We start from the raw sequence: 288358 nt of genomic DNA, 5'->3' as shown, positions 1-288358 counted from the left end.
ATTATCTAACTTATTATGACATGTCCTTGGGATATTTCATCAATATCACAACTTGCACACCGTCCGATCAGCTTTTACCACCACTGGTAGAAGCAGAATATAAATGTGCGCATTGGAACAGCGCAGCTTTGTTTACTGGCCAATCCTGTTCATTTCAGTAGGAACTGATCTACATTATCTAGGGCAACCATTAGTGTATGTAGCTGTGGTTTTCCACCTCTGTGCACTGTTAACAATTGGCCATTGCCGAACCTAGTAACAGCGAAAGTTTCGTGCCTCACCAATTTGACATTTATGGCCTATAGTGTGCGTTTACAATGCTGGTGGTAGGTATAGGAGGTCTTCAAACTTGCATTGAAAAGTTTATGGGTCTTACATTTTCTTTCATGGAGTTTTATAGAAGTTTGAGAAACATTTTTGTTTTCAATCTAAGAAAATCCACGGAAACTCAGTGTGTCAGTTTTTACCATCAAAGTTTGGTCAAACTCCGATGAAACTTCTTCATATACAAGAAAAATCACCGATTTCTGAATCAACCAGAAGAGTAAAAAACTCCAGGATCCCATTTGCAGCCACAGAACAGAATTAGTATAAAATGCTGGCCTCAATAGCAATAAATAGACAGAAACAACCACTCTATGGCTATGTTGAGAAGAATGTATTTTCGGTTATCCATTAGCCCAATGGGCTGCACACGGACAGCGCACTGATCAATGTACTAGTACGGAAGAGCAATTTTCGAACACAGACCATCCGAAAAAACTTCTGCATGTAATAGTCCAGCCTGTTTTGCACATAAGATAGTGCTAGTTTCAATGGCATAAAGCTCATGTGCAGATCACAAACACGAACACAAATTCTTGATGTGACTGACTTGAGAACTGGAACGTTTGCCTGAATGAAGTCTAAGCAGCATAATCAGGTGCGTTATGCGTTATTTTCCGTATAAGGCTATGTGCCCACGGGACTATGTACCCACGGATATATCAGCAGGTACGTCCGCAGGTTTCCCGCAGCTGATCCCCGGAATCCGCAGCTATCCATTGCTGTGGGATTCCAGCGAAATAGCTGCAGTAAACCTGCGGACATTCGTGCGACTCACCTGCGGACGTCCTGGCCTCTAGCTCCATAGTGGAGGGCCGGGAATTCCGCAGGTATTTCCGCATGAAAAATTGACATGCAGTTACGTGCGGCTGCGGGTCATATTCCGCAGCAGCACATACTGTAGCATGGACACAGTACTCCCCATGTCCCAAAGGATAACATGGGGAGTGTCTGTACTTGCTAAAACCTGCAGATTTATCCAGAAAATCCAGATAAAGCCGCATGTTTTCCGTGGTAAAATCCACGGGTACATAGTCCCGTGGGAACATAGCCTAAGGGAAGAGTCATATGACTATTGTCTCCACATCTGAGAAATAGGGTTGGAGTAGTCTGATCAGTTGCATCAGTTTTTCATGGACTTGGAGAGGGGGAAAAAAAGAATGATGTATCACCCACCACATGCTCCATTGTCAATCCAGTCCATGAAAATCAGACCATACTCAGATGTCATTAAAGTGTGGTCTTTTTTGTACGAACCCATAGTTTTTATTTGCCAATTTTGACCCAACCCATAGAATATCATAGGTGCTATCCGTAAAAATCATGTACGAGAAAAAGCATTTGCGTGCACGAGACCACACAGTCATGGAAGACTGTAATTGCTCTTAGGCTTAAGGCCCAGTCACACACAACGACTTACCAACGATCCCAACAACGATACTACATGATAAGGATCGCTGATAAGTCGCTAGGAGATCGCTGGTGAGATGTCACACAGTCAGACCTTACCAACGACTCAGTAATGATACAGGTCGCTACTGCGACCTGTATAATGATCCCTGCTGTCATTGGGACCCTGTCACATAGTGTCAAACGTAGCGATGCGTCCTGCCCAGCAGGACATTGCCTTTGAAGAATATGGTCCGGACCATTCGGGAATGACTAGTGATCTCACAGAAGGGGCCTGATCGCTGGTAGGTGTCACACATAACGAGATCGCTGGCGAGATCGCTGCTGCGTCACAGAAACTGTGACTCAGCAACGATTTAGCGATCTCATTATGTGTGACGGAGTCTTTAGTTGACAACAGGGTATGAAAACAAACAAAAAATTATTCAATTTTTCAGAGAGAATGCAGGATTTTTAGACTGGATTGTTATCAATATGGCATTAATTTTTACATGGCAGCAATTAATAACATTTACAAGAACAAATCGGCAGCAATTAACATTTACAAGAACAAATCCAATTTCCTATTTTAATTTAATTTTTCCGCAGACACAATTGTACCCTTAGGGTGCGTGCCCTCAATCAATGTTCGCAGCGTTTTGGACGCAGCATGCTTCAGCTACGTTCAAAAAGCTACAATGTACAGTACAAGCACAGTGGATGGGATTTCTAGAACTCCCATGCCCACTGTGCGTGTAAGGCCCGCAGCGTAAACTGACCTGCGGTGTGGCTTTCCGAGCCGCAAACATGTCAATTTTTTGCTGCGGAGTCGCTAGCGTTCTTCGTAGAGAGAACAGAAGAGAGAGACGGCAACTGCCCAAGCTCGGATCGTGTGCATGGGTAGCTGAGGTCTCCTGCGGAGGAGACTTGCGGCCCTGCAAGTCAGGACCTGCTGCATGCAGGACACAGCGGGTGCTGATCATGGCACATACCCTTACTGTGAGAAGTAAAAAGTTATATTGTGTCAAGAGGTAGATAACATAAGTTTTCAGAATCAAGCAAGAACTGTGGAAAAAAGAAGCGCAATAGGGTCTTACCCGAGTAAATACGGGGTGATAAGAGTAAATACACTCACCAAATCGAGTTGTGAAAGTCACAACTACTATGCATGCATGGAATCCAGGTCAACAGCAGCAGCACCCAGGATGGCGGATAACGGAGAGTAGTGAAGTAGGGCTTTCAAAGCCGCGCCAATGACCGCTATGACCGATTGTAAGATTAATGTTACTTTTTATTACATATTCAGGTCAACGCGTTTCTGGAGTCTCTGCTCCCTTCCTCAGGACATACAGGAAAAAGTACATCATATGATGTACTTTTTCCTGTATGTCCTGAGGAAGGGAGCAGAGACTCCAGAAACGCGTTGACCTGAATATGTAATAAAAAGTAACATTAATCTTATAATCGGTCATAGCGGTCATTGGCGCGGCTTTGAAAGCCCTACTTCCCTACTCTAAGTTTTCAGAATCAACATACCTGGAGGAAAAAAGAAAAAAAAAAAAAAAGACATGGACTGCATGGTTAAACATTATACATTGAGGATAAGCCAAAATTTATAACCCTGAACTCAAGGTTCCACATTAATATTATGATCAGAATTTATGGATCCCATTGCACCTCACGACAAACCTTGGCGAGTCACTAACCATAAAATGTATGAAGACGTGTGGAAACCAGCACCAAACCACTACTGCCCGAGCAGTGGTAGTGACACAGGTGCCCAAACTGCATCCATGCTACAAGTGAAAGCCCCTATGGCTCCTGGTTTGCCAAGACATGGCAGTGGGCTTTATAAATTCTGATCATACGGTTAACCAAGAACAATATGCTCAGCAGTTTTGTACAATATTGGTTAGCCACAATAGATTAATGTGTAAGTTTTGGATGTGTAGTCCACATGGTTATGTTGTAAATTTACAGGAGCACCATGCATGGTCACTTTCTGCCTTGATCCGTAATACCCCATAAAAAAGCAGTAGGTGCGTTTCACAGTTTGAGAAGCACTAAACTACCCTAGTATACCATAGTTCGCTAATAGAAGTTTTATATAGGTGGAGTACATCATGCTTTGCTCTCGTCAGAAGTCACTGACTATGGCTCTAGTGCAGTCCATTTGTTGTATATCTTACATTCCTCAGAAGCATCTCTACAGCTATTTATGGGCCCTGCTCCAAAAAGCTTCTGCGCTAGATGACCAAATCCCATATTAAGTTACTGTCAGGCAACCCGGGGCCCCCCTCTGTGTAACTGCAATGGCTGCGACAAAACCCATTGACTGCAAAGCGACACAAGAAGACCAATCACAGGCTCGCGCAGGACTGAAAATCTCAAAGAATTCCACCATCGGGTTGCGCTGCCCTCCCTTGTACATGGTAAATGTAGAAGGCAGAAGTTTAACTAATTCATAGAAAGACAACTCTGCGGAGGAACAAGTATTCACTAGAGGATAAGACAGGAGACCTCATGTTTCATGAAGTGGAGATGAAAGGAACTGGATTATTTTCTACAATTTAGCCCAAAAATATAAAATGGTCACATTTCTTATACATCACTACAACACATTACACAAGACAGATACTTAACGATTCAGAGACTATATAAGTCATCTTGTATCAGTACTGGATGCGGTCACGGGTGATTAGGATATAAGGCATGTTCATGTTACCAATGTCTTTTTTTTTTTGCATGTACTCACTTTATCTTTTTCAGATGGGTTCGCTCCGAAACCAGCCGGAAAATGTGCTCAGAACATGCACTAAAGAATGAACATTTCATATTAATTTGTATGTAAAACCCAACTTCCTGTTAATATTTTCTTTTAAGCCTTTAGTTATTGCTTCAGGCTCCCAAAAGGTGCCTAAAAGTGAGCTAAATTATTCAGGTGTTTTCTGCTCTGAAGACACTATACTTCACCTGGGTGACTTTTTGGGCATTTTACCATCATCTGTGCTGCGAAGAGCGCTAGAGGTTTGTTTTATTAATCTCTCAAAAGGGACTGTCCAATCCACATACAGGCGCTTGTGCACCATGGCGAGGTTAAATGAACCTTCCCACCTGCTGATTTTCCATCTGTCTCCACCCTTCTCCACCTTTATAAAGCCAGAGCCATCAAAGAAGAAGGGAGGGTAATTGAGGGAAAACAAGAGATGAGAAAATGTATTTAACCCTTTAGTGACGGAGCTAATTTTCACCTTAATGACCAGACCAAATTTTGCAATTCTGACCAGTGTCACTTCATGAGGTTATAACTCTGGAACGCTTCAACGGATCCCGGTGATTCTGAGATTGTTTTTTCGTCACATATTGGACTTCATGTTAGTACCAAATTTAGGACAATATTTTTTGCGTTTATCTATGAAAAAAATTGAATATTGGCAAACATTTTGAAAATTTTGCAATTTTCAACTTTTGAATTTTTATACCGTTAAACCAGAGATTTCTGTGACACAAAATAGATAATAAATAACATTTCCCACTTATCTACTTTACATCAGCACAATTTTGGAAACAAAATTTTTTTTCGTTAGGAAGTTAGAGGGGTTCAAAGTTTATCAGCGATTTCTCATTTTTACATCAAAATTTACAAAACCATTTTTTTAGGGACCACATCACATTTGAAGTGACTTCAATAGGCCTAGATGACAGAAAATACCCAAAAGTGACACCATTCTAAAAACTGCACCCCCCAAAGTACTCAAAACCACATTCAAGAAGTTTATTAACCCTTCAGGTGCTTCACATGAACAAAAGCAATGTGGAATGAAAAAAAGCAAAAATTAAATTTTACCTAAAAATGTTGCTCTAACCCAAATTTATTCACTTTTAGAAGAAATAACACAACAAAATGGACCCCAAAACTTGTTACCCACTTTCTTATGAACGCGCCGATACCCCACATGTGGTCAGAAAACTCTGTTTGGACAAATGGGAGGGCTCGGAACAGAAGGAGCAATATTTGAATTTTGGAAAGCAAATTTGGCTGAAATAGATTGCGGGCACCATGTTGCATTTACAGGTCCCGCTAAGGTACCTAAACAGAAGAAATCCCTCACAAGTGACACCATTTTGGAAACTAGACCCCTCACGGCTTCTATCTAGGGGTATAGTGAGCATTTTAGATCCACAGGTACTTCACAGATTTTGTTAACGTTACGTTGTCATATTGAAAATTTTAATAATTTTCTCAAAAATGTTGCTTTAGCATCAATTTTCTCACTTTTTCAAGAGGTAATTCCAAAAATTTGACCTCAAGGTTTGTTAACCACTTTTTTATGAGCGCGGTGATACCTCACATGTGGTCTGAAACCTTTGTTTGGAAAAATGGGAGGGCTTGGAACGAAAGGAGCAATATTTGAATTTTGGAAAGGAAATTTGGCTGAAAAAGATTGCGGGCACCATGTCGCATTTGGAGGTCCCCTAAGGTACCTAAACAGCAGAAACCCTGCACAAGTGATCCCATTTTGGAAACTAGGCCCCTCAAGGAATTTATCTAGATGTTTGGTGAGTACCATGAACCCCCAGGTGCTTCACAGAATTTTATAACGTTGAGCCATGAAAATAAAAATATAAAATTTTACCACAAAATTGTTATTTCAACCAGGTAGCTTTTTTTTTTACAAGAGTAAAAGGACAAAATTAAGCATAACATTTATTGTGCAATTTCTCCTGAGTTTGGCGATACCTTATATGTGGTGGAAATCAACTGTTTGGGTGCACAGCAGGGCTCAGAAGGGAAATAGTGCCATTTGACTGCAAAATTGGCTGGAATCAATAACGGACGCCAGGTTGCATTTGGAGAGCCCCTGAGGTGCCTAAACAGTGGCTGTCCCCCACAAGTGACTCCATTCTGGAAACAAGACACCTCAAGGCTTTTATCTAGGTGTATAGTGAGCAGTTTGAATCCACGAATACTTCACAGAATTTGATAAGCTTAGGTTGCCATATTGAAAATTTTCATTTTTTTCACAAAAATGTTGCTTCAGCATCAAATTTCTCACTTTTTCAAGGAGACAACAACAAACCGTGGACCCAACAGGTTGTTATCCAATGTCTTATGAGCACAGGGATACCCCACATGTGGCCAAAAACCTCTGTTTGGATAAATGGGAGGGCTTGGAATAGAAGGGGTACCATTTGAATTCTGGAAAAGTTGAGATAAATTGCGGGCACCATGTCACATTTGCAGGGCCCCTTGGGTACCTATACATTAGAAACCCCCCACAAGTGACTCCATTTTGGAAACTGGATTTTATTCAGGAGTATAGTAAGCATTTTGAATCTACAGGTACTTCACAAAAATGTTGCTGTAGCAACAAATGTCTCACTTTCAGGCTATGTGGCCATGATCCAGCGACACAGCGTCTAGTACACAGTGTCAGCCTTCCTGCAGAGATGTGAGTGTTGTCCACGGGAGAGCGCAGCTGCCCATGCCCACGATTTGGGTTCAGGCTGCTGTGGAGCTCTATGCTACCTGCAGACAACACTCTTGTCTCCGCAGCATAAATTGACATGCTGAGGCTCGGGAAGCTGCACCACAGGTCGGTTTATGCTGCGGAGAAGAGAAGCACAGTGGGCACGGGATTTCTAAAAATCCTTCCACTGTGCTTCTACTGCACAACGCAGCGTTATGGACGCAGGGAAAACACTCTGCGCCCAAAACGCTGCAAATCCCGATTGTGGGTGCACAGCCTAAAATGCTACAATGGATGAATGGATAGATGTCAAACAAATATAACGTCCCGCCCCCTGCATATTCTAAGCTGGCGCCCTTTAGTGCCTTTCATGTGGCACTAAAGGGTGCCTAGCCTTGTATTTAGCCCCCAAAAAATTAATAATTAAAATGTAGCCTGCAAACCACAGCTGACAGCTTCACCTTGGCTGGTGATCAATTTGGAGGGCTCCCCAGGCGTTTTTAAAAAAAAAAAAAAAAAAAAAAAACGTGGGGTCCCCCCCCAAATTAGATCACCAGCCAAGGTGAAGCAGACAGCTGGGGTCTGGTATTCTCAGGGTGGGAAGAGCCTTGGTTATTGGACTCTTCCCAGCCTAAAAATAGCAGGCCGCAGCCGCCCCAGAAGTGGCGCATCCATTAGATGCGCCAATCCTGGCGCTTCGCTCCAGCTCATCCCGCGCCCTGGTGCGGTGGCAGACGGGGTAATATATGGGGTTGATACCAGCTGTAATGTCACCTGGCATCAAGCCCTGGGGTTAGTGATGTCACGGCATCTGAACAGATACCCGACATTACTAACCCAGTCAAGTAATAGAAAAAAATAAAGACAAAAAAAAATTTATTTGAAAAAAAAACTCCCCGAAACATTCCTCTTTTACCAATTTATTGAAAATAAATAAATTTCGGTCGCTGTAATCCATTTTGGAGGTCCCACGCCGACTCTGGATCTTCTAGAATATGGGGGGCACGTTCAGGGAACGTATCCCCCATTTTCTGGAAGAGCAAGCTCTTCATGAGCAGTGTGGGTGCAGTAATCTGAGAATACTGCACTCACACTGCCCCGGTCCAACCTAGGGCAGAGTGACCTGCAGTAACCTCATTCTAGAATATGAGGGGCACGCTCACAGAACGTACCCCCCATTTTCTAGAACAGCAGTCTCTCTATGTGAGGAGCGTGGCTGCAGATTACCGCACTCACCCTCCCCCGGTCCACAGTGGAGCAGCCTGTGTAGTAGCGACGTCAGCATCCCTGCTTGCAGGAATCCAGCTGACAGCCGCTGTCTGCGCATGCGCCGCCAGCTTTCAAGAAGGAGGTGGCGTGATCGCGGGGCCGGAGCACCAGCAGCCAGGTAACGTATAACCGGGGGCTGGGGGGGGGGTGACGGGGGGGTGACCTGGGGACAACTTTCTGCCGAATGTGACGTGTCACATGCGGCAGAAAGAGCAGCATGAATGTGGCCGCCATCTTCCACGCTCCGGAGGGGGGAGGGGGGATGCGGCTCTGGAGACCGGAGGGGGCTCCGGGGACCAGAGATCTCCAGTGCACTGGAGGAGGGGTCAGGGGGAGGACATTTCCCTCCGATCTGAAATGTTTGATCATTTCAGATCGGAGGGAAATGAATGCAGAGCCGGCGGCAGTTTTCAGCGCGCGTCGGCGCCATCTTGGATTTTCCGGAGGGGGGGTAGGGGTGGTGGGGGGACTCTCCGGTACCGGGGGCTTTGGGGGCACTAAGGGCTCATATTTATTTCTCATCTGTCATGTTTGATCACGTCAGATGAGAAATAAATCAATTTTACCGGCCATTGTTTTTTTTTTTAATGTTGTCGCCGGTATACGGTGTATACCGGCGATCGCATTAACGGGGTCCAAAAAAAACACCCCGATTCATAATCTTGGGGGTCTCAGCTACCTCCGGTAGCTGAAACCCCCGAGATTTTTCGTCACTGGGGGGCGCTACAAGCTTTTTCCGGCCTGACGTCTCAAGACGTCGGAACAGAATAAGTACCCTGTTTTTCCGACGTCTTGAGACGTTAGGCCGTCGCTATGGGGTTAAATGATTAGCCCAGACATGATTCACAAGCACCTGCACTTGGTTTGAACAGTCATTCTAAGCTGAAAGAATCCCTTTAATCCCTTCACGACCATTGTTGTAAGTTTACATCATGGTTGGATAGAGGTTCACGATCTGTGACGTAAACTTACATTATGGCGAACGTGTGGACACAAGAGCTGTCCTCGCACAATCGCCGCCGGGGGATCAGCGTGATAGCTGAGCTCCAGCTGTCACAGTCAGGACCAGTGCCCCTGCCGTCCCTGGCTGTTTAACCCCATAAATGCCGTGATCAATCGTAATCATAGCATTTACAGGGCTGGGAAATGGAGTGTGCTCTTCTCCCACGTGATTACAGGTGCATGATCATTACCATGGAAAATTAAGGTCAAATGATTACCTGGCTACAGTGGCCCATTAGACCATGCCAGCAGCATGGCATAACAGGTGTTCCGGCACTGCATAACTGACATGTATGCGTTGCAACAGAATTTACCAGCGATTAGAAATTGTAAAAATATAAAAAACAAAAAATGAGAAAATTAAGAACAATAAAATTTAGAAAATATTCCAATAAATACATATATTTAACACACCCCCCCCCCCCCAAAAAAAAACAAAAACAAAACCAAACTACACATATTTGGTATCACTGTGTCCAGGGCAACCTGATCTATAAAATTATTACACCAATTTACTCCTGTACTGAACACAGAAAAAAAAAGTAGCAAAAACAATGTTTTTTCATCATACAGCTAACAAAAAGTGGAATAAAAAGCGATCAAGAAGTTATATCTAAATGGAAATGATATTGCTGAAAATGTAATCTTGTACTGCAAAACGCAAGCCATTACACAGCTCTGTCAGCGAAAAAAAGAAAAAAAAAAAACTGTAGCTCTCAATACAGCAATGCAAATTTGTTTTTTCCCATAAAATTGTTTTTATTGTGTAATAGAAAGATAAACAAGGCAACATAAATGAGGCATCACTGTAATCATAGGGACCCAAGGAATAAAGCTGCCTTATCACTTTTACAACACAGGTGAATGCCGTAAGAAAATAAAAAAACAAAAATACAATACAATTCCTAAATTCCTGTTTCTTCTTCATTCTGCCTCACAAAAATCAGAATAGAAAGCGATCAAAAAATATTATGTGGCCCAAAATGGTAAAAAATAAAAACTCCAAAATCATCCCGCAAAAAACAAGCCCTCACATGACTATAGCTTTCAAAATTTGGTGATGCAAAATACCTTTATTTTGTAAAAAGGCATTTTTTTAGTGTGATCATAGCCAGATCTAAAATAAAAAAAATATATATAAATCTGGTATCACTGTAATCGTACTCACCTGAGGAATAAAAAAAGCCTTATCACTTATACCGCAAGATGCACAGAGTAAAAAAAAAAATAAAAAATAATAATTAAGCTTATTCTTCAACTGCTGTTGACTTATTAATTTTGCCTCCCAAAGATGGCAGTAAGACTCGGCTCACATTTATCCTGCGCTCTACACTGAGCACTTAAATCAGGGATTACGTTAAATCTCTGAAAACCTGAAACAGACAAAATTCCAAACAGACAGTTCACTGTAATGAGGTAGGAGTCACTTTGATCTTCCATCTGGTTCGGTGGTGTCCAACTTTTTACATATCTTTATATGTGTGCACAAAAGCGCGGTCAACAAGTTTTGTGCACCTTTGAAAAGATGGACACTGCTGAACAGAGGCCAATAGGAGACCGGAGTAACTCTGTTGCCTCATTAGTGATTGGATCCATTGGGGGTTTCACCTGACTCACGTATTTCGGAAATTCAGCTGTAAATCGCAAATATTAGTGCTTCGCATCGAGCACAGGATGTGAACTGATTTGAAAAGTTCTGTAGCCAAACTACTACAAAAAAGCATTCAACTCAACCCACAAAAAAAGCAAGTTCCCACTCAGATCTGTCACCTGCTAATGGAAATAAAGGGGGCTTCCATGTTACTGGTAGCACAAAGGCTCTGGAAAAGGGCTATGACTCTAAAAAAAAAAAAAAAAAAAAAAAATCCAGCAAAAAAAATGTGCTCTCAAATCCGAATGCCCCCCTCCCTCCTGAGCCCCACAATGTGCCTAAATAACAGCTAAAGTCCATACATTTGCATTGTTGTAGTGAGGAAAGCCCCCTTAATTTACGGGTTGCAGATCTCCAGAAGCACTAGCTGGGCACAATGTACGGACACTACAATGTACTGGGTACTACAGTGGCTTATTATTTGCAATCTATAATTTTGCAACATTCACTGTGATTAACTCCATAGGTGCTTTCCCGAAACAGAATTGTCACTACACTGGTAGATGAATTCACAGAGGGGAGTAATTTCTAAAATATGGTCACTTGAGGGAGTTTCTGCTGCTTTGGCACTGAGGGGCTTTGCAAAATGTTGTCCATAAACTTTTGTTGGAAAATCTGTGTTCCTGAGTGCTGTTGTGTGGCAAAACAATACCATAGTCACGTTAAATATTGCCACGTTTAATTGTGTAACTTTTTTTTTACCTATTCCCCTTGTGAAAATTGGAAATATGAGGCTAAAACATTTTAGTGGTAAAAATGTAATTATTTTGTTCTTCACCGCCCAATAGTATAAAATTCTGTGACACACCTGTAGTGTCAATATGCTCAGTGCACCCCTGGAATATTATTAATATTTGTTTATAGAGCACCATTGATTCCATGGTCCTGTACATGAGAAGGGGGTTACATACAAAATACAGTTAGGTCCAGAAATATTTGGACAGTGACACAAGTTTTGTTATTTTAGCTGTTTAAAAAAACATGTTCAGAAATACAATTATATATATATATAATATGGGCTGAAAGTGCACACTCCCAGCTGCAATATGAGCGTTTTCACATCCAAATCGGAGAAAGGGTTTAGGAATCATAGCTCTGTAATGCATAGCCTCCTCTTTTTCAAGGGACCAAAAGTAATTGGACAAGGGACTCTAAGGGCTGCAATTAACTCTGAAGGCGTCTCCCTCGTTAACCTGTAATCAATGAAGTAGTTAAAAGGTCTGGGGTTGATTACAGGTGTGTGGTTTTGCATTTGGAAGCTGTTGCTGTGACCAGACAACATGCGGTCTAAGGAACTCTCAATTGAGGTGAAGCAGAACATCCTGAGGCTGAAAAAAAAAGAAAAAATCCATCAGAGAGATAGCAGACATGCTTGGAGTAGCAAAATCAACAGTCGGGTACATTCTGAGAAAAAAGGAATTGACTGGTGAGCTTGGGAACTCAAAAAGGCCTGGGCGTCCACGGATGACAACAGTGGTGGATGATCGCCGCATACTTTCTTTGGTGAAGAAGAACCCGTTCACAACATCAACTGAAGTCCAGAACACTCTCAGTGAAGTAGGTGTATCTGTCTCTAAGTCAACAGTAAAGAGAAGACTCCATGAAAGTAAATACAAAGGGTTCACATCTAGATGCAAACCATTCATCAATTCCAAAATAGACAGGCCAGAGTTAAATTTGCTGAAATACACCTCATGAAGCCAGCTCAGTTCTGGAAAAGTATTCTATGGACAGATGAGACCAAGATTAACCTGTACCAGAACGATGGGAAGAAAAAAGTTTGGAGAAGAAAGGCAACGGCACATGATCCAAGGCACACCACAGCCTCTGTAAAACATGGTGGAGGCAACGTGATGGCATGGGCATGCATGGCTTTCAATGGCACTGGGTCACTTGTGTTTATTGATGACATAACAGCAGACAAGAGTAGCCGGATGAATTCTGAAGTGTACCGGGATATACTTTCAGCCCAGATTCAGCCAAATGCCGCAAAGTTGATCGGACGGCGCTTCATAGTACAGATGGACAATGACCCCAAGCATACAGCCAAAGCTACCCAGGAGTTCATGAGTGCAAAAAAGTGGAACATTCTGCAATGGCCAAGTCAAATCACCAGATCTTAACCCAATTGAGCATGCATTTCACTTGCTCAAATCCAGACTTAAGACGGAAATACCCACAAACAAGCAAGACCTGAAGGCTGCATCGGTAAAGACCTGGCAAAGCATTAAGGAGGAGGAAACCCAGCGTTTGGTGATGTCCATGGGTTCCAGACTTAAGGCAGGGATTGCCTCCAAAGGATTCGCAACAAAATATTGAAAATAAAAATATTTTGTTTGGGTTTGGTTTATTTGTCCAATTACTTTTGACCTCCTAAAATGTGGAGTGTTTGTAAAGAAATGTGTACAATTCCTACAATTTCTATCAGATATTTTTGTTCAAACCTTCAAATTAAATGTTACAATCTGCACTTGAATTCTGTTGTAGAGGTTTCATTTCAAATCCAATGCGGTGGCATGCAGAGCCCAACTCGCGAAAATTGTGTCACTGTCCAAATATTTCTGGACCTAACTGTACATGTACAAGTTACAATAGACAGACTGGTACAGAGGGAAGAGGACCCTGCCCTTCTAGGCTTATATTCCATAGGATAATGGGGAGGAAACAGAAGGTTGGGTGATGGTGAGGTGGCAGCTCCGGTTGTGGTGAGACAACAGCCCTGGCAGTGCTGAGGCGATGGGGTCATTGGAGACTATAGGCATCTCTGAATAGATGGGGTTACAAGTTCCGTTTGAAGCTTGCAAGTGTAGCAGATGAATTCATAGATGAGTTCAGTTTGTAAAATGGAGTCACTTTTGGGGAATTACTGCTGTTGTCACACCTCATGGTCTCTGCCAAAGAGACATGGCAGCCACAAACCATTCCAGTAAATTCTGAAGTCCAATATGGTGTCCCTTCTCAGCTTTGCACTGTACCTCATAAGTGGTTCCTGATTACATGGAGGGTTGATTACCTAACAAACTGCGTGGTCCAATTTATTTTATTAGCTCTGATAAAAATGAAAAACTTGGTCTAAATCAACAATTTAGTAAAAAAATAATTATACTTTCTTTTCCACTCAATGATATAAAATTCTGTGACACACCTGTAAAAGGTAATAAATATGCTCATTGCACCCCTAGATACATTTATTGAGGGGTGTAGTTTGTAAAATAGGGTTATTTATGGGGGTATGCTTTTGTGGCATGTCAGTGTTTCTGCTAAAGTGACATGGCAGCCCCAAACCCTTCCAACTATATCTGAACTCAATTTTTCCCTTCAGAGCTTTGAACTGTGCCTCAAAACTGGCAAATACAAGATAAATTGTGTAACAACAATTAAAAGGTCGATTTTTTTTCCTGTTACCCCTTTTTGAAAATTAAAGGTTTGGGGCTAAAGCAATATTTTAGTGGAAATTTTTTATTTTCACTGCTCAATATTACACAATTTCGTGAAGCACCTAAAAGGTTAAAATTGTTCACTACGCCCCTAGAAGAATTCATTTAGTGGTGTAGCTTCCAAAATGGGTTTGCTTGTTGAGGGTTTTTGCACGTCAAGGGGATGTTAAAATCTGACATGGCGTCTGCAAGCTACTCCAGCCAAATGACGCTTATTCCCTTTCGAGCCCTGCCATGTGCTCAAACAGTAGTTTTCCACCACATATGGGATATCCCTGTATTCAATAGAAATTGCACATCAAATTGTTTTGTCCACTTTTTCTCTTGATACGCTTTATAAAAAAAAAAATTGGGGTTAAAGCAACATGTTTGTGGAAGAAATTTACTTTTTCACTTTCACAGCTCAACATTATAAAATTATGTGAAGCACCTGCGAAATCAAGGTGCTCACTACACAACTAGATAAATTCCTTAAGGGGGTCTAGCTTCCAAAATAAAGTACCTTGTGGGGGATTTCCACTATGTAAACTAATCAGGAGATCTGCAAACGCAATATGGCTTTCGCTATTGATTCCACCCCCATTTTGAACTCCAAGATTACAATTTTAATTTATTCCTTCTATATTGCTTTAGTTGTTGTGAAGCAGCTCAAGGGTTAATAAACTTCTTGGATGTGGTGTTGAGCCGTGTGAGGGGTGCAGGTTTTAGAATGGTGTCACTTCTGGGTATTTTCTGTCACATAGGACCATCAAAGTCACTTCAAAGGTGATGTAGTTCCTAAAAAAAAAAAAAATTGGTTTTGTAAATTTTGTTGGAAAAATGAGAAATTGCTGATGAACGTTTAACCCTTCTAACTTCCCAACAAAAAAATTATGTTTCATAAATGGTGCTGATGTAAAGTAGACATGTGGGAAATGTCATTTATTATTTTGTGTTGTATAACTATAGTTTAAAGGGCATAAAAAATTCAAAGTTCAAAAATTGTGAAATTTTCATAAATACAAATGATATTGACCACTAATATGACGTATAACGTGTCACGAAAAAGACTCAATCACTGGGATCCCTTGAAGTGTTCCAGAGTTATTAACTCAAAGTGACACGGGTCAGAATTGTAGGATTTGGCCTGGTAAGGAAGGTGAAAACCAGGCTGGTTGTTGAAGGGGTTAAGGACCAAGCAATTTTTCATTTTTGCGCCCTTATTTTTTTTTTTCCTTACTTTCTTGCAAGGGCCATATCGTTTTTATGTTTCCATTATCACAGACATATAAGTCTTGTTGTTTTGCATGAGTTGTACCTTTGAAGGCCACAATCCATTTTACCATACAAAACACTGCAAAACAGGTAAATAAAAAAAACTAAAACAAAAAAAACGCATGGAATGGTGCACCCCTAAGCAGAGCGCTGTAATTGCCACTGTCAGGGATAGAGAGCAGCAGTTAAACAGCAGTGGGCAGAGCTCCGCTCCAGCTGAGAAGGCAAATGATGGCTGAATTAGGCTAAGGACAGTCAAGCTCACGGCTGCTATAACTCCTCCTCTGAAACACACAATGCTGTTGAAAGAGGGCTTGTGGGTGTCGATCAAACATACGACCGCTTGATCAATGCTGCTCATTGGTAAAACAGTGGCCAATTATTTCCTATTGGAGCAAGAGGATCAAGCATGCACCATGCCCAGTCACTTTCAACAGATACCTGCCATAAGGGACACCCCATAACACGAGACAGACTTCTGGTCCTGCGCAAATGAGCAAATTCGGCAAACCTTAATCAAAACTCCTCATCCAGAGGTTTTTTTTTTTTCAAATTTTATAATGATATAGAGAAAGATATATAGATATCTATCTATGTAGCTATCTCAAAGCTTCTATCCATTTCAATGTGAAAAAGAAAAAAATTAAAAAAAAAAAAAAAAAAAAAAAAAAAATCGGAGTGAGCTGCTATGTGCGCCAATCGTGGTTTTCACAGTCCAGACTTGTATGGATCATTGTACCTTGAAGTCCGAAAACAGCCTGATTATTTTTCTGACCACACACTGTTCGCATGAAAACAAAACATGTGAACCGCTCCATAGAACACATCAATTACTATCTGTGAAAAACACAGATAGCAAGAAAATAGACATAAAAGACAGTAATGTGTATGATGTCCACTAACTACCGTATATCAAAATTAACGTCTTATTTTTCACACTAAGAAATACTTGCCAGACAAACAAATTTTACGGCAATTAACTGCAGCAGGTAGGGAGCTAACCAAACCACATCAATTTATACATTTACAGGAGGAATAACTGAGGAATGACAATTCTTTAAAAAGAAAAAAAGTTACTGTATTTTTCGGACTAAGACACACCTAGGTTTTTAGAGGCAAAAAATAGGAAAAGAAATTAAAGGAAAAAAATGGTAACAACACACAGGCAGGGTGGGAGAATCTGCTGCTGACACAGTTATGGGGGTAAAGTTCACCAATTCTGTACTAATGTCCACCATCCTGGGCCACTTTCAGGTATATATGTCTCCCATTCTGATGTACATTATGAACATCATGGGCCCACCCTGGTATATAGGTCCTCTTCCTGGGCCGATCCTGGTATATGTCCCCATCCTGGTAAATATATGTACTCATCCTGGTAAATATATTCCAGGATAGGGGATACATGTCCCCATTCTAGTATATCTGCCCCCCATCCTAGGCCCATTCTAATATACATGTCCCTCATCCTGGTATATACAGTAAGGAAAATAAGTGTTTAAGACCGTTCCGGTTTTTAGTTTTCCCACCTACAAAGAATGGAGAGATCTATAATTATCATTACAGACATTTCAACTGCGACAGACAATCCCACCCCACCCCCACAAAAAAGGGAATTTTGTTTACTTACCGTAAATTCCTTTTCTTCTAGCTCCTATTGGGAGACCCAGACAATTGGGTGTATAGCTTCTGCCTCCGGAGGCCACACAAAGTATTACACTTTTAAAAAAGTGTAACCCCTCCCCTCTGCCTATACACCCTCCCGTGGATCACGGGCTCCTCAGTTTTGGTGCAAAAGCAGGAAGGAGAAAACTTATAAATTGGTCTAGGGTAAATTCAATCCGAAGGATGTTCGGAGAACTGAAAACCATGAACCATAAGAACAAATCAACATCAACAACATGTGTACACAAAAGAACAACCAGCCCGAAAGGGCACAGGGGTGGGTGCTGGGTCTCCCAATAGGAGCTAGAAGAAAAGGAATTTACGGTAAGTAAACAAAATTCCCTTTTTCTTTGTCGCTCCATTGGGAGACCCAGACATTTGGGACGTCCAAGAGCAGTCCCTGGGTGGGTAAAAGAATACCTCAATAAAGAGAGCCGAAAACGGCCCCCTCTTACAGGTGGGCAACCGCCGCCTGGAGGACTTGCCTACCTAGACTGGCGTCTGCCGAAGCATAGGTATGCACTTGATAGTGCTTCGTGAAAGTGTGCAGACTAGACCACGTAGCTGCCTGACACACCTGCTGAGCCGTCGCCCGGTGCCGCAAAGCCCAGGACGCACCTACGGCTCTGGTAGAATGGGCTTTCAACCCTGAAGGAAGTGGAAGCCCAGAAGTACGGTAGGCCTCGAGAATCGGTTCCTTGATCCACCGAGCCAAGGTTGACTTGGAGGCCTGAGAGCCCTTACGCTGGCCAGCGACAAGGACAAAGAGCATGTCTAAACGGCGCAGGGGCGCCGTGCGAGACACGTAGAACCGGAGTGCTCTCACTAGATCCAAAGAGTGCAAATCCTTTTCACACTGGTGAATTGGATTAGGGCAAAAGGAAGGTAAGGAGATATCCTGATTTAGATGAAAAGGGGATACCACCTTAGGGAGAAATTCCGGGACAGGACGCAGAACCACCTTATCCTGGTGGAAAACCAGGAAGGGGGCTTTGCATGACAGCGCTGCAAGCTCAGACACTCTCCGAAGTGATGTGACTGCCACCAGGAAGGCCACCTTCTGAGAAAGACGGGAGAGAGAGACATCCCGCAGCGGCTCAAAAGGCGGCTTTTGAAGAGCCGTCAGAACCCTGTTAAGATCCCAAGGTTCCAACGGACGTTTGTAAGGTGGGACCATGTGGCAAACCCCCTGCAGGAACGTGCGGACCTGCGGAAGCCTGGCTAGACGCTTTTGAAAAAACACGGAGAGCGCCGACACTTGGCCCTTGAGAGAGCCGAGGGACAAACCCTTGTCCATTCCAGATTGTAGGAATGAAAGAAATGTGGGTAAAGCAAACGACCATGGAGGAAAACCGTTATCAGAGCACCAGGATAAGAAGATTTGCCAAGACCTGTAATAGATCTTGGCGGACGTTGGCTTCCTGGCTTGTCTCATGGTGGCAATGACATCCTGAGATAGCCCTGAAGACGCTAGGAGCCAGGACTCAATGCCCACACAGTCAGGTTGAGGGCCACAGAATTCAGATGGAAAAACGGCCCTTGTGACAGCAAGTCTGGGCGGTCTGGAAGTGCCCACGGTTGACCCACCGTGAGATGCCACAGATCCGGATACCACGACCGCCTCGGCCAGTCTGGAGCGACGAGAATGGCGCGACGGCAGTCGGACCGGATCTTGCGTAGTACTCTGGGCAGCATCGCCAGAGGGGGAAACACATATGGCAGTCGAAACTGCGACCAATCCTGGACCAGAGCGTCCGCTGCCAGAGCTCTGTGATCCTGAGACCGTGCCATGAAGGCCGGGACCTTGTTGTTGTGTCATGACGCCATGAGATCGACGTCCGGCGTTCCCCAGCGGCGACAGATCTCTCGAAACACGTCTGGGTGAAGAGACCATTCCCCCGCGTCCATGCCCTGACGACTGAGAAAATCTGCTTCCCAGTTTTCCACGACCGGGATGTGAACTGCGGAGATGGTGGAGCCTGTGACTTCCACCCACTGCAGAATCCGCCCGACTTCCTGGAAGGCTTGACGACTGCGAGTTCCGCCTTGGTGGTTGATGTAGGCGACGGCAGTGGCGTTGTCCGACTGGATTCGGATCTGCCTGCCCTCCAGCCACCGATGGAAAGCCAATAGGGCTAGATATACTGCCCTTATCTCCAGAATATTGATCTGAAGGGACGATTCTATTGGAGCCCAGGTTCCTTGAGCCCTGTGGTGGAGAAAAACCGCTCCCCAACCTGACAGGCTCGCATCCGTGGTGACCACGGCCCAGGTTGGGGGGGGAGGAAGGATTTTCCCCGAGACAGATGTGGGTAGGAGCCACCACTGAAGTGATGTTTTGATTGCAAGTGAAAGGGAGATGTTCTTGTCGAGGGAAGCCGAACTCTTGTCCCATTGGAGTGGCCGTAGATGGAATTGCGCGAATGGCACTGCCTCCATAGCTGCAACCATCTTCCCCAGGAAGTGCATGAGGCGCCTTAAGGGGTGTGACTGACTCCGAAGAAGTGACTGCACCCCCGCCTGCAGAGAAAGCAGTTTGTCCCGCGGTAGCTTGACTAACGCTGGCTGGGTATGAAACTCCATCCCGAGGTAAGTCAGTGATTGGGTCGGCGTCAACTTGGATTTCGGGAAATTGATGATCCATCCGAACTGCTGGAGAGTCGCCAGAGTGACGGTAAGACTTTGTTGACACGCCACCCGAGAAGGGGCCCTGACTAGGAGATCGTCCAAGTATGGGATCACCGAGTGGCCCTGAGAGTTCAGGACCGCCATGACGGATGCCATGACTTTGGTGAAAACCCGTGGGGCTGTCGCCAGGCCGAAGGGCAATGCGACGAACTGGAGGTGTTCGTCCCCGATGGCGAAACGCAGGAAACGTTGATGTTCGGGTGCGATCGGCACATGGAGATAAGCATCCTTAATGTCGATCGATGCTAGGAAGTCTCCTTGTGACATCGAGGCGATGACCGAGCGGAGAGATTCCATCCGAAATAGTCTGGTTCTCACATGTCTGTTGAGCAGCTTGAGGTCCAGAACGGGACGGAATGACCCGTCCTTTTTTGGCACCACGAACAAGTTGGAGTAAAATCCGCGACCACGTTCCTGAAGGGGAACGGGAATCACAACTCCTTTCTTCAGAGCGTCCACTGCCTGAAAAAGTGCGTCGGCCTGTGCGGGGGGTGGGGAGGTTCTGAAAAAACGAGCCGTAGGTCGAGAGCTGAACTCTATCCTGTAACCATGAGACAGAATGTCTCTCACCCATCGGTCTTGAATGTGTGGCCACCAGGCATCGCCAAAGCGGGAGAGCCTGCCACCGACCGAGGATGTGGCTAGATGAGGCTGAGAGTCATGAGGAGGCCGTCTTGGAGGCAGTGCCTCCTGCGGCCTTTTGGGGGCGTGACTTGGACCGCCACGCATAGGAGTTCCTCTGGCCTTTCTCCGGCCGGTTGGACGAAGAGGATTGGGGCTTAGCGGAGGGACGAAAGGACCGAAACCTCGATTGGATTTTTCTCTGCTGAGGTCTCTTAGGTTTGGACTGGGGTAAGGAGGAGTCCTTTCCCGAGGATTCCTTAATAATCTCATCCCACCGTTCGCCAAACAAACGTTCGCCAGAAAAAGGCAAACCAGTTAACCTTTTGGAAGCAGAGTCTGCTTTCCATTCGCGCAGCCACATGGCCCTGCGGACTGCCACGGAGTTAGCGGATGCTACAGCCGTACGGCTAGCGGAGTCCAGGACGGCGTTCATGGCGTAGGACGAAAATGCTGATGCCTGAGAGGTCAAGGAAGACACATGCGGAGCAGAATTCCGCGTGACAGCATTAATCTCAGTCAGACATGCAGAGATTGCTTGGAGAGCCCACACAGCCGCAAAGGCCGGGGCAAAAGACGCGCCCGTGGCCTCATAAATAGACTTCACCAAGAGCTCTGTCAGTGGCATCCTTCAGGGATGAGCCATCGGCAACAGACACAACGGACCTAGCAGCCAATCTAGAGACTAGGGATCCACCTTGGGAGAGTGTGCCCAGCCCTTAACGACTTCAGGTGGAAAGTGATAACGCGTGTCAGTGTGCCGTTTAGCAAAGCGCTTGTCCGGGACCGCTCTGGGCTTCTGGAGAGCGTCCCTGAAGTTAGAGTGATCAAAAAACGTATTGCGCGTACGTTTGGGGAATCGAAATTGGTGTTTCTCCTGCTGAGAAGCAGACTCCTCTGCAGGAGGAGGCGGTGGTGAGAGATCCAACACCTGGTTGATGGACGAGATAAGATCATTTACTAAGGCGTCCCCCTCAGGGGTATCAAGGTTAAGGGCGAAGTCAGGGTCAGAGCCCTGAGCTCCCACGTCCGCCTCGTCTTCCTGAGAGTCCTCAAACTGGGATCCAGAGCAGCGTGAGGAGGCCGGGGAAGAGTCCCAGCGAGGCCGTTTAGCAGGTCTGGGGCTGCGATCCGGACAGGAGTCCTCCGCCTGGGACCTAGGGGCTATCCTGGGAGCGCGCTGCAGCGCGGACCGAGAAGGGCCTGGAGGAGATAAACTAACAGGGGCCGGGGCCTGTGAAGAGCCCGGTCTGGACTGCAATGCCTCAAGCAGCTTAGATGACCATTTGTCCATAGACTGTGCAATGGATTGAGAAAGTGACAGAGAGTTTCTCAGCGAAAGAGGCCAACGCCGGTGACTCTGTCCCTGCAGCCTGCTCAGGGGGAGCAGGGGGATCTACCTGAGCCGAGGGGCCCACAGTTACCCTAGGCTCCGGCTGAGCAAGCGTGGCAGGAGTCGAGCATTGATCACAGTGAGGGTAGGTGGATCCCGCAGGCAACATAGCCCCACAAGAGGTACAGGCCGCGAAAAAAAATCTGTGCCTTAGTAGCTTTGCTCCTTGTGGACAACATGCTGTTGTCTCTTAGGAGAGTGACCACTGAGGGTATATGGGAAAAGGGTATACTGCCTTTCCGAACAGAGATATATATATATATATATATATCCCGGCACCTTAGGGGGACCAGCACCGGGTGACCGGTGTGGCTTACCAACCGCTCACGAGCGGAGTGTGTCCTCCAGATTCCCTGTCATGGATCCCCCGGAGCTGCAGAGCCTTGCTGCTGAATAGCATCCACCGGCAGAATGCTAAAAATGGCGTGGTCAATGAGGGGGGAGGGAGACATGCAGGATGCTCCAGCCCTCAAGGCCGACGTCATGTCGGTAATCCCGCCCTTACCCCTGACAGGCAGGCTCGGGGGCAGGATTTTTCGGACTAGGCCGCGGCGAAGCCGGGGGCTAAATTTAAGGCCGCGCCCGACAAGCAGGCACGGTCGGCGCGGAAGTCCGCCGAAAAGATAACGGACGGAACCACCGCCGCTTCCAGGGAGAAGGTGCGACCCCTGTACAGTCCCCACATGAGGATACAGAGTACCTTCAAGTTGCAGGGCCCGGTCCCTGGGGATGAAGAAGCTCCGGTCCGGCAGGTTCCACCAGGGGCTGCGGAGGGAGCATGGCCCCAGCACATGGATGACCGCATAGGATCCCACTTCTCCCAGAGCCGCATAAGGGATGGTGAAGGAGACGGCATGTGGCTCCAGCCTCCGTACCCGCAATGGGTACCTCAACCTTAACACCGCCGACTTAGTGGGGTGAGAAGGGAACATGCCGGGGACCCCATCGGGGACCTCTTTTCTTCCATCCGACATAACTATGTATGAGAATGCATGAGTGGATGTGTGCCTCCTTCAACACAAAGCATAAAACTGAGGAGCCCGTGATCCACGGGAGGGTGTATAGGCAGAGGGGAGGGGTTACACTTTTTTAAAAGTGTAATACTTTGTGTGGCCTCCGGAGGCAGAAGCTATACACCCAATTGTCTGGGTCTCCCAATGGAGCGACAAAGAAAAACAAACAAAAAAAAAAAAAAACATTGATTTTTAAATAGTTCACTTGCATTTTATTGCATAAAGTATTTGATAAAATAGAAAACCAGAATTTAATTTGCTACAAAAACCTTTGTTTGCAATTACAGAGGTCAGACGTTCCCTGTAGCTATTGATCAAGTTTGCACACACTGCGGCAGGGATATTGGTCCACTCCTTCATACAGATCTTCTCCAGATCTTTCAGGCTTCGGGGCTGTTGCTGGGCAACATTGAGATTCGGCACCCTCCAAAGATTTTTCTATTGGGTTCAGGTCTGGAGACTGGCTAGGCCACTCCAGGACCTTGAAATGCTTCTTTTAGAGCCACTCCTTAGTTGCCCTGACTATGTGTTTCTAGACATGGTCGTGCTGGAAGACCCAGCCACGACCTATCTTTAATACTCTTAGGAGGAAAGGAAGTTGTTGGTCAAATCTCACAATACATGACCCCATCCATCTGCTCTTCAATATGGTGCAGTCATCCAGTCTCCCTTTGCAGAAATGCACCGCCAAAGTATGATGTTTTTTCTCCCATGCTTCACAGTTGGGACGATGTTCTTCAGGTTGTACTCATCCTTCTTCCTCCCAACATGGAAGGGGAGTGGATACCACAAAGTTCCATTTTGGTCTCTGACCACATGCCTCCTCTGGATCAGCCAGATAGTCATTGGCAAACTTCAAATGGGCCTGGATATGTTCTGGCGTGAGTAGGGTGACCCTGCGTGCCCTGAAGGCTTTTAATTCATGACAGCGTAGTAGGTTACTAACAGTAATCTTTGAGACTGTGATCCCAGCTCTATTCAGGTCATGGACCAGGTCATCCCATATAGTTCTGGACTGATTTCTGACCTCACTCAGAATCATCCTTACCCCACGAAGCAAGATTGTGCATGCAGCCCCACACCAAGATTGACAGTCCTCTTGTGCTTCTTCCATTTTCTAATACTTGCGCTAACAGTTGTTGCCTTCTCCTCAAGCTGCTTGCCTATTGTCCTGCAACCCATTACAGCTTGTGCAGGTCCCTTTTTTTTCTCCCTAGTGTCCTTAGACAGCTCTTTGTTCTTGACCACAGGGAGAGGTTGGAGTGTGATTGATTGTGTGGATTGGTGGTTTTTTATCTAGATAACAAGTTTAAAAAGGTGCAATTAATATAGGTAATAAGTGAAGAGTAGGCAGGCTTCTTAAAGTAAAGAAAAAAATAACAGGTCTGAGAGAGCCAATTCTTGCTCGTTGGTAATCACTTATTTTATGCAATAAAATGCAAAATTAATGATTTAAAATGCATACAATGCAATTTTCTGTTTTTTTTTTGTTTGTTTTTTTTTGGGGGGGAGGGTTCGTTCAGTGTCCCAGTTGAAGTGTATCTATGATAAAAATTACAGGCCTCTCCCTTCTTTGAAGGGTGGGAAAACTTGCATAACAGAGTGTATCAAATACTTATTTTCCACCCTGTATGTTCCCCATTAGCCCATCCTGGTGTACATGTCTCCTGGTTTTGATTTATTTTTTAACATAATAACCCCCAAAACAAAAATTCTACTCGCCTTCCCTCCACCAGTGTCCTCTTTGATGCTGCCAACTGACTTCGGTGTGTAAGTGAGGCAGCACATGCCATCACTGCCATGCACCCTCAATCACACACCGTCGCCAGCTGCAGACTAATCCAAAATAAATATTGACTGTTCCCCACATCTAGGATTATGGGCTTCAGGAGCAGTGAATATTCATTCTTTAATAGCGGACACACGTGATCGCTCCAATAAGCTAGCGGATCAAGGAGTCCACTGTAAAATAAAAAGAATATTCACTGCTCTCCAATCCATAATTCTGCACCCCTCTGGATGACTGTTTCAATGGCGAGAGGTGGGCGGGCTTATGGGCGTGGGGAGCAGTGAATATCCATGTTATTTAATAGCAGGCACACGTTTGCACCAGCAGCTGGCTTCCTATAGCAGCGACCCCTGATCCTGTCTCCTGTGACCGATCCACCACACCGAGCCAGGCTCATCTGGACTATAAGACACACCCCTCACTTTCCTCCCAAAGTTGGGGGGAAAAAGTGCATCTTATAGTCTGAAAGATATGGTATGTATGTGTCCGTATTATTTCACATGGAATACAAATATTTCTGGAGGGGGAAAAAAAAAACAAAAACAAAACAAAAAACAAAATCACCACCATGCCAGGAAACCAGACAGGTTTTTCTGTTTTGTCGAATATTGGATTAAATAAAAAGTACACGCACACATTAAGAATTTGGTGCAGGATTTTCTGCACGATTTCTGCTTCTCTTGGCAGGAAAAACACAGTGGTAACCATTTTTGGCGCATATTTTTCCCATCCATTAGAATGGGAGAAATCTGCAGCAAAAACACTGCAAGAATTGACATGCTGCAGATTTAAGTGTGCACCAAATCTGCAAAAAGAAAATACTCAACATATGGGCTCGGTTCCACCTTGTATTTTACACAGACGAGTGCAATCTAATAAAACTTCCAATTGCTCTCACACTAATGCAAAACAATGGGGCAGTGTCCATCTGCGATTGATTTCTCCTGCCATACCGGCATGTGGAATGAATCACAGCATGCTGCGTTTGGCAGAGAGTATCGGCTTACGCACCCCCATACAAGTCTAAGGGAGCGTGTGAAACATGGCACTGCACTCGCAGGTCATCCGAGTGCAGTGCGATATATGCAGAGACAAGTAGTGGAGGAGATGGGGACAAAGTGATCCCTCCCTCTCCTCCACAGCTGTGATGTGATCGCAAGATCAGATCACAGTCACATGACCCTCAGATCACACTCGCAGCAGAGAGTCATTAGCATATCGCTTCAGATGCTCTCGCAAGTGGAACCGTACCCTATACATAAGACTTCAGGATTCTGATAGACTTTGCCGGCATCAGGATTTCTTTCAGGTTTAGTAACAAACATATACTTAAAAATGCATTAAAAAAACGCGAAAAAAAAAAAAAAAAAAAAACACAAACGTGTGCACACAACACTAGGAAAAAAAAACCAAGTATGTTATACTGTTAGTGTATGCATTCAAATTATGGTAATCATTGACACATGATGACAAACAGAAGTCAGTAATAACTTTTTAATGGATAAATGCCTAGAAACACTGCTAACCGTACATGTCATTGTAAGTGTATCCTCCCTGAAGAGCCAAAACTCACCAACCACATTTCTTCTGCCACCTGCTGGCTGTTTAGGAACACAACATCACCAACAAAATACATTTTATAGCTCCTTCATTTCAGTACAGTCCACTATAACCACCACATACTGAGTAATTAATGACAAATATTTTATTTTTTTGTAGACAAAACATTTTTTGTTAAGTGTAAAAATTACTGAAATGGTGACAAAGGGTTCCCTGATCCCAAACAATCAGTTTGCACCAGTAACACGCTGATGGGCCAAACGGTGTACACATACCCATGATAAGGGTATTGAAATCAGGTTTTGTTACGATTTTATTTTCCCCTTCAGGAAAGGAGCAGCGCAAAACAAAAATACAAAAAGTGAGAGCTACACTCCAGATGTCAAATACAAGCAATGGTCCAGTCTTTCCATAGAGCCATTTTAAAGCTTGGGCTGAAATGTAGCCTATGGACGCTCTGGAGTGCGGTTTTTATCCATTCTCTTCTATATTAGATGGTCTGTATAAAGTCACAATATGCTGATATTTCCAGTTGTCTGTAGCTCTATTGGCAACATTACCAAACAAACAAAAAAAACAAAACAAAAAATGATTGGGGCTGGCAAGTAAGGCTGTGTTCACATCACGTCTGAGCCCTGTCTGGCATATACCTCCGGGAGGAGTCTCAGAGGATCTAAAACACATGGCATAAATGTTTTCTTGAGATTCCTCTACACAGCATATTTTTTACTGCATATAAAAAAAAAAAAAAAAAAACACAACGTAAAAAGAAAAAAATAGCTAAATATATATAAACCTAAATATACCAGCCCAACAGAGGCCAAAAAGACTTTTGCTCTCTATTAAGTATACAGGGCCATCAAGAGGTGTTTGCTAAACATATAGAAACAAATGTATAGGTCAAACTAAAAGGTAAAGAGCCTTAGCAGGGATTCTCCCATAAGTAATGTTAATAAGGCTGTCACCCCCCACCTCCCAAAAACCAGTGCCATCTTGGATATTGGTAGTGTGGAGATATTACAGCTCAGCCCCACTTCATTCCAGCTGTGACTGTATAGAAGCCATATTTCTAAAACCGTACAACCACTTTAAGGCCCTGTGCGCACACTGCGTTTTTTGCCGTGGTCTTTGTTCAGAACCTTCCTGCAGTCCTTCCCCAGCAAAGTCTATGGGGAAACCAAAATGCTGTGCGCACACTGCATTTTTTTTCCTATAGGTTTTGCTACAGCTTTTCTGCGGCAAAAAAGTAGTAGCATGTCACTTCTTTTCCGCAGGTACCTGCATTTTTGCCTTGGACAATGGTAAAAAAACGCAGGAACCAAGCAGCTGCAAAAATCGCGGGTGCGTTTTTTGCCACGCATGCGGAATTCTGCCAGAGGGTGCGTATTTTTTTTAAGAAAAGCACGTTTCCCATTGCGCACAAACCCTAAAAGGTTTTTTTTTTTTTTATAAATCAATAGAAAGGGGAACCCCCCCCCCCCCGCCCCCGTAATATACCTTGGAGAAATGTGCTGCTGTCTCCACCTGGACTGACCTTTCATGCTTCAAACTCTATTCAGTGAAGACAGAAGGGGGGGCAATTAATTTTCTCAAGGGGCCACATGAAAAACTGGGGCGGATACAGAGGGCCAAACAAATAGGATGAAATATTAGTCATGGCGTCACCATTTGAGAACAAGAAGCAAAGTACATAAATTTGACATTTTCATGCAGCAAACTCCATTAAACAAAGAAAAAAATAATTAATTTGTCCTTTGTAAATGCCCTCTGACTACATATCTGGTTTCTGGTTATAGGTTTGCAACTATTTGTCTGCGTTGGACTAAAATAATAAAATTGGATTAAACTTACCCCCCCCCTATGCGTCCATCGCTGCCTATCCGCTACCGCTTCAGTCTGTTTACTGGCTGCAGCCGTAGCATCCCGACTACAGTGCATATCACTGCTGCTGCCAATCACAGAGCTCAGCAACTCATACGGTCAACACCAGAAGAGCCGCTGAGCTCAGTGATTGGCATTAGCGGTGATGTGCGCTGTAGTCATGATGTCACCACGGCAGCCAGTAAACAGTGAAGCAGTGCTGGACCGAGGGAGCTCAAATAATATCCGATTATTAGTTTTAACCCAGTGCTGCCCAAAAATTGAGATGAGAGACTCAGGTTCGGTGTTCGTACCAAAGACAGACTCTCTTTTTTTCTTGTAAACAGAGTTCGGTGCTTTACCTATGCTAACTACTTGTGTGAGCATCGCTGTGCTCGGGTACGGTCAGTGCTCAGCCCAGTGCGAGCCCCTTGCAATGTTTGATTGGCTCACACTGGGGGTAACAACAGTGTGATCGGATGTAGTGTGTACTAATTAAAAAAAAAATAAATCTAAAAAAAAATGGAAAAACCCAGTTTACCTGCACACGGATGTGATCTGTCTACGGCTGGCTCCATGTGGGTGGAAACCCGAACTGCCCAATTAGTGACTTCCATTGGGGTTCAGGTCAAGTCCAGGTGCCAAACAGAACTTTAGATAAAGTCCGGCTGGACCCGGCGAACCGAACTAGCCAGAAACCAATCAGCAAAACAAAAAAACAAAAAAAAAAGTTTTCGAATGCAACTGATCCTCAAGAGAACTTGCAGCAGGGAGTCACTGCCAACAGATCTTACCCATGAATCGAGGGAGAGGTCAATCCAGGAGGAGAAAAGCAGTTTTCTCTAATATTATATTACAAAGGTTTAACGTTTTCATATGTTCTACTGATTTATACCATACAAAAAATACAAACAAAAAAAAAAAACAAACAAACGTATTCTTCAAGTTGGGTGCAAGTATCCAAAAGGAAATGAACCCTTTGCAGCCTGTTGACCTTATTAAAGTAGTGTGAAATATACATTAAGCCAAAAGATATGCAAGACATACATGCTGTACTTATGTTATAGTCCTCCTAGACTGTTAAGCTATGTTCACACAGGGCTTTTTTGGCAAGTTTATTTTTCCTGACCAAAACTGATCTTGTGGCAGGAAATCTCCTTTGAGTCACTTGCGTTTTTTCTACAAAATGGGCTGTATCAATGAAAAACATTGCAAAAACGCTGCAAAGAAATGAAACTCATTCTTTGAAATCTGCAGCAAAAACGCAGGTGCTTGACAAAACAGCCAGGAAAAAAAATAATCTGCAGTTGTGTGAGAGAGATATATATATATATATATATATATATATATATATATATATATATATATATATATATATATATATATATATATATATATATATATATATATATATATATATATATATATATATATATATATATATACACATATATATACATATATATACATATATATACATATATATACACACACACACACACACACACACACACACACACACACACACACACATACATACATACATACATAAAACCAAGGCAAATCTGCAGCTAAAAAAATGCAGCAAAAACTTACCAAAAAAGCCCTGTGTGAACATACCCTTATTAGCCCCATACCCTGTCTGCCTTCAGATTTATATGTGGAGTTATACAGAAGATGTGGAGATAGAGAAAAAAAAAATAAAAAAGCATCACACTCCATTGCGCAATGCTTGTAGACTGTTGTCTCCTATAGAAGGATTGCATCCAGAAGAGGGGAAATAAAATAAGCTGGACGCGGTTTGCGAATCCAAGCTTTTACATAGGTTGCTAATTGTGGTGTTCCCGTGCGGGACATTTATGGAATATGGATTTTATAGGCCTATAGATAGTTGTGGCATCAGCATCTGTCATTTGAGAGCAGGGCCCAGGGCAGTGAACAATGGAGAGGTGCTCGTTGCGCTCTACATTTTTTTTTCTATGGCAGCTATCACAATAGAGCGCAGTGTGTGGGACTTCCATCTATCGCACATTAATGGTATATCTATTGATATGCCATAAATGTCCCAAACAGAAGAACCCTTTTAATTAGGGCAACAAAAAAAAAAAAAAAAATGGTCACAGAAAAATGGTCAGCACCAACCATCATGAATACCCATGTTGCATTCTTTTCCATGGATATTTAGTCCCCATAAATTTAGTTCTCAGAACGTCCGCATAATAGTTGTAAGACTGTAATATTGCACCATAAATAAAAAAAAAATACATTACCCAAATAGGTTAACAAATAAAAAAAAAAAAAAAAACCTTGTGGAATAATGTGAACTCTTCAGTTCGGATTTTCTTTTTAGATAGCGTTATACAAAAACTGAACGTTATGTGCTCCAAAAACACTGATCACTGTTCGTGCTCAACTATTTGTACAGTTTTCCCTCCTGAAAGTCCATGTAATGTGCAGAAAAACAAGTAGCATTTAAATAACATAACAATGGCCTCTTATCAGGAAGAGGAGTTAAAAGGGTGAGAGCGCCGGTCCACTGTGCTGAACGATCGCTGCTTAACATCTTCTCCATTGTAACGAGAAGCAAGGCGGCTGCCGAGAGCTACGCTGATTCATTTGACAAGCGTTGTCATGCTAACAAAGAGCTGCAAAATGACATCACTCGTCATATTCACTGAAAACATTACATCTATGAACTTCGTCTCTTGTTAAGAGGAAGCATTCTAAGTGCTGAAGACATGGACAGACCCCCGATGCATCAATTAGAGACAAGGAACAGGAGCTAGATCTCAAAAGCAGGAAACTTCGCATTTGCAGGATCCAATAAGTCTGCTAAAAAGTAAATGGTGCCAGCCAGCCCTGTAACAGCAGTGAGAAACAGGAGTTAGTTATGGCGAAATGTTGTAAACAATCAAAATGACCTCTGCAACCAAGTGTAAAGGCCACTTTACACACAGAGAGAAATCTTTGGCAGATCTGTGGTTGCAGTGAAATCATGGACATATTGTTCCATTTGTACACAGCCACAAACCTGGCACTGATTGTCCACAATTTCACTGCAACCACAGATCTGCAACAGATTTATCTCTGTGTGTAAAGTGGCCTTGAGACCCTGGGTAGGAGGCAATTATACAGGTTATGGAACTCCCCAGTAAATACTTCAAAACCTATTGCGTCATTTAATATGTTATGAACCTGGGTAGAAAGCTAGGAAGGCTGACCGACTCCCTTTAACCCCTTCAGCCCCCGGGCACTTTCCGTTTTTGCGTTTTTGTTTTTTGCTCCCCTTCTTCCGAGAGGCGTAACTTTTTTATTTTTCCATCAATCTTGCCATATGAGGGCTTGTTTTTTGCGGGACGAGTTGTACTTTTAAATGAAACCATAAGTTTTACCATATAGTGTACTGGAAAATGGCAAAAAAATTCCAAGTGCGGAAAAATTGCAAAAAAAGTGGGATTGTACAATAGTTTTTGGGATATTTTATTCACAGTGTTCACTATATGGTAAAACTGATGTGTGGGTGTGATGCCTCAGGTCGGTGCGAGTTTATAGACACCAAACATGTATAGGTTTACTTGTATCTAAGGGGTTAAAAAAAATTCACAAGCTTGTCCGAAAAACGTGGCGCACGTTTTGCGCCATTTTCCAAAACCCGTAGCGTTCTCATTTTTCAGGATCTGAGGCTCATTGATGGCTTATTTTTTGCGTCTTGACCTGACGTTCTTAACGGTACCATTTTTGTGCAGATGCTACGTTTTGATCGCCTGTTATTGCATTTTGCGCAAAATTTGCGGCGACCAAAAAACGTAATTTTGGCGTTTGGAATTTTTTTGCCGCTACACCCTTTACTGATCAGATTCATTGATTTTATATTTTGATAGATCGGGCATTTCTGAACGCGGCGATACCAAATGTGTGTATTTTTTATTTTTTTAACCCTTTAATTTTCAATGGGGTGAAAGGGGGGTGATTTGAACTTTTAGGTTTTTTATTTTTTTTTAATTTTTTAAAACTTTTTTTTTTACTTTTTTTTTTTTTTATTTTACTAGTCCCCCTAGGGGGCTATTACGATCAGCAATCCGATCGCTTTGCACTATCTGCAGATCTCAGCTACAGAGCTGAGAACTGCAGATTTGCTGCTTCACTTTCAATGCCGGCTGTATTCCGGCATTGAGAGGAAGTGACTCATGTTAGCCACAGGCGTCATCACATGACCCTGTGCTACCATGGCAACCGCCGAAAGTCACGTGATCATGTCACGTGACTTCCGGCGGGGGCGGGGTAAGTCACTGTCATGGCGGCGCCCATATACATATCGCTGCCAAGACTTTGGCAGAGAAATGTAAGGGGTTAATGGCCGCGGGTGGAAGCGATTCCACCCGCGGCTAGCAGGCACACATATCAGCTGTTGATAACAGCTGATATGTGCGCCGATCGCCGCCGCCCGCCGGCAGCAGGGGGCGGGGCTTACCGGAACATGATCCATGACGTATCTAGTACGTCATGGGTCGTTAAGGGGTTAAAAGGGAACCGGTCACCAGATTTGGGGCCTATAAGCTGCGGCCACCACCAGTGGGCTCTTATATACAGCATTCTAACATGCTGTATATAAGAGCCCAGGCCGCTGTGTAGAATGTAAAAAACACTTTATAATACTCGTCTAAACGGTCCGTGCGGTGCAGATGGGTCAGATGGGTGTCTCCGATCTTCAGGTGCAGGCACTTCTTTCGGTCATCTTTGTCCTCCTCCTTCTGAAGCCTGTGTGCATGACGCGTCCTACGTCATCTACAATAGCCGGCATTGAGGTTCTGCGCAGGCGAACTACAATGCTTTGATCTGCCCTGCTCAGAGCAGATCACAGTGTGAATGCGCAGGACACCAGTGTCGACTTGTGTGGATGATGTAGGACGCGTCATGCACATAGACTTCAGAAGACGGAGGACAAAGATAGCCGAAAGAGGAGGTGTCAGTACCGGAGACACCAATCCGACCCTTCTGCTCCACACCAACCGTTTAAGTGTTTTTTACGTTCCACACAGCGGCCTGGGCTCTTATATACAGCATGTTAGAATGCTGTATATAAGAGCCCACTGGTGGTGGCCGCAGCTTATAGGCCCCAAATCTTGTGACAGGTCCCCTCTTTAAGGGTTTACAGACTGTCCACAGACAGAACACCGCTTTCCATCATAGCACCCCACCATGTGATTGTCCTTCCAAGCTTTTGTCTGACATTATATATTGCAGGGGCACCATTAAAAGCTGATCTCCGCACAGCAACTTTGTGTTTAAATACATTCAATAGTGAAACTGCTTAATCTTCTGTTATCGATTGTAAAGTGCTTTTATTCAATCCTTTTAAAATTTCACTATTTCTATTATTAGAGAATCACTATAATCATCATGGTGATAGAGTGTGCCCATGTGATATCCTCTGGTGATTCTACGCATCAAGATGGTGATATATTTGTTAAAATGTAGTATTTTACATACCTTCAAAAAGGGAAAATGGAGCATCTGGAGTCCTGCAACCATGTTCTCCATAATCCATGCACCACTCTGCAAACTGTCAGAAGAGCCCAATGTTAAAAGTGTGATTTTATACAATTACCAACAAAATATTTTTTATCATCAAAGTAGAAAAATATGCACAGCACTGGCCAAAGTACCAGTAAAGATTAAACATCTATTTGTTGAGTACAAAGTGCAAAAGTGCATAAAAGCACATATACCTATCTTTTTTTGTGAGTAGTGTATTTGGTTTTCGGGTGAAATTTTAGGATAATTCTAAAATGCCCTCTAACCTTTTCAGGTGAGCTTAATGTGACCTTCTCTACACTTTTGAATTCACATGTCCAACTGTTCAATGTTTCAGTACTTTTTGCACAACTTGCTGTTCTCTAATACAGAGCTTAATGGCAAAATGTGCAACTGGTGTTTGAGTCATGAATCACCCAATAAATTTCGAGGTTCAATTACAATTGGTATTTAAAACAGTCCTCCTCATCATGCTGTTGAAATTTTGACATCATGAGACCAAGATGACACCACACAATTTTGATCAACGGTATGTCGCCATTGCGAGGCTTCAAGCAGGATGTTCTCAGATGGAAGTGGCAACTGAGCTTAGAGTGTCAGAGTGTCATCAGCAGGTTACAACAGAGAGACTGGAAAAGACACAAAGGCAAAGAAGTGAACGTCCTTTAGCCACTGCTAACCGCTTCATTGTGAACATTGTGATCCTTTGGAAAAGGATGATGAAGGCCACACAACTTCAGTCACTTTTCGAGTAGGAGGGAGGCCCCCCAAGTGTCACGTCAGACCATTCGAAACAGTTTACATAAGCTTGGTCTGCATGCTCGACGACCTGCAAGGGTACCTGACCACACCACCAATCACAGGAGTCATCGTCTTGCAGATGAGGGACCAGTGGGCCTCAGTGCTGTTCACTGATTAAAGTCAATTCATGCTGAGCAGAGTTGATGGTCGCCAACGATGCTGGAGATGTCAAGGAGAGCACTATGCATCAGCTACTGTTGTCATCAGACGTCCCTTCGGTGGTGGTGTTACAGTGTGTACAGGTGTGTGTAGTCAATACAGAACTGCCCTGCACTATGTGAATGTTACAGTAACCAGCCCCTACTACTTGAATAATATCATTAATCCAGTCATTGTGCATCTCCATGAACAACAGAGGCCTAATTTCATCATCATGAACGACAATGCTCCAGCTCATTAGGGTCGCATCATTAAGGAATGGCTGATTGAGACTGGGGTACCTCAAATGAAGTGGTCTGCACTTACTCCAGACTTGAATCCCATTGCAAACATTTGGGATCAGCTGAGTCGCCATGTAGAGGCTCATAACTCTGTACCCCAGAACCTCAATGACCAGAGGGCCACCCTTCAAGAAGAGTAGGATGCTGTGCCTCAGCAGACAATAACGCCACTTGTGAACAGCATGAGAGGTCGTTGTCAAGCTCATAACATGACAAGTTATTGAGATGAGGAAATCACCATTCCATGCTTCTACTTAAATACCCTACTTTCATGAGAAATACTGTGGTGTGAACTTTTTACGTGTTAGTGAATTTCACCTGAAAGTCATATCCCAACACACGAGTGCAACTATAGCCGCAATCATGGCTTCTTGTCCTCAGACACTTCCTGAAGGCATCACCTAGCCTGAGGACATGAAACGATTGTTGCTGCTATAGTTGCACACGTGTCCAGAAAAAAAAAAAATATGAATTTTAATGGATGATACCTTAGGAGTCCCGTGCACATTATTCTAATGACTACAGCGATATTTTTATTCATTTTTTCACACAGAGCATTGCCAATGCAGTGTGTGGTTATCCTGTGAATTGCTGTTATAAAGCTAAGCTGCTTAGTTGTGGCAACGTTTTTGTCTTCATTCTTGTACATCATTTAGGGCTGCTTCTCACTTGCGAGTTTCTCGCAGTAGAGCAATGCGAGAAAATGACGCATTGGAATCGGACACGTTAGTGAATGATTCAGCTCTCATCTGCGATTTTTTTCTTACGCCCTCCATGTCCGGCGTAATCCACGGACCTCCAGCGTCGCATCCAACTCTGCTGCATGAAGGTGACAGGAGCTGCAGAAGACCTCCACGCGGCAACCTTTCACCTCCACGCGGCAACTGAAGACAGCCGCGCGATCAGCTGTGCTGTCACCGAGGTTCCCCGCGGCCACCGCTGGATCCAGGTAGCCTCAGTGACAGCTCAGCTGATCGCGCTACTCACTTCAGTTGCTGCATGGAGCGGACAGGAGCAGGTGTCTTCTGCAGCTCCGGTCACCTTCATGTAGCAGAGCTGGAAGTGACGCTGGACCATCCTGGATTACGCCGGACATGGAGGGCTTTTTGGAGCTTATTAAATTGGTGAACCAGGGAATTTGTTAGTGTTTTTTATTTCTAATAAATGATTTTTTTAGGTGTGTGTGTGTGTGTTTATTTACTGTAACTTACAGATTAATCATGGAAGGTGTCTCAGACGCCTGACATGATTAATCTAGGATTTAGTGGCAGCTATGGGCTGCCATTAACTCCTTATTACCCCGATTTGCCAGGGCAAAATCGGGGAGAGCTGGGTACAGTCCCAGAACTGTCGCATCTAATGTATGCGGCAATTCCGGGCGGCTGCTGACTGATAGTTAGGCTGGGGGGCTCCCCATAACGTGAAGCTCCCCATCCTGAGAATAACAGCCTTCAGCCATATGGCTTTATCTGGCTGGTATTAAAATTGGGGAGGACCGCACGCTGATTTTTTTTAATTATTTATTTCACTGCACAGTATAGACACGCCCACCGGCTGCTGTGATTGGGTGCAGTGAGACACCTGTCACTCAGCGTGGGGGCGTGTCTCACTGCAACCAATCATAGGCGCCTGTGGGCGGGGAAAGCAGGGAATATGAGATTGTTTAATGAGCGTCCGGCTTTTTCAAAATAGTAAAAGCCGCCGGAGCAGTGTGAACGCCGTGCAGTGCCGCGCCGGGGTTCGGGGAACGGTGAGAATGAGAGAGGGCTGCTAACTTCAGTCACTCGGAGGATTAGCGGTCACCGGTGAGCCCTTCACAGGTGACCGCTAATCAGGACGCGGCACAGAGAGCCGCAGCATGACAATGAAGTCGGGTGAAGTTCACCCCAGTTCATTCTGACAGTGCGGCTCTGTCTGTGTCTGCTGTCATCTGCCATTCAGCTCTGCTGCATGGCTGTCTGTCTGCTGTCAGCGGCCATGTAGCAGAGCTGAATGGCAGATGACAGTAAAAAATACGCATTACACACGCATTATACACACTAGTAAAATCATTAATTTATTCAGAAAAAGCATCGCACTTGCGTTGCACTCGGACCTAATGTGAACTAAAATCAGCCGAGTTTTTTTCAGCCCAGTCGGACCGATTTTACTCGCATAGATGTGTTTCCAGCCTTATTGTCAAACTAGCACTCAAAAATGAGAAAAGGTAAGCAGAACTAACATGAACTGGCTGTTATTGAAAATGTCCTGTCTGTTGGTCCATGAGCGAGCTAGCAGATGTGAAATGTTCCTATTTAAGCCCTAACAAAGCAGTTTAGTTTACTATTTTGCACCTTTTTTTACTTCTTTGTTAAGGGTTTTTCTAGGAAATTTCTCTGAAAACTCCTCAACTCTTCTGTGTTAAACATTGAGGCCAGTGTAATCAATTGGGAAAGTGGTAAATTGGCCACATGGCTCATCTATAAATGTGGCTTTGCATGGTTCCATAACTCAGCCACATTGACGTGCAGTGACATGGCTCCTGCAAATCTTAGGCATCCCGTGAACTGGACTTCCCCCTGATCACACATCGATGGTCTATATTACAAATGGGTTATAAAGCACCCCTCACTCCCAGTAAATACCTTCAACCCATCAATACTCCACAAAGTACACATCGGTCAGAGTGCCTCTTATCATGCACATCAACATAAGCTCAGTGATTGACAGCTGGTCTTCACTAATGACCAGGTCAGAGAAACTCTGATCCAGGCAATTTATTAAGACTGTACTCAATAGCATCTAAAGAGCCTATAAGGAAAAACAGAAGCAGTGCCCGGTGCAATACCTTGTGTTATAATTGGAATAAGATGAATATGCTATACGCTTGCACTTTATGATCTACTGGAGGTGCATCATCAATGCAGATGTGTGAATCAGTTTATCACTGCTGTCCTGCTGCATTCACTTGGGCCCCAAAAGCCATATGAGGGGTTATGTAGAAATACACCAGGTATAAAAAAAAATAAAATTAGAGCCCATCTATTACCAGATCGCATGGCCACTACATACCAACAACTTTTTACTCATAACCATCATGTTCATCCACCATAATCACACACAGGTCCTATTGCTCTGCACCTATAGGGCTTTTTGCACATCTCTAAGGAGCTTAGAAGGAGGCGAGAAACAAAAAAACATTGCAAAACTAAGTGTTCATCAAGTGGATGACTCACCTTTAAAGAGAATCTGTCACCAGGTTTTTGCTGAGAGCAGCATAACGTATTGAGCAGAGATCCTGAATCCAGCGATGTGTCACTTACTGGGATGCTTATTGTAGTTAATCTACTGTTGATTAAACTGATTTTTTTTTTTATCATTACAGGACTACTTGGTGTGCTGCCAGGTAGTCCAACATATTCATGAGCTCTGTTTAACTAGTAGATCTGCAGCAAAGAACACATTGATTTTTTATCAAAGTGACAACAAACCGCTCAGTAAGACACACATCACTGGAATCAGGGTCTCTGTCTCTACGTTATGATGCTCTCAGATGGGGGGAGAAAAAAACCTGCTGACCGATCCTGTTTAAGTAGAACGCATGTTTGTCAGAACCTACAGCATAAGCCAAGTGTGATTTAAAGAAAAAAAAAAGTGGACAAGCAGTGTAGAACCAGACACATATACAAAGTTCTTGTCATAGTCTATGGAGGAAAAAGCGGAGTCACATGGGACATGCCATGAATGTGTCATCTAAATGCCCCTTCAATGGAACTCCGCAATAGGTTTACACCATGTGGGGGCTATTTCCTTACAATACTTGCAAACCACTCACCTTACACGCTCTGTACAAATATTTCAAATCATGTGTCAGGTTGTACATTGCAAGGAAACTATAGGCATTTCCTGCTACTCCATGGCATATGCCGTATCCTTTCTTCAATAATCCACGTTGCCAAGAGATCTCAGCACATTGTGCAGCATCTGCTAGATATTCAACATCCTGAAACATCTGGGGGAAAAAGAAAATAAAAAAAAAAATTTACATATTGGGTCCCTTTAGAGCAGTAAATTCTAGAAGTGGGAGAATCAATTCACCATGTGAGGAAAATCCCCTGATTTCAACAGGTGAGATGTGTGCCTGCCAGGCGCAAGTGGAATCACATTCCACCCGCGCCTCTTACCCCCTTACAGCTCGCTGTCAAATTCTGAGAGCGAGATGTATCAGTGTGCTGCCATAAGCATAACTTACCCACTCCCATGGGAAGTCACATGGTTGCCATGGTAACACAGGGTCATGTGATGACTCCTGTAGATATCATGAGTCACTTTCTCTCACTGCCGGTGGACTGCAGTTTCTGAGAGTAAAGCAGCTTTTCTGCTGTGTTGCTGTGATCTGGAGAAATGGAAGAGCGATCAGACTGCTGATCGTTTTAGTCCCCTAGGGGGACTAGTAAAATAATAAAAAAAAAAGTTTTAAAAAAAGTAAAAAAAAAAAAAGTTCAAATCACCCCCCCCCCTTCTAGTCCATTGAAAATTAAAGGCTTAAAAAAGAAGGGAATATTGTTTACTTACCGTAAATTCCTTTTCTTCTAGCTCCAATTGGGAGACCCAGACAATTGGGTGTATAGCTACTGCCTCCGGAGGCCACACAAAGTATTACACTTAAAAGTGTAAGGCCCCTCCCCTTCTGGCTATACACCCCCCCGTGGGATCACGGGCTCCTCAGTTTTAGTGCAAAAGCAAGAAGGAGGAAAGCCAATAACTGTTTTAAACACAAATTCAACCCGAGAAACAGTCTCGGAGAACTGAACTGTTCAACATGAACAACATGTGCACCCGAAAAAAACAAACTTCCTAAGAAAACAGGGCGGGTGCTGGGTCTCCCAATTGGAGCTAGAAGAAAAGGAATTTACGGTAAGTAAACAAAATTCCCTTCTTCTTTGTCGCTCCTAATTGGGAGACCCAGACAATTGGGACGTCCAAAAGCAGTCCCTGGGTGGGTAAAAGAATACCTCGTGATAGGGCCGTCAAACAGCCCTTTCCTACAGGTGAGCCACCGCCGCCTGAAGGACTTGTCTACCTAGGCCGGCATCCGCCGAAGCGTAGGTATGCACCTGATAATGCTTGGTAAAAGTGTGCAGACTCGACCAGGTAGCCGCCTGGCACACCTGCTGAGCCGTAGCCTGGTGCCGTAATGCCCAGGACGCACCCACGGCTCTGGTAGAATGGGCCTTCAGTCCTGATGGAATCGGAAGCCCAGCCGAACGGTAGGTGTGAAGAATTGGTTCCTTGATCCACCGCGCAAGGGTGGATTTGGAAGCTTGCGACCCTTTACGCTGACCAGCGACAAGGACAAAGAGTGCATCCGAGCGGCGCAGAGACGCCGTGCGGGAAATGTAGATCCTGAGTGCTCTCACCAGATCCAATAAATGCAAACCCTTTTCAAATTGGTGAACTGGATGCGGACACAAAGATGGTAAAGTGATATCTTGATTGAGATGAAAGGAAGATACCACCTTGGGAAGAAATTCTGGAATTGGACGCAGAACTACCTTGTCCTGGTGAAACACCAGGAATGGAGATCTGCATGATAACGCCGCCAGCTCGGACACTCTCCGAAGAGACGTGACCGCCACTAGAAAGGCCACTTTCTGTGAAAGACGAGAAAGGGAAACCTCCTTCATAGGCTCGAAAGGCGGCTTCTGGAGAGCAATTAGAACCTTGTTCAGGTCCCAGGACTCCAACGGCCGCTTGTAAGGGGGGACGATATGACAAACCCCTTGCAGGAACGTGCGTACCTGAGGAAGTCGCGCCAGGCGTTTCTGAAAAATACGGATAGCGCGGAGACTTGACCTTTAAGGGAGCCAAGCGACAAACCTTTTTCCAACCCAGACTGCAGGAAGGAAAGAAAAGTAGGCAATGCAAAAGGCCAGGGAGAAACTCCCTGAGCAGAGCACCAAGATAGGAATATCCTCCACGTCATGTGATAGATCTTGGCGGAGGATGGCTTCCTAGCCTGTCTCATGGTGGCAACCACTTCATGAGATAAACCTGAGGCCGCTAGGATCCAGGACTCAATGGCCACACAGTCAGGTTCAGGGCCGCAGAATTCAGATGGAAAAATGGCCCTTGAGACAGCAAGTCTGGACGGTCTGGTAGTGCCCACGGATGGCCTACCGTGAGGTGCCACAGATCCGGGTACCACGACCTCCTTGGCCAGTCTGGAGCGACGAGAATGGCGCGGCGGCAGTCGGACCTGATTTTGCGGAGCACTCTGGGCAACAATGCCAGAGGTGGGAACACATACGGTAGCCGGAACTGCGACCAATCTTGAACTAAGGCGTCTGCCGCCAGAGCTCGGTGATCGTGAGACCGTGCCATGAAAACCGGGACTTTGTTGTTGTGCCGTGACGCCATCAGGTCGACGTCCGGCATCCCCCAGCGGCGACAGATCTCCTGAAACACGTCCGGGTGAAGGGACCATTCCCCTGCGTCCATGCCCTGGCGACTGAGAAAGTCTGCTTCCCAGTTTTCTACGCCTGGGATGTGAACTGCGGATATGGTGGATGCCGTGTCTTCCACCCACGTCAGAATCCGCCGGACTTCCTGGAAAGCTTGCCGACTGCGTGTTCCCCCTTGGTGGTTGATGTATGCCACCGCTGTGGAGTTGTCCGACTGAATTCGGATCTGCTTGCCTTCCAGCCACTGTTGGAAGGCTTGTAGGGCAAGATAGACTGCTCTGATTTCCAGAACATTGATCTGAAGGGTGGACTCTTTCCGAGTCCACGTACCTTGAGCCCTGTGGTGGAGAAACACTGCTCCCCACCCTGATAGACTCGCATCTGTCGTGACCACCGCCCAGGATGGGGGTAGGAACGACTTTCCTTTTGACAATGAGGTGGGAAGAAGCCACCACCGGAGAGATTCCTTGGCTGCCTGAGAGAGGGAGACCTCCCTGTCGAGGGACGTCGACTTCCCGTCCCATTGGCGGAGAATGTCCCATTGTAATGGACGCAGATGGAACTGCGCAAAAGGAACTGCTTCCATTGCTGCTACCATCTTCCCTAGGAAGTGCATGAGGCGCCTCAAGGGGTGCGACTGGCCCTGCAGGAGAGATTGCACCCCTGTCTGTAGCGAGCACTGTTTGTCCAGTGGAAGCTTCACTATCGCTGAGAGAGTATGAAACTCCATGCCAAGATATATTAGTGATTGGGTCGGGGTTAGATTTGACTTTGAAAAGTTGATGATCCACCCGAAACTCTGGAGAGTCTTCAGTGCCACGTTCAGGCTGTGTTGGCATGCCTCTTGAGAGGGTGCCTTGATAAGTAGATCGTCTAAATACGGGATCACAGAGTGACCTTGCGAGTGCAGGACTGCTACTACTGCTGCCATGACCTTGGTGAAGACCCGAGGGGCTGTCGCCAGCCCGAAAGGTAGAGCTACGAACTGCAGGTGTTCGCTTCCTATAACGAAGCGTAGAAAACGCTGATGCTCTGGCGCAATCGGCACGTGGAGATAAGCATCCTTGATGTCTATTGATGCTAGGAAATCTCCTTGAGACATTGAGGCGATAACGGAGCGGAGAGATTCCATCCGGAACCTCCTGGTTTTTACGTGTTTGTTGAGCAGCTTTAGATCCAGGACGGGACGGAACGACCCGTCTTTCTTTGGCACCACAAACAGATTGGAGTAAAAACCGTGGCCTTGTTCCTGAAGAGGAACGGAAGTCACCACTCCTTCCGCCTTTAGAGCGGACACCGCTTGCAGCAGAGCATCGGCTCGGTCGGGCGGTGGAGAAGTTCTGAAGAAACGAGTTGGAGGACGAGAGCTGAACTCTATCCTGTACCCGTGAGACAGAATGTCTCTCACCCAACGGTCTTTGACCTGTGACAGCCAAATGTCGCCAAAGCGGGAGAGCCTGCCACCGACCGAGGATGCGGAGAGAGGAGACTGAAAGTCATGAGGAAGCCGTCTTGGTAACGGTTCTTCCGGCTGGCTTTTTTGGGCGTGATTGAGTCCGCCAAGAATCTGAGCTCCTCTGATCCTTTTGAGTCCTTTTGGACGAGTAGAATTGGGACCTGCCTGAGCCTCGAAAGGACCGAAAACCAGACTGTCCCCTCCTCTGTTGGGGTTTGTTTTGTCTGGGTTGCGGTAAGGATGAATCCTTACCCTTGGAGTGTTTAATGATTTCATCCAAACGCTCACCAAACAATCGGTCACGAGAAAAAGGCAAACTGGTTAAGCACTTCTTGGAAGAAGAATCTGCCTTCCATTCTCTCAACCACAGGGCTCTGCGTAAAACCACGGAGTTGGCGGACGCCACCGCCGTACGGCTCGTAGAGTCTAGGACAGCATTAATCGCGTAAGACGCGAATGCAGACATTTGAGAGGTCAATGGTGCCACCTGCGGAGCAGATGTACGTGTGACCGTGTCGACCTGTGTAAGGCCAGCTGAAATAGCTTGGAGTGCCCATACGGCTGCGAATGCTGGCGCCAACGACGCTCCAATAGCTTCATAGATGGATTTTAACCAGAGCTCCATCTGTCTGTCAGTGGCATCTTTAAGTGCCGCCCCATCTTCCACTGCAACTAGAGATCTGGCTGCAAGCCTGGAGATTGGAGGGTCCACCTTGGGACACTGTGTCCAGCCCTTGACCACGCTTGAACCACAAATAAATATAGAACCGAGGTATGGTATCAGCATAAGACCACAGAAAAAACAATACCTCTAAAAATATTTAAGTTTTATTTAGAAAATTATAAAAAATGACAAACAGTGTCTCTCTAAAAATACATAAAGGACAACACAGTGCCAGTGAGATGTTGGGAGGAGATAGTTTCAGCGTGAAAAGGATAGCGATAGATAGATATTCACAGAGTCGTCAGATTACTGATCTCATAGCCTTTATTGACCCTTCCTGACGACGGAGGGTGTCCTAAGTTACTGGGCACTCCCCGTTCCGGGTGGCTGTCCCTCCCTGTCCCTATCGATAGGGACAGGGAGGGACAGCCACCCGGAACGGGGAGTGCCCAGTAACTTAGGACACCCTCCGTCGTCAGGAAGGGTCAATAAAGGCTATGAGATCAGTAATCTGACGACTCTGTGAATATCTATCTATCGCTATCCTTTTCACGCTGAAACTATCTCCTCCCAACATCTCACTGGCACTGTGTTGTCCTTTATGTATTTTTAGAGAGACACTGTTTGTCATTTTTTATAATTTTCTAAATAAAACTTAAATATTTTTAGAGGTATTGTTTTTTCTGTGGTCTTATCCAGCCCTTGACCACGTCAGGGGGAAAAGGATAGCGCGTATCTTTAAGCCGTTTGGAGAAACGCTTATCTGGATAAGCGTGGTGTTTCTGGATTGCGTCTCTAAAGTCAGAGTGGTCCAGAAAAGTGCTTAATTTACGCTTGGGATACCTGAAATGGAATTTCTCCTGCTGTGAAGCTGCCTCCTCCGCAGGAGGAGCTGGTGGAGAAATATCTAACATCTTATTGATGGACGCTATAAGATCATTCACTATGGCGTCACCATCCGGGGTATCTAGATTGAGAGCGGCCCCAGTATCAGAATCCTGATCAGTTACATCTGCCTCATCACACAGAGAGTCGTCCCGCTGGGACCCTGACCAGTGTGATGAAGTTGAGGGTCGCTCATAGCGAGCCCGCTTAGGTTGTCTGGGACTGTCGTCCGAGTCAGAGCCGTCACCCTGGGGTGCATGTGACACCCCCGGAGCTAGGAAGTGTTCCAGCTGAGGGGGACCAGGGGGCAATGAATCAACAGTGCCCATGGTCTGAGTTACTGGTCTAGACTGCAATGTTTCAAGAATTTTAGACATAGTCATAGACAATCTGTCAGCAAAAGCTGCAAACTCCGTCCCTGTCACCTGGACAGCATTCACAGGTGGTTCTCCCTGGGTCACCTCTAGCAGAGGCCCCGGCTGAGCAATTGCCACAGGGGCCGAGCACTGCACACAATGGGGGTCAGTGGAACCTGCCGGTAGAGCAGCCCCACATGCGGTACAGGCAGCATATAAAGTCCGTGCATTGGCACTTTTGCTTTTTGCGGACGACATGCTGTTGACTCCTTGAGAAATCTAAGGAGGGTATATAGCAGAAATCACCAGCGACCGTACAGTGTAAAGTATTGCCAGCACAAAATACAAAGTACACTATGGCACAAGTGGGGGAGAGCCCTTGAGGGCTGCTTACCGCCCGCTGAAAAGCGGGTGTGAGGTCGTAGAATCCCTTGTCTGGGTCTCCCAGCCTCCCCTCTGCAGCTCAGCGTGCAGGCAGGAATGGCTGCCGGCGTCCTGTGAAGAGGGGCGGACCGTGGGCGTGCCACAAACAAAAGTGCGGGAAACTGCGTCCCACTGTGCCTAGTGTAAGGGCTGGAGTATGTAAAACAGACTCCAGCTCTTAGCGCTGCTGGTCTGTACAGCGTCCCGCCCTCCTCCTGACTGGCAGGTCTGGGGGCGGGAACGATACGAACTAGGCCGCAAAAGCCGGGGACTGTAGTAATCTAGCGCGGCCGTCATATATGCACGGCCAGCGCGGAAGTCCCCGGCGCACCACAAATCCCAGCCGCGACGCAGTAAACACTGACCCCAGCGGCCGGATCGGCCGATCGTACTAAGTCTCCTCACTCAGCAGAGCTGTAGTGAGTAACGGCACAAGCGCAGCAGCGCTGTTTACCCCGGCGCACTAACACACCCAGCAATGCTGCAGTGTGCGTGCGGTAAGCACGGGGACACGGAGTACCTTAATGAAGCAGGGTCCTGTCCCTGAGGAAACTCCGCTCCGTATCCAGCAGGTCCTCCAGGGGCTGTGGATGGAGGACGGTCTCAGTGCCCGGAGACCGGTAAAGTCCCACTTCACCCAGAGCCCTAATGGGGATGGGGAAGGAATCAGCATGTGGGCTCCAGCCTCCGTACCCGCAATGGGTACCTCAACCTTAACAAACACCGCCGACCGCAAGTGGGGTGAGAAGGGAGCATGCTGGGGGCCCCCGTATGGGCCCTCTTTTCTTCCATCCGACATAGTCAGCAGCTGCTGCTGACTAAACAGTGGAGCTATGCGTGGATGTCTGACCTCCTTCGCACAAAGCATAAAACTGAGGAGCCCGTGATCCCACGGGGGGGTGTATAGCCAGAAGGGGAGGGGCCTTACACTTTTAAGTGTAATACTTTGTGTGGCCTCCGGAGGCAGTAGCTATACACCCAATTGTCTGGGTCTCCCAATTAGGAGCGACAAAGAAAAATAAAATAAAAAAAGAAAATACACACATTTGGTATCGCTGCATTCAGAAACACCCAATCAAAATATAAAATCAATTAATCCAATCGGTAAACGGCGTAGCGTCAAAAAAATTCCCAGCGCCAAAATTACGTTTTTTGGTCACCGCAAATATTATGCAAAATGCGATAAAGAGAATTTTGTTTACTTACCGTAAATTCTTTTTCTTATAGTTCCGTATTGGGAGACCCAGACAATGGGTGTTTAGCTTCTGCCTCCGGAGGACACACAAAGTACTACACTTAAAAGTGTAGCTCCTCCCTCGGAGCCTATACACCCCCTGGAGAACCAGACCTAGCTAGTTTAGTGCAAAAGCTGAAGGAGAACAGCCACCCACAAGTAAAACAGAGCAAGAACCGGAACAACCGGAGACTCTGTCCACGACAACAGCCGGTGATAACACGCGGAACAAGAAATTGCCAACAGGCAACAGGGAGGGAGCTGGGTCTCCCAATACGGAACTATAAGAAAAAGAATTTACGGTAAGTAAACAAAATTCTCTTTTTCTTTATCGTTCCTATGGGAGACCCAGACAATGGGAAGTCTCAAAGCAGTCCATGGGTGGGAATAAAGAGAAAAACTAAGAAGTAGGCGGAGCCTAACTTCACAAATGGGCGACAGCCGCCTGAAGGATGCGTCTGCCCAAGCTCGCATCTGCCGAAGCATGAGCATGCACTTGGTAGTGCTTTGAAAAGGTATGCAGGCTAGTCCAAGTGGCAGCCTGACAGACTTGTTGAGCCGTAGCCTGGTGCCTGAAAGCCCAAGAGGCACCGACAGCTCTGGTCGAGTGTGCCTTGATCCCCGGCGGGGGAGGCACCTGAGAACACTGGTAGGCATCCGAAATGGTCGACCTAATCCAACGGGCTAAGGTCGGCTTAGAAGCAGAGAGGCCCTTGCGCCGACCTGTGGTTAGCACAAAAAGAGAGGTGCACCGCCTAAGAGCAGCGGTGTGAGACACATAGATCCGGAGAGCACGCACCAGATCCAGAGTATGCAACGCTTTTTCAAAGCGATGAACAGGAGCCGGACAAAAGGAAGGTAGGGTAATGTCCTGGTTAAGGTGGAAAGGAGAGACCACCTTAGGAAGAAAGTCCGGAGTCGGACGGAGAACCACCTTATCTTGATGAAAAACCAAAAAAGGTGACTCCGAAGAGAGCGCAGCCAAAACGGAGACTCTCCTGAGGGAAGTTATGGCCACTAGAAAGACCACTTTCTGTGAAAGACGAAACAAAGAAACCTCCCTAAGAGGCTCAAAGGGGGGTTTCTGCAAAACCGTGAGAACCAAATTGAGGTCCCAGGGGTCCAAGGGCCGCCGGTAAGGTGGAATGATGTGAGACGCGCCCTGCATGAAGGTGCGGACCTGAGCCAGCCGGGCGATACGCCGCTGGAACAGCACTGACAGAGCCGAGACTTGTCCCTTGAGAGAGTTGAGGGACAGTCCCAGCTGCAGACCAGACTGTAGAAAGGACAGAAGGGTCGGCAAGGAAAAAGGCCAAGGAGGATGGCCAGAAGAGCGACACCAGGACAGGAAAATTTTCCAAGTCCTGTGATAGATCTTGGCGGAGGAAGACTTACGGGCCCGAGTCATAGTGGAGATGACTTCAGGAGGGATACCAGAAGCCGTCAAGATCCAGGACTCAAGAGCCACGCTGTCAATCTGAGAGCCGCAGAATTCTGGCGGAAAAACGGACCTTGTGAGAGAAGGTCTGGACGATCCGGAAGATGCCACGGCACCTCTACGGACGGATGGAGCAGGTCTGGGTACCAAGCTCGCCTGGGCCAGTCCGGAGCAATGAGGATGACTCGACGGCCCTCCATTCTGATCTTGCGCAGGACTCTGGGCAAGAGAGCTAGAGGGGGAAAACACGTAGGACAGACGAAACTGGGACCAGTCTTGAACCAGAGCGTCCGCGGCGAAGGCCTGAGGATCGTGGGAGCGAGCCACGTAAACGGGAACTTTGTTGTTGTGACGGGATGCCATTAGGTCCACGTCCGGAGTGCCCCATTTGCGGCAGATTGACTGGAAAACTGCCGGGTGCAGGGACCACTCGCCACTGTCCACGGTTTGACGGCTGAGATAATCTGCCTCCCAGTTTTCCACGCCTGGAATGTGGACTGCGGATATGGTGGACTTGGAGTCCTCCGCCCATTGAAGGATGCGTTGTACCTCCAACATTGCCAGGCGGCTGCGTGTCCCGCCTTGGTGATTGATGTAGGCAACCGCTGTCGCGTTTTCTGACTCGACTCGGATGTGCTTGCCCGCCAACAGGTGGTGAAAAGCTAGGAGAGCCAGAAGCACGGCTCTGGTTTCCAGCACATTGATCGAAAGGGCTGACTCAGACGGAGTCCAAGTGCCCTGCGCTCGGTGGTGGAGATATACCGCTCCCCAGCCGGATAGACTGGCATCCGTGGTGAGGATCACCCAGGACGGGGCCAGAAAGGAGCGCCCCTGAGACAGAGAGAGGGGCCGAAGCCACCACTGAAGAGAGCTCCTGGTCTGTGGCGACAGAGCCACTAACCTGTGCAAGGAGGAAGGCCGCTTGTCCCAACAGCGGAGAATGTCCAGCTGCAGGGGACGCAGATGGAACTGGGCAAAGGGAACAGCCTCCATTGACGCCACCATCTGACCCAGCACCTGCATCAGGCGCCTGAGGGAATAACGGCGGGGCCTCAGCAGAGCGCACCGCCAGTTGGAGGGACTGCTGTTTGACTAAGGGCAACTTCACAAGTGCCGGCAGAGTCTCGAACTGCATCCCTAGGTACGTGAGACTCTGGGTCGGAGTCAGAGTGGATTTGGGAAGATGACCCAGCCACCCGAATTGGGCTAGAGTGGCGAGAGTGAGCGAGACACTCCGCTGACAGTCCGCGCTGGATGAAGCCTTGACTAGAAGGTCGTCCAGGTAAGGAATCACTGCCAACCCCTGGAGGTGCAGAACCGCAATCACTGCTGCCATGACCTTGGTGAATACCCGAGGGGCCGTGGCTAACCCGAAGGGGAGAGCCACGAATTGGAAATGTTCCTCTCCGATTGCAAAACGTAGCCAACGCTGGTGTGAAACTGCAATTGGCACATGCAGATAGGCATCTCTGATGTCGATGGATGCCAGGAAATCCCCTTGGGTCATTGAGGAAATGGCTGATCGCAGAGACTCCATGCGAAAATGCCGCACCTGAACATGCTTGTTGAGAAGCTTGAGATCCAGGATGGGCCGGAAGGAACCGTCCTTTTTGGGGACTAGGAAGAGATTTGAGTAGAAACCTCTGAACCGTTCCCGGGCGGGAACCGGTACAATTACTCCGTTGGCCTGCAAGGATGCCACGGCCTGAGAGAAGGCGGCGGCCTTGGAGCAGGGGGGAGTTGACAGAAAAAAATCTGTTTGGCGGGCTGGAAGAGAATTCTATCCTGTAGCCGTGGGAGATGATATCCCGCACCCACTGCTCGGAGACGTGTTGAAACCACGCGTCGCCAAAGTGGGAGAGCCTGCCACCGACTAAGGATGTTGCTGGAGCGGGCAGATAGTCACGAGGACGCTGCCTTGGCGGCAGCACCTCCTGCGGTCTTCTGTGGACGCGCTTTTGGGTGCCAGTTGGATTTCTGGTCCTTGGCTGAGTTAGTGGACGAGGCCGAGGGCTTAGAGGACGACCAGTTGGAGGAACGAAAGGAACGAAACCTCGACTGATTCCTACCCTGGACAGGTTTCCTGGTTTTGGTTTGTGGCATGGAAGTACTCTTCCCGCCAGTAGCTTCCTTAATAATGTCATCCAGCTGTTCATCGAACAGCCGGGACCCAGCAAAAGGGAGTCCAGCAAGGTACTTCTTTGAAGAGGCATCTGCCTTCCACTCTCGAAGCCACAAGATCCTGCGGATAGCGAGGGAATTAGCCGAAGCCACCGCAGTACGGTGAGAAGCCTCCAGCATGGCAGACATGGCATAGGATGAAAAAGCTGAAGCTTGGGAAGTTAAGGTAAGCATTTCGGGCATAGATTCCCTGGCGAGGGAATGCATCCCCTCTAGAGAAGCAGAGATGGCTTTGAGAGCCCACACTGCTGCAAAAGTCGGGGAGAACGAGGCCCCTGCCGCTTCATATACAGATTTGGCCAGAAGGTCAATCTGGCGGTCAGTGGAATCCTTAAGAGAGGTGCCATCAGCCACCGATACAACGGTCCGGGCTGAGAGTCTAGACACCGGGGGGTCTACCTTTGGGGAATGAGCCCACTCCTTGACCACCTCAGGTGGGAAGGGAAAACTGTCATCAGAACCACGCTTTGGGAAGAGTTTGTCAGGACAGGCCCTGGGCTTGGTCACAGCGGCCTGAAAACTGGAGTGGTTAAAGAACACACTCTTTGCCCTTTTAGGCGAGGTAAACTGGTGCTTTTCTGTTAGAGAGGGTTGTTCCTCTGATACTGGCGGATTGAGATCCAGTACAGAATTAATGGACGCAATCAAATCACTAACATCTGAGTCACTTTCGGACAGATCAATGGGGTACATGGAGTTAACCTCCGAGCCCCCCGTAAAGGCATCCTCCTCGTTCAGCGAGTCAGCTCCTGAATCAGAGCCGCGGGACGAGGAAGGAGAGGGAACCCTGTCTCTCTTCTTAGAAGGACGGGGTCTGGGACCAGATGATGAATCCTCTGTGAGCTCCGGTCCCGAGAGACCCCTAGCAGCAGAGGCACCCTGTGAAGGGGGCTGATGCATATTCAGCAAAGTCCTGGACAGAAGTCCCATGGAGTCGGCAAAAGACTGGGAGATAGACCTAGAAAAGGATTCTACCCAAGCCGGGGGTTCAGCCACGGGAGCAGGAGCAGCCTGAGAGACCACTGGGAGTGAGACTCCATGCTGAGGCACCGTCAGGTTAGAGCAGGCGTCACAATGTGGATAGGTGCTCGGTTCAGGCAGTAGGAGCTTACATGCAGTGCATACTGAATACAGCTTTGGAGCCTTGCTCCTCGTGTGAGACATGCTGCTGGAGTGGGGGCTCTGCCAGAGAATGACCCCCAGAGAGTATATACAGAGGTCCACAACCAGAGGTTGTGGCTTACCAGACCGCTGGAGCGGTGTTGTGTGCCCTCCAGATCCCAAAGCCCGGACCCCCAAGCACAGCACCTCAGAAGGGATGCTGCAGACCAGCGCTGCAATGACTGATCGCAGGGGGAACGCTGAGAAAATGGCCGCCGGAGCGAAGAGAGGGGGCGGGACTTGCTTGGGAGCGGGATCTGGAGGGCCATAGAGACCTACAGGGGAGGGAACATACACTGCAGTGAGGAGTGTCCCTCCCCTGTGCAGAATGGCCGCCGGGCGGAGCCGAGCCTGTCCCTCTGCATGAGTGACATGCGAGGGCAGAGAAACCGAAACTAGGCCTCCGGCGAAGCCGGGGCCTAAATTTGAGCGGTGCGGCCGGCGCGACAGCCAGAGAACCCGCCGGAAATGTCATAAAACACAATCAGCACACTCTCCCACAACAATAAAGTACAGGGACTCCCAATATATAAACGCCTCAGGTACTTAGCTTGCTGAGACGCAGGGTTCCAAGTCCCTGGGGATGAGTGCTCCGGTCCAGCAGGATCCTGAAGGGCTGCGGATGGAGACCGGTCTCCTGCCAAGCATGGAGAACCGTGCTAGCTTCCACTTCAAGCCAGAGCCCAGGAGGGATGGTGAAGGAGCGCGGCAGGTAAGGCTCCAGCCTTGGAATCAACCTTAACAACACCGCCGACACAGTGGGGTGAGAAGGGACATGCCGGGGGTCCAGACTTGGACCCGCGTTTCTTCCAACTCTTTCCAAAAATCAAAAATCAGATGAGAATGCATGTGTGGATGTATGCCTCCTGAACACAAAGCGATAAACTGGCTAGATCTGGTTCTCCAGGGGTTGTATAAGCTCCGAGGGAGGAGCTACACTTTTAAGTGTAGTACTTTGTGTGTCCTCCGGAGGCAGAAGCTAAACACCCATTGTCTGGGTCTCCCATAGGAACGATAAAGAAAACAAGCGATCAAAACGTAGGATCTGCGCAGAAGTGGTACCATTAAAAACATCAGCTTGAGACGAAAAAAATAAGCCGTCACTGAGCCATAAATCCCGAAAAATGAGAACGCTACAGGTTTCGCCACTTTTATGGGAGAAATGTGTCAATTTTTTTTAACCCCTTTAATAAAATTAAACCTATACATGTTTGGTGTCTACAAACTCGTACTGACCTGAGACATCCCACAAACACATCAGTTTTATCATATAGTGAACATGGTGAATAAAATATCGCAGAAACTATTGTGCGATGCAACTTTTTTTTGCAGTTTTTCTGCACTTGAAACCTGCCATGATTAACCTGGGACTTAGTGGCAGCTATTAATGCCTTATTACCCAGATTGCCACTGCACCAGGGCAATTTGGGATGAGCTGGACAGAGTCCCAGGACTGTCGCATCTAATGGTTGCAGCAATTCCGGGCGGCTGCTGGCTGATATATTTTTAGGCTGTGGGGCTCCCCATCCTGAGAATACCAGCATTCAGCCGTGTGGCTTTACCTTGGCTGGTATCAAAATTGGTGGGACCGCACGTCATCTTTTTTTTTTTTAATTAATTATTTTACTGCAAATTATAGACCTGCCCACCGTCGCCTGTGATTGGTTGCAATGAGACAGGTCACTCAGCATGGGGGCGGGTCTGTCTGCAACCAAAAATAGGCACCGGTGAGCGGGGGAAGCAGTGAATACGAGATTGAATAATGAGCGGCCGGTATTTTCAAATCAGGAGAAGCCGCCAGAGCAGTGTGCAGCGCAGCGCCAGTGGGAGGAGAGAGACAGAGACAGAGAGAGACAGAGAGAGAGAGACAGAGAGAGAGAGACAGAGAGAGAGACAGACAGACAGACAGAGACAGAGACAGACAGACAGAGAGAGAGAGACAGAGAGAGAGAGACAGAGAGAGAGAGACAGAGAGAGAGACAGAGAGAGAGACAGAGAGAGAGACAGAGAGAGAGAGACAGAGACAGAGAGAGACAGAGACAGAGAGAGACAGAGAGAGAGAGACAGACAGAGAGAGAGAGAGACAGAGAGAGAGAGACAGAGAGAGAGAGACAGAGAGAGAGAGACAGAGAGAGAGAGAGAGACAGAGACAGAGAGAGACAGAGAGACAGAGAGACAGAGAGAAAGAGAGAAAGATTTTCTGAACAGAAATGAATTTATATCACTTTTGGCCATGCTCAGAAGTATAAACAGGATCCGGTAGATGCTTCCGGAGTTTGACGCATGTCACCGGATCCAGAGCCCCAAGACTTTATTATGCGCCGTGCCGCACAGCGCCACATCCGGCGCTATGCAGTTTTTTACCGCTGGCAAAAAAAACCCCTTCCTCTCTGTGTCTTGTGCGGCCGCCGGAGTGACATTTTGCTGCATCCAGCAAAAACCGGATCAAATGCGAGTACATGCGGCACAATCCGGCGCTAATAAAAGTCTATGAGGAATAAAACGCATCTGGCGGCAAATAAAAAAAAAAAAAAAAAAGAAGACAAAGAACGAATGCATTTTTCCCACAAATCGCCGGATTGTGCCAGACGCCAAAAACCGGATGTGTGAAAATAGCCTTAGGGAAAGCAATCAGTACCTTATAAGCCTGGGTTAACATGTAGATGACACCAGGAGCACCATGACACCAGTGTACCAGAAGATCCCGGTTATCCCCAATGCAGGCAGGATAGTTTCCAGAAGGATATTTGAGCTGGCGGACGAATTCCACACTTGGTCGAACAAGGATCTGTAGCTTTTCACTACTGACATAGCATTCAGGCTGAGAAGATTAATACAATAACCACATTACTTTTACCAGTAGTCAAATACAACATGGTTAGTAAATAAATTTAAATTTATACTAACTAGTAGATTCATAAAGCGAAGCAATCCCTCTCCCCTAATCTGACATGCCTAAACAAAATCCTATCTGTATGTATGTCAGCTGAGACAATAAAGTTAACAGGAAAAAGTACCGTGTTTTTCCGATTCTAAGATTTGGGAGTAAAATGAGGGGTGCATTTTAAAATCAGAATGTAGCTTACCAGGAGGCAGGGCAATGCTGTTCTGCAGGTGCTGCTCTGTGCGGTAACGATCTGTACGGCGGGCAGCGAGGCACAGGTCATTCTGATGATGTTGGCTGTAAAAGCCTTCAAATAATGATACCTAGAGTCGGCTCAAGCTCTCATCTGCGCACGTGCAGATTCCGGTTGCCATTTCTTTGAGGCCCGCACCGCCGACATCTTCAGAATGGCTAGTGCCTCACTGCCTGCAGTGAACCCCAGCACAGAGCAGCACCCGCTGGCCCCCAGCACAGAGCCACAGCCGGCAGTGAGCATTCCCCCCTGCACCACCCGCAGCATCGTTGTATTCCAGCACCACCTTTGCCTCCTGTGACCCCTGCTCCACCACCGTTGTTGCCCCACTCCCCTGGTAGAACACCACCGGAGTATAAAACGGACTCCATATTTTTTTAACATCTCTAAATTTGGGGTGTGTCTTATAAAACAAAAATACAGTACATCTGCTGGGTAGAATAAAGCAAAAAGATTCACATAATCCTGGTCCAATGTCCACGTTACTACTGCATGGCAGCCGAACTGGGGCTCAAATGCTTCCTCACATGGCCTTCGAATGCTGGCATCCTGGCCATCGGACCAAGCAGTTTCAAGTCTTGTTTGCTCATCTCTTCTACCTCTTGGATCTTAGATAGAGATCAGTGTCTCCAGGGCCTTCTGTCGCTGTAGAGCAGTGGTTCCCAAACCCCAGTCCTCACGACTACCAACAGGTCATGTTTTCAGGGTTTCCTTAATATAGCACAGGTGATGCCTTGATAATGATTCCATCACCTGTTCAATAGTAAGGAAATCCTGAAAACATAACCTGTTGGGGGCCATGAGGACTGGAGTTTGGGAAACCCTGCCGTAGATGGATGTTTTACCTTTACACAGGCCTTCTGTGGATGCTCCAGTTACAATCAAAAACTGAATAAAAAATACAGATGTTTTCTCAGAGACCTTTAATGACTTTCTGGCGCGCGCACATTTTATTTTTTTATTAGATTACAAAAAAGAAAAAAGTTTTTAGGTCAATATGACATTTTTTAGGCTTTGTCTGTATGGGATCAATGATGCTTTGCTTTAGAAACACAACACTCAACAATTAGGTTTTGTTGTACCAAAGGCCATCCATATAATCCAGAGAAAGTCATTGTCTGTCAAAGTGACAGCTGTCCTGACAGTGGCGGGCCTTGCACAAATGAACCCGGTGTGTTCCATAACAGGACATAAAAAGACGACAGCCCCTTTAAAGCTACATGGTCACTCATCTCTTTGAGAATAACTTTTTTTTTTTTTTTTTTTTTAGTACAAAAATGCCATTGAACTTATTCAAAATTACTTTTTTTAATTTCTCCTTTTTTATTGATTTGCATGGTAAGCTTACCTGCATTAAGTAGTAGTAAATGCCTGCGAGACCATGGGCTGGTCCTATGTAGTACTCTCCATACCATTCGTACATTAATGGGCTTTGATTCTTCATGCGTTTGTGAGCAGAAAAGATCTCACCAGATTTCAGGACTACTTCACACACCTAGAACAAGTAAATAGATAGAGACACTGCTTTAGGCCCCCTTCACACGTCCGTGATACACGTGCGTGTTTGGTCCGTTTCCGTATATACCGGAGACACGGCCAAACGTGCACCAATGTTAATCTATGATTGTGGTCACACGTCCGTTATTTCATTATGTCCGTGTGTGCGTGTCCGTGATCCGTATGTGTTTGCGTTTGGCACGGATGCATGTCCGTTATCTGCACGGAGCACGCACACGTGGACACAATGAAAGTCTATGGGTATGTGCACACACGTTAGTAAACACGTATGCATATACCTATAGTCCGTGTCCGTTTGGTGTTTTTATTTCTAGTGATGTCGGCTATTCTTTCTATTTCTGTGTATGTCGGTCAATCTCCCTGAGTCCGTCGGTCAGTCTCTCTGTCTCTCTGTCGGTCTCTCTGTCTGTCTGTCCCTCTCTCACAGTCTGTCGGTCAGTTTCCCCCCCTCTCTCATACTTACCGTTCCCCGATCTCCGGCGCAGCGCTGCACGGCATTCACACTGCTGCGGCGGCTTTTACTATTTTGAAAAAGCCGGCCGCCCATTAAACAATCTCGTATTCCCTGCTTTCCCCGCCCACCGGCGCCTATGATTGGTTACAGTGAGACACGCCCCCACGCTGAGTGACAGGTGTCACACTGCACCCAATCACAGCAGCCGGTGGGCGTGTCTATACTGTGCAGTAAAATAAATAAATAAATAATTAAAAAAAAACGGCGTGCGGTTCCCCCCAATTTAAAAGCCAGCCAGATAAAGCCATACGGCTGAAGGCTGGTATTCTCAGGATGGGGAGCTCCACGTTATGGGGGGCCCCCCACCCTAACAATATCAGTCAGCAGCCGCCCAGAATTGCCGCATACATTATATGCGACCGTTCTGGGGCTGTACCCGGCTCTTCCCGATTTGCCCTGGTGCCGTTGGCAAATCGGGGTAATAAGGAGTTATTGGGAGCCCATAGCTGCCAATAAGTCCTAGATTAATCATGTCAGGCGTCTATGAGACACCCTCCATGATTAATCTGTAAGTTACAGTAAAAAAACACACACACCCGAAAAAATCCTTTATTTGAAATAAAAAACACACACAAATTCCCTCATTACCAATTTATTAACCCCGACAAACCCTCCATGTCCGGCGTACTCCACGGACCTCCAGCGTCGCGTCCAGCTCTGCTGCATGGAGGTGACAGGAGCAGCAGAATACACCGCCGCTCCGGTCACCTCCACACAGCAAATGAGGTGAGTAGCGCGATCAGCTGCTGTCACTGAGGTTACCCGCGGCCACCGCTGGATCCAGCGGTGGCCGCGAGTTACCTGACTGACAGCAGCTGATCGCGCTACTCACCTCATTTGCTGTGTGGAGGTGACCGGAGCGGCGGTGTCTTCTGCTGCTCCTGTCACCTGCATGCAGCAGAGCTGGACGCGACGCTGGAGGTCCGTGGAGTACGCCGGACATGGAGGGTTTGTCGGGGTTAATAAATTGGTAATGAGGGAATTTGTGTGTGTTTTTTATTTCAAATAAAGGATTTTTTCGGGTGTGTGTGTTTTTTTACTGTAACTTACAGATTAATCATGGAAGGTGTCTCAGACGCCTGACATGATTAATCTAGGACTTATTGGCAGCTATGGGCTCCCAATAACTCCTTATTACCCCGATTTGCCAACGGCACCAGGGCAAATCGGGAAGAGCCGGGTACAGCCCCAGAACTGTCGCATATAATGTATGCGGCAATTCTGGGCGGCTGCTGACTGATATTGTTAGGGTGGGGGGCCCCCCATAACGTGGAGCTCCCCATCCTGAGAATACCAGCCTTCAGCCGTATGGCTTTATCTGGCTGGTTTTTAAATTGGGGGGGAACCGCACGCCGTTTTTTTTTAATTATTTATTTATTTATTTTACTGCACAGTATAGACACGCCCACCGGCTGCTGTGATTGGGTGCAGTGTGACACCTGTCACTCAGCGTGGGGGCGTGTCTCACTGTAACCAATCATAGGCGCCGGTGGGCGGGGAAAGCAGGGAATAGGAGATTGTTTAATGAGCGGCCGGCTTTTTCAAAATAGTAAAAGCCGCCGCAGCAGTGTGAATGCCGTGCAGCGCCGGTGATCGGGGATCGGTGAGTATGAGAGAGGGGGGGACACTTCAGTCACTCGGGGGATTAGCGGTCACCGGTGAATCCTTCACAGGTGACCGCTAATCAGTACTCGACACAGACAGAGCCGCGGTATGAGGATGAAGTCGGGTGAAGTTCACCCGAGTTCATTCTCATCGCGCAACTCTGTCTGCTGTCAGCCGACATTTATAAACGACATTGTGCATCACACACACGGACATTACACACGGACATTACACGTTAATTCCACACGCACACACGGACGTTCTGCACACAAACACGGCTAGCATACGCAATTCACACAGGTGCCACACGGACCATAAAAACGGACACAAAAACGGGACACGGACCCGAAAAACGGCCCGTAACACACGTGCGTGTTTTTCACGGACGTGTGAAGGGGGCCTTAGGCTGTGTGTACACTGTCTATGGCGCAAAAAAAACAACCAAAAAACAGCTTGTCAAATCCGGACGCAGTTTTGATGCTGTTTATTGGGCCAGTAAGAAAGAAAAATGTTGTCAAAGCTTGGTAGGGTAATATATATAAAAAAAAAGAAGGGAATTTTGTTTACTTACCGTAAATTCCTTTTCTTCTAGCTCCAATTGGGAGACCCAGACAATTGGGTGTATAGCTACTGCCTCCGGAGGCCACACAAAGTATTACACTTAAAAGTGTAAGGCCCCTCCCCTTCTGGCTATACACCCCCCCGTGGGATCACGGGCTCCTCAGTTTTAGTGCAAAAGCAAGAAGGAGGAAAGCCAATAACTGTTTTAAATACAAATTCAACCCGAGAAACAGCCTCGGAGAACTGAACTGTTCAACATGAACAACATGTGCACCCGAAAAAAACAAACTTCCTAAGAAAACAGGGCGGGTGCTGGGTCTCCCAATTGGAGCTAGAAGAAAAGGAATTTACGGTAAGTAAACAAAATTCCCTTCTTCTTTGTCGCTCCTAATTGGGAGACCCAGACAATTGGGACGTCCAAAAGCAGTCCCTGGGTGGGTAAAAGAATACCTCGTGATAGGGCCGTCAAACAGCCCTTTCCTACAGGTGAGCCACCGCCGCCTGAAGGACTTGTCTACCTAGGCCGGCATCCGCCGAAGCGTAGGTATGCACCTGATAATGCTTGGTAAAAGTGTGCAGACTCGACCAGGTAGCCGCCTGGCACACCTGCTGAGCCGTAGCCTGGTGCCGTAATGCCCAGGACGCACCCACGGCTCTGGTAGAATGGGCCTTCAGCCCTGATGGAATCGGAAGCCCAGCCGAACGGTAGGTGTGAAGAATTGGTTCCTTGATCCACCGCGCAAGGGTGGATTTGGAAGCTTGCGACCCTTTACGCTGACCAGCGACAAGGACAAAGAGTGCATCCGAGCGGCGCAGAGACGCCGTGCGGGAAATGTAGATCCTGAGTGCTCTCACCAGATCCAATAAATGCAAACCCTTTTCAAATTGGTGAACTGGATGCGGACACAAAGACGGTAAAGTGATATCTTGATTGAGATGAAAGGAAGATACCACCTTGGGAAGAAATTCTGGAATTGGACGCAGAACTACCTTGTCCTGGTGAAACACCAGGAATGGAGATCTGCATGATAATGCCGCCAGCTCGGACACTCTCCGAAGAGACGTGACCGCCACTAGAAAGGCCACTTTCTGTGAAAGACGAGAAAGGGAAACCTCCTTCATAGGCTCGAAAGGCGGCTTCTGGAGAGCAATTAGAACCTTGTTCAGGTCCCAGGGCTCCAACGGCCGCTTGTAAGGGGGGACGATATGACAAACCCCTTGCAGGAACGTGCGTACCTGAGGAAGTCGCGCCAGGCGTTTCTGAAAAAATACGGATAGCGCGGAGACTTGACCTTTAAGGGAGCCAAGCGACAAACCTTTTTCCAACCCAGACTGCAGGAAGGAAAGAAAAGTAGGCAATGCAAAAGGCCAGGGAGAAACTCCCTGAGCAGAGCACCAAGATAGGAATATCCTCCACGTCCTGTGGAAGATCTTGGCGGAGGATGGCTTCCTAGCCTGTCTCATGGTGGCAACCACTTCATGAGATAAACCTGAGGCCGCTAGGATCCAGGACTCAATGGCCACACAGTCAGGTTCAGGGCCGCAGAATTCAGATGGAAAAACGGCCCTTGAGACAGCAAGTCTGGACGGTCTGGTAGTGCCCACGGATGGCCTACCGTGAGGTGCCACAGATCCGGGTACCACGACCTCCTTGGCCAGTCTGGAGCGACGAGAATGGCGCGGCGGCAGTCGGACCTGATTTTGCGGAGCACTCTGGGCAACAATGCCAGAGGTGGGAACACATACGGTAGCCGGAACTGCGACCAATCTTGAACTAAGGCGTCTGCCGCCAGAGCTCGGTGATCGTGAGACCGTGCCATGAAAACCGGGACTTTGTTGTTGTGCCGTGACGCCATCAGGTCGACGTCCGGCATCCCCCAGCGGCGACAGATCTCCTGAAACACGTCCGGGTGAAGGGACCATTCCCCTGCGTCCATGCCCTGGCGACTGAGAAAGTCTGCTTCCCAGTTTTCTACGCCTGGGATGTGGACTGCGGATATGGTGGATGCCGTGTCTTCCACCCACGTCAGAATCCGCCGGACTTCCTGGAAGGCTTGCCGACTGCGTGTTCCCCCTTGGTGGTTGATGTATGCCACCGCTGTGGAGTTGTCCGACTGAATTCGGATCTGCTTGCCTTCCAGCCACTGTTGGAAGGCTTGTAGGGCAAGATAGACTGCTCTGATTTCCAGAACATTGATCTGAAGGGTGGACTCTTTCCGAGTCCACGTACCTTGAGCCCTGTGGTGGAGAAACACTGCTCCCCACCCTGATAGACTCGCATCTGTCGTGACCACCGCCCAGGATGGGGGTAGGAACGACTTTCCTTTTGACAATGAGGTGGGAAGAAGCCACCACCGGAGAGATTCCTTGGCTGCCTGAGAGAGGGAGACCTCCCTGTCGAGGGACGTCGACTTCCCGTCCCATTGGCGGAGAATGTCCCATTGTAATGGACGCAGATGAAACTGCGCAAAAGGAACTGCTTCCATTGCTGCTACCATCTTCCCTAGGAAGTGCATGAGGCGCCTCAAGGGGTGCGACTGGCCCTGCAGGAGAGATTGCACCCCTGTCTGTAGCGAGCACTGTTTGTCCAGTGGAAGTTTCACTATCGCTGAGAGAGTATGAAACTCCATGCCAAGATATATTAGTGATTGGGTCGGGGTTAGATTTGACTTTGAAAAGTTGATGATCCACCCGAAACTCTGGAGAGTCTTCAGTGCCACGTTCAGGCTGTGTTGGCATGCCTCTTGAGAGGGTGCCTTGATAAGTAGATCGTCTAAATACGGGATCACAGAGTGACCTTGCGAGTGCAGGACTGCTACTACTGCTGCCATGACCTTGGTGAAGACCCGAGGGGCTGTCGCCAGCCCGAAAGGTAGAGCTACGAACTGCAGGTGTTCGCTTCCTATAACGAAGCGTAGAAAACGCTGATGCTCTGGAGCAATCGGCACGTGGAGATAAGCATCCTTGATGTCTATTGATGCTAGGAAATCTCCTTGAGACATTGAGGCGATAACGGAGCGGAGAGATTCCATCCGGAACCTCCTGGTTTTTACGTGTTTGTTGAGCAGCTTTAGATCCAGGACGGGACGGAACGACCCGTCTTTCTTTGGCACCACAAACAAATTGGAGTAAAAACCGTGGCCTTGTTCCTGAAGAGGAACGGAAGTCACCACTCCTTCCGCCTTTAGAGCGGACACCGCTTGCAGCAGAGCATCGGCTCGGTCGGGCGGTGGAGAAGTTCTGAAGAAACGAGTTGGAGGACGAGAGCTGAACTCTATCCTGTACCCGTGAGACAGAATGTCTCTCACCCAACGGTCTTTGACCTGTGACAGCCAAATGTCGCCAAAGCGGGAGAGCCTGCCACCGACCGAGGATGCGGAGAGAGGAGACTGAAAGTCATGAGGAAGCCGTCTTGGTAACTGTTCTTCCGGCTGGCTTTTTTGGGCGTGATTGAGTCCGCCAAGAATCTGAGCTCCTCTGATCCTTTTGAGTCCTTTTGGACGAGTAGAATTGGGACCTGCCTGAGCCTCGAAAGGACCGAAAACCAGACTGTCCCCTCCTCTGTTGGGGTTTGTTTTGTCTGGGTTGCGATAAGGCTGAATCCTTACCCTTGGAGTGTTTAATGATTTCATCCAAACGCTCACCAAACAATCGGTCACGAGAAAAAGGCAAACTGGTTAAGCACTTCTTGGAAGAAGAATCTGCCTTCCATTCTCTCAACCACAGGGCTCTGCGTAAAACCACGGAGTTGGCTGACGCCACCGCCGTACGGCTCGTAGAGTCTAGGACAGCATTAATCGCGTAAGACGCGAATGCAGACATTTGAGAGGTCAATGGTGCCACCTGCGGAGCAGATGTACGTGTGACCGTGTCGACCTGTGTAAGGCCAGCTGAAATAGCTTGGAGTGCCCATACGGCTGCGAATGCTGGCGCCAACGACGCTCCAATAGCTTCATAGATGGATTTTAACCAGAGCTCCATCTGTCTGTCAGTGGCATCTTTAAGTGCCGCCCCATCTTCCACTGCAACTAGAGATCTGGCTGCAAGCCTGGAGATTGGAGGGTCCACCTTGGGACACTGTGTCCAGCCCTTGACCACGTCAGGGGGAAAAGGATAGCGCGTATCTTTAAGCCGTTTGGAGAAACGCTTATCTGGATAAGCGTGGTGTTTCTGGATTGCGTCTCTAAAGTCAGAGTGGTCCAGAAAAGTGCTTAATTTACGCTTGGGATACCTGAAATGGAATTTCTCCTGCTGTGAAGCTGCCTCCTCCGCAGGAGGAGCTTGTGGAGAAATATCTAACATCTTATTGATGGACGCTATAAGATCATTCACTATGGAGTCACCATCCGGGGTATCTAGATTGAGAGCGGCCCCAGTATCAGAATCCTGATCAGTTACATCCGCCTCATCACACAGAGAGTCGTCCCGCTGGGACCCTGACCAGTGTGATGAAGTTGAGGGTCGCTCATAGCGAGCCCGCTTAGGTTGTCTGGGACTGTCGTCCGAGTCAGAGCCGTCACCCTGGGGTGCATGTGACACCCCCGGAGCTAGGAAGTGTTCCAGCTGAGGGGGACCAGGGGGCAATGTACCAACAGTGCCCATGGTCTGAGTTACTGGTCTAGACTGCAATGTTTCAAGAATTTTAGACATAGTCATAGACAATCTGTCAGCAAAAGCTGCAAACTCCGTCCCTGTCACCTGGACAGCATTCACAGGTGGTTCTCCCTGGGTCACCTCTAGCAGAGGCCCCGGCTGAGCAATTGCCACAGGGGCCGAGCACTGCACACAATGGGGGTCAGTGGAACCTGCCGGTAGAGCAGCCCCACATGCGGTACAGGCAGCACATAAAGTCCGTGCCTTGGCACTTTTGCGGACGACATGCTGTTGTCTCCTTGAGAAATCTAAGGAGGGTATATAGCAGAAAATCACCAGCGACCGTACAGTGTAAAGTATTGCCAGCACAAAATACAAAGTACACTATGGCACAAGTGGGGGAGAGCCCTTGAGGGCTGCTTACCGCCCGCTGAAAAGCGGGTGTGAGGTCGTAGAATCCCTTGTCTGGGTCTCCCAGCCTCCCCTCTGCAGCTCAGCGTGCAGGCAGGAATGGCTGCCGGCGTCCTGTGAAGAGGGGCGGACCGTGGGCGTGCCACAAACAAAAGTGCGGGAAACTGCGTCCCACTGTGCCTAGTGTGAGGGCTGGAGTATGTAAAACAGACTCCAGCTCTTAGCGCTGCTGGTCTGTACAGCGTCCCGCCCTCCTCCTGACTGGCAGGTCTGGGGGCGGGAACGATACGAACTAGGCCGCAAAAGCCGGGGACTGTAGTAATCTAGCGCGGCCGTCATATATGCACGGCCAGCGCGGAAGTCCCCGGCGCACCACAAATCCCAGCCGCGACGCAGTAAACACTGACCCCAGCGGCCGGATCGGCCGATCGTACTAAGTCTCCTCACTCAGCAGAGCTGTAGTGAGTAACGGCACAAGCGCAGCAGCGCTGTTTACCCCGGCGCACTAACACACCCAGCAATGCTGCAGTGTGCGTGCGGTAAGCACGGGGACACGGAGTACCTTAATGAAGCAGGGTCCTGTCCCTGAGGAAACTCCGCTCCGTATCCAGCAGATCCTCCAGGGGCTGTGGATGGAGCACGGTCTCAGTGCCCGGAGACCGGTCAAGTCCCACTTCACCCAGAGCCCTAATGGGGATGGGGAAGGAATCAGCATGTGGGCTCCAGCCTCCGTACCCGCAATGGGTACCTCAACCTTAACAAACACCGCCGACCGCAAGTGGGGTGAGAAGGGAGCATGCTGGGGGCCCCCGTATGGGCCCTCTTTTCTTCCATCCGACATAGTCAGCAGCTGCTGCTGACTAAACAGTGGAGCTATGCGTGCATGTCTGACCTCCTTCGCACAAAGCATAAAACTGAGGAGCCCGTGATCCCACGGGGGGGTGTATAGCCAGAAGGGGAGGGGCCTTACACTTTTAAGTGTAATACTTTGTGTGGCCTCCGGAGGCAGTAGCTATACACCCAATTGTCTGGGTCTCCCAATTAGGAGCGACAAAGAAAATATATGTATGCAGCGTGCTTTATCATGTCCAAAATGCTGTGTTGTACAATACAAGCACAGTGGACGGGATTTCTAGACATCCCTTGCATACTGTGCTTTTTTCCCACAACGAAAACTGACCTGCGGTGTGACTTTCCGGGCCACAAGCATGTCAATTGTTTGCTACGGAGTTGCAAGTGTCTTCCTTAAGGAGAGCACAAGGGAGAGACCGCAGCGCCCCGAACCCTGATCGTGGCACGAGCAGCTGCGGTCTCCTGCAGAGGAGTCTCGCTGCCCCACAGGTCAGGACCCGCCGCATCCAGTACGCAGCAAGTCCTGATCATGTGCATGTACCCTTAAAATCAATAAAAGCAAGGAAAAATCACCCCAGCAAAGTCTATGAGAATCGTGACTTGCTGTACCCACGTTGCTTCTTTTTTCCTTGCTGAAAAAGAAGAAACATGTAAATGTTTTAGGGTATGTGCCGACGGTGGTTTTTTTTCCCCTCAGCATTTCTTGGCAGGGAAAAAAAAAAAAAAACAACAAAACCTTGTCATGCTTTTTCAAAAGTTTTTTTTTTTTGTCATGGCAATCACGGGGGTTCAGGCATTGTACCCCTGCGATAGCCACTGGGTCTCCGGCTGATGTTACAAGGTTATTGAACTATGATTCGCCTCACAGACAAGGACATCTAAGTCACTGGAATTCCCTACCGGCAAGGTCCTGCAGTAAACACCGCGAGGGATAGGTGCAGGGAACCGCGGTGACATCACAAGGTGAACAGAGTTCATGCCAGTGGACCTGCAGGAAACCCTGGTGATCCACTGGCATGAACGAGATTCATGTTGCAACGTCACTCAGGTTACCTGCAGTCACAGGTGAACGTACAGCTGTGACCGTTGCTAACTTGAGTGAGATCACCACTGATTGCGGCTCACTCTCTGCCTGCAGTTACACTGTTCGGTCATTTTCCATGATTGTGCGCTGTAATTTAAGATGTAACAATGCTGGAATCGGCGTGGGACCTTGTATGGATTACGTCAGACCTTCAGGGGTGTTTTGGGGTTAATAAAGGAAGAGGTTTCTTTTTCAAAAGAAGGATTTTTCTGGTGCTCATGTTTGTTTACCTTTCTTACAGATTAGTGATGAATGGTGTCATAGATGCCTGCCATCATTGCTTAGAAAAATAGATTAGACCTGGATCAACTATATAATACTGGCAGGTGCTCAGGAGAAAAATAAGGTGCAGAAAAAACAAAAAAGTTGCGCAACACTAAATGAAAATATGAGAAGAGAATGATGCTCCAAAAACGTATATTTTATTTGTGCGTAGACATATGAAGGTTTATTTATTTGTGCGTAGACATATGAAGGTTTAGTCCAACGTTTCGACCCCACATTGGGTCTTTGTCAAGGACCAATCTATGAAAATTAGAGAGTAATGCGGTCTCTTAGCGTCAAAAATTACTTCCGTACTGGTCTATAAATGTCTAGTGTTAGGTCTTTACGACTTCATTGGAATATTCAGGTATCAATATTCTCTTGTCATCCTTACAGACAATATTTTTACAATACGTGTAAAATCTAATTATTAGGAGAGGGTGAGGGCCTCTTGAAAACACACCATGGACATAAGTCTACTTGGGCTCCAAAAACTGCCTTGTGACTATAGATACAAAAAATTACAATTCTACAAAAAGACTGACCCGCACATCCAATAGGTGTGAACAGGTGCTAGCTGAAAAACACATAACTGTCATTAACCTCTTATATTACCCTGATTGCCACCGTACCAGGGCAATCGGAAGAGTCGGGTTAAGCGCCTGGCTTGTCACATCTAATGGATGCAATAATCCCATGCAGCTGCAGGTTGCTATTCTTAGCCAAGGGGGTCCAAATAACCATGGGTGTCCAAAAACCCATGGGGGTCCCAATAACCATGGGGGTCCCCAGGCTGAGAATACCAGACCCAGCTGTTGGGCATCAAAATTAGGGGGGGACCGCACGCTGGTTTTGTAAAACACAAAATTAAAAAAAAAAAAAGTGAGAATGAGGTTCTTCTTATTTTGATACACAGCCAAGATAAGCGCATGGCTGGGGCTGCAGTCGGCTTTATCTGTGCTGGTATCAATACAGACCCGGAGAGAGTGACTGATTCCAACCAATCAACAGATGCTGTCTGGGGGTGGGGTCTGACTGCAGTTAATCAGACAAACCAGTGGGTGGGGAAAACCGTGAATATTCATTCGAGATAATTGTCGGACCTGGAAGTAACGCTGCAGCCGCGGGGACTCTAAGTATGTACTGCTTTAAAAGAAGGGAATTTTGTTTACTTACCGTAAATTCCTTTTCTTCTAGCTCCTATTGGGAGACCCAGACAATTGGGTGTATAGCTTCTGCCTCCGGAGGCCACACAAAGTATTACACTTTAAAAAGTGTAACCCCTCCCCTCTGCCTATACACCCTCCCGTGGACCACGGGCTCCTCAGTTTTGGTGCAAAAGCAGGAAGGAGGAAACTTATAAATTGGTCTAGGGTAAATTCAATCCGAAGGATGTTCGGAGAACTGAAGACCATAACCCAAAAGAACAACCAGCCCAAAGGGCACAGGGGTGGGTGCTGGGTCTCCCAATAGGAGCTAGAAGAAAAGGAATTTACGGTAAGTAAACAAAATTCCCTTCTTCTTTGTCGCTCCATTGGGAGACCCAGACAATTGGGACGTCCAAGGTCCCTGGGTGGGTAAAAGAATACCTCAATAAGAAGAGCTGAAAAACGGCCCCCTCTTACAGGTGGACAACCGCCGTCTGAAGGACTCGCCTACCTAGACTGGCGTCTGCCGAAGCATAGGTATGCACTTGATAGTGCTTCGTGAAAGTGTGCAGACTAGACCACGTAGCTGCCTGACACACCTGCTGAACCGTTGCCCGGTGCCGCAATGCCCAGGACGCACCTACAGTTCTGGTAAAATGGCCTTTCAGCCCTGAAGGGAGCGGAAGGCCCGAAGAACGGTAAGCCTCGAGAATCTGTTCCTTGATCCACCGAGCCAAGGTCGACTTGGAGGCCTGAGAGTCCATACGCTGGCCAGCGACAAGGACAAAAAGCGCATCTGAACGGCGTAGGGTCGCCCTGCGAGACACGTAGAACCGGAGTGCTCTCACTAGATCCAAAGAGTGCAAACACTTTTCACACTGGTGAATTGGATTAGGGCAACAGGAAGGCCAGGAGATATCCAGATTTAGATGAAAAGGAGATACCACCTTAGAGAGAAATTCCGGGACAGGACGAAGAACCACCTTATCCTGGTGGAAAACCAGGAAGGGAGCCTTGCATGACAGCGCTGCAAGCTCAGACACTCTCTGAAGAGATGTGACTGTCACCAGGAAGGCCACCGTCTGCGAAAGACGGGAGAGAGAGACATCCCGCAGCAGCTCAAAAGGCGGCTTTTGAAGAGCCGTCAGGACTCTGCTAAGATCCCGGGGTTCCAACGGACGTTTGCAAGGTGGGACCATGTGGCAGACCCCCTGCAGGAACGTGCGGACCTGCGGAAGCCTGGCTAGACGCTTTTGAAAGAAAAAACACGGAGAGCGTGGATACTTGGCCCTAGAGAGAGAGTCGAGGGACAAACCCTTGTCCATTCCAAATTGTAGGAATGAAAGGAATGAGGGTAAGGCAAACGGCCATGGAGGAAAGCCGTTATCAGCGCACCAGGATAGAAAGACTTGCCAAGACCTGTAATAGATCTTGGCGGACGTTGGCTTCCTGGCTTGTCTCGTGGTGGCAATGAAATCCTGAGATAACCCTGAAGACTCTAGGAGTCAGGGACCAATGGCCACCTAGTCAAGTTGAGGGCCACAGAATTCAGATGGAAAAAACGGGCCTTGTGACAGCAAGTCTGGGCGGTCTGGAAGTGCCCACGGTTGACCCACCGTGAGATGCCACGGATCCGGATACCACAACCGTCTCGGCCAGTCTGGAGCGACGAGAATGGTGCGACGGCAGTGGGACCTGATCCTGCGTAGTACCCTGGGCAGCATCGCCAGAGGGGGAAACACATAAGGCAGTCGAAACTGCGACCAATCCTGGACTAAAGCGTCCGCTGCCAGAGGTCTGTGATCCTGAGACCGTGCCATGAAGGCCGGGACCTTGAGAGATCGACGTCCTGCGTTCCTCAGGGGCGATGGATCACTCGAAGCACTTCTGGGTGCAGAAACCATTTCCCCGCGTCCATGCCCTGATGACTGGGAAAATCTGCTTCCCAGTTTTCTACGCCCGGGATGTGAACTGCGGAGATGGTGGAGCCTGTGGTTTCCACCCACTGCAGAATCCGCCGGACTTCCTGGAAGGCTTGACGACTGCAAGTGCCGCCTTGGTTTGCGAACGGCACTGCCTCCATAGCTGCAACCATCTTCCCCAGGAAGTGCATGAGGCGCCTTAAGGGGTGTGACTGACTCCGAAGAAGTGATTGCACCCCCGCTTGCAGAGAAAGCTGTTTGTCCCTGGAGAGTCGCCAGAGCGACGGCAAGGCTTTGTTGACACGCCACCTGAGAAGGGGCCCAGAGGTGAAGAAACGAGCCGCAGGACGAGAACTGAACTCTATCCTGTAACTATGAGACAGACTGTCTCTCACCCATCGGTCTTGAACTTGTGGCCACCAGGCGCCGCCAAAGCGGAAGAGCCTGCCACCGACCGGGGATGCGGCTAGGGTAGGCCGAGAGCCATGAGGAGGCAGTTTTGGAGGCAGTGCCCCCTGCGGCCTTTTGGGGTAGTGACGTGGGCCGCCTCGCATATGAGTTCCTCTGGCCTTTCTCCGGCCTGTTGGACGAAGAAGAATGTGGCTTGGCGGAGGGACGAAAGGACCGGAACCTCGATTGGATTTTTCTTTGCTGAGGACTCTTAGGATTGGACTGGGGTAAGGAGGAGTCCTTTCCCTTGGATTCCTTAATAATATCATCCAATCGTTCGCCAAATAAACGGTCGCCAGAAAAAGGCAAACCAGTTAAGAACCTTTTTGAAGCAGAGTCTGGTTCCCATTCGCGCAGCCACATGGCCCTGTGAACTGCCACGGAGTTAGCATATGCTACAGCCGTGCGGCTAGTAGAGTCCAGGACGGCGTTCATGGCGCAGGACGAAACGGCTGATGCCCGAGAGTCAAAGACGGAACATGCAGAGCAAAATTCCATGTGACAGTATTAAACTCCTTCAGACAAGCCTAGATTGCAAAGGCCGGGGCGAAAGACGTGCCCGTGGCCTCATAAATGGACTTCACCAAGAGCTCTGTCTGTCAGTGGCATCCTTCAGTGATGGGCCATTTGCAACAGACACAACGGACCTAGTAGCCAATTTGGAGACTGGAGGATCCATCTTGGGAGAATGAGCCCAACTCTTAACGACTTCAGATGGAAAGGGGTAACGCGTGTCAGTGTGACGTTTAACCCAGCGCTTGTCCGGGACCGCTCCGGGTTTTTGGACAGCATCCCTGAAGTTAGAGTGATCAAAAAACGTATTGCATGTACGTTTGGGGAACCGAAACTGGTGTTTCTCCTGCTAAGAAGCCGACTCCTCTACAGGAGGAGGCGGAGGAGAGTGAACCAGAACCTGGTTGATGGACGAGATAAGATCATTCACTAAGGCGTCCCCCTTAGGAATATCAAGGTTAAGGGTGAAGTCAGGGCCAGAGCCCTGAGCTCCCCCGTCCGCCTCGTCTTCCTGAGAGTCCTCAAGCTGGGATCCCTAGCAGCGTGAGGAAGTCGGGGAAGAGTCCCAGTGAGACCGCTTAGCCGGTCTTGGACTGCGGTCCGGGCAGGAGTCCTCCGCCTGAGACCTAGGGCTCAACCTTGGAGCGCGCTGCAGTGCTAACCAAGCGAGGCCTGGATGAGACAAGCTACAGGGTCAGGGCCTGTGAAAGGTCCGGTCTGGACTGCAATGTCTCAAGGAGCTTAGAAGGCCATTTGATCATATGAAAATGACTGAGGGCCAACACCTGTGACTCTGTCCCTGCAGCCTGCTCAGGGGGAGCAGGGGGGTCTACATGAGCCGAGGGGCCCACCAGTGCCCGAGGCTCCGGCTGAGCAAGCGAGGCAGGAGTCGAGCATTGCTCACAGTGAGGGTAGGTGGATCTCGCAGGTAACATAGCCCCACAAGAGGTACAGACCACGAGAAAAACCTGTGTCTGTTGTCTCCTAGGAGAGTGACCACTGAAGGTAAATGAAAAAGGGGATACAGTCTGTCCGAACAGAAATATATATAATATATACATATGTATCCGGCACCCTAGGGGGACCAGTACCGGGTGCTGTGTTCACCCTGAGCTCCCCTGAGAAGCACCCACCGGCAGAATGCCAGAAAATGGCCGCCGGAGCTCTCAGGGGAGGAGTGGGGCCGAGGGCGGCGCCAGCAAAGAGCGGGAGTCTGGGTTCCCCACAGTGGTCAGTGAGGGGGGAGGAAGACATGCAGGATGTTCCAGCCCTCACATCCGACGTCATGTCGGTAATCCCGCCCTTACCCCTGACAGGCAGGCCCGGGGGCGGGATTTTTGCGACTAGGCCGCGGTGAAGCCGGGGACTAAATTTGAGGTCGCGCCCGACCAGCAGGCCCGGTCGGCGCGGAAGTCCACCTGCCTCCTCAGTCTTACAACTACCGCGGCTTCCGGGAAGAAGGTGCGCTCCCTGTACAGTCCCCAATGGGGACACAGAGTACCTTTAAGTATCAGGGCCCGGTCCCTGGGGTTGAAGAGGCTCCGGTCCGGCAGGTTCCACCAGGGGCTGCGGATGGAGCACGGTCCCAGCAGATGGATGACCGCTCAGGTCCCACTTCTCCCAGCCGCATAAGGGATGGTGAAGGAGACGGTCTGTGGCTCCAGCTTCCGTACCCGCAATGGGTACCGTCTGGGGTCCCCACAGTGGTCAGTGAGGGGGGAGGAAGACATGCAGGATGCTCCAGCCATCACATCCGACATCATGTCGGTAATCCCGTCCTTACCCCTGACAGGCAGGCCCAGGGGCGGGATTTTCGCGACTAGGCCGCAGTGAAGCCGGGGACTAAATTTGAGACCGCGCCCGACAAGCAGGCCCGGTCGCCGCGGAAGTCCACGTGCCTCCCCAGTTTTACGACTACCGCGGCCTCCGGGAGGAAGGTGCGCTTCCTGTACAGTCCCCAATGGGGACACAGAGTACCTTTAAGTAGCAGGGCCCGGTCCCTGGGGTTGAAAAGGCTCCAGTCTGGCAGGTTCCACCAGGGGCTGCGGATGGAGCACGGTCCCAGTAAATGGACGACCGCTCAGGATCCCACTTCTCCCAGAGCCGCATAAGGGATGGGGAAGGAGACGGCATGTGGCTCCAGCCTTTGTACCCGCAATGGGTACCTCAACCTTAACAACACCGCCGGCATAGTGGGGTGAGAAGGGAGCATGCCGGGGACCCCGTGGGGGTCCTCTTTTCTTCCAACCGACAACTAAGTCATGAGAATGCATGAGTGGATGTGTGCCTCCTTCCACACAAAGCATAAAACTGAGGAGCCCGTGCTCCACGGGAGGGTGTATAGGCAGAGGGGAGGGGTTACACTTTTTAAAGTGTAATACTTTGTGTGGCCTCCGGAGGCAGAAGCTATACACCCAATTGTCTGGGTCTCCCAGTGGAGCGACAAAGAAGAGGGAGAATTTTTCCCGATGTGGTCAAGTTGAAATTATACTGCGAAACCAGATGAAAAATGTCTCAGTGTGAACCTGTGGTTTAGTAGTGTTATTTCATGACAATATTGAAGTCAATGGGTGAATAACGCTGCTAAACTGGACCAATAATTGATGTGCTGCAGATTTTTTTCTGCATCAAGAACCGCACTGAATCCAGATGGAAAAAAAAAAAACAAAAAAAAACTGCAGTCTTTGCACAGCTAATCAAAAAGAAGGGAATTTTGTTTACTTACCGTAAATTCCTTTTCTTCTAGCTCCTATTGGGAGACCCAGACAATTGGGGTGTATAGGCTTCTGCCTCCGGAGGCCACACAGTATTACACTTTAAAAAGTGTAACCCCTCCCCTCTGCCTATACACCCTCCCGTGCATCACGGGCCCATCGGTTTTGGTGCCAAAGCAGGAAGGAGGAAACTTATAAATTGGTCTAAGGTAAACTCAATCCGAAGGATGTTCGGAGAACTAAACCATGAACCAAAGAACAATTCAACATGAACAACATGTGTACACAAAAGAACAACAGCCCGAAGGGAACAGGGGCGGGTGCTGGGTCTCCCAATAGGAGCTAGAAGAAAAGGAATTTACGGTAAGTAAACAAAATTCCCTTCTTTGTCGCTCCATTGGGAGACCCAGACAATTGGGACGTCCAAAAGCAGTCCCTGGGTGGGTAAAAGAATACCTCGATAAAAAGAGCCGTAAAACGGCCCCCTCCTACAGGTGGGCAACTGCCGCCTGAAGGACTCGCCTACCTAGGCTGGCATCTGCCGAAGCATAGGCATGCACCTGATAGTGTTTCGTGAAAGTGTGCAGACTCGACCAGGTAGCCGCCTGACACACCTGCTGAGCCGTAGCCTGGTGCCGCAATGCCCAGGACGCACCCACGGCTCTGGTAGAATGGGCTTTCAGCCCTGAAGGAACCGGAAGCCCAGAAGAACGGTAGGCCTCAAGAATCGGTTCCTTGATCCACCGAGCCAAGGTGGACTTGGAAGCCTGCGACCCTTTACGCTGGCCAGCGACAAGGACAAAGAGCGCATCAGAACGGCGCAGGGGCGCCGTACGAGAAATGTAGAGTCGGAGTGCTCTCACGAGATCTAACAAGTGCAAATCCTTTTCACATTGCTGAACTGGATTGGGACAAAAAGAAGGTAAGGAGATATCCTGATTGAGATGAAAAGGGGATACCACCTTCGGGAGAAACTCCGGGACCGGACGCAGAACCACCTTATCCTGGTGAAACACCAGGAAGGGGGCTTTGCATGACAGCGCTGCTAGCTCAGACACTCTCCGAAGTGATGTGACTGCCACTAGGAAGACCACCTTCTGCGAAAGGCGTGAAAGAGAAACATCCCTCATCGGCTCGAAAGGCGGTTTCTGAAGAGCCGTTAGCACCCTGTTAAGATCCCAGGGTTCTAGCGGACGCTTGTAAGGTGGTACTATGTGGCAAACCCCCTGCAGGAACGTGTGTACCTGCGGAAGCCTGGCTAGACGCTTTTGAAAAAACACGGAAAGCGCCGATACCTGTCCCTTGAGAGAGCCGAGAGACAAACCCTTGTCTAATCCGGATTGAAGGAAAGACAGAAAAGTGGGCAAGGCAAACGGCCAGGGAGTAAAACCCTGATCAGAGCACAAGGATAAGAAGATCCTCCACGTCCTGTGGTAGATCTTGGCGGACGTTGGTTTCCTGACCTGTCTCATAGTGGCAATGACCTCTTGAGATAACCCTGAAGACGCTAGGATCCAGGACTCAATGGCCACACAGTCAGGTTGAGAGCCGCAGAATTCAGATGGAAAAAAGGCCCTTGAGACAGCAAGTCTGGTCGGTCTGGTAGTGCCCATGGTTGACCCACCGTGAGATGCCACAGATCCGGGTACCACGACCTCCTCGGCCAGTCTGGGGCGATGAGGATGGCGCGGCGGCAGTCGGACCTGATCTTGCGTAACACTCTGGGCAGCAGTGCCAGAGGGGGAAATACATAGGGCAGACGAAACTGCGACCAATCCTGCACTAATGCGTCTGCCGCCAGAGCTCTGTGATCTTGAGACCGTGCCATGAATGCCGGGACCTTGTTGTTGTGCCGGGACGCCATTAGGTCGACGTCTGGCGTTCTCCAGCGGCAACAGATCTCTTGAAACACGTCCGGGTGAAGAGACCATTCCCCTGCGTCCATGCCCTGGCTACTGAGAAAGTCTGCTTCCCAGTTTTCTGCGCCCGGGATGTGAACTGCGGAGATGGTGGACGCTGTGGCTTCCACCCACAGCAGAATCCGTCGAACTTCTTGGAAGGCTTGACGACTGCGTGTGCCGCTTTGGTGGTTGATGTACGCCACCGCCGTGGCGTTGTCCGACTGAATTCGGATCTGCCTGCCTTCCAGCCACAGCTGGAACGCCTTTAAGGCTAGATACACTGCCCTTATCTCCAGAACATTGATCTGAAGGGAGGACTCTGCCTGAGTCCAGGTTCCCTGAGCCCTGTGGTGGAGGAAGACCGCTCCCCACCCTGACAGACTCGCGTCCGTCGTGACCACAGCCCAGGATGGCGGCAGGAAGGATTTCCCTTTCGACAGGGAAGTGGGAAGAAGCCACCACTGAAGAGAGGCTTTGGTTGCCCGAGAAAGAGAGACGTTCCTGTCGAGGGACGTCGACCTCCTGTCCCATTTGCGGAGAATGTCCCATTGGAGTGGACGCAGATGAAACTGCGCAAATGGAACTGCTTCCATTGCTGCCACCATCTTCCCTAGGAAGTGCATGAGCCGCCTCAAGGGGTGAGACTGGGCTCGAAGGAGAGATTGCACCCATGTCTGTAGTGAACGCTGTTTGTCCAGCGGGAGCTTCACTATCGCTAAGAGAGTATGAAACTCCATCCCGAGGTAAGTGAGCGATTGGGTCGGTGTCAAATTTGACTTTGGGAAATTGATGATCCACCCGAACCTCTGGAGAGTCTCCAGAGCGGTGTTCAGGCTGTGTTGGCATGCCACCCGGGAGGGTGCTTTGACTAGAAGATCGTCTAAGTAAGGGATCACCGAGTGTCCCTGAGAGTGTCCACCAGATTCCCTGCCTGGGCCTCCCAGAGCTGTGGAGCTCGGTCTGAAGTTCTCCACCGGCAGAAGTGCAGATAGCAATGGCTGCCAGCGTTCTCAGAGGAGGAGGGAGCCGTGGGCGTGCCTCAGAAAGTGCGGGAATCTGGTGCCCCACAGTGCTCAGTGAGGGGGGAGGAGGATACCTAGTATGCTCCAGCCCTCACCGCTGACGTCCAGTCTAGCGTCCCGCCCTTACCCCTGACTGGCAGGCCCGGGGGCGGGAGTATGCGGTACTAGGCCGCAGAAGCCGGGGACTAAAGTTAATAACCCGGCCGGCAAACAGGCGCGGTCGGCGCGGTAGTCCCGGCGGTGGAGCTGGAGGTGTCAAAACACACAGCAGCCGCTGCAGCTTCTGTTACACAGGGGCTCTATGCGCCGTCACCAAGGGGACACAGAGTACCTCAGAGTAGCAGGGCCTTCACCGCTGACGTCCCCTGATGATACCCGATCTCCTGTCCGTCAGATTCCCCCAGGGGCTGCGGAGGGAGCCCGGTCCCAGTGCATGGTGACCGGTTAGGATCCCACTTCTCCCAGAGCTCCTAAGGGATGGGGGAAGGATAACGGCATGTGGCTCCAGCCTTTGTACCCGCAATGGGTACCTCAACCTTAACAGCACCGCCGACCAGAGTGGGGTGAGAAGGGAGCATGCCGGGGGCCCTGTTAGGAGCCCTCTTTTCTTCCATCCGATAAAGTCAGCAGCAGCTGCTGACTAAAATGTGGAGCTTGCGTGCATGTGTGCCTCCTTCAACACAAAGCAAAAAACTGATGGGCCCGTGATGCACGGGAGGGTGTATAGGCAGAGGGGAGGGGTTACACTTTTTAAAGTGTAATACTTTGTGTGGCCTCCGGAGGCAGAAGCCTATACACCCCAATTGTCTGGGTCTCCCAATGGAGCGACAAAGAAAAAACAATTGACTTTGCTGGCTTCAGGAGAGACATAGAGATTTAAAAAAAAATAAAAAAAAAAAACCCCACAAAAACAACAACAAAAAGGCATCAAAAAGCGGATAAAAAAAAAAAGCAGCGTGTGCACAGGGCCTTATTGTGAGACGTGCACGTGGTGTTTGCAGCTGCTAGGTAGAACAGGCCTTCACTGTTCACAAAAGGGAGCAAAGCTATTTGCAGGACACCTGCTCCAGAGGCCACATCGGTGATTTCTCGCTCTCAGGACTGCATTCTACTTGCCGGCATCTCTTCTGATTTAGTCTGGCATCATGGGTACGTCACCTTACCACAATGGGACAGGGCGGTTGTAAAAAAAGATGTGTTACTATTACTTGACAGACATAAATGGAAGCTTGGGTTATAGATCTTAAGTCACGTGTTTTCTCCTAACATAGGCGATCCAATAAACATTTATAACAGTTAAGCACTCACCTCCTGTATGTATCTGTAGCAAACCTTCTCTCCCTTGTAATGCTTGTTGATAAATAACAAGGCGTACAGGTAACCCATCCGGCCATATAACAGCTCATCTGGTAGACGGGACTCCAACTTCATCACCGCAGAGTGTAACTGGAGAACTCTGAGAACACAAAATAGAGGGCACAAACTCAAAACTCATCCAACCACTGTAGGAAACGCATTCATCCATACACAGGACCACGTAAACCTTAAGGAGCAGCCAAGTCTCATCCACCCCAGGCATAAATACTATTCTGACATATGGATGCAACAAAGGTGGTGGGGGATAGGATTATGGATCTCTTAAAACAAAATAATAATAAAAAAACAAGCCTGATTCAGAACACAAATCTGTTGGACTCTTAACATACTGTACTATTTATCCACTACATGAATTTACCCTGATATTAGCCTTAGAGCTTATGGACAGATAAGATGACTGGCGCTCATTTACCTCAAATATTGGGAGTTAGTTTAAATGAACCATCAATTCTGCCCCGAATTCAATTTACATTATTGTTGGTAGCACACGAGGGAACATACTAATTGTTAACCTCTTCACGACACATGATGTATTGAGTACGTCATGGATTGTGTCCGGTGAATCCCTGCCTGCTGCCTGATTTGAACAGCTGACAAGTGGGGCTATCCAGCACGAGTGGATTCGCTATCCACTCATGCCTGTTAACACCTTACAGCGAGCTGTGAAAATGTCAAGCACGATGGAAAAGCAGGCCGCGGTAAGCGTTCACTCACCCGGCTCCATCGGAAGTCACGTGATGTGATCATGTGGATCCGATGGCTGCCTTGGTAGCACAGGGTCATGTGACGACTCCTGTAGCTATCATGAGTCAGTTCCTCTTAGAGCCAGCAGAGGGCCGAGTCTGAGAGGAGAGCAGCTCTTCTGCAGATCAGAGCGATGCTGCTCTCATCTACAAAAAAGAATGAGCGATCAGACTGCTGATACTTATGGCCCCCTAGGAAGTCTAGTAAAATTTTTACAAATTTTTATAATTTTCTAAATAAAGATGGATTTTATAGAGACTTGTGCCAGATCCTCCCTCTTTCTATTTATCTTCAGTTTACACAGCTGCTTTCCGTTGCACGGTTCCATGATGGATGGGTGAGCTCGACTTTCTCTACTTTACTTAGAAAAAATAAAATAAAAAAAACAACAACAACAAACATTATGGCTCTTGGAAGATGGGGAGTGTCTAAAAAAAAAAACCCGGAAAAATGGAGAGAAAAAAAAATAAATAAATCGCCTGAGGGGGTCAAGGGGTTAATCTTAATGCACTCATTTGTCTGCAAAAAGAATCCTGAAAGACATAAAACCAGAGGAAGAAAAACAAGACACCATCCCTCGTTCACCGACTTATTAGAAAGCAAAGTTCCCGGGTCCAGCACTGCCAACGACGTTCCTCAGTTACGTAATTCAAAGGCTGTGGACCTCTAAACGAGGCTCCATAAACTTTGAGTAGTAGCCAATCTTGGCTCCCGCTGCGAGACACAGCGACTCTGATGAGCGGTGAACGTCAGTATCGTCACCCGTCACAGTCTCTAGGTATCATGGAGCGCAGTGTGAGCCTGGAGTGGCTACTGCTCAAAGTCAACGGAGCCTTGTTCTGAGGCCCCATAGCCTTTGAATTACGTTATTGAGGAACATTGTGGTAAGTGCTGGACCCGGGAACTTTGCATTCTAAAAAATTGGTGGTGAACGAGGGATAATGTATTGATTTTGCTTTTTTTTTTTTTAAGTAGGTCTTTCGGGTATCAATTTGTGGACTATGGCGGACGTGCCAGGGTTTTATTATTAAAACATTATTATTATTATTATTATTATTATTATTATTATTACACACAGTTTTTATAATTAAACCATTATTGTGTATTTTATTTTTACTTTCTTTGTTAGCAAAGGGAGCACCTGTCCATTACTAACACCAGGGCTTCATGCAAGCGTCAGAATTGGCTCCACTAATGTGATGTGCCACTTCTGGGGCGGCTGCGGGCTGGTATTTTTAGGCTGAGAAGGGCACAATAACCATTGACTTTTCCAGCCAGATGTTATCTGCTCACAGCTGTCTGCTTATCAAAAACTAGAGTGACACCTATGTCATTTTTTTTTTCTATTAGCAGTGTCTATCATCTTTAAAAACACAAACATTAATTTCTTGAATGCATTTTATTCTGGGGCGTGTTACACTGATGCCATTCGTGTGCTGTACATAGTTTTTCACGGACCCATAAACTTCTACTGACCCTTTTCATCTGTGCTGACGGTAAAAAATGGACATGGCGGAGTGGATAATATGGACAAGGTCCATGCGACAACACGTAGGCGTAAAGATCAGAGATTTTAAGTATGTGTATGAACGTGTTTCCAGTACATGTACTGGAAATATGGACGTGTGTAGGGGCCTAACTGGAAGTTCAGCTGCAGTTTGCCAGCTGCTGTGCTCACTCCCCTGCTCCTTGACTAACTGCACACAGATCCACACACCGTCAAGTGAATGGAAGGAGTGGCTGCAGGGAAAACAACTTAATTTTCCTCACTGCGGCTGAACTACTCCCTAGACTGAAACATAAGGTTAAAATGAAAACAAAAATAGAGCGATCCAATCCATAAATCATATGATCCCTTTTTTTTTAGTTTTCCCACTCTGTTTTGCCAGAAACTTTTTTTGTTTTTACATAATATAATATACAATCCAATCTATATCTATCTATCTCTATCTATATATCAATAGCTATATCTATATAAAAGTTCCTTTCAGGATATAGTCACAAGTCCTGACTTCATGGAAGAGAAAAAGCAAAACCAAAAGATTTTTTGGCCAAAAAAAAAAAAAAAAAAAAAACAATTGGGAAAACTAAAAATACTAAACTACTTATATAAATAAGACTTTCTGCAGCACCGAGTTGTGCAGTCAGCAGGTATCAGGCATTTACTTAGGAGGGCTGAGGACATTCCACCTAGACAGACTTTTTTAATGATATTCTCCATGCCAATCAGGAGTTAAAGACACAGATTGACCCCATCAACTAAGTGACCAATTTGCAGGATAACTTGTATCTACTATATACGGCCTGATATGTACCTGAACCCATAAAGAGGACCAATAGTGAAGACAAACTTATTGTGCGGTATATTAGCTTTATCTTGAAGAGAAGAGATTATTCCTTGGCTGGTATGAAATCCTTACCTTGAAATACATTCGTCTGCCTCCTTATGAGACCCCAGCTTGTATAAAATTACAGCAGCTACTGCATAGGGTCCTGCTTCACCGCACAGAAAAGTGACATCTCGTCTTGTCAAACAGCGCAATCCTATGGAGGCGTATTCCTGCGCTCTTATCAAGAACGTCTGATCTCGATACACTTCAGACAGGTGAAGGTATAAAAGGGCTATTCCTGGAAGAAATACAAAACATACAAATAATTGAACAATATAATGTAACGGTCTCCAAGGTCCATAGGGGTCTTCAGGTTGCAGATATCTCCTGTTCTCCAGGCTTGCCTCTGGGGCACTATAGAAAAAAAATGGGAGCAGGCAGGAGGGAGATCATTCCACTATACTAAGGCTATGTGCGCACGTTGCGTACTAGCCCTGCAGATATTTCTGCAGCGATCTGAAGAGCACATGTGCGCTTTAAATCGCTGCAGAAATGTCCGTAGTGAGCGCCGATTCCATGCGCTCTGCCTGCAGCTCCTGCCATAGACAGAGCAGGAGCTGCCGACAAAGCGCAGGAAAGAAGTGACATGTCACTTCTTTTTGCGCAGCGCTTCGGCAGTAGCCGAAGCGCTGCGCTCTTAGACGCCACGTGCGCACGGCCCCTGCACAATCTCCATAGATTGTGCAGGGGACGCTGGACGCATGCAGTTACGCTGCGCTACAAAGCGCAGCGTAACTGCATGTTTTTACGCAACGTGCGCACATAGCCTAAAGGGCACTTTACACGAGACGAGCTATCGTGCGATGGATCGTCGGGGTTACGGTTTTCGTGACGCACATCCGGCATAGTTCACGACTTTGTCTTGTGTGACACCTCCGAGCGACGCAGTATCGCTCACAAATCATGAGTCGTGTACTCGTCGCTCAGTTTCAAAAAAATTGTTTCATTAAAATGGTGCCGGTTGTTAAATCGTACCCGGGGTAGCACACATTGCTCCGTGTGACACCCCAGGAACGATGAACACAGCTTACATGCGTTCCGCGGCTATGCGAAAGGAAGGAGGTGGGCGGGATGTTTACGTCCCGCTCATCTCCGCCCCTCCGCTTCTATTGGCCGGCGGCTGTTTGACGTCGCTGTGACGCCGAACGTCCCTCCCCCTTCAGGAAGAGGATGTTCGCCGTCCACAGCAAGATCGTTCGGGAGGCAAGTACATGTGACGGGGGTTACCGACTGTGTGCGCCAAGGGCAGCGATATGCCCGTGATGCACAAACGACGGGGGCGGGTACGATCGCTCGTGCAATCGCACAATCGGTCGGCTCGTGTAAAGCAGGCATTAGTGAAAAGACAAGCAATCGCCTATACACTGGTAAGTGAGAACTGATAGGTGGTGCGAGTCCAACCACTGGGTCTCCCCCTCACACAAATGGGAGACTTGGATACTTTACGCCTGCTTGGTTGTCTCAAAGAGGAGAAGAATGAAGCAGCAGGTCCATGATGCCAGTTTTTGGACGAACTTCAAATGCAAAATGTCCGATATTTCTCTTACCCATCATTCATCAACAGGATTGACCAACTTTACTCAAATGCTTAAAAGGGGCTTTTAGACAACATAGTAACAGGGATCATATCTTGAAGTCCTTAAGTGATTATTACAACTACATTGGTGCATTAACCCTGACCTCTCTAAATAAAACCCCCGTGGTCCCCACATAGCTTTCTCATGAGCCAGATCAGACACCCCCATACTTTGCACTGACGAGGGGCAAGCACCCCGAAACACCGTGTCTGCAAATTGGGATTCTGATCTGGCTTATATATCCTGAGTCATATTGCAAAGGATTGTTAAAAATCCACTTGTGACTTTTAGGATCGCTACTTCCAATAGGTGGCGCTGTGCTAGAGTATGTCTCCTTTACTGGAGAGACAAATTAAATAAAACTATTCATTACATTAGAAGCCAATACTCTCAGAGGAAAACGAAAACCCACAAACAACTTTCCCCAATATAAACCCTGAGCTTTCTAAAATAAGAGTAACTATACAAATTCTCCTTCATTACCCCATAATGTAATCCTGCTGTTCATCAGAAAGTATACCAATGGTATGAGCTCAATGGTGTCCTCTGTATAAAATAGTAACTGAAGAAACCAATGGCAGGTGAGCCGAAAGCCACAGGTTCAGAAACACTGTACTAAAAAAGTCATCAAGGGCGTAATTACCCTTATAGATTCAACTTTTACAAATGTAGCAACAACAGATATGTTTAAGTTTTTTGTTCAAACTGGAAAAAAGAGAATTTTGCTTACTTACCGTAAATTCTTTTTCTTATAGTTCCGTATTGGGAGACCCAGACATTGGGTGTATAGCTTCTGCCTCCGGAGGACACACAAAGTACTACACTAAAAAGTGTAGCTCCTCCCTCTAAGCCTATACACCCCCTGGAGAACGAGATCTAGCCAGTTTAGTGCAAAAGCTGAAGGAGAATAGCCACCCACAAGTAAAAACAGAGCAAGAACCGGAACAACCGGAGACTCTGTCCACGACAACAGCCGGTGATAACACGCGGAACAAGAAATTGCCAACAGGCAACAGGGAGGGAGCTGGGTCTCCCAATACGGAACTATAAGAAAAAGAATTTACGGTAAGTAAACAAAATTCTCTTTCTTTATCATTCCTATGGGAGACCCAGACATTGGGACGTCTCAAAGCAGTCCATGGGTGGGAGTAAACAGAAAAACTAAGAAGTAGGCAGAGCCTAACTTCACAAATGGGCGACAGCCGCCTGAAGGATGCGTCTGCCCAAGCTCGCATCTGCCGAAGCATGAGCATGCACTTGGTAGTGCTTTGAAAAGGTATGCAGGCTAGTCCAAGTGGCAGCCTGACAGACTTGCTGAGCCGTAGCCTGGTGCCTGAAAGCCCAAGAGGCACCGACAGCTCTGGTCGAGTGTGCCTTGATCCCCGGCGGGTGAGGCACCTGAGAACACTGGTAGGCATCGGAAATGGTCGACCTAATCCAACGGGCTAAGGTCGGCTTAGAAGCAGAGAGGCCCTTGTGCCGACCTGTGGTTAGCACAAAAAGAGAGGTGCACCGCCTAAGAGCAGCGGTGCGAGACACATAGATCCGGAGCGCCCGCACCAGATCCAGAGTAAAGCGATGAACAGGAGCCGGACAAAAGGAAGGCAGGGTAATGTCTTGGTTAAGGTGGAAAGGAGAAACCACCTTAGGGAGAAAGTCCGGCGTCGGACGGAGAACCACCTTGTCTTGATGGAAAATCAAAAAAGGTGACTCCGAAGAGAGCGCAGCCAAATCAGAGACTCTCCTGAGGGAAGTTATGGCCACTAGAAAGACTACTTTCTGTGAAAGACGAAACAAGGAAACCTCCCTAAGAGGCTCAAAGGGGGGTTTCTGCAAGGCCGTTAGGACCAAATTGAGGTCCCAGGGATCCAAGGGCCGCCAGTAAGGCGGAATGATGTGAGACGCGCCCTGCATGAAGGTGCGGATCTGAGCCAGCCTGGCGATACGCCGCTGGAACAGCACTGACAGAGCCGAGACTTGTCCCTTGAGAGAGTTGAGGGACAGTCCCAGCTGCAGACCAGACTGTAGAAAGGACAGAAGGGTCGGCAAGGAAAAAGGCCAAGGAGGATGGCCGGAAGAGCGACACCAGGACAGGAAAATTTTCCAAGTCCTGTGATAGATCTTGGCCGAGGAAGACTTCCGGGCCCGAGTCATAGTGGAAATGACTTCAGGAGGAATACCAGAAGCCGTCAAGATCCAGGACTCAAGAGCCACGCCGTCAATCTGAGAGCCGCAGAATTCTGGCGGAAAAACGGACCTTGTAAGAGAAGGTCTGGACGGTCCGGAAGGTGCCACGGCACCTCTACGGACAGATGGAGCAGGTCTGGATACCAAGATCGCCTGGGCCAGTCCGGAGCAATGAGGATGACCCGACGGCCTTCCATTCTGATCTTGCGCAGGACTCTAGGCAAGAGAGCTAGAGGGAGAAACACGTAGGAAAGACTAAACTGGGACCAGTCCTGAACCAGAGCGTCCGCTGCAAAGGCCTGAGGATCGTGGGAGCGAGCCACGTAAATCGGAACCTTGTTGTTGTGACGGGATGCCATTAGGTCCACGTCCGCAGTGCCCCACTTGCGGCAGATTGAAACACTGCCGGATGCAGGGACCACTCGCCACTGTCCACGGTTTGACGGCTGAGATAATCTGCCTCTCAGTTTTCCACGCCTGGAATGTGGACTGCGGATATGGTGGACTTGGAGTCCTCCGTCCATTGAAGGATGCGTTGTACCTCCAACATTGCCAGGCGGCTGCGTGTCCCACCCTGGTGATTGATGTAGGCAACCGCTGTCGCGTTGTCTGACTGGACTCGGATGTGTTTGCCCGCCAATAGGTGGTGAAAAGCTAGGAGAGCCAGGAGCACGGCTCTGGTTTCCAGCACATTGATCGAGAGGGCTGACTCGGACGGAGTCCAAGTGCCCTGAGCTCGGTGGTGGAGACATACCGCTCCGCAGCCGGATAGACTGGCATCCGTGGTGAGGATCACCCAGGAAGGAGCGTCCCTGAGACAGAGAGAGGGGCCGAAGCCACCACTGAAGAGAGCTCCTGGTCTGTGGCGACAGAGCCACTAACCTGTGCAAGGAGGAAGGCTGCTTGTCCCAACAGCGGAGAATGTCCAGCTGCAGAGGACGCAGATGGAACTGGGCAAAGGGAACAGCCTCCATTGACGCCACCATCTGACCCAGCACCTGCATCAGGTGCCTGATGGAATAACGGCGGGGTCTCAGCAGAGAGCGCACCACTAACTGGAGGGACTGCTGTTTGATCAATGGCAACTTCACAAGTGCCGGCAGAGTCTCGAACTGCATCCCTAGGTACGTGAGCCCCTGGGTCGGAGTCAGAGTTGATTTCGGAAGATTGACCAGCCACCCGAATTGGGCTAGAGTGGCGAGAGTGAGCGAGACACTCCGCTGACAGTCCGCGCTGGATGAAGCCTTGACTAGAAGGTCGTCCAGGTAAGGAATCACTGCCAACCCCTGGAGGTGCAGAACCGCAATCACTGCTGCCATGACCTTGGTAAATACCCGAGGGGCCGTGGCTAACCCGAAGGGGAGAGCCACGAATTGGAAATGTTCCTCTCCGATTGCAAAACGTAGCCAACGCTGGTGTGAAACTGCAATTGGCACATGCAGATAGGCATCTCTGATGTCGATGGATGCCAGGAAATCCCCTTGGGTCATTGAGGCAATGACTGATCGCAGAGATTCCATGCGAAAATGCCGCACCTGAACATGCTTGTTGAGAAGCTTGAGATCCAGGATGGGCCGGAAGGAACCGTCCTTTTTGGGGACTAGGAAGAGATTTGAGTAGAAACCTCTGAACCGTTCCCGGGCGGGAACCGGTACAATTACTCCGTTGGCCTGCAAGGATGCCACGGCCTGAGCGAAGGCGGCGGCCTTGGAGCAGGGGGGAGTTGACAGAAAAAATCTGTTTGGCGGGCTGGAAGAGAATTCTATCCTGTAGCCGTGGGAGATGACATCCCGCACCGACTGATCGGAGACGTGTTGAAACCAAGCGTCGCCAAAGTGGGAGAGCCTGCCACCGACTAAGGATGTTGCTGGCGCGGACAGATAGTCAAGAGGAGGCTGCCTTAGTGGCAGCAGCTCCTGCGGTCTTCTGTGGACGCGCCTTTGTGCGCCAGTTGGATTTTTGGTCCTTGGCTGAGTTAGTGGACGAGGCCGAGGGCTTAGAGGACGACCAGTTGGAGGAACGAAAGAAACGAAACCTCGACTGATTCCTGCCCTGGACAGGTTTCCTGGTTTTGGTTTGTGGCATGGAAGTACTCTTCCCGCCAGTAGCTTCCTTAATAATTTCATCCAGTTGTTCACCGAACAGCCTGGACCCAGCAAAAGGGAGTCCAGCAAGGTACTTCTTTGAAGAAGCATCTGCCTTCCACTCTCGAAGCCACAAGATCCTGCGGATAGCGAGGGAATTAGCCGAAGCCACCGCAGTGCGGTGAGAAGCCTCCAGCATGGCAGACATGGCATAGGATGAAAAAGCTTAAGCTTGGGAAGGTAAGGCAACCATTTCGGGCATAGATTCCCTGGCGAGGGAATGCATCTCCTCTAGAGAAGCAGAGATGGCTTTGAGAGCCCACACTGCTGCAAAAGATGGGGAGAACGAGGTCCCTGCTGCCTCATATACAGATTTGGCCAGAAGGTCAACCTGGCGGTCAGTGGAATCCTTAAGAGAGGTGCCATCAGCCACTGATACAACAGTCCGGGCTGAGAGTCTAGACACCGGGGGGGGTCTACCTTTGGTGAATGAGCCCACTCCTTGACCACCTCAGGTGGAAAAGGAAAACGGTCATCAGAACCACGCTTTGGGAAGAGTTTGTCAGGACAGGCCCTAGGCTTGGTCACAGCGGCCTGAAAACTGGAGTGGTTAAAGAACACACTCTTTGTCGTCTTAGGCAAGGTAAACTGGTGCTTTTCTGCCAGAGAGGGTTGCTCCTCTGATACTGGCGGATTGAGGTCCAGTACCGAATTAATGAATTAATGGACGCAATCAAATCACTAACATCTGAGTCACCTTCGGACAGATCAATGGGGCACATGGAGGTAGCCTCCGAGCCCCCCGTAAAGGCATCCTCCCCGTCCGGCGAGTCAGCTTCAGAAGCAGAGCCGCGAGACGAGAAAGGGGAGGGAGCCCTACGTCTCCTCTTAGGAGGACGGGGTCTGGGACCAGATGAAGAATCCTCTGTGAGCTCCGCTGAGCGAGCCCTAGCAGCAGAGGCGCCCTGAGAAGGGGGCTGATGCATGTTCAGCAAAGTCCGGGACAGCTGTCCCATGGAGTCGGCAACAGACTGGGAGATTTACCTAGAGAAGGATTCTACCCAAGCCGGGGGTTCAGCCACCGGAGCCGGAGCAGCCGGAGGGACCACTGTGGGTGCGATTCCAGGCTGAGGCATTGTCAGGTTAGAGCAGGCATCACAATGTGGATATGTGCTCGGTTCAGGCAGCACGAGCTTACATGCAGTGCATACTGAGTACAGCCTTGCAGCCTTGCTCCTCGTGTGAGACATGCTGCTGGAGTGGGGGCTCTGAGCCAGAATTACCCCCAGAGAGTATATAAGAAGGTCCACAACCGGAGGTTGTGGCTTACCAGACCGTTTGTGTGCCCTCCAGATCCCACAGCCCGGACCCCCAAGCAGCTTAGCAGGGATGCTGCAGCCAGCGCTGATCGCAGAGAAAAACGCTGATAAAATGGCGCCGGAGAGGGGGCGGGACCTGCTCTGAGAGCAGGATCTGGAGGGCCAAGGAGACTTACAGGGGAGGGGACATGTACTCAGAGAGGAGTGTCCCTCCCCTGTGCCGAACGGCCGCTGGGCGGAGCCGCACTGTCCCTCTGCATGATTGACATGCGAGGGCAGTGAAATCGAAAGTAGGCCTCCGGCGAAGCCGGGGCCTAAATTTGAGCGATACGGCCGACGCGCAGGCACCATCGGTGCGGTTCTCAGGCGACAGCCAGAGAACCGGCCGGAAATGTCAGAAAAGTTACACAGCACACTCTCCCACCATAATAAAGTACAGGGACCCCCAGAATATAAACATCTCAGGTACTTAGCTTGCTGAGACGCAGGGTTCCAAGTCCCTGGGGATGAGTGCTCCGTCCAGCAGGATCCTGAAGGGCTGCGGATGGAGACCGGTCTCCTGCAAAGCATGGAGAACCGTGCTGGCTCCCACTTCAAGCCAGAGCCCGAGGGATGGTGAAGGAGCGCGGCATGTAAGGCTCCAGCCTTGGAATCAACATTAACAACACCGCCGACACAGTGGGGTGAGAAGGGACATGCCGGGAGTCCAGGCTTGGACCCGCTTTTCTTCAAACTCTTTCCAAAAATGAAAAATCAGATGAGAATGCATGTGTGGATGTATGCCTCCTGAACACAAAGCAATGAACTGGCTAGATCTCGTTCTCCAGGGGGTGTATAGGCTCAGAGGGAGGAGCTACACTTTTTAGTGTAGTACTTTGTGTGTCCTCCGGAGGCAGAAGCTATACACCCAATGTCTGGGTCTCCCATAGGAACGATAAAGAAAGGACAATTTATATACAGCCGTCATGTGCTGTATGTAGGGTGGTTTCAACTCCTGAGCCCGCTCCACCCATGCGGATGCCAACGCAGAAACAGTTACCGTATTTTCTGGCGTTTAAGACGACTTTTTAACCCCTGAAAATCTTCTCAAAAGTCGTGAGTCACCTTATACGCCGGGTGTCATCATTTTACACACAATAAAAGATTCTCACCTCTCCTCTGTGCACGTGGTGCCTCCAGATGTTTCTTGCAGACCACAAGCACACAGACTCCTCCATGATAGCATCCATGTACGGAGCGACCACTGCAGGATGTCGTCATGGCTTTACTACAATTGAATGCTTTACGGCGCCACAAAGCATTCAACTGCAGTAAAGCGCTGACTGTAGCGGCGGCCCTGTGTATTGGACGCGCTTTACTGCAGTTGAATGCTTTGTGGCGCCGTAAAGTATTCAACTGTAGTAAAGCCATGACTACATCCTGCAGCGGCCGCTCCATTCATGCCATCACGGAGGAGTCTGTGTGCGGACTGCAAGAAGCAGCTGGAGGCAGTGTGGGCATGGAGGAGAGCTGAGAATATCTTTCAGGCCTCCTTCACATGTCCGTGTCATCGGTAAGTGTTTGGTCCGTTTTTTCTTGTGCCGGAGACATGGGCACACGTAGACCCATTAAAATCAATGGGTATGCACTCACGTCCGTGTTTTGCCATGGACTGTGTGGAGCATGCGTGTGCCCGTGTGCTCTACACGTACACATGTCCATTTTTCCCCGGCATCACGGGTGGCACATGGACCGCACGGATGTGATCCATGTGACACACACTGTAGAAAACACACGTGTCTGAAATAAAAAAAGAATTTCTATACTCACCTGTCTCCAGCACTGCTGTCTCGGCCGCTGCTGGCACTTGCTTCCGACCCCGCTCATTATGCTCATTGCATATTCACTCCACTGTGGGCCGGAAGCAGCAGCAGTGAGTCGGCAGGACCGGAGACCGAAGATCAGAACCACGGACAGCAATGCCAGGGACAGGTGAGCAGAAAGCTCCTGTTCTCTGTGTGTTATAACAGATAGCACACAGAGAACACATGTGTTCCATAAACACGGCACACGGAGGGCCATACGCACCTTTAGGCTGGGGCCACACGGGGACTACTGCGACCCACTTGCATGACACTCGGCTCGTGCTGGCAGTACAGCAGAGCAGAGTGTCATGCGTGTGTCCTTGCTACTGAGGTCCGTTCGTGCGAGCAGACCTCAGCTGCGGGGGGCGGGCCGGCACTCAGGAGGGGAGGGAGGGATTTCTCTCCCTCTCACCTGCATAGCCGGCTATTGCCATTCTCGCACTGCACTAGCGGTACACCGATGTACCGCGAGTGCAGTGCGATTTTTCTCTCGCCCCATTCACTTGAATGGGTGCGAGAGAAAGAGTCTCACATTACAATCGCAGCATGCTGCGATTGTTTTCTCGGTCCGAATAGGGCTGAGAAAATAATCGCTCATGTGTGCTGACACAGGCTACAATTGGTCCGAGGGGAATGCGATGTTTTATCGCACTCCACTCGCACTGTTTTTCTCGCCGTGTGGCTTAGGCCTTAACTCGTCCGTGAGAAACGTGCATGATTCTCACGGACGTGTGAAAGAGGCCTTATTGTGTGTAAACAACTTCATGATAGGGGACAGAAGGGAACCAGCAAGAGGGCATTATTAAACGAAGGGGACATTAATGCATGGGACATTAAGGACAAGGTACATTACTATACAATGGGGACATTACAGCAGGGGGCATTATTAAATAATGGGTTCAATACTGCATGGGACATTACAGCAGGGGATATAACTAAACAATGGGCACATTATTCGGGTCAGCTTACATTTGAGTATATAAGATATATCCCAAACTATATTTTAACTGGAAAAGTTGGGGGTCGTCTTATAAGCCTAGTCGTCTTATACGCCGGAAAATACAGTATGTCTGTATGCGGGAATCTTGAGGCATAAACAATTGGATTCAATTGCTTCGACTACTATAGAGGTAAAGGAATTTATCCAATAAAAGCCACTACATCAGCGATCCACACCAGAGATTATGAATAAAGGAGCGTGGAAGCTTTATATGACCACTGCTCCATTTAGGCTTCTCTTGGGTTTGTGCAAGGAACAGGAGCACAGCGCTTGGGACCCCACCAGGGAGACTCCCAGAAATCATACAATTATCACCTATCCTGGGCATAGAAGACGCGACTGTTCTTCGTGGAATAACCTCCAGAATTGCTGATAATAACCTGAATCAATTGCAACAGTCATTAAAGAAAATCGTTGTAGAACTAAATAATACAACATGAAATAGTAATTTAGAATTTGTACAGCAAAAGAAAAAAACCATTAATAAGGAATTTAGTCACAGCTTTTTTTCCATATATATAAAAAAAAATAAATTAAAAAAAAATGTATTTTTTTTTACCAGACCAGCCGGTGTATACGGTGAAGTCGCCACGATCTGCAGATTTTAGGCCAGCTTCCATAAACTGTAGCAGCTCTTTGATTTTATTATTCAAACGATCAATAAAAACAGGACTCAGCTAAGAGAAAAAAAATAAAATCATTTTGTAGGTACAACAATATTTAGAAGTGGGGATGGGGGAGAAGAGTGATAAACACATTCGTTTGGCAAGTGGGAATACATGAAGACCTGATTATTTTTTGCTTTTGAAACATCTAAGGTAAGTTTACAAGCCCAACACTGTGTTCTTAATTAACATTGTGATCAGAATCTATAGGGTCAGGTATGGTTTTCTAAAAGGCTCTGGAGAAAAGAAAAAAAAAAAAAAAGTATGAAGGTGGGGAGCATAGGTAGACGGTAGAGTGGTCCGGAACCGCTCTAGTTGAGCGGCATGCCTCTTCCTATGTACACCCATTAGAGAGATTTGTAGAGCAGTGCACAGAGAAGGATTCAGACTAGTGTTCTCTCACCCTATAATCCAGGGATCTCAAACACAGGGCCGCATGCAGCCCCTCAGGCTGCTTCTTGTGGCTCACAGGCACGTAACCCCCCCCCGCCCCACCCCCCCGCGACGATTGCAGCCGGGGTCGTCCCTGCTCACCGTAAAAAGGAGGGAGGAGGAGAGAAAAAGGAGGGAGGGAGGGAGGAGGAGAGAAAAAGGAGGGAGGGAGGGAGGGAGGAGGAGAGAAAAAGGAGAGAAAAAGGAGGGAGGGAGGAGGAGAGAAAAAGGAGAGAAAAAGGAGGGAGGGAGGAGGAGAGAAAAAAGGAGGGAGGGAGGGAGGGAGGGAGGGAGGAGGAGAGAAAAAAGGAGGGAGGGAGGGAGGGAGGAGGAGAGAAAAAAGGAGGGAGGGAGGGAGGGAGGAGGAGAGAAAAAAGGAGGGAGGGAGGGAGGGAGGAGGAGAGAAAAAAGGAGGGAGGGAGGGAGGGAGGAGGAGAGAAAAAAGGAGGGAGGGAGGGAGGGAGGAGGAGAGAAAAAAGGAGGGAGGGAGGGAGGGAGGAGGAGAGAAAAAAGGAGGGAGGGAGGGAGGAGGAGAGAAAAAAGGAGGGAGGGAGGGAGGGAGGAGGAGAGAAAAAGGAGGGAGGGAGGGAGGGAGGAGGAGAGAAAAAGGAGGGAGGGAGGGAGGGAGGAGGAGAGAAAAAGGAGGGAGGGAGGGAGGAGGAGAGAAAAAGGAGGGAGGAGGAGAGAAAAAGGAGGGAGGAGAAGAGAAAAAGGAGGGAGGAGGAGAGAAAAAGGAGGGAGGAGGAGAGAAAAAGGAGGGAGGAGGAGAGAAAAAGGAGGGAGGAGGAGAGAAAAAGGAGGGAGGAGGAGAGAAAAAGGAGGGAGGAGGAGAGAAAAAGGAGGAGGAGAGAAAAAGGAGGAGGAGAGAAAAAGGAGGAGAGAAAGAGGAGAGAAAGAAAGAGAGTTTGTGTGTGTGTTTAGAATGGAGCACAATAGGGGACCAGGATGGGACATTGCTACTAAAGGACCTCCATGGGCACATTAGTAAAATAAAGCTGGGGCACATTTCTACATGATGGGGACAAAGACGGGCACAAGGATGGCACACATTACTACAGGTTGTGGACAAGGATTGGAACACAACTTCAAAAAGGGGAACATGCTGGCCAAAATTACTATATGGTGCTAACTATAAAACTAAATATATATTACTTTACAAGAAAGGGATAAAATATATAAAAAAAAAAAATAAAGTATCAAAAGTTTTTTTATATAATATATTTAAACAAAAAAGTGCACGTTTGTTAGAATAAACAAGCAAAAAAAGTGATCCAAAAAAGGTGTAGAGAAAAAAACAAAACACGAATACAAATGTAATTTTGTCGTGCAGAGAATGCAGTCCCTCAAAATTCTTTTTCCTATGTGCGGCCCATATACCCAGCCTAGTTTGACAACACTGCTATAATTCTAAACCTAAAATCTGGAGCACAACTACTGTCTTTAAATATGCCAAATTTAATAAGCCATACCCCCTTTCCTAGGCACTTCATTAACGTGTCTGGTAAGGTGCGCACAATGTCTAGGACTCTGAATAAATCCATCACATGAACTCTTACTCAATTTTGACACTGAATTATGGCATGTTTTACTTTGTATTAATTGTTTCTAGATGTTTCCAACATAAAAAAAACCTCCTCCTCCTCACCTGTCCAGCTGAATTGAAGGGTGTTGAAGGGTCTTTACTGTAATCTTGATATAAAAAAGGATTTGGAAAGCTTCTGACATCCATGGTATAACTAAGGAAAAAAAGAGGATATTGTGCTTACTTTACCTTCCCCATGTCGCTATCAGATTACAAGTTTACCTAAGTTCACATCAAAGTAAAAGTTCCATGGGTTTGGGGAAAAAAAATAAAATGATTTTATATTGACTATCCTAGCTGTGACACTTGAATTTTTGGCAGAATGGTCATCCCACCGAGACACTGAGATCCACCAACAATCCAGAGAATCAAGGAGAGCTGTGTCCAACTATTCTGACCCTATACATGAAATAGTGAAGAAAAATATGATCCCAGCTTTAAATCACAAGAAAGGCGAATTTCAGAATCCATAAACGAGTACCTATCCACTGTATGAATCCCACCAAGTGCCAGAACCGGGGGCTGCCATACTCCTCCCCACTCCATTCTAGATCTATGACAATGATAAAGAAAGCCGCCTGCATCATTGCTGTACATTTGTGCCAAAAGAGAACTAAAGAAAAACCAATAGGGATCCCAGTGTTGGGAGCCGCTCCGATCTACAGACCCCCACGCACATTCTAAAGTCAACTGACAGCAGTTATCTGGCAGATAGTCTAATGCGAGTATGGGGTACTCCCGACTACCATGAAAACATTTTGTTGGTTTAGAACGCATACCTGGGGCCTCGCAGGCCTGCTAGGTTACTTGCTTTCTATTGTAGATTTTTATGGTTCCGCGTTCTAGGGTTAATGATCGGGCAATCTGAATCCTAAATCCCAATTCTTCTGACCTTCCTGAGATAAGACTGCCAGAGATATTTAGGTAGCGGCTTGCTCTGCTCTCCCCTTTGATAACACCCGAATGAGCGCTTGTCAACAGCCATCTCGTGTCTATGAGCGTCTGAAAGGGAACCAATCGCCAGGATTTTTGTATATAACCTAAAGCCCGTGCTATACTGGCACTAACAGGCTGATTCTATACATACCTTTAGTGGTCAGCTCGAATACATAGGTTTTAAAATCCAAGAAAGTAAAGTTTATAAAATCATCAGCTTCTTGAGTGACAGCAGCTGAGGATCAGATAATATCTGGGGGGAATATTCATAGTTATCCCCTCCCCCTTCACTTTTTCACTAGCAGGACCTGTGTGAGGTCATACCCATGTGACAAGGGGCGGGGCCTCAGCCAACAGAAAATGTTGCTTCCTGGTATCAGCTTTGTTGGCTGAGGCCCCGCCCCTTCTGGTCACGAGTATGACCTCACAGGTCTTGCTAGTGAAAATTTAAATTGATGGTATAATACTTAGTTATCCCCTCTCCCTGTTGGTATAATAGTTATGCTAATTCTATCGATTTAAATTTTCACTAGGAGGACCTGTGTGAGGTCATATCCAGCGCCATTTTATTGAAGACCTGCAGACCACCCGGAGAATCACACTACACACATGTTGCTCATTGCAATCATGGCGGAGGCAATGAATTTAAGAAAGTAGGTTAGTCACTGAATACCATATCAGCGACTTGTAGAAGAAACAGAAGAGGCAGGTGGAGAAGAAGACGACCCCATCTTTCCCCTACCCGCCCCGATTCACAAGCGGTGCACGGATGAAGTTGCCAGGAAAACTTTAGAGGAAGATTATTCAGCAACCAAAGATGGGATTCCCTCACTGCAGGTATCTGTTTAATAAGCGTCACAGCGCCATCATGGCCATGACTTTACTGTATTGTGCTACATCCGCTGACATGGTCTCTTTAAGCTCAATAAACTGCAAGGTAAAATGACTTGCAGGGTATATGCTCAGGATTTGAGGTTGTTTTTAACCACTTCATATTTTCAAAAATGTCCAGTGGTTTAAAGGGAACCTGTCACCAGTTTTTCGGCCTATAAGCTGCGGCCACCACCAGCGGGCTCTTATATACAGCAATCTAACATGCTGTATATAAGAGCCCAGGCCGGGAGTATAACATAAATAACAAACACTTTATAATACTCACCTAACGGTTGCGCTGCAGTGGATTCTAGTCAGATGGGTGTCTCCGTTGTCGTCGCCGCCTCTTTTGGCCATCTTTGTCGTCCTTCTGTAGCCACGTTGCATGACGCGTCCTACGTCATCCACACTCGCCAGCATTCAGGTCCTGAGGAGGCGCACTTTGATCTGCCCTGAGCAGGGCAGATCAAAGCATTGTAGTGCACCTGCACAGGACCGGCGAGTGTGTATGACGTAGGATGCATAATGAACACAAGCTTCAGAAGGAGGACAAAGATGGCAGAAAGAGGAGGTGCCAACACCGGCCAATGGAGACGCCCATCTGACTAGAATCCACCGCAGCGACCCTTTAGGCGAGTATTATAGTGATTTTTACGTTCTACACAGCAGCCTGGACTCTTATATACAGCACTCTAACATGCTGTATATAAGAGCCCACTGGTGGCAGCTTATAGACCGAAAAATTAGTGACAGGTTCAGTTTAAAGAAGTGACCTGAGCATTCTGCAGGCGGTATATAAAATATAAGGGAAAATAGCGTACCAGTGGACATAACTAATATAAAACATCTGAAAAATTACTCAAGAAAAACAAAAATACACAATGTTTCCTTGAGTGTTCTTCCTGAAAACTTGGTAGGTAAACACATACAAAAGTAAAAAACATGATGTGCACTTAGCCCAACAATTATGACCTATTTGGTGGAGATGAAAGTCTGTAAGTTTATAAGAATTTGCTCGTGAATTTGGCCAAAGGCCTCACACTTCAGCCCTCTGTCAGAGTGATGCTGGCGAGCTTCATGCCGTGTACCAATGAATCGTCATGTCACCTCGAGAACCCTATGGTTAAAGCATCAACCCTGCGGTCTACTATGCCCAGCGCACACATCCAGTGACTAAGAGTAAACGGCGCATGTCAGACTAGCACAAGTCATAAAGAACGCTCTCCTGACTCAGGGGGCGATAATGGGCACAATCCAGGAGGAAAAAACGACAAGTAAATGGACGGCCACGTTCACACACAAGTACTTCCCATCCGTTTCTTGTCCAGTTTAAAAGCAGCGGAAGGTAGAGACAGGGGAATAGGTCCTCTAAACTGGATCAACAAGACAACTCTACAGACCCCAGAGCAGTCCGCAGGTTCTGTAATGCAGTCTTGGGGGCCATCATGTCTGCTCATTACATTATTGCAGCAGAACACAAGAGTAAGACAAGAGTAACAACTCTCTGGGGCTCATTCACACAGGACCAAAAATCTGCAGCAAATAATAGACCTGGCGCAGAGGATAAGTGTACAGAACCCTGATCCGGAGAATAAACGGCCTGTGGACAGAACGGGTTCTGACACTGTGGAGATCGCCTCATGCCTGAGCAGGATTAACGTCTTGGCGGTAGCTGCACATCTGAGCAGTAGATGCACGCACTCCTGAGCGATAAGCGTGCATCTACTGCTCAGATGTGAGTCTAAGCGCTAGACCCACCTGAGCGTTATCTGCACCTCTGAGCAGTGGACGTACCAAAGACTGAGCGCTAGACGCACCTCTGAGCTGTAGGCGCACGCCTGAGCGCTAGACGCACCTCTGAGCTGTAGGCGCACGCCTGAGCGCTAGACGCACCTCTGAGCTGTAGGCGCACGCCTGAGCGCTAGACGCACCTCTGAGCAGTAGGCGCACGCCTGAGCGCTAGACGCACCTCTGAGCTGTAGGCGCACGCCTGAGCGCTAGACGCACCTCTGAGCTGTAGGCGCACGCCTGAGCGCTAGACGCACCTCTGAGCTGTAGGCGCACGCCTGAGCGCTAGACGCACCTCTGAGCTGTAGGCGCACGCCTGAGCGCTAGACGCACCTCTGAGCTGTAGGCGCACGCCTGAGCGCTAGACGCACCTCTGAGCTGTAGGCGCACGCCTGAGCGCTAGACGCACCTCTGAGCAGTAGGCGCACGCCTGAGCGCTAGACGCACGCCTGAGCGCTAGACGCACCTCTGAGCTGTAGGCGCACGCCTGAGCGCTAGACACACCTCTGAGCTGTAGGCGCACGCCTGAGCGCTAGATGCACCTCTGAGCTGTAGGCGCACGCCTGAGCGCTAGATGCACCTCTGAGCAGTAGGCGCACGCCTGATCGCTAGACGCACCTCTGAGCTGTAGGCGCACGCCTGAGAGCTAGACGCACGCCTGAGCGCTAGACGCACCTCTGAGCTGTAGGCGCACGCCTGAGCGCTAGACACACCTCTGAGCTGTAGGCGCACGCCTGAGCGCTAGATGCACCTCTGAGCAGTAGGCGTACGCCTGAGCGCTAGACGCACCTCTGAGCAGTAGGCGTACGCCTGAGCGCTAGACGCACCTCTGAGCAGTAGGCGTACGCCTGAGCGCTAGACGCACCTCTGAGCAGTAGGCGTACGCCTGAGCGCTAGACGCACCTCTGAGCAGTAGGCGTACGCCTGAGCCACGTGGGCTTGAGCGCTAAATGCACATCTGAACAGTAAAAGCATGCCTGAGTGCTGGAACCATGCCTGAGCGCTAGATACACATCTGAGCAAGTAGATGTACACCTGAGCGCTAGGCACACAGCCTAATGGTAGCCGCACATCTGAGTGACGGACACACGGCTGGCTGCTAGATGCACGAACGAGAGCTAAACACACAAGCGCTAGGCGCATGCACATCTGAGCAGTAGACGCACGACTGAGCAGTGGACACAAGCATGCGCACTAGACCCACCACCTCAGCAGTAGCCACACATCTGAGCAGTGGACGCATAGCTTAGCGCTAGACGCATGCATGAGAGCTAAACTGACGCACAAACGCTAGACGCAAGCTTATCTGAGCAGTTGACGCACGCACGAGCGCTACATGCACATTAGAGCGCAACATGCACATTAGAGCGCGACATGCACATTAGAGCGCGACATGCACATTAGAGCGCGACATGCACATTAGAGCGCGACATGCACATTAGAGCGCGACATGCACATTAGAGCGCGACATGCACATTAGAGCGCGACATGCACATTAGAGCGCGACATGCACATTAGAGCGCGACATGCACATTAGAGCGCGACATGCACATTAGAGCGCGACATGCACATTAGAGCGCGACATGCACATTAGAGCGCGACATGCACATTAGAGCGCGACATGCACATTAGAGCGCGACATGCACATTAGAGCGCGACATGCACATTAGAGCGCGACATGCACATTAGAGCGCGACATGCACATTAGAGCGCTACATGCCCATTAGAGCGCTACATGCCCATTAGAGCGCTACATGCACATTAGAGCGCTACATGCACATTAGAGCGCTACATGCACATTAGAGCGCTAGCCACACGCCTGAGCGCCTCAGAGACCCAGCCATAACTGCATTGGCTGCAGAAGTTCCAATACGTGTGTCATGTGCTGCAGATTCCCGTCTGTGGCCCCAGTGGGGTCAGGTTACCGTGTTCTGCTCCATCTCATATGTATTATGGATACACACACGTCCACACTCCTCCCCGAACCCTCCGGCGCCCATGGCTCTGTATGACCATGCAGGAAGCACAGGCCTGCTCTCCGGAGTAGATGCGCCCCGGGTGCGCGCACAGCGGCCGCCCAGGCCCCGGCCGGAGCACAGCGTATACCTCATAGCGGAGACGGGCGACGAGAGAGGACAACAGGAAGCACAACGTGCGCAGCGTTATCCGGAGCGGGCCACGCCCCTATGACGTAACGGCGGCCGTGACTCCGCCCACCTCCGCTCGCGCCTGCTGGAGCTCGGTGCAGCAGACATGCCAGACAGTGAGGCGACGGTACCGGTCATTACAGTCCGCACACACAGCCAGTGCCGCGGTCGGTTCTGTGCTCAGTCTGGTCTCCCGGTCGCAGGGCCTCGGGTGCTTTATTTGCCGCACCACAGACCTCATTTTAGGCTTTGTTCATCCCAAATAACGGGCAATAGAGAGTCACTGGACCTCATTGTTGCCAGTTAGGTCTTATGGAAATAGAAATTTGGCCTAAGGTAAAGTGTGTGAGAACTCATTCAGTTCTCATCCATGTGGCGGCCATATGTATGTACCAACAGGTGAGGCTGTGATGGCCCAGTACAGGATAATAATGGAGCCGGGCCATAACCTGGGCGCTGCTCTGTGCTCTGCCCGGGACGCCCGGGGCTCGGAACACAACAGAGCGCGCTGAAATACTGTGAGACCAAACTCTGAGCGGCCTGATTGTACATTGGTCAGTGAGGAGTCCGCGTGTTATGCCCGCACGGGTCTGATCCAGCTCCTAGGCCTCATTCATACGTCAGTATTTTCCATCAGTGTTTGGCTGCCAAAGCCAGGATGGAAACGCTAAAGACTAGTGATGAGCGAGCACTACCATGATCAGGTGCTCGGTATTAGTGACTAGTGATGAGCGAGCACTACCATGATCAGGTGCTCGGTATTAGTGACTAGTGATGAGCGAGCACTACCATGATCAGGTGCTCGGTATTAGTGACTAGTGATGAGCGAGCACTACCATGATCAGGTGCTCGGTATTAGTGACTAGTGATGAGCGAGCACTACCATGATCAGGTGCTCGGTAATAGTGACTAGTGATGAGCGAGCACTACCATGATCAGGTGCTCGGTAATAGTGACTAGTGATGAGCGAGCACTACCATGATCAGGTGCTCGGTAATAGTGACTAGTGATGAGCGAGCACTACCATGATCAGGTGCTCGGTAATAGTGACTAGTGATGAGCGAGCACTACCATGATCAGGTGCTCGGTATTAGTGACTAGTGATGAGCGAGCACTACCATGATCAGGTGCTCGGTAATCGTGACTAGTGATGAGCGAGCACTACCATGCTCGGGTGCGCGTAACTAGTCATTGGCGGACACACTATAATGCGCAGGTGCTTGGTACTAGTAACTAGTGATGAGTGAGTACTACAAATTCTCAGTACTAGTGATGAGTGAGCACTACCATGCTCCGGTGATTGGTACTCGTAACTAGTGAGGAGTGAGCACTACCATGCTCGGGTCCTTGGTACTAATAACTAGTGATGAGCGGGTACAACCATGTTCCAATGCTGGGTACTCGTAACTAGTGATGAGCGAGCACTAGCATGCTCGGTACTCCTAACTAGTGATGAACAGGCACTACTATGCTTGGGTGCTCAGTACTTGTAACTAGTGATGAGCGAGCACTGCCATGCTCGGGTACTGATAATTTCAAAATAAAAGAAAGTGGGTTTGAATACCGCACCAAAACCACAAGGATACGAGGCGTATAAGTGAATCCCTTTTATTTCCACAGGTCTTCGCGTTTCAGGGACATATATATATTGGTAATATTCCCTGTATATTATCCTGATGAAGGGGACGGATATGTCCCTGAAACGCGTAGACCTGTGGAAATAAAAGGGATTCATTTATACACCTCGTATCCTTGTGGTTTTGGTGCGGTATTCAAACCCGCTTTCTTTTATTTTGAAATGATCTCATCGCTGCGGGACTGCTGCCTTCCACGCTACTTCCATGTTTGCTAAGGGGTTGTGACTGGCACAACCTGATAAGGTGAGTGTTCTTTCAACATTCACCTCATACCTGTATACCGGATAAGACCCTATTTGCACCTATTCTTTCCACAGTTTGTTTTTCTATGCTCGGGTACTGGGTACTCGTAACTACGCTGTGTGCAGAATTATTAGGCAAATGAGTATTTTGATCACATGATAATTTTTATACATGTTGTCCTACTCCAAGCTGTATAGGCTGAGAGCCAACTACCAATTAAGTAAATCAGGTGATGTGTATCTCTGTAATGAGGAGGGGTGCGGTGTAATGACATCAACACCCTATATAAGGGGTGCTTAATTATTAGGCAACTTCCTTTCCTTTGGCAAAATAGGTCAGAAGAGAGATTTGACGGGCTCTGAAAAGTCCAAAATTGTGAGATGTCTTGCAGAGGGATGCAGCAGTCTATCATCAAAGATGAACTTGTGGGACCTTTTTGGGTTGAAGATGGAGTGAAGCTCAACTCCCAGACCTACTGCCAGTTTCTGGAAGACAACTTCTTCAAGAAGTCGGTATCGTTCAAGAAAAACATGGGTTTCATGCAGGACAATGCTCCATCACATGCATTCAACTACTCCACAGCGTGGCTGGCCAGTAAAGGTCTAAAAGATGAAAAAATAATGACATGGCCCCCTTGTTCACCTGATCTGCACCCCATAGAGAACCTGTGGTCCCTCATAAAATGTGAGATCTACAGGGAGGGAAAACAGTACACCTCTCGGAACAGTGTCTGGAGGCTGTGGTGGCTGCTGCACATAATGTTGATCGTAAACAGATCAAGCAACTGACAGAATCTATGGATGGTAGGCTGTTGAGTGTCATCATAAAGAAAGGTGGCTATATTGGTCACTAATTTTTTGGGGTTTTATTTTTGCATGTCAGAAATATTTGTTTCTAAATTTTGTGCAGTTATATTGGTTTACCTGGTGAAAATAAACAAGTGAGATGGGAATATATTTGGTTTTTATTAAGTTGCCTAATAATTCTGCACAGTAATAGTTACCTGCACAAACAGATATCCTCCTAAGATAGCCAAATCTAGAAAAAAACCCACTCCAACTTCCAAAAATATGAAGCTTTGATATTTGAGTCTTTTGGGTTGATTGAGAACATAGTTGTTGATCAATAATAAAAAAATATCCTCTAAAATACAACTTGCCTAATAATTCTGCACACAGTGTAGTGATGAGCAACCACTGCCACCGTGGTCACAGAGGTCGCTAACGCGACTGCGCTCAGCAGGGTTAGGGGCCCGGCGCCCACCCTGCAGAGAAGCAGCTGGCTCCTGAGCAGTGTTCTGAATACTGAGCCCTGTATAACCTGCCCACAGCATCGTTTTCTGTGTATATGGTATATTGATAGGAAGCTGACAATCAGCGATGGGGCGGGGTTACCGAGAGCAGTTGACCAGAAGTCACCACACACAGTGTTGTAGTGATAATCTGCTGCTAAGAAAACACTAGTTTTTGTTTTTTTGGGTTTTTTTTTAAACTACACATACCCTAGTAAGTGACACATCACTGGAAATAGGCTTGCTGCCCGTATACTGTGTAATATAGCTCTCAGATTACATAGCAGAAACATGCTGACAGATTCCCTTTTAAAGGGATATCTTCTTTGGGACCTGTATTATTATTGTCTACTACTGGACAATTCTGATTTGGTAACTAAACTGTCCATTATTGATCACAGGAACAGTGCTCCTCTGGAAGGTAAGTATATATCTATTTTATTTCATGATGGACATTGTCTAGCAGTGGATAACACCTTAAGGCTATGTGCGCACGTTGCGTAAAAACATGCAGTTACGCTGCGCTTTGTAGCGCAGCGTAACTGCATGCGTCCAGCGTCCCCTGCACAGTCTATGGAGATTGTGCAGGGGCCGTGCGCACGTGGCGTCTAAGAGCGCAGCGCTTCGGCTACTGCCGAAGCGCTGCGCAAAAAGAAGTGACATGTCACTTTCCTGCGCTTTGCCGGCAGCTCCTGCTCTGTCTATGGCAGGAGCTGCAGGCAGAGCGCATGGAATCGGCGCTCACTACGGACATTTCTGCAGCGATCTAAAGCGCACATGTGCTCTTCAGATCGCTGCAGAAATATCTGCAGGGCTAGTACGCAACGTGCGCACATAGCCTAAAGGGGAGTCTGATCTGGCGTTTGTTATTGGGAGTTTGCTTATGCAGTACATTAACAGAAAGTCTGGTTTTATTACACAGAGTTGTGGTTACGGGTCTGTATTAGGAGGAATTCTGGACTCTAGGGTATGCACGGTGGCTCAGTGGTTAGCACTGCAGTCTTGCAGCGCTGGAGTCCTGGGTTCGAATCCCACCAAGGACACCATCTGCAAGGAGTTTGTATGTTCTCCCCGTGCTTGCGTGGGTTTCCTCCGGGTACTCCGGTTTCCTCCCACACTCCAAAGACATACAGATAGGGAATTTAGATTGTGAGCCCCAATGGGGACAGTGTTCCTGATGTATGTAAAGCGCTGCGGAATATGTTAGCGCTATATAAAAATAAAGAAAAAAAAGAAAAGTCTGTTGTAATCTGAGTTCACATGACTGCAATGTTGGAGGAGGGCCACAGACACTGATTACACAAGAGGTCGCTTGATCATGATGACTTTGTTCTAAGCGAGCAAAGCTCAAAAGCAGCCAACACTGAAGAAATGAAATAGCAGGTAGGCAACAGTCGTTTAGAAGAGACTTGTTGAATTTTTACCTAATTTACAAAAGCCTCATCATAAATCATATCTCTTAAATAATGCTGATATTACAAAGATAGGGTCATTAATCATTATTACACTACTTTCTTTCATTATACCTATAAACTGTTGCTCTTCTACTTTTCTGCACACGTTAATCTTTGGGCTCACTCTATATTACAGACTGTATGGATTTTATAGTATGCAGAGGTTGTTGTTCTTTCCCCAAGACAAATACAGCATGAGTCATCTTACATTTATCGTGTGATGATGATTGTTTGCTGGATATGTTATTGCAGGTTTGCATTGCTTTGTATGTGTTGTGATGACGAATCACAGTGATCAACGGCTGTTTGCTGTTGTGATGTCTTGTTTATCATTACATTGGGGGAGAATTCAAGCTTCATGGTCGAATTGGTATATTGCTATCACTCAGCCAAAGGCAAGACAACGTGCAGGGTCGGACTGGAGCGTCCGGGGCCCACCCTACAGCTATATGCAAATACCTGATAGCCGTTATCCCCGTTATAGTGGAGCACTGACTGTGAAACACAAGCGGCTCCTGCACATCTCCTGTGCACACAATAACTGATGTACAATTACAGTGGTTTGCAGTAAGGGGGATCTTTGGTGAAAACAAGTGATCACCGATCCACAGGTTAGGTAGGTGATAACTTATTGAATGAATGGATCAGGGGACGAGTCGGACATGAGCACCACTTTCAAGGGCAGGTCCCAGCAATCCGTCCCCACAGATGAATAAGTTATCACTGATCCTTAGGCCACGTTCACACGTTCAGTATTTGGTCAGTATCTTACATCAGTATTTGTAGCCAAAACCAGGAGTGGGTTAAAAATGCAGAGGTGTTTTTATTACACTTTTCCTCTGATTTTACCACTCCTGGTTTTGGCTACAAATATTGAGGTAAAATACTGACCAAATACTCAACATGGGCACATGGCCTAAGGGCTGGTTCACACTAAGCGACAGCGACAACGAGGTCGCTGTTACGTCACCATTTTCTGTGATGTAACAGCGACCTTGTAAGTCGCTGTTATGATCGCTGCTTAGCTGTCAAACAGCAGCCGAAGCAGCGATCATAACCACGAGAGCAGGGAGCCGCGCACACTGCTTAGCTCTGGCTCCTTGCTCTCCTAGCTACAGTACACATCGGGTTAATTAACCCGATGTGTACTGCAGCTACATGTGCAGAGAGCCGGAGCCAGCAGCACAGGCAGCGTGAGAGCGGCGGAGGCTGGTAACTAAGGTAAATATTGGGTAACCACCTTGGTTACCCGATGTTTAACCTGGTTACAGCTTACCGCAGGCTGTCAGACGCCGGCTCTTGCTCCCTGCTCGCTTCATTTCGTCGCTCTCTCGCTGTCACACACAGTGATCTGTGTGTCACAGCGGGAGAGCGCCTTTGAAGAAAACGAACCAGGGCTGTGTGTAATGAGCAGCGATCTCGCAGCAGGGGCCAGATCGCTGCTCAGTGTCACACACAGCGAGATCGCTAATGAGGTCACTGCTGCGTCACCAAAACCGTGCCGTAGCAGCGATTTCGGTAGCGATCTCGCTATGTGTTAAGCACCCCTTAGAATAGACGATTACTTAGCATATTTGCTACAGTGTAATAGTCACAGGACAAGGCGCGGTTAAACATTCAAGTATTTAATCTCTGCTGGAAATAATCTTCCCTTTAGGCTAAGTTCACATTTCCGTTGATTTGTATCAGTCACATGCATCGCTTGACGCATGTGACTGATGCGCTGTTCAACGCTGTACAACGGATGACAAAGAACAGAATTCTTTGTCGGATTCCGTTGTGTGCGGGGGGGAGGGGGCGGAGTTCGGGGGCAGAGCCGAGCGGGGGGCGGGGCCAGGCGCTGAGGATGTCAGTGGAAGTGCTGCGGTCTGCATGGCTGGGGACAGGTGAGTGTATCTGTGAGTGTGTGAGTGTGTGTATGTGCATGTATGTATGTATGTATGTATGTGTGTGCACATGCAAAGTGCGGGAGGGGGCGGAGCCGAGCGGGGGGCGGGGCCAGGCGCTGAGGATGTCAGTAGAAGTGCTGCGGTCTGCATGGCTGGGGACAGGTGAGTGTATGTGTGAGTGAGTGTGTGTGTGTGTATGTGCATGTATGTATGTATGTATGTGTGTGTGTGCACATGCAAAGTGCGGGAGGGGGCGGAGCCGAGCAGGGGGCGGGGCCAGACGAGGGTGTCAGTGGCAGTGCTTGTCTGCATGGCTGGGGACAGGTGTGTGTGTGTACATACATGTGCGGAGTGCGGGAGGGGGCGGGGCCGAGCGGGGAAGTGTCGGCCTCCCTGCACACGTAACCAGCCTAAATATCGGGTAACAGCAAAGCACCCGATGTTTACCTTGGTTACCCGATATTTACCTTGGTTACGGGCCTACACCGCTTAGCGCTGGCTCCTTGCACCGTAACCAGGGTAAATATCGGGTAACCAAGCAAAGCTGGTGACGTGTGCAGGGAGCCAGAGAGCATGCGCAGCGAAATCCGACGGATCTCGCTGCTCAAAAAACGTTACATGCTGCGTTCCTCCCGCCCGGCGGTCAGTCGTTCCACGACTGATCAGTCGGGCGGAGGGTGCAACGCAGCATCATCAGTCACAATCCGCTGCTCATACAAGTCTATGGGAGCAGCGGAATCCGCTAAACGGATTCCGCTGTTTACAAGAGCAGCGGATTGTGACTGATAGATTTTAGCGGAAATGTGAACTTAGCCTTATTGATAGAGAGAAAAAGTGACTTCCAGACACAACACAATCCACTATACCAAGACCAAGACTACCATATACAAGGGAGAAATACCTCCACACCGTGACCAATAATATATTACCACCACACAGTGACCGAATACAACCACATATAAGAGAGAAATACCGCCACACCATATTCAGAGCACATAGTGACTGAATATTACCACATACAAGGGAGAAATACCTCAACATTATGACCAGACCACATAAATGACCAAATAATACCACATACAACAGAGAAATACCACCACACTGTGACCAAACTACATATTACCACCACACAGTGCCCAAATAATACTACAATAATGATCATGAATAAAAACCACAATTGTAATAACTTTACAAGATGGAGGAGGAGGTGTGATGGTGCTTTGCTGGTTACACTGTTAGGAATTTATTCAAAATTGAAGGCATACTGCACCAGCATGGCTACCACAGCATCTTGCAGCGGCATGCTATTCCATCCGGTTTGCGTTTAGTTGGACCATCATTTATTTTTCAACAGGACAATGACCCCAAACACACCTCCAGGCTGTGTAAGGGCTATTTGAGTAAGAAGGAGAATGATGGGGTGGGGCCACCAAGTGCTAAGCATCTCTGGGAACTCCTTCAAGACTGTTGGAAGACCATTTCTGGTGACTACCTCTTGAAGCTGATCAAGAGAATGCCAAGAGTGTGCAAAGCAGTAATCAAAGCAAAAGGTGGCTACTTTGAAGAACCTAGACTATAAGACATATTTTCAGTTGTTTCACACTTTTTTGTTAAGTATTTCATTCCACATGTGTTAATTCATAGTTTTGATGCCTTCAATGTGAATCTACAATTTTCAGAGTCATGAAAATAAAGAAAACTCTTTGAATGAGGTGTATCTAAACTTTTGGTCTGTACTGTACATAATAGTAATGTCATATAAAAAAAACTTGGGGATAGAAACATTCCAGGGAAATAGTGAGCACAATAAATGGATATTGGGAGAGGGCAGAATGATATCTAGAATGAAAAGCCTTAAGGCCCCGTCACACTAAGCAACATCGCTAGCAACATCGCTGCTAACGAACAACTTTTGTGACGTTGCTAGCAATGTTGCTGTGTGTGACATCCAGCAACAACCTGGCCCCTGCTGTGAGGTCGTTGGTTGTTGCTGAATGTCCTGGGCCATTTTTTAGTTGTTGCTGTCCCGCTGTGAAGCACAGATCGCTGTGTGTGACAGCAAGACAGCAACAACTAAATGTGCAGGCAGCAGGAGCCGGCTTCTGCAGAGGCTGGTAACCAATGTAAACATCGGGTAACCAAGAAGCCCTGTCCTTTGTTACCCGATATTTACCTTTGATACCAGCCTCCGCCGCTCTCACTGTCAGTGCCGGCTCCTGCTCTGTGCACATGTAGCTGCAGGACACATCGGGTTAATTAACCCGATGTGTGCTGTAACTAGGAGAGCAAGGAGCCAGCACTGAGCATTGTGCGCTGCTCCCTGCTCTGTGCACATGTAGCTGCAGCACACATCGGGTAATTAACCCGATGTGTGCTGTAACTAGGAGAGCAAGGAGCCAGCGCTCAGTGTGCGCTGCTCCCTGCTCTCTGCACATGTAGCTGCGTGCGCTGGTAACCAAGGTAAATATCGGGTTGGTTACCCGATATTTACCTTAGTTACCAAGCGCAGCATCTTCCACGCGGCGCTGGGGGCTGGTCACTGGTTGCTGGTGAGCTCACCAGCAACTCGTGTAGCCACACTCCAGCGATCCCTGCCAGGTCAGGTTGCTGGTGGGATCGCTGGAGCGTCGCTTCGTGTGACATCTCACCAGCAACCTCCTAGCAACTTACCAGCGATCCCTATCGTTGTTGGGATCGCTGGTAAGTTGCTTAGTGTGACTGGACCTTTACAGTTTAGTATACACAGGATATGTTAAGATACAAAATAATGATTAATCAATGACTGAGAAATCAATAAAGAAATTCATAAGTGTAAGTGCATAGTTCTACCAGTTTACCCATATAAAATAAAGTGACAAAGTGAAGTGATCAATCAAAAGCTTTAAATAAATGAAGAAATTTAACTAAAAGTCCAGGTGCATGATTATATCCTTTATATGTATACAGAACAAAATTGTCACACATTTAGTGTATTGTCATAGCAAACAATAATTAGCAAAATGAAACACCTAATATTCCCCAGATTGGTGGGATTGTGACCCCTGTCGAACAGCTGTTCCCAGCGCCGGCTGCAGCTAGATAGATGTGTTTAGGTGTGGAACATCACAGCTTTGTCATCTGCACAGTGGCCACAGGGGGGTGCTACTGATCCATCCCCATTCATTTCAGTAGGGGCGGATGTTCAGTACCCGGCCATGGTCATTATACAGTTGACGGTGCCGTGCAGCTATCTAAGCACATCTGTCCAGCTGATGGGGGGTGTGGTGATTTGGTGCACCCCCACAGAGCTGATATTGATGTCTTAAGGATAGATCATCAACATAAATTTACAGGACAAGCCCTTTAAAACCAGACACTGTGACATATTGTACAGTATTTTTTCCCCAATACTTTTTATTTTTCTGATTGCAGATGTCTATTGTTTTTTCTATACATGAATATTTCGGCAGAGCATCAACATTCAGAGATGCTTTACAGCAGTATTATTGGACTATAAGAAATTGGGGACTGATAAGATACAGTCTTAGCAGCTTGCACCTGTTCCCACTTGCTTTATTTTGTTCGGCAGTGCTGGTCAGTTTTTTGTAGTATACTATTGGAGGTAATTGGTTCAAATATTTTTATTGTTTTTTTTATTTAAAAACAACTAAAGAAAGGTAGAGGGAAAAAGATAGAATAATAAGAAAAAGAATAACTAATAAGTAGGTAAGGGAGAGAAAAGAAAAGCATACAAAGTATATTCCAAAACATCGCTATATCCTATAGTAATAGTAACTTAGACAGTAATAAATGTTATATTTTAAAAGAAAAAGGTTAGTGAAAACGGAAGAATCGTTTTTCTTTAGATTGCTTATGTACCCTTGTGAGGGTCAAGATATTCCATGTTGACCCATGGGGTAAAAAGTTTGGTTTTTTTTTAGTTCCAGTTTTCTTGACGAGGGTTCAGTTTTTAACACCTCCTTTAACCTCTTCACCCCAGGGCGATTTTCCGTATTTCATTTTCATTTTTTCCTCCCCTTCTTCCTAGAGTCATAACTTTTTTATTTTTCCTTCAATATAGCCATATGAAGGCTTATTTTTTTGCAGGACGAGTTATACATTTGAATGACACCATTTATTTTACCATATAGTGTAGTGGAAAATGGGAAAAAATTCCAAATGTGGAGAAATAGTGAAAAAATTGAAATTCCACAATGGTTTGGGGATATTTTTATTCACAATGTTCACTATATGATAAAGCTGACCTGTCATTATGAAGCCTTAGGTGGGTACAAGTTTATAGATACCAAACATGTATATTTTTACTTTTCTCTAAGTGGTGAAACATAATTCAGAAGTTTGTCCCAAAAAAGAATAGCCATTTTCCGAGATCCGTAGCATTCTCATTTTTAAGGGTCTGGGGCTCATTGACGCTTTTTTTTGTGTCTTGAGTTGATGTTTTTAATTATTCCATTTTTGTGTAGATGCGCTGTTTGATCGCCTGTTGCAATAACCAAAAAACTTAATTTTTGTGTTTGGAATTTTTTTCTCTCCATGTTTTTTCTCACTGTGTACCTATCAGATGAATTGATTTTATATTTTGATAGACCGGGCATTTCTGAATGTGGCGATACCAAATATGTGTTTTTAATTTTTTTAGTTGTTTTATCCACAACCACTTTTGGCATTAAAATGGTATTCCCATATCCAATATCCTATCCTAAAATGTAGTAAGTGTAATAATATTTATATTAGCAAATACCTCCAATTAAAAATGCAGTATGGTTCTTCTGATTCACTGTGTTGCTTACCTCATGTGCAGGGCATTGCAGGACCTTAGGTATCCATGGTTATGACCACGAATATAGTCACAGTTAGTTAGTTGCTCATGGTTATAACCATGGATAACTAAGATCCTGCAATGCCCTGCACATGAGGTAAGCGACATGGTGAATAAGAACAATATTACAGTTCTAATTGGAGGTATTTGCTAAAATTATTATTATTATTATTACACCGTCTACATATTGGGATAGGATCTTGGATATGGGAATACCCCTTTAATGCCAAAAGTGGTCGTGGGTCCGGATGGGCCTTTCATGTGACTGGGTTCGGGACAACGGCTCCCTCCGTCCCCCCAGTAGCTATGCTACAATTATCACTTTCCCAGTGAACTATCCATAACCTATAGTTTCTCAAAACATCGCATATGAGATAATAAAATATTAGATCAAATATTAAACCTTGAGAAATCTTAACCCTTCTATATTACATGTTACAATAGCCCCTTAGTAGCATGTATTACCAGTAACAGCAAGTCAGCAGACCTAATTCTGCTTAATAGTAACCTTAAAAAGATAATATAAAATAATGAAAAAATAATAAAAAGCAAAAATAAGTGCAGCTGGTTGGTTCTGTTCTTCACAACAGTCAAGGTCCCTCTTATCGCCCAATGGGAAAATGATTAACCCAACCCTATTGTGCATGTGCACACAATGTCTTTTAGACCCTAGCATATCCATTTTGTTTTTCAAGCAAAATACCCTTCAGGATGATGTTGGCATTTCTTCATATTTCACAAATGTCTTTTTTAGTGTATTTACTGTTGTACGTTGCAGTTCCTTTGCTGTCGCAGATTTTTTTTTCCTACTTGGAGACCATTCTGCAGGAGACTAAGCAAAAGTCTCCTGCAGAATGGTTAGGACTTTAACTCTTTCCCTGTTAAGCCCGCTTTACACACTACAATATATCTTACGATGTGTCGGCGGGGTCACGTGACGCACATCCGGCATCGTAAGGTGCATTGTAGTGTGTAACAGCTACATGCGATTGCGAATGAACGGTAAAATATTCATCGCACGCACGTCGTTCATTCCTCATGAATTGTACGTCAGATTGTTCATCGTACCCGGGGTAGCACACATCGCAGTGTATGACACCCCGGTAACGATGAACAGATCTTACCTGTCCAGGAAGTGGACGTTCGCCGCCCACATCGAGGTCGTATGGACGGGTAAGTACATGTGACGGGGGTTAATCATTTGTGCGGCACATTCGACAATATTGAACGTGCCGCACATACGATGGGGGCGGTTATGATCGCATACGATCGTATGCAGAATCGTAACATGTAAAGCATGCTTTAGCAAACCATAAAGGTGTTAAAAGCATCTAAAAAAAACTGAATGTATGCACACCAAATCACTTTTAGGGTAAGTTCACACAGTGCGTTTTTCGCGGCGTTTTTGCGCAGTTTTCGGGTGCCTTTTTGCTCAGAAAACTGCATGACTTTGCTTCCCCAGCAAAGTCTATGAGTTTTCATTTTTGCTGTCTGCACACAGCGTTTTTGCGCGTTTTTCGGGTGCGTTTTTGGCCTCAAAACTGCATGACTTTGCTTCCCCAGCAAAGTCTATGAGTTTTCATTTTTGCTGTCCCCACACAGCGTTTTTTTTCAGCTGCGTTTTTGTGGTGACCACAAAAACGCAGCATGTCAATTATTCCCGCGTTTTTCACTGCGCTTTTCATCCATTGAGTGCAATGGGATGTTGAAAGACGCAATGAGAAATGCAAATAGCTGCGTTTTGGTGCGTTTCTAAGACCAAAAACGCAGCTATAAACGCAGGAGGTGGGTAGTAAAGTGACGTGTACAGGAAGAGGATTCCTTCTGTCAGTAAACACAGAAGCGTGAATCCTCCCGGTACCGTCACCGCCGCTTCCACCTCCGGTCCTGTGCATGTCAGCTGCCGTGCGGCGTCATGTACGGGCGGGAGGTGGAAGCGGCTGTGAAAACAAAAGTGAACAGTAGAAAAAAAAAAAAGTTATACTCACCTGTCTGCAGCCTCCCGGTGCCATGCCCGCCGGTTTGTGCAGTCTCCCCGGGTACGTATGCCTGCAGGATGCAGGACCTGGCGATGGATCACTTGATGCAGTCACCTGACGCATCAGCTGATCGTAGGTGTCGGGCTGACGCCGGCGCCCAGCCGGTTATCAGCGGATGCGTCAGGAGACTTCATCCCTGATTACTGGCAGCTGCTGCAGCGATCGGACAGGATCAGACTCCCGCCCCATCGCTCCAGGAGCTGCCGGTAATCACATAAGTGAGTATTTTTTTTGCACCGATTTATCAGCTGATTGTATAATCGGCTTTTATACAATCAGCTGATGTGTGATGTGATTCAGCCCCTAGAACCTGACACATCATCTGATCGCTTTGCCTTCCAGCAAACCGATCAGATGATATTGGATCCGGATTGGACGGCGCTGGACCCTGGACCCAGGATTACTGCGGAGGGGGGTTCTTTATTTCAATAAAGATGGAGTCACTAATTGTGTTGTGTTTTATTTCTAATAAAAATATTTTTCTGTGTGTTGTGTTTTTTTTTTATCTTTCCTAGAAATTCATGGTGGCCATGTCTAATATTGGCGTGACACCATGAATTTCGGGCTTAGGGCCAGCTGATAATATACAGCTAGCCCTAACCCCATTATTACCCAGCGAGCCACCCGGCATCAGGGCAGCTGGAAGAGTTGGATACAGCACCAGAAGATGGCGCTTCTATAAAAGCGCCATTTTCTGGGGTGGCTGCGGGACTGCAATTCACAGCGGGGGTGCTCAGAAAGCATGGGCACCCTGCACTGTGGATTCCAATCCCCAGCTGCCTAGTTGTACCCGGCTGGACTCAAAAATTGGGCGAAGCTCACGTCATTTTTTTTTTTTAAATTATTTCATGAAATTCATGAATTAATTAAAAAAAAAGGGCTTCCCTATATTTTTGGTTCCCAGCCGGGTACAAATAGGCAGCTGGGGGTTGGGGGCAGCCCGTACCTGCCTGCTGTACCCGGCTAGCATACAAAAATATGGCGAAGCCCACGTCATTTGTTTTGTTGGGGGGGGGGGCAAAGAAATCCTGCATACAGTCCTGGAAGGAGGATGCTGAGCCTTGTAGTTCGACAGCTGCTATCTGCTCTCCTGCATACACTATTGGATGGAGGATGCTGAGCCTTGTAGTTCGACAGCTGCTGTCTGCTCTCCTGCATACACTATTGGATGGAGGATGCTGAGCCTTGTAGGTCTGCTCCCCCTGACTCTCCCTCAAGCATACAGTCCTGGATGGAGCATGCTGAGCCTTGTAGTTCTGCAGCTGCTGTCTGCTCTCCTGCATACACTATTGGATGGAGTATGCTGAGCCTTGTAGTTCTGCAGCTGTCTGCTCTTCTGCATACACTAGTGGAGAATGAAGAACACATTGAAGAAGGAAATGACATCAGACCTTTTTTTTTGTTCACTGATAAAAAAACGCATAAAGACGCAGTGAGCAAAAACGCAGCAAAAAAACGCACCAAATCGCGGTAAAATGCGTGCGTTTTTTGCCGCGTTTTTTTTACGCGGGTGCGTTTTTGTTGCAAAAAAACGCACAAAAACGCAGCGTCAAAAAAACGCAGTGTGTGAACCTAGCCTTACATTGCAATGCTTATGTTCCCTGTAAGGGCTTTTTCAGACGCATTACAGGACATACCCACCTGAAAAAGACATTGTGTACACATACTCCAGCAGAGACAACTCATTGACTTCAAGTTTATCTGGTATGCTCTGTGATGTGTGCAGAAATCATTGTGTAGGGAGGAGGAGTAAATCAGCTGTGACCATTATGTATTGTAATTAGTGGATCCTGTGTTATCAATTTACAGCATTTACCTTTCATTGTAATCCTGCCTCTGATGATAATTATATGAGTACTGAAAAGTGATCTCTACAGAACAAGAATTGTCAGACTATTGAGAAGTTCAGTCATAAAACCATCATTGAAAACTAAAAATAATCATTAAAAATGTGTATTTAGCATAAATCCCTGGTCTGATGACACATACTCTTTTAAAGGGAACCTGTCACTATGAAAATACCATCCAATCGAGGGAACTATGTCATGTAACAGAGGAGGAAGAGCTGAGTAGATTGATGCATACTATGTTTTGTGAGAAAATATTCAGTATAACAAGTGATTTAGTAATTGAATACTCTGCTCATTCTGGAATATTCAGTCCATTGGGCGGTCCTAAGAATGACTGACAGCAACTTTGTGTAAATGTGGCACCTCAGTGGTCCGGTTGGCATAATAACATTGCCCTCCTCACAGGGGTTGATGCTATGTCTGGAAGCAAGGGGGGGGGTCTCCCATGCTAGGTACACCAGCACTCATAACACACAGAACAAGTCAGGAGTAGAGAGAAGACGGTCTCTGGGAAGGGAGCTGCACAAAAGCTTCCTCAGGACCGAGTGCAGAGAACAGGGCAACGGAGCCCTAGGCTGCGTGGGTACTAAAGTCCCACCAGCAGAATCCGGAGGGCAGAAGATTGCAAGTCTCCTAGCCCACAGAGTGCCCGGGGCACAGCAGCATAATAGAGCCAGGAGCTGTGACAAAAGAGCGGCACTAGTAAATGACTCGCGCTGCCTGCCATATGAGTGAGAACCAGAACCTACACAAGGAAGAGGGTCTCAGCACAGCTTCAAGTCGCAGGGACCCCCACATCACAGCGCAATCAGAAAGGCCTCTGAACCCACCTGGCTAGGTGGATCCCCTCAGTTGCTTCCAGGGTGACCGGACCTCCGTTACCTACTGGACCAGTCTCCCGGGCCTGTACCATCAACTACCAAGTAAAAGGTAAAGGAAACTACGTCTCTTGTGTTGTAGACTTATTACCGGCGTCCTCAGTCCTGCACCCCAACATTAAGTCCCTCCATCAATTACAAAGTCTACTACTCTCAACAGCCCTGGGGCCCAGCTCTACCTTGTGGAGAGTTATACCAAGCAAGCTGTGTCACCATCTGCCCCAGTGGTCCAAATCTCGCAGCGCCGGCTATCTCTGGCCAAGTACCACAGGTGGTGTCACTATTATCCCCACTATTATCCCTTTCAAACTACACCGCCGGGGTCACGGAACCGGGCCTTGCCACCGTGACATTCCTCCCCTCAGACAAGGAGCCGCCCGGGAATGAGTGCCCCACCGCCCTGGTGCGGACGTGTCATAAGTGTGCATACAGAGATAACTGTCAGTCACTGATAGGATTGCCCACTGGACCGAAAATCCCCGAAAGAGCAGGGGATTAAATGATTAAAACATGATTTATACTTAATCTTTTCTCACAAAACTATATATCATCTGCTGAGCTCTATAAGGCTATGTGCGCACGTGTGCGTAATTCATGCAGTTACGCTGCGCTCTGCAGCACAGCGTAACTGCATGCATCCTGCGTCCCCTGCACAATCTATGGAGATTGTGCAGGGGCCGTGCGTACGTGGCGTCTTAGAGCGCAGCGCTTCGGCTGCTGCCCGGAGCGCGCGTTCTAAGAAGTGACATGTCACTTCTTCCGTGCGCTTTGCTGGCAGCCCCTGCTCTGTCTATGGCAGGAGCTGCATGCAGAGCGCACGTTCTCTGCCGGCACCATGCGCTTCAGAACGGAGCTTTTCAGCTGCGCTCTGAAGCGCACCTTTTAGGTGCGGTGCAGAGCGCACACGTGCGCACATAGCCTTACATGGTGCCTGCAGATTGGACTGTATTTTCATGGTGACAGGTTCCCTTTAACCCTAGAACGCATACCTGGGGCCTCGTAGGCCTGCTAAGTTACTTGTTTTCTTTTTTTCTGCAAGATTACTTGTTAACTTAATGTTTTGAAATATTCACATCTCAAATAAACTTGGAAAAGTATTTCTATTTGAGTTACTCCATGGTATTTGCACACAGGCCTAAAAGGCCCCAGATATGTGAAAGTGTAGATTTCTATGGTTGTGCGTTCTAGGGTTAAACATCTGGGATGTATTAGTATAGTTCGCTGCTTACTCTGATGAGTCACTCTGTACTACAGCGGAAAACTCTTTTAGAATGGTATTTCCTCCCCATTCTCTGGGAGTTGGAGTACGACCATTTACAAGTTCATTTATGCAGAACAGCTACGCAGCATGAATCTGAAGAAGGAAAAGTCTTTGTAAGACCTGGTAAGTGTTGTTCCTGTACTGGAACCTATTCTCTATTCAATGTACAAAAGGTTTTCCTAAAATGTAACATATCTGGTGTGTAGAAGCACGGTACATTTTAAATGATAGCAGCAAATCATAACTTCTTTACAAAACGTGATCAAAGTGGCTTATTCTCTAGCCTTATTTTTGATCATTTAGATATTTCTTTAGATGACTATAGTAGTTCATGGCTGCCGGACAAGATCAGACAGCTCCGACTAATTGCTCAATACAATGCAGCTGCGGTGCTCGGAACTACAGGCCGATTTCTGGATCCATGGATAAGGTAAGAAAAGATTTGTATCCGGCATCTGCACATAAAAATCACACCTTTTATTGAATCAGTTTAAAACATGGTAAAATCAAGCATAGACAGACCAGTGATTTTTATTTGCGGATGCCGCATACAAATCTTTTTTGCCTTGCCGGACAAGAGCCCTGCAAGTGCCTTCAACCTACCGGAATCCCATTCTGATTTGTAGGCCGACAGTGACGTCATCATTGCTGCTTACACAAGTGAGATGTCACCCCAAGCCTGTTATGCCCCGTCACACAGAGATAAATGTTTGGCAGATCTGTGGTTGCAGTGAAATCATGGACATATTGTTCCATTTGTACACAGCCACAAACCTGGCACTGATTGTCCACAACTTCACTGCAATCACAGATCTGCCAAAGATTTATCTCTGTGTGTGACAGGGCCTTTAGTCAGTTGAGGCACCACAAATTCAAGCAGATAGGAGACAGTTTTGAGGGCCCCTCCATGGTCCTGTGAATCAATTCACTCATCTCTAGCTTTTTTATTTAACCTTGTATCTATTTTCTTTTTCTAGAATTTTTCATGTAGATTTTAGTGAATATGTTTTAGTGATTACATATGTAAATGAAGGAGCTTTGTTGCATCCTTGGCATGGCCAAAAGCATGGTGCACTTTTCCATTACTTCAATTACGTTACCCGGCCCCTCCATCCATGGTGATTGATATTGCTCACCTTGGAGCGCTGCTTGATCTAAGGCCTCTTTCACACATCAGTTTTTTGCCATCAGTCGCAATCCGTCATTTTGTGAAAAAAACGGATCCAGCGCTGGATCCGCTTTTTTCTCATTTACTTGTATTAGCGACAGATTGCGGCGGATGGCCTCACGTTTCATCCAACGTGTGATTGATCCGTCGAAAAATGTTTCTCTCACTCCCTCGCCCTCTACCTCTCCCCCTCTCTCCCTCTCCCTTCTGTAATAGCGTGTAGTGGCTGCTCGATGCCCACAGGATCACAGAGCAGTGTGCAGCCGCTATACACAGCAGGCACTAAACTGGAAAGACAAAGTAGCGCAAATAGGGTCTTCACTAGAAAGGAGCGATGTTCGATTCGAACCGTTCGCCAATTTCAAATTCGAGTGATTTTGGGCAGTGTTCGAGTCGTTCGACGAACTCAAACGATTTGCTTCAAGTTCGGCCATTCGAGTTACCGTTCGATAATGGTTCGATCACCAAAAGCGTGGCTTTTCACAGTAAGGCTATGTGCGCACGCTGTGTATTTGCATGCGTCCTACGTCCCCAGCACAATCCCTCTTTCCTACTCACCGATCAACTGCACGGCTGTCACGAGGCTCCGGCGGCTTTTCCTCTTTTGAAAATGGCTGCTGCTCATTATTCAATCTGGTATTCCCTGCTTTCCTCGCCCACCAGCGCCCATGATTGGTTGCAGTCAGATACACCCCCACGCTGAGTGACAGCTGTCTCACTGCAACCAATCACAGCCGCCGGCAGGCAGACCTATATCGTGCAGTAAAATAAATAAATGAAAAAAAAAAAAAAAACCTGCGGTCCCCCCAATTTTGATACCAGCCAAGATAAAGCCACACGGCTGGAGGCTGGTATACTCAGGATGGGGAGCGCCACGATATGGGGAGCCCAGAATTGCCGCATCCATTAGATGCAACAGTCTCGGGACTCTACTCGGCTCATCCCGAATTGCCCTGGTGCGGTGGCAATTGGGTTAATAAGTCTTAGGTTAATCATGACAGGCGTCTACCCGAGATACCTTCCATGATTAACGTGTAAGTGAAAGTAAATAAACACACAACGAAAAATCCTTTAGTTGGAATAAAAGACAAAAAAACCCTCATTTACCTCTTTATTAATCCCCAAACAACAATCCAGGTCCGAAGTAATCCACACGATGCTTTCAGCTCTGCTACATGAAGCTGACAGGGAGCGCCATAGGACACGAGCGCTCTGTGTCAGCTCCATGCAGCAACTGAAGTGAGCCGCGCTGTCACCGGAGACTTCCTCTTTGTAGCTGAATAATCCACTTCTGGATTCTCTACTGCAATACAGAGGTCAAGATTACCAAATCTTCCTATGCTATTCATTACAGGCAGTGGCTCAATGGGTAGAGCTGCTGCCTAAGGAGAATTAGTGCACGAGTTCAAGTCCCGGCCGTCCAGGTAAAGAATTTAATTTTAATTTATTTATAATTTGAAATTATAATTATTATTTATTTATAATTATAATTTAATTTAATTATGCACTGAGGGAAGCAGCCGGACATCAGCTGTGAGCCGCGGGACACACCTCTAAAATCGGAGCAGTAAACGGAATGAGGCTGCTTTCTCTTTTTCTCTCTTTTTCTCTCTCTCTTTTTCTCTCTTTCTCTCTTTCTCTCTCTCTAGGCAGCTGGGGGTTGGGGGCAGCCCGTAGCTGCCTGCTGTACCTGGCTAGCATACAAAAACATGGCGAAGCCCACGTCATTTTTTTGGGGGGCAAAAAACTCCTGCATACAGTCCTGGATGGAGTATGCTGAGCCTTGTAGTTCTGCAGCTGCTGTCTGCTGTCTGTCTGTATGGAGGAGAGCAGACAGCAGCTGCAGAACTACAAGGCTCAGCATCCTCCATCCAGGAATGTATGCTGGAGGGAGAGGCAGGGGGAGAAGAACTGCAAGGCTTAGCATACTTCATCCACTAGTGTATGCAGGAGAGCAGACAGCAGATGCAGAACTACAAGGCTCAGCATGCTGCATCCAGGACTGTATGCTCAAGTGAGAGACGGGAGCAGAACTACAAGGCTCAGCATGCTCCATTCACTAGTGTATGCAGGAGAGCAGACAGCAGCTGCAGAACTACAAGGCTCAACATGCTCCATTCACTTGTGTATGCAGGAGAGCAGACAGCAGCTTCAGAACTACAAGGCTCAGCATACTCCATCCAGGACTGTATACAGGAGTTTTTTGCCCACCAAAAAAATGACGTGTGCTTCGCCATATTTTTGTATGCTAGCCAGGTACAGCAGGCAGGTACGGCTGCCCCCAACCCCCCCATCTGCCTATTTGTACCCGGCTGGGAACTAAAAAAATAGGGAAGCCCTTTTTTTAATTATTTCAGGAATTTCATGAAATAATTAAAAAAAACCGACATGGGCTTTGCCCCATTTTTGTGTCCAGCCAGGCACAACTAGGCAGCTGGGGATTGGAATCCGCAGCACAGGTTGGCCCGAGCTTTCTGGGCCCCTCTGCTGCGAATCGCAGTCCGCAGCCGCCCCAGAAAATGGCGCTTTCATAGAAGCGCCATCATGTGGCGCTGTATGCAACTCTTCCAGCAGTCCTGATGCCGGGTGGCTTGCTGGGTAATAAAGGGTTAATACTAGCTTTGTTTTACTAGCTAGTATTAAGCCAGAGATTCTTAATGTCAGGCAAGTTTGACCCGGCCATTAAGAATCTCCAATAAAGGGTTAAAAAAAAGACACCACACAGAGAAAAAATTTCTAGTAGATATGTGATTCCGGAGGGCCAACTGGGGGGATCCCCGCACATACTGGCCAACATTTATGCACCTAATGAAGGGCAGATACGCTTTCTTAAGAAAATACTCGATCTGATAGGCGGACTGGCACCGGCCTCTACGTTGTTGGGGGGAGACTTTAACATCCCTTTTTCGGAGGTGGCCGACAGACTCTCTGTGGGTGGACACCCTCCATCGGGTGCTTTGAAAAATTTGTCCCGGGACTTTCGTAGGCTCATTAGATCAGGGGCTTTATACGACGCTTGGAGAGTGGACCACCCGGGAGAGAAGGCCTTTTTCTTCTACTCGCATCCGCATCAGACGCACACCAGAATAGACTATTTTTTCATTGACTCACAGCTGCTGGGGCGTCTTGAGAGGGTGGAAATGGGATACATTACGTGGTCAGACCATTCCCCACTCATAATGGACTTCAAGAAAGATGGTCCTCGACCTAGGCCTCAGCATTGGCGCCTTAATGAATCTCTGATCAAAAATCCCGACACTAGGGCCTTTTTAAATAAGCAACTGGTCGAATTCTTTCAGTTGAACACGGGCACGGTCACGTCGCCGGCAACACTCTGGGAAGCTCACAAGGCAGTGATGAGGGGACTATGCATTAGAGAGGACGCCAGGGCTAAAAAGAATGCCACAAGCCAGCGGGACTCTATAACGGCCCATCTTAAGCTACAGGAGGGGAGACTGGCGGCTGCCCCATCACTGACTATTCTTAGGAGAGTCATCAGCCTTAGGGAAAAGTTGAGAGACTTGGCAATTGGCAGAGCAGAAAAATTGCTAACCTTTTCCAAACAAAGATACTATGAAAGGAGTAATAAGGCTCATACCTTACTCGCCAGGCAGCTTAAGGAGCGCGCTACATCCTCATGCCCTCAGGCTCTGTGCGACGAAAAGGGCACTATCCACTATCACCCCGCTTCAATAGCTGACATTTTTTTCAATTACTACAACAAGCTTTATAACCTTCCGGTTCCCCCGGGCATGGCTTCGCGCGGGGCTGGGGCACTTGGGGACTATTTTTCGGCCCTTGAGCTCCCTTCACTGCCTTGCGGAGCAGCCGCGGCTTTGAATGAAGAGATTACTACAGAGGAACTGGAGCAAGTTCTGGAAGCCCTGCCTGGCGGGAAGTCACCGGGCCCGGACGGCTTTACTTATTTTTATTACAAGGTGTTTGCGGCGGATCTCCTCCCACACATGGCCGCCTTGTTTAACTCTTTCCTTCAGGGTGACCCTATCCCTCCATCCATGCTACACTCCCATTTAATCCTCCTGCCCAAGCCACCCAGGGACCCATTGGACTGTGCTAATTATAGACCAATAGCCCTTTTGAACTCCGATTTGAAGATGTTCACCAAGCTCTTGGCGGCCAGGCTTAATCGATGGTTGCCCCAACTCGTGTATAAAGACCAGGTGGGTTTTGTCCCTTGCCGTCAGGGGGAAACAACACCAGGAAGGTCATAGACCTGGTGGATGTGGCAAATCGGACGAAGCAACAGGCGTTGGTGTTGAGTCTAGATGCAGAGAAGGCTTTTGACCGCCTTGCGTGGCCTTTTCTCTTCAAGACAATGGAGGTCTTTGGGATCTCGGGTGGCTTTATGCGGGCCTTGAAGTCCCTGTATAGCGCTCCTACGGCCTCTATCAAACTCCCCCTCCACATCTCTAAGCCTTTTCTCATCTCCAATGGCACCAGGCAGGGGTGCCCCCTGTCCCCCCTCCTTTTTGCGCTATGCATAGAGCCCCTCGCGGCCTCGGTCAGGAGCAACCCAGACATCTCGGGGGTCCTGGTCAGGAATAAACCGTTTAAAATCTCGCTTTTTGCCGACGATGTGCTCATTACACTTACTAACATCCATGTGTCCCTTCCAATTTTAATGTGCACCTTGGGTAGGTACGGGAGCCTTTCGGGGTATAAGATCAACTCTAGCAAAACGGAGGCAATGCCCTTGAATCTCGACCCGGTGGCCCTGGATTATCTGCGTTTGAATTTTAAGTTTCGTTGGAAGACAGATGCGGTCAAGTACCTGGGGGTTAACCTCACATCTACTTATGATTCCCTCTGTAACCTTAACTTCCCCCCCTTTTCCGAGAGCTGAGAACTCTTTTGAGCAAGTGGTTGCCCCTCCCTCTTTCGTGGATGGGGCGCATTGCGGCAGTTAAAATGAGCTTGCTCCCAAAATTATATTTCTTTGAAACCCTCCCAGTTAAGGTACCAATAAAGGAGCTGAAGTCCCTTCAGGCGGCTATCCTTAGATTTATTTGGTGTAACAAACGTCATAGGGTGGCCAGGGAGGTGTTGATGGCTCGGAGAAACAGGGGGGGGGCTTTCTGTCCCGGACATCCTAAAATACTATTGGGCAGCCCATCTTAGGAGGATCCCCTGTTGGGTGTCCCTTTGGGCATACAACAGGTGGACTGAGATTGAAAAACTTTGGCTGGCACCTATACATCCAAACGCGCTCCTGTGGCCCCCGGCCCGGTGTGATTCGCCCCCCTCCCCCCCCCCTCTTCTTGGACCGATGCAGTTCACTAGGGACCTCTGGGCATTTTGCATTAGAACATTTCCTTTGGCATCCCCCTGCTCCCCTCTGGTGTCCTTCATATACCAACCCTTGCTCCCAAGCAGTCTGGAGTCGGACATGGTGCACCCCTGGCTCAAGGCAGGTCTATTCAGATTTGCAGACATTATAGATGGAAGTACAATGCAGATCCATTCCTTTGAGTACCTTAGAGATAAATTCTCTCTCTCTAATCGAGAGTTTTTCCAATATCTGCAGATCAGAGGCTTGGCTGGCTCCTTGTTTGGCAGGGCAGGGGCCTCGATTCCCACAGATTTTGAGAAAATTTGCAGAAGGGGCTGTCGAGTTGATACTTTTGGGGTCGAAGGAGACCACTTCAGATATATTGGATGGATGCCAAATTGGTTGGTAAGGTTGCAACCGTATGCCACCTGACAGACACAATGATGAGTCTAGAGATGGCAGATACCATATACCACACCTCTTTATTATAGAGACCCATATTTATACAGACATATGGGTAGGCATATTTAACCAAAGTTCATTATGAGCTAATGCATCGTATGATCATGTTTTAATATTATTCCTGACATCTGCAATTTTAGTAATAGCTGATCAATATGTTTATTTCAGCAGAAAATTATGCTTTGCACGTAATTATCTTTATTACAGTAATATAATCATAGGTGTGCCTGGTACAAACTGGTATTTTGTGTTATCTTCACTGAGAGTCTACGGGTCATCGTGACCAATTAAACTGTGTTAAGCATATTGAATCTTTATTAAGCAGTATTTTGTATTAACTCCTGAAATGAGGGTCTTACTGCCTTATCAGGGCACTGATACTAAGGGGCTGATTTCGGAAATTTACATTTTGCTTTCTGAGTCACGGGAGGGGCCCGAGGGGTCTTTTCCATACATGCGGAAATGGGAGTCTCTATTGGGAAGGCGGATACTTCCTCAGGAATGGGCAGCAATCTGGGGAAACGCCGCCAAGACGTCAATATGCACACTATATAAGGAAAATATCTATAAAATTTTGCTATTTTGGTACCACACTCCAGATTTCCTTCATGGCATAGACCCCTCCATACCGGCTTGTTGCTGGAGATGCGGGGGAGGCAGGGGCACCATTCTGCACATATTCTGGTCCTGTCCAGGGATAGTCCCCTTCTGGGAGCGGGTTAGAGGGTTGATCCATAAAGTACTATATATAGAGGTTGATCTTGATCCCCTGATCTATGTTCTGGGTCTTGGGAAAGGGGGATTGGGAAAAACAGCCTCTAAGCTTTTGTCCCACATCCTTACGGCGGCCAGATGCTTAATTGCAAAGAATTGGAGGCAGCCAGGTACACCCTCACTCCAGAGCCTCAAGTATAGATTACTGGATGTTAGACGCATGGAACATCTCACGGCACTATTGCATGACACAGTTGACCGTTTCCAGGCCGTGTGGGCACCATGGGACTACTTTGCGGGACAGGAGGATCTGTGAGACTGAGGCCTATGGGTCCTATGGAAGGAGCATAGACTCTTGAAACCCTTCCCTCTTCCCTCCTATTTCTCCTCTCCGCTCCTAACCCTCCTCACCTGTCCTGTCATTGTTTGTCTAGGTTCGATAAGAATTGTGAATTTTATGTTTTATTTTATGTATGAAAAACGTAAATTGAAAATCTCAATAAAAATTCAAAGTTTAAAAAAAAACAAAACACCTCTTTTCAAACAATTTTACCCTTGCAGACCTGTGTAATTGGTATCACTGAAACAAGAACAACCCAAACTATAGAATTGTCACATTATTTATTCCCTACAATGAATGCCTTAAAAAAAATCAATAAAAAAAACATCAAAATGTTGCTTTTTCGTAATACAGACACATAAAAAGTGATCAGAGAGTCATGTATGTAAAAGTGAAAACAACAAACAGACCTTCAAAAAACAAGCCCTAATATAGCTTATTAGGCAACATAAAAAAGTTATAGCTCTCAGAATATAGCAATGGAAAAGAAAATTAATTTTTATAAAATATTGTTTTCAGTGTGTAAAAGTAGCAAACGGCTTACGTAGGTCATCAGTTAAATAAACATTACAGAAAAAGAAGCAAGAATTAAGGCCCAGTCACACTAAACAACTTACCAGCGATCCCAACAACGATACAACCCGATCGCTGGTAAGTTGCTAGGAGGTCGCTGGTGAGATGTCACACTAACGCTCCAGCGATCCCACCAGCATCCTGACCTGGCAGGGATCGCTGGTGCGTCGCTACACGGGTTGCTGGTGAGCTGTCAAACAGGCAGATCTCACCAGCAACCAGTGACCAGCCCCCAGCCAGCAGCGCTGCATAGAAGAGATGCTGCGCTTGGTAACTAAGGTAAATATCGGGTAACCAACCCGATATTTACCTTGGTTACCAGCGCACACCGCTTAGCGCTGGCTCCCTGCACACCTAGCCACAGTACACATCGGGTTAATTACCCGATGTGTACTCTGCTACGTGTGCAGGCAGCAGGAGCCGGCTTCTGCGGACGCTGGTAACCACGGTAAACATTGGGTAACCAAGAAGCCCTTACCTTGGTTACCCGATATTTACCTTCGTTACCAGCGTCCGCCGCTCTCACACTGCCAGTGCCAGTTCCCTGCTCCCTGCACTCCTAGCCACAGTACACACCGGCTCCTGCTCCCTGCACATTTAGTTGTTGCTCTGTCGCTGTCACACACAGCGATGTGTGCTTCACAGCGGGAGAGCAACAGCTAAAAAATGGCCCAGGACATTCAGCAACAACCAGCGACCTCACAGCAGGGGCCAGGTTGTTGCTGGATGTCACACACAGCAACATCGCTAGCAACATCGCTGCTACGTCACAAAAGTTGTTCCTTAGCAGCGATGTTGCTAGCGATGTTGCTTAGTGTGATGTGGCCTTTACCAACACAAGGTCAAATTATCAATGCACTAGCCGGATGCAGCTGGCCCCCATGATAAGAGTGGGGGCAGCACACATGCAAAATACTAATGAAACAACAACTCACAACATATCAATTCATGTAGGATATGGCTGTTAGTATTAGGCCTAAGCCACATGGCATGAAAATCCGTGTGAATGGAGTGCGATAAAAAAAAAAATCGCATTCCACTCTGACCAATATCAGCCTATGTGTCTGCACTCATAAGCGATTATTTTCTCAGCCCTAATCGGACCGATAAAACAATCGCAGCATGGTGCGATTGTAATGCGATCCTGTTTTCTCTCGCACCCATTCAAGTCAATGGGTCGAGAGAAAAATCGCACTGCACTCACAGTACACCGGTGTACATGAGTGCAGGGCGAGAATGGCAATAGCCAGCTACGGAGGAGAGAGGGAGATAAATCCCTCCCCTCCTCCGTGAAGGCCCGCCCCACAGCACCGGCCCTCCCCTCCTCAGAGCCGACCCTCCCCCCGCAGCTGAGGTCCGCTCGCACGATCGGACCTCAGTCGCTGGGAAACTCGCATGACACTTGGCTCTGCTGTACTGTCAGCGTGAGCCGAGTGTCATGCGTGGGTATCACAGTAATCCCCATGTGGCCCCAGCCTAAAACATACACACAGATAAGGCTTGTATAGGGTGCTAGTTACACAGAAACGTGTGATGCACTCTGCCCGGCTTACAGCCTATTGATGGTGCCCATACTATTAAATCAGGTGGGCTGCCCAGCACCATATAAGTGCACCCCACAGGACAGACACCCCACTTCACCCAGTCAACACTAAAGGACCTGGCTTTATCCTGTATAAAAATGAAAACTTTTTTTTTTTGCAATAAAAAGATGAAAAATATAAAAAAAAATACATGAGGTATTGGTCCATATTTTGCCCAAAATACACAAGCTCACAACCCAACGTCAAGGGTCCCCACACATGTGGGTCAGTGTGATTACAGCAATACTAGATTTATATACTATTTTTTCTGTTTTGCTATTATCACACACTAAAAACTCTGTGTGACTGGAGCATCCGATGCGGTCCACAAAGCGGAAGTGTCGGGTTAATCACGGAGACCTAACCATGCCATTAATAACCCTGCAGCTTGCAGTAGTTCTGTACAGCACAGATAGGGAGTTCATAAATTATTGCAGGAAGTTTATTAAGAATTGATCTGCCATAGCAAGACCTCTCACTTACTTGACTAAAAAAGGTACGGACCACTCTATGGTCTGAGGACGCTTTGTACACATTTGACTGTCTTAAAAAAATTTTCTCGTTGGCTCCTGTATGGATACAGCCTGATGTATCTCAACCTTTTACGGTGGAGGTCAATGCGCCAGAAGTGGGTGTAGTAGCTGTGTTGTCTCTTGGTAAGCTACGTCCATGCGCCTTTTTCTCTAAGAAACTATCTTTGGCTGGACAAGCCAGGACGTCACAGGTACTATAACAACACACCCCACACCCCGGCTAGGCACACCGAAGTCAAACAAAAATCCTTGTTGCCTCCCTCCAGGGGCTGATGTCCACACCAGGGGGTGGAGCCAGGCAGTTGGCCCCACCCACCGAGTAGTTCACAGTCCTGGAGGCGGGAAAAAGGAAGTGAGATCAGTTTGAGAGTTAGAGAGTGAAGCGGTAGTGGAGCAGACTGACCGTGTCCGGGTACGTGGCCCGGGCACATACAGCAAGGTTGGCAGATGGTGGTGACCGTCTGCAGGAGAGGCCAATTGACGTGAAGCATAAGGACCGGGGACGGGCGGTGGCCCGCCAGTGCCGGACCGGGGAACGAAGAGAATCCAGCACCATTCGGCAGGGCCTACGGACCCCGACCAGGCTTGGAGTCGCCGTAAAACTGGTCAAATCCGTTAGCGAAGGGAACCTCCGGGGTTTCCCAGCAGTCAAGACCCGATTGAAGGCAACAGCTCAAACCGTGAAGGGAAATACAGTCACCGCCAAGGCTACAGTTCCCAGGGCCAGAGCCTGCGGGCAAAAGGGGCTCCCTCAGCATCCATCCAAGCTATGGAGCGGGTTACCGGTGGGAAGGCATCAGAACCAGGTGCAGGGAAAGGCAGTCACCGCCAACCTACCGGGAGAAAAACCATCGCAGCCGTCTGTGGGACCCGTCCATCCAGCCGTTTGTTTTACCAGAGACTTTGCATTCATCATTGGCTGAGTGAGTACCACCGTGCCATGCGGCACCGCACTGCCCCTGCGACCCTGCACCTCACCAGGCTCCACAACCCACCTTCCATTCCTCCCTCACCGGGCCCCGTGACGACCAAACCCCCTACCCACGGAGGGGAAAAACAACTAAGCTGCTCCCTGTCATCGCTCCCGGGATCCCCGTCCAGAGCAGCGGTGGTGTCACAACCTCACCACAACCGTGGGTGGCGTCACGGACAATAAATCAAAAAACAAAACCATCCCCTTTTCACTCACGGGCGAGGAGCGCCGCTCGAGTCCCCAGATCCGGCCCACCGCTCGAGCCACCGAGCAGCAAGCAAAGCAGCAGCAGTGCCGGACCCGAGCGTGGTGAGCGCAGCATCCCCTCACCGCCTGCGACTACTTGGCGTCACGAACAGGATCTTACCGCTCTGCCGTCTGGTAGAGGTGCGCCTTGTGACCGCCAGAGGTGTCTGGCCGAAAATTTTGAGAAGCCGTCATCTTGGGCGCGAAAAGTACCCGCTCGAGCGTCTGCTCGAGCAGTGGAGGCGCGAAAGCTGAAACCCCGCCCCTGTAGAGGAGGAGCCGGAAAAAGACTAAGGGGGGACGGATGGCCGCATGTAGCTCGTGGCTATAAAAGCAGGGACGCCGGGACCCTGCGGCCATCTTTTGGTTCCTGGAAAAGGCCGCCGCAGCGATGCACCAACCGTCCCGCAGCACCGTAGCCCCCGCGCCCGGGACCGCGGCGTGGGTGGAGGTCCGGACCGCTCAGCTACAACAACGGCTGCAGATCCGTGTGCAGCTCCTCCTGGAGGAGTGGGAGGCTGACATGGCGGAAGTGGTGGCGGCTATAAGGAGACGCGAGGTGGAGGAAGATTTGGAGAAGCGGGTAAGAGACCCACGCCCCTGTATTCCGGAAAGATCGGCCACTGTGGCTGAGGGGCCTGGCCCGCGCCCGCTCACCCTGCTGCCTCCCCCGCTACCCGCGCTAGTCGCTACCGCCTTGCCACTAGGCCCGCTACCCGCCAAACCGGTAGCGGTACCCTGCCAATCTGCCCAAGCGGACCGACCTGCAGCGGAGGCCCGTGACCGTGCAGCACCGCTCCCTTGGAAGACACCAAAGGCCGAGCCCGTCGGTGAAGCTGTATCAGAGGCACCGGTGACTGTGCCTGACCCCGTACCGACCCCGGCAGCCCGTCTCATGCCGGAGGAGGCGGAGACTCAGCGGGAGAGGATCCCTGTGCCCATTCCCCACACCTCGGCTGAGGTTGTGCCGGGTTGCCGCTGTGAGGCAGCACCCCAGGCCAAGTCACCGCGGGACCTTCCACCCAGATTGCCAGTGGTGGGCAGCGTCAAGGAGGTCTCGCGGGGCCCGACCCGTGCGCAGGGGCCCGCAGCAGCCCCGTGTTGGGACAGGGAGCCGACATTGCTGGGCCGGGAGATTGTCGAGAGGGAGAGGAGAAAGGCGAAGGAGTTGGTGGCCCGCACTATTGAAGAGAAGGAGCGTCTCTGAAGAGCCACCTTCCGGGTGCGGGGCCCGAGATATGAAAGACAGGTGCGGATATTTGATACCCGAAGGGGGTATGGCTTCATTTACGAACCGGGCCTGGAGGGCGAAGTCTTCGTGACCCGAAGAGATGTGAATGACCACTTGCCGGAAGACCATCCAAGCCGCAATCTGCTCCCCAGTGACCTCGTCAACTACACCCGACATTGTGGGGAGAGGGGCTGGTACGCCCTGGGTGTCCGGTTGAGAGGAGGCCAGGGGCCTCAAGCACCCGCTCAGCCCCCTACCCCGGTCGGCGAGGTGGACCTAAAGTGAAGCCGGCGGTCCTCCGCCCAAAAGTTGTCCCCGTTGGGTCCATCAGCACCGTTGTTGTTAGAAAAGAATGATAAGTAAAGATGAATCAACCGAAGAAGTTATCTGATTGGAACCGTGATTGAACCGGCCGTTGCCGGCAACTAGTCCCCGTAGGGACTTTCTGCAACCGTTTGCATAAGGAACTGCTTACGAACAAGCCCGAGAACTTGCAGGGCAACCACAAACTTGTGGGATGTAAATAAAAAAATGTTGGCTTAAACCGTGACCACCTCCGGAGAGGCAGATTTGGAGGATGGGCCTGGAGGAAAGAGATGGCCCAGGCCCGCCACTACCGTAACCGGTGGCGATCCTCCGGGGGTTCAGGGGTCCCCATGCATGCGGGTCCCCTGAAAGAGACCGTACCCGCTCGGGCAACTTGGTTCTGGACTGGGGTCAAGGGGTGTTGCCCACTTCTTAGGGGCAGCATCAGGGCCAGGTTGTTTGGGTGGGAGAAGAGCGGAAGCCGTACCTTTTAATAAAATATACCGTTAAGTAACATTAAAGTATGTGCCTCCCGTTGTGGGAAGATTGAAAAATGCTAGTTTTAAATGTTTTTACCTCTTTTACAGTTGTGAAAATAAAACCGGTGATGGACGGGCAGCCCGCGGACAGTCTGTATTTTACTAAGGGGGAATGTGGCGCCCTGGACAAGCCAGGACGTCACAGGTACTACAACAACACACCCCACACCCCGGCTAGGCACACCGAAGTCAAACAAAAATCCTTGTTGCCTCCCTCCAGGGGCTGATGTCCACACCAGGGGGTGGAGCCAGGTGGTTGGCCCCACCCACCAAGGAGTTCACAGTCCTGGAGGCGGGAAAAAGAAGTGAGTTCACCTCCGCATACAGCAAGGTTGGCAGACGGTGGTGACCGTCTGCAGTAAAGGCCGATTGACATGAACCGTAAGGACCGGGGACGGGCGGTGGCCCGCCGGTGCCGGACCGGGGAACGAAGAGAAGCCAGCACCATTCGGCAGGGCCTATGGACCCCGACCAGGCTTGGAGTCGCCGTAAAACCGGTCAAATCCGTTAGCGAAGGGAACCTCCGGGGTTTCCCAGCAGTCAAGACCCGATTGAAGGCAACAGCTCAAACCGTGAAGGGAAATACAGTCACCGCCAAGGCTACAGTTCCCAGGGCCAGAGCCTGCGGGCAAAAGGGGCTCCCTCAGCATCCATCCAAGCTGTGGAGCGGGTTACCGGTGGGAAGCCATCACAACCAAGAACTTAACACAGGTGCAGGGAAAGGCAGTCACCGCCAACCTACCGGGAGAAAAACCACCGCAGCCGTCTGTGGGATCCGTCCATCCAGCCGTTTGTTTTACGGGAGACTTTGCATTCATCATTGGCTGAGTGAGTACCACCATGCCGTGCGGCACCACGCTGCCCCCGCGACCCTGCACCTCACCAGGCTCCGCAACCCACCTTCCATTCCTCCCTCACCGGGCCCCAGGATACCCAAACCCCCTACCCACGGAGGGGAAAAACAACAACTAAGCTGCTCCCTGTCATCGCTCCCGGGATCCCCGTCCAGAGCAGCGGTGGTGTCACAACCTCACCACAACCGTGGGTGGCGTCACGGACAATAAATCCCCAAAACCATCCCCTTTTCACTCACGGGCGAGGAGCGCCGCTCGAGTCCCCGGATCCGGCCCACCTCTCGAGCCACCGAGCAGCAAGCGAAGCAGCAGCAGTGCCGGACCTGAGCGTGGTGAGCGCAGCGTCCCCTCCCCGCCCGCGACACTCATGGTCCTGCAGACTCCTCTCAGGGTGAACTTGTCCTCCAATCTCAGCTGAACTCAGAAGAAATCCACTTGTTGGGCAGTGATTTGGAGCCAAGTCAAACGCAGGAGGTGAGCTCCAGCATCTGTCACCGCCAAGGTATAATGCGCTCTGCAACAGTCTCTTACCCACGGCTCAGCTGCTCACTTCCACTTTCACCTGACAATTGCCGGCCTGCAGACACACCTGCACACTGCTGCAGGACCGCCCACTCCTCTGTGCAATGGGAGCTACCGTAATCAATAAAAAAAAAATAAAAAAAACTGGGCATATGGTCTTCAGAAGGGAGTTGTGGTGTTGGCGCTCAGTACAGATTTTGAGTCGGAAATCGATAAGGCTCCAGGTGATGCGCCGTCTGGGGTTGTGAGAGAAGCTATGCGATAGCCTCTGCCATTTTGTTATTAGCTGCCATTTTGTCCCTATGTCTTCATCCTAGTGTATTAAGATCAAGTTATACAATGTGGCCAAGTAGACCAGATGGTTTCACTTATCGTTAGGGAGGGATAAAAAGACTTTTCCTTCATAAACAATCAAGAGAAATATAATATTCTGGGGAATGCAGATGGGTCCTTTTCTAGGAAAAGAATTTGGACCTTTTCATTGTTTTCGAAATAGTGAAGGTGACATGCCAATTTGCTGATATACTGTTTCCTCATCCGTTATGTATCCCAAGTAAGAATTGTTTGTTTGACAACCCTGTCTCTGCAATGATTAAGCTGGGTTCACACATAGCGACAGCGACAACGACGTTGCTATTACGTCACCATTTTCTGTGACGGAACAGTGACCTTGTAAGTCGCTGTTATGATCGCTGCTTAGCTGTCAAACACAGTAGAAGCAGCAGCAATCATAACGACACGCGTCGCTGTGCTACACGTGCAGAGAGCAGGGAGCCGCGCACACTGCTTAGCACTGGCTCCCTGCACTCCTAGCTATAGTACACATCGGGTTAATTACCCGATGTGTACTGCAGCTACATGTACAGAGAGCAGGAGCCGGCACTGGCAGCGAGAGCGGCGGATGCTGGTAACGAAGGTAAATATCGGGTAACCAGGCAAAGGTCTTCCATTAGTTACCCGATGTTTACCCTGGTTACAGCTTACCGCAGCTGCCAGATGCCGGCTCCTGCTCCCTGCTCGCTTCATTTCGTCGCTCTCATCGCTGTCACACACAGCGTTGTGTGCGTCACAGCGGGAGAGCGACGACCAAAAAATGAAGCTGGACATTCAGCAACGACCGGCGACCTCACAGCAGGGGCCAGGTCATTTCTGGATGTCACACACAGCAACAGCGACGGGACGTCGCTGCAACGTCACAGAAAATGGTGACGTAGCAGCGACGTCATTGTCGTCATCGCTGTGTGTCACACCATTAGTCTGAATTGTATGATATCCAAAATTTGGGCTATAAAAGTCCACATATTCAACCAATAAACCAGTTACATTTTGTAAAGATACCTGCTGTGTCTCTTTCCTTTTTGTTGCATCTAGGTGCCGATCCCTGATAAGAACTATACTTCTGTGAAAAGATCTCTGTGCTAACAACTTGGAGGCCTGCAGCAAGATCCCACCTTTCCTCTTTGAACTTTATCCTGAACTGAACAAATTAACTGCACTCCATCCTGAACAGAAACAAACCCCCGGGGTAAGTGAACTTTTTCACTCTCAAAACACTTTATCAGGATTCAAGGAGATACATTATCTGTAATTTTCTAGTTTAACATAATCATAATGTATTGTATTATATGATTATTGATTACGGTATCTATTTTTGTTATTAAAATCTAATAAAAAGAAGGTTAAAAAAAAACCAAAAAAATACTTTCTCTTCCGGAAGGAGGCAGGCAGAGGTCAGCTTAGGACAAAGGAAACGGGAAAAATTCCTCAGGTAGAAATATATGTTATATGTTGTTACTTTTGTTGATTGTATTTTAGAAAGCCATGGACCCATAGGGGGGAGGGGCGACATGACCAGTGGGAAGGGAGGGAGTGAGGGGTTAATAAAGTGAATTAAAGGGCATTATGGGCCCTTATAGGGGATTGGTGGAATAGGGTCACTGTAGGGTGGGGAGGGGGCTAGTATATAAACTATAGGGGAGGGGTCTTACCTTCCTTGTGACTCCGGACAGCAAAGGATTCCCGCCCACCCGCCCTTGTGTTTTGCGAGTTCGTTTTGGCTATGTTTTGTTTTTTTAAAAAAAAAAAAAAAGTGAAAACAAAATGAGAAAATGGAATGATGCATTTTTTACAAAAAAAAAAAAAAAAAAAAAAAAGGGAATACAGGTTAAAAAGAGTCGTATGTTCTGTCGCAGCAGCGGGGGTAGGTCTGGTCCAGAGGCGGTTGTAAGGGATTGGTGGCTGGACTGAGAGGCACTGTCTTGGTATGGTGTCTCCGGGTTCCGGTAAATTGCAGGCACGGGGTTCTGCAAGGTTTGGGGGGTATTAATCCACGGGGTGATTAATACCTCATCTCTGGGTCGGAGTGTTGCGGCCAGGGATATTGGTGGAGGAAGTGGTTTCTGGACCGGGCCTACATGGGGTTACATGTACTGTTATTATTTATGTGTTACCTATTATTTGTTTGGGGTCGCCCGTTGGACGGCGCCCCCTTGTGTTAGAATGTTAATAATAGGTAATAAAGGCTGCTGTGGCCAATTTGTTTAACCAAGTCACATGCAGTCGGTGTGTTATTTATTAGGTTAAGTTGGGTATACTAACCATCACGACCGGAGAATCCTTCCTCAGTGGTCATGTCCGCTGCACCACTAACATTTGCTTACTCATCTAGTTTTCAGTTTTTGTTTTGTTTCTGGGCTGGCAAAAATCTGCTGATTGCTATATTTACTGCCTGACGCAAATCAAACCCATAACTAATTGATATTAATTGCTGCTAATTTACCTACTACCCTGAGTATGCTGATTTGATCAACTGTTATACAATTGAATCTGAATGGGTCATAATTAATGTCTTGCCCCCAATGTATTACTAGTATTATGAGTAATTGTGATCTTGAAGAAATAGGTCAGCCCTTGAAATACCTTGCAGATTTGTCTGTGCTTACAGATGCGCAAGGCTGGCGTCCTGTAACCCAATCCGGGAATGGTAAAAAGCTTTCTTCTTTCCAAATTAATTGTCATTACATTATATTATTAGATAGTGGAGGGAAGAAATTAGATGAAGCGGTTGATGAAATAAGATCCTTGATATGAGAAGAATCATTAATTTGCCCGGATGCATTAAAAAATTATGCAAGCAATATAAAAGAAGGTTTTCTCCAGCTATTACAGGAGGGATATATGACTTGTGCATAATGTTTGTGTTCTGTCACTATAAGAAAGAATCAGAACTGAGGTGGGACTTGGTACTTAGGGGTAGTTTGCACACTACGACATCGCAGCTGCGATGTCGGTGGGGTCAAATTAAAAGTGACGCACATCCGGCATCGCAGACGATATCATAGTGTGTAAAGCTTAGATGATACGATTAACGAGCACAAAAGCGTCGTAATCGTATCATCGGTGCAGCGTCGGCGTAATCCATAATTACGCTGATGCGACGGTCCGATGTTGTTCCTCGCTCCTGTGGCTGCACACATCGCTGTGTGTGAAGCCTCAGGAGCGAGGAACATCTCCTACCGGCGTCACCGCGGCTTCCGTAGGCTATGCGGAAGGAAGGAGGTGGGCGGGATGTTTACATCCCACTCATCTCCGCTCCGATTGGCCGCCTGCCGTGTGACGTCGCAGTGACGCCGCACGACCCGCCCCCTTAACAAGGAGGCGGGTCGCCGGCCAGAGCGACGGTCGCAGGGCAGGTGAGTGTATGTGAAGCCGGCGTAGCGATAATTTTCGCTACGCCAGCTTTCACAACATATCGCTGCTGCGACGGGGGCGAGGACTAACGCGTGCGACATCGCAGCATCGGCTTGATAGAGGAAGCTATTTGCATATTGTTACCCATCGACATAGAATAGGCAAATTGTGGAGTTACATAAAACATAATAGGTGGTATATGCCCCAGTGGCGGCAAAACGCTTTTCATAGCAACAGATTTGTAAATCGTGGTGAGGATTCAGGTGTAGGAAGTGGAAATTCTGACTTAGATTTTGATTCTAATTCTCCTAGTGAGGCTACAAATTCCCGTAGACCAGAAAACAAGAGCATTCGGAATACAGTTTATAGTCAGATTGGGGGATGTCATCAAACAATTGACAGAAGAATTATGCTTTTGGTTACCAGAAGCTTTCCAAGGACCAGATGAAATGATAGACAAATTATTTGCAAGGTGTTGCAATGCATTTACAGACTATGGGCGGCTTTGCACGTTGCAACATCGCACGTGCGATGTCGGTGGGGTCAAATCGAAAGTGACGCACTTCCGGCGTCACTTTTGAGATCGTAGTGTGTAAATGCTAGATGATACGATTAACAAGCGCAAAAGCATCGTTATCGTATCATCGTTGCAGGCTCCGACTTTTTCATAATTATGCTGCCGCGACAGGTACGATGTAGTTCCTCGCTCCTGCGGTAGCACATATCGCTGTATATAACGCCGCAGGAGCGAGGAACATCAGCTTACCTGCCGCCGGCTGCTATGCGGAAGGAAGGAGGTGGGCGGGATATTTACATTCTGCTCATCTCCGCCCCTCCGCCGCTATTGGCCGCCTGCTGTGTGACGTCGCTATGACGCCGAACGACCCGCCACCTTAGGAAGGAGGCGGGTCGCCGGCCAGAGCGACAGTCGCAGGGCAGGTGAGTGCCTGTGAAGCTGGCGTAGCGATAATTTTCGCTACGCCAGCTATCACAAGATATCGTACCTGCGACGGGGGCGGGGACTATCGCGTGCGACATCGCAGCATCGGCTTGCGATGTCGCAACGTGCAAAGCCCGCCTATGACTATAGCCTAGATAACCCTAGACACATTTGGTGTCTTAAAACCATATTTATGACCGGACTGAAGACAGATCTCAGGACTGAAGAAATTCCGACCAGAATGCTTGTATTCCACTCTAGAATACTCTGTACCAATAATGAGTGCAATAGAAGACCAGATAACCAATAGAAAGCAGAAAAAGTTACAGAAGCCAGTTCCCATCATGGTGAATATCCATCTCAACATAATGAGAAGTCCAACAGGCTGAGTAAGTGATGAAGAAAGGAAAAGAGAGTGGGCAGCAAAGTCAGAAGAGTACAGAAATAAAGGGTTATGCTTTCAATGCGGTGGAAGGGGGCACATTAAGAAACATGGTGTATGGTGCAACAGTTGCTACAGAAAATTTGGTGAATCTAGACTAGGAAACTGGCAGCCCCAGGAAAGCCCAAAAAATCATGGTTCCTCCTACAAATGGCTCAGCTGCAACAATTTCCCACAGGAAAAGAAAATAGAATATCTAATAGACAAGGGAGCTAGCCTTTCCATCATCAGAAAACAGGATGCTCCATTGCAATTCATAACAAATAAAACCATAATGGGAATGGAGGTGTGGCGCCCCTGACCTGGTCAGGCACCACTGAGTACTGCACCCATGCTGGGGACAGTACAAACAGGTAATCCAGAAGGCTGACCGAGGTGTGACTACACAGGCGCATAGTGATCAGGTCTCACACATGTACCTTTGAGAGGACCCCTGGGGATCCCAGGAGGGGGGCAAAGCCTTCACCTCCACTGGAATAGTGGAGGGGGTAAAAGCCTCCATCTCCACTCAAGGGGTGTGGTCTAGAGCCTGGTTGCTAGGTGGCGTAGGCAAGAACAGGAGAGGAGGAGCAGTGAGCCGGTTCAGTGTGCAGTTCAGGGGGAGCAGACGTCAGGAGCAGACCCCTGGGGCTGTTGCAGTCTGACAGCGTCCGCGCAGTGGCTACCGACGGGGGAGAACGGTCACCTAGTAGTGCTACCCGAAATCCATCTTCAGCTAAAGAGAGAGCAACGGAGTGGGAAGTAAGGAGACTGCTAGGGAGTTACCAGGCCCAAACGGGTAGTAGGTCCCAGTGCAGGGATAGATCCACCTTTCCTTGCCAAACCTGCTTGAGGGGGCACTTCACACCCCCAAGAACACACTACAGAGTCCGCAGCCACGTAGCCACAGTTAGGGCCCATAGTTCACAGGAGGCAAGCAGCCGGAGTGTCCTGGTCCAGGCTACAAGCAAACGGGCCAAACGAAGGGGAGAGAGGCATCAGCAACTTCCCTGGGTGACCCCCATAGGGACTAAAAGTCGGGGTTACCCCAAAACGTAAAGGGCTAAGGAAGGCGAGTCGGTAGTCACCCTCATCAGTCAGCCTGAAGGACACCTGGTTCCAGCCTGGTTCATCCCAGCTACGCCCGGGTTACTCACTCTGCCACCTTCCGTGAGTAAAACCCCTGAAAGACATTCTGCTTGTGTGGAGTTATTCTGCGCCTTGTGGTTCTACACACCTACACAGGGCCCTGGGGCTTGCCTCACTCTCAGAAGGCTATTACAACCGACTGCACCCACCATCAGCCCCAGGCATCCCTTAATCTGCAGTGGCGGTCCCCACTGACCGCAATTCTGAGAGTGGCGTCACGACAAATAGAAGATTTCCTACCTGTGACAGGATCCAGCCGAGTGGAGTCCCTGAAGGTAATGCACCGACACTGCACTTGTGGGGCTTCACAGGGGCAGGAGGAATATTCAAAACCCTTAAAGAGACAGAGCCAATAAAAATAAGAATAGCACACAGAGAATACAACTGGAGATTAACTAGTTAATATCAACAGGTGCTACTGGTAAGATGGAGCTGCAGGTGAACAAGGGGCCCTGTATGAAAACCTCCCAGCAGTAAAATGATAATCACTAAAGTAAATAGTTAAACACCACCTGGTGAAAGCCTGCAAATACAAAGACACTAAAATCCAGCTGAATGTTAAACAGACACACTACTGCCTGTTTCTAATAAAACATTATACCGTCCCAATACACCTTTTTGTTCAATTCACAAACACTGACCTAGATTGCAGCACTTGCTCATCATTAGGATAAAAAGAATTTAACCCTGACGAAGGAGGCTGCTTTGCAAAAACCATCTGAAATGCGTTGGTTTTTGGACCTTGTGAGAGCCCGTAGTGGCCCTCCCCCTTGCTCGTGACGTCACTTGCATTCCTACACGTGTTTTTGGTTTTCGCCGGAGCTCCATCGGCCGGGGCGCTCCGATGTGTATCGCCGTGCGCCTCACTATCTTTTCAAGGGTACAACTGACCACAAGCCGCACATGCAAGCAGCTCATCTAAAGCACCCTCACGTAGTCCAGAAAGTAACATCAGTTACCACCACCAGGTAATTGCTTGGGTTTAATGTTTTATTAGAAACAGGCACTAGTGTGTCTGTTTAAGATTCAGGGGTGATAGCAGTATACCAAAACAAATAGATCCACAGTAATCAGATAAATTAGCTGGACCAGAAGTGTGAAAAAAAGACAAGCTTAAAATGTAACTTTTACTAAATATGCGGATAAAAGTGAACCATAGCTCACAGGTTAAAAACCTAGGTAGCACAAAACCACCCAATGTGAACAAACAATGGGCTGTGAACACATGAGCCCAGATACAGTCTGCCTCAGTAGGTAAACACCAATGGAGGATAAATCACACCAAATTATGATCTAGTAGCCCTAACTGAGGCACAGACACACAAGAATATTCCTGTCACAACCCCATCCAGGGGAGGATATGAACTTGTGTGTCTCAGGCAGAAACTCCTAAACCCATAGAAACCGTACAAATAATAAATCCCACACAGGGTGGGAACGGTCTTACCGGGTCCGGAGATCATACACGGGCATATACATAGGTTGTCGGTTCATACAGGGGGCTGTTTAAACAGCATTTCCAGATCCCTCAGACACCTAAACCCAGTCAGGCATATAGTTGCAGTACCGACTCCCAACGTTTCAAAAAGCGGATCATCAGGGGAGTTCCAGTGGGAAAAAGACGCTGTCAAACGGTATCTTCACCGGATGACAATCAACAGATGCCCAGGTCACTAAAAAGAAGCAGACACAGAAAGTAAGCCCAAGGGCTGCCTGTCAGGCCATATGTGTTATGCCCATTGGTTAACTGATGATCCGCTTTTTGAAACGTTGGGAGTGGGTACTGCAACTATATGCCTGACTGGGTTTAGGTGTCTGAGGGATCTGGATATGCTGTTTAAACAGCCCCCTGTATGAACCGACAACCTATGTATATGCCCGTGTATGATCTCCGGACCCGGTAAGACCGTTCCCACCCTGTGTGGGATTTATTATTTGTACGGTTTCTATGGGTTTAGGAGTTTCTGCCTGAGACACACAAGTTCATATCCTCCCCTGGATGGGGTTGTGACAGGAATATTCTTGTGTGTCTGTGCCTCAGTTAGGGCTACTATATCATAATTTGGTGTGATTTATCCTCCATTGGTGTTTACCTACTGAGGCAGACTGTATCTGGGCTCATGTGTTCACAGCCCATTGTTTGTTCACATTGGGTGGTTTTGTGCTACCTAGGTTTTTAACCTGTGAGCTATGGTTCACTTTTATCCGCATATTTAGTAAAAGTTACATTTTAAGCTTGTCTTTTTTCCACACTTCTGTTTAAGATTCAGCTGAATTTTAGTGTCTTTTTATTTGCAGGCTTTCACCAGACGTGCACCGGCAGCACGGTGTTCAACTATTTACTTTAAAGAATAGCACACACCACTGATCTATGTACTCATCTGCTGAAATCTGAGAAATGTCCTATGAACGTAATAGCTGCTGATCTATTAAATACCATGCATGCTGTTATCAAGTATGGGAGAAGGGAATCACAGTTACAGGGCCATTATCTGAAACAATGCCTACTACTATGATGTCTCTCATACAGCTAGATCAAGAGAAGCTGAACACTGATTTAGATGAGCCCACTGAGAAAATGCTCCAAAAATACCATCTGCACTGTGGGTAAAGAGCAATACAGATGTTGGTTTGTTGAAAAAAACACCAGTAAAAATCAAATTGAAACCAGGTACAGTATCGGTATCTATTAGACAGTATCCCCTGAGCCGAGAACATAAAGAACTGTACCTGAGTGATAGAAGATCTCTGCACTAATAGGGTTGCGGTGAACAAGTCGTTTCTTCCTCTGAATCTTCATCTTATGGTTCTGGGAGAGCATCATGATTTTGTTCTGGGTGGTCACCCTGGGGTTAAGGGTACTCTTGATCTCATATTGTATTGCTTTTGATGGCCCAAGATCCAGAGGGATGTGGTAACCTATGTCTCTGAGTGTGCCACCTGTGTACGCTCAAAGACATCTCACTCTCATCCTTCGGGATGTTTGCAGCCTTTGAATGTTCCTTACCAACAATGGACAGGCATTTTCCACACTACAGCAGGTGTCACGACGGTGACTTCCAGGGGTTCATGAGAGTTAATTGAGAACTCGATGACCTCCTGGACATCACTGTACACACACTGCTGGATACTCACCTGTCCCCAGTGATGCTGTCCTCGGCGATTCTGTGCCCGGCACTGTCTTCGGCGGTGCTGTCTCCACAACTGTCACTGCAAAGCTCCAGCTTCTAGCTCCTCAGTGCAGTGAATAATCAATTAATACAATGTGCAGCGGTCAGGAGCAGGAGGCAGCAGAGCCGAAGACAGCACCTGGATACAGGTGAATATAGAACATCTTTTTATTTCACAGACATTGTTTTCTCCGGTATGTGTCACACTGATGTCACACGGATCACATCAGTGTGTGATCCGTGTGACACCCGTGCTGCCATAGAAAAAACAGACATGTCTGTGTGTGTGCATGTGGGGAATAGCGGGGCCACACAGTCCGTGTGAAAACAAGGCCGTGTGAGTAACTCTATAGTATAACATTGGTACATGTGGCATCCATGTTAAAACAGATGTCACACATACCTGAAACACAGATGTCTGAAGTCAGCCTAAATGTATGGCTGACTGTAGATGTGTGCCTTGTCCGGACCTGTGTGTGGGTAATCTGGGGTGGTTATCTATTAAATTCATTAAACTTTAATTGAAGTTAGGACCTTGGTTTATTGGTCTGTACAAAATTACAGCTGTCATTAATCCTGTTGCTTTCCATCTGGCATTACCTACATTTTTCAAAATTCATAATGTATTCCACAGATACCTGTTAAAAAATATGTGGGTTCAGGAACCTCTTTTCCCTTACCTCCGTCTCCGTTACAATATTTGGTTCATTGGTGGGGTTATGGTCCTGAGGAAAGGACTTGGGTACCAGCCTCTGGGATTCATGCTGAGTGCCTATTTAAGATTTTTCATCATCTTCATCCTCACAGATTGGGTCTTGGTGGTCCAGAGGCCCCTCTTAGAGGGAGGAGTACTGCCACACGGAGATTTTTACAAACTTCGCCAATTGTCATGGCAGTGTTGTGTTCTGTTCAGACTACTGATTTTGACACTCCACCCGGTAACTTCTCTGGTATCTGTGATCAACGCAGGCAGACTCGGGCATCGACCTGCACAGTTGTAATTCATAAGCAGGCTAGCAAGAGTTAATCTCTACTAGTCTGCTTTTTAGTCTTCTTTGATCATATGTTGTATGGAAGCCAATCACATCTGCTTCCCTCCTTTACATGCTGGTCAGATCCTTCCACCTATGCCTGCTATAGTTTTTCTTAGCTGGTCTGGTGAAGTGTTGTGATCTAGAGCATCTGGTAGTTGTTATACTCTTTGCTGAGTGCGGTTGTGGAGTTAACCCTTGTTGCCTTTTTGTTGTTACCTTCCTGTCCTTACTCTCTCATTGTCTATTCCTGTGTGTGTGCGCAGTGTTTTAGAGTTTTGGTTTTCCCTTGTCTGTCTTTATCTGTTTTCCATTACAGTCCTGCCTTGTCCTTCCCTGATGGAAGGGTGGTATCAGAGTAGTACTGGTCAGGAGCATACCTAGGAACGTGAGTCATGCATCTCCACCATCAGGAGTAGCCCTGAGGTTAGGGATAGCTTAAGGTTCCCTAGCATCAGGGACAGCATAGGAGTCCCTGTCCAACGCTATCCTAGCAGTTACCTTGACAGTCACACAGCTAAACTCAGCTGTGCTGCCCCTTCCCTTAAGGCCACGTCTCACTAAGTGACATCGCTAGCGACATCACTGCTGAGTCACGGTTTTTGTGACGAAAGAGCGATCTTGTTAGCCATCTCACTGTGTGTGACATCCAGCAATGACCTGATCCTGCTGTGAGGTCGCCGGTCATTGCTGAATATCCTGGACCATTTTTTTGTTGTTGCTCTCCCGCTGTGAAGCACACATCGCTGTGTTTGACAGCGAGAGAGCAACGATCTGAATGTGCAGGGAGCAGGGAGCCGGCTTCTGCAGACGCTGGTAACCAAGGTACACATCGGGTAACCAAGCAAAGGCTTTTCTTGGTTACCCGATATTTACCTTGGTTACCAGCATCTGCAGCTTCTAGAAGCCGGCTCCCTGCACACGTAGCCAAGGTACACATCCGGTAACTATAAGCAAAGCGCTTTGCTTAGTAACCCGATGTGTACTATGGTTACCAAGCACAGCGTCGTTACACAGGTCACTGGTGGCTGATCTCTGATCGCTGTGGAGATCTGCCTGGTGGACAGCTCACCAGCGACCATGTAGCGACGCTCCAGCGATCCCTGCCAGGTCAGATCGCTGGTGGAATCGCTGGAGCGTCGATAAGTGTGACAGTACCTTTACAGGGATCTTATCTGAAAGGTGTGAGCCACCTATGCTCTAATCAAGCTTAGATCAGGAGCTCATGGCTGTATCATTACAACTCATACACTGTGAAACCTAAGTTATTGTGGGGGGTGTTCTTTTTCCTTTGAATGCTGTTGCCTGCTTATGATTGGTTAGCATCATACAGGGGAAAGAAGTATATGCCCCTAGTGAAAATTATCTGATAACACCTACTTTGACTTATCAAAAATTAACTCATTAGTTGGCAAATACTTTGCTAATATCTTCATAACGGAGAGACGAAATTAAATTATAAAAACAAAACTAAACATTTTATTCCCCTCTGCAGGCACTGTTACATTGTGTTTCCAGTTTAACTTCAAACATTTGGTGAAAGAGCTATTAAAGTTAGTAGCATTGCGATTCCTAAAACTCAGTTCTATGTATAACCTAATTTACATTTCAAAAAACCCTTTCCTGACACTTTCTCTTGCAAGATGTTGAAACAAGTACTGTATCAGTAATGGAATCCCAAAAGAATGGTATGGTAAATAACTAGTGATGAGCGAGCATGCTTGTCACTACTCGGTACTCGCACGAGTATCGCTGTACTCGGGCTGCTCGGCGGGGACCGAGTAATCTCGCGATACTCGTGCTGTACTCGTGGTCTTCATTTCTGCATGTTGGCGCTCTTTTGAGAGCCAGCCCTCATGCAGGGATTGGCTGGCAGACCACTGCAATGCCACAGCCCTGTTAGTTGTGGAATTGCAGTGATTGGCCGGCCTGCACAGCGTGACCGAGCCTTTATATCGGCCGGCGCGCTGTGCTCTGCTCACAGCTATTCAGACATTCAGTGTAGGGAGAGTGTCGCTGATTCAGGGAAAGCTTTGCGGCCCTTTATAGTTAGTTCCGGAGCAGGGCTGCAAACAGTGTGACCAGAAGTCCTTCTCAGGACTATTCTAGTTGTATACAGGCAGGCAGGGTATAGCCAGGTCGGAGTACAGTAGCAGAGTCCTTCTCAGGACTATTGTTGCTATATACAGGCAGGGTATAGCCAGGTCGGAATACAGGCTAGTGACCAGAAGAGTCCTTGTCAGGACTATTGTAGCAGTATACAGGCAGGCAGGCAGGGTATATAGCCATTCCTAGTGGTGACCGTATACCAGCCTTCATCATATCTGGGGCTGGTGTACACAGTGTAAAACAGTCCAGATAGTGTCAGACTTCTCAGTAATTGTCGCTCCTAAAAACCAGTTAGGTTCTTATTGCGTCCGTGCTTGCATTTAAAAACAGCACGTGTGTGGCAGTCGGTGGCAGGGTACAGGTGCGCGTTTTGCACAAACTATTATATAACGCACAAGTCTAGTGTATAATACACGTCAGTCAGCAGTGTCTGATAGTGTCAGACTTCTCAGTAATTGTCGCTCCTAAAAACCAGTTAGGTTCTTATTGCGTCCGTGCTTGCATTTAAAAACAGCACGTGTGTGGCAGTCGGTGGCAGCGTACAGGTGCGCGTTTTGCACAAACTATTATATAACGCACAAGTCTAGTGTATAATACACGTCAGTCAGCAGTGTCTGATAGTGTCAGACTTCTCAGTAATTGTCGCTCCTAAAAACCAGTTAGGTTCTTATTGCGTCCGTGCTTGCATTTAAAAACAGCACGTGTGTGGCAGTCGGTGGCAGCGTACAGGTGCGCGTTTTGCACAAACTATTATATAACGCACAAGTCTAGTGTATAATACACGTCAGTCAGCAGTGTCTGATAGTGTCAGACTTCTCAGTAATTGTCGCTCCTAAAAACCAGTTAGGTTCTTATTGCGTCCGTGCTTGCATTTAAAAACAGCACGTGTGTGGCAGTCGGTGGCAGGGTACAGGTGCGCGTTTTGCACAAACTATTATATAACGCACAAGTCTAGTGTATAATACACGTCAGTCAGCAGTGTCTGATAGTGTCAGACTTCTCAGTAATTGTCGCTCCTAAAAACCAGTTAGGTTCTTATTGCGTCCGTGCTTGCATTTAAAAACAGCACGTGTGTGGCAGTCGGTGGCAGGGTACAGGTGCGCGTTTTGCACAAACTATTATATAACGCACAAGTCTAGTGTATAATACACGTCAGTCAGCAGTGTCTGATAGTGTCAGACTTCTCAGTAATTGTCGCTCCTAAAAACCAGTTAGGTTCTTATTGCGTCCGTGCTTGCATTTAAAAACAGCACGTGTGTGGCAGTCGGTGGCAGCGTACAGGTGCGCGTTTTGCACAAACTATTATATAACGCACAAGTCTAGTGTATAATACACGTCAGTCAGCAGTGTCTGATAGTGTCAGACTTCTCAGTAATTGTCGCTCCTAAAAACCAGTTAGTCTTCTTATTGCGTCCGTGCTTGCATTTAAAAACAGCACGTGTGTGGCAGTCGGTGGCAGGGTACAGGTGCGCGTTTTGCACAAACTATTATATAACGCACAAGTCTAGTGTATAATACACGTCAGTCAGCAGTGTCTGATAGTGTCAGACTTCTCAGTAATTGTCGCTCCTAAAAACCAGTTAGGTTCTTATTGCGTCCGTGCTTGCATTTAAAAACAGCACGTGTGTGGCAGTCGGTGGCAGCGTACAGGTGCGCGTTTTGCACAAACTATTATATAACGCACAAGTCTAGTGTATAATACACGTCAGTCAGCAGTGTCTGATAGTGTCAGACTTCTCAGTAATTGTCGCTCCTAAAAACCAGTTAGGTTCTTATTGCGTCCGTGCTTGCATTTAAAAACAGCACGTGTGTGGCAGTCGGTGGCAGGGTACAGGTGCGCGTTTTGCACAAACTATTATATAACGCACAAGTCTAGTGTATAATACACGTCAGTCAGCAGTGTCTGATAGTGTCAGACTTCTCAGTAATTGTCGCTCCTAAAAACCAGTTAGGTTCTTATTGCGTCCGTGCTTGCATTTAAAAACAGCACGTGTGTGGCAGTCGGTGGCAGGGTACAGGTGCGCGTTTTGCACAAACTATTATATAACGCACAAGTCTAGTGTATAATACACGTCAGTCAGCAGTGTCTGATAGTGTCAGACTTCTCAGTAATTGTCGCTCCTAAAAACCAGTTAGGTTCTTATTGCGTCCGTGCTTGCATTTAAAAACAGCACATGTGTGGCAGTCGGTGGCAGCGTCAGGCTCCATATTGTCCCTGGATAGAGACGTGCATGATGGCCTGTATAACATGAAGTGCCCATTGTAAGGAAGTGGGTCTATTGTAGTATAGCCCTTAGGCAGGGCAGCCAAAAATTGGGAGGCTCCATATTGTCCCTGGATAGAGACGTGCATGATGGCCTGTAAACATGAAGTGCCCATTGTAAGGAAGTGGGTCTATTGTAGTATAGCCCTTAGGCAGGGCAGCCAAAAATTGGGAGGCTCCACATTGTCCCTGGATAGAGATGTGCATGAGGGCCTCAAAACATTGTTCCCATTGCAAAGGAGCGGGTCTCCTGTCGTTGTAATGCCCATTCAGAAAGAATGGGCGAAAAAATTTACCACTGGGGGTATACCTGAAACAACGGCTTAACTATTGTAACGGTCACCATGATGGCGCATGAGGAGAAGGAGGAGCAGTCCAGCGATTAGCCAAAGTCCAGAAGTGTGTTACCATGGGTGAGTGGAGGTACATGGCAAATTCCCGTTACAAACTTTAAATTCCGCTGTAATTTGCTGTTGGTGTGTGTGGTGAAGTCTGGCCAAATCCAACCCTTGTTCATCTTGATCAGAGTCAGCCTGTCAGCATTTACAGTTGACAGGCGGGTGCGTTTATCTGTAATGATTCCACCTGCGGCACTAAAAACACGCTCTGACAAAACGCTAGCGGCAGGGCAGGCCAGGACTTCCAAGGCGTAGAGAGCCAATTCATGCCACGTGTCCAGCTTGGATACACATTAATTGTAAGGCACAGAGGAATGTCGGAGTACAGTTGTTTGATCTGCAAGGTACTCCTTGAGCATCTGGGCAAACTTAGGATTTCTTGTGGCACTACCCCTCACCTCAGGGGCTGTGGTATGTGAGGGGCTGAGAAAACTGTCCCACATCTTAAAGACTGTTCCCCTACCTCTGGCGGATTGGACTTGTGCCCCTCTCGGCTGTACGCCTTGGTTGTCCACTGATTCCTGACCTATGCCGCTAGCGTTTTGTGAGGGGAATGCTTTGCCTACTTCCGTGACTATGGCCTTCTGGAACTGCTGCATTTTGCCTGACCTCTCCGCCTCGGGAATAAGAGACATAAAGTTGTCCTTTTAGCGTGGGTCTAACAGTGTTACCAACCAGTAATGATTGTCGGCCAAGATGTTCTTAACGCGAGGGTCACGAGACAGGCAGCTTACCATAAAGTCAGCCATGTGTGCCAGACTCTTAACAGCCATCACTTCAGTATCCTGACCAACACGATGACTGAACATGCTGTCCTCCTCCTCCTCCTCCTCCTCATCATCTACCCTGTCCTCTGGCCAGCCACGCTGAACCGAGGATATGACTGCATGTCATATCCTCAATTTGGCCAGAGAGTTGCTCCATGTCTTCATCCTCCTCCTCGTCATAGTCCTCCACTGCACGTTGTGATGAGACGAGGCTGGGCTGTGTGTTATCATCACCCACACCCACTACTGTTTCTTGCTCAAACTCATCGCGCTCCGCCTGCAATGCATCATGGTTGTTTTTTGAGCAGAGACCATTTTAGAAGGCAGAGAAGCGGTATGGTGACGCTAATAATGTCGTCATCGCCGCTCACCATCTTGGTGGAGTCCTCAAAGTTTTTGCGGATGGTGCATAGGTCGGACATCCCTCTCCACTCCTCAGGTGTTATGTGTGGAGTTTGACCCATTTCCCGACGGCTTAGGTGATGCAGGTACTCAACAACTGCCCTCTTCTGCTCACATATCCTGACCAACATGTGCAGAGTTGAATTCCAAAGCGTGGGGACATCACACACCAGTCTGTGTGCCGGAAGATGCAAACGGCGTCTTAAGCCGGCAAGGCCGGCTGAAGCAGTAGGTGACTTTCGAAAATGTGCAGACAGGCGGCGAACTTTTATCAGCAGATCAGACAGCTCTGAGTATGACTTTAGAAACCGCTGAACCACGAGGTTGAGCACATGGGCCACGCATGGAACATGTGTCAGCTGGCCTCGCCTCAAAGCCGCCACCAGGTTCCGGCCATTGTCACACACGACCTTTCCTGGCTTTAGGTTCAGAGTTGTGAGCCAGTGATCTGCCTGCTGTTTCAGAGCTGTCCACACCTCTTCTGCATTGTGGGGTTTGTCACCTATGCAGATTAGCTTCAGCACTGCCTGTTGCCGCTTCGCCGAGGCAGTGCTGCAGTGCTTCTGTGTCGCCCTGGACAAGCCAGGGGCCACAGAGCACAACACTTAAACACCCCACACTCCCTGCAGGCATATCATAGTCAAAACACAAAATCCTAGTTGCCTTCCCCAGGGGCTGTTGTCCACACCAGGGTGTGGAGCCAGGCGGTTGGTCTCCACCCACCGAGGAGGAGGGAAAACACAGGCAGTGAGAGTTAAGCTAAGGAAGTGGAAGGAGGAAAGTAGTAGAGAGGAGAAAAGTGACAGCAAAGAGCCTGAAGTTGGTCCGGGTGTGTGGACCGGACAGGACAGCAAGGTTGGCAGGATGTGGTGACCGTCTGCAGTTGAGGCCGATTGGAGTCTGCCGTAAGGACCGTGGACGGGTGGTGACCCGGCCGTACCGGACCGGTATACAAAGAGAAGCCAGCACCATTGGCAGAGGACTTTCGGATCCCGGCAAGGCTTGGTGTCGCCGTGAATTTGCCAAATCCGTTAGTGAAGGGAACCTCAGGGTTTCCAAACAGCCAAGTCCAGATAGAAGGCAACCATACAACCGTGAAGGGGAGACACCGCCACCGCCAAGGGCAACCGTCTCCCAGGGCCAGCGCCTGTGGGCAAAAGGGGCTCCTCCGGCCCATATCCAGGTCGGGGAGCGGGTTACCGTTGGGAAACCATCACTACCAACACTTAACTTAGGTGCAGGGAGAGACAGTCATCACTAACCTGCAGGGAGGAACAACCGCAGCCGTCCGAGTGACCTGTCCATCCAGCCACTTGTTTTACCGTGAACTGTGTCATCATCATTGGGCTGAGTGAGTACCTCCATGCCGTGCGGCACAGCGCTGCCCCTGCGACCCTGCACCTCATCAGGCCCCGCAACCCGCCTGTCATCCATCTCTACCCCATCACCAGGCCCCGGGACAACCAACCCCCCTACCCACGGAGGGGAGAAATAACAACAAAGCTGCTCCCTGTCACAGGCTCCCGGGATCCCCGTCCAGAGCAGCGGTGGTGTCCACACAATCACCACAACCGTGGGTGGCGTCACGGACAATATCCCCAAAACCCAAACCACCCCTTTTCACTCACGGGCGAGTAGCGCCGCTCGAGTCCCCGGGATCCGGCCATCGCTCGAGCCAACAAGCGATAGCAGCAGCCGTAGAGCAGCGTCAGCCGGACCCGAGCAGTGGGAGAGCGCACCGTCCCCTCCTCCGCCCGCGACACTTCCAGCTTGGGACTGGTGTGGAGGGTAAAGTGGATGAGGATGCGCAGGAGGAGGAGGAGGCTGAGGAGCATGACATTCCGGAGCTGTAGAGTGTGTGTGAAACCCTGACTGAGGTAGGGCCTGCAAAACTTGGTGTGTGAAGGACGTGTTCCGTCCCTCGCTCAGACTGGGTCCCAGCTTGCACAATATTAACCCAGTGTGACGTCAACGAGATGTAACGGCCTTGCCCACATGCACTTGTCCACGTGTCTGTGGTTAGGTGGACTTTGGCTGAAACAGCGTTGTTCAGGGCACGTGTGATGTTTTGTGACACGTGGTGGTTATGCAATGCGGGGACGGCACACCGGGAGAAATAGTGGCGGCTGTGGACCGAGTAACGTGGGACAGCTGCCACCATCAGGTCGCGGAATGCTTCTGTCTCAACCAGCCTAAAAGGCAACATTTCCAGCGCAAGCAGTCGCGAAATGTTAGCATTTAGAACTGTGGCATGTGGGGTGTTGGCAGTGTATTTGCGCCTGCGTTCAAAGGTTTGCTGAATGGATAACTGAACGTTGCGCTGGGACAAGGACGTGCTTGATGATGGTGTTCTTTCTGCGTAGGCAACTGCAGGTGCAGGAGTGGAGGAGGCTTGTTCGCAGGCAGCATGGACAGGGGATTGGCTCGCATGCACAACCAGCGAAGACATAGCAGTGACATCAGCAAGCACTGCTCCTCGACTCTGTTGTACTTCCCACAAAGTCGGGTGCTTGGCTGACATGTGCCTGATCATGCTGGTGGTGGTCAGGCTGCTAGTTTTGGTACCCCTGCTGATGCTGGCATGGCAGGTGTTGCAAATGGCCTTTTTAGAATCATCTGGAGCCAACTTAAAAAACTGCCAGTGTCAGAGTTCCGGGTTTTCCAGTTTTCTTTTGAAAGAGCTTGCCCTTTGTTAACATGGAGTTTTCTGTTCTGTTGCCCTACTTCCTGTCCATCTGTTTAAAAGCCGCCCCTAAAGCTTAGTCCAGTGCCTGAGTATACTGCTTCCTGTGTGCTCCTGCCCTGCTGCTTTTGGTTCCTGATTGTTATTCGGATCCTCTTGGAAAACAACCGACACCGACTCTGGACTTCATCTGGTATCATCTAGCTGTGCCCGGACTCCGTTTGCCGTCTTTGGTCGGCACTTCTGCCCGGTTCCTTCCGTTTAATACCACTCTGGACTCACATCACGTACGGACATTTTTGGACTTACCTATTGCCCTTTTGTGTCCCGGCTGCTGCGCATTTAGGGCTTCTGGGGTGATTGCCAGACAGTCCCTGTATAGGGGTTCGCTCTTGGTGGTCTCCCTGGGGGAGTCCGGTGCGCGGTCCCGGGAATTCCCTTTCGCTCCGTCCCTGGAAGGTATTTCCTGTATTTATGTTCTACTGTGTTTTTGTTCCGTTTATGTACATATTTGCTGGTTGCATATTATAAACGTCTTGCACCAAGAACTCGTCTCTGGTTGTCATTGCCCTAACGCAATCGAAATCCTCAATACATACAATAGTATTACAGCCAGACTCGGGAAGACCTAACATTTGTACAGGCACCTTGTGTCGTGTTGTTCCGGGGAACAGTTGCCTGACGTCTGCCTGGGGCCACCACTCTGCTTCTTACTGCCTGTTGGGATGCTACGCCTCCCTCCCCCTGTGCACTGCTGTCCTCGCTCTGCATATCCTCCTGCCAGGTTGGGTCAGTTACTGGATCATCCACCACGTCGTCTTCCTCTTCTGCACCCTGCTCCTCCTCCTGACTTCCTGACAATTGTGTCTCATCATCGTCCACCCCTTGTTGAGACACGTTGCCAACTTCGTGAGAACGTGGCTGCTCAAATATTTGGGCATCTGTACATACAATCTCGTCATGGCCCACTTCAACAGGAGCTGGCGAGAGGCCAGAATTTGTGAATGGAAACGTGAACGAACAGCTCTTCCGAGTGTACAAGTGTGGGATCAGTAATGTCCGTGGACGTGTACTCGGCCTGGTGGTAGGAAGGAGGATCAGGTTCTGAAATGTGCGGTGCAGTATCACGGCTACTGACACTTGACCGTGTGGAAGACAGAGTGTTTGTGGTGGTGCCAATCTGACTAGAAGCATTATCCGCTATCCAACTAACAACCTGTTGACACTGGTCTTGGTTCAAGAGCGGTGTACTGCTGCGGTCCCCAAGAATTTGGGACAGGACGTGCGAGCGACTAGATGTGGCCCTTTGTTGTGGCGAAATTAGAGCTTGCACACAACCTCGGTCTCTGCCTGCACCACCATCACGTCCACTTCCTTGTTCGTTGACAACGCCCTTGCGCATTTTGCAATGCTGTGCTGATGTGTATTATTCACTAGACTTGTGCGTTATATCCAAGTTTTTGCAAAACTCACACAAATGCAGCGGAAAGCTGCCACCAACAGGCACACACGTGCGGTTTTTAAATGCAAGCACGGAGGCTCTAAGAACCTAACAGGTCTCTATCCAGGGACAACGTGGAGCCTCCCAATTTTTGGCTGCCCTGCCTAAGGGCTATACTATAATACACCCACTTCCTTCCAATGGGCACTTCAGGTTTACAGGCCCTCATGCTCGTCTCTATCCAGGGACAACGTGGAGCCTCCCAATTTTTGGCTGCCCTGCCTAAGGGCTATACTACAATACACCCACTTCCTTCCAATGGGCACTTCAGGTTTACAGGCCCTCATGCACGTCTCTATCCAGGGACAACGTGGAGCCTCCCAATTTTTGGCTGCCCTGCCTAAGGGCTATACTACAATACACCCACTTCCTTCCAATGGGCACTTCAGGTTTACAGGCCCTCATGCACGTCTCTATCCAGGGACAACGTGGAGCCTCCCAATTTTTGGCTGCCCTGCCTAAGGGCTATACTATAATACACCCACTTCCTTCCAATGGGCACTTCAGGTTTACAGGCCCTCATGCACGTCTCTATCCAGGGACAACGTGGAGCCTCCCAATTTTTGGCTGCCCTGCCTAAGGGCTATACTACAATAGACCCACTTCCTTCCAATGGGCACTTCAGGTTTACAGGCCCTCATGCACGTCTCTATCCAGGGACAACGTGGAGCCTCCCAATTTTTGGCTGCCCTGCCTAAGGGCTATACTATAATACACCCACTTCCTTCCAATGGGCACTTCAGGTTTACAGGCCCTCATGCACGTCTCTATCCAGGGACAACGTGGAGCCTCCCAATTTTTGGCTGCCCTGCCTAAGGGCTATACTACAATAGACCCACTTCCTTCCAATGGGCACTTCAGGTTTACAGGCCCTCATGCACGTCTCTATCCAGGGACAACGTGGAGCCTCCCAATTTTTGGCTGCCCTGCCTAAGGGCTATACTACAATAGACCCACTTCCTTCCAATGGGCACTTCAGGTTTACAGGCCCTCATGCACGTCTCTATCCAGGGACAACGTGGAGCCTCCCAATTTTTGGCTGCCCTGCCTAAGGGCTATACTATAATACACCCACTTCCTTCCAATGGGCACTTCAGGTTTACAGGCCCTCATGCACGTCTCTATCCAGGGACAACGTGGAGCCTCCCAATTTTTGGCTGCCCTGCCTAAGGGCTATACTACAATAGACCCACTTCCTTCCAATGGGCACTTCAGGTTTACAGGCCCTCATGCACGTCTCTATCCAGGGACAACGTGGAGCCTCCCAATTTTTGGCTGCCCTGCCTAAGGGCTATACTATAATACACCCACTTCCTTCCAATGGGCACTTCAGGTTTACAGGCCCTCATGCACGTCTCTATCCAGGGACAACGTGGAGCCTCCCAATTTTTGGCTGCCCTGCCTAAGGGCTATACTACAATACACCCACTTCCTTCCAATGGGCACTTCAGGTTTACAGGCCCTCATGCACGTCTCTATCCAGGGACAACGTGGAGCCTCCCAATTTTTGGCTGCCCTGCCTAAGTGCTATACTACAATAGACCCACTTCCTTCCAATGGGCACTTCAGGTTTACAGGCCCTCATGCACGTCTCTATCCAGGGACAACGTGGAGCCTCCCAATTTTTGGCTGCCCTGCCTAAGGGCTATACTACAATAGACCCACTTCCTTCCAATGGGCACTTCAGGTTTACAGGCCCTCATGCACGTCTCTATCCAGGGACAACGTGGAGCCTCCCAATTTTTGGCTGCCCTGCCTAAGGGCTATACTATAATACACCCACTTCCTTCCAATGGGCACTTCAGGTTTACAGGCCCTCATGCACGTCTCTATCCAGGGACAACGTGGAGCCTCCCAATTTTTTGCTGCCCTGCCTAAGGGCTATACTACAATAGACCCACTTCCTTCCAATGGGCACTTCAGGTTTACAGGCCCTCATGCACGTCTCTATCCAGGGACAACGTGGAGCCTCCCAATTTTTGGCTGCCCTGCCTAAGGGCTATACTACAATAGACCCACTTCCTTCCAATGGGCACTTCAGGTTTACAGGCCCTCATGCACGTCTGTATGCAGGGGCATTGGTGAACCTCACAATTTTGGACTGCCCTGGCAAAGGAAAATACTACAAAGACTCACTTCCTCAAAATGGGCACATTAGACTCAAGAGGCCTTCATGTACGTCTCTTCTCAGGGACATCGGAGTGCCACACAATGTTTTCACGTAAAATCTTTCATGTATTAATCTCAAAAAGTAACATACACCAGCTCTATCTCACTATTGCGTATGTGCCCTTAACATTTCTGCCATGAAAAATCATTTTGGGGTCATTTTGGAAGGTTTTCTGGTGAGTCCGTAAAAATGGCGTAAAACGCGGACAAAATTGTTCACAGCTGTGACTTTTCAGTGATAAATGCTTCAAGGGGTCTTCCCCATGCTGTTGCCATGTCATTTGAGCACTCTTCTGAGACTTTTGTGACATTTTTAGGGTTTCTCCATGCTGCCGGGGGGTCATTTCACAAAAATACTCGGGTCTCCCATAGGATAACATTGGGCTCGTTGCTCGGCCCGAGTACACGAGTATCTTGGGATGCTCGGCCCGAGCTTCGAGCACCCGAGCTTTTTAGTACTCGCTCATCACTATAAATAACCCAATGTAAAGGCCACGTCACACTAAAGGCCCAGTCACACTAAGCAACTTACCAGCGATCCCAACAACGATAGGGATCGCTGGTAAGTTGCTAGGAGGTTGCTGGTGAGATGTCACACTGCAACGCTCCAGCGATCCCACCAGCAACCTGACCTGGCAGGGATCGCTGGAGCGTGGCTACACGAGTTGCTGGTGAGCTCACCAGCAACCAGTGACCAGCCCCCAGCGCAGCGTGGAAGATGCTGCGCTTGGTAACTAAGGTAAATATCGGGAAACCAACCCGATATTTACCTTGGTTACCAGCTCACGCAGCTACACGTGCAGAGAGCAGGGAGCAGCGCACACTGAGCGCTGCTCCCTGCTCTCCTAGTACAGCACACATGGGGTTAATTACCCGATGTGTGCTGCAGCTAAATGTGCACAGAGCAGGGAGCAGCGCACACTGAGCGCTGGCTCCTTGCTCTCCTAGTTACAGCACACATCGGGTTAATTAACCCGATGTGTCCTTCAGCTACATGTGCACAGAGCAGGGAGCAGCGCACAATGCTTAGTGCTGGCTCCTTGCTCTCCTAGTTACAGCACACATCGGGTTAATTAACCCGATGTGTCCTGCAGCTACATGTGCACAGAGCAGGGAGCAGCGCACAATGCTTAGTGCTGGCTCCTTGCTCTCCTAGTTACAGCACACATCGGGTTAATTAACCCGATGTGTCCTGCAGCTACATGTGCACAGAGCAGGGAGCAGCGCACAATGCTTAGCGCTGGCTCCCTGCTCTCCTAGTTACAGCACACATCGGGTTAATTACCCGATGTGTGCTGCAGCTACATGTGCACAGAGCAGGGAGCAGCGCACAATGCTTAGCGCTGGCTCCCTGCTCTCCTAGCTACAGCACACATCGGGTTAATTACCCGATGTGTGCTGCAGCTACATGTGCACAGAGCAGGGAGCAGCGCACAATGCTTAGCGCTGGCTCCCTGCTCTCCTAGCTACAGCACACATCGGGTTAATTAACCCGATGTGTCCTGCAGCTACATGTGCACAGAGCAGGAGCCGGCACTGACAGTGAGAGCGGGGGAGGCTGGTATCAAAGGTAAATATCGGGTAACCAAGGACAGGGCTTCTTGGTTACCCGATGTTTACATTGGTTACCAGCCTCTGCAGAAGCCGGCTCCTGCTGCCTGCACATTTAGTTGTTGCTGTCTCGCTGTCACACACAGCGATCTGTGCTTCACAGCGGGACAGCAACAACTAAAAAATGGCCCAGGACATTCAGCAACAACCAACGACCTCACAGCAGGGGCCAGGTTGTTGCTGGATGTCACACACAGCAACATCGCTAGCAACGTCACAAAAGTTGTTCGTTAGCAGCGATGTTGCTAGCGATGTTGCTTAGTGTGACGGGGCCTTAAGCAACATCGCTAGCAACATCGCTACTAAGGAACAACTTTTGTGACGTTGCTAGCGATGTTGCTTAGTGTGACATCCAGCAACAACCTGACCCCTGCTGTGAGGTCGCTGGTTGTTGCTGAATGTCCTGGGCCATTTTTTAGTTGTTGCTCTCCCGCTGTGAAGCACAGATCGCTGTGTGTGACAGCGACAGAGCAACAACTAAATGTGCAGGCAGCAGGAGCCGGCTTCTGCGGACGCTGGTAACCAATGTAAACATCGGGTAACCAAGAAGCCTTTACCTTGGTTACCTGATATTTACCTTCGTTACCAGCGTCCGCCGCTCTCAGCTGTCAGTGCCGGCTCCTGTTCTCTGCACACGTAGCTGGAGTGCACATGGGGTAATTAACCCGATGTGTACTGTGGCTACGAGTGCAGGGAACAGGGAGCCGGCACTGACAGATGAGAGCGGCGGACGCTGGTAACGAAGGTAAATATTGGGTAACCAAGGTAAGGGCTTCTTGGTTACCCGATGTTTACTGTGGTTACCAGCGTCCGCAGAAGCCGGCTCCCTGCTGCCTGCACACGTAGCAGAGTACACATCGGGCAATTAACCCGATGTGTACTGTGACTAGGTGTGCAGGGAGCCAGCGCTAAGCGGTGTGCGCTGGTAACCAAGGTAAATATTGGGTTGGTTACCCGATATTTACCTTAGTTACCAAGCGCAGCATCGCTTCCACGCGGCGCTGGGGGCTGGTCACGGGTTGCTGGTGAGATCTGCCTGTGTGACCAGCTCACCAGCAACCCGTGTAGTGACGCTCCAGCGATCCCTGCCAGGTCAGGTTGCTGGTGGGATCGCTGGAGCGTCGCTTAAGCTGGTGTCACACTAAGCGACAGCGACAACGACGTCGCTGTTACGTCACCATTTTCGGTGACGTAACAGCGACCTTGTAAGTCGCTGTTATGATCGCTGCTTAGCTGTCAAACACAGCAGAAGCAGCGATCATAACGTCGCTGTGCTACATGTGCAGAGAGCAGGGAGCCGCGCTTAGCGCTGGCTCCTTGCTCTCCTAGGTACAGTACACATCGGGTTAATTAACCCGATGTGTGCTGCAGCTACATGTCACAGTGCAGAGAGCAAGGAGCCGCGCGCACTGCTTAGCGCTGGCTCCTTGCTCTCCTTGCTACAGTATACATCGGGTTAATTACCCGATGCATACTGCAGCCACATGTCACAGTGCAGGAGCCGGCACTGGCAGCAAGAGCGGAGGCCGGTAACCAGCGTAAACATCGGCTAACTAGCGAAAGGTCTTCCCTTGGTTACCCGATGTTTACGCTGGTTACAGCTTACCGCAGCTGCCAGTGCCGGCTCCTGATCGCTTCATTTCGTCGCTCTCTCGCTGTCACACACAGCGATGTGTGTGTCACAGCGGGAGAGTGACGACCAAAAAATGAAGCTGGACATTCACCAACGACCGGCGACCTCACAGCAGGGGCCAGGTCGTTGCTGGATGTCACACACAGCGACAGCGACGGGACGTCGCTGCAACGTCACAGAAAATGGTGACGTAGCAGCGACGTCGTTGTCGTCGTCGTTATGTGTGACACCAGCTTTAGTGTGACATCTCACCAGCGACCTCCTAGCAACTTACCAGCGATCCCTATCAGGTTGTATCGTTGTGGGGATCGCTGGTAAGTTGTTTAGTGTGACTGGGCCTTAAGCGCTCAAATCTAAGGAATTTTATTTCACTTTCTCTTCTTCTCATTCTTAAGCTGGTGTCACACTAAGCGACAGCGACAACGACGTCGCTGTTACGTCACCATTTTCGGTGACGTAACAGCGACCTTGTAAGTCGCTGTTATGATCGCTGCTTAGCTGTCAAACACAGCAGAAGCAGCGATCATAACGTCGCTGTGCTACATGTGCAGAGAGCAGGGAGCCGCGCTTAGCGCTGGCTCCTTGCTCTCCTAGGTACAGTACACATCGGGTTAATTAACCCGATGTGTGCTGCAGCTACATGTCACAGTGCAGAGAGCAGGGAGCCGCGCACACTGCTTAGCGCTGGCTCCTTGCTCTCCTAGCTACAGTACACATCGGGTTAATTACCCGATGTGTACTGCAGCCACATGTCACAGTGCAGGAGCCGGCACTGACAGCAAGAGCGGAGGCTGGTAACCAGCGTAAACATCGGGTAACCAGGGAAAGGTCTTCCCTTGGTTACCCGATGTTTACGCTGGTTACAGCTTAACGCAGCTGCCAGTGCCGGCTCCTGATCGCTTCATTTCGTCGCTCTCTCGCTGTCACACACAGCGATGTGTGTGTCACATCGGGAGAGTGACGACCAAAAAATGAAGCTGGACATTCAGCAACGACCGGCGACCTCACAGCAGGGGCCAGGTCGTTGCTGGATGTCACACACAGCGACAGCGACGGGACGTCGCTGCAACGTCACAGAAAATGGTGACGTAGCAGCGACGTCGTTGTCGTCGTCGTTATGTGTGACACCAGCTTATCTGCACTTTTACGGTCTAATCTTGCTTCCAGACTGACACCTCCTCATGGAAAACTTTCACCAAGATCCTTATCTTTTTGGCACAATCTATTAACAACTGTTAACTACCATTGATTTAGATGATGGTGTATATTTTAGTGCAATGTCCATATTTTCACCTATTCATGGGACTTTCGTTTATGATGAAACTGCATAAATTGTACCACACATTTTCTCCACTAGGGGAACAGAAATTCTATCGACAGCTACTGATGATGACTAGACAGCTCTTATATTATACAAGTTAAAAAGTGCAGAATGTGATAGGCAATCAAGTGGGAGTGCAAGGATGGAAAAAAATGTTTGACCACTGCATTTATTATACTTTTTTTTTTATTCCAGACATCAATAACAATTTAGCTATTTTGATTCTGTAATTCTGAAGACATTCCAGAGACAAGAAAGACATCAGTAATCAATACAGAAATACAGAGATGGATTTCAGACATTTGGCGTCATTTGATGATGCCTGTTGGCCGATAATGATAATATGGGAGAGAATTAACCATGCATATACATCGGATTCTCCCCCAAAGTCTAAGGGATACCGAAAAGAGGACTGTGGATACCAAATATGGAATTTTAACTCTTGCAATGAAACATATTCTGTGGCCTGGGACACTTTTCATTCATACTGGAAAGTGAAAACTCCATTCGGTGATACTTTATATTTTGTTGGACCTCTGTTTATTGATAAAACAAGCAACGGATTACAAATAGCGTCATCACTTAATGTCATTGCATCCGATACGGATGTTTTAATGCCTGCTCGACCTTCATTGGTGGCCAAACAAATACTTAGAATTAGCAATTTTGTTATGAACGCTATACAATAGTCATTTAGGTGATAAACTTATTTTGATATGTAAAAATATTTTTTGATGTACATTTTAATTTTTCCCTGTATGTCAAAGTGTTCATATTTGCTACATAGGTATTTCATGATGAAATAAGTAGTCAATCAAATTTATACACATATACATGTTGTTATTAAACGGAGTAAAGAGGCATTTACTTCATTTAAATATATAGTACGTCACTATCTTAAGGGGGCTTTACACGCTACGTTATCGTTAAATAATTATTTTCGGGGTCACTTTGTTTGTGACGCACATCCAGCGTCACTAACGATATCGTAGCGTGTAACAGTTATGTTCGACCTAAAACTATCGCAAAAGTGGCAAAAATTGTTTGCCGCGGAGAGGTCGTCATAAAACAAAAAATCGTTTACCTCTCATTAGCGATGTTGTTCCTCATTCCTGCGGCAACACACATCGCTGTGTGTGACACCGCAGGAGCGAGGAATATCTCCTTACCTGCCTCCACCGGCAACGCGGAAGGAAGAGGTGGGCGGGATGTTTACGTCCCGCTCATCTCCGCCCCTCCTCTTCTATTGGACGGCTGCTGTGTGACGATGCTGTGACGCCGCACGAACCACCACCTTAGTAAGGAGGCGGATCGCCGGCCAGAGCGACGTCGCCGGACAGGTAAATCCGTGTGACGGGGGTAAGCGAGGTTGTGCGCGATGGGCAGCGATTTGCCTGTGACGCACAACCGACAGGGGCGGGTACAATCGTTTGTGATCTCGCTAGCGAGATCGCAGCGTGTAAAGCCCTCTTTATATTCAAAGTGTATATAAATGTGCAGGTCTATTTAATGTGCTAAGTGCTGGTGGATACCCATGCTCAATCTCTCTCCTCTGTTCACTGTAGAGAAGCCAATGACTGTCTGTAATGCTTGTCATGGAAAATGTAGCATGATAGAATAGATCCTAATCAGAAGCCTCTCATACAGACAAATCATATCTAATGCTTTGCACTGACGAACACACTGAAACACTATCTGCAAATTGAGATTCTGGTTTCTCTTTGGCAAAGATCATTAAGGCTATGTGCGCACGCTGCAGAAAATTTGTTCACAAAAAACTGTGGCAGAAAAACACATCTTGTGCCAGAAATTGCAAGAAAAAAATGCATGCATTTTTTGCGTGTTTTTTTTCCATGCGTTTTTTTGTGTGTGAAATCAATGGCTGGAAGAGAAAAACACACAAAGAATTGACATGCTGCAGATTTTTTTGTCAGCCCAAAGCTGCAGGCAAAAAAAAAAAAAAGCAACATGCACACAGTATTTCTGAGTTCTTATAGACTTTGCTGGGAGAAGGAAGAAGAAGCAGTTTGAGGCAACAAACTGCACCAAAAAGCGCGCACATATATACACACACAGCTCTACTACGTGAACACTACATGCAGATATAGGCACAAGAGCAGAGAGCACAGAGGCCTCCATAATCATTAAATGGAAGAAGTTTGGGAAAACAAGAACTCTTCCTAGACCTGGCCGTCCAGCAAAACTGAGCAATCGTGGGAGAAGAGCCTTGGTGAGAGAGGTAAAGAAGAACCCCAAGATCACTGTGGCTGAGCTCCAGAGATGCAGTAGGGAGATGGGAGAAAGTTCCTCAAAGTCAACTATCATTGCATCCCTCTACCAGTCGGGATTTTATGGCAGAGTGGCCCAACAGAAGCCTTTTCCTCAGCGCAAGACATATGAAAGCCCGCATAGAGTTTGCAAAAAAATACATGAAGGACTACCAGACTATGAGAAATAAGATTCTCTGGTCTGATGAGACAAAGATAGAACTTTTGGTGAACATTCTTAGCAGTATGTGTAGAGAAAACCAGGCACTGCTCATTACCAGCCCAATACAATCCAAATAGTGAAACGTGTTGGCAGCATCATGCTATGGGGGTGTTTTTCACCAGCAGGGACAGGACAACTTGTTGCAATTGAAGGAAAGATGAATGCAGCCAAGTACAGAGAGATCCTGCAAGAAAACCTCTTCCAGAGTGCTCTGGACCTCAGACTTGGTCGAAGGTTCCCCTTCCAACAAGACGATGACCCTAAGCACAGAGCTAAAATAACAAAGGAGTGGCTTCAGAACAACTCTGTGACTATTCTTGACTGGCGCAGCTAGAGCCCTGACCTAAACCCAATTGAGCTCCGGAGAGACCTCAAAATGGCTGCCCACTAACGTTCACCAACCAACCTGACGGAACTGGAGAGGTTCCGCAAGGAAGAGTGACAGAGGATCCCCAAACCCAGGTGTGAAAAACATGTTGCATCATTCCCAAGAAGACCCATGTCTTTACTAGCTCAAAAGGGTGTTTCTACTCAATACTGAACAAAGGGTCTGAATACTTATGACCATGTAATATTTCAGTTTTTCTTGTTTAATAAATTTGTAAAAATTTCTACATTTCTGTTTATTTCTGTCAAGATGGGGTGCAGAATGTACATTACTGAGAAAAAAAATGAACTTTTTTGAATTTACCAAATGGCTGCAATGAAACAAAGAGTGAAAAATTAAAAGGGGTCTGAATACTTTCCGTACCCACTGTATATATTATATTATTTCTCTCTGCAAAATGCAAATAAATTGATATAATTTATACAATGTGATTTTTTGGATTTTATTTTTGATATTCTCTCACTGTTAAAATTAACCTACCTTTTAAATTATAGACTGTTCATGTCATTGTCAGTGGACAAACTTACAAAATTAACTCATTGTTTGCCAAATACTTTTGCTAATATCTCCACAATGGAGAGACAAAAATAAATTAGAAAAAAAAAACAAAAACATTTTATTCTACTCTGCACTATTACATTGTGTTTCCTGTTCAACGTCAAACATTTGGTGAAACAGCTATTAAAGTTACTTGTATTGTGATTCCTAACACTCAGTTCTATGTACACACGTGGTCAAAATTGTTGGTACCCCTCGTTTACTGAAAAAAAAACCACAATGGTCACAGAAATAACATGAATCTGATAAGAGTAATAATAAATAAAAAAGAAAAAATCAATGAAAATGAACAAATGAAAGTCAGACATTGCTTTTCAACCATGCTTCCACAGAAGTTTTTAAAAAATAAAACTCATGAAGTAGGCCTGGACAGAAATGATGGTACCCCTGAAAATGTGACAAAAGGGACATGTTAAATCAAGGTGTGTCCACTAATTAGCATCACAGGTGTCTATAATCTTGTAATCAGTCAGTGGACCTGTATTTAGGGCTATAGATACTCACTGTGCTGTTTGCTGGCATGGTGTGTACCACACTCAACATGGACCAGAGGAAGCGAAGGAAAGAGTTGTCTCAGGAGATTAGAAAGAAAATTAAAGACAAGCATGTTAAAAGTAAAGGTTATAAGTCCATCTCCAAGCAGCTTGATGTTCCTGTGACTACAGTTGCACATATTATTCAGAAATTTAAAATCCATGGGACTGTAGCCAACCTCCCTGGACATGGCCGCAGGAGGAAAATGGATGACAAATCAAAGAGACGGGTAATACAAATGGTAACAAAAGAGCCCAGAAAAACTTCTAAAGAGATTAAAGTTGAACTTCAAGTTCAAGGAACATCAGTGTCAGATCGCACCATCCGTCGTTGTTTGAGCCAAAGTTGACTTCATGGGAGACGACCAAGGAGGACACCATTGTTGAAAAAAAAAAGATAAAAAGGCCAGACTGGAATTTGCCGAACTACATGTTGACAAGCCACAATGTTTCTGGGAGAATGTCCTATGGACAGATGAGACAAAAATTGAACTTTTTGGCAAGGCACATCACCTCTATGTTCACAGACGGAAAAATTAAGCATATCAAGAAAAGAACACTGTCCCTACTGTCAAACATGTATGAGGATTGGTTATGTTTTGTGGCTGCTTTGCTGCATCTGGCACAGGGTGTCTTGAATCTGTGCAGGGTACAATTAAATCTCAAGACTATCAAGGGATTCTAGAGAGAAATGTGCTGCCCATGTGAGAAAGCTTGGTCTCAGTCACAGGTCATGGGTCTTGCAACAGGATAATAACTCAAAACACACAACTAAAACCACCCAAGAATGGTTAAGAGGAAAACAATGGACTATTCTGAAGTGGCCTTCTCTGAGCCCTGACCTAAATCCTATTGAGCATCTTTGAAAAGATCGAAACATGACATTGGAAACATTGGAAAGAGAGAAACATGACGTATGGAAAAGGCAGCCTTCAAACACAAGATAATTGGAGCAGTTTGCTCTGGAGGAGTGGGACAAAATACATGTAGAGAAGTGCAGAAGTTTCATTGATAGTTACAGGAATCGTTTGTTTGCAGTGATTGCCTCAAAAGGTTGTGCAACAAAATATTAAGTTAAGGAGGGAACCATCATTTCTGTCCAGGCCTATTTCATGAGTTTTATTTTTTTTTTAAATTATCTGGAAGCAGAAAAGCAATGTCTGACTTTCATTTGTTCATTTTCATAGATTTTTTTTATTATTACTTTTGTCAGATTTAAGTTATTTCTGTGACCAATGTTTTTCTTTCATTAAACGAGGGGTACCAACAATTTTGACCATGTGTGTATGATCTAATTTCCATTTAAAAAAAACCCTTTCCTGACACTTTCTCTTGCAAGATGTTGCAACAAGTATCAGTAATGGAATCCCAAAAGAATGAATTGGTAAATAACCCAATGTAAGCGCTCAAATCTCTGGGAAATTTTATTTCACTTTCTAATCTTTCTCTTACTGCACTTTTAGGCTATGTGCACACGGTGCGTTTTTCTCGGCGTTTTTGCGCGTTTTTCGGGTGCGTTTTTGGCCTCAAAACTGCATGACTTTGCTTCCCCAGCAAAGTCTATGAGTTTTCATTTTTGCTGTCCCCACACAGCGTTTTTTTTCAGCTGCGTTTTTGTGGTGACCACAAAAACGCAGCATGTCAATTATTCCCGCGTTTTTCACTGCGCTTTTCATCCATTGAGTTCAATGGGATGTTGAAAGACGCAATGAGAAACGCAAATAGCTGCGTTTTGGTGCGTTTCTAAGACCAAAAACGCAGCTATAAACGCAGGAGGTGGGTAGTAAAGTGACGTGTACAGGAAGAGGATTCCTTCTGTCAGTATACACAGAAGCGTGAATCCTCCCGGTACCGTCACCGCCGCTTCCACCTCCCGTCCTGTGCATGTATGCTGCCGTGCGGCGCCATGTCTGGGCGGGAGATGGAAGCGGCTGCGAAAACAAAAGTTAACAGTAGAAAAAAAAAAAAAAAGTTATACTCACCTGTCTGCAGCTTCCCGGTGCCATGCCCGCTCCCAGATCCTCTCACGGTATCGCCACCCCCGCTCCGGCTGTGTGCAGACAGCCGGGAAAGCTCCGACGGATGCAGGACCTGGCGCTGATCACCTGATGCAGTCACCTGACGCATCAGGTGATCGTAAGTATCGCGGTGACGCGGGCGCCCGGCCGGTATCAGCGGATGCGTCAGGAGACTTCATCCCTGATTACCGGCAGCTGCTGCAGCGATCGGACGGGATCAGACTCCCGCCCCATCGCTGCAGGAGCTGCCGGTAATCGGTAATCAGCACATAAGTGAGTATTATTATTTTTTTTTTTTTTTTTGCACTGATGCATCAGCTGATTGTATAAAAGCCGATTATACAATCAGCTGCTGTGTGATGTGATTCACGTCCTTTAACCTGACACATCATCTGATCGCTTTGCCTTCCAGCAAACCAATCAGATGATATTGGATCCGGATTGGACGGCGCGGAACCCTAACCCAGGATTACTGCGGAGGGGGGTTCTTTATTTCAATAAAGATGGAGTCACTAATTGTGTTGTGTTTTATTTCTAATAAAAATATTTTTCTGTGTTGTGTTTTTTTTTTATCTTTACTAGAAATTCATGGTGGCCATGTCTAATATTGGCGTGACACCATGAATTTCGGGCTTAGGGCCAGCTGATAATATACAGCTAGCCCTAACCCCATTATTACCCGGCGAGCCACCCGTCACCAGGGCAGCCGGAAGAGTTGGATACAGCGCCAGAAGATGGCGCTTCTATGAAAGCGCCATTTTCTGGGGTGGCTGCGGGACTGCAATTCACAGCGGGGGTGCCCAGAAAGCATGGGCACCCTGCACTGTGGATTCCAATCCCCAGCTGCCTAGTTGTACCCGGCTGGACTCAAAAATTGGGCGAAGCCCACGTCATTTTTTTTTTAAATTATTTCATGAAATTCATGAAATAATTTAAAAAAAAGGGCTTCCCTATATTTTTGGTTCCCAGCCGGGTACAAATAGGCAGCTGGGGGTTGGGGGCAGCCCGTACCTGCCTGCTGTACCCGGCTAGCATACAAAAATATGTCGAAGCCCACGTCATTTTTTTTTTTTGGGGGGGGCAAAGAAATCCTGCATACAGTCCTGGAAGGAGGATGCTGAGCCTTATAGTTCTGCAGCTGCTGTCTGCTCTCCTGCATACACTATTGGATGGAGGATGCTGAGCTTTGTAGTTCGACAGCTGCTGTCTGCTCTCCTGCATACACTATTGGATCGAGGATGCTGAGCCTTGTAGTTCTGCAGCTGTCTGCTCTTCTGCATACACTAGTGGAGAATGAAGAACACATTGAAGAAGGAAATGACATCAGACCTTTTTTTTTTTTGGTCACTGATAAAAAACGCAAATGGACGCAGTGAGCAAAAACGCAGCAAAACGCAGCAAAAAAACGCACCAAATCGCGGCAAATCGCGTGCGTTTTTTGCCGCGTTTTTTCGACGCAGGTGCGTTTTTGTGCGTTTTTAGCGGCCAAAAACGCACAAAAACGCAGCGTCAAAAAGACGCAGTGTGTGCACATAGCCTTATGGGCTAATCATGCTTCCAGACTGCCACCTTCTCATGGGAAGCTTTCACCAAGATCCTTATCGTTTTGGCACAATCTGTTTTAACAACTATTTACTATCTTTGATTTAGATGATAGTTTAGATTTTATTGTAATGCCCATATTGTCACCTATTTATGGGACTTTTATGTATGATGAAACTGCATACAGTGCCTACAAGTAGTATTCAACCCCCTGCAGATTTAGCAGGGTTACACATTCGGAATTAACTTGGCATTGTGACATTTGGACTGTAGATCAGCCTGGAAGTGTGAAATGCACTGCAGCAAAAAAGAATGTTATTTCTTTTTTTATTTTTTTTTTTAAAATTGTGAAAAGTTTATTCAGAGGGTCATTTATTATTCAACCCCTCAAACCACAAGAATTCTGTTTGGTTCCCCTAAAGTATTAAGAAGTATTTCAGGCACAAAGAACAATGAGCTTCACATGTTTGGATTAATTATCTCTTTTTCCAGCCTTTTCTGACTAATTTAGACCCTCCCCAAACTTGTGAACAGCACTCAAACTTGGTCAACATGGGAAAGAAAAAGGAGCATTCCAAGGCCATCAGAGACAAGATCGTGGAGGGTCACAAGGCTGGCAAGGGGTACAAAACTCTTTCCAAGGAGTTGGGCCTACCTGTCTCCACTGTTGGGAGCATCATCCGGAAGTGGAAGGCTTATGGAACTACTGTTAGCCTTCCACGGCCTGGACAGCCTTTGAAAGTTTCCACCCGTGCCGAGGCCAGGCTTGTCCGAAGAGTCAAGGCTAACCCAAAGACAACAAGGAAGGAGCTCCGGGAAGATCTCATGGCAGTGGGGACATTGGTTTCAGTCAATACCATAAGTAACGTACTCCACCGCAATGGTCTCCGTTCCAGACGAGCCCGTAAGGTACCTTTACTTTCAAAGCGTCATGTCAAGGCTCGTCTACAGTTTGCTCATGATCACTTGGAGGACTCTGAGACAGACTGGTTCAAGGTTCTCTGGTCTGATGAGACCAAGATCGAGATCTTTGGTGCCAACCACACACGTGACGTTTGGAGACTGGATGGCACTGCATACGACCCCAAGAATACCATCCCTACAGTCAAGCATGGTGGTGGCAGCATCATGCTGTGGGGCTGTTTCTCAGCCAAGGGGCCTGGCCATCTGGTCCGCATCCATGGGAAGATGGATAGCACGGCCTACCTGGAGGTTTTGGCTAAGAACCTCCGCTCCTCCATCAAGGATCTTAAGAGGAGTCGTCATTTCATCTTCCAACAAGATAACGACCCAAAGCACACAGCCAAGAAAACCAAGGCCTGGTTCAAGAGGGAAAAAATCAAGGTGTTGCAGTGGCCTAGTCAGTCTCCTGACCTTAACCCAATTGAAAACTTGTGGAAGGAGCTCAAGATTAAAGTCCACATGAGACACCCAAAGAACCTAGATAACTTGGAGAAGATCTGCATGGAGGAGTGGGCCAAGATAACTCCAGAGACCTGTGCCGGCCTGATCAGGTCTTATAAAAGACGATTATTAGCTGTAATTGCAAACAAGGGTTATTCCACAAAATATTAAACCTAGGGGTTGAATAATAATTGACCCACACTTTTATGTTGAAAATTTATTAAAATTTAACTGAGCAACATAACTTGTTGGTTTTTAAGATTTATGCATCTGTTAATAAATCCTGCTCTTGTTTGAAGTTTGCAGGCTCTAACTTATTTGCATCTTATCAAACCTGCTAAATCTGCAGGGGGTTGAATACTACTTGTAGGCACTGTATATTATACCACACAATTTCTCCATTGGGGGAACAGAAGTTCTTATGACAGCTACTGATGATGACTAGACAACTCTTACATTATACAAGTTAAAAAGTGCAGAATGTAATAGACACCACTTCATTTATTATACTTTTTATTTTATTCCAGACATCAATACCAATTTAGCAATTTTGATTCTGTAAATCTGAAGACATTCCAGAGAGAAGACATCAGTAATCAATACAGAAATACAGAGATGGATTTCACACATCTGGCGTCATTTGATGATGCCTGTTGGCCGATAATGATAATATGGGAGAGAATTAACCATGCATATACATCGAATTCTCCCCCAAAGTCTAAGGGATACCGAAAAGAGGACTGTGGATACCAACTATGGATTTTTAACTCTAGCAATGAAAAATATCATGTGGTCTGGGACAGTTTACACTCATACTGGAGAGTGACAACTCCATTCGGCCCTGTTTTATATTTTATTGGACCTCTGTTTATTGATAACACAAGCAATGGATTACAAATACCGTCATCACTTAATGTCATTGCATCCGATACAGATGTTTTAATGCCTGCTCGACCTTCATTGGTGGCCAAACAAATACTTAGAATCGCCAGTTTTGTTATGAACGCTATACAATAGTCATTTAGATGATAAATGTATTTTGATATGTAAAAATATTTTTTTGATGTACATTTTAATTTTTCCCTGTATGTCAAAGTGTTCATATTTCCTACATAGGTATTTCATGATGAAATAAGTAGTCAATCAAATTTATACACATATACATGTTGTTATTAAACAGAGTAAAGAGGCATTTACTTCATTTAAATATATAGTACGTCACTCTCTTATGTTCAAAGTGTATATCAATGTGCAGGTCTATTTAATGTGCTAAGTGCTGGTGGATACCCATGCTCAATCTCTCTCCTCTGTTCACTGTAGAGAAGCCAATGACTGTCTGCAATGCTTGTTAGGGAAAATGTAGCATGATAGAATAGATCCTAGTCAGAAGCCTCTCATACAGACAAATCAGATCTCATGCTTTGCACTGACGAACACACTGAAACACTATCTGCAAATTGAGATTCTGGTTTGGCTTTTATCATATGTCATATGGCAAAGATCATTAAGGCTATATACGCACGCTGCAGAAAATTTGTTCACAAAAAAACTGCACCTTGTGCCAGAAATCACAAGAAAAAAAAAATGCATGCGTTTTTTACGCTTTTTTTTACATGCTTTTTTTTGTGAAATCAATGGCTGGAAGGGCTAAAAAGTAGAAGAAAAATGCACAAAGAATTGACATGCTGCAGGTTTTTTTGTCAACCCAAAACTGCAGCAAAAAAAAAGCAACATGCACACAGCATTTCTGAATTCTCATAGACTTTTCTGGGAGAAGGAAAGACTTGCAGTTTGGGGCAACAAACTGCACCAAAAAGCATGCACATTATATATATATATATATATATATATATATATATATATATATATGTATATGTATGTGTATATATACACACACTCAGCTCTACAGCATAAACACTACATGCACATATAGACACACAAAGTTCTACTACATGCACGTATAGATACACACAGCTTTACTACATGCACACTACATGCATATATAGACACACACAGCTCTACTACATGCACACTACATGCACATGGAGACACACACAACTACACTCTAACATGCCATCAAAGGTCTTCTACATAGCTGCTCTGCAATATATGGAATAGATGTTCCCATGAGGAAATGAAACTGCGCATGCACCAAGCTAGGATATATCTCACATCCAAGAGATTTTTACAATCCGTTGTGTCGGCAACAAAGGGGCAGAAGAAAATAAGGGCATGAATAAGCCTGCATATTAATGATTCATTAGCATATGCAATACTAGTTGGTGATTGACTATCAATAACAGCATTTGGTAAACTAGATGCGCTCTATGTATAGAAGACTAAAACAAGGAAACCACCAGGGCCTGCTCCGGTGACGTCTGCCCCGGTCACCAGGCGCCGCTCCACTGTCACGTCTCCACCAGGGCCTGCTCCAGTGACATCTGCCCCAGTCACAAGGCGCCGCTCTACTCACACTGCAGGCAGTGCTGGTGATGGGGGACTGCTGACTGACTGCAGGGGTGTGTGCTTTCCAGCTACTATTAGCTCCTACTCCAGCCTATGGGAAGGCACCACACCCGTTCTATATCCTTCAGTGTTCTTGGATCTTTGTCAGATATAGTCTTGTGGTGCTGTGAGCCACATCCTTACTGGTACTGTGCACCTTGCTTTATGTCTCATATGAACTTGGCTTTGTTTATTGACGCCCCTTCTGCCTGCTCTTTTGTACCCCGCCTGACATCTCTGACCTCGGCCTGTTTTTCTGGACATTCCCCTTGCCTTCCCATTTTGTACCTTAATGACGTTCTGGTTTAGACCTTGCCTGGCTACTATCCCTGTCTCTGGACTTTAGCCTACCTTAAGCGGTGAACCCTAGGACCCTGCAGTAATTCCAGATTCCTGTATAGGGGTTAAAGGGTTTCTGGGTACCTTGGGGTCCTGCTTAGTGGGTGGCTTGCTGTTACAAGTAGATGCAGGGCACCATTAGTATCCCAACTACAGGTAAAAATCACAGATTTCCTTTAATAATGGCAATGCATCTGTAAAAATTGGATGCAATAGCTATAGTCTATATGTCATCCTATTTTTATTTATTTTTTTTACGAATCCATAAACTTTTATTGGTGAGTGTCATCTAGGATAGGGAAGACAATAGTGCATGGTGCAATTTCTTTTTCACATAGACACTCAGTTCGGCAGAAAAAAACTGCGCTTTCCAATTTTTATTCAGACTGTACATGCCAGAATAATACACTCGTCTGAATGAGCCCTAAGGGGTACTTTGCACGCTGCGACATTGCTAGCCGATGCTAGCGATGCCGAGCGCGATAGTATTCGGCCCCCGTCGCACATGTGATATCTTGTGATAGCTGCTGTAGCGAACATTATTGCTATGGCAGCTTCACACGCACTTACTTGCCCTGCGACGTCGCTCTGGCCGGCGACCCGCCTCCTTCCTAAGGGGGCGGGTCGTGCGGCGTCACAGCGACGTCACACGGCAGGCGGCCAATAGAAGCGGAGGGGCGGAGATGAGCGGGACGTAAACATCCCGCCCACCTCATTCCTTCCGCATAGCCGATGGAGGCAGGTAAGGAGATGTTCCTCACTCCTGCGGCTTCACGCACAGCGATGTGTGCTGCCGCAGGAACGAGGAACAACATCGTATCTCCTATTGGTGTGACATTATGGAAATGACCGACGCTACACAGATCACTGATTTACGATGCTTTTGCGATCGTTTATCGGCACATCTAGGCTTTACACGTTGCTACGTCGTTACTGGCGCCGGATGTGCGTCACTTTCAATTTGACCCCGACGATATCGCAGTAGCGATGTCGCAACGTGCAAAGTACCCCTAAGTCCTTTTTATAGCTCACTGCTTTTGAAAATAAATCTGTCGAAGCTCCTGGTTCTAAAGGCCTTATCTGCATGTGTGTGGTATCTAAAATTCTAATTAAATCATACTGGAGACGGGTTTTGATTCCCACAATCACTGAGGTGATTAACAAAGTTACCCTACATAACGATCTCGAACAATGTTATGCAATTTATAATAATTCATTCGCTGCATATCTTAAAAAATTGAGCCCTTGGCTTTCTTACAAACAAAATTCTTTATAGCCTCTGGTCCATGTGCTTAATGTCTGATTTAAACTTCACAATTCTTGAAAATTGAGACTTGTTGTATGCCTGGAATTTGACTTTTTATATTCAGCATTTTATCTTCTTTATGTATATATACTTGAATTGTTATAAAAGTTCTCCGCTGTTTCTTACCCTTTCCCACTCCCTTCCCTCTTTTCCTCTCCTCCGCAATACAGTGTTCTTCCCTTCATCCCATCCCTTCCCTCTTCCCACCCTTTCCCTTAGTTAAGATGGCTTACTCACATGATACGTTAATGTCTACATACTGTATATTGCTATGTATTGAGTATCCTGTATAATGTTACTGTATTGTTTTGCTTTGATTGTTTGTATGAAAATTCTTTAATAAAAATGATTTCAATCTAAAGGTTTTCTCTGCTTTCCTCACCCTTCTTGGGTGGCTCTGAGGAGGGGAGGGAGGGATTTATCTCCCTCTCTTCTCCGTTGCCGTCTATTGCCATTCTCGTCCTACACTCGCAGTACACCGGTGTACTGCGAGTGCAGTGCGATTTTTCTCTCCCCCCATAGACTTAAATGGGTGCGAGAGAAACAAGACTCGCATTACAATCGCAGCATGCTGTGATTGTTTTCTCGGTCCGATTAGGGCTGAGAAAATAATTGCTCATGGGTGCTAACACATAGGCTAATATTGGTCCGAGTGGAATGAGATAAAACATCGCATCCTACTCGCTCCAATTTTCATGCCGTGTGGCTTAGGCCTTACAGATAAACACAGCAAAAATGGCAATGGCATTTACCAGCCAAGGTCACTGAAACTAATGCACACAGGATGCATTAGACCCCCATAATAAAAGAGCTAGGTGCAAATGTGGCGCCCTGGCCAGAAAGGGAAGGAGAGGCAGTAGCGACTTTCCCTGGATGAATCCCACGATACTGCAAGTCAGGGGTTATCCGAATCAAAAGAAGTGCAACAAAGGTGAGTTAATAGCTACCCTCAGAACAGCCACCTGGTATAATCTCAAACACAGAAACCTTAACATTTAGAACCAGAGGCAATAGTACTGAGAGACGGTCACAAAGGACCACCACCCCAGACTGCGCTACTCAGAGATACATGTAAACACAAGAGGACAAGGAGTATATGTGTAAAAAATGAACAATTTTATTAGGTATGAAAAAAACACAATAGACAATTAAAAACATGATAAGACACCACCAAAATGAATCACCTCAAAGATCATCTCAAAGATACTCAGGATAAATATAAATCCTTTAAACAAATCGGTCACAGTGTGATTAATTACATTAAAATCTTAATCAGGTGGATCCTGAGACCCCCGGTCAGTGTTGAAGTGTTACAAACTGAGGGTATAATGACTAACCAGGACTATACATATGAATGGCAGAGGACAGCTATAAAGCCCAATATAGGAGTAATCCCATGTGGGATGTATACAAGCAAATCAACCATTCAATATAATGCCTAACAAATAAAAAGTTAATTACCTGGAAGTCAGATGGATAAAGATTAAACTTTCAGTTTGAGAGACCCCCCCCAGTGGGGAACCTGGACTTCATCAACGCACGTTTCGCATGGTACAAGAGCTTTTTCAAGATGGAGAGGCACAGGGTCTATGTGAGGATTCAAGGGTTATATATCCTTATGTTCCCAATAAAACGAGGTGCAGCTGTGAGGGGAGGGGAGCAACTACCCGGATATGGAGGAAACGCCCAGAAGTTATAAGCACTATCTGCTGTCTAGAGGGCTAACCTTTTCCCCTACAACGCATTTTGACTATTTTTCAGCTTTGAAAGACACACATCTATTTGTACAAAAAATTATCTTGAAGAAGTTGCATCATAAAAAAGATAACATGGAGATGGATAGTCCAGCAGAACGGGAGGCCCTACAGGCTTTGGAGGATCTGCTCTCAGAACAGGCCAGTGTCTCCTCAGGTGTGTTCCCCAAGTCGCTACTGCCCAGATTGTCAAGGTTCCCCCCCCTGTCAGTATGTTCCTCTGTGGAGGTCTTTACCCGTCTTGTGACGTAAGAATTTAAACAAATATCTACTAGAAGAAATGGTGACAACTTAACCCATCAGCAAAGAGTTGCTTTGCAAGAATTAAGTGATCTTGGGGACATTGTTATTAAACCTGCTGACAAAGGGGGGAATATTGTCATTTGAGCCGTGGACAAATATGAAAAAGAAACATTGAGGCAGCTTCAGGATAAACATACCTATGTGAAACTTTCTTATAATCCTTTGCAGAAATTTTCGGGCAAGTTGCAGTGTATCTTGGAGGCGGCTCATAAGGTTGGACTTATTGATAAAAAGATGATGGAGGGACTCTCCACTAAATATCCTAAGGTCCCAACATTTTACTTGTAGCTTAAGATCCATAAAGATGCCCTTGATCCCCCGGGACGTCCTATCGTGTCTGGTATGGAGGGCTTGAGCGACCCTATATGTAAATTTATTGATTATCATCTGAAACCACTGGTCGAAACTCTGCCCTCCTTTGTCCGGGACACGACGGATTGATGGCATCTTTATGGATCAGGACATGCTAATTGTGACAGCTGATGTGGGGAGTGTCTACACTTGCATTTCTCATTCAGATGGACTGGAGGCAACGCGCCTCTTCCTCGAGATGGGCGGTCGGGATGGCGATCTTAATAGGCTGATTGTTATAATCCGGAGCTATGGAAGATCACAATAGATCATTGGCAAAAAAGATGACAAGCGCATTGGCAACTAATCTGGCTGCCATCCCCTTACTAACCATCATCACTAGAAGTAGCTGAGGGGTGAACTAACATCCTATGCAACCTGAACCCAGGCGGAGAAATAGCTATCCTAAAGGAAGGAAGGATGAATAGCTCTCTGCCTCAGAAATAGACCACAAAGGTATAGCAAGCCCCCACATTCAAAGACTATGATGATATAGGAAAACACAATACACAGATGGATGATAGGATTAGCAAAGGTGAGGCCCCATTGACTAAATAGGAAAGGATAGGAAAGGGGCTGATGGTGGCCAGAGAAAAACCCTACAAAAATCCAAATACCTGATAGTACAAAAAGTCCTCAGATCGCACGTAAACTAAAGAACAAATGACAACCGGCTCAGACTGCTAGCAGACCAAGGTTTAAATAGGCAGAGAGTTAGCAATGGAAACACCCATTGCTCTAGCACACCTGGTCTCTGTCCAAACCATACCTGGCCAAAAGAGGGAGCCTCATAGCAGTGAAAGCATAACTGACATTCACAACAGTACCCTCCCCTTGAGGAGGGGTCACCGAACCCTCACCAATGCCACCGGGTCGCTCAGGATGAGCATGATGGAAGGCGCGAACCAACCTGTCCGCATGAATGTCAGAAGCCACAACCCAAGAGTTATCCTCCTGCCCATAACCTTTCCATTTCACAAGGTACTTAAGCTTACATCTACAGCGACGGGAATCCAGAATTTTTTCAACCTCATACTCCAGATCCCCTTGTACCAAAACAGGAACCCTTTGGCTCCACATGTCTTTTCAACAAGGACTTATGGAAGACATTGTGAATCTTAAATGAAGCAGGCAGAGCCAAACGGAAAGATACAGGGTTGATAATCTCCGAAATCTTATAAGGTCCAATAAATCTGGGTTTAAATTTAGGAGATGGAACTCTCATAGGAATATTTTTAGAGGACAACCACACCATGTCCCCCACTTTAAACCGGGGACCAACAGTTCGATGCCGGTTGTATTAATTATTTTCTTTTTAAGGACCAATATTATCTGCAGCAATGCGGCACTGCCATGGGCGAGGCTTGCGCCCCCGAGTATGCCAACCTCTTCCTCGGTATGTGGGAGCGGTCAGTATTCGGTGACGGGGGGACGGGGGACGTCTCCCATGGGCAGTGCTGGCTCAGATATATTGATGATGTTTTGTTTTTTTTCCAGAGCACGGTGGAGCAGCTCGACTTATTTATGACTGAGTTAAACAACAACAACCTTAATATTAAACTGACCTATCAGCATAGCAGCAGGTGCATTAACTTTTTGGATATTAACATCGAGGTGGACACTTTATCCACTATCCAAACTTCGGTATATCGGAAGTCCACACTGTTAATGCCCTGCTGCATGCCTCTTCAGCCCATACACCAGCCACAATATGCACCATCCCGACAGGCCAATTCTTGAGGACGAGGCGGATTTGTTCTTCTGACCAGTTCTTTGAAAATCAGTCCATTGACCTCATGAGCCGTTTCCGTGATAGAGGTTACAGTAACCGGAGCATCAAAAAAGGCTATTTACGTGCCAAAAAGACCTCACGCAACCAACTGCTTAATTAAATTCCAAAACAACAGACCGATGATTTCCCTATTCGTTTCCTAGGTACCTATAATAGTCATTGGCAGACCATGCGGAGCATTCTCTGCAGACACTGGCCTGTTCTTAAATCCGATCCTTCTCTGACTCAATTGCTTCCATCTCGTCCTCTCATGACCGCCCGCCGCTCTAAGAACCTCTGAGATATATTGGTAAGAAGCCATTATGTACCTCCTCCCTCCAACCCATTCTCCACTCGTGGCCCTCTACAAGGGTGCATCCCATGCGGACGTTGTGTTGCATGTCCCAATGTGATGCGGACTAATACATTTTCTTCTTATGACGGCACTCGTATCATGAATATTAGAAGTTATATTAATTGCACCACAACTTTTGTTATCTATTATGCCATGTGCCCATGTTCCCTGGTGTATATTGGCCTCACATCGCGTGAGTTGCGGGTATGCATCAGGGAGCATGTTCGTGACATTAGTGCCACCAGGGATGTTATTGATCTCTCTGTATTAAAGACTCTTCCCCGTCATTTTAAGAGATACCATGGGAGTGATCCCTCTGGCCTTAGGGTGCGGGGAATTGATGTCGTCCGCGGTGGAGCCAGGGGTGGTGATCTGAAGAAGTGGCTGGCCCAAGTCGAGGCCCGTTGGATCATCACCATTGACACCCTTACTCAGAGAAGACTGAACGAGAATATCAGTTTTGTACCATTCTTGTAGGTTATGCGCGGTTCCATTGTCCTTAACGACATCTCTGTGTTTTTATTGTTTTTAATATATGTTTGAATTATTTTTATGTTTTGTTTATCCCTCACCAAGTGATTTTTTTTTTACTTGGGTTGAGGGCCCGGATCTATCTGTGCACTAGGGTTGCTATCTATTGTTCTGATGACATATTTTCAAAATGACTCGTCTTTTACATCATCATGCTGGATGCTATATTTTCTATACAGACGTTTGTCTGTTGGGATGCGGTGAAACGAGTTGGAAATTGAAGAATCAGAATTGGATATACACTACTTTGATGACTGAACATCCCCCATGATCTCCTTTGAGTCCTTTTTGGACAAGGAAACAGAAGATATGAGGCCTCATTATGGACTACACATGATCTGATGATTTTTTAGAATGCAACCATTTTTGTGCAATTTGATGTTACTTTGAATATGTTCCCCTTTTTTGATAAGCTTTATACATTGTGAGTCTTGATATGTTTACTAAAATTCTCTTTCTTTTTCTAATGGCGTTATAACCCCCTGAATTTCGGGTCTTATGTACGCTATGGAGGCCCTCTTTTATATATATAAAAAATGTTACTACTTCTTATCTGTGCTAACGGCCCCTGTCCCTATATTGGTGAGTTCTGATTCCTTTTAATGCGGATTCTTTGGTTCGCACGCGTGGTCACCCTGAGTAACGCGTCCTCAGGTCCGCGTGTGTTTGATACTGGTACCCTAGTTGATTGGACGGACCCCAATTTGGATGACTCCGCTGCGTGTTTTTGTGGGCTCTCCTTTTTGTAATGCCAAACGCCAAGGCCAGTATCTATTATCCTGGGATATTGTATGTGTCCTGTCGATTATTCTCATATAATTCTGCCCAGTTCTCTTATGTCAGAGATCAATTTAGTTGAATGTGCCTTCCCTTATTGGATTGGAATTGCTATCCAGTTTAAGATTGGGCAGGTACTTGTATGAGAGACTGATTGAGAACTCTTGGTTTCATATATTTATACTGCATGTTTGATCTGGACTCCCTTTTCTATTGTATCCTGCCTCTTTTTCCTGAGGTGCTTTAACTGTTTCAGATGTGGTAGGGAGGTGACTTATATCCACAGTGGTCAATATATTGGGTTTGTGTCCCATACTATTTATGATCGTTTTAATCCATCCATTTGCACTGGTACCCCCAAGCGCGCGCCTATGGTTCCTTTGGTGACCCTATATTGTGACCATGGACGCGTGCGGATGACACCCTTGCACTTTGATGAGCCTTTCTGGCCATCTACATGCATGCCCCCTTTTATATGATCTGGTATTTTTATTTTTTCAACTTTTCCTGTGGATTTTCTAGTCCTCCCCTCTACCTTTTTCAATGCCTGGACATAGAGTTCCTCTGTCCTTATTCTCTTTATGCTTGTTCTGGGCGGTCGCGGTGTGCGGTGCGCGTGTGCGGTTCCCTTGGTGACACGTCTTTGGGACCACACGTGCATTCTGCTGACACGGCGGCTTCCTAGATCAGGCACTTGTGGGCGTTCTGGTTACCATGCACGTCATACTGGATGTGACGTTCCGCTTTGGCTACCCAGGCAACGCACCCTTGATAATGTATGTGTGCACAGTTTGTCGGCGTTTCTTTGCTTGGTGAGCACGTCATGTTTAGCTTCGGTTGCCTAGGCAACGTATCTTTGACTCCACACGTGCTTATAACTTCTGGGCGTTTCCTCCATGTCCGGGTAGTTGCTCCCCTCCCCACACAGCTGCACCTCGTTGTATTGGGAACATAAGGGTATACAACCCTTGAATCCTCACATAGACCCTGTGCCTCTCCATCTAGAAAAAGCTCTTGTACCATGCGAAACGCGTGTTGATGAAGTCCAGGTTCCTCACTGGGGGGGTCTCTCAAACTGAAGGTTTAATCTTTATCCATTTGACTTCCAGGTAATTAACTTTTTATTTGTTAGGCATTATATTGAATGGTTGATTTGCTTGTATACATCCCACATGGGATTACTCCTATATTGGGCTTTATAGCTGTCCTCTGCCATTCATATGTATAGTCCTGGTTAATCATTATACCCTCAGTTTGTGACACTTCAACACTGACTGGGGGTCTCAGGATTCACCTGATTAAGATTTTAATGTAATTAATCACACTGTGACCGATTTATTTACAAAATTTATGTTTATCCTGAGCAGTGGCGTAACTAGAGTTTGATGGGCCCTGGTGCAAACTTTGCACCGGGGCCCCCCTCCATGTACACAACACTTAGGGTACGGGATAATGATGCTGACACTTGGCTTTTACCCACAGCACCCAGGTTTCCCATGAGCTAAAATCCCTCTATCAGCACCCTGCTTTCCCATGCTCTGTCATACATCTTTCCCTCAGCACCCAGCTTTCCCATATCAGATCATGGGAAAGCTGGGTGCTGAGAGATGTATAGCAGAGCATGGGAAAGCTGGGTGCTGAGAGATGTATAGCAGAGCATGGGAAAGCTGGGTGCTGAGAGATGTATAGCAGAGCATGGGAAAGCTGGGTGCTGAGAGATGTATAGCAGAGCATGGGAAAGAGCCTTTTCCCTCAGCACAAAACATTCCCATCCCATACTTGTATCTTTTTCCTCCCTCATATATAGTTCTCCAAATACTATAATAGCCCCCACATAGCCTTCCATATAGTATAAAGGGTCCCACATAACCCTTTATATATTAGAATGCACCCCCATAGTCCTCCATGTATTATAATGCATTTCCCATAGTTCTCCATATTTTATACTGCACCACAGTCCCCCATGCTTTATAATGCACCCCCACAGACCATGTGTAAGGTAGCCTCCATAGTCCTCCATATATTATAATGTAGCCCCCATAGTCCTATATGTATTATAATGCAGCCCCATAGACCTCCATGTATAATGTGCTGCTATAGTCTATGTATAAGGTGTCCTTCATGTTTATTATGCAGTCCCATAGACCTCCATGTATCATGCAGCCAGCACCCCCAGGCCTCCATGTATTATGCAGCCAGTCCCACCAGGGCCTCCATGTGTCATGTAGCCAGCCCCACCAGGTGTCATGCAGCCAGCCCCACCAGGGCCTCCATGTGTCATGCAGCCAGCCCCACCAGGTGTCATGCAGCCAGCCCCACCAGGGCCTCCATGTGTCATGCAGCCAGCCCCACCAGGGCCTCCATGTGTCATGCAGCCAGCCCCACCAGGTGTCATGCAGCCAGCCCCACCAGGGCCTCCATGTGTAATGCAGCCAGCTTCCCCCGGGCCTATATGTGTCATGCAGCCAGCCCCCCCAGGGCCTCTATGCGTCATGCAGACAGCCCCCCCAGGGCCTCTATGCGTCATGCAGCCAGCCCCCCCCCCATGGCCTCTATGCGTCATGCAGCCAGCCCCCCCCAGGGTCTCCATGTGCCATGCAGCCAGCCCCTCCAGGGTCTCCATGTGTCATGCAGGCAGCCTCCCCAGGGCCTCCATGTGTCATGCAGCCAGCTTCCCCAGGACCTCCATGTGTCATGCAGCCGGCCCCCCCAGGGCCTCCATGTGTCATGCAGCCAGCCCCCCCAGGGCCTCCATGTGTCATGCAGCCAGCCCCCCCAGGGCCTCCATGTGTCATGCAGCCAGCCCCCAGGGCTTCTATGTGTAATGCAGCCTGCCAGCCAGCCCCACCAGGGCCTCCATGTATCATGCAGGCAGCTTCCCCGGGCCTATATGTGTCATGCAGCCAGCAAAATAAAAAAACAAGTACCTCTCAGCTCCTTCTGACCCCTGCGACTGCGGTAGTTATGCCCCTGCCCCCATATGTCACACACCCTTCTCCCTATACAGCCTGCACCCCCATATCACACACACCCTGACCCACATATCTCACCCTGCCCGTACCCCAACTTACCCCTCTCAAACACTCTGCACCCTTCACATGCTTCTGTCACAGTCTGCAGCCCTCATATCCCACTCACCCTGCAGCCCCTCCCCTCATGTCCCCTCTTTTCTCATTACCACTCATGTGTTCGAAGTATCTTCTCCTGCTTTCTCCCCGGCATCCTGTGTCTCCTCCCACACAGTCACATGGGCGTGACGTCATCGCAGGTCCTGGTAGGGATGGTTTCCGTCTGCCGTGCAGGAGCACATCTCCTCTGCAGCAGGTCAGGAACGCCTGGTGGCCTCTCCAGGTCAGGGGCCCCTCTGCCCCCCTGCAGACACTGGGCCCCCCTGACTCACAGGCCGGCCCCCTAACGGTCGCGCAGTCGGCCACTACACAGCGGCACTACACATAGGGGCCCGGCAGCCGGCTCTGCAGAGCGGCTGCCGGGCCCCTATAACCCTGCGGGCCCGGTCGCAGTGGCGACCTCTGCGACCGCGATCGTTACGCCCCTGATCCTGAGTATCTTTGGTGTTTTTTCCTGAGACCATCCCTGTCTGTGTAAAAATTCTGTCCGTGTAACAATCTTCATATTCCCCCAGATGATTCATTTTGGTGATGTCTTATCATGTTTTTAATTGTCTATTGTGCAGCTGCTAAAGCAAACAAGATTTTAGGGTGTATAAAAAGAGAGATTAGATCCCGTGATCCCAACGTATTGTTACCCCTCTATAAATCACTTGTAAGACCACATCTGGAATACGGGATCCAGTTTTGGGCTCCACATTTTAAAAAGGACATTCAGAAGTTAGAGTCAGTTCAAAGGCGGGCAACTAGACTACTACAAGGAATGGAAGGCCTCCCATATGATGACAGGTTGAAAAAGTTAGATATGTTTAGCTTAGAAAAAAGACGTCTCAGAGGAGATCTCATTTATATGTATAAATACATGTGTGGTCAATATAAAGGACTGGCACATGACTTATTTCTTCCAAAAACAATACTAAGGACCAGGGGGCACTCACTGCGAGTGGAAGAAAAGCGATTCCGACACCTAAATAGGAAAGGGTTCTTTACCGTTAGAGCGGTCAGACTGTGGAATACACTACCACAAGAGGTAGTAATGGCAGATACTATAACAGCTTTTAAAAAAGGGCTGGATGATTTCCTCAGTACACAAAACATTGTTGGTTATAAATGACTTAGTGACTAAATGTAGAACTGGTGGAGGAAGGTTGAACTAGATGGACCTAGGTCTTTTTTCAACCTAAGTAACTATGTAACTATGTAACTATGTAATTGTGGTTTTTTCACATCTAATAAAATTGTCCATTTTTTGCACATATACTCCTTGTCCTCTTGTGTTTACTGGTACAATCTCAGCATCGCCCGGATATCTCACGAACCAACTAGTGTGAGTAAACAAGTTAAAAGACTTTCTGGACTGTGTGTGAGTTCTTCTGCGACCTATGGTACTACACATTTACACCAGAGCCCCTGGGGCCAGCCTAACTCTCGGGAGGCTATACCATCGGAGGGCAGATACCATCATCCCCAGACGCTCGTTAAACTGCAGTGGTGGTTACCCCTCATCCTGACCGCAAAACCGAGAGTGGTGTCACGACTCCTATAGAAGTGAACCTGACATACCTGTGGCCAGAAGGGTCCCCACAGAGAAGTCCCCGCAGTGTCCCGCAGGCGACCGCTGCAGCGCTGTGGTGGGCGACTCATTTCTGGCGTCACAAACAGGATAAGGACTAGACCTGTTAAGACAGGTGACCGTGCACCTTGGCGGTCTGATTGAAAAGTTTGAAATGCCGCCATATTGCCACCACGGAAAGCACGCCAAAGAAACAACAGCAGCCTGTGCAAAAAGAAGTAACCGCCCATGAAGGGGTGGGGTTGTCCCAGAATTCCTGGAACGCTCTGACCCCGGAAGAGGAGGGAGTAACCTGGAGAGGAAGCCAGGAAGCGCCCTGATTCAAGAAAAGAAGCGGGACTCTGAGGATGACGGACGCCGTGAGTGCTAATGCTTCTGGCCAGGGCAACGCAGCCCAGGCGATGCCAGGTCCAGGCGCAATGAACGCAGCAGCGCCTAGTTCCAGTGCGGCGGTCGCAGCTGCGCCGGCCGAAGTCTCCCCGATTATGCCGATCTCCTTGCCGTACGTCCCCGAGGTGACCTGGCTGCCCCAATACGCTGGAAAAGCAGACACCCTGACTGGATTCAAGAAGAAGATCAGCACCCTGCTGGACATATACGCCATGACCGGTAAACAGAGGGCTGCAGTGGTGCTGGGGCAACTGACTGGAGCAGCAGAACTAGAGGCTGAGGCCTGGACCAGTGATGACCGGAGCTCTGTAGAAGCCATTTTTGTCAAATTGAAAGCTGCCTTTGAAAACCGTACAGAGGCAGAGCTGAGAATGGGCTTCTATAACTGCCGCCAGAAGCCCCAAGATAGCATAAGAGACTATGCCCCCAGGCTGCAAGCCTCCCTGCAGGCTCTCAAGTTCGTAGACCCCGTCGGTGATCAGGAAGGAAACAGGATGATAACAGAGCAATTCTTGCAGGACCTGCACTCCCCTGAGGATAGAAAGCAGATGAGGCTGTGGTCCCTGGAACACATTGATGCACCCCGACTGACAGAGCAGAATCCTCCTCGCAGGCTCTGGTAGCAGCAAAATCACTCATAACCTCGGCAGAAGCTCCAGATACCCTGTCCTCCCAGGTGCAACAGCTCAGCAAGGATGTCGCCTGAATCCTGAAAGCTATGCAGCTCCCACCAGAACCCAAAGCCCCTCATCGAATCCTGCTAGCTGACAGCCCAGAGGACATCCCCTGGATGCGAGGGAGAAGAGGTCCCACATCCCGAGGGAAGAGCAGCGATCGCTATGACTCGTCTGGACAACCCATCTGCCGCCGTTGCCAGGAGGCAGGCTACTATGCAAGGGCCTGTCCTTTAAAAGGGTCAAACCTGGGGCCAAGGGCCAGTCCCCAGGATTAAGAAAATCAGGCCCAGCTGACTGCCGTGATCAGTATGTGGGTGGACGACCAGTCCTGTCCATCATCCTGGACGGGATCCCAACCTCGGTATTATAGGACACTGACTCCCAGGTAACGACAATCCCGTATGTCCTTTATCGCAGGTTTTGGTCGGATGACGATCTCCGACGACCGGACCCTGACCTTACCATCTATGCAGCTAATGGACAACCTATAGGCCAGATTGGGGTCAAAGAGGTAACCAAAAAGGTGGGAAGGCAGGAAATGAAGGGACAAGGACTGATTGTTGTAGATAATGATGCAAAAGAAAGGAATCCACAAATGATTTTAGGCACTAATGTCATAGAAAATTGCCTAGGGGAAGTGTTGTTCTTGCTTCACCAGATTGCTGAAGGTGTTGAGGGCGGACAACGGAGAGCCCTGCAAAAGGAGATCCGAGTCATTCTGAAGAAGCAACAGGTAAACCAGATTGGCGGTGAAATTGGTAATGTACAGGTGATGGATGCTGACCCCATTGTGATACCCCCCACTGAGTGAAATGATGATGTGGTGTAGAGCAGCGGTAGGTCCCAGAGGACGGGATTACCAGGCTGTATTAGAGCCCACTCATTCAGAACACTGGCCCACGATTCTGACAGCCAGAGGGTTAGTTGACGTACACAAGGGACGAGTACCTGTACAAGTGCTGAACTGTGGGGAGGAGGAAGCCAGACTAACAAGTGTTACGCTCACCGAGGAGCGGCGAGCGTCCGGAGGTGGACCCACTGGACCGTGCACCGGACTCCCCTGAGAAGGCGACCAGCAGCGAACCCTTATACAGGGACTGTGCGGCGCCTCCCCAGAAGGCCTAAATGCACGGCAGCCAGGAACCGGTAGTAGGAGTCTCTGTAAGGCCAGGTGTAGCAACGTTGTGACGTCCGCAGTCGGCAGAACACGGGAATGGCACCGGAGATGCTCACAGCAGGTGGCGTCCACAGTAGGTATGGCACAGATAATGTCCAAGGCAGGTAGGCCACGGTGACGTCCACTGTAGGTATGAGCGGTGACGTCCACAGCCGGAATGGTACGGATGGCACTACGGTGAGACAAGGAATTAGAACCAGGTATCAAATGCACAGATAACAGATAACAGCACAAAAGGGTCTGGACACTGGCAAAGCTCTAGGAGCAGGACATACAGCAGGACCCGGACCAGGGGCAGCGCCTGCAGAGCCATGGGACCGGTAAGAGGAAGGCCGTCGCTGCCTGGGGCTTGGACCGGGAGTGCACGTGGGAGTCATGCTGGGACTGGGCAAATGTGAGGGAGCGCGCCCCCCACGGGGTCTGGTGGGACCAGACGCTACACCAAGATACGCTACCACAGCCAAACTGTTTACTTGCCCAAATGACGCTATAACACCTGTAGGTCCCCTGACACAAGCTGACTCAAAAGAGGACGAGACCTCCCAAAAACAGTTAGAGGACTGGTGCCAACAACTTCATGTGGGAACTGACTCTACCCCCACTTACCAGAAACAAGGGGTTCACAGGGTCGTGCAGGAATACGAGCAGGTTTTTAGTAAGAACCCACTAGACTTTGGTAGAATCAAAGGGGTGCAACATCACACACCTGTAAGACCTGTTAACATTTACATATATAGGTTAGAAGACTGTGAACTTTTCCTTGTTATGCTGCCACCTGCTGTCAAAACAAAGAACAGCGGGCACAAACCCCTGCTGCTTGATTTACTTGGTACAGTCCTGAACAGGATGTGAGGAGGAGCTAATTTTGTTTGGTAGCTGTTTATGCTGAGGTGTGTGTGTTCGGACGTGCTGAAGAAGGCAAGGCCGCATTCTGCCCTGCTGAACAAAGTCCAAGTACCTGAGTGTTGCGTGACATCTCCCCAAGACACAGATCCAAGAAAGGCTGGATGTGGAGCAAGAGGCCAGACAGCACGGGCAAATTACAGAGACGGGACAAAGACTGAATTTTAGAGGTGTCTGCCGGCGGAATACGGGTCCCAACGGTGACGAGGTACCCCACGCTGAAACCTGCAGTTAAGTGTGCACACTACTTTTAGTTAGGGACAGATAGGAAAAGACTCTGCACTGTGTTATGCAAGTAAGGTAACAAGGACCCTGCGTTTTTTTTGCTTAATAAGGATTTTTGTGTTTTGCTTTTGGGAGTACAATCTGAGGCTTCCCATCCTTGACAAGCTATTCAAAGTGATTGTATGTATATTACATTATATCTACTGCTGTGCACATTCCCGCTTTTCTCTCCCTCCTTTCCCGCACTATTCCTCCACCTGTGTTGTGCAATATGTTATTAAATTTGCATTGATTAACCCCTGTGGTTCCGTGCAGTCCTTGCGTATCCCGTTACCTGCAGGTTATTACATTTGGCGTAGTCGGCAGGATACGCAGGCTGGTACGGAACCATGGACGGACAGGGGGCTGTCGCTGATGGAGGTGTCGCTGATGGAGGTGTTCTAATACAACCTGATGGGGGAATACCAGCTATTCCCTGGGGGCTATGCTGACCCATATACCAAAATTTACCGGCAACAATGTACCTCTCCATGACTGGGCGCAGAGAGTGAGGGGCATGTTGAGAGTAGCAGGAGTGACTGCAGAAAATCAAGGGGAGATATTGCTGATTTCCCTTGAAGGCCATGCTCAAGAGACTATTTTATTGCGCCCTGAGAGTGAACGAAAGACGTTAGAGCAGGTGGTGCAGATTTTTGAGAGAGTGTATGGCGGGAAACCAGAAGCAGGAGATTTACAGGCGCAACTGTTCTACAGGCTGCAGGGTGAAGAAGAAGGTCTGCCACAGTATGCAAATGCACTCCAGAGAATAATGAGACAAATGCTTACAGCAGAGCCAGAGCTAGCACAAACCCCGGTTATGCTGACCGTACCCTGCGAGATCAATTCCTCCGCGGATTACATAACCCCAAGATCAAAGGTGCCCTCCGTGAACGGCTCAGGGTAGAAAAAAAACTAACTTTCCAGGAAATATTGGAAGAAGCAGTCTCCCGCGCACAAACTGAAAATTGCGACCCGCAGAACGCCTGGGGAGAAGTTTGTATGCATAAGATAGTCCCGGGTGAGAAAAACTGACAACCGAGCCAACTTGAGGCTAAAGTCGATCAGTTACAAGAGACGGTTACTGCTCTACAAGAGTTGCTGAAGAATATGCAAGCCCCGGCGTCAGAAGTAAGAACGACAGCACCGCGGCCAAATACCCGCACGCATACCTATCAAAAAGAGAGGGGACAGATCGAGCAGAGACGATCGAGACCCGCTGGAGAGTACCAGTGTTGGAACTGTGGAAATCAGAACCATTTATTCCGACACTGTCTGGAGAGGAAGACGTCTCAAGAAAGACCGCCGTTAAACTAGTGCCTCCCTCCATGGCGGGGAGACCAACTGAGCTTAGAGAAAACCAACGCCCTGAAGATATAGCAGCCAGCACGCCGACGATCATGGCCGAATTTGAAGGGAAAGAAGTAAGATGCTTGATGGATACTGGGTCCCAAGTGACCACCATGCCAGAACAGTTCTTCTACCAGCATTTTGGACAAACTGTATCCATTGACAAAGGGGCACATATCAAACTGAGGGCTGCAAACAATCTTCCCATTCCGGTTGTAGGGGTCGTGTGGATGAACATACGTGCATGTGGCCAGAACTTAGGCAAAAAAGGGATTGTGTTAACGGAGGGCCGGTACGACAGAGAGGTGCCGGCTATCGTGGGTATGAACGTCCTGAAAGAATTAGACCAGTTGCTCTTCAACAAGGGGGGCTGTGATTACTGGAAGACGACAGTTGCTAACAGGCCCGCCCAAAAGGTCTTCCAACACCTTATCCGTGCCCGAGGACTGTGGAGGAATGGTGGGAGCCGCTACCCGGTGGGGAGGGTTCGAGTCCCAAGACAGACAACAATTACTCTACCTCCAAATCGTGAGACAGTCCTCACCTTGCCAGTTGGAGCCCACCGTACACTCGAGGGGATGGAGGTGTTGGTGGAGCCTTACCGTGGTGAAGAGAACGGAGATGAACCGTTGGTGGCTCGCACTTTAGCAACAGTAAGAAATGGAAGAGTCCCTTTCCGTTGCGTGAACACCGGTGAACAGGCCTACACCTTGACCTCGGGAGTTGTTCTGGCCCATGTCTACCTGGCGCCTGAAGAGGTGGCGACCGCAGAATCGATTGAATTGCAGCCCATGGCAGGGGAAGCCTGGACTTGGGCTGTTTCTATGGAAAGAAAAGAGAAACCCACTGATCAGTGGAACAGTCACGTCATCTTAGGGCAGATAGGAGTGGACCTGAGCCCCTTCGCTTCGGAGCAAGCCCAAGCCATAGAAGACTTTATTTCTCCCGTCAAGCAGAAGATTTTGGCTGTACTGACAAGATTCAGCACGAAATACCCACTGGAGATGCCCCACCGATCAGGGAAAGGTACAGACAAATACCCCCAAAGTACTACCAAGAGGTAAAAGAGCTCTTGGCGCAGATGCTGAAGAGCGGGGTGGTAAGAGAAAGTCAGAGTCCATGGGCTGCCCCAATCGTGCTGGTCAAGAAAAAGGATGGGTCTACCCGCTTCTGTGTTGACTACCGCAAGCTTAATGGATGCACGGTTCGTGATTCCTACCCTCTGCCCCGGATAGAGGAGTCCCTGTCGGCGCTGGGAAAGGCACGTTACTTCTCCTCCCTTGATCTGTCCAGCGGATATTGGCAGGTCCCTGTGGCAGAGAAAGACAAGGCCAAGACCGCATTTATTGTACCCATGGGACTCTTCGAGTTCAATCGCATGCCGTTTGGACTAAATAATGCCCCAGGAACTTTTCAGCGCCTCATGGAAAGTTGCCTTGGAGACATGAACTTCGAGGCCACGTTGATTTACCTGGATGACATAGTAGTGTATTCTGCAACCTTCGAAAAACATCTAGAAAACCTGGGTCAAGTGTTTCAGCGGTTACGGGCCCATGGGCTTACACTGAAACCAAAAAAATGCCGGATCTTTCAGGAAGAGATTGAATATCTCGGACACAAGGTGTCGGAAGCCGGCGTACAGCCCTCCGATGGGAAAGTGAGAGCAGTGCTACAATGGCCCACACCCAGCACAGTGCGGGAGGTTCGAGCTTTCCTGGGGCTAGCCGGATATTACCGTCGCTTTATCAAAGATTTCGCGAAGGAGGCAGAACCTTTGCACGAATTGCTCCGAGGGACTGCGAAAGGACCAAAAGCACAGAAAATTTGCTGGGGACCAAGACAAGCAGAAGCCTTACACCGATTGAAAGAGGCCTTGGTTAGCGCCCCTGTGCTTGCCTATGCAGACTATAACCTCCCTTTTCGGTTGTATACAGACGCAAGCCTCTACGGCCTGGGTGCAGTACTGGCCCAGGTACAGAATGGTACTGAACGGGTGATTGCATATGGAAGTCGGACGTTACGGGAAGCCGAGCGCAACCCCGAGAATTACAGTTCCTTTCGGCTGGAGTTACTGGCACTAGTATGGGCAATAACCGAAAGGTTCTCGGAATATCTCACGGGAGCCCAAATTGAAGTCTATACGGATAATAATCCCCTGGCTCACATCTCCACCGCCAAACTGGGAGCAATGGAACAGAGGTGGCTGGCACTACTCTCCAGATACAATTATCATGTGCAGTACCGCTCCAAGCATGAAAATCAGAATGCGGATGCCCTTTCTCGTGTTACCACCGAAGCCCCAGTGGGGGAGAGAGATGAACAGTTGGAGGAAGACGAAATTCCGGACTTCAGTAAATTCACCGCTCAAGTGGTAGAGGCTCGTATGCTGGAAATTACATCGGGCACGACATCACGCCTGCTTGGCCAAACCAGAGAGGAATGGGTGAAAATCCAGTCATCTGACCCAGAACTGCTTCAAGTGAAAGAGTGGGTGATCCAGCAGCGCAAGCCTAGAAAGGAAATACGGGCCACGCTGTCGCACGTGGCCCTCCAGATTCTCAGCCAGTGGGATAAGCTGTCGGTGCACGAAGGGATGCTGTATCGGAAGGTGCACCTAGCTACAGAGTTGGAAGTACGGTGGCAAGTAGTGATACCCCAGAAGATGGCAGTACCATTGGCCCGAGAGGCGCATGAGAAGGGAGCCCATTTCGGACCGGACAAGACTTACCAGTGGTTGCAAAGAATAGTATACTGTCCTCAGATGCTTCGGGCAGTAGTGAAGGCCTGTAAACTGTGCCGTTCCTGTGAGTTAAGTAAAGCTCCCCCACAGCGAGCACCAGTACAGACTATTGCAACCAAAGAGCCATTGGAAGTACTCATGATCGATTATCTGAAGATTGGTCACTCCCACCGGGGCTATCAGTTCTGCCTTGTGATGACAGATCACTTCTCCAAATTTGCGGTGGTGACGCCCACCAGAGATCAGACGGCTGAATGAGCTGCTCGAGCCATCAGTGATGACTTTATCCGGGTGTACGGCTGCCCCAAAAGAATACATTCCGACCAAGGGGCTTGCTTTCAGGGCGGTGTCATGAGAGAGCTGCAAAGGATTTACGGAATGCAGAAGTCAAGGACTACGCCTTATCATCCACAGGGCAACGGAGCCTGCGAGAGATTTAACCGGACCCTCCTACAAATGCTACGCACGTTAGAGGATGATCGTAAGAATCACTGGCCCGGCTATCTCGCAGAACTCGTGTGGGCGTACAATAATCGTGTCCACTCCACCACTGGGTACACCCCGTACGTGCTACTGTTTGGAAGAGCCGGAAGAGGCATTGAAGAGCTGAACCTAGCTCCCCCCGAGATCAGTGAAGGTCAGAGTGTGGGTTCCTGGGTTGACTGTCACCGTTGACGGCTGGAGACTATCCATCGAATTGTCACCAAGCGGCTGCAAGAAAAGACACATCCACAGCGGAAACCTGTGTGTGAAACCCCGTTCTTGCCAGGGGACCGAGTACTAGTTGCAGAGAAGCACCCGAGATACAAGTTGAACGAGCGCTGGAAAACAGAGCCTTACATTGTGATCAGAAGAATCTCGCCCCACGGATCAGTATATGAAGTGAGAGGCGAGCAAAGAGGCAGCACCCTCATCCTGCATCGCAATATGCTGAGGCCCTGCTATTCAGAAGACAGGACCAGACAAAGTACCTCGGAGACGGTGCCCATGTCCGTTCCTGTTACCCTCGAAGAGGGCTCTGACGATGAAGAATGGTGGCGGGCCCCGACCAACCCAGCAGACTGGGAGAGATCCACGCCCCCATCCGTTCAAGACACAGGTGCCACCCCTGCAGAGCAGGAGTCACCAATCGCCAGAGATGGGGACGAGAATACTGTACTCCCTGATACGGCGCCGACATCTGGTGACTTAGCCGTAGTACCACGCCGGACTGAGTGGGCTAATGCTGGTATTCCCCCTGATCGGTACTTGGCAGATGAATTTGTGTGTTCTGTCACTGGATCCTGTTTTAAGACATTGGCTCCCAAGCAACAGGTTGTGAAGCAGGGCAGGAGTTGCCACCGTGTGCCCCTGTGCAGAGCGCCACAGGAGAGTATCGGCCGGGACGGCCGAGGTTAAAGAGGGGGGGAAATGTAAGACCTGTTAACATTTACATATATAGGTTAGAAGACTGTGAACTTTTCCTTGTTATGCTGCCACCTGCTGTCAAAACGAAGAACAGCGGGCACAAACCCCTGCTGCTTGATTTACTTGGTAGTTTTGTTTGGTAGCTGTTTATGCTGAGGTGTGTGTGTTCGGACGTGCTGAAGAAGGCAAGGCCGCATTCTGCCCTGCTGAACAAAGTCCAAGTACCTGAGTGTTGCGTGACATCTCCCCAAGACACAGATCCAAGAAAGGCTGGATGTGGAGCGAGGAGCCAGACAGCACGGGCAAATTACAGAGACGGGACAAAGACTGAACTTTAGAGGTGTCTGCCGGCGGAATACAGGCCCCAACGGTGACGAGGTACCCCACGCTGAAACCTGCAGTTAAGTGTGCACACTACTTTTAGTTAGGGACAGATAGGAAAAGACTCTGCACTGTGTTATGCAAGTAAGGTAACAAGGACCCTGCGTTTTTTTTGCTTAATAAGGATTTTTGTGTTTTGCTTTTGGGAGTACAATCTGAGGCTTCCCACCCTTGACAAGCTATTCAAAGTGATTGTATGTATATTACATTATATCTACTGCTGTGCACATTCCCGCTTTTCTCTCCCTCCTTTCCCGCACTATTCCTCCACCTGTGTTGTGCAATATGTTATTAAATTTGCATTGATTAACCCCCGTGGTTCCGTGCAGTCCTTGCGTATCCCGTTACCTGCAGGTTATTACACACCCACAGGCAGTCATCCTCCCATTAAGGAAAGACATAGTGTTACGTCACTGCCGGAGTCTGCTATAGCGACTTCTGCTCCGATCGCCAGGCAACGCCGTGTGCCTGCCGTGGATGGTGCTGGTGATGGGAGAGAAGTCAATGCCAGCGGCACCAGTGGGCGCAGGCTCCGATCATCCACTGGGCTGGGTTAGCTTGGGATCTGCAGTACCGCTGGCTGACTGTGGGTGGCATGTGTCTTCCAGCTGAAGTTGCCAGCATTCAGCTACAGCCAATGGGAAGACACCACACCCTTCTTATTTCCCCTCCTGTCACATGATCACTGCCAGATATAGTTCTGATTTTCCTGGCTCCTGTTACGTCCTATTCTGTTGGTGATTCCTGTGTTGACTTCTGCGTGTTTTTGACTACCCTTCTGCCTACTGTTTTTGTACCTTGCTGCCCGACCCGGATCTGACCTCTGCTACATTTGCTGACTACGTCACTGCCTGCCAATTCTGTCCCTGTTCCGCAATTCCTGGTTTGACCCTGCCTGACTACTACTCTCATCGGACTTCAGCCTTCTACGGGTAGTGATCTCCAGGGTCCTGTGTAATTCCAAATCCCTGTATAGGGGTTAAAGGGTTTCAGGGTTCTGGGGGTCCTACTTGGTGAGTGGCTTCCCTCTAGCCTCCCCTTTACAGCCCATCTGAGTCTGTGGATCCAGGCAGGCGTTACACATAGGCCTATACTACCAGCCCATTACCAGGTCACAAAAGACATGCTGAAGGAAATGAAAGAGGCAGGAGTCATTAGGGACAGTTGCAGCCCTTGGGCAGCTCCCCTGGTCCTGGTGAAAAAGAAGCATGGCACAATGAGGATGTGTGTAGACTACAGACGGATAAATCAGATAACACACAAGGATGCCTACTCTTTGCCATGGATACAGGAATCCCTTGCTGCCTTAAAAGCTTCTAACTATTTTTCTACCCTAGATCTCACTAGTGGTTACTGGCAAGTATCTGTAGCAGAAGAAGATCGAGAGAAGACAGCCTTTACCACCCCCATGGACCTCTGTGAGTTCAACAGCATACCATGTGGACTCTGCAACGCCCCCGAGACCTTCCAGAGGTTGATGGAGTGCTGCCTGGGACACCTCAACTTTGAAACCGTCCTGCTCTACCTGGATGACGTCATTGTGTACTCCAAGACCTATGAGGACCAATTGAAACACCTGGCTGAAGTCTTTGAAGCACTATCCCAATATGGGATGAAACTGAAGCCGTCTAAGTGCCATTTACTGAAGCCGAAGGTCCAATACCTAGGTCATGTGGTCAGTGCGGAAGGAGTAGCACCAGACCCAGAGAAGGTCACAGTCATCCAGAAATGGCCCGCACCCACCACCGTTCGGGAGGTAAGTCAGTTCCTTGGCTTGGTAGGCTACTACAGAAGGTTCATCAAGGGCTACATGAAGATGGCAGCGCCTTTGCAAGAGCTCCTGGTAGGCCAAGCAAAGAAGGGAAAGACCTCCGGCCCACCATTTCACTGGGGAGAAGCAGAAGAACACTCCTTCAGACAAATGGAAGGGGCCTTGACGGGTGAAGAGATTCGAGCCTACCCTAATTACAGGCTACCATTTGTGCTGTATACAGATGCCAGTAATGTGGGGCTGGGAGCACTGCTTTCACAGGTACAGAAAGGCAAGGAACGTGTGATCGCTTACGCCAGGAGAAAGCTCAGGCCTACTGAAAGAAACCCAGAAAACTATAGTTCATTCAAGCTAGAGTTCCTGGCCATGCTCTGGGCTATCACAGAGCGATTCAAGCACTACCTGGCAGCCACCAAATTCACCGTCTTCACGGACAACAACCCCCTAACCCACTTGGATACTGCTAAATTGGGTGCCATGGAGCAATGTTGGGTAGCCCGACTAGCAAATTATGATTTTACTGTCAAGTATCGAGCTGGTCGCAAGAATAGCAACGCAGATGCTCTGTCAAGGATGCCTCACCATCAAGCACTGCCACAAGAAGCATATTTTTAGGGACCACCTCTTTTAAAGTCACAGAAAACCCACTAATAAGACCCCATTTTAAAGTCTACACCCTGATATGTATTCAAAACTACATCCATAAACATTGTTAACCCTTTAGGTGCTTCATAGCAATTATGATGGAGGGATGGGATGGCTTACCCTCACCTCCTGTGATTGTGGTACCAGGCACAAGACTGACCAATGAGATCGATAAGGGATCTAGGCCAAAGGTAGGGATAGAGCCACCACAGTCCATCCGGATGGTCTCCCATACATCAGTTTCCTGAGCAGCAATCATGTTCTCCCTACTTGACCGCAAGATCCCACTGCTGGTAAAACACCTCTCAGGTGGTGAAGTCAACTCAGGTAAGATTGCTGCCACTCCAGCCACACGCTCCCATACGGGAGTATAGATCAACGTTGTATCAGGAAAATATGTGCGGTGTTTGGGCGCTGCTTGGTCGTTAACCTGATACTTTCACTCCACTGAATCCAGACAGGTGTGAGGTGTAACTGTTTAATCACTACTCGTTCCTGGGGCGGTCCGTCCTCTTCCTCAGGTTTCAGTACAAGATAATGGATCACAGTTCATATATATATTATATTATATCTCTCTGCGAAATTAAATTAAATTTATATAATTTATACAATGTGATTTTCTGGATTTTATTTTTGATATTCCATCTCTCACTGTTAAAATTAACCTACCCTTAAAATTACAGAGTGTTTACGTCTCTGTCAGTGGACAAACTTACAAAATCTGCAAGGGATCAAATAATTATTTCCTTCACTCTAAATAACCATTAGAAACCATTGCATAAAAAAACATAGAAACCATTGCACAAAAAATACATATATTTATAGCTGTCAGGATCCTGCAATCAGAAGTAAAAAATAAAGAAAAATATATCGTGATACAAATGCATAGTTCAATTATTATATTATACGAAAGACCAAAAGGTGTAAATTGCTTAAGTCCACCCATCTATGCATAAATACATTTAAGTCTATACAGGAATATTATACAATGACCAAAAAAGGCTATTAAATTTATAGAAAAACCTCATGTCAGTAGTGTATTGATAATAATCAACTTAATTTTTGTTTTATATTATTATAGCAGCAACATATACCTACACTCAACTGAACTAATGGGAAGCTTTCCTATGTATGAAAATATATTCGAAAAAATGCATAATGCAAGCTATGTTAGAAAAATTGTGGAAAAAACACAGAAAAAAATGTATATACAGTATATATACCCTCCAAGCCATACTCCAAATGTATGCACGATGAAATTCTACATAGAACAGATGAATAAGTATATAGATATGTGGTTTGTGACTAGATAAAAAAATGTAGAAAAATTCATAATCCAAGGATCTTATAAAAATAAAAAAAAAAAAACCTGAGAAAATACATCCCTACCATTCTTGATCATAATCCACTAATGCAAAAAAAATGGATTTTTTATATGCAACATATCAGTGATTTTCTTCCTGGCATAATAAAATTGCAATGCAATGTAATTGTTTTTTCAAACTTCCATTTAAACGCATGTATTTGGATGAAGCGATGATATAACTTCAGCCTTTGGATCCATCAAGGGTTAATCTGGAAGGAATCCAGCAGGAACCTGCACCTGTTTGCTTAAAGGATTTTTTCACATCTAATATATAAAGCTGAATGTGTGTATGTATGTGTGTGCGTGCGTGCGTGCGTGCGTGTGTGTGTGTGTGTGTGTGTGTGTATATATATCCAGGATTGGCATCTGCACCGTCACAGCTACAGCCACAAAATTTTGCACACTGACACGTCTGGACCCCGAGAGCGTCATAGCCTATGTTGTGAGGCGAAATTTTAACCCCGCGCGTTCCAATTTACCAATCAATTTTGCCCCTATCTACATAATGGGTAAAAAGTGAAACGAAAAGTGTATCCGCACCATCACATTTATAATCACAAAATTTTGCACAGTTGTCGCGGGTGGGGAGGAGGACGCTGCGCTCACCATGCTCGGGTCCGGCTCGGGGCTGCTGCTTCAGCTCGCTGCTCGGTGGCTCAAGCGGTGGGCCGGATCCGGGGACTCGAGCGGCGCTCCTCGCCCGTGAGTGAAAAGGGGAAGTCGTGCTGGGATTTATTGTCCGTGACGCCACCCACGGTTGTGGTTAGGTTGTGACACCACCGCTGCTCTGGATGGGGAATCCCGGGAGCGGTGACAGGGAGCAGCGTAGTTGGTATTCTCCCCTCCGTGGGTAGGGGGGTTGGTTGTCCCGGGGCCCGGTGAGGGAGGAATGGCAGGTGGGTTACGGGACCTGGTGAGGTGCAGGGTCGCGGGGGCAGCGCGGTGCCGCACGGCACAGTGGTACTCACTCAGCCAATGATGTACACAAAGTCCTCGGTAAAACACACGGCTGGTTGGACGGGTCCCACTGACGGCTGCGGTGGTTGTTGCTCCCGGTAGGTTGATGGTGACGGTCTTTCCCTGCACCCTTAGTATGTTCTTGGTACTGATGGCTTCCCACTGGTAACCCGCTCCCCAACTTTGATGGATGCTGAGGGAGCCCCTTTTTGCCCGCAGGCTTTGGCCCTGGGAACTATAGCCTTGGCGGTGACTGTGTTTCCATTCACGGTGTTGACTGTTGCCTTCTATCGGTCTTGACTGCTGGGAAACCCAGGAGGTTCCCTTCGCTAACGGATTTGACCGGTTTTACGGCGACTCCAAGCCTGGTTGGGGTCCGTAAGCCCTGCCGAATGGTGCTGACTTCTCTTCGTTCACCGGTCCGGTACCAGCGGGCCACCGCCCGACCCCGGTCCTTACGGTTCGCTCCAATCGGCCTCTCCTGCAGACGGTCACCACCGTCTGCCAACCTTGCTGTATGTGTCCGGGCCATGCACCCGGACACGGTCAGTCTCTTTGCTCCTCTACCACTTTACTTCCTTCTCTTTCACTCTCCTCTCACTGATCTCACTCCTCAACTCCAAAACTACACTCTCCCTCTCCTTTTCCCGCCTCCAGGACTGTGAACTCCTCGATGGGTGGGGCCAACCACCTGGCTCCACCCCCTGGTGTGGACATCAGCCCCTGGAGGGAGGCAACAAGGATTTGTGTCTGGCTTCGGTGTGCCTAGCCGGGGTGTGGGGTGTGTTGTTGTAGTACCTGTGAAGACCTGGCTTGTCCAGGGTGCCACACAGACACCTCATGTGACCCAGGGAATGTGATAGACTATGTTTTGACAGGAAAATTTAACCCCGCGATTTACAGTTACTCTCCAAAAAACATGCCTTCATTAAAGTAAATGGAGCCTGGTACTACAGGTTATTAGTAGGAGCTATGAGTGGTTGCTATAGGAACAAAAGACAAACAGAGACAGACGGTGAAAAATGCCTGCTTTACACGCTTCAATAAATCTTTCAATCCGTCGTCGGGGTCAAGTTGTAAGTGACGCACATCCTGCATCGTTCGTGACGTATTTGCGTGTGACACCTACGTGTGATCAAGATTGAACGAAAATACGGTGATCGCATACACGTCGTTTATTCCTCATACATTGGACGTTTTGTTGTATGAACCTAGTCAATTGAAACGTGTGACATCCCTCATACGATTTTGGTGTCTGAGGCTATGTGCGCAGGTGTGCGCTCTGCACCGCAGCTTAAAAAAGGTCCGCTTCAGAGCGCAGCTGAAAAGCTGCGTTCTGAAGCGCCTCACAATGTCTGTCATTCACTAATCTCTGTCAGTCGGTCACTATCTCTGTCCCTCTCTCTCTGTCCATGTCAGTCTATCCCTCTTACCCCCTCTCTCATACTCACCGTTCCCCGATCACCTGCGTGGCTCTGCACGGCATTCACACTGCTCCGGCGGCTTTTACTATTTTGAAAAAGCCGGCCGCTCATTAAACAATCTCGTATTCCCTTCTTACCCCGCCCACCGGCGCATATAATTGGTTGCAGTGAGACACGCCCCCACGCTGAGTGACAGGTGTCTCACTGCACACAATCACAGCAGCCGGTGGGCGTGTCTATACTGTGCAGGGAAATAAATAATTAAATAATTAAAAAAATCGGCGTGCGGTCCCACCCAATTTTAAAACCAGCCAGATATAGCCATACGGCTGAAAGCTGGTATTCTCAGGATGGGGAGCTCCACGTTATGGGGAGCCCCCCAGCCTAACAATATCAGCCTGCAGCCGCCCAGAATTGCCGCATACATTATATGCGACAGTTCTGGGACTGTACCCGGCTCTTCCCGATTTGCCCTGGTGTGTTGGCAAATCAGGGTAATAAGGAGTAGAGTTGAGAGCGGTTCGTGGTTCGTGGTTCTCCAGTTCGCGGCTCGAGTGATTTTGGGGGCTGTTCTAGATCGAACTAGAACTCGAGCTTTTTTGCAAAAGCTCGATAGTTCTAGATACGTTCGAGAACGGTTCTAGCAGCAAAAAACCCCAGCTAATTCCTAGCTGGTTTTCCGCTGTAATAGTGTAAGTCACTCTGTGACTCACACTATTATGACATTTCAGTGTATAGTGTGCGGGAACAGCGCATTCAGATCATTGTTGTATGTATAATGGCGATCGCCTTTTTTTTTTCCTTGTCTTCCTTCCCTAAGCGCGCGCGTGTAGTGGGTAGGGCCAGCATGTCAGCCAATCCCAGACACACACACAGCTAAGTGGACTTTTAGCCAGAGAAGCAACGGCATGTGTGATAGGATGTCCATGTCACATGTCCTTGCATTATAAAAACGAGTATCTGCCCGTCCGGACGCCATTATCTCTTCTGCGTCCTTGGTGTCAGACATCACTGGCGCAGCTCCTATCGCCGATACAGCTGTATACGCTCCATACACAGCGCTGGACAGCTTAGGGATAGCACTTTCTATCAGTCCTTTTAAGGGCTAATACCGGCAGGGTCAGAGCCATAGGTGACAGGTCCTGAAAACAGAGTTTAACGGCTACACAAGATGACAGCGTCTGTGTAGCTAAGGTCAGGGATTTCCTCGCTGCATTTCCCCATTAGGAGGGATAGAAAGGCAGGCTTCCTTTCCTCTACCCAGAGACCCACAACCCTGCCACTGTACCCTCCTGTCCTCTGCACACTCCAACTCATTGTTACTAAGCCATTATACTAGCAAACACTGAGTGAACTTAGTGGTATCCTAAACGTGGCTATTGGACTTCTGTATAGTCCCAGTAGTGCACAGATATTTGCAGCACGTCTGCCTGCATTGCACACTCCAACTCATTATAACTAAGCCATTATACCAGCAAACACTGAGTGAACCTAGTGGCATCCTAAACGTGGCTATTGGACTTCTGTATAGTCCCAGTAGTGCACAGATATTTGCAGCACGTCTGCCTGCATTGCACACTCCAACTCATTATAACTAAGCCATTATACTAGCAAACACTGAGTGAACCTAGTGGCATCCTAAACGTGGCTATTGGACTTCTGTATAGTCCCAGTAGTGCAAAGATATTTGCAGCACGTCTGGCTGCATTCCACACTCCAACTCATTATAACTAAGCCATTATACTAGCAAACACTGAGTGAACCTAGTGGCATCCTAAACGTGGCTATTGGACTTCTGTATAGTCCCAGTAGTGCACAGATATTTGCAGCACGTCTGCCTGCATTGCACACTCAAACTCATTGTTACTAAGCCATTATACTAGCAAACACTGAGTGAACTTAGTGGCATCCTAAACGTGGCTATTGGACTTCTGTATAGTCCCAGTAGTGCAAAGATATTTGCAGCACGTCTGCCTGCATTGCACACTCCAACTCATTATAACTAAGCCATTATACTAGCAAACACTGAGTGAACTTAGTGGCATCCTAAACGTGGCTATTGGACTTCTGTATAGTCCTAGTAGTGCAAAGTTATTTGCAGCACGTCTGCCTGCATTGCACACTCAAACTCATTATAACTAAGCCATTATACTAGCAATTTATGCTGCCAGTTTAAGGGCCGTAGTTGCATTGTCAGGGATATTTATTCTTTATTATTCTGCTGTTAATAAAGCTAGACCACCGCTGCAATCTACACCACCTCTCAATTTTTACTACCACATTTTCAGTGCACAATCTTGTCGCAATCAACATGAGTGGCAAAATGACAGATGCTGGTGGAAAGGGGAAGAGGCGTGGTGGAAAAGGAAAAAAAGGGTTTGTCCGTGGGGAAGGTGGCAAAGCTCCATTATCATCTGCTGAAGATAGACCATCTACCAGCAAAAGTAAGATGTCTACTACTTACCATGGACAATCCGACGTGCTCCCTTTTTTACGGACACGAACAACAGGAACAAAGGTAGATGATGGCCAAAAAAGGAAAATGCTTGAATGGATCTCAAGTGGTCCAACAAGTGCCCCCTCAGCCACTTCAAGTACCGCATCCAAAAAACACCAGTCCTCTGAGTTGTCATCCCAATCAAACTTGCTTTCTCCCAGCTCTGAAGTCTCCATCAGCCCTGCACAGTATGGTGGAACTGAGATGGCTGAGTCTGCAGAGCTGTTCAGTCACAGTATAGCCTGGGAATCAGAGGTCTGCTCCCAAGCTACAGTGAGTACAGACCAGGAAATGGTTTGCAGTTATGCCCAGAACCTTTGTGACTCTGATTCATGCCGTGAGGACCAAGTTTCTGAGCATAATGTTGACCCTTTGTCACAAACTGTAACACCTGTGGTTATAGACAATGAGGAACATACTGATGACAATGAGACGCAGATACCAGATTGGGATGACAACTTAAATATTCGGTCAGGGCAAGAAGAGGCTCGGTCTGAGGGGGAGGGGAGTGCAAACACAACAATTGATGATGAAGTTCTAGATCCCACCTACTGTCAACCCCCAGTCAGGCACTCGAGGAGGTCAACAGAGGCGGTGAAGGAGGATGCCACCGACGATGAAGTTACCTTGCGCCTTCCTGGACAGAGTCGGAGCACTGGTAGCACGTCTACAACTGCATCATCAGCCACCACTCTGCCTCTGAGCACTAGTCGGGGGGGGCTCAGCAGGTCGCATGCCCTCTAAGCCTTGCCTAGCCTGGTCCTTTTTTGACATAGAAAAAGATCGCCCAAATTATGTGATGTGTAAAATTTGTCGTGATTCTGTTAGTAGAGGTCAAAACCTCAGCAGTTTGACAACTTATTCCATGAATCGTCACATGAATAAATATCATAGGTCCCGGTGGGAAGCTCACTGTGCTGCAATGCGGCCTAGCGGAGTGAACCATCCACGGCCTGCCCCTTCCAGTGCATCCGCGCGCTCTTCATCTTCTAGGACTGTGGGGACAGCTGTCACACCTGGTTTTCCACGCACAACTTCCACCACTGTAACCGCAACAGGCAGTTTGCTTGGTAGGTCGTCAGTTGGTTTGGAAGGGGAAACAAGTGAGTGTGTACAGCTCTCTCAGACATCGATAGCACCAACGTTGGATGAAGGCAACATCATGTCTCCGCCTGCACTTTCCTCACAAACCTGCATTTTTCCAGGGACACCCTACTCAACACCGTCTACACACAGCAGCCAGATCTCTGTCCCTCAGATGTGGTCAAATAAAAGGCCATTTCCTGCGACCCATGACAAAGCTAAGAGGTTGACTCTATCCCCCTGTAAGCTCTTGGCTACCGAAATGCTGCCTTTCCGCCTAGTGGACACACAGGATTTTAGAGACCTTATGTCTGTCGCTGTGCCCCAGTACCAGATGCCTAGTCGCCACTACTTCTCTAAGAAAGGTGTGCCCGTGCTACACCAGCATGTCGCACACAACATCACCGCTTCCTTGAGAAACTCTGTGTGTGAACGGGTGCATTTCACCACCGATACTTGGACCAGTAAGCATGGACAGGGACGTTACATGTCGCTGACTGGGCACTGGGTAACTATGGTGATAGATGGTGAAGGGTCTGCTGCACAAGTCTTGCCGTCCCCACGACTTGTGTGTAAATCCTCTGTATGTCCAAGTTCCGCCACTGCTTCTGCCTCCTCCACCTCATCTGGGTCCTCCACCTCCGCCCCAAACCTGCCTGGTCAGGCCACCAGCGTTCTCACTGCGCAGAAGGAATCACGCACCCCTCATTACTATGCTGGCAGCAGAGCGCAACGGCATCAGGCGGTATTTAGCTTGACATGTCTTGGGAATAGGAGTCACACAGCTGAGGAGTTGTGGTCAGCTCTGCGGTCCGAGTTTAATAAATGGTTGTCTCCACTCAACCTGCAGCCTGGTAAGGCCGTGTGCGACAATGCTGCAAACCTGGGTGCGGCCCTTCGCCTGGGCAAGGTGACACACGTGCCTTGTATGGCTCACGTGTTGAACCTTGTTGTCCAGCAATTTTTAACACACTATCCCGGCCTAGATGGCCTTCTGACCAGGGCACGAAAACTGTCTGCTTACTTCCGTTGTTCAACCGCCGCAGCAGAGCGACTTGCATTGCTCCAGAAGTCTTTCGGCCTGCCGGTTCATCGCCTGAAATGTGATGTGGCGACACGCTGGAATTCGACTCTCCACATGTTACAGCGACTGTGGCAGCACCGCCGAGCCCTGGTGCAATACGTCTTGACGTATAGCCTGGGCCAACGAGATGCAGAGGTGGGGCAGATCACCCTGATGGAGTGGTCTCAGATCAAGGACCTATGCACCCTTCTGCACAGTTTCGACATGGCGACGAATATGTTTAGCGCTGACAATGCCATTATCAGCATGACAATTCCAGTCATTTACATACTGGAGCACACGCTAAACACTATTCGGAGTCAGGGGGTGGTACAACAGGAAGGGGAGGAACTACAGGAGGATTCATATGCGCAAGGGACAACAACATCACCAAGGTCCAGACGTTCATCATCACCAACGCAGCAGGCATGGGACCATGGGGGACAGGGATCAACAAGGGCGCATAGTAGCAGGCGAAATGTTGAGGAAGGTGCAGGAGAACATGAAGAAATGGAGGACGAACTGTCCATGGACATGGAAGACTCAGCGGATGAGGGAGACCTTGGTCAAATTTCAGTTGAAAGAGGTTTGGGGGGAGATGTCAGAGGAAGAAAGAACGGGTAGCACCTCTATGCCACAAACACAGCGTGGACTTGGTCCGCATGGCTGTGCAAGACACATGAGTGCCTTCTTGTTGCACTACCTCCAACATGACCCTCGTATTGTCAAAATTAGAAGTGATGATGACTACTGGATTGCCACACTATTAGATCCCCGGTACAAGTCCAAATTTTGTGACATAATTCCAGCCATAGAAAGGGACGCACGTATGCAGGAGTATCAGCAGAAGCTGTTACTCGATCTTAGCTCGGCTTTTCCACCAAACAACCGTGCAGGTGCAGGGAGTGAATCTCCCAGTTGTAACTTGAAAAACATGGGACGGTCTCGTCATCTTCAACAGTCTACCCGTACCAGTAGGACTGTATCTGGTGCTGGTAACAGCAATTTTATGGAATCTTTTCATAATTTTTTTAGACCCTCCTTTGCAAGGCCACCAGAGACAACAAGTCTGACACATAGTCAACGGCTGCAGAGGATGATACAGGAGTATCTCCAAATGAACATCGATGCCATGACTTTGCAAATGGAGCCTTGCTCATTTTGGGCTTCAAATCTAGAAAAATGGCCAGAGCTCTCCAGTTATGCCTTGGAGATTTTGTCGTGTCCAGCTGCCAGCGTTGTCTCTGAACGTGTCTTCAGTGCTGCTGGGTGTGTGCTGACAGATAAGCGCACGCGTCTGTCCAGTGACAATGTGGACAGACTAACGTTCATCAAAATGAACAAGTCATGGATCCACCAGGAATTTACTACCCCTGTGTCATCCTGGGGAGAGTAAATGCTTGTGGATTTGGAATGTGCTTGATGCAAATTTAGCTGTGAAGTGTACAACTAGGGCACAAGTGCTGCCACTGAATGGGTGGTGTGTGTGGGGCACAATTTTTGGATAAAAGGGAGACTCCGCTTGGAGTAACCCTTGCTTACATTGTTTTTAAAAGAAGCCAAGATGAACAGAGCTGGGATCAGGAAAGACTTTGCTACCTACCCCGGTGTCATCCTGGGGACGGTTAAGTATGGCGTATTTTTGAATGTGCTTGATGCAAATCTAGCTGTGAAGTGTACAACTGGGGCACAACTGCTGCCACTGAAGGGGTGGGTGTGTGTGGGGCCCAATTTTTGGAAAAAAGGGAGACTCCGCTTGGAGTAACCCTTGCTTACATTGTTTTTAAAAGAAGCCAAGATGAACAGAGCTGGGATCAGGAAAGACTTTGCTACCTACCCCGGTGACATCCTGGGGACGGTTAAATATGGCGTATTTTTGAATGTGCTTGATGCAAATCTAGCTGTGAAGTGTACAACTGGGGCACAACTGCTGCCACTGAAGGGGTGGGTGTGTGTGGGGCCCAATTTTTGGAAAAAAGGGAGACTCCGCTTGGAGTAACCCTTGCTTACATTGTTTTTAAAAGAAGCCAAGATGAACAGAGCTGGGATCAGGAAAGACTTTGCTACCTACCCCGGTGTCATCCTGGGGACGGTTAAGTATGGCGTATTTTTGAATGTGCTTGATGCAAATCTAGCTGTGAAGTGTACAACTGGGGCACAAGTGCTGCCACTGAAGGGGTGTCTGTGTGGCCCAATTTTTGGAAAAAAGGGAGACTCCGCTTGGAGTCACCTTGCGGTGTTTTACATGATTTTAGAAGGGCATGCCATGCCTATATCTGTGTCTCGTCCTCTTTTCTCTCGTAACGCTGTTTTGTTTTCACATGAGAATTTGTCCTTGTCACTTTCCCATGTGTTTGTGTTGTGTTGTGAGTTGTTTGTCACCTTTTGGACACCTTTGAGGGTGTTTTCTAGGTGTTTTTATGTGTTTGTGATTGCCTGCCATTGTTTCCTATGCAGTTCGAGTTCGGTTCGTCGAACGTTCGACGAACCGAACTCGAACGGGAGCTCCGTTCGGCGAACCAACATCGAGCCGAACCGCGACCGGTTCGCTCATCTCTAATAAGGAGTTATTGGCAGCCCATAGCTGCCAATAACTCCTAGATTAATCATGTCAGGCGTCTCCCCGAGATACCTTTCATGATTAATCTGTAAGTGACAGTAAATAAACACACACACCCGAAAAAATCCTTTATTAGAAATAAAAAGCACAAAAATATACCCTGGTTCACCACTTTAATAAGCCCGAAAAAGCCCTCCATGTCCGGCGGAATCCAGGAATCTCCAGCGTCGCTTCCAGCTCTGCTCCAGCTAATGAAGGCAATAGCGCGATCAGCTGAGCTGTCACTGAGGTTCCCCGCTGTCACTGGGTCCAGTGGTGGCCGCGGGTAACCTCAGTGACAGCTCAGCTGATCGCGCGGCTGTCTTCATTTGCTGCGTGGAGCTGACAGGAGCGGCGGTGTCTTCAGCAGCTCCGGTCACCTTCATGCAGCAGAACTGGAAGCGACGCTGGAGCATCCTGGATTCCGCCGGACATGGAGGGCTTTTTCCTACACATTACACACGCTTGGCAAGTCAATAAATAAAATAAAAAAAGGGTGCCCAATGCATACATCACAGAACACATAATCTAAAGGATCGCACACAAAATTGATCAATTTAACATAGACTACTAACGCACGTGTGACAGCAAATGAACGACCTACGTGCAATCTCATTAGATCACATATGCGATCTGGGCGTGTCACATCGTATACGAGATCGCACACCTAATTGTAAGGTGTAAAGCTGGCTAAAGACAGACAGAGGCAGATGCGGAAAGAGACAGACAGAGACAGACCTGGAAAGAGACAGACCTGGAAAGAGACAGATGGGGAAAGAGACAGACAGACATGCAGACAGGGACAGAGACAGGCAGACAGGGAAGGAGGAGACAGCCAGAGAGACAGACAGAGATAGATGGGGAAAGACACAGACCTTGATAGAGACAGACGGGGAAAGAGACAGAGAAATAGAGACAGACAAAGACAGACAGACAGGGAAAGAGACAGACAGGAAAAGACACACACAAAGAGACGGGTAGACAGACGGGGAAAGAGACAGACTTGGGAAAGAGACAGACCTGGAAATAGACAGCTGGGGAAAGAAACAGAGAGATAGAGACAGACAAAGAAAGAGACAGAGACAGGCAGACGAGGAAAGAGGCAATTGAGGAAACAGGCAGACCTGGAAAGAGACAGACCTGGAAAGAGACAGAGACAGACGTGGAAAGAGACAGACGAGGAAAGAGACAGACGGAGAAAGAGACAGATGGGGAAAGAGACAGATCTGGAAAGAGACAAACGGAGCACATTACTTGGCCAATTTAGTTAAATCTGTGTGGAATATCTGTGCTGTTGAAATATATGTTGTGAAATGCTTCTATTAGCTTAGTTTTTGCTTTTTAATAATTACATTTCTATCTATTTGTTTTGTGGTGTTTGTGTGCAGAATAAATTTTTGTTAATACATTCTATTTTGTTAACAGCAGTTATTAACCCGGGCGAGCCGGGTAGTACAGCTAGTATGGGTATAAAGAGGATTCATTCCACAAAGTAAAGCCACTTGACAAAGGCTACACTCCAGTAGCCGAAACGCGTCGCTGTTGTGTCAATATCCACAGGGTATTATGCTATGACATGTCATATTGTTATTTCCTCATTTTAATGGAAACCGAGCAGAATAAAGCACCTGTAAATGTACTGACGTCTTTCTCCTCCTTGCGCTGGGCTGAACCTTCCTTCTACATTGATTCAGGCAACAGCACCTGTAGCCCGAGCAACAGAAGGGAATGAGAGCATATGGAATGGGTGAGACCTAATCTCACTAAATTAGAGAGAACTGCTTTACAAGAAATTAAAAATGACTGGCATATTACGATTAAGAAGGCTGATAAGGGGGTGGGGGGGCGATTACCATTTTGGACACAGATCTCTATATCAAATGTAATGTGGAGCATCTAAGTGACACTGAGACCTATGGGAGTTTTGGGAGGGGGGATCCCACCCCATTTTTCCAAAAGGAATTACTATCGTTACTACGGGATGGAGTGGAGATGGGAATTATTACTCAAAAAGTAATGGATTTTTTATATGTGGATAGTCCGGTTATCCCCATCTACCACTCCTTCCCCAAAGTACATAAAGGTGGATTCCCCCCCAAGTTTAGACCCATTGTTTCAGCTATAGGGTCACTATCAGAAAGATTAGGGGCATGGTTGGATCACATTTTACAGCCCCTGGTTAAATCTCTACCGGGTTACATTAGGGATACTAAAAGTGTCCTTTGTTCCTTTGAAAATTTCCAGTGGGAACAACATTTTATGTGGTTAACAGCTGATGTAATAGCCCTCTATCCTTCCATTTCCTATGAGGTCATCATGATATCACTTAACATTTTTTATGCAAGTACAGTGATTATGATAGGTGCATGCAGCCTTTTATATTGGATGTCACTAAATATCTTCTAAACAAAAATTACTTTCTCTTCAATGGAACGTTTTATATCCAGAAATGGGGCGTCAGCATGGGGGGAAAATATTCTCCCTCCCTTGCTAACCTTGTTATGGGTTTCTGGGAGGAGTTTTTTCTCATGAATGAAGGTAACCTGTGGCAACAGCAAATTATATGGTACGGAAGGTACATTTACGACCTCCTGTTGGTGTGGGGTGGTGCCCAGGAAGAAATCGGTCCATTTATAGAATACATCAATAGCAATGATTTTAATTTGCGATTCACTTCAAATTACCATCAGAACCATATAAACTTCCTGGACATTACCCTACAGGCCGGTGGAGGAATTATAGTATAGGTGTGTCAACCATTCTGTATCATAAGGACATAAGGGAAAATACCATTTCGAGATTTGGCTCATGTCACCCCAGGCATGTGACCAGTAACATTCCCAAGGGAGAATTAATTAGAACTAAACGTAACTGCTCAGATAACAGACATCTAGACAGGGAATTGAGGAGTAAATGTGATGATTTAAAGGACAGGGTCTATCCTAGTGACCTCCTAGCTAGATCATATGATGAGGTCTGTAAAATTGAACGGACGTCATTGTTAAAGGATAAGGTCATACCCTTACGAAAAAATGATAATCAAGTTCTAAATTTTGTCATCACTTACAGTGAGGTTTTCAATGATATTGTTAAGATAGTGAAAAAGTACATTCCTATTTTAAACAGCGATTTTACAGCTAGAGAAGTGTTATCTAAATGTGACACCAGATATGTCCCTAAAAAAGCACCTACAATTAGAAATATAGTATCCCCAAGTTTTTTAAAATCCCCCCCACCAAAAAAAATCCCACATGGTTGGACTTGAAGGGTTTTTTCAAGCGTCATCATAACATTTGTGTTTCTTGTTCATATGCCAGTAAGGGGAAAACATTTACCTCTATAGTGAATGGCCATACTTATAACATCAATACGTTTATTAATTGTAATACCACTGGGGTGATTTATTTAATAACATGCACACTTTGTCAAATACAATACGTAGGGTGCACGATTGGCCGACTCAAAAAATGTATAAGACGGCACTTATCTGATGCTCTGGGAACCAACAAAGTTGGTATTTCGATGGTATCTAAACATTTCTCTGAAGTACACGGAGGTGATAATAGTGGTTTCAGCTTTTCTGGCATAGAAAGAGTGCACAAACCAATGAGAGGGGGGTGCTATAGACAAAAAAATTTAAATCAAGAATTCTATTGGATCTTTAAATTGGGAACTAGACAGCATAATGGACTAAATATACGAAGAGATCTGATTTTACAATATAATTGATCATGTTATCCTCGCAGGGTGTAATATTTTTAAGCAGTATTGAATTGTCTAATAAAATAATGCATAAGGAATTAATATAAACGCAATTATGATCCATTTAATGTAGACATATCTGATTATGTTTTTTGGATGGTATGATGCAATTAATTTTTGAATATCATCTGAATTTGCATTAGTGGATTATGATCAAGCATGGTAGAGATGTATTTTCTCAGTGTTTTTTTTATTTTTTATTTTTATAAGATCCTTGGATTATGAATTTTTCTACATAAGGGCCTTTTTGATCTAGTCACAAACCACATATCTATATACTTATTCATCTGTTCTATGTAGAATTTCATCGTGCATACATTTGGAGTATGGATTGGAGGGTATATATATATATAGATTTTCTTCGGTGTTTTTTTCCACAATTTTTCTAACATAGCTTGCATTATGCATTTTTTCGAATATATTTTCATACATAGGAAAGCTTCCCATTAGTTCAGTTGAGTGTAGGTATATGTTGCTGCTATAATAATATACAAAAAAAATGTAAGTTTATTATTATCAATACACTACTGACATGAGGTTTTTCTATAAATGTAATAGCCTTTTTTGGTCATTGTATAATATTCCTATATAGGCTTAAATGTATTTATGCATAGATGGGTGGACTTAAGCAATTTACACCTTTTGGTCTTTCGTATAATATAATAATTGAACTATTCATTTGTATCGCGATATATTTTTCTTTATTTTTTACTTCTGATTGCAGGATCCTGACAGCTATAAATATATGTATGTTTTGTGCAATGGTTTCTATCGTTTTTTTGTGCAATGGTTTCTTATGTTTTTTTTTAAAAGAAAATGGATTTTTTATATGCAACATATCAGTGATTTTCTTCCTGACATGATAAAATTTCAATGCAATGTAATTGTTTTTTCAAACTTCCATTTAAACGCATGTATTTGGATGAAGCGATGATATAACTTCAGCTTTTGGATCCATTAAGGGTTAATCTGGAAGGAATCCAGCAGGAACCTGCACCTGTTTGCTTAAAGGATTTTTTTCACATATGGGTATAAAGAGGATTCATTCCATAAAGTAAAGCCACTGGAGAAAGGCTACACTCCAGTAGCCGAAACGCGTCATTGTTGTGTCAATATCCACGGGGGATTATGCTATGACATGTCATATTGTTATTTCATCATTTTAATGGAAACCGAGCAGAATAGAGCACCTTGAAATTTACTGACGTCTTTCTCTGAACCTTCCTTCTACATTGATTCATGCAACAGCACCTGTAGCCCGAGCAGCAGAAGGGAATGAGAGCACATGGAATGGGTGAGCTGAAAGTTTCTCATATTGCATATGTCACAGCCTGAACCCCCGTCACAGCCCTCTATCCCACACAGCTTACGCCATTCTATACCATACAGCCTGCGGCCCTCTATTTCACACAGCTTGCACCCCTCTATCCCACACAGCCTGCACCCCTCTATCCCACACAGCTTGATCTCCTTTATCCAACACAGCCTGCACTCCTCTGTCAGTGTGCACCATTCTGTTGCCAGCCTGCACCCCTCTGTCAAAGCCTGCACCCCTCTATCACACACAACCTATGCGCCTCTATCACACACAGCATGCACCCATCTGTCACAGCTTGAGCCCTTCTATCACAACCTGCATCCCTCTATCCCACAGAGCCTGTGCCCCTCTGTCACAGCCTGCACCCCTCTATCCCACACAGCCTGCGCCCCTCTGTCAGTCTGTACCTCTCACATAGCTTGCACCATTTTGTCACAGCCTGAACTTCCCTGTCACAGCTTGTGCCCCTCTATCCCACACAGCCTGCACCCTTCTATCCCACACAGCCTGTGTCTCTCTATCCCACACAGCCTGCATCCCTCCATCCCATGCAGCCTGCACCTCTCTATCCCACACAGCCTGCACTCCTCTATCCCACACAGCCTGCATTCCTCTATCCCACACAGCTTGCACTCCTCTACCCACACCGCCTGCAGTCCTGTGTCAGTATGCACCCCTTTGTCACCAGCCTGCACCCCTTTGTCACAGCCTGCAGTCTCTGTCACAGTCTGCACCACTCTGGCACAGTCTGCACCCCTCTGTCGCAGTCTGCACCCATTTGTCATAGCCTGCACCCCTGTCATATCCTGCATCCCTCTATCCCACACAGACTGCACCCCTATGTCACAGCCTGCACCCCTCTGTCACATTCTGCACCCCTTCATCCCACATAGCCTGCACCCTCCATGCCACACAGTCTGCACTCGTCTGTCACTGTCTGCGCTACTCTGTAACAGTCTGAACCCCTCTATCACAGCCTGCGCCCCTCTGTCATAGCTTGTGTGTTACGAATCGGTATCGCCTTAGCCGAAAGCATCCTGCTGCGGTTCCAGTTGCGCCCAGTCGCCGGCTGCTGTTTTTGGCCGTGCCTTGGGTTGTCTAGCAGGCTGCTTCCTCCTAAACGTCTAAATGTGGAGAGGCAGCTAGTGTGCATGCACGCGCTGATTTACCCCAGCCAGAGCATAAGTCCAGTGTTTTGCCTAGTGAGCATGCTCAGCCTGATTGTGTAATTTCTGAGACGAAGTCCTCAGGTCAAGCTACTGAGCATGCTCCCACACTTAATCCGAAAAACCTCTTTGCAAAGGTACTTGTACTTCATGCCGTGTCTAAGTCCTGTGTTGTGCCTACTGAGCATGCTCAGGCAGATAGTCTAATTTCTGATACTGTTGTTAAGGCTAGTCTAATTTCTGATACTGTTGTTAAGGCTGCTGAGCATGCTCAGGCACTTAGTGCATCAGAGGCTAGGTCCCGTAAGGACCTCACTGGGCATGTCCATGAGGTGGCAGGCCCTGCTAGGCTGGCACGCATCAGGTGTTCTGATGATGTGTTCACTCCGGACTGGCTCGCAGAGGCCCACCCCTGTGACCTGGCACCTCACCATTGGTCGTGAGATGATGACTGGTGAGGTGTTTGGGGCGTGGGTGCCATGAGCTCATCAATGACGTGGTGGTTCAGGATAGGCCGCTGGTGATGTCACTGATGATGTGGCACTCTGCTATTGGCTCCTGGAGGTGCCATTGTGGACCACCCTGGGCTTGAGGCGGACCTCAGGTAATAAAAAGGGCTGGAGACAACATGGAGTTGTGCAGTCTTCTCATATGCTTGTGGTTAGCACACCTCCATGTATAGAGCCCATTGCGGCTACAGCCTGTTAGATTGGAAGCAGTAGGTAGGGATAGATGTCCGGTGCCAGCCAAATCAAGACACCCGTGGCTGGGCACGATAGGGTTAGGTTCTGCGCTTCCCTCCTACTGTCCAGTCCTGCTGGTGCAGCCCAGTAGAGTTAAGTGGGCTGCGGCTGCTGCGCCACCTGTCCGGTTGTGCCCCCTACGTGCATGGACAGCGTACCCCAGGACCCCTGTGGCGTTAACAGGGAGTTCCTGAGCTGGGTGTGTGGACCCTGTGATGCTAATAGGGTTCACAGTCTCCTGATCCAAGTGTTACTTAACTTGGAACAGGCTCCTATTTAGTACAGAGCCATCAGCTCTTTATTCTCAACCTAACCTTCGGGTTGCCAGCAGCTCCTTTGTCATCTGGAGCACGGACCCCGACTGGCTGATTGGATATATACCACCTTATCCTAATCTGCCAGTCCCCCCGTAACATTGTGCCCCTGTGTCACAGCCTGCACCCCTGATATACCCTTATCCTAATCTGCCAGTCCCCCCGTAACATTGTGCCCCTGTGTCACAGCCTGCACAGCCTGCATTCCACACAGCCTGAGACTTCTATCTCACACATCCTGCACCCCATCTGTCACAGCCACCACCCCTCTGACATAGCCTGCACCCCTCTGTCACACCCTGCACCTACCATGTCCTCCTCTTCCTTCATTATGTCACGCTCCCCGGGTCCTCGGCTCCGCTCCCCCGGGTCCTCTGCCCCGCTCCCCGGGTCCTCAGCCCGCTCCCCGGCTCACCTGCCACGCTCCCCGCTCTCCAGCCTCCGGTGCCCGTCCTTCCCAGGTTCCCTGGCCTCCGATCCCGGCGTCCGACGGCTTCCAGGCCCTGGCCGGCTCCCCTGCGTCCTCCTCTCAGCTTCCTTCCCTGGCTTCTGGCACCCGGGCGCGGCGCATGCGCATTAGGGCGCGCGCGCGCGGTCACTGACCCTTTCTTAAAGGGCCAGCGTCCATTAACAGGAATGAAGCTAAACAGGTACAGGGTATATAAGGGTTTATTGTCCAAGGGGGCGGGCCTGATCTTCGTGTTTTCCAAGCTAGGAGTCAGGTCTCCTTGTGTCTCCTTGCATACTCACGTATCTCTCTTCTAGAGCTGATCCTGCCTCGGCATCCGGTCCTGCTGAATCCTGAACCCCGCACGCTGTCCGTCTGCCATCTGACAGTCCGTACCATCTCGGATCCCTGCGGTGACCCGTCATCTCGCTCCAAAGGTTCCGGACCCCGCCTGACATCATCTCGGCTTCCGAACCTGAGCTACGTCACCCGGACTACCATCTGTGACTCCGTGGTCCAGGGACTTCTCCGTTACACTCACTTGCACGGACTGTTCTGCTGCCCATAGTGCTTCAGCTACCGGACTCCTTACCACCATCTTAGAGTTCGGCCCAGTGGATCCACCTCCTGGGTCTGCCCGACCGCCTGGCCCTGACAGTAAGATCAGGCCATGGATCCCGCTGCAGCACTAGCGGCCTTGCAAGAGGAACTCCAACGCCAGCGTGAAGTCCAGACCCGCATGCTGAAACTTTATGACTTCCGTGGGACACCCGCCTGTACACGTTACAAGCGGCAGTTACGCCTTCAACATTCCCGGGCCTCCACTAGTCAATCCACGGCTCCCGCACCCGTGGCAGCCTCTTCGGATGCTTCCCGACTCCGTTTGGCTTCACCACCTCGTTATGCCGGAGATCCAAGACCTGCAGGGGCTTCATAAACCAATGCTCCCTTCATTTCACGCAGCTGCCACATTTGTTTGCCTCCGACCAAGCCAAGGTCGCCTTCATCATGTCTCACCTAGAGGGCGAGGCACTGCGTGGATGAATCCCTTGTGGGAGAAGGAGGACCCTATGACCAAGGACCTTCAAGAGTTCCTGCAGGCCTTTCGCAGCACATTCGACGAGCCGGGACGTGCCTCTGCGTCTGCTTCATCCCTTCTCCGCTTACGTCAAGGAACACTGACGGTAGGCCAATATGCCATCCGTTTCCGCACTTTGGCTTCAGAACTCGGGTGGAATAACGAGGCCCTAACAGCCGCCTTCTGGGGAAGGACTCTCGAGTCGCATCAAAGACGAGTTGGCGGGTCGTGACATGCCCTCCACCCTAGATGCCCTGATTGCCCTAGCAACTCGAGTGGACATTCGGCTTTCAGGAGCGCTCCAAAGAGCTATCTCGTGAGAGACGTCCGGTACGGCATTCCTCTCCTCCACAGAAGCCCTCCGTACCTCAGTCGTCAACAGCTGGGATTCCCGTCCACGAGCCCATGCAGATCGACCGAGTACGGCGGTCTGAACAACGTCGAGCAGAGCGGCTCGCCAAAGGTCTCTGCTTTTACTGCGGAGAGGGCACACATCTCCTACGCTCCTGTCCGGAAAGGCCGGGAAACTCCAAAAGCCTAGGGTTGGTAGGAGAGGCCACCCTAGGTGCTGGGACTCTCTCAGACCCGGTTATGTGGACCGTGCAAGTGTCAGCGGGAGAGACGCGCTTCACGGCTGAGGCATACCTCGACTCTGGAGCAGCAGGCAATTTCATCCAGCAGGCCACGGTGGACAAGTACCAGTTGCCTGTTACTCTACTCGATAAGCCCCTAGTGATTGCCTCTGTGGATGGGAGACCACTCGCTGATACCATCTCCTGGGTCACCAGGCCGGTCCGAACTGCGTATCGGTGCCTGCACACCGAGAACATCGCTCTCTACGTCCTTCCACACATGTCCATCAAATCCTGCTGGGCCTCCCCTGGTTGCGGACACACGAACCATCAGTCAGCTGGGGTACTGGCGAAATCACCCGATGGGGCTCTGCCTGTCATGAGAGGTGTCTGAAGTCCATACAACCCATCCGACGACCTCCGGTTCCAGAGAACCTACCGGAACTGCCCTCGGCCTATTGGTCCTTCGCAGACGTTTTTGACAAGAAGGAGTCTGAGGTACTTCCGCCACACCGTCCCTACGATTGCGCCATCGACCTGCTCCCAGGAACAACACCACCTCGAGGACGGATATATCCGTTGTCTCCAGCCGAAACCAGGGCCATGTCTACCTACATCATCTCGGGTACAGGGCTGCAGATGGATCCCAAGAAGGTCTCCTCCATTCTCAACTGGCCTCCCCCTTCTGGACTGAAGGCAATCCAACGGTTCCTGGGATTCGCCAACTACTACCGCCAGTTTATCCCTCACTTCTCTGCCCTGACTGCTCCTCTCTCCGCCTTGACCAAGAAGGAGGCTAATCCAAAGGACTGGTCATCTGCGGCCGACGCCGCGTTTTGCTCTCTGAAGCGAGCATTTGCCTCCTCTCCTGTACTTCACCGACCGGAGTTAAACCGCCAGTTCACCTTGGAGGTGGATGCCTCCTCCTCAGGAGCCGGAGCAGTGCTCATGCAGAAGTCCTCCTCCGGGAAGATGGTGACTTGCGGTTTCTTCTCCAAGAGCTTCTCAGCGCCTGAACGTAATTACACCATCGGTGACCGAGAACTATTGGCGGTCAAACTGGCTCTGGAGGAGTGGCGCTACCTCCTGGAAGGAGCAGTGTACCCCGTGATTATCTACACGGACCACAAGAACCTGGAATACCTTCGGTCCGCTCAGCGACTGAACCCACGACAAGCCAGGTGGTCCTTATTCTTTGCCAGGTTTGATTTCCAGCTCTATTTCCGACCCGCGGACAAGAATGTACGCGCTGATGCCCTGTCTAGGTCTCTCATGCCCATGGAGCGGGAGGAAGAGAGTACCCAACCTATCATCTCTCCTAGCAAGATTATTCCGGTGGCTCCTGTCACCCTGGCCCAGATACCGCCCGGGAAGACCTATGTCTCTGAGACCGACAGGCAAAAAGTCTTACACTGGGGTCATGCCTCAAAAACAGCCGGTCATGCAGGTCAGAAGAGAACATGGGGTGCGATTGTACGCCATTACTGGTGGCCATCCCTTCGCACGGACGTCGCTGCTTTTGTCTCTGCCTGCTCCTCTTGTGCCAGGAACAAGACGCCCAAGCACCTGCCATATGGCCGTCTTCTGCCTCTGCCTATACCCTCAGTTCCATGGCAACACATAGCGATGGACTTTATTACGGACTTGCCATTATCCTCCGGGCACACAGTCATATGGGTCGTGGTGGATCGGTTCTCCAAAATGGCTCACTTCGTCCCTATGGCCGGACTGCCCTCTGCTCAAGAACTCGCGGAAGCCTATATACATCACATCTTCCGCTTGCATGGCTTTCCATCCCGCATCGTGTCCGACAGGGGAACTCAGTTCACCTCCCGCTTCTGGAGGGCGCTCTGCAAACATCTGGGAGTGACTCTGGACTTTTCTTCTGCTTACCATCCTCAGTCTAATGGCCAAGTGGAGAGGGTCAATCAAATCTTGACCTCCTTCTTACGTCACTATGTCAACGCCCATCACGACGACTGGTCCACGCTTCTGCCTTGGGCTGAATTCTCCCATAACCACCACATCAGTGAGTCGTCCTCCAAATCTCCCTTCCATGTCGTTTACGGACTTCAGCCCTCCGTCCCGTTGCCTATATCCCCTTCTTCGGATGTCCCTGCTGCTGATACTGTAGCCCGTGACTTCGCTACCATTTGGGACTCTGTCAAGGCGTCCCTTGGGCGCGCTTCCCAGCGAATGAAGAAACACGCCGACAAGAGGCGCCTGGACCCTCCGTGTTTCTCTCCTGGTGACCTGGTCTGGCTTGCTTCCCAGTACATCCGATTGAAGATACCTTCCTACAAGCTGGGTCCTCGCTACATCGGGCCGTTTAAGGTCCTCAGCAAGATCAATGAGGTCTCCTACAAACTGAGGCTTCCGGCCACGATGCGGATTCCCAACTCCTTCCACGTCTCTCTGCTCAAGCCGGTTTTCCTTGGTCCCTTCTCCGCTGCTGCCAGTCCGGCTCCTCCTCCTATTGCTGAGGACGACATCTATGCGGTAAGGGATATCGTGGCCATGAAGACTGTTCGAGGCCGACAGTTCTTCCTGGTGGACTGGGAGGGGTATGGTCCTGAGGATAGGTCCTGGGAGCCCCGGGAGAACGTGGGCACTCCTCTGATCCGTGCCTTCATGTCCCGGTTGCGGGGAGGGGGGCGTGGGGGGGGGGGGTACTGTCACGCTCCCCGGGTCCTCGGCTCCGCTCCCCGGGTCCTCTGCCCCGCTCCCCGGGTCCTCAGCCCCGCTCCCCGGCTCACCTGCCACGCTCCCCGCTCTCCAGCCTCCGGTGCCCGTCCTTCCCAGGTTCCCTGGCCTCCGATCCCGGCGTCCGACGGCTTCCCAGGCCCTGGCCGGCTCCCCTGCGTCCTCCTCTCAGCTTCCTTCCCTGGCTTCTGGCACCCGGGCGGCGCGCATGCGCATTAGGGCGCGCGCGCGGTCACTGACCCTTTCTTAAAGGGCCAGCGTCCATTAACAGGAAATGAAGCTAAACAGGTACAGGGTATATAAGGGTTTATTGTCCAAGGGGGCGGGGCCTGATCTTCGTGTTTTCCAAGCTAGGAGTCAGGTCTCCTTGTGTCTCCTTGCCATACTCACGTATCTCTCTTCTAGAGCTGATCCTGCCTCGGCATCCGGTCCTGCTGAATCCTGAACCCCGCACGCTGTCCGTCTGCCATCTGACAGTCCGTACCATCTCGGATCCCTGCGGTGACCCGTCATCTCGCTCCAAAGGTTCCGGACCCCGCCTGACATCATCTCGGCTTCCGAACCTGAGCTACGTCACCCGGACTACCATCTGTGACTCCGTGGTCCCAGGGACTTCTCCGTTACACTCACTTGCACGGACTGTTCTGCTGCCCATAGTGCTTCAGCTACCGGACTCCTTACCACCATCTTAGAGTTCGGCCCAGTGGATCCACCTCCTGGGTCTGCCCGACCGCCTGGCCCTGACACATTACCTGTCATGAGTCCTCTTCTTCTACAGCTTAGCCTTTATCTCCTGGCTACTCCCACACATGTCACCAGGGCATGACATCATCGCAGGTCCTACCCCAATAGCAGGTATTTTCTTCCTTCTGGGCAGGAACAGATTAGAGCTTTCCTGCCGTTGCAGCGCTCATGTATTAAACCCCCACACCCCTCCCTCTTAAAAAATTGCTGGATTTGCTACTTGGCCTGGCAATGGTGAATTGGGTTTTAAAGAAAAACTATCTTAACATGGCCCCGGGTGGGCCCCTCTTGGTCATGGGCGCAGGGTGACTGCCCCCTCTGCCCCCCCAGTAGCTACACTACTGATGTAAACGTAAGCCTCCAGGGATTAGTGTTGACTTTTTGAACAAACAGGTGTATCTCCTGAAACAATGGTAAAAATATATATGACCCAATGGCAGGAAGGACCGTGCGATGAAGAGATTCGAAGCTCCCCATGTACAAGTTAGCATAACTTGGAGCAAATCTCGTCCCCATCGAACAACCCCTCAACTGTCTATAGGTCACGTTTTAGAAGATTAATTGAGGGAATGATATTGGATTTTTAAGCTGCCCACCCTTAGCCCTTAATCCAGGATGTGGGGCACCTGAAACAACGGATACGTGAGGTGTCACGGGCGGCGGGGCGCTGCGCTCGCTAACGCTGGGGTCCGGCGCTGTGGCTGCTGCTGGGTGGCTCGAGCGGTGGGCCGGATCCGGGGACTCGAGCGGCGCTCCTCGCCCGTGAGTGAAAAGGGGGTGGTTTGTTTGGGGATTTAGTCTGTGACGCCACCCACGGGTTGTGGTGAAGATGGGCACCACCGCTGCTGGTGACGGGGATCCCGGGAGTGATGGTAAGGAGCAGCTGGGATGTTGTTTTCCCCCTTTGTGGGTAGGGGTTGGTGGTCCCGGGGCCCGGTGGTGTGACGGGGAGGCAGGGTTGGTGAGGTGCAGGGTTGCAGGGACAGCACGGCGTGGTGCCGGATGGCACTGGTGTACTCACTCAGCAACAAATGCACAAAGTCTCCGGTAAACCAAACGGCTGGATGGATGGGTCTCTCTCCCCGGACAGGAGATGGTGGCTGTCTTTCCTTGCACCTTTGTGTACTGTGTTGACTCCGCTGGCTTCCCAACGGGAGTCCGCTCCCCGACGTATAGGTGCCGGAGGAGCCAGTTTTGCCCGCAGGCCCTGGCCCTTGGATCTGTAGCCGGTGGCAGTGGCTGTATATCCTCATGGTGCGGACGGTTGCCTTCAATCGGGACTTGGTTGTTAGGAAACCCCTGGGGTTCCTGTCACATTCGGATTTGACTATTGTCGGCGGCTCCAAGCCTGGTCGGGGTCAGATGGCCCTGCCTGTGTGTGCTTAGCTTCACTCCGCTCCCCGGTTCAGTACCGGTGGGCCACCGCCCAGCCCCGGTCCTTACGGCTTTGCAGAGTTCCACCAACTCCTGCAGACGGCCACCACCGTCTGCCAACCTTGCTGTCAGTGACTGGGCTCCTACCCAGGCACACGCAGACCTTTTACTCCTCTCACTTTCACCGCCTAAACTGATCTCACTCCTCTTCCTGCCTCCAGGCCTGTGAACTCCTCGGTGGGTGGGGCCAACCTCCTGGCTCCGCCCCACCCGGTGTGAACACCAGACCCTGGAGGGAGGAAACAAGGGCTTCCGTCTGACTAATGTAACTGTCTGGGGGTTGGGGGTGTGTGTGTGTTTTGTCTGTGGCTACCTGGCTAGTCCAGGGCGCCACATTCCCTCTTGGTAAAATGCAGACCGTCTGCGGGCTGCCCGTCCATGACCGGTTTTATTTTTCAAACTGTAAAAATATAAATAACATGGGAAAAATGGTAAAACATGAAACATAAGCATACTTTAGGTCCTCTTAAACATTAGAACAAACATAAACCTTTTTTTTTAATAATGGACGGACGGATGTCTTCCGCTCTCCCACCCAAGCAACCTAGCCCTGATACTGCCCCTAAGAAGTGAGCAGCACCCTTTTATCCCAGTCCAGGTTCAGGCTGCCCGAGCGGGAACGGGTACGGTAACTCACACCCTACTGTCACTTCAGGGGACCCCACGTCCAAGGGGGAACCCCTGACCCCCGGAGGATCGCCACCAGTTACGGTAGTGGCGGACCTGGGCCATCACTTTCCTCCAAGCCCATCCTCCAAATCAGCCTCTCCGGAGGCGGCAACGGTATCCATCCCACAACATTATTTACAAGCCCACAAGTTCGTGGGTGGCCTACAAGTTCTCGGCCATGTCCATGAGCAGTTTCTCATGTGGGTATGGGGAGTTAACTTAACAACAGGGGGCAACTCCAGTCCCAACGGGGACGGTTCTCTTCTCGGACGGTAATCTGGTGATTTTTTTCGGTTTGATTAATTTTCATTCACTCGCATCAGTAACAGTGCCAAAGGTCCCAACGGGGACAACTTGGTGCAATGGTGGACCGCTGCCTACTCCACTTCTTCCTCTGAGGAGGCCTCGCCCTCTGCCTCCAACATTGCAAACATACGGTGGCAGGCCTGGTGGGAGAGGGCCACCCGGTATCCGTTTCCACCGCCGCGCGGGACATAGAAAGCTACTGGCGCACTGCCGTTGGGAAGACTCTCACCCACTTCCTCGGACTCCGAGACCGGTTCTGTATCGGGATCGGAACTATCACTACCGGTCTCCTCCCGATCAGGCATCCCCTCTTGGGCCGAGCAGACTACCGGGGCCTTCCTTCCCTCCGCGTCAGGCGGGTCACCACCAGCTGCAGCAGCATCCGTGCCTGCGACTTCCTCAGTCTCTCCGACCTTCGGACCTTCTGAGATCAGCACTTCGGGTCCCGCCTCCATAGTACGGGACAGCGGGTCAGGCAGGTCAGCGCTGGTGGCCCCCACGGGTGATGGCAGGGATGGTACAAGGGCCAGGATCAGACCGGGTCTCCCAGCCACAACGGCCGGTTGGAGGCGTGGGTCACTCACCAGCTCCGTCACGTCGGCTCCCATTTCGTGCATCTGGACAATCGCAGCCAGCGCCTCCACCTCGGTGGTCCCCTGCTCCGCCAGGAGATGTATCTGATTCTGATGGCGTTGGTTAGACTCGGTTACTCGGGCCCTCATCCACGCCATGGTTCCGGGCGCGGGCTGCGGGACCTCCGGCTGTGAAGGCGGAGTTGACATGGTGCTGCAGCTTCGGGGTTCCAGGAACCGTATGGCTTGCAGAGTCCTGGCTTCCCTGCTTTTATGGCCTCGGTTACATGAGGCAGGACGCCATTCCGTCCCCCCTTGGTTCTCTTTAGCACGTCCGCTTGTTGGGGGTGGGGCTTCGCCTTTGCACCCTCCCTGCTCAGGTAAGACGCTCGAGAGGGAAATCTTCGCGCCAAAGATGGCGGCGCTTCAAATTTTTCGGCCAGACGCCGCCGGCGGGGACTGCAAGGCGCACTTCTACCGGTAAGTAGATCGGTTCTATCCTGTTCGTGATGCCAAGTTGTCGCGGGCGGCGGGGCGCTGTGCTCGCTATCGCTCGGGTCCGGCGCTGCGGCTGCTGCTCGGTGGCTCGAGCGGTGGGCCGGATCCGGAGACTCGAGCGGCGCTCCTCGCCCGTGAGTGAAAAGGGGGTGGTTTGTTTGGGGATTTAGTCCATGACGCCACCCACGGGTTGTGGTGAAGATGGGCACCACCGCTGCTGGTGACGGGGATCCCGGGAGCGATGGTAGGGAGCAGCTGGGATGTTGTTTTCCCCCTTTGTGGGTAGGGGTTGGTGGTCCCGGGGCCCGGTGGTGTGACGGGGAGGCAGGGTTGGTGAGGTGCAGGGTTGCAGAGACAGCGCGGCGCAGTGCCGGATGGCACTGGTGTACTCACTCAGCAACAAATGCACAAAGTCTCCGGTAAACCAAACTGCTGGATGGACGGGTCCCGCACCAGGCTGCAGTGTCTCTCTCCCCGGACAGGTGATGGTGGCTGTCTTTCCTTGCACCTTTGTGTACTGTGTTGACTCCGCTGGCTTCCCAACGGTAGTCCGCTCCCCGACGTATAGGTGCCAGAGGAGCCCGTTTTGCCCGCAGGCGCTGGCCCTTGGATCTCTAGCCGGTGGCGGTGGCTGTATATCCTCATGGTGCGGACGGTTGCCTTCAATCGGGACTTGGTTGTTAGGAAACCCCTGGGGTTCCTGTCCCATTCGGATTTGACTATTGTCGGCGGCTCCAAGCCTGGTCCTGGTCTGATGGCCCTGCCTGTGTGTGCTTAGCTTCACTCCGCTCCCCGGTTCAGTACCGGTGGGCCACCGCCCAGCCCCGGTCCTTACGGCTTTGCAGAGTTCCACCAACTCCTGCAGACGGCCACCACCGTCTGCCAACCTTGCTGTCAGTGCCTGAGCTCCTACCCAGGCACACACAGACCTTTTTCTCCTCTCACTTTCACCTCCTAAACTGATCTCACTCCTCTTCCCGCCTCCAGGCCTGTGAACTCCTCGGTGGGTGGGGCCAACCACCTGGCTCCGCCCCACCCGGTGTGGACACTAGACCCTGGAGGGAGGCAACAAGGGCTTCCGTCTGACTAATGTAACTGTCTGGGGGTGGGGGTGTGTGTGTGTTTTGTCTGTGGCTACCTGGCTAGTCCAGGGCGCCACAGAGGCCTGTGTTATCATTTCTTCTGCGGTATTGCTCTTGCTGGAAGAGTGCCTGATGCCATCTGTCAAGCATGGTAGAGGTAATGTGATGGTCTGGGGTTGCTTTGGTGCTGGTAAAGGATTTGTACAAGGTACAAGGGATTTTGAATAAGGAAGGTTATTACTCCATTTTGCAATGCCATGCCATACCCTGTGGACAGCACTTGATTGGAGGCAATTTCATCCTACAACAGGACAATGACCCAAAGCACACCTCCAAATTATGCATGAACTATTTAGGGAAGAAGCAGGCAGCTGGTATTCTATCTGTAATGGAGTGGCCAGCCCAGTCACCAAATCTCAACCCTATTGAGTTGTTGTAGGAGCAGCTTGACCGTATGGTACGCAAAAAGGGCACATCAAGCCAATCCAACTTGTGGGAGGGGGGGAAGCATCTCCAGATTACCTCCACAAATTAACAGCTAGAATGCCAAAGGGCTGCAAAGCTGGAATTGCTGCAAAGGAGCATTCTGTGATGAAGGCGAAGTTTACATAGTGTAGTGTAGTGTGTGTGTGTGTGTGTGTGTGTGTGTGTGTGTGTGTGTGTGTGTGTGTGTGTATATATATATATATATATATATATATATATATTACACGGTACAGACCAAAAGTTTGGACAAACCTTCTCATCACTAGAACAACTATTAAGAGGAGACTTTGTGCAGCAGGCCTTCATGGTAAGATAGCTGCCAGAAAAAAACACTGCTAAGGACAGGCAACAAGCAGAAGAGACGTCTTTGGGCTAAAGAACACAAGGAATGGACATTAGACTAGTGGAAATCTGTGCTTTGGTCTCATGAGTCCAAATTTGAGATCTTTGGATCCAACCACCGTTTCTTTATAGAAAAGGTGAACGGATGGACTCTACATGGCTGGTTCCCACCGTGAAGCATGGAGGAGGTGTGATAGTGTGGGGGTGCTTTGCTGGTGACACTGTTGGGGATTTATTCAAAATTGAAGGCATACTGAACCAGCATGCCTACCACAGCATCTTGCAGCGACGTGCTATTCCATCCGGTTTGCGTTTAGTTGGACCATCATTTATTTTTCAACAGGACAATAACCCCAAACACACCTCCAGGCTGTGTAAGGGCTATTTGACTAAGAAGGAGAGTGATGGGGTGCTACGCCAGACGACCTGGTCTCCACAGTCACCAGACCTGAACCCAATCGAGATGGTTTGGGGTGAGCTGGACCGCAGAGTGAAGGCAAAAGGGCCAACAAGTGCTAAGCATCTCTGGGAACTCCTTCGGGACTATTGGAAAACCATTTCCGTTGACTACCTCTTGAAGCTCATCAAGAGAATGCCAAGAGTGTGCAAAGCAGTAATCAAAGCAAAAGGTGGCTACTTTGAAGAACCTAGAATATAAGACATATTTTCAGTTGTTTCACACTTTTTTAAGTATTTCATTCCACATGTTTTAATTCATAGTTTTGATGCCTTCAATGTGAATCTACAATTTTCAGAGTCCTGAAAATAAAGAAAACTGTTTGAATGAGAAGGTGTGTCCAAAATTTTGGTCTGTACTGTATATATACACACACACACGTGTGAACTGTGATCCGTTCTTTTGTACTGACATCTGGGGAAGGGAACGGACCGTTCTGACAAGTGTAGTGACTAAACAGTTACACCTCACACCTGTGTGGATTCAGTGGAGTGGAAAGATCAGGTTAACGTCCAAGCAGCGCCCAAACACCGTGACCGTACATATTTTTCTGATAGAGCTATGTGAACAGCTCCATAGATTGTAATGGGTACGTTTTCAATCCATGAAAACCATGGAAGGACACCTACATGAAACACTGACGTCTGAATAAGACATGAGGAGAGTCTGCTTAGGCTCTAAAAGTGAATGGGTTGTATTACACAGGGTTGTGCTTACGAGTCTGTATTAGGAGGGATAAGAAATAACGTTTGGAACTCCATTCTATGTCTGAACTGGGTGCAAAAACCTAAAAAACATCACTATGAGGAGATAAGGTATGCACACCAGTGACTATGTAAGGGGAATACATGGAATAGCAGAAACTGCTGTGTGAATACTGACATGAAAAATTCAATAGCTATATGTACGAATGAAATGTGGAAAAATGGAATCTGCATTACTGCCATGAATATATGAATAAAGAGAAATTTAGCTACTGAATTGATCAATGCAATAGAGCCCCAACACTACGCCAAAGTATTTCTCTACGTTGGGGTCCCTAGCTTGTGTGTGTCCTCTCATGCAGTTAAAAAACTTACCGTGTATGGGAAGCTGAGACCCAGGCTATATATACGATGTGGATTGGCAATAGGTGTGTATGGGGAGGGTTCCCAAACGAAAATCAACTAACAAATAAGAAATAACGTTTGGAACTCCATTCTATGTCTGAACTGGGTGCAAAAACCTAAAAAACATCACTATGGGGAGATAAGGTATGCACACCAGTGACTATGTAAGGGGAATACATGGAATAGCAGAAACTGCTGTGTGAATACTGACATGAAAAATTCAATAGCTATATGTACGAATGAAATGTGGAAAAATGGAACCTGCATTACTGCCATGAATATATGAATAAAGAGAAATTTAGCTACTGAATTTTTTTAGGTTTTTGCACCCAGTTCAGACATAGAATGGAGTTCCAAACGTTATTTCTTATTTGTTAGTTGATTTTTGTTTGGGAACCCTCCCCATACACACCTATTGCCAATCCACATCGTATATATAGCCTGGGTCTCAGCTTCCCATACACGGTAAGTTTTTTTTAACTGCATGAGAGGACACACACAAGCTAGGGACCCCAACGTAGAGAAATACTTTGGCGTAGTGTTGGGGCTCTATTGCATTGATCAATTCAGTAGCTAAATTTCTCTTGATTCATATATTCATGGCAGTAATGCAGATTCCATTTTTCACATTTTCACTTTTACACATAGCTATTGGATTTTTCAAGTCAGTATTCACACAGCAGTTTCTGCTATTCCATGTATTCCCCTTACATAGTCACTGGTGTGCATGTATTAGGAGGGAGTCTTGTCTCTAAGGTATAGATTTAGGTTGTTGAACTATTTTTATATTTAGGCGGTCTGTTCCAATCTGAGTTCACATGACAGCAGTGTTGGAGGAGGGCCACAGCCACTGATTACACAGGAGGTCAATGACCATAACTGTCTGAAGTGCAAAGCTCAAAAGCAGCCAACACTGAAGAAATGAAGTAGCAGGTAGGCAACAGCCGTGTAGAAGAGATTTAAATGTTAATTTTTGCCTAATTTAGAAAAACCTCATGATGATTGATATTTTCTAAATAATGGTGATTGCATAACCATTACTTGTAACTGCAATTCCGTCACTTCCATAGCTAAACTCTGCATGTTTGGTCGAAGAGCCGTGACTGAATTCATATTGGAATCCTGGTAAAAATAAATTAGTGCGGGGGAGGGGGAGCTGGCTATAATGTCACAATATGATTGCAGGAGTCACTCCACCTATCTGTCAAATAGTCTCCTGATGTGCCCACAGGTGGCACTATGGGTGAAACGTGTAAAGATTAGACACAGACACTGTATAATATCTTCTATCACTCAGGTAAAGGTGCTTTAAACGCTGCGACCTCGCTAACGATATATCGTCAGGGTCACGTCGTTAGTGACACACATCCGGCGCCGTTAGCGACATCGCAGCGTGTGACACCAAGGAGCGATGATCAACGAGCACAAAAACGTGAAAAATCTTTGCTCATTGACACGTCGCTCCTTTTCCAAATATCGTTGCTGCTGCAGTTACGATGTTGTTCGTCGTTTCTGCAGCAGCACACATCGCTATGTGTGACACCAAAGGAACGACGAACATCTCCTTACCTGCGTCCACCGGCAATGAGGAAGGAAGGAGGTGGGCGGCATGTTCCGGCCGCTCATATCCACTCCTCCTCTGCTATTGGACGGCTAACGTGTGACGTCGCTGTGACGCCGCACCAACGGCCCTCTTACAAAGGAGGCGGATCGCCGGCCAGAGCGAAGTCGCAGGGAAAGTAAGTCCGTGTGACGGGTGTTAGTGATGTTTTGCGCTACGGGAAACGATTTGCCCGTAACGCACAACAGACGGGGCCGGGAACGCTCGCTAGTGATATCGGTACCGATATCGCAGCGTGTAAAGTACCCTGTAGAGTCTTTAAAAGGATTGGTATTGTCTTATAACATCCAATTCTAGGTAATTTGCTACCTGTTTTGTGATGGCTTCTTTTTGTTCTCTGCTCAGGGGATACTGTCTAATACATACCAGTACCGTACCTGGTTTCAATTTGATTTTTACTGGTGTAATTTAAACAAACCAACATCTGTATTGCTTTTTACGCACAATGCGGATAGTATTTCTTGGAGCATTTTCTCAGTGGGCTCATCCAAATCAGTGTCCAGCTTCTCTTCATCTAGCTGTATGACAGATATCATAGTAGTAGGCATTGTTTCAGATAATGGCCCTTTAATTGGGATTGCCATCTTTCCATATTGATAACGGCATGCATGGCATTTAATAGATCAGCACCTATCAAGTTTATGGGACATTTCTCAGATACCAGCAGCTGAGCACACAGATCAGTGGTGTGTGCTATTCTTATACTGCTCAAAAAAAATAAAGGGAACACTAAAATACCATTTTGTTGTTTAAGTGTTCCCTTTATTTTTTTGAGCAGTATATTTATTGGCTTTCTCTCTTTAAGGGGGTTGAGTATTCCTCCCGCCCCCATTCCCATTATGGTTTAATTTGTTATGAATTGCTTTGGAGCATCCTGTTTTCTGATGATGGAACTGCTAGCCCCCGTGTCTATTAGACATTCTATTTCTTTTTCTGTGGGAAATTATAATTGCGTTGCTGTAGCTGGGCCATTTGTAGGGGGAACCAGGTCTGGACTGGCCATAGGGCAATTCTGGCAAATGCCAGAAGGGCCAGTCCCTGTAGTGGGCTGCTCGATCTACGGCCACTCTCTCTTCTGCTCAATGCACGGTAGGCAGCACTAGTTTGCCTTGAGCATGGTCATGCTGCTCTACACAGCTAAAATCAGCAGGAACAGGGGGTGGCGTGCTCTGTGTCGCCCCCTGGTCCTACTAATTAGACAGTGGACATAGATCGAGCCTCTATCCAGCTCACGAGATATTGGAGTTCTACGCTGCTCCCTGCTTCCTGATCAGTGTAGCGCCATGACTGGGCCCTGTAGTGCATCAGCTTCATGAAGTCAGTACATTGCTGATGTCATCACATGCCGCTCAGAGACACATCGGATACCGGTAAGTACTCCACGGAGCCGAAGATGAAACGTTTTATCAACGTGGATGAGAGGAGAGGGGATTAGGGCACAAGATGGGTGAAAGGGGTCACAGCTTTGCAAGAGAAAGGGGAGGGAGTGCTTTATACAGATGGGCAATGTGTGTCTGTAAGGGGGGGATTTTGTACTGGAGCAGTGTGGGGAGGAATATTTTGAAGAGGAACTGTGTGTGTGTGTGTGTGTGTGTGTGTGTGTGTGTGTGTGTGTGTGTGTGGTGTGTGTGTGTGAAGCAGGGATATTAGAATAGAATAGAATAGGGAAGCCATGGGGGGGAATATGATGGAGCGGGGCATTTTGGGGGGAATATGATGGAGAGGGGCAGCCTGTGGGGGAATATTATGAACAGGGGCATCCTAGGGGGAAATATGATGGAGAGGGGCAGCATGGGGGGAATATGATGGAGAGGGGAAGTCTGTGGGTAAATATGATGGAGAGGAGCAGCCTGGGGGGAATATGATGGAGTGGGGCAGCGTGGGGGGAATATGATGGAGAGGGGCAGTATGGAGGGAATGTGATGGAGAGGGTCAGCCTGGGGGGAATATGATGGAGAGGGGCAGCCTGGGGTGAAATATGATGGAGAGGGGCAGCCTGGGGGGAAAATATGATAGAGAGGGGCAGCGTGGGAGGAATATGATGGAGAGATTCAATTATTTTTTCCGGAGTGCAGAATAGGAGACATTTATGGGGCAGTATAATGATGCTTTTATTTTTAAGAACACCATGTTGGGAAGTGCTGTGGAAGGTCGAGAAGAGGGAAATATGGACACACGAGCGCTGTGTGCGACATCTCATCATGGCGTCTTTACTTCATGGAGACACAAGGCATGGGAACAACTCTGATTTGAGATGACATCACCTCTAAGGTACCTGCATGTAAATAATTTTGATACTGTCTGAATCTCATCAGTACTGTGGTTCTTGTATGCTCCACAGTCTGATGATGCCTGATAACAACTCCCAACTCCCAGCATCTCCTTACCATTTTTCAGGACAACCTGGGAGTTGTAGGTTTGTGCAATACAATTGTACATGGGGCTAAGCTTGGTTATTTATTCATGTACTGATGGTAGTTCTGGCTCTGCATTCATGTGCTGATGGTGTTTCTGGCGCTACATTTATGAGCTGACGGTGGTTCTGGTGGTGCATTCCTGTGCTGACCTTGGTTCTAGCTTTGTATTCATGTGCTGACCCTGGTTCTGGCTTTGTATTCTTGTGCTGAGAGTGTTTCTGGCTATGCATTCATGTGCCAAGGGTAAGGATGGGCGATTCCGAATTGTAAAGATCGGGAATCGCACCGATCACATAGTGATCATGTACACGATCCCGATCACAAGCTTTGCTAAGAAGCTCGTGTTACAGATCGGGTTCAGGGACTGAAAAAAAAAAGCAAATTATTAAAAAATATTATGATCATACTTACAGGTTCCGCAACGCATCCTACAGACTCTGCCTCCCGGCGCTTCTGCTCCCGCGTCGTCCGATCATTGCTGTGTCGCCCTGTAACCAGCACTGACTACTAAAGGACCTTCAATGATGTCATAGCCATGTGACCCAGTGAATGCTGTATTACCTCATTGGCTACAGACTAGTCACATGACTATGACGTCTCGAAGGTCCTGGTAACTGAACTTTGACTGTCACTGTGCTAGTGTCGCATCGGCATCACCCGGTACGGCCGCACACTGTGCTGACAGGAGTGGTCGGCGCTGGTGTCCGGAGAGTGTCAGTCCGTTCGGGGAGATGCCCATGAGAGACTGTACGAGTCACACGTAAATGGAACTCCGGCCTCAGTGTTAGCCTGCATCTCACTCTGTATAGCCGCTGCTGTACAGAGTGATGTAGCAGAGTTGACATTGCTCATTGCTGTCTCTGCTTCTCACACTGTATAGACTGTCTGTACAGAGTGATGAAGCAGATATCACATTGCTATACCTGTGGACTATGGATTTTTTATAATAAAGATGGAGTTTCTAATTTTTTTTTTCTTGTTTTATTTCTAATAAAAAAAAAAATCTCTGTGTGTTTTTCTTTTACTGTTTACTAGAAATTCATGGTGGCCATGTCTAATTTGGTGTGACATCATGAATTTTGGGCTTAGTACCATCTGAGAATACAAAGCTGGTATTAACCCCTTTATTACCCAGCGTGCCACCCGGCACCAGGACGAGCCAGGTAAAGCGCCTGGAAATGGCGCTAAGAAACAATGCGCCATTTCCAGGGGCGGCTGCGGGGTGCTGAGAATCCCAGACCCCAGCTGCCTGACTTTACCTGACTGGCGATCAAAATATGGCAGGAGCCCAAAAAATGTTATTTTTTTTTTAATTTTTTTTAAATAAAAAAAAATAATGGGGTTCCCTATATTTTGATTGCCAGCAAAGGTAAAGCGAGGCAGATGGGGTCATGGTGACAGCCCGTAGCCGTCCGCTTTATCTGCACTGAAAATCAAAAATACCGTGGCGCGCTACATCATTTTTTTTAAATTATTTATTTTTATACAACTATATAGTGTGTGTGTGTGCATAAACTAGTATTTTCAGAAAATAAATACAAAATTTATTGTTTGGTAAATCGGAGACATGTTGTCAGTAGTTAATAATAGTAGTTAGTAATAGAATAAAAGAACAACTTACATCTTACTCAAAAATATAAAGAGAAAAATCAGAAACTGACAATTTTGCAGTGGTCTCTTAATTTTTACCTTTTTGCCAGAGCTGCGTATATATGTACATACAGTTAGGTCCAGAAATATTTGGACAGTGACACAAGTTTTGTTATTTTAGCTGTTTACAAAAACATGTTCAGAAATACAATTATATATATAATATGGGCTGAAAGTGCACACTCCCAGCTGCAATATGAGAGTTTTCACATCCAAATCGGAGAAAGGGTTTAGGAATCATAGCTCTGTAATGCATAGCCTCCTCTTTTTATAGGGACCAAAAGTAATTGGACAAGGGACTCTAAGGGCTGCAATTAACTCTGAAGGCGTCTCCCTCGTTAACCTGTAATCAATGAAGTAGTTAAAAGGTCTGGGGTTGATTACAGGTGTGTGGTTTTGCATTTGGAAGCTGTTGCTGTGACCAGACAACATGCGGTCTAAGGAACTCTCAATTGAGGTGAAGCAGAACATCCTGAGGCTGAAAAAAAAGAAAAAATCCATCAGAGAGATAGAAGACATGCTTGGAGTAGCAAAATCAACAGTCGGGTACATTCTGAGAAAAAAGGAATTGACTGGTGAGCTTGGGAACTCAAAAAGGCCTGGGCGTCCACGGATGACAACAGTGGTGGATGATCGCCGCATACTTTCTTTGGTGAAGAAGAACCCGTTCACAACATCAACTGAAGTCCAGAACACTCTCAGTGAAGTAGGTGTATCTGTCTCTAAGTCAACAGTAAAGAGAAGACTTCATGAAAGTAAATACAAAGGGTTCACATCTAGACGCAAACCATTCATCAATTCCAAAAATAGACAGGCCAGAGTTAAATTTGCTGAAAAACACCTCATGAAGCCAGCTCAGTTCTGGAAAAGTATTCTATGGACAGATGAGACAAAGATCAACCTGTACCAGAATGATGGGAAGAAAAAAGTTTGGAGAAGAAAGGGAATGGCACATGATCCAAGGCACACCACATCCTCTGTAAAACATGGTGGAGGCAACGTGATGGCATGGGCATGCATGGCTTTCAATGGCACTGGGTCACTTGTGTTTATTGATGACATAACAGCAGACAAGAGTAGCCGGATGAATTCTGAAGTGTACCGGGATATACTTTCAGCCCAGATTCAGCCAAATGCCGCAAAGTTAATCGGACGGCGCTTCATAGTACAGATGGACAATGACCCCAAGCATACAGCCAAAGCTACCCAGGAGTTCATGAGTGCAAAAAAGTGGAACATTCTGCAATGGCCAAGTCAATCATCAGATCTTAACCCAATTGAGTATGCATTTCACTTGCTCAAATCCAGACTTAAGACGGAAAGACCCACAAACAAGCAAGACCTGAAAGCTGCGGCTGTAAAGGCCTGGAAAAGCTTTAAGAAGGAGGAAACCCAGCGTTTGGTGATGTCCATGGGTTCCAGACTTAAGGCAGTGATTGCCTCCAAAGGATTCGCAACAAAATATTGAAAATAAAAATATTTTGTTTGGGTTTGGTTTATTTGTCCAATTACTTTTGACCTCCTAAAATGTGGAGTGTTTGTAAAGAAATGTGTACAATTCCTACAATTTCTATCAGATATTTTTGTTCAAACCTTCAAATTAAACGTTACAATCTGCACTTGAATTCTGTTGTAGAGGTTTCATTTCAAATCCAATGTGGTGGCATGCAGAGCCCAACTCGCGAAAATTGTGTCACTGTCCAAATATTTCTGGACCTAACTGTATGTATGTATGTATGTATGTATGTAATATATATATATATATATATATATATATATATATATAATATATATTCACACACAATATATAGTTGTATAAAAATAAATAGATCATTTAAAAAAATTATGTAGCGCTCCGCTGTATTTTTTATTCTCAGCGCACATAAAGCAGACGGCTAGGGGCTGCCACCCACATCTGTCTAGCTTTACCTTGGCTGGCAATCAAGATACAGGGAAGCACATTTTTCATTTTTGTTTTAGTTACTTAAAAAAATAATTAAAAAAAAAATGTGTGGGATTCCACTGCATTTTCTATTGCTAACTAAGGGTAATCCAAGCAGCTACTGGCTGCTAACCCACACTCCTTGGTGTTACCTTCACTCGCAATAGAAAATCCAGGGAAGGCCTTTTTTTTTTTTTGCCAAAAAGCTAAAAAAGAAAAATATCACGTGGGCTTTGCCATATTTTTGTATGCTATCCAGGTACAGCAGGCAGGTGCGGGCTGCCCCCAACCCCCCGTTGCCTATTTGTACCCGGCTGGCAACCAAAAATACAGGGAAGCCCTTTTTTTTTAATTATTTCATGAAACAAAAAAAAACAAACCGACGTGGGCTTCGTCCAATTTTTGTATCCAGCCAGGTACAACTAGGCAGCTGGGAATTGGAATCCGCAGCGCAGGGTGGCCCAAGCTTTCTGGCCCCCCCACTGCGAATTGCAGTCCGCAGCCGACCAAGAAAATGGCGCTTTCATAGAAGCGCCATCTTCTGGCGCTGCATCCAACTCTACCAGCGGCTCTGGTGCCGGGTGGCATGCTGGGTAATAAGGGGTTAATGCCAGCTTTGTTTTACCAGCTCGTTTTAAGCCTGAGATTTTTAATGTCAGGCCAAGTTTGACCCGGCCATTAAGACTCTCCAATAAAGGATTAAAAAAAAGACACCACAAAGAGAAAAAAAATACTTTATTAGAAATAAATGCATAGACACACTTAGGGACTCCATCTTTATTACTCCCTCTCACCCCTCCACGATTCTGGTCTTCTATCTTCTTCAACTGATGCAGCTCTGCTATATCAAATGCACGGGGGGAGGGAAAACACTTCTACTCCCCGTGCAGTCTAATCACTCAATGAGTGAGCAAAGGCTGCGGGTTGGTAAGCGGTGATGTCACTGCTGCCACCGTTGCCATAGTAACCTAACGAGTGGGTTACTATAACAATGGTGATCTCCATCACCTGATTCCCGGCGCCGTTATTCCCCGACTGTGGCATTACTGTGTGTGGCAGCCAATCCCTGCATGTGGGTTGACTCTGTAAAGAGCGCCAACATGCAGAGAGGGAGGGCCGAGCATGTGCTCGAGCATCTTGCCGGTACATGGCGCTCACTGAGTATACCAAGAGTACTGAGATGCTTGGGCGAACACCAAGTACGGGCGAGCATGCTGACACTACAGGACCTTGCATGACATCATAGTCATGTGACCAGTCTGTAGCCAATGAGTTAATACAACATGCACATGTGACTGGTCACATGATATGACATCATGAAAGGTCCTTTGGTTACCGGGCAGCACAGCGATGATCATATTAGGAAGCAGAAGCGGCCAGGAGTCAACACTGCAGGGTGCGTCACGGGACCTGTAAGTATAATGACAATATTTATTATTAATAGTGATGAGCGAGTACTAAAAAGCTCGGGTGCTCGAAGCTCGGGCCGAGCCTCCCAAGATACTCGTGTACTCGGGCCGAGCAACGAGCCCAATGTTATCCTATGGGAGACCCGAGTATTTTTGTGAAATGACCCCCCGGCAGCATGGAGAAACCCTAAAAATGGCACAAAAGTCTCAGAAGAGTGCTCAAATGACATGGCAACAGCATGGGGAAGACCCCTTGAAGCATTTATCACTCAAAAGTCACAGCTGTGAACAATTTTGTCCGCGTTTCACGCCATTTTTACGGACTCACCAGAAAACCTTCCAAAATGACCCCAAAATGATTTTTCATGGCAGAAATGTTAAGGGCACATACCCAATAGTGAGATAGAGCTGGTGTATGTTACTTTTTGAGATTAATACATGAAAGATTTTACGTGAAAACATTGTGTGGCACTCCGATGTCCCTGAGAAGAGACGTACATGAAGGCCTCTTGAGTCTAATGTGCCCATTTTGAGGAAGTGAGTCTTTGTAGTATTTTCCTTTGCCAGGGCAGTCCAAAATTGTGAGGTTCACCAATGCCCCTGCATAGAGACGTGCATGAGGGCCTGTAAACCTGAAGTGCCCATTGTAAGGAAGTGGGTGTATTATAGTATAGCCCTTTGGCAGGGCAGCCAAAAATTGAGAGGCTCCACATTGTCCCTGGATAGAGACGTGCATGAGGGCCTGTAAACTTGAAGTGCCCATTGTAAGGAAGTGGGTGTATTATAGTATAGCCCTTTGGCAGGGCAGCCAAAAATTGGGAGGCTCCACGTTGTCCCTGGGTAGAGACGTGCATGAGGGCCTGTAAACTTGAAGTGCCCATTGTAAGGAAGTGGGTGTATTATAGTATAGCCCTTTGGCAGGGCAGCCAAAAATTGGGAGGCTCCACGTTGTCCCTGGGTAGAGACGTGCATGAGGGCCTGTGAACTTGAAGTGCCCATTGTAAGGAAGTGGGTCTATTGTAGTATAGCCCTTTGGCAGGGCAGCCAAAAATTGGGAGGCTCCACGTTGTCCCTGGGTAGAGATTTGCATGAGGGCCTGTAAACTTGAAGTGCCCATTGTAAGGAAGTGGGTGTATTATAGTATAGCCCTTTGGCAGGGCAGCCAAAAATTGGGAGGCTCCACGTTGTCCCTGGGTAGAGACGTGCATGAGGGCCTGTGAACTTGAAGTGCCCATTGTAAGGAAGTGGGTCTATTGTAGTATAGCCCTTTGGCAGGGCAGCCAAAAATTGAGAGGCTCCACATTGTCCCTGTATAGAGACGTGCATGAGGGCCTGTAAACTTGAAGTGCCCATTGTAAGGAAGTGGGTCTATTGTAGCATAGCCCTTTGGCAGGGCAGCCAAAAATTGAGAGGCTCCACATTGTCCCTGGATAGAGACGTGCATGAGGGCCTGTAAACTTGAAGTGCCCATTGTAAGGAAGTGGGTGTATTATAGTATAGCCCTTTGGCAGGGCAGCCAAAAATTGGGAGGCTCCACGTTGTCCCTGGGTAGAGACGTGCATGAGGGCCTGTGAACTTGAAGTGCCCATTGTAAGGAAGTGGGTGTATTATAGTATAGCCCTTTGGCAGGGCAGCCAAAAATTGGGAGGCTCCACGTTGTCCCTGGATAGAGACGTGCATGAGGGCCTCAAAACATTAAGTGTCCATTGTCAGGAAGTGGGTGTATTATAGTATAGCCCTTAGGCAGGGCAGCCAAAAATTGGGAGGCTCCACGTTGTCCCTGGGTAGAGACGTGCATGAGGGCCTGTAAACTTGAAGTGCCCATTGTAAGGAAGTGGGTGTATTATAGTATAGCCCTTTGGCAGGGCAGCCAAAAATTGGGAGGCTCCACGTTGTCCCTGGATAGAGACGTGCATGAGGGCCTCAAAACATTAAGTGTCCATTGTCAGGAAGTGGGTGTATTATAGTATAGCCCTTAGGCAGGGCAGCCAAAAATTGGGAGGCTCCACGTTGTCCCTGGGTAGAGACGTGCATGAGGGCCTCAAAACATTGTTCCCATTGCAAAGGAGCGGGTCTCCTGTCGTTGTAATGTCCATTCTGCAAAGAATGGGCGAAAAAATTTACCACTGGGGGTATACCTGAAACAAAGGCCTAAGTATTGCAATTTGTAACGGTCATCATGGTGGCGCATGAGGAGAAGGAGGAGCAGTCCAGCGATTATCCAAAGTCCAGAAGTGTGTACCCATGGGTGAGTGGAGGTACATGGCAAACATTAAATTCCGCTCTCATTTGCTGGTGGTGTGGTGAAGTCTGGCCCAATCCAACCCTTGTTCATCTTGATCAGAGTCAGCCTGTCAGCATTTTCAGTTGACAGGCGGGTGCGTTTATCTGTAATGATTCCACCTGCGGCACTAAAAACACGCTCTGACAAAACGCTACCAGCAGGGCAGGCCAGGACTTCCAAGGCGTAGAGAGCCAATTCATGCCACGTGTCCAGCTTGGATACCCAATAATTGTAAGGCACAGAGGAATGTCGGAGTACAGTTGTTCGATCTGCAAGGTACTCCTTCAGCATCTGGGCAAACTTAGGATTTCTTGTGGCACTACCCCGCACCTCAGGGGCTGTGGTACGTGAGGGGCTGAGAAAACTGTCCCACATCTTAAAGACTGTTCCCCTACCTCTGGCGGATTGGACTTGTGCCTCTCTCGGCTGTACGCCTCGGTTGTCCTCTGATTCCTGACCTATGCCGCTAGCGTTTTGTGAGGGGAATGCTTTGCCTACTTCCGTGACTATGGCCTTCCGGAACTGCTGCATTTTGGTTGACCTCTCCTCCACGGGAATAAGAGACAAAAAGTTCTCCTTGTAGCGTGGGTCTAACAGTGTTACGAACCAGTAATGATTGTCAGCCAAGATGTTCTTAACGCGAGGGTCACGAGACAGGCAGCTTACCATAAAGTCAGCCATGTGCGCCAGACTCTTAACAGCCAGAACTTCAGTAGCCTGACCAACAAAATGACTGAACATGCTGTCCTCCTCCTCCTCCTCCTCCTCCTCATCTACCCTGTCCTCTGGCCAGCCACGCTGAACCGAGGATATGACTGGTGTGCATGTCATATCCTCAATTTGGCCGGAGAGTTGCTCCATGTCTTCATCCTCCTCCTCGTCATAGTCCTCCACTGCACGTTGTGATGAGACGAGGCTGGGCTGTGTGTTATCACCCACACCCACTACTGTTTCTTGCTGCAACTCATCGCGCTCCGCCTGCAATGCATCATGTTTGTTTTTCAGCAGAGACCGTTTTAGAAGGCAGAGTAGCGGTATGGTGATGCTAATAATGGCGTCATCACCACTCACCATCTTGGTGGAGTCCTCAAAGTTTTGGAGGATGGTACATAGGTCTGACATCCATCTCCACTCCTCAGGTGTTATGTGTGGCGTTTGACCCATTTCCCGACGGCTTAGGTGATGCAGGTACTCAACAACTGCCCTCTTCTGCTCACATATCCTGACCAACATGTGCAGAGTTGAATTCCAACGCGTGGGGACATCACACACCAGTCTGTGAGCCGGGAGATGCAAACGGCGCTGAAAGCCGGCAAGGCCGGCTGAAGCAGTAGGTGACTTTCGAAAATGTGCAGACAGGCGGCGAACTTTTACCAGCAGATCAGACAGCTCTGGGTATGACTTTATAAACCGCTGAACCACGAGGTTGAGCACATGGGCCACGCATGGAACATGTGTCAGCTGGCCTCGCCTCAAAGCCGCCACCAGGTTCCGGCCATTGTCACACACGACCTTTCCTGGCTTTAGGTTCAGAGGTGTGAGCTAGTGATCTGCCTGCTGTTTCAGAGCTGTCCACACCTCTTCTGCATTGTGGGGTTTGTCACCGATGCAGATTAGCTTCAGCACAGCCTGTTGCCGCTTCGCCGAGGCAGTGCTGCAGTGCTTCCAGCTTGGGACTGGTGTGGAGGGTACAGTGGATGAGGATGCGCAGGAGGAGGAGGAGGCTGAAGAGCATGACATTCCTGAGCTGTAGAGTGTGGGTGAAACACTGACTGAGGTAGGGCCTGCAAACCTTGGTGTGGGAAGGACGTGTTCCGTCCCTCGCTCAGACTGGGTCCCAGCTTCCACAATATTAACCCAGTGTGCCGTCAACGAGATGTAGCGGCCTTGCCCACAAGCACTTGTCCACGTGTCTGTGGTTAGGTGGACCTTGGGTGAAACAGCGTTGTTCAGGGCACGTGTGATGTTTTGTGACACGTGGTTATACAACGCGGGGACGGCACACCGGGAGAAATAGTGGCGGCTGGGGACCGAGTAACGTGGGACAGCTGCCGCCATCAGGTCGCGGAATGCTTCTGTCTCCACCAGCCTAAAAGGCAACATTTCCAGCGCAAGCAGTCGCGAAATGTTAGCATTTAGAACTGTGGCATGTGGGGTGTTGGCAGTGTATTTGCGCCTGCGTTCAAAGGTTTGCTGAATGGATAACTGAACGCTGCGCTGGGACAAGGACGTGCTTGATGATGGTGTTCTTTCTGCGTAGGCAACTGCAGGTGCAGGAGTGGAGGAGGCTTGTTCGCAGGCAGCATGGACAGGGGATTGGCTCGCATGCACAACCAGCGAAGACGTAGCAGTGACATCAGCAAGCACTGCTCCTCGACTCTGTTGTACTTCCCACAAAGTCGGGTGCTTGGCTGACATGTGCCTGATCATGCTGGTGGTGGTCAGGCTGCTAGTTTTGGTACCCCTGCTGATGCTGGCATGGCAGGTGTTGCAAATGGCCTTTTTAGAATCATCTGGAGCCAACTTAAAAAACTGCCAGACTCGGGAAGACCTAACATTTGTACAGGCACCTTGTGTCGTCGTGTTGTTCCGGGGAACGGTTGCCTGACTTCTGCCTGGGGCCACCACCCTGCTTCTTACTGCCTGTTGTGATGCTACGCCTCCCTCCCCCTGTGCACTGCTGTCCTCGCTCTGCATATCCTCCTGCCAGGTTGGGTCAGTTACTGGATCATCCACCACGTCGTCTTCCTCTTCCGCACCCTGCTCCTCCTCCTGACTTCCTGACAATTGTGTCTCATCATCGTCCACCACTTGTTGAGACACGTTGCCAACTTCGTTAGAACGTGGCTGCTCAAATATTTGGCCATCTGTACAGACGATCTCCTCATGACCCACTTCAATATGAGCTGGCGAGAGGCCAGAATGTGTGAATGGAAACGTGAACAGCTCTTCCGAGTGTCCAAGTGTGGGATCATTAATGTCCGAGGAGGACGTGTACTCAGCCTGGTGGTAGGAAGGAGGATCAGGTTCAGAAATGTGCGGTGCAGTATCACGGCTACTGACACTTGACCGTGTGGAAGACAGAGTGTTTGTGGTGGTGCCAATCTAACTGGAAGCATTATCTGCTATCCAACTAACAACCTGTTGACACTGGTCTTGGTTCAAGAGCGGTGTACTGCTGCGGTCCCCAAGAATTTGGGACAGGACGTGCGAGCGACTAGATGTGGCCCTTTGTTGTGGCGAAATTAGAACTTGCCCACGACCTCGGCCTCTGCCTGCACCACCATCACGTCCACTTCCTTGTTCCTTGCCAATGCCCTTGCGCATTTTGCAATGCTGTGCTGACGTGTATTCACTACTTGTGCGTTATATCAAAGTTTGTGGAAATTGCACACAAGTGCACCTGTACGCTGCCACCGACAGGCACACACGTGCGGTTTTAAAAACCAAGCACGGACGCACTAAGAACCTAACAGGTTTTTTTGGGGAGCGACAATTACAGACAAGTCAGACACTATCTGGACTGTTTTAGACTGTATACACCAGCCCCAGATATGATGAAGGCTGGTATACGGTCACCACTAGGAATGGCTATATATACCCTGCCTGCCTGCCTGCCTGCCTGTATACTGGTACAATAGTCCTGACAAGGACTCTTCTGGTCACTACCCTGTATTCAGACCTGGCTATACCCTGCCTGTATATAGCAACAATAGTCCTGAGAAGGACTCTGCTACTGTACTCCGACCTGGCTATACCCTGACTGCCTGTATACAACTAGAATAGTCCTGAGAAGGACTTTTGGTCACACTGTTTGCAGCCCTGCAACTGAAAAAGCTATAAAGGGCTGCAAAGCTTTCCCTGAATCAGCGACACTCTCCCTGCACTGACTGTCTGGATAGCTGTGAGCAGAGCACAGCGCGCCGGCCGGTATAAAGGCTCGGTCACGCTGTGCAGGCCGGCCAATCACTGCAATTCCACAACTAACAGGGCTGTGGCATTGCAGTGGTCTGCCAGCCAATCCCTGCATGAGGGCTGGCTCTCAAAAGAGCGCCAACATGCAGAAATGAAGACCACGAGTACAGCACGAGTATCGCGAGATTACTCGGTCCCCGCCGAGTAGACCGAGTACAGTGATACTCGTGCGAGTACCGAGTAGTAACAAGCATGCTCGCTCATCACTAATTATTAACTATATTCTTTATTTTACAGCCCCCTCGATCCATCCCAAAACTGTAAAGTCCAAGATCGGTGATTGGACGCAAGATCGTCAAAATAATCGGGCGAGTCTCCCCGTTCCCAACCATCGGGCGGAACGCTCATCACTAGCCGAGGGTGGTTCTGGCTGTGCATTCATGTGCTGACCTTGGTTCTGGTGCTGCATTCATGTCCTGATGGTTCTTGTGCTGCATTTATGTACAGATGGTGGTTCTTGAGCTGCATTCATGTACTGACGCTGATTCTGGTGCTGCATTCATGTACGGATGGTGGTTCTGGTGCTGCATTTATGAAATGACAGGGGAACTGATCTGGTACACATTTAACAATCCAAAACAAGCTTCATGGCTAAAATGTAAAAATCTTCAAAACTTTGTTTTGAGATTATGAGGAGAATTTGGCGAGATTCTTATCCAAAAACAGTGTAAATTAGCGTATGTTCATATTTTTTTTTTTTTAGCAGAAACTGAGCATAATCTTACCAAATCCTCATTAAATCCTTAAATCTTTATTTCAGGGATGCCTTAATGTACTAATGGTGGCTCTAGTGATCTATTCATGTAAGTACCCCTTACTTGACATTAACTGCTCACATCTTCTTGATGTCTGATGCTTCCTTTTTGTTATAAAAATTAGAAACTGCTGTTATGCCTGATGTCATTGTGATGTGACATCAGTGTAGCAGACAATAGCAGGCCAGGTGCGAGAGAATAAAGCAGTTTGTTTGTTTTCAAACAAACAATTCAAGGAATGGGTTTCCAAAACCAGTAAACCACTTTAAGGGTATGTGCCCACAAGGTATTTTATACTCAAGCAGAACCACCAAGTTTTTGAAGCCAAATATGCTGAAAACAATGGTGTTTTCCTGACCCATTTCCTGTGTAGTATTACAGTAGTTTCCTAGGTATTTTTTCAGTTTTTTGACCATCTTTGTTTTTTGGGGTTTTTTTGTGGTTTTATTTAGTGTTTTCTCATTGTTTTGTCACGTTTTTTACTGCACTTTGTATTAATTGTTTATGAAGCAAATGTCTTGGAAATGTATTATTATTCCTCCTTAACGATAAGGGAAACCAACTGGTTTACATGACCACATTGTGTAACTACATGAAAGGTTATATGAATATTGCTTTAAGAAAAACATGATCTTAAAGTGAACCAATGACCAGGATTCTCCTATATAACCTAAAGCCAGTGCTATACTGGCACTATCAGGCTGATTCTCTACATACCATTAGTGGTCAGCTCGGATGTTTAGGTTTTGAAACCCAAGAAAGTAAAGTTTTTAAAATCGGCAGCTTCTTGAGTGACAGCAGCTGAGGATCAGATAATATCTGGGGAGGTATGCATACTCATCCCCTCCCCCTGTTAGAATTAGCAGAAGTATTATAAAATAGATTCACTTTTTCACTAGCAGGACCTGTGTAAGGTCATACCCATGTGATCAGAAGGGGCGGGGCCTCAGCCAACAAAGCTGATACCAAGAAGCAACATTTTTCTGTTGGCTGAGGCCTCGCCCCTTCTGGTCACATATGTATGACCTCACACAGGTCCTGCAAGAGAAAAAGTAAATTGTTTATATAATACTTATGCTTATTCTAACAGTGGGAGGCAATAACTATAAATACACCCCCAGATATTATCTGATCCTCAGCTGCTGTTACTCAAGAAGCTGACGATTTTATAAACTTTACTTTCTCGGGTTTCAAAACCTATACATCCAAACTGACCACTAAAGGTATATAGAGTATCAGCCTGATAGTGCCAGTATAGCAGTGGCTGTAGGTTATATAAGAAAATCCTGGTGATTGGTTCCCTTTAATATACAAGATGAAGACATCAGGACAAAATGGCACCTAATGGCAAAATGACAGAAACTAGTAGAGTCTATCGCATAGCTTCTCTCACATGTTATCATGTTACTGAAAGAATGAGGATCTTCTATAGATGGGATGAATATTTTGTTTTCTGTTTCTGAACTTCAAATTATGTATTTTATTGGAAGATGTTTTTGCTGCTTTTTGAGAATTTTCAACCCATAGGTGTTTCACAGAAATTTTTAAAATTTGGATGTAAAAATGAAAATTATGTTTTATTTTCCACTAAAATATTATTTTAGCCCCAAGTTTGTAATTTTGAGAAAAAATAAAAAGAGAAAATAGACCTGAGAATTTGCTATGCAATTTTTTTCTGATGCGACGATACCCTATATGTGATCAAACTAATATTTGATTTTTGGAGCACAAATTTGGCTGAAATAGATTGTGATCGCAGTGTTGCATTTGCAGAGTCCCTGACATATCTAATGAGCAGAACCCCCTCCACAAGTGACCTCATTTTGGAAACTATACCCCTCAAAGAACTCATCTAGAGGTGTGTTGAGCATTTTGAACCCACAAGCAATTCATAATACTTTGTAATATTTAGATATGAAAATTAAAAATTATTTTATTTCCTGTAAAATACTGTTAAAGTTCAACTTATTTTGACAACTAGAAATAAATAATAATCATATAGTCAAAATGGTTGCAGTAAAGACATTTACCAATATCTTTCACAGTGCTATTTGGAGTAGGAATATTTTTCGCTTTTACTCATGTACTACAGTGCATAAGACCTGTCAGTTCTTAACTGATAAAGCCTGTAAAGGTCCAGTCACACATAACAAGATTGTTAACGAGATCGTTACTACGTCACAGTTTCTGGATCGTTGTTAAATCGTTGGCGAGATGTCACACAGTCATTTTCCCAACGACTTTAGTAACGATGCAGCGACCTGTATAACGATCTCGTTGGTCATTGGGACCCTGTCACACAGAAGCTATGTAACGATTCCGACCTCGAATAGGGGCGTAGTATTTGACGCTGTAAGCCATGTAGGCGTGCATATGCGTCGTCTTTTCCACACCCCTCTGTTCCTATTGGTGGCCAATACTGCGTTCTGATTAGGCGGCCGGCCTAGAAGGCAACTTTGTATCGCTTCATCCTTTGTCCCTTTTTGAGCCTTGCTTTGAGGATAGAACCTGCAACTCCACCCGGATTCATTCGTACTTTGTTCCTGGTTGCTTGCATGCTTTTCGGATCGAAGCTGCATCTGCACCCGGATTCATCCCTCCTTCATTCCCGAGTATTTGCTTACTGTTCTCAGCGCCAACTAATCGGTGCAGAGGGGGGCGCAGAAAAGGTGACGCAACTACACGCCTATGTGTCACACTTTAAGTTCTCATCTAGTTCGTGAACGAGATCATTGGTAGGTGTCAAACATACAGATCCCTCCTGCCCAGCAGGACTCCCAACGAGCCAAAAATGGCCCAGGACATTCAGCAACGACCAACGATCTCACACCAGGGGTCGGTTCGTTGGTACGTGTCAAACATAACGAGATCGCTGGTGAAGTCGTTGTTTCGTCACAGAAACTGTGACGTAGCAACGATGTCGTTAGCGATCTCGTTTTGTGTGAAGTGGCCTTTAGCCACCATACCCTGAAGTAATCAAATCACTAAGTGTTGCAATATCAAATAATGGCACCTGCGATCGTAGGCTGTCAATCAAGTTAAAGAGGGAGCCTATTAGTGCATTTTCACTGCAGAAACACTTTAAAAACACATGTAATCTGCACCTAAGAATATCAATAATGTTTGACAAATGAAGTATCCAAAACAAAGCAGCTTTAATTAAAGAGACAAAAACCAGCGTGAAAAACTCAATAAATACGCATGTTAAGAAACACACATACAAAAACGCAATGATAAAATGGTGCAGAAATAAACCTGCAGCAGGTCAGTTCATTCAGTGTTTTTGCTGCGTTTTTCCACCCTAGTATGTATAGAAAATTCATGGAAAAACACACTGAAAATGCAAGGCAAAATGCAGGTTTTCTCTGCCAAGCAAATGATCAGCGAGCACATATAGCCTTACAGTTTAAAATTTAGGTCACTGAGTTCTGGAATTGCCCTTTTTCCTAAATAAATACTCACAAAATGTAGTTTTCATCTGTTTAGTTCTGACTGGGTTACACTATGTTGTAATGTGAAGTTATGCATCATTTATGAATTTCCTATAAAAAGGTATAACTGTTGTGAAGGAGTTAGTTCTCTTCTATTTGATCTGAGCTCTTATGGCCATAAATAATCCAAAGAAAGATTTCATTGTTCTTTGGAAATTGAGATTTTTTTTTTCCTTTAAGGGCTCATTCAGAGATCAGTGATTTTTATTGTACACAATAAACAATCCGAGTTTCATTAATGTTTTGGATCAGATTTTCATCAGAGTATGGTCAATTTGTTTTTCATTCCATCAGAGTTTTATCAGTTTTTCTAAGTTGAAAAAAAACACTGATGGAGGTTTCTCAAGCTTCTCCTAGCAAACAGTCCATGAAAAATGGACGTCTCTGTGATTTTGTGTGATTTTTTTTGTTGGAGATGTATCTAGGCATAATCTGTGATGTGTGCAGTAATCATTGTGCAGGGAGAGGGAGGAAAAGAGCTGTTACCACTAGCTATTGAAAGTAGTTGATCATGGTTATCAATATACAAGCATAACTAGAGTTTGATGAGCCCCGATGCAAAATTGGACCTGCCTCCCCTACCCCCAGCTTTTCTATGTTCTGCTATGCATTATTCCCTCAGCACCTGGCTTTCCATTGCTCTGCTATTCATCTTTTCCTCGGCACCCAGATTTCCCATGTTCTGTTATACATCTTTCCCTCATCCTCCAACTTTCCCATGTTTTGTTTTCCATCTTTCCCCTCAGCAGCCGGCTTTCCCATGCTCTGCTATACATCTTTCCCTCAGCACCCAGCTTTCCCATGATGTCAGAGTGGATGCTGCCTCCTGTGACCTGCAATTTGCAGTGCAGGGACTCGACTAGTCTCTGTGCTGCTATTCAACTGGATGTGCACCCTCGGAGACACATCCAGCTGAAGCAGGCTCTGAGGTCGGTGGGCCCCCTGCACCACTGAGCTTGGTCGCGATTGTGACACCTGCGACCGTGATTGTTCCACCCCTGTATGCAAGGTTTACATTTCACTCTTATCCCGCTTGGGATGATGGTGAAATGAGTGGTGGAAAAAGATCTCTGCAGACCAGGAAGTGACAATGTGGTGCCCCTGACATGTTAGGTGCCACATGGTATTGCATCTAGCCATAGGTGCAATGCTAACCACGGTTTCCTGGAAAACCAATGCTGGTAGTTAGTTAACCAACAAACACACATAGTCATGACCCTTTTGCCCTCCAAACCAGGTGACAGGCTAGAGACGGACCTGTTGATAGCCACATAGGTGGAGACTGATCCAAGACCCGCTAGTCAGAACCAGGGAAGGAGGGAGGGGCCAGATGGAGTGCAGTGTGGAGTTGATAGGAGTCAGACCTCGAGAGAGGACGTCTGAAGTCTACATGCACACAGACAAGTGTAGAGTGGCTGATTGAGCAAAAAGGAGTACAGTCGCTGCGAGAGTACGGGGAGTACTCACGGGACTGGCACCGGCGGGGTGCAGAATCCTAGGTCAGACAGACGCTCCAGGCTCATCTGATAACTCTGCCCGATGAGGGGATCTTTATGGTCCCTCATCAACCTGAAAATCCAGAGCACAGCAGCAAAGGGAGAACTCAGGGAGAGTGACAGAAATCCATCCCAGACAAGGTTCACGCTGCCTGCATACGGGCCAAGACTGAAAGACCAAGAGGAGACCCTAAAACGCTTTAAGCTACAGGGACCCACCAACTAGAGATGGGTGCAAAGAAGAAAGCTCACCAGGTCACAGAACCGGCACTGGGACAATGGGATACCGAGGCCCCATTTAGGATAGACCAGTACCAGTCGGGCTGCTGCTCACCAACACCCGTGAGTAAAGACAAGTTAAACCGGAACAGTGATGTTGACTGAATTCTTCCCGTACCTGTTCCATCTGCTATCCCCTGGGGCTCAGCCCTACTTGCAGAGGGCCACAACACCTAAGCTGCCAAATACCACCAGCCCCAGTAGTGGGATACTCTGCAGTGGCGGCTTCCTTCACATAGCCGCAACCCGCAAGTGGCGTCACGTGAATTATATTTTCATTTTTTTTTTTCTCCCTTTCAATACTCTCCCCTTTAAGCGACCCACAGGGTTACGGAACCGGGCATCGGACAGTAACCGTGACATCTCCCCTGAAACACTGGGCCCGGGACAGAGTACCCCCATAGCCCTGGGGTGGGACAACAAGAGTATTGGTAAGTTAAATTTAGCTGTAAATTTCTGACAGCAGGATTTTGATGAATAAATATCTTTTTTTATTTCATCGGTCTACGCATTTCAAGGTCGAAACCTCTTCCTCAGGACCAAGACATCAAGATTTGTTGATGTCCTGGTCCTGAAGAAGAGGTTTCGACCTTGAAACGCGTAGACTGATGAAATAAAAAAAGATATTTATTCATCAACATCTCTACACTTTCATTTTGGCTTATGCGCGGCATTAACCCCTTCTCTACTCCTATTTGAATGCTCATCCACATTTATGTTTGTGTTGTCGAGTGTGAATAAAACACTGACCCTTTTTTGGACTGAAAACCTGTGTATGCCTCTTTACTGCATCCCTGCCATTGCCTACCAAAGCTGATTCCTTACACTTACTAAGTGGGAGCAAAGTTCTGTAATGTGCCTGTGCTGGTGCCAACTTCACCTCTGGCACATTAGAGGACTTTGCGCTGGCCTTAGTAGGGCAGAGCAAAGAGCAAAGTGCAACTGCATTTTGGCTGTGCAAGCGAAAGATTCACAAGGCTCTACTGTCGAGGCATGATGCTTCATCCACATCACTCAAGGCAAGAGTATGGCTAGTCTGCCTCTAGAGGAGGCGTCTATTGACGCCTATCCAGATCGTGCTGATTAACATATAGCACTTTATATCCCAAAAAATACTTTTTTTTTTTTTAAGTCTAGAGTGGGAGTTGGGGACTTATATACAGATTGATGAATTTTGGTAATAGACCAATTAAAGGTGGTGGCTTTCATTTATATTGGAAAAACCTGGTGACATGTTGCCTTTAAGAGGTGTGTCCTAATACTTTTTTCCTTAAATTGTATTAAAACCTGACCTTTGCCTATGACAAACTCCTATTTAAACTTCTTTTGCATAAAGAACAATGCCCTTCATACTCTGAGACAGACTGTACTATGTTGGAAAATGTATTTTTTTTGTAATATTTTTATACTTTTTCTTTTTGCTTTCCAGCAGTGGGTGTGTGACTATGAAGATTAGAACATCAGTTCTCCTGAACAAGTCCCCAGTATGTCTCTGAAGAAGGTTAAGTCACAATCTGCAAGTAGTCTTATCAGCAACAGTAAGCCCAGCAGTCTGAATCTTCCAGATAAAAACACAAGATTATGTAAGTGTTTGTATTTATATTATTTTATTACTTTATTTGCATTTTATATAACTATAACTTATTTTTATTTAAATGTAGAAAAAAGCTAAAATCTGAATAATTGCTGTGTGCAACATATAACATTTAACATGAGTTTTGTGCATACATACTCTAAAAAAGTCCATGCTGCCATATAAAATTCATGGAACAAAGAAAATGTATGTTGCAATCATTTTTTTATATGCAGAAAAGTTGCAATTTGGGAATTTTAGGCTAAGAATACATGGCAACGTGTCTCAGAAGGGGGCTTGCTGAATGTCCACGTGTCTGCTGTGTCGGTACTCCTAAGAAGACCAGCCATAGGCTGGGATACATAGCAGATCTTAATTGTCTGAATATATGAGAATACTTTTGTATTCAAGTGTATTACTCAAAAGATGACAAATGCGAGTGTAACGCCCTGGCCGGGCCAAGTAGTCAGAAATAGGGCCCTGCATTACACCTGTCCCTCATAGGTAACGCACAGCCAACCATTTAAACCTTAGTCACCCCCCTCAGGGCTTGATGGACACACCAGGGGGCGGAACCAGGCGGTTGGAAGACGCCCACCGAGGAGTTCAGATAGCCTGGGGCGGGATAGTAAACAGAGTTGAGTTTCAGAGTTCAAGTTAGAGAGGTGTGTGGGCTGAAGCTGTGTGCAGCTCCAGCAGAGGAGAGAAACCAATTTGAGCAGATGCCAGGGTAGGAGCCCTAGTAGTTTTGGCTAGGAGGCAGACGGCGATCTCCGTCTACAGGAGCCGGGAAGACGGCTCGGTGGAACCGAGGTGGACCGGAACAGGGTTGAAGCCCGCCGGTACCGACCCGGGGAGCTGACACGGAAACCAGAGCACAAAGGGGGGGTACTCAGACCCTGAAGTTAGGTCCAGAAGCTACTGGGGGCTAGCTAATGAACAGATTGCGGCCAGGACTAGAGGTCCTGTCCCTCCCAAAGTTCCGACTGAGGCAACAGCCCAACGAGGGGGATAAGCAGGCACCGCCACGGCTCAGAGATCCCACGGGCCAGCGCCTGTGGGCAAAGGGCTCCTTAGGCAACAAGCCGGGAGCGGACTCCTGAAGTTGCAAGCACAGGCAGTCCACCATCCAACACAGGTGCGGGAGAAAGACCGAGACCACGAGTCGGGTGGGGGACCAGACTGCAGCCGGCTGCGGGCACTGACCACCATCACCTTGGTTTACCAGAGACTCGTGTGTTTACTTATTGTGAGTACAACAGCACCCTCCGGTCGCCCATCTCCCTGCACCGCTAAACACCCCCAACGGGTCCCAGGGCCACCATCCCTGCCCACAGAGGGGTTAACAACTTGCTGCCGAACATCTCCCCCGGGTGCACCATAACTGCAGCGGTGATGTCCACCTTCACCACATCCCGTGGGTGGCGTCACGAACTTAACACGGCTCCAGCCGTACATCTACGTCCCCAAACCACAATCCCCCTTTTAGTTGAGGTGACCGCGAGACCCTCGAGCCACCAACTGAAGGTCCGGATCCGAGCGGCTCGGCTGCCGAGCACGGGGCGGTACACAAGTATCTTTAAGAAACAAGTAAAAAAAAAATCAAAAGTGACAAAAAAAAGTTAATGATCTTCAAAAACTTATATAAACCTAAAAATTTGAATCACTCCACTTTTTCGCCAATTAAATATACAACTATACAGAATAAACATATCTGGTATCACTGCATCCGCAAAAATCTGTTTCATCAAATTATAAAAATACCTGTAGAATCAATGCTGTGAAGGAAAAAAGACTTGGGTATTCTAATTACAAGTAAGCTGAGCAGCAGCTGGAAAAGCAAATAAGATTTTAGGGTGAATAAAAAGAGAAATTAGATCCCGTGATCCCAACGTATTGTTACCCCTCTATAAGTCACTTGTAAGGCCACATCTAGAATATGGGATCCAGTTTTGGGCTCTGCATTTTAAAAAGGATATTAAGAAGTTAGAGTCAGTTCAAGGGCGGGCAACTAGACTACTACAAGGAATGGAAGGCCTCCCATATGATGAGAGGTTGAAAAAATTAGATCTGTTTAGCTTAGAAAAAAGACGTCTCCGAGGAGATCGTGTGAAGGCCTAGGCTATGAATTGTTTGTCCAGTATAATAATAAGATGATCTGTCCTTTGAATGTTTTATGCATTGCTTCTCCACATATACCTAATTGAAATATTAACGGAATGTATAACAAAACCAAATTATTCTTAGGGCTAAGTAGAATACGTTTTAGTTCATGAATAGGTAACTAACATTCTTGAATAGAAGAGATGCTTATCTGTAGTTTCAAATAAGTAACTGACATTCATGAATAGAAGAGATGCTCATCTGTAGTTTCAAATAAGTAACTGACATTGTTCTATTCATAGACTCTTGTCTATGTCTAGACACACTTGAATGTTTTGCTAACGAATGTTGCTAAGACTGTTCAAACAAGGAATGAACTATGCCCAAGCTAGGTGGTTGGTTAATAGATAATGTGGATGTATTGAGTAAGCTGTATATATATATGCTATGTTTTGAATACAAGGGTCAGAAGAGCATTGAGCTTCTCCCGGATAGAGACACGTCTCTGTGTGGTCATTTTTCCTGTTTAGTATACATCTGCGCAGTTCAGATTTGGAATCCTCCTCTGAGACCCTGAGAGACCCTGAGGTCTCCCCCAACAATCTCATTTATATAGATAATTACTAGTGAGTATGCTTGTCACTACTTGGTACTCGCACGAGAATCACTGTACTCGGGCTACTCGGCGGGTACCGAGTAATTTCGCGATACTCGTGCTCTACTCGTGGTCTTCATCCCTGCATGTTGGTGCTCTTTTGAGAGCCAGCCCTCATGCAGGGATTGGCTAGCAGACCACTGCAATGCCACAGCCCTGTTAGTTGTGGAATTGCAGTGATTGGCCGGCCCGCACAGCGTGACCGAGCCTTTATACCGGCGGGTGCGCTGTGCTCTGCACACAGCCATCTCATATTCCCTGCTTTCCCCGCCCACAGGCGCCTATGATTGGTTGCAGTGAGACACGCCCCCACGCTGAGTGACAGGTGTCTCACTGCACCCAATCAGAGCAGCCGGTGGGCGTGTCTATACTGTGCAGTAAAATAAATAAATACTTTTAAAAAAACGGCGTGCGGTCCCCCCAATTTTAATACCAGCCAGATAAAGCCATACAGCTGAAGGCTGGTATTCTCAGGATGGGGAGCCCCACGTTATGGGGAGCCCCCCAGCCTAACAATATCAGTCAGCAGCCGCCCAGAATTGCCGCATACATTAGATGCGACAGTTCTGGGACAGTACCCGGATCTTCCCGATTTACCCTAGTGCATTGGCAAATCGGGGTAATAAGGAGTTAATGGCAGCCCATAGCTGCCAATAAGTCCTAGATTAATCATGTCAGGCGTCTCCCCGAGAAACCTTCCATGCTTAATCTGTAAATTACAGTTAAAAAACACACACACCTGAAAAATCCTTTATTAGAAATAAAAAAAATAACAAAGTCCCTCATCACCAATTTATTAACCCCGACAAAGCCCTCCATGTCCGGCGTAATCAACGGACCTCCAGCGTCGCGTCCAGCTCTGCTGCATGCAGATGACAAGAGCTGCAGAATACACCGCCGCTACGGTCAGCTTCACACAGCAACTGAGGTGAGTAGCGCGATCAGCTGCTGTCAGTCAGGTAACTCACGGCCACCGCTGGATCCAGCAGTGGCCGCGATTAACCTCAGTGACAGCTCAGCTGATCGCTATACTCACCTCAGTTGCTGCGTGGAGCTGACCGGAGCGGCGGTGAGTAGCGCGATCAGCTGAGCTGTCACTGAGGTTACCCGCGGCCACCGCTGCATCCACCGCTGGATCCAGGTAACCTCAGTGACAGCTCAGCTGATCGCGATACTCACCTCAGTTGCTGCGTGGAGCTGACCGGTGCGGCGGTGAGTAGCGCGATCAGCTGAGCTGTCACTGAGGTTACCCGCGGCCACCGCTGCATCCACCGCTGGATCCAGGTAACCTCAGTGACAGCTCAGCTGATCGCGATACTCACCTCAGTTGCTGCGTGGAGCTGACCGGTGCGGCGGTGAGTAGCGCGATCAGCTGAGCTGTCACTGAGGTTACCCACGGCCACCGCTGCATCCACCGCTGGATCCAGGTAACCTCAGTGACAGCTCAGCTGATCGCGCGGCTGTCTTCAGTTGCTGTGTGAAGCTGACAGGAGCGGCGGTGTATTCTGCAGCTCCTGTCACCTTCATGCAGCACAGCTGGATGCGACGCTGGAGGACTGTGGATTACGCCGGACATGGAGGGTTTGTCGGGGTTAATAAATTGGTGATGAGGGACTTTGTTAGTGTTTTTTATTTCTAATAAAGGATTTTTTGGGTGTGTGTGTTTTTTAACTGTAATTTAATCATGGAAGGAATCTCGGGGAGACGCCTGACATGATTAATCTAGGACTTATTGGCAGCTATGGGCTGCCATTAACTCCTTATTACCCCGATTTGCCAACAGACTAGGGTAAATCAGGAAGAGCCGGGTACTGTCCCAGAACTGTCGCATCTAATGTATGCGGCAATTCTGGGCGGCTGCTGACTGATATTGTTAGGCTGGGGGGCTCCCCATAACGTGGAGCTCCCCATCCTGAGAATACCAGCCTTCAGCCGTATGGCTTTATCTGGCTGGTATTAAAATTGGGGGGACCGCACGCCGTTTTTTAAAATTATTTAATTATTTATTTCACTGCACAGTATAGACACGCCCACCGGCTGCTGTGATTGGGTGCAGTGAGACACCTGTCACTCAGCGTGGGGGCGTGTCTCACTGCAACCAATCATAGGCGCCGAAAAGCAGGAAAGCAGGGAATACGAGATTGTTTAATGAGCAGCCGGCTTTTTCAAAAGAGGAAAAGCCGCCGGAGTTTAGTGAACAGCTGTGCAGCGCCGCGGCAGTGATCGGGGAACGGTAAGTATGAGAGAGGGGGGAGAATGACCGACAGACTGTGAAAGGGGGACAGACAAGACAGAGAGAGACAGACAGAGCGAGACCGACCGACGGGAGATAGAATGAAAAAAAAAATGACCGACATCGCTAGTAAAAAGCACAAAACGTGCGTTTTGGACATCGGATTGCCACACAATGTTTTTACGTAAAATCTTTCATGTAATAATCTCAAAAAGTAACATACACCAGCTCTATCTTACTATTGGGTATGTGGCCTTAACATTTCCGCCATGAAAATTCATTTTGGTGTCATTTTGGAAGGTTTTCTGGTGAGTCCGTAAAAATGGCGTAAAACTCGGACAAAATTGTTCACAGCTGTGAGTTTTGAGTGATAAATGCTTCAAGGGGTCTTCCCCATGCTGTTGCCATGTCATTTGAGCACTCTTCTGAGACTTTTGTGACATTTTTAGGGTTTCTACATGCTGCCGGGGGTCATTTCAGAAAAATACTCGGGTCTCCCATAGGATAACATTGGGCTCGGTGCTCGGGCCGAGTACACGAGTATCTTGGGATGCTCGGCCCGAGCCTCGAGCACCCGAGCTTTTTGGTACTCGCTCATCACTAATAATTACATGTGTGGTCAATATAAAGGACTGGCACATGAGTTATTCCTTCCAAAGACAACACTAAAGACCAGGGGGCACTCACTGCGAGTGGAAGAAAAGCGATTACAGAAGCTAAATAGGAAAGGGTTCTTTACAGTTAGAGCAGTCAGACTGTGGAATGCAATACCAGAAGAGATAGTAATGGCTGACACTACAACAGCTTTTAAAAGGGGCTGGATAATTTCCTCAGTACACACGATATTGTTGGTTATAAATGACTTAATGACAAAATGTAGAATTGGTGGAGGAAGGTTGAACTATATGGACCTAGGTCTTTGTTCTACCTATGTAACTGTGTCGTGTTTTGGATGCTGCACCTATGCAAAAGAATAATAAAGTAAAAGGTGAGTTTGAATGAGCATCATGTGCTTGAAACAAAGTTGTTTACCCAGGGAAATGTAGCGTATGGGGAGAAAATAGAACTGCTGAATGAAACACTGAAGCAAGCAGAGAGAGTGCAGAAGGAGGGGTGTGAGTACAGAGACTTGCAAGCAGTTGTGAGAAAGACGGGGACTATAACATCAACTCACGATGTGGATGAGTATAAAGTTAACGGATGAAAAATTAAGCTAGAGGAGTGGATGAGGGAACATTTAGTGAAGCAAGACTTTGTGATAAAACATCTTCAAGTTAAGCAAGAACAGCTAAAGCATCAATCCAGCATTTTTATTTCAGCACTGGAGTGGTGCTTTTAATCTAAGTTCTCTGCTGCCGGTCTTATACTCACTTTCCGGTATCTTCACCCTTTTTCTGCATCGCTCTGGTCTTGTGGTGCCATCTTGTGACCACAACTTCTGACCTGCCGGAAGTCAGAAGTTTCTTCACAAGGTCTCAATGCAACTCTATGAGAGCCAGAACGAGGCTAGAATAACGCTCTCATGACTTAGGCCCTGTGCGCACTAGGCGTTTTTGCCGCGCTTTTAGCGGCGTTTTTTACCGCGTTTTTGTGCTGAAAACGCAGTGACATTGCTTCCCCAGCAATGTCTATGGGTTTTCATAAGTGCTGTCCACACAGCGTTTTTTTGTAGCTGCGTTTTTGTGGTGACCACAAAAATGCAGCATGTCAATTATTTCTGCGTTTTTCATTGCGTTTTTCACCCATTGAGTTCAATGAGATGTTCAACAACGCAATGAAAAACGCATATAGCCGCGTTTCTATGACTAAAAACGCAGCTATAAACGCAAGGGGTGGGCAGTAAAGTGACGTGTAAAGGAAGAGGATTCCTTCTGTTGGTAAACACAGAAGCATGAATCCTCCCGGTACCGTCACCGCTGCTTCCACCTCCCGTCCGGTGCCATGTCAGCTCCGTGCGGCGCCATGTCTGGGCGGGAGGTGGAGGCAGCGGCGAAAACAAAAGTGAACAGTAGAAAAAAAAAAAAGTCATATATACTCACCTGTCTGCAGGGTCCCGGTGCCATGCTCGCTCCCAGCCCCTGTCTCGGTACCGCCGCTCTGGCTGTGTGCAGTCTCCCCGGGGCAGGACCTTGCTTGCAGGACCTGGCGGTGGATCACCTGATGCAGTCACCTGACACATCAGCTGATCGTAGTCTCGCCGGCTTTTTCGCTCCCGGCCGGCTATCAGCTGATCCTGCCGTCAGGGGACTTCATCAGCTGATTACCGGCAGCTCCTGCAGCGATCGGACAGGATCAGACTCCTGTCCAATCGATCGCTGCAGGAGCTGCCGGTAATCAGCACAGCACATAAGTGAGTATTATTTTTTTTTTTCTACTGATGCATCAGCTGATTGTATAATCGGCTTTTATACAATCAGCTGATGTGTGATGTGCTTCAGCTCTAGAACCTGACACATCATCTGATCGCTTTGCCTTCCAGCAAACCGATCAGATGATATTGGATCCGGATTGGACGGCGCGGGACCCTTGACCCAGGATTACTGCGGAGGGGGGTTCTTTATTTCAATAAAGATGGAGTCACTAATTGTGTTGTGTTTTTATTTCTAATAAAAATATTTTTCTGTGTGTTGTGTTTTTTTTTATCATTACTAGAAATTCATGGTGGCCATGTCTAATATTGGCGTGACACCATGAATTTCGGGCTTAGGGCTAGCTGATAATATACAGCTAGCCCTAACTCCATTATTACCCAGCTAGCCACCCGGCATCAGGGCAGCTGGAAGAGTTGGATACAGCGCCAGAAGATGGTGCTTCTATGAAAGCGCCATTTTCTGGGGTGGCTGCGGACTGCAATTCGCAGTGGGGGTGCCCAGAAAGCTTGGACACCCTGCACTGTGGATTCTAATCCCCAGCTACCTAGTTGTACCCGGCTGGACTCAAAAATTAGGCGAAGCTTACGTCATTTTTTTTTTAATTATTTCATGAAATTCATGAAATAATTAAAAAAAAAGGGCTTCTCTATAGTTTTGGTTCCCAGCCGGGTACAAATAGGCAGCTGGGGGTTGGGGGCAGCCCGTACCTGCCTGCTGTACCCGGCTAGCATACAAAAATATGGCGAAGCCCATGTCATTTTTTTTTCTTTTTGGGCAAAAAACTGCATACAGTCCTGGATGGAGGATGCTGAGCCTTGTAGTTCTGCAGCTGCTGTCTGCTCTCCTGCATACACTAGTGAATGGAGGATGCTGAGCCTTGTAGTTCTGCAGCTGCTGTCTGCTCTCCTGCATACACTAGTGAATGGAGGATGCTGAGCCTTGTAGTTCTCCAGCTGCTGTCTGCTCTCCTGCATACACTAGTTCTGCAGCTGTCTGTCTGCTCTCCTGCATGTAATGAACATTTTGAAGAAGGAAATGACATCAGACCTTTTTTTTTTTTTTTTTCATCAACAATCTTTAATGGCATTGTGCACTGATTAAAAACGCAGTGAGCAAAAACACAGCAAAAAACGCACCAAATTGCGGCAAAAATGCATGCATTTTTGTCGCGCTTTTTAGCCGTGGGTGCGTTTTTTGAGACAAAAACGCACATAAAAACGCAGCGTGAAAAAAACGCCTAGTGCGCACATACCCTTATATCGATGAGTGACCTCTGGTGCTCCATGAAACCCTGTAGCGATCTGGCAGGTCACAAACTGCTTGAGACCGATCAGAGTGGCGCCAATAAAACGTGAAAATGTAGAAGGGTGAGTATAAGACCAGGGTCAGGGACCTTAGATTAAAAGCACCACTCCAGCCTACTCGAGTGATGCGTTAAGGTAAGAAGTCAGAAAATCATTTGACAATATGAGTTGAATATCTCTTGGTGGGATGAGATTGTTACGTTTTCCCAGAAATCCCCCCACTCGGCAGTGCAGCTGGTCATTTATTTACACATCCCATAATCTTTGAGTTCATTATAAGTAAAGGCCCCGTCACACTAAGCAACATCGCTAGCAACATCGCTGCTAACGAACAACTTTTGTGACGTTGCTAGTGATGTCGCTGTGTGTGACATCCAGCAACAACCTGGCCCCTGCTGTGAGGTCGTTGGTTGTTGCTGAATGTCCTGGGCCATTTTTTAGTTGTTGCTGTCCCGCTGTGAAGCACAGATCGCTGTGTGTGACAGCGAGACAGCAACAACTAAATGTGCAGGCAGCAGGAGCCGGCTTCTGCGGAGGCTGGTAACCACAGTAAACATCGGGTAACCAAGAAGCCCTGTCCTTGGTTACCCGATATTTACCTTCGTTACCAGCCTCCTCCGCTCTCACTGTCAGTGCCGGCTCCTGCTCTGTGCACATGTAGCTGTGATAAGGCCGTAATTTAGGTTGATGCAATCTAATCATGCATCCCTCTTAAACTGTCTGCAGTCCAAATTATGAGTCACTCGTGGTAGCATGCATAACCACAATCTTTCACACACACCAGAGACGTGCTCAGATATGAATAGAAAGCAAGACTGATTTATTTCCGGAAGTTGTACAAATATATATAACCTTATTGGCTAGGTGCCAAGAATACGTAACACGTCTCCTATTGGATAAAGTAGAACAGCTTATTCTGTGATATACAATTTACTGTAATGTGCTTGGTTCCTCATTTATATTAAGCAATGTCAGCATGATTCACTGGTCACAAGAATAGCCCAGACTGTCTGAGTTTGATGTCCAAATACAGAACTAGGTGGGGTACACAGTCTGAAACAGCATCTTAAATCTTGTTCTTTATGGATATCTCCAATGATAATTCTTATATACTTATATACTCATAATCGCATCCCTAACAGTCCCCCCTTTGGAGATAGCCAAAAAGTCTTTCCTTGCTTTTCCAGGTCTATCGATCTGTCCTAATGCCGATGGTTACCTCACTCACATACGAGATAACCCATCCCTTGTGGATGAATCTTCCCACCCAACAGACTATGCATAGGAAGCCAGATCCTGATCGTATTCTCTAGACTGTCCTCATGGCTATGTTCCGCTGGCCCACGTTATTCAGGAAGGGGGAACGTGGCAGTAGTCCTTTAATTGGCTAATATTTATCAGGGTTGGGTTCACTCAGAGTCTCATGCTCCTCAGTCCTCAGGCGGTAATGGTGGGACATCAAAGGTGGGATGTAGAGTCGTCTTCCAGTCCACATGCTTAGATATCATCATCCTGGCACAAAGTATCGGGTAGAAGAGGGAAGACAGCCATCTCCTGGTCTCAGGCAGGTCCGACATCTCTTTGTAGTGGAATGCATGGATCTTCGTCCGAAAGAAAAAGAGTGAGAGAAGAGAGAGAAAGAGAGAGAGAAAGATTGAGAAGAGAGGGAGAGAGAGAGAGGAAAAGAGAAAAGAGAGAGGAAAAGAGAGAGGAAAAGAGGAGAGAGAAAAAGAAAAGAGAGAGAAATCTAGATCTGGTTGGATCTGGAGGAGAAAACTCAAAAACGTGTATTAGGCACATGTTTAAACAAACAACAAGCTTAGTTGAAGTATCTGGGGGTACTTCTAAACAGGATTTCATAGGGTCTCAACCTAGTGATCCCTGCTGGGGTGTGTCTGACACTGAACAATGCAAGCGAAGACTCTCATGCCCTTGCCTTCTACACTGCCCCATCCTCCCAACCTTCCCTCTATTCTGTGGCTGGTATGGGGTGTGTAGAGTCAGTTCTGTGTCTAAGGCCTGCCATATCTCTTTGGCTGGCAGTGAAAGCAGGTCACTAGCCACTTTCTATGGTCTCCGGGAGCCCACAGCTGCACCCTATCTCAGTCCTCTTCTTCTTCTGGGACTTGCTCTTGTAGGGTCAGGACAACGTTTTCTCAAGACTTTCCATCCTTCCTTTCTTCTTCACATCTGTGTCATTCAAAAAGCACAGATTGACTGACTGTTTCTCTCGTAAGTGGTCTTGGGACTTCTTTGGATGTTCTGTCAGTGAGGGCACTTCTTACTGCTTCCCTTGACTCCTCCAATGTAGGCCTCAACCCTGCTCACCGCGACTCTGTCTGGCAATAGCAAAGCTTCCATCCGTTCTTCTATGGCCTCATGGCGGCGTACAGTTCCATTGGCAGTGATCAAGTCTCTTGTCCTCCACAGAGTAGATGCTGGCTGCCATCTTGCAGGCTTCAGCGAGAGCACATACATCTGCTTCTTCACAGACAGGCATGCGGGTAGCGACTGCTCTATCAGCACAGCGTCTTCTGCTACCAGCACCATACCCATGTGGAACCGTCTTCTTGATGCACATCTTGATCCATCCGCAAAGGGGTTAAGTCAGGGTCCAAAGGTGTATCCGTCACTGTATCGTATCCAGAGTTTCTTCAGCTATGCCAGAGTCGACTACCTCTTCCACCAAGGTGTCAGAGGTGGGACACTCCCCCCTTGGAAGAGGGAGAAGTTCAGCAGGATTAAGGACCGCACACCGGGAGATGGTGACTTTGTCAGGGAGCAGTGATGTCATACGGGCACTGATCTTCAACTGGTGCTTTAGGTAGGTGTTCAATCTGGCTGAGTAGTGTTCAAAGGGCTGCTGTCTTCCTCCATGGCAAACGGGTAGAATGACTTCTGGGCTGGAGATGACATGATGATACTCTTCAGGTGACTGTGACTGTAACTCAGGTGACTGTAACTGTAACTCAGGTGACTGTAACTGTAACTCAGGTGACTGTGATTGTAACTCAGGAGTTACCAGCTGTAGTTGTTTGCATATGGGCTCTCGGAGACCTGATACAAAGGACTATACCTAGGTTTGTAAGAAAGAGCAATGAGTGTAACTTGGGGTCAGGAGAACACTGAAATTCTAAAAACTAAGATCCCCTAAAACCCCGGGGAAAGAGAAAAGAGCACAAGAGGGTTTGGAAACTACCAAGCAGCACCCCCTGACTACATATACACAACTAGGAAAAAGCAGTGGAGAGTATCTACTCTGCCTCTCCTGTGCTGACCCTGTAACTGAGGGCCCTGCACTCTCCCTCATCCCGACGGTAGACCTGATGGTGGTCAGGGTCGGGCCTCCAGCGTATCCCTCTCTCCTGTCAGACCCTGCAAACTAAGACACAAAGGATTACTGGGTGCTGCCAACGAAAACCCTAATATATGCCAACTCCTGATGATCAATGTCCCCTTGGGACCACATGAACCTCCACCCTCTCTATCGGGGAACTCTTGTGCAAGATATCAGGCAGGATAACATACAAGTGAGAATATCTCAAACCAGGCTAAGTAACAACTGCCATAGGCCGAAAAATATTCACTGTCCACCAGGACTAATAGTGAGCAGTCTATATGGTCTACTAAATTGTATAACATACAGCAAAAACAAATATGCAAAAGTGAAGGGAAAAGGTTTCCACAGGACTATCAGCAATAACCTCTGCTAAGGTTCATTAGTGGGAAAAACTGCATATATGACCAAAAATGGAGTGTGTGTGTTCCAGGTCCCTGTCTCCCCCCTCTGCAGTCCCTGCTATGTCAGCAATAAACAGAGCAGTGGCTGTGGCTGCTAAAACAAAAATGGGGAACTGGGTGTCGGCTGGACTAAAATGGCGTCTAAAAATGAACTATGTAGTGTCTGAGTTAAAACGTCCACTAAAGATAATTACCGATAAGAAACAGCCGCTAAAAGAGGAAGTAGGTGTTGGCCAAAAATGGTGTCTGAAGAGTCCTGGGAGGGAGTGACATGTATTGTGACATCTACATTCAGGAGGTATTCAATCTGTCACTGGGAATACGGATTATATAGGGACCCCTGGGCTGACCCTGTAACTAGGGACCCTGTACTCGCCCTCATCTCGACGGTAGACCTGATGGTGGTCAGGGCCGAGCCTCCAGCGTATCCCTATCTCCTGTCAGACCCTGCAATAATATCCCCATACCATACCCCACCCAGGGCTGAGTAAAACACTGAGTGACAGAAAGAAATCTACATTCAGAACAGAAAATAATGGGGTGGGCTTACGTGGACACAGTGCTCCACAGACAGGTAAAATACACATAGTGCAGTTGCTAGATTCAGAATTACTCATCAATTCTCATCTAGAATTCTCCATTTCAACATACGTGTGTCATTTACAACTAAACTTCACAGAATTTCATTCACAGGACTGAAATGGAAACTAACACTTCCCTGTTTTTTGTTTTTTTTTTCTTTCCTTTCATCTCTCCTACGGTGTTTCACACCAAAAACTGCGTACATTATACATAAAACATCTTCCAGTGTCACTTGGGTGATAACTGATAAGGTACACGCACCCTCACTGTAAACCTGCAAACCTGGCTTCATTACTGGCCAGAAAGAATCCCCAGCTTTAATCTGGGTGAAAACATCTTTCAGGGAAAACTATATATGAGATATTATGTCAGAGAGAGAATTCACGATATACATATGTGTCGCCCTGGGCAAGCCAGGGGACACAGGTCACAACACCACCACACCCCACACTCCAGGTAGGCACACCTGCTAACCAGAAATCCTTGTTGCCTTCCTCCAGAGGTTGATGATGCACACCAGGGGGTGGGCCAGGCGGTTGGCTCCGCCCACCAAGGAGCTCACAACACTGGAGGCAGGAAGTAACCAGGCAGATAGCCCCGGGCAGGGGAAGAGTGAAGTCTAGCTGAGGGCTAGAGTAAACAACAAAGTGAAAGTGAAGGGAGTAAAGGAGGAAAGCAAGCAAAGTGACAGAAGGAAAGAAAGCCTGAGAGCCCAGCCGTGTGTAGGGCCAGAACAGCAAGGTCAGCGACGGCGGTGACTGTTTGGAGGGGGACAGTTTGGAAGTTCCTGGAAGGACCCCGTTGGCTGTGTGCCCGGTGGTCTGGAGCAGTGTTCCGAAGAACAGTCAGCACCAGGGCAGGGGCCTCTCGGACCCCGGCAAGGCTAGGAGTCGCCAGATTTGCCAAATCCGTCAGTGACGGGGACGCAGATCCCCCAGCAACCAAGTCCCGATTGACGGCAACAGCCCGACCATTACCGGGGAGACACCGCCACCGCCAAGGCACCAGTTTCCCCAGGGCCAGCGCCTGCGGGCAAAGTGTAGAGCTCCTCCGGCCCAGATTGCAGTCGGGGAGCGGGTAACCGGAGGGAATCCACCGCTACCATCAGACAACATAGGTGCAAGGAAGAGAAACGTCACCGTTACCTACCGGGAGTGCAGGTGCAGCCGTCTGTGGGACCGTCCTACCAGCCGTTGGTTTACCGTACAAACTGTGTCCGTGTGTCAGGCTGAGTGAGTACCATAGTGCCGCAAGGCACAGCGCTGCCCCCGCGCCCCTGCGCCCTCCAGGCCCTACACTTCACATCTCATCACCGGGCCCCGGGATCACCAACCCCTACCCACGGAGGGGCAACACAACACCTGGCTGCTCCGCATCACCATCCCCGGGACCCCCACACTGAGCAGCGGTGGTGCAATCACCACAACCGTGGGTGGCGTCACGAACTATAACAATCCCCACACCCAACAAACAACCCCCTTTCACTCACGGGCGAGGAGTGTCGCTCGAGACACCCCGGGATCCGGCCCACGGCTCGAGCCACCAGGAGCAACTGCCGGACCCGAGCAGAAGGGGTGAGCGCGGTGTGCTGACACCCTCCTCCCCGCCCGCGACACATACACCTCCATGAGAACGGTCAATCAAATACTCAATAATTCCGATTAAGACCAAAGTTTAGGGGTCTTCCCCAATGTATTCAATTCTAGATAAGAATACATTGACATCCACTAAAACAAGACCAGTGAATACGCATACAACGTTCAACTCACTGCTTAGCAGGAAAACCGTACCAGGTAACAGTCAGGGCTCTTTCACCCACTTTTTCCTTAACACTGCACCTGTACATCAGGTCCAAGGTATCAAACATCAATCATTGATGACACGTCACTCATAGGTGTATATATCTCAGTGTTCCTTCACAAGGACTGCAGCCTCTTGAGGCTTCCATGTCACATATTTAGGGCGTTCTTGTCTGGGACTATCGGAATAATGGTGCGATGCCATGTGTGGCCTGACGTCCTCAAATAAGGACAGCACCTGTGGTTTACCTCTACTAGGGACAGTGTTGGTGGTGGGGTGGATCATTGTTAAATCATTGTCATCTTCCTGCCCCCCCTCGGTGGCTTCTGTTGCTCCAGCAACAAATAGGCCAGTGGCCTTGGGACTTAAGATGGCTGGAAAAGGGAACTAGGTGCGGCCCAACCTGAAATGACGTCTGGGCAGGCTAGGGAGGGCGTTTGGTGGGCAGGGGGACAAACTACACAAGTCCAACCCTCTGAGGATGACATATAGGGTGGTGGGCATTGCTTTCTAATGGGCTTGGCCACTTCCTGAGGTGCCATTTTCTGATCTGGTGCAATATGCAATATAGAAATATCTACTAACATCTTTTGACGTTCTATACCATGCCTCAGCATCCATAAGGAGATCTTTATCTTTCAAGATCCCTCGCTTGTTTAACAAAACATCTTTCCATTCCTTCTCGTCCGCTTACTAATTCTTCTGCCGTTAACTTGACAGGTGTGGACTGATTAGACCCCATGCTTCAAGGGTATACGACCCAAAACTAACACGTCAATCTGGATGTCTGCTATGCCGTAATCCACTTCCTCTTCTGGACCATAGACTATACACATCCACAGAATACACAGAATTTCTACCTCAGCCACAAACCACAACACAAACGGGCTGTCCTACCAGGAAGTGTCACGTGGGTGATAAAAACCAAATTCACCCTCACTATCTCTAACTTCATGTACTAGGTACCTCTGTTCACACTATATACACCTTCTTCGAACGGTCCGTCCAGAACATCAATAATACTGTTTAAAACCAAAGTCACGGGATTCTGCCAATGTTCCTCCTACCTAGGATCGCGGAGAACATCAAATACAGTCAGGGTCTCACCATGACACTGTACCGGCCAAAACCAATCCCCCTATCGTCTCCTCTCTGTGGAAGACGCACTAGGATACAGTCAGGGCGCTTACCGTAACTCTGTACCTAGCCTTCAGTCTTATCAATTACTGACTATCAACCGGACACGTTACCCACCCGTGTATACACTATATACTCAAACAGCATACTTCAAAGTACATCTTGAGAGGATTTTTTTTTTCTTCACTCAAAGACAGCTCTCACTACATTACGTGACACTTCCTCTGCAAACACAGTGATTAGAGCGATACCAGCAAGTACTCCACCTGCTCTGCGAATAGACAGACATCTCAACAGGTAGACACAGGTCAACACAATGACATAACAATAAGGACACTATATACACCATCCAGGTGGCTGATCTCACCTGCAGATATAACCATATATATTCATATATGCAGCGTATATAACAACTTCCTCATTTTCCCTTGCAGTTAAGTCAGAGAAAAATAAAACACAGAACTTCTGCTTTTCTCCTAGAGCAGACAAAAACCACATTACATTTCATGTGATTTACAATTTATACAGACAGCTTAAGATGAACCTGACCACCTTGGTGTGAGATCTCTTAGGACGGCTTATCTCATGCGAGATGGCGGTCATTAGGTGTCTAGACTGGGACAGCCCAACCCCCCCTTCGAAATGCAAGTACACGCATGAGGTTTGCAAGGTGAGATTATACAAATTTTCTCACCTGCGTTTGGAGTGTGCACCTCCACCTCTCGCGTAGTTGCCTATCGACTGAAGGTGTCAGCACGGCCGTCCGCCATCCAGAGCTCCGTCCTAAGGTTCGTTGGGCGCCAAATGATAAGGCCATAATTTAGGTTGATGCAATCTAATCATGCATCCCTCTTAAACTGTCTGCAGTCCAAATTATGAGTCACTCGTGGTAGCATGCATAACCACAATCTTTCACACACACCAGAGACGTGCTCAGATATGAATAGAAAGCAAGACTGATTTATTTCCGGAAGTTGTACAAATATATATAACCTTATTGGCTAGGTGCCAAGAATACGTAACACGTCTCCTATTGGATAAAGTAGAACAGCTTATTCTGTGATATACAATTTACTGTAATGTGCTTGGTTCCTCATTTATATTAAGCAATGTCAGCATGATTCACTGGTCACAAGAATAGCCCAGACTGTCTGAGTTTGATGTCCAAATACAGAACTAGGTGGGGTACACAGTCTGAAACAGCATCTTAAATCTTGTTCTTTATGGATATCTCCAATGATAATTCTTATATACTTATATACTCATAATCGCATCCCTAACAGCTGCAGTACACATTGGGTAATTAACCCGATGTGTGCTGTAACTAGGAGAGCAGGGAGCCAGCGCTAAGCATTGTGCGCTGCTCCCTGCTCTGTGCACATGTAGCTGCAGCACACATCGGGTAATAAACCCGATGTGTGCTGTAACTAGGAGAGCAGGGAGCCAGCGCTAAGCGGTGTGCGCTGCTCCCTGCTCTGTGCACATGTAGCTGCAGCACACATCGGGTAATTAACCCGATGTGTGCTGTAACTAGGAGAGCAGGGAGCCAGCGCTCAGTGTGCGCTGCTCCCTGTTCTCTACACGTGTAGCTCCGTGCGCTGGTAACCAAGGTAAATATCGGGTTGGTTACCCGATATTTACCTTAGTTACCAAGCGCAGCATCTTCCACGCGGCGCTGGGGGCTGGTCACTGGTTGCTGGTGAGCTCACCAGCAACTCGTGTAGCGACGCTCCAGCGATCCCTGCCAGGTCAGGTTGCTGGTGGGATTGCTGGAGCGTCGCAGTGTGACATCTCACCAGCAACCTCCTAGCAACTTACCAGCGATCCCTAACGTTGTTGGGATCGCTGGTAAGTTGCTTAGTGTGACTGGACCTTAAGAATTCTGTTTGTTTGTCTTTTGTGTGTGTTTGTGTGTGTGTTTGTTTGTGTGTGTGTGTGTGTGTAAATTGAAGTTATTCAAGAGATATATGAACCCCTTTTAATGAATTGTATAATCGCTAACCTTGAGTACACCAGCACTAGTACTAGGTTGTCCCTCACACTAGGGGGCCCTATTCTATCTTTTATCTCAGGGATACTCTTAATGGTGGAGACACCTGAGTCTCATTCCTGGCTCTGCTCCTGACCAGACCTAGTCTCATTTCCCACCTCCCCCTCCTACCATATAATGACAGGGCAGGAGTGTTATGTTAAACACAGATGTAGACAGACAAGGAAAAACCAACACTCTGACACACTGCACACACACACACACACACACACACACACACACACACACACGACAATAAGAGATTCCAGACAAAAACAAGAGCAGGAAGGAAACTACAAAAGACAACTGGGGTAAACTCCACAACTGCACAAAGCAACAAGAACTACAACCACCAGAAAGTCTGGCACACCATACCACACCAGACCAACTAAGACACTCAGACACACAGGCACACAGCTGTCTATATAAGACTTCACAGCTCACAGTGCATGTCAGACCAAATGAGAATCATGAGGTCAAAGGAACTGCCCAAGGAGCTCAGAGACAGAATTGTGGCAAGGCACAGATATGGCCAAGGTTACAAAAGAATTTCTGCAGTACTTAAGGTTCCTAAGAGCACAGTGGCCTCCATAACCCTTAAAAGGAAGAAGTTTGGGACCACCAGAACTGTTTGTCGACCTGGCCGTCCAGCCAAACTGAACAGTTGTGGGAAAAGAGCCTTGATAAGAGAGCTAAAGAAGAACCTCAAGATCACTATGACTGAGCTCCAGAGATACAGTGGGAAGATGGGAGAAAGTTGCACAAAGTCAACTATCACTGCAGCCCTCCACCAGTCGGGCCGTTATAGCAGACTTTACAGTTCAGAATCGCCCATCACTAGCTTCTACTCAATACTGAGCAAAGGGTCTGAATACTTATGACCATGTGATATTTCAGTTTTCTTGTTTAATAAATTTGCTAGAATTTCTACATTTCTCTTTTTTTTGCTGTCAAGATGGGGTGCAGAGTGTACATTAATGAGAAAAAAATGAACTTTTTTTAATTTACTAAATGGCTGCAATGAAACAAATGGAAAATTTAAAGGGGTCTGAATACTTTCCATACCCACTGTAGTTGACAGAATGCGTTTTTTGCTTCGAAAAATAGAAAAACATTCTTTGACAGTGGGTTTTTTAATTGCAAGATTATTAGTGTTAATAACACATATGCTCCACTTTGATTCAAGCACAACTCCAGCATTTTTTTTTAACTGCTGAAGTTGCGCGTTTAATCTAAGTCCCCTGTCTTATACTCAACTTTTGTTGTTTTAACATTTTATCGGAAGTAAGAGGGGCCGCAGGAGTAGGTACGGTTGTGCCTAGAATGCAAGGGCTCCTTCCAGGGTAGTGGGCATGACCGGCTCGGTTAGTGAACTTGGCAATGTTTTCTCCCTTCCACTACAATCAAGCTTCGCCCCCCTCGCCCCCCCTGTAATAGGGGCCTGTTGAATGACGTCATACCTGGAAGGTTCCCATACACTCTAGCATCTACCGAGCAGGTACAGCGTCGCCGGAGACTGGTATAGGGCACTTGCTTTACTTTTTTTTTTTTTAACTACCCGAGTGCTGGATCAGGTCAATTTTGGCCTGGCCCAGGGTACTTTTGATACCCTGCTGGTCGGGACATCACAGAAGTACAAAAAAAGTTGTAAAAACGCTGTAAAAAGTCACAAAAAAAGCCACAAAAATTGCACCAAAAGCTGCACCAAAACCGCAGAGGACTCCCAGGAGACATCCTGCCACAAGATCAGGTTTTGGTGAGGAAAAAAAATGCTACAAAAATGCCCTGTGTAAACATAGGTTGGTTTGCAGCGTTTGGTGTGTGTGGACCTTGCAGGCATTACACCATCACTGACCCTGATACTTCTAACCCATGCTTGGTCCCCTGAGGAGTCACTAAACGTGACGAAACGCGCCGGGAGGCATGTGGAGCTGTTTTGTACAAGGACAACAATAGGTTCAGTTGTGGACCGTCCTTGTAAGGACGGGAGTCAATGGGGTTTAGGGTGAGTTACACCAACCTGGAATCCAAGCCCCATCTTGGCCCTGTCAGCAAGAGATGCTGTAATAAGCAATAGAAGATCATCTGAATGGGTGAGATCTTCCCTGTTTTTTGCTTAAATTATGTGTTGATTACAGTCAAAAGGTGATAGGTGTCTGTATATTTTTCGTACCTTCAGTGAAGTGGAAGTAAATATATATCCTTTTGCCTGTGTTATTTTATGACCCTGGTCTAAACATAATGGAAATACTGTCGTTATGATTATGTGCTATCCACTGATAGTGTAAACCCGCTTTGCTCTCAACACATGATTTAGCTGTCCCATTGTTTACCTTGCCCAAGGGACAGATTTATAGCCCTTTTGAGCTTTATATACAGCTCTGGGCAGTGTGTGATCTGTGATCTGCATGGTCAAACCTTTGGTATTTTAATATTGCTTTATGAGCGTTTTAAGGAATAAAATAAAGGTTACATTTTAATATAATCTCACTGGTGCTATTTCCCAAACAAACTGTGAGCCCCTGTCCTGGAAGGAACACAAATCACTGGTTCCTTTGCTTACTTGCTGTGTGAACATAGGCTTACTATAATAGCAAGAAAACCACAATGGCTACTGCAGACCCTGTTGGTAGATCAGTGTATGGAAGGAAGAAGGAAAAGGGTTAACCCGCGATGATGTGTTGGATAAAAGACAATCATTTGAATATAAAATTGTGATTTATTGTTCTACAATTTTTGGAGTGTTGAAACTCGTTCTTTAGGAACCAAAATCAATGATGCACATCTGACATTCCTGCTATTTTCCTGCCCTCCCAGCCCTTTTGGGGACTTTCGGAAAAATGCTTGAGTTTCCCGTTGGCTTCCATTATGCTAGGTATTGCAGTTGAGCCCATTCAAGCATCTGACTTGTTTGATTCGAATAGTGAGCACTCAAACATTTTAGCGCTCACTCATCACCAATATACAGCTTTCATGTACCATAAATATGACCTGGCAGTATGACTCTCCAGGTCAGTATGATTACTTAGATATCAAACGCATAGTTTTTGTTTTATTTAAGTGTCGAAAATCTTGCATCTATCAAGACTTTATCATTTTATGGGATACGGAGATATGTGAGGGTTTGCTTTTTGCTCCCTTAGCTGATGTTTTTATTTACTGTATTTTTCGTTTTATAAGACGCACCCAAATTTAGAGAAAAGGAAAGGGAAAAAATATGGGATCCGCTGTGGGGGGTGCAACTGTTGTGTTGATGCTCACTGCGGGCACTATGAGGCAGGAGGAACATCCAGAAACTGTCGGCGGTGTGGGCTTCACAGAAATGGCGCCCCGAGGCTCACTGACAAGCCGAGATCTGATCTGCGCACGCACCACCTCTTGGCGCCATTTTCATTAAGTTTGCTGCAGGGAAATCAATGGGCCATACATGATATCTTGAGCCAAGAGCTCCATCTGCACATGCACCGACTCCGGGTGATATTATTTGAAGCCCACATTGCCAACATTTTCAAAATAGTCCCCACAGTACAGTCCGTAGCACAGCCCGCAGCACAGCGCACCGCCCGCAGTAAGCCAACAGCACAGCGCCCGCGGCCCACAGCATGGTCTGTGACTCCTCTACACCTCCCCCGGTAAGCTACAGTCGGATTAAAAGACGCACCCCTCATTTTTCTCCCAGAGGAAAAGTGCGTTTTATAATAAAACAAAATATGGTATATTATTTTGGGTCTATATCAGATATTTTTATTGCATGTTAGTACATTTTTTATGTTATTGAGGTGGCCAAAAACTGCAATTTTGGCATTTTGATTTTTCTCTTGTTACGCTGTTTACCTATCGGATTAATTTGCTTGATATTCTTATAGATCGGACATTCTGAATGCAGCAATACCAAATATGTGTATTTATTTTCTTAAACTGCTTATTTTTAATGGGTAAAAAGGGGTTGATTCAAACTTTTTTTCATATTTAAACTTTTGTTTTTCACTTTTTACTGTTTTTTTTACTAGTGAGTTGCGATTATCCGATCGCTTGTGCTATACTGAGCAGTCCATTAGCATCAGCACGGCTCTGGACAGCAGAAATCATGATCTCCTATGAACACGAGCTCACAGCCAGCATTCACAGGAGGATATTTGTGACGCCCTGGCAAAACCAGGTAGTCACAGTTAGGCCCCCGCACTACACCGTTCCCTCTCTAGTAAACACACAGCCAACCAAAAAACCCTAGTCACCCCCTTAGGGAAAGATAGACACACCAGTGGGCATGACCAGGCCATTGGGACACGCCCACCCAGGGGTACAGACAGCTCAGGACGGAGAAAACAGTCAGTTTTAGTCTGAAGTTCAGTTTGGAGAGGAGTGTGGGCTGGAGCTAAGTGTAGCTCCAGCAGGAGAGTTCAAGTTGAACGGTACCAGGGTAGGAGTCCTGGTGCCACTGGCTAGGAGGCAGATGCTGGTCTCCGTCAGCAGGAGATGGGAAGACGGCTCGGCAAAACCGAGGTGGACCGGGACAGGGTTGTAGACCGCCGGTACCGACACGGGGAACCGACCGGGAAACCGGAGCACAAAGGGGGGTATTCAGATCCTGAAGCCAGGACCAGAACCAAGTGGAACTGGTTAATTAACCGATTGAGGCCAGGACTAGAGGTCCTGTCCCACTCAAAGTCCCTCATAGAAGACAACAACCCACCGATTAGGGATAAGAGGTCACCGCCAGGGCCCTTAGATCCCACGGGCCAGCGTCTGCAGGAACAGCTCCTTAGGCCACATCCAGCTCGGATCGGATTCCTGAGTTTCACACTAGGAAAGTCCACCTTACACAAAGCAGTGCAGGAAAAGGATAGAAACCACCAGCCGGGTGGGGGATCCGAACGCAACCGGCCACGGCACCGGCCACCATCACCTTGGTTTACCAGAGACTTGTGTGTTTTACTAACAGTGAGTACACAAGCACCCCCCTGCAGTCGCTATCCCCTGCACCGAGCCACCAGGTCCCGGGGCCACCAGCCCTGCCCACGGAGGGGTTAACAACTTGCTGCACAACATCTCCCCCGGGTGCCCCGTAACTGCAGCGGTGGTGTCCCACCTCACCACACACCGTGGGTGGCGTCACAAACTTATTACAGCCTAGCCCGTACATCTACGTCCCCCCATTTATTCGGCGAGTCCGTGGGACCCCCAGGTACGGAGACCCTCGAGCCACCACCCCTGAAGGCCCGGATCCGAGCAGCGCCAGCTGCTGGCACGGGGGCGGCACACCCCCATGACAGAAACAGGGGTCATCAGCTGACCCATTGCTGTCATGAAAACAATCAGCACTCAATACTCACGTCACGGGAGTGTCGATAAGAGCGGGCAAGGGCATGCTGCCCGCCAGCACGTGTTAAATCCGGTTGTCAGATATTGCCAGTGGTAATTAACTGGTAGATAATAGCAGGCGGATTTCCAATCCACCTGCGGCTGTTAAGGCCGCTTAACACTCTGCGATGTCGCTAGCGATTGCACCCGCCCCCGTCGTTTGTACGTCATGGGCAAATCGCTGCCGGTGGCGAACAATATCGCTTGGACGCGTCACACATACTTACCTTTCTAATGACGTCGTTGTGGCCGGCAAACAACCTATTTTTTAAGGGGGGCGGTTTGTGAGGCGTCACAGCGACGTCACACAGCAGGCCACCAATAGAAGCGGAGGGGCGGAGAGCAGCCGCATGAACGTCACGCCCACCTCATTGTCGGAGGACGCAGGAACGCTGTTGTTCGTCGTTCCCGGGGTGTCACACGTAGCGATGTGTGCTGCCTCAGGAACGACTAACAACCTGTGTCCAGCATGAGCCACGATATTTTGTAAATGATCGACGTGTCAACAATCAACGATTTGGTGAGTATTTGGGAAAGTTAGCGGTTGCTCGTAAGTGTCACACGCAACGACGTCGCTAACGAGGCCGGATGTGCGTCACGAATTCCGTGACCTCAGCGATATCTCGTTAGCGATGTTGTTGCATGTAACGGGGCCTTTAGACTCACATGATGACTATACAGATCAGCCGACATGTTGAGGGAAAAATGCAGGCTTGGCTTGCGAGCCCACATCAAAGCACAGAGATGACTCATGATGGACATAGTACGTCATGGGTTGTTAAAGGGTTAATAGATACCATTAACGAGGTAAAACAGTTTATGAATTGCAATATTTTTATTATGTGGATTATCGTACACATTGTAATACTTTTAATTTATCCAATATAGCATATACTATACTTCCTAAAAATTAAAACAGAGAAGGGATGTTTCTGATTCTAATGTCCCCAATCCCTCTAATGTATCCAAACACTTTTTACGCACACACACACGCTGGCGATTTAACTCATTTTTTGCTGTGTGCTATTGAAAGAGTTGACAAACCAGTTCATGCTAGAGATTGGAGAAGAGCTTTTTCCTGAACAGAGAATCATACTGGATTAATATGTTAAATGCTACACATCCTACAGGTGTAAACAAAAAGTAGGACTTGATTTTGCATTCTTAACTATTGTCCAGTGCTATCAGTATGTAAGTATGTAAATGTGTATAGTGCTATTAGTATGTAAATGTGTATAGTGCTACTTGTATGTAAATGTATATGTCTGCTATGTGTGTAACCTCATCAGCATCTTCATTCAAACACTCCTACATGGTAATTAATTCCCCAGCAGGATTTATTGTATATGCATGGGGAATCCTGTGATCAAGGACCTTAGTGGGCAGAAACATGTTGCTTTGGATGTAGTTCCCTCTGTGCCTTGCTATGTACCACTGTGCATATGCACCTGTTTTTTCTATTTGGATTTTAGCATGGATTAATAAATTATATATTTTTTATGGAGAAGACAAGTCCTCCTCTCCTTTGGAATATACGTGGTAATATCTGGGGATGTTGAAAGAATAGATGTATTTGACTGTGCATTGGATCCATTTGTGACTAAGTGGGTGCAGATGGTAATTTTATCAATTTTCATAGATAATTTCTCTGTGCTAATTGTTTTTAAATCACCACTACAGCCTTTTTTTTTTTTTATTGCACCGCTGGAGAGGTGATTTAAATCTTAGCCCCATTCCCCTAGTCTTATATTATCCTAGTCTTATATATCCTTTTTCTGCACTGCTCCGGTCACACGGCGCTATCTTGTGCCCGTAACTTCTGAATGGTCGGAAGTCAGGAGTTATGTCACACGCTCTCAATGCAACTCTATAAGAGCAATAACAAGGCCCGAACAAGGCACTCATAGACTTGTATTGACTTGTGATCTCATCCGTGCTCCGTGCTGCTGGCAGGTCACTTTTCACCACAGACCAACTGGAGCACCCCTGGAAAAGGATTAAGATGGCAGAAGGCTATTATAAAATGAGGGGCAGGGGGATTACATTTAAGCACCACCACATCAGTGCAATTAAAAAAATGCTGCATTCGTGCTTTAACCTTCAGCAAGAGAGGCAGGCAGTGTGGATCTGAGAGAATTTTATAAGAATGTTTGAGTGTGGTGATTTTGTGGCGCCCCTGAGGCCTCAGTCGCCACAGGGCACTGCACTCCACTCCACTCAGATCCAGAGGAGGTCAGTACCAGTTTCACCACTTACACAACTCAAACACACAACTAGGTTGCCCTCCCCACTGGGGACCAGGCTAGGGTAGGGTCCTAAGGTAGTCTCCAAACATGGGGGGCAGCCACCCATTAGTGACAGGGACCCGAGGAGGAGCAGCCTCCAAGGGTAGTTAGGAGCCGACACAACAGTAAGAGAGGGTTCTCCAGCAGGAGAGGAAGGGAGCGGACGGTCTTACCGGTGGCTCTGGTGGGACACAGGAGTTCACACGGTTGCCGAGGGGAGAGCTTCAGCTCCCTTGGGACCGGCACCACACAGGGTGCAGGAACCTAGGGAAGATTATTCTCCAAGTTGGTTTTCCAGAATCTGCCGGGACGCGGAGATTGCACGTCTCCCTGGCCAACACAGAGCCTGAAAGCAAAGTGCCATAAAGGATCCGAGGCCTTGATCACAGTCAGGCCCCATTGCGGAGCCACAGCACCTGCAGATGGGACAAGAGTTTTTCTCGGGACGGACTGGGGTCCCCAAGTAGCTTTAAGCCACGGGGATCCAACTCACACAGTGCTAGGAGGAAGGGGCCCACTGACCACCACACCAGACTGACCTCCTAAGAGATACAGGTTCGACAGGGCCCATCACAGTGGTGACCAGTACTTCTGTGGCAGCAACCGGGCTACTTAAAAGAACTGTGAGTAAAGACACCTGGAACTGCAGCAGCCGACTCAGACTCTTATTACCAGCACCCCCAGCAACCTTCACTTCCACTACTCCCCTCATCATCCTCCTCGGGGCCCGCTCCACCTGTGGGGATCGATACCATCTCTGCTGCTATTACCATCCGTCCAGGAGGACCGCGACAGCAGCAGTGGCGTACCGCAGGTGGTGTCACGACAAGCAACCTCCACTATCACCCTTATCCACCCAGACCCTCGACGGCCTGGTGACGAGTATTTTCCCCCGACCCCCTGTGGCGTTACAATTGTTGAATCAAATACTGTCATGCAGATTGTGTATAGAAGGATAGTTAGATTAAGGAACAGTAGTGGCTAAAAGAAAATAAATGGAAAACCGCATTAATGTTAATGGGATCCCTGCTAGGGATGAGCAGACCAGTGGACATTCAGGTTCACCCGGTTCTGCTGATCTTTAGTTAAAAGTTTGGTTTGGGACCCAAACTTGACCCAAATTGACCCCGAAACCCATAAAAGTCAATGGGGGTCCAAATTTTTGTTGTAAAATGGCTGTAAAATGGTCATAGTAAGGTCTAGTAAGGGTTGCAAAAGGAAGCAAAATTGGGGTAAGACTAGGACAGTTGTCCTTCAAACAAATGTGACTAGAGAATAAATAAAAAAATGACTTGGTGTCCTCCATATTTTTGATATTTAGTTTAAGTAAAGCAGACAGCTGCTGGCTGCTGTTCTCAGCTATCTGCTTTACCATGGCTGGTTATCAAAAATAACAGTGACCCCTCACCGTTTTTTTTAATTTATTTATAAATAAATAATTTGAAAAAGTGGTGTGTTGAATACCTCTATTTTTCATAACTAGCCAAGGTAAAGCAGACAGCTGGGGGCTTCTATTATCAGGCTGGTAAGGCCCATGGTTATTTGGCTCTTCCCAGCCTAAATATAGCAGCCCACAGCGGCACCAGAAGTTGAGCATCCATTAGATACGCCAATTCTGGTGCTTTGCCTTACTCATCCCGATTACCATAGTGTGGTGGCAATCAGTGTAATGCTTTTGAGGTTAATGTCAGCTGTGAATGGATAGCTGGCATCAAGCCCAGGGGTTAGTAATAGAGAGATATCTATCAGACACCCCCATTACTAACCTAGTAAGTTTATAGTTAAAAACACACACACACACACACACACACACACAGAAAAATAGTTAACTCATGAGTGTGAGAAATTCTGTACATACTGTTGGCCAGCAGTGACCTTTGGAGCCTTGTTCTGAAAATGTTCTTAGCGCAAAGCTCCATAGTAATCGATGGATGTCATGGGACATTACTCTTTGTGTTATGTCAGAACTTCCAGGATTTATTTGAAAGTAAATTGGTGAACGTGGGATTGTTGGGTAGTCTTTATTTAAATAAACTTTTTGTTCTTCCTGTTTCTGGTTTTTTTTTTTAACTTTATACTTGCCAGGTTAGTAAAGGCCGCTTTACACGTTGCGATATCGTGACCGATATCGCTAGCGTGGGTAACCGCCCCCATCGGTTGTGCGACATAGGCAAATTGCTGCCCGTGGCGCACAACATCGCCCAGACCCGTCACACTACTTACCTGCCCTGCGACGTCGCTGTGACCGACGAAACGCCTCCTTTCTAAGGGGGCGGTTTCTTTAGCGTCACAGCGACGTCACAGCTGCGTCACTGAACCGCCACCCAATAGAAGCGGAGGGGCGGAGATGAGCGGGATGAACATCCCGCCCACCTCCTTCCTTCCGCATTGCGGGCGGGAGGCAGGTAAGGAGAGGTTCCTCGTTCCTGCGGTGTCACACGTACCGATGTGTGCTGCTGCAGGAACGAGAAACAACTTCGTTACTGCTGCAGCAACGATATTTGAGAATGGACCCCCATGTCACCGATGAGCGATTTTGCACATTTTTGCAACGATGCAAATTCGCTCAAAGGTGTCACACGCAACGGCATCGCTACAGCGGCCGGATGTGCGTCACAAATTCTGTGACCTGTTAGAGAAGCCATTTTGTATCTTTTTTTAGTTCATTATATTCTAATATAGTTATGCAATCAGTTATGTAATCAGTTATGCAATCCGTTGTGCAATCTTGGAATGAGTAATTGATGTTCTATTCCACATCTGCTATTCTTTTATTGTTTATACGGTCATCTTGACCTGGAGCTTGTTTGACAAGGTTTAATTGATTACATCTCTTGAAACACTTTTTATTACATATTTCTTTGGCTTGAAATATTAATCCTTTCCTTATGTGATGATATCATGCTTATATCCCAAATGACTATATTTGGCATCTATCTAAAGTTATGTAACTATATCACATGTCTCATATTGCGTAATCAGCTTGGAAGGTATAAAGAAACCTTCAGATCCAATAAAGAGGCAGAGCTAATTTGAATCACTATAGACTCCTGTCTGTCATGGTGTTTTAAGCGTGCTCTCACAACCGGCCAGTCCGTCCCTGCTACCTGAGAGGAAACAAGACCCCGGCTTTAACAGTTGGAGGCCCTCAGCGAGCCCCATGACTGGGACCCAGACAGACTTTCCCCTTTCCATCCGTCTAAGACTGAACACAGCGTTCTTCCTCGCTTGAACAGAAAATACTAATATCAAACCTAGGTAAGTTGATCTTTTTGATCTCAAAGTATTTTCTCTTCAAGAGGGGGTAGAGGGCACGAGTCAGTCTCCGGGGGATATAAACAGGAAACTCGCGATTCCTCAGGTAGACTTTATGTTTATTGTTTGTTTGTCTTGTCCTATATGCTGAAAACAAAGTTGTACATTTTGTAAATTATGCTGCTAAAGGTCTTTCCTTTTCTTCTTCTGTCTTCTTTCTTTATCTATTTCACAATACTAACCCACTAACTAATAATATAATACTTGGCTACTGCTTCTTACCTTTTCAATCTGATATATTATATTGAAGTTGTTTTTTTGTTTTTAGGTGAATAATGTTCTGTCACTTTCCCCTGTATAGTCAGAGACTTACAGTGAAAAGTGAAGGGGGGAGAAAAGAGACTGCAGCGTTGTGACCTTATAACCCGCACTCGCTGAACAGAGCTCATAGAATTGGAATGCCGTGTATTAACTGAGTTAGAAGTATGTCATTTGTTTCTAGATGGGCAAAAACAGAAGATCTAGTCTAGTATATATTGTTAACAGTTGTTTTACATCTCTGATGTTTAGAGGTATGGTTTGAGCTGCATATGATTTGCATATGATTTGTGAACATTGTCTTTGCTTAGTAACATTGTGTGATGTGAAGGTAAAGTTGCAATAGAAGATATATAGAGAGTTGTTGGACTAGGAATGAGAGAGGATCCACTGGGTTACATTCTCTGGGAGTCAGCCCTAGTAACGGGACCAGGAGGATGGACTTGTGTGTGCGGAGAACAAAATCCTGATTGGCGTGAATATTGTGCTGCCTGTGGCAGACCAAGACCACGAAAACGAGCAGGATCTTGTGTCCCCAGCATAAGATCAGGGAATAAGATCAGAATAGACGCACACCCTGTACCATGGGTGGATTCAGGAATGGAAGTGTCAACATCAGATGATTCTGAGGAATGAGGAATGTATAGCTATTGCAATTGGAGTTGTGTTGTATTTGTTTGTGTGTCTTTACTAGCTTAGACAATGGTATATTAGAAAAGAAAGAAAAACTGGTTTGATTACCTTGAAAGATAGGGGTTCACCGTTGACTGCTAGCCAGTAAATACTAGATTCAGGAAGGGAATTAGTAGCTAGCGGAAAGGAATTAGTAGCTAGCGGACATAAGTCAACCGCTTGAACTGCTAGCCAAGGGATCGCTACCCTTTGGGCAGATCAGCAGATAGTGTGAGGTGGAGGGCCGCTACCTTTGAACTACCACACTATGGGAACCAGTCTTACCAGACATTCTACTAAGTCAAACAGTATGGATCAAAGATTCAGAATGATTGACTTGGTCAGAATGGAGAATGGAGAGAAAGCAGTTAAGAACAGTGCTAAAATACTGAAGAAGGCGGGGATGCCTAAGACAGGTTGTTTAGATTTTTGCCGGTGGCAGCAGTTCGGCCGAGAGAATTACCAATGGATTCAGAAGCACGGATACCATGCTCAAGTTGCAGCGTGGCTCCGGACTTCTGAACGCCATCATCCTCTTATAAATGACCATGACAATAAGGATAGACTTAAGGTATCAGAGGAAAATATGACTGATAGATTGTGTTCAGAAATGTTTCAAAGGCAAGATGAAAATGTAGACGAATATCGTGCTCGATGTGTTTCCCTTTTTAAAGAACATGGTTATGACTTAAAGGACTTTAGGGAAATAGCTCTCTTTAAGGGTATGTTTAAGGAAGGGTTAAGGAGAGATCTTAGGAAAGAAGTAGTAAGAACATGTATAGATTATAAATGTGTACCACTTGAACAATCATTGCACATGAGATCGATTGAGCGATGTCTCAGCGTGAAAAGCGGCCTTAATGGAGGTGTCTGCCTAGATTGATAAGAGGAATTTTCCTGACACCTCTTGCAATGTATAGCGCCATCCCCTTATTACATAGTATACTCTATTGTTATATTATCTATGTTGTGGTGTCCTTATGTTTGGTAAAAAATTTGGCGTGGCACACTATGCACATCGCTGTTTCTGCCTCCTCATATCTACAGATGTGCACCAGTGTGTTCATCATGTGACCTGTGACATGACTTCCTAAAATATCATGCGGCATACATACATCGGGTGCTAGGGGGCGCGGCATACATACATCGGGTGCTAGGGGGCCCATGCACCTTAAACTTCCCATGGCCCTGGCTACCCTTAAGCCGCCCAGGCTGGAGGTGGGATTAATTGGAGAAAAAATGTTGAGCATTTGGTGCAGTTTCTTCTCCTTGAGGAGATTATGGAATGTAGTAAAATAATTAAAAATAATCCTTAAAGTGACTGACATCACAGGTCATAACACTTTTTCAGATTCGATCTTTAGACCATATCGCAATTCAGAACTTTGCTCCGTAAAAGAGCTTCTTTTATTTTAATTAACTAGTGGCAATTAGAGAAAACACAATGGTAGCATGGTTTTGAGTACACTTGTTCTAAGAAGTCATGGTATAAAAACCTTGTTTCATTCTTGTAGATACCATGGCACCTCCCATTGCCTATTGAATTGCTGGTAATTTGTAATGATGGCCATCCACATTCTTCTCTTCCCTGAATGGAGGAGATTCTCCCCATATCTGTGACATTCCACATGGCTTCTCTTTGTGACATTTTCAGATAACTTCTTTTTGTCCAGCCTAGTCGCTTCAGTCTATGTAATCTGTTAAAACATTCCCAATCGATACCATAGCATCAACATGGCTTCTAAGTTACATTTTCTCTTTTCTCTTCATACTTGTACCTATGGGTTTTTTGTTTCCCCAAGAAGTTTAATCTTTTTGTCATTTCCTGTGTTTTCCCCAAAAAATACTAAATAAATCCTTTTTATATATATATATATATATATATATATATATATATATATATATATGTAACGCTTCCCGGTCCCTGTGCCCCGCTCTCCGGTCCCCGTGGCCCGCTCCCCGCTTCCCGGCGGCGTCCCCGACTCACCACTCCGGTCCCGGCCTCCTCTTCCTCGCCTGCGCCCTCCATGCGTCCAGCTCCCCGCTCCCGGCGCTCCTCAGCGACGTGGGACACCCTGCCGGGCACCCCTGCATCCTCTGCACCGCTCCCTGGACTGGCTTCTGGCACACGTGCCTCGCACATGCGCATTAGGGCACGCGCGCGGTCATTGACCCTTTCTTAAAGGGCCAGCACCTTGAAACAGGAAATTGCATAGACAGTTACAGGGTATATTAGGATTCTCTTTCCTGGTGGGCGGGGCCTGTTCTACGTGTTTAGTAAGCTAGGAGTTCAGGTCCCCGTATTGCTTTGCCCTGTATTAACCCTGTCTGTCTCGCAGAGCCTGTCCTGCCACGCCAGCCGCTCTAAACCACGTCCGTGCCACTACCCTGACGGTGACTTTGGCGGATGTTCCACCACCTCTGCAGCTCCGCCAGTCTCCAGTCCCTGGCTCTGTTGGGTGATCCGTTCCATCGCTCAGCAGGTTTCGGATCCCGCCTGACCCTTCAACCCGGCCTTGGACCCTAAGCCTCGTCACCCGGACTACCGTCCAGAACTCCGTGTGCTCAGCAACATCCACTTTTCCAGCTCCCCTACGGACTGTCTGGCTACCAATAGTGCTTTGGCTGCCGTGCATAAAGACCCTCTGGCGGGGTGACCGGCCTGGCTGCCTCCTCAAGGGAAACCGGTGTACGGTCCAGTGTTTCCACCACCCGGACATAACAATATATATATATATATATATATATATATATATATATATATATATATATATATATATATATATATATATATATATATATTCACTTGATTTGGGCTTGCAGAATGCTGCTTGTTCTTGCCATACAGTATTTGATGTAGTGGAAACCAAAGGGTTTGGCACCTTGTTACATTATTTCGGCATGCTAGATTAACTAGCACATACATAATTGTAGGAAATGGCGCAGAATGTATTTTCGGTAAATGTTATAGAATAAATTAAGAAATGTAAGATGCATTAAGTTAAAGGGGTTGTCCAGTAAAAATAAATCCTATCCTATCCGCTGGATAGGTGATAATTTGTTGATTGATGGGGCCAGAACACTGGGACATTGATCAGCAGAACAGGGAACTTTTATACCCATAAGAATGACGTGGCGTCCGTATGTGCAATCTGCGTTCCATTAATTCTCTTTTGGGCTACTGAACACACTTGGCTTTTTTGGCAATCCTATAGAGAATTAATGGAGTGGTGGCTCAGAGTCCATGGCACCTTGTAAAGGGTATAAACGTTTTCCAATGATAGGGACACACACTGATCAGTAAGTTATCACCTATCCTGTGCATAGGTAACAGGACAACCCCTGTAAGTAACAAATTACCGCTGAGTGATGTATTAATTCACTATGAATTTTGTTTTCTGTTCCAGATACATTTTATCTATACCATTTTATCAGTTTGGTTCTCTATTCCTGAAGACATTCCAGAAACAAGATGTCAGTTGCCAATATGGAGCTGGATTTGGCATGGTTGCCATCTTTAGATGATGCGTGTTGGCCAATAAGTATGATATGGGAGAGAATTAATCAAGCATATACATCAGATTCTCCCCCTCACTCTTTTGGGTACCAAAAAGGGGATTATGGATTGCAAGTATGGTTTTTTAACGCTTATAATGAAAGATATTATGTGACCTGGGACACTTGTCGCTCATATTGGAAAGTGAGAACTCCATTCGGCCATGTTTTATATTTCATTGGACCTTTGTTTATTGATAAAACAAGCAACGGATTACAAGTGCCGCCATCACTTACTGTCATTGCATCTGATGCAGATCTCTTAATTCCTGCCTTATTCCCAGGAGTACCTGAAAAAATGTTAAATATCACTCGTTTTGTTATAAACCGTACATAATGCAGTGATTATTAGTGATAGTTAATCAAAATCCTTGAATTTTATCAAGGGTGTGCGGGCTTTCTGTATATCCTTATTTGTAAAGCGCTTCAGAATATGTTGGAGCTATAGAAATAAAGATTTATTAATATAATAACTGTATACAGTAAATACACGTGTGTGTGTTTGTGTGAGTTTATATATATATATATATATATATATATATATATATATATTTATATATCTCCATATATACATAAATATACGTGTGTATGTATGTATGTATATATATATATATATATATATAAAACATGCGCAACATATTATCGTGTACTCTATGAAGTTGCAGTTGGCTTATTTAAACAGGCTATTAAATTTCTGCCAATAGGCAAACATCTATATATTATAGATATTGTATTTTACAGGGTGGGCCATTTATATGGATACACCTAAATAAAATGGGAGTTTTTGGTGATATCAACTTCCTGTTTGTGGCTCATTATTATATGGGAGGGGGAAACTTTTCAAGATGGGTAGTGACCATGGCGGCCATTTTAAAGTCGGCCATTTTAGATCCAACTTTATTTTTTTCAATGGGAGAGGGTCATTTAACACATAAAACATATTGAGAATTTCACAAGAAAAAACAATGACGTGCTTGGTTTTAATGTAACTTTATTTGTTTGCTAGTTATTTACAATTTTATGAAAAAAAAAATCACCAAAAGGAGCCAAGACAGATGATTTACATCATCTGTCTTGGCTCCTTTTGGTGAGGTTTTTTTTCTATAGTTCTATGTGGTTTTTCTTACAATTTTATGACCAATTAGAAAATGTGTTTAACCCTCGGATGGGATTAATGTGCCTGACAGGCGCTTCTCTTTTACTTTCATTTCTCCCTCCTCACCAGATTTTCAGGAAATCCCCTCTTTCCAGGTAGTCTCCTGGCTCTAGTTGCTATGTGAAACCTGATACCACAGTTGGTCTGCAGAGCTTCAGGAGGGCAGATATACCTGTGCTGGCTTCTCAGGCTCATTGTTCCCGAACAGATCACACTTTATAAAGTTGCTCTTGCTCTTTGCTCTGCAAAAGTGTTTTTTCTGGGGAAACTTCAGGATATAATTCTGAATAATTATGTGTGTAATATTATTTTAGGTGCCTTGAAATTATGTTTTTTTGCCAAATTTTTCTCTTTTTAATAACCGTTATGTGTTATCACTGGGGGCTATTTGGTGGGAGGTTTGAAATGTGTGTATTTCAGAGTTATTACTTTTATGTTGAGTAAATGGGTTTGTTTTGCACCTGATAATGTGTAGTCTCTTTTATTGCATCCCTATGAAGGTCTCTGAGCACTTTTAGATCACTGAAATTGCAAAAATTAGATATTATAGGTATTTTTCTAGCCTGCGCCTGACAGGCACATTATTCCCAAACTCGTTATTAAAGATATTGTTCCCACCAGAGGGTTAAAGTGCTGCCCATTGTGTTGGATTGTCAATGCAACCCTCTTCTCCCACTCTTGACACACTGATAGCAACACCGCAGAAGAAATGCTAGCACAGGCTTCCAGTATCCCACGGTGACCAATCCACTTTCCAGGACACTATTCATGTAGGAATGCTTGGACCTGACACCCATAACGTGGAGGTGCACCATCAGGTCCAAGTATTCCTACAATGACCAACAATTGACATGATGCTTCTTTTTTTCTGCCCCCAAAACTGCAAGGAAAAAAGTAGCAAGGTATGCACAGCACTTCAGAATTCTCATAGACTTTGTTGGGATAAGGATAGACATGCAGATTTGGGCAACAAACTGCATGAAAAAAACAACTGCTGCCTCCAGCTGTCTGCTTTACCTTGGCCAGTTATGAAAAATAACGGGGACTACACACCATGTTTTAAATTATTTTATTATAAATAAATAATTTAAAAAAGTGGCATGGGGTCACTGCTCTATGTCATAACCAGCCAAGGTAAAGCAGCCATCTGGGGGCTGGTATTAGGCTGATAAGGCCCATGGTTATTTGGCCCTTCCCAGCCTAAATATAGCAGCCCAGAGTTGCACAAGAAGTGGTACATCCATCAGATGCACCAATTCTGGTGCTTTGCCTTACTATTCCCGATTGTCATGGAGTGGCGGCAATCAGGGTAATGCTTTTGAGGTTAATGTCAGCTGTGAATAGACAGAGCTGGCATCAAGCCCAGGGGTTAGTAATGGAGAGGTATCTATCAGACACATCCATTACTAACCTATTAAGTTTAAAGTTAAATAACACACATAGGGAAAAATAGTTAACTCATGAGCGTGAGAAATTCTGTACATACTGCTGTCCAGCAGTGACCTCTGGAGCCTTGTTCTAAGAACGTTCTTAGATCGAAACTCCATAGGAATCAATGGATGTCATGGGTTATTACTTTTTGTATTATGTCGGAACAATCTGGCTTCCGACCACATCACTCTACTGAAACTGCCCTAACCAAAGTCACCAATGATCTACTAACCGCCAAAGCCAAGCGACACTACTCTATCCTCCTCCTCCTGGACCTGTCCTCTGCCTTCGACACAGTAGACCATTCCCTCCTACTACAGATTCTCTCATCTCTGGGCATCACAGACTTGGCCCTATCTTGGATCTCCTCATTCCTAACCGACCAAACTTTCAGCGTCTCCCATTCTCACACCACTTCCTCATCTCGCCCCCTATCTGTCGGTGTCCCCCAAGGCTCAGTTCTTGGACCCCTGCTGTTCTCCATCTACACCTTCGGCCTGGGACAGCTCATAGAGCCCCTCGGCTTTCAGTATCATCTCTAAGCGGATGACACACAGATCTACCTCTCTGGACCTGACATTACCTCTCTACTAACCAAAATTCCACAATGTCTGTCTGCTATTTCATCCTACTTCTCTGTGCGATTCCTAAAGCGTAACATGGACAAAAGAAAGTTAATTGTCTTTCCTCCTCACTCATTTCCTCCAACAAGCCTTTCCATCAAACTTGATGTTTGCTCACTCTCCCTAGTCTCACAAGCTCGTTGCCTTGGAGTAACCCTCGACTCTGCTCTATCCTTCAAGCCACACATCCAAGCCCTCTTCACCTCATACAGACTACAACTCAAAAATATCTCCCGGATCCGTGCTTTCCTTAACCAAGAATCAGCAACAAACATTAGTTCATACCCTCATCATCTCCCGCCTTGACTACTGCAACCTCCTGCTCTCTGGCCTCCCTTCCAACACTCTTGCACCCCTCCAATCTATCCTAAACTCTGCGGCCCGCTTAATCCACCTCTCCCCTTGCTATTCCCCAGCCTCGCCACTCTGCCAATCCCTTAACTGGCTTCCCATCGCCCAATGACTCCAGTTCAAAACATTAACCATGACATACAAAGCCATCCACATCCTTTCTCCTCCTTACATCTGTGACCTAGTCTCCCGGTACCTACCTGCACGCAACCTCAGATCCTCACAAGATCTCCTTCTCTACTCCTCTCTTATCTCGTCTTCCCACAATTGCGTACAAGATTTCTCCCGTGCCTCCCCCATACTCTGGAACGCTCTATCTCAGCATATCAGACTCTCTACTACCATGGAAAGCTTCAAGAGGAACCTCAAGACCCACCTCTTCCAACAAGCCTACAACCTACAATAGCCCTCAGTCCAGTACACCACTGCGCAACCAGCTCTGTCCTCACCTATTGTACCATCACCCATTCCCTGTAGACTGGGAACCCTCGCGGGCAGGGTCCTCTCTCCTCCTATACCAGTCTGTTTTGCACTGTTAATGATTGTTGTACGTATACCCTCTTTTACTTGTAAAGCGCCATGGAATAAATGGCGCTATAATAATAAATAATAATAATAATAATAACTTCCAGGATTTATTTGAAAGTAATAAATTGGTGAATGAGGGATTCTTAGATAACCTTTATTTAAATAAATATTTTGTTTCTCCTGCGTCTGTGTTTTTTTTTTAACTCTATACTTATTATTATTATTTATTATTATAGCGCCATCAATTCCATGGCGCTTTACATGTGAAAGGGGTGTACATAATAGGGACAAGTACAATAATCATAAACAATACAAGGAACAGACTGGTACAGGAGGATAGAGGTCCCTGCCCGCGAGGGCTCACAGTCTACAAGGGATAGGTGAGGATACAGTAGGTGAGGGTAAAGCTGATTGTGCGGCGCTGTATCAGACTGAGGGTTATGGCAGGTTGTAGGCTTGTACTTGCTGGGTAAGTAATTGCGGTGTCTGTCTGGATTGATAAGAATTCAAAGAACGCCAAATGTTTTATCATATGTATAGATAACATAACAATAGAGGATACTATGTAATAAGTGGACGGCGCTATACATTATAAGAGGTGTCAGGGAAATTCCTCTTATCAATCAAACCAGACACCTCTATTACTAACCTGACAAGTATAGAGTTAAAAAAAAAACACGCAGGAAAAATAAAAAGTTTATTTGAATAAAGACTGACACAATTCTCATCAGCATTTGTACTATTTATGGTATGTACGCATGCTGCAGCAATTTTTTGGACCAAAAATGCACATTATGGGAGAAAAAAGCACCAAAAAAGCATGCGTTTTTTGGTGCATTTTTGTGCCATGCATTGTTTTTGTAAAGTCAATGGCTGGGAGGGCTACAAAACGCAAGAAAAAAACTGTGCATTTATGTTTATACTAGAAGGTGGCCCGATTCTAACGCATCGGGTATTCTAGAATTTATTGTGTAGTTAATGTATGTTTTTTGTTATATATATATCGATGTTGTTGTGTGTAGTTGCCAGTGTTTGTGTAGGGCGCTGTAAATGTTCTGGGTGTTGTCTGGGTGGGGGGGTGAGAGTGGTGTTGTGTGTGTGTTGCGTTGTGTGTGTTGCGTTGTTTGTGGAGCGCTGTGTGTCTGCAGCGTTCTATGTGTGTGGTGCTGTGTGTATTGCGCGGTTTGTGTGGGTGTGGAGTGCGTGTGTGTGTTTTGGGGAGGTATGTTTTGTGCAGTGTGTGTTGCGCGGTATGTGCGTATATTTGTGTATGCCGTGGTGTTTGTGTGTTGGGTGTTGTGTGTGTGTGCGGCGTTGTCTGTGTGTGGGTGTCTGTGTAGGGCGGTGTTTGTGGTTCCCAGTGTGTGTGTGTTGTGCGGTGCGCGTGTGGCGCTGTGTGTGTGTTTTGGGGGGAGGTGTGCACCCCCCATCGTGCTCCATCCCCCATGCTGCGCACCCCCCATCGTGCTCCATCCCCCATCGTGCTCCATCCCCCATGCTGCGCACCCCACATCGTGCTCCATCCCCCATGCTGCGAACTCCCCATCGTGCTCTACAGTCACACATCAGACAGTATACACGCACACATCTGATCGCATACACTCACACCCCACTTCTCCCTGTGCCCTCCGGTGGGCGGTCCCAGCAGCTGTGCTGCACGCCGTGCTCCTCTGCCTTCTGCCGACACTCACAGATCCGATCGCATACACTCACACATCAGAACACATGCACACATCCGATCGCATACACGCACACATCCGATCGCATACACGCACATACACACACTGACGATATCGCACATACGCGCTCACACACTCACAACATCCGGAGATACCACATGCTTCCGGCCATGTGATCCTCCGGCAGGTCCTGGAAGGTCACTGCACGCATAGTATCGCCGCCGAGAAGTAAGCGATATCACTGGATGTTGTGAGTGTGTGGATGCGATCTGATGTGTGTGTGAGGTGTGTGTGAGAGTGAGTGTGATCTGATGTGTGTGTGTCTGTTCTTATGTGTGTGCGTGTGTGTGTGTTCCGCCACTGCAGGACCTTGATGCGCTCACCTGCTCCCGGTCGGCGTCTGGTGAGTATGACTGCGGGGTCTTCTTTCTTCTGTCTTCTCTCTTCTGGGGGTGCCCGCTGCCTATAATGAAGTGTCTTGCAGTGTCTTTAACTCTTTCACCGCTGCATGACACTTCATTATTGACCGTAGCGTATGCCGGTTCCCTGCACATGTGTACCGGGAGCCTGTGTTCGCTGGTAACCATGATACACATCGGGTAACTAAGGGAAGCGCTTCCTATAGTTACGCGATGTGTATCATGGTTACCAGCAGCGTACACCGGCTCCGTCACGATCCCAGCATCGCAAGGTTATGTCCACCGGGGGCGGGGCCGAGTGTGCCAACGTGTGGCGGGGGCGAGCGGGCGAGGCGTTAGCGTATGCCGGATCCCTGCACATGTGTACTGGGAGCCGGTGTACGCTGGAGCGGGCGATGCGTGCGGAGGTCCGGGGCGAGCGGCTAATCCATGCGGGGGGCGGGGCCAGGCCGAGGCGAGCGGCCAATCCGTGGGGAGGCGGAGCCAGGCCGAGCCCAAAACGGCTAATCCATGCGGGGGGCGGGGCCAGGCCGAGGCGAGCGGCCAATCCGTGGGGGGGTGGGGCCAGGCCGAGCCCAGCGGCCAATCCGACATTTGTCACTTTTATGACACTGTCACGGTGACACTGTCACGGTGACACTGTCACGGTGACACAATTTTGGAGCAAAACAGACAGACAGAATAAGGCAATTATATATATAGACTAGAAGGTGGCCCGATTCTAACGCATCGGGTATTCTAGAATTTATTGTGTAGTTAATATATGTTTTTTGTTATATATATCGATGTTGTTGTGTGTAGTTGCCAGTGTTTGTGTAGGGCACTGTAAATGTTCTGGGTGTTGTCTGGGTGTGGGGGTGTGTGAGAGCGGTGTTGTTTGTGTGTCGCATTGTGTGTGTTGCGTTGTATGTGGAGCGTTGTGTGTCTGTAGCGTTCTGTGTGTGGTGCTGTGTGTGTTGCGCGGTTTGTGTGGGTGTGGAGTGCGTGTGTGTGTTTTGGGGGAGGTATGTTTTGTGCAGTGTGTGTGTTGCGCGGTATGTGCGTATATTTATGTATGCCGCGGTGTTTGTGTGTTGGGTGTTGTGTGTGTGCGGCGTTGTCTGTGTGTGGGTGTCTGTGTAGGGTGGTGTTTGTGGTTCCCAGTGTGTGTGTGGCGTGTTGTGCGGTGCGCGTGTGGCGCTGTGTGTGTGTTTTGGGGGGAGGTGTGCACCCCCATCGTGCTCCATCCCCCATGCTGCGCACCCCCC

General features: G+C 47.7%; 1 protein-coding gene and 1 long non-coding RNA gene across 6 annotated transcripts; one reads left to right on the top strand and one right to left on the bottom strand.

Moving 5' to 3' along the window:
• Positions 1 to 15014: 15014 nt before the first annotated feature.
• LANCL1 (LanC like glutathione S-transferase 1) lies at positions 15015 to 98599 on the bottom strand. Of its 3 annotated transcripts, none has more exons than XM_075318953.1 (10): positions 98336 to 98500; positions 92877 to 92967; positions 90694 to 90811; positions 80154 to 80361; positions 76921 to 77068; positions 55889 to 56035; positions 54042 to 54224; positions 38977 to 39153; positions 33877 to 33949; positions 15015 to 15320 (listed from the first exon to the last, which is right to left on the bottom strand). In XM_075318953.1, exons 1-10 carry the CDS (start codon positions 98353 to 98355, stop codon positions 15298 to 15300), a joined length of 1188 nt encoding a protein of 395 aa, XP_075175068.1. In that variant the 5' UTR covers positions 98356 to 98500; the 3' UTR covers positions 15015 to 15297. The 3 variants fall into 3 exon arrangements, with proteins under 3 accessions (XP_075175068.1, XP_075175067.1, XP_075175066.1); XM_075318952.1 differs by lacking the exons at positions 15015 to 15320; positions 98336 to 98500 and adding exons at positions 29863 to 31245; positions 98517 to 98599; XM_075318951.1 differs by lacking the exon at positions 15015 to 15320 and adding an exon at positions 29863 to 31245 and having other exon boundaries at positions 98336 to 98499.
• A 17339-nt stretch (positions 98600 to 115938) lies between these two features.
• LOC142245146 (uncharacterized) lies at positions 115939 to 281968 on the top strand. 3 transcript variants are annotated; one of them, XR_012724734.1, is made up of 7 exons: positions 115939 to 116041; positions 132624 to 132777; positions 240689 to 240731; positions 242457 to 242541; positions 246266 to 246380; positions 247379 to 247532; positions 280777 to 281968. It is a non-coding gene; the product is annotated as an uncharacterized LOC142245146 (long non-coding RNA). The 3 variants fall into 3 exon arrangements; XR_012724733.1 differs by lacking the exon at positions 242457 to 242541; XR_012724735.1 differs by lacking the exons at positions 240689 to 240731; positions 242457 to 242541.
• The last annotated feature ends 6390 nt before the right edge of the window (positions 281969 to 288358 follow it).

Source organism: Anomaloglossus baeobatrachus, chromosome 7 (assembly GCF_048569485.1).
Source record: "Anomaloglossus baeobatrachus isolate aAnoBae1 chromosome 7, aAnoBae1.hap1, whole genome shotgun sequence".
Lineage (NCBI taxonomy): Eukaryota > Metazoa > Chordata > Amphibia > Anura > Aromobatidae > Anomaloglossus > Anomaloglossus baeobatrachus.
The sequence above is the reverse complement of the archived record's forward strand: the minus strand, read 5'-3'. Positions and strand labels throughout refer to the sequence as shown.

What these genes read in the sequence shown, in the direction of transcription:
- LANCL1 (XM_075318951.1), bottom strand. Translation starts at nt 98,355, where the DNA reads ATGAGATGGAGCAGAACACG. An exon ending in TTTACTACTACTTAATGCAG is followed by an intron (nt 54,225 to 55,888) that starts GTAAGCTTACCA and finishes TAATCTTCTCAG; the next exon opens with CCTGAATGCTATGTCAGTAG. An exon ending in TCCATTTTCCCTTTTTGAAG is followed by an intron (nt 31,246 to 33,876) that starts GTATGTAAAATA and finishes CTGCTGTTACAG; the next exon opens with GGCTGGCTGGCACCATTTAC.